This window comes from Excalfactoria chinensis, chromosome 5 (assembly GCF_039878825.1).
Source record: "Excalfactoria chinensis isolate bCotChi1 chromosome 5, bCotChi1.hap2, whole genome shotgun sequence".
Taxonomy (NCBI): Eukaryota; Metazoa; Chordata; class Aves; order Galliformes; family Phasianidae; genus Excalfactoria; species Excalfactoria chinensis.
In genome coordinates, this window is record NC_092829.1 from 34753404 (window position 1) to 34995937 (window position 242534).

Here is a 242534-nt window from a genome sequence, read left to right on the forward strand (position 1 = left end):
ATCAGATGTTCAGGCCATGATTCAACAGTTCCCATACAGATACATAGTGCAATGGAAAGCACAGCTATAAGAGCAAGGCAGCAAAGTACTCAAAAAAAAAAAAAACAAAAAAAAAAAAAAAAAAAAACAAACAAACAACAACAAAAAAAAACTAACAAAAAACCAAAAACTATTTACCCTTGCAAGGCCTCAGCTACATAGGGATTTCCAGAAAGAACCACTCATCACCACTGCCAGCCCTTAAATGAGGTCTGGGAAGGGGTGAATCCTGGCTCCACCTTTCCAGTCACTCAAGAGCATTGCATGCAGCTGAGATCCCCTGGGTTAGTCCTGCCTTCCACTAGGTGCTCAATCACTGTTTGAGGCCCTGACTTAGTATTTCTGCTACACTCATTCTGCATGAAGACATCAACTTCCCTTCTGCAGAATTTCTGGCCTCAAAAATATACTGCATAAATGTTTTCTACAATCTGATTTTATTTGGTATCAACAATCTTCCTTCTTCAGGTTTATGGCCTTTAAATACACAGAACTAAATGCACAAGCTACAGAACTGGATATAGTGTTTTTAAATGAACAAATCATTTTAGATAAGATTGTGATTTTTATATGCTATACCCACTCTCTTTAACACACTCTTATTTTTTGTCTGATCGCTCTTCACACTGGAACGTCTTATTGTTTGTTTCCTAAGTTATTCTTACTACTCACCTTTTAAATATTTATATCTAAGACATATTAATTTAAAGGCAGAACAAGACAAAGAGAACAGAGTGGCCCAGTCAGTCTTGAGGGGAGGAATGTAAGTGGGTTGGCTATAACATCCTATTTGGTTTTGGTTTTTTTTATATGTGTTTGTGACTGTGAGTAGAAGTTGAAGGTGAGTTTCCAACAGCAACATTCAGCTTTTCCCTCAGTGGAGTAAAAACAGGTTATGTGCACATCTATCTTGGCTGGCATGGAACTGTTTTCTTCAGAGTGTCTGGAATTGTTCTGTATTCTTTGTTTTAGGATAAAAACAATGCTGATAAATATGCCAACGTTCGCAGTTGCTGCTAAGCAGTGTTGTACAGAGCCAAGGCCATTCTCAGAGAAGGAGATAGGAAGGGACAGTATTAGTACATGTGATTTAAACCAGCCAAATGGATATTCTGCCATATGACATCATGCAGAAAGAGTTTTGAAGGGGATGGGTGTTCATTTCATGCTCTTCCACTCCTTCAAGGCTAGCTGATCTTCAGTTGGGAGGTGGGAGCAATTGCTTGTGTATCACTTGCTATATACATTCATATATCTATACATACATATACATAGTCATAACAAACCTTTTCCTTTTCTCTATCTTAACAAACAGTTCTATCCCAGCCCTCAGGTTTTAGGTATTTTTTCCCCCTATTCTCTCCCCCATGCCATTGGGAAGTGGGAAAGTGTGAAAATGACCACATGGAGCTCAGCCATCCGTAGGGTCAAACCACAACAATATTAAAGTGTTTTATTTAATTTCTGCTGCTTTGCATTTGACACTAAAAACACAACATCCCTCATCTGGAACTCCTGGGATTATGACCTCGGCTGGGATTTTTCTAATGCTGATGTGAGGAACTGCAAAGGCTTTTGGAAATTCTCTCTCTGTTAGCTTCTGGGATAAGGGCACTCAGTAGGACCAGTTCCTACTGGTCATGGGAAGAGCTCTGCCTGGACAAGGGCCATTCCCTGAGAAATTCCCAGATGAGCAGAAAAAGCCCCATAGCTCAGGACTTTTCTGCTACTTTCCTGTGGAAACAGGCAATGCCTGATGCTCCCCATTCCTTCCTCTCTAGAGCACCAGTGTTGCAAAACAAACAGAATCACGAGCAGAGTGAACATTACTGACAAGACTGATGTAACTGCATGGGGTTACATCTCAGGTCACGGCTGGCCCTGCTCTCTGGGATAAACTAGTCACACAATAATTGCCTTACGTTTCTCCTCATGTCACTTTGTCTCTTCAGCCTTTCTCCCTCTGTTGAGTAGCCCGGCCTTGGAGCACACAACCCGCACCGTCCCAGGGGATGCCTCCTCAGGACCAGGCTGCTCCGCTCCTTCACAGACCCTTCCCGACAGGTCTCTCCTTTCCCGCCTTTCGCATTCCCGCGTCGAGGGCGGCCGTGCCTTGCTCTGGGGGGCCGCGGCGGGGCGGGGGCTGATGCGGGGCAGGCGCCGGACCCGCTTTCGGGCCGGAACCCTGGCGGTGTGATGGTTCGTTCCCAGCCGGGGCGAGCGGAGGAGCAACGCCAGGCTCCGGGAGCCAGGAGCGTCGGGTGCCTTGGAAACGGACGGAAGCCGGGAGGAGGCGGCGGCGACGGTGGCGAGAGGATGCTGAGCCCCGAGCGGCTGCCTGGGCCCGAGTACCTAGGTGAGGAGCGGGGCAGCCCGGGCCTCCGGCTGCGGTCCGGTGTCAGAAGGGCTCGTTGGAACAGGCTGCGGCCCGGCCTTCCCGGGGAGCCGCGTGCCGGCCTCGGGGCCGCGTGTGTGGCGGAGCGGGTGGGGAGCTCGGTGCCCGCCTCAGCTCGGCCGGTGAGAGGGGGCTGCAGTCTCCCTGATGGCCTGAGGACAGCGAGCTGCTCGCTTCCTCAGCGTCAGAAAGGGTGCTGCTCTTCAGCTGCGAGGGGGTGGGAAGGTGGGCTTTTCCTCTGAAATAAAGGTAATGTTTCCCGCTGATGTCTTTATGCCACGTAAAATAAGAACCTTTTATTTTACAAAGCAGCCACTCCCTTGCGGGCTGCATCCCATTGTGCTGGCTCTGGCAGTTGGTGTTTCTGCTAGGTGTTCCAGTAAACTAAAGAGCAAAGTGATTAGGTGTTATTGTGTCAAATGAAAGGTAATTATGAGGGAAATAAGTCAATATGATGTCACTTAATTGCTGAAGAGAAGATGAACTGCAAGCTGTGAGCATTTGGAGTGCGTTCAAATCAATGTTTTTGAGGTGAGACTCTTCAGCCATTACCTTCTAGGCCTAAGAGGCTGTTTGCTAATAACTGTTATTAAGGTATACTTAATTTGCTGTGGCTTTGTTGAACAAGGAAAGGTAAGAAATGATGTGTACTGGTTTGTGTTACTTGTTTCAGCATGGTTTTGCTGTCTCTGGTAAGCCAGAATGTAACAGAGCTAGAGAAACATTGTAGCGTCTAGTAAATGGAAAGCTACTGTTGCAGCGGAAGGCTGAAGCAGCTGTTTCTTCAGCCTAGGTTAGGGTCAACGAGTCAGGATCCGACTTCCCTTTTCAGGGCGCCCCACAGCAATAAAGAGGGCTGAAGAGTTTAAGCGGAGGGGTGATCTACATCCTCTTGGAGTAGAACCTCTGCACTTTTGCCACTAGGCTGCTGGTAGGTGCTTTGTACGTGCCTACATACCCACACTGCTGTTCTGTATTACAGAAACTCAAGGCAGAAAGTAGGAGTTTTAGCTCTTTGTGCAGGGTAATTCTTGAGAATCACAGAATCAGAATCACAGAATCAGAGAATTGTAGGGGTTGGAAGGGACCTCCAGAGATCATCAAGTCCAACCCCCCTGCCAAAGCAGGCTCCCTATACCACGTTGCAGAGACATTCACTTTGGTGAAGTTCTTATTATGGATTTCAACTTTGGCAATAGTTCAGGTATTTGAGAACAATATTGCAGCATGCCATTTAGATACACCCTCCAATTGTGTGTCACCCTGTTATACTACATCAGCATTTTCAACTCACGCATTAATGGAGACACTCATACTTTTCCACAGAATTGCTCTAGGCTGAAACTTGCAAAATTTCATTTTTTCCCTTTTTTAAAGTAAGCCAACTTGGTTTGGGGTTTATTTAATTGTTTTTAATGGAATATGTGCTTAACGCTTACTTGTGTGAAATGGGTCAGTGAGGACTGAATCAGTCAAAACAAGCTAGGAGGCAGACTACCAGTTCTTAAAGAAGAAATAATCAGTGTTCTATTTTACACCTTAACTTCAGATGTGTGACTTTGGAGACGTGTGCGGTGTTGTGCAAGCAGCTCTATTAACTTACATGAAGGTACATGAAATGTCTCCTCCTCCATTTCCTGATCCATCACCGTTTTTAAAATTATTATTATTATTTTAGACCTTCTAAATTGTTCTGATGTTTGGATTAGGAAAAGACACAAATAAGCATGTCCCTTCCAAGCCTAAGGACTCTATGATTCTATGTCAGATTGTGAAATAATTACCTAAGAGCTTGTTTAGTTGATAGTGTAGGGAGGGTGTCCTGTTTAATTTGCAGTCTATCCTCTACTTGAAAGTGTCTTCATGAGGCTGCTCACAGACCCCATGGAATGAATTCTGTCCTCATTGTAGGAAATCAATAAGAAGTGTTTTCATAAGATTTTTATTTATTTATTGCTTTCTACATTGCCCTGGCATTCTGAAATCACTGTTATTTGGATTTGTCTTCTTCCGTACCTCTAACTCTTGTTAATACAGTTCTCTGTTGTGAGGTTGGAAGAAATTGTGAAAAAAAGTTTCACATTCTGTAATTTCCTTCGGAAATTGTTTCCCCAGGCTGCCATATAAGATATTCTTTGAGCCTTCTAGATTGGATGGCACTCTTTCTTTCTTAACCTGGAATAAGCAAGCTTCACCTAGCCTCTTTTCTCTTTTCCTTTCTCAACATGCAAAACAGGCCAAATGAAATGAGCAGCCAAAGTAGTATTTTGTGCTACTTGATGTGTTTATCTTTTTTTCTTCCTTCCCTTTGTAAGGTAATTCTGTCATGTCCAGTTTGGATGCTAAGAGGACAATATATTCTGACATATTCTAGGGGAAGTAGAAGCAGTTGTGAGTTAAAGTAAAAATGGACAATGAACCAGACATTCACCTAAGATGAAAAATAACTGCAAATTTTTGGTATTGGGAAGTGCAAATCTCATGCCAGAGTGACTGTGAGACAATAGGTAGAAGAGCAGAGATGACTAGAATTCAGTGAATAGGAAAGGAGATGAGGTCTGCAAAATTGACAGAAAGAGCTGCAGGGAAGAAGCTGTAGCAAGCAGGATGTTTAAAACAGTATTTTCACTGAATAAACAATAGTTAGTGTTTGGGGATAGTGATGAAAATGTGTTTTACGTTTGATGGATGAGACTAGAATGACAGTAGGCAAAATAAAGCTTATTTGAGACAAATTTCCATGCCTTCCTCATTACAGCTTAATAACTGGTGATTGCTCCATTATTTATAGCAGGCAACAGAGCACTCAGTTTATTGTTCTACTCATGCAACTGTCTTCTGGATCTTCAAATTGTAGAATTCCCCATCTTCTCTGTTAAAAAGAAAATGCTGAAGATTATTGCAAATTTCTGAGATTTTCCTCTGGAGTCTTCTTTTCTCTACTCCCTAATTCAAGGATGTTGGTTGTTTTTTTTTTTTTGTTTGATTTTTTTCCTTTCTTTGCCAGCATAAGACATGTAAGAACATAAATATACCATTAGGGATAGGGAAATGCCTTATTGGTAAAGCATGGAGCTATTAAGTGCCAGGAACATGGTCCTGTTTCCTCATCTCTCTTAGGCTTAATGAGTTGAAAGAGCATTCACATTTTACAAAGCCAAGAGTAGCTTCCAGCAAAGTACTTCAGTCACACAGTGACCTTGCACAAAGCTGGGGTTTACTCTTTTCCTGAAGTACTGAGTTAGAAAGTCCAACTGCACCCTCAGCAAGTTTGTGGGTGATGCCAAGCTGTGTGGTACAGTTGATGCACCCAAGGGACAGGGATGGGATACCATTCAGAGCGATCCAGACAGGCTGGAGCAGTGGGCCCAGATGAACCTCATGAGTTCCAACAAATCCAGATGCAAGGTCATGCATCTGAGTCATGGCAATCCATGTCACTGTAAGCCTGGGGATGAAAGGATTTGAATACAGCCCTGCTGAAAAGGGCTTGAGGGTATTGGTGGATGTCAGTGATGTCAGTGATGCATAGTTACAGCCCAGAAAGCTAACAATATCCTGGGCTGTATCAAAAGAAGTATAGACAGCAGGTGGAAGGAGGTGATCCTGCCCCTCAGCTCTGCACTGATGAGACCATACCTGGAGTGCTGCATGGGATTCTGAGCAGCCTGATGGAACTGTGGGTGTTCCTGTTCTCCAGTATTGGACTAGATGGCTTTTAAACTCAACCCTTCCAGCTGTAACAATTCTATGATTGTACAATTTTCTTTACCAACATGTTACAGGCAAAAAGATTAATGCACTAGAAGGGCAATACAGGAAAATAACAGCAAAGCAACCAGTGCATATAGGATGGTATTTCATGGGAAAAGTAAAGGTACTCACCCATCTCCAAAGATCCAGGCTCACAGAAAGAACTCCACAAAGGAGGAATCTTCAACCAGAGATCCTTCCCCAGTTGCAGACAGCCCTTAAATGAGGTCTAAGAGAGGTACAGCCAGGCTCCACCTCTTGTCCCACAGCTGAATAGCCTTCACCTGTGCTCCCAGGGCTGACTGGGTCCTTTCTCCCAGTGTTCAATCAGTGTTTCAGGCTGTGACTGAACAGTTCCCATACGGCTATGTGTGTGTCTAGGGATCTTGATCAATGCTGAGTCTCTTCATAGTTGAGACATTTGCCAAACTTCTATGGAACACCTCATCTGAAAGATATTCTGGTCTAAAAAAGAGATAACAAAGCCTTCTTCTTTTCCCTTTCTTACTCTTTGGTATAAATAGGGGAGCTATAGTGTGGAGGATGAATGACTTCCCTGCTGATAGATTAAAGTTTGCTTGTATGGATGATAAGTCCATATCCTCCTAGATTCATACTTTCTCCAAAAGACTGTAGCTTCAAACCAAACCAGCTGTTGTGCTACATGGTATCTACCTTAGCTTGATAGGTATCACATGGAATCTCGTTTTGAGTGAGCTAGATTTCCAGAACTGGAGAGCCTCTGTGTTTGAGTATGAATTGATAGGGAGCCTGTCAAAGGCTATCTAATGTTCTTGTAACAAGCAGTAGTGGTCATTACTTCCACAGTGTTAATAACATGCTGAATAATTCAGATTGATTTATGTTTTAGGGGAAAAAAGCTCAACAATTGTGCAGTGAAGAGGTGGTGATGCCTAACATCTGCACTGCATCTTGCAGGAGGTAGTTGCTGGAGGGACTTGGATGGTGAAGGCAATCTGTGTGCAGTCCTGGGATGCTTGTGCAGTGAAAGACTATAATGTCACAGTTTGTGATTAATGTCTGATTGATTTTTTGAAAGAAATATTCAGTTGTGGTCACGGTAAAATTACAAACTGAACCATTTCTCAAATTTTTGGTTGAAAGTGATTTTAAATCCATGAATACACAAAATATGATGTGTTATGTGGCCATTTAGCACGCATTCCTGAACAGCTGTTCATGTCTCACTCATATCATAGTGTTATCTCTGGTATGGCTGGGTCTACTTGCACTTTGCTATGCGTTCTGTCCTTTAATTTCATTTTTTAAGGCTAATAGGAAATTAGACTGACAAGCTGTGCAAAGCTGTGCCGAACTATAGCTGTACAGTGATTTTGCTCTTAGGTTGGTTGTTTTTATTTGCATACTTCTCTTGCTAAGTCCATTCCGTGAGGATATTTGAAGAAGAGAAAAAGAGCATCCTGAAAGATTATCAGTGCTGAAAAGTCTTTGGGAGCTGATGTTATTCTGCTTTTTGTAGTTTATATGCATTATTATTACTCATGCAATATTAGCTGTAATTGTTTTTGTGTTACTGTAGTTGTCTCTGATGTGCTTTAATACAGTGGGGTCCTTAGTTCAGTGGGGTCCTTAGTTAAGCTCTCATTTAGAATAAATTCAGGAAGTGTATTTAGGAGCGTACAAAGTAGCAGCTAGAGATTTAAAAACACCAAAAATATTTCAAGTACATTAAATCTTGTAATGCTCTTGAACTTCTGATAACTGAAATGAATTAGAATGGTAATTGCATCAGAGTGTATTTTGAGCACTTCAGTTGAGGAGGAGGAAAATAATTAATAAAAATCGGTCTCATTATCCAGGAATTCCCACTCCTGATTTTTCATAACATTCTGCTATGCCAGGAATGAAGCAGCCAACAAAAAAAACCACTCATGCATACAGTAGGTATTGCTCTGGTAGAGAGCTTGTGATCCATTAGAAGGCATCTCTTATGACAAGCTGAGCAGTAACGTAGCTAGCTGATTTGGTAATTTGACAAATAAGACTCAACCTCTGCTCTTGGCTGTGGTTCTGCTGCTGCTTTAAACAGAACATACCTGTTGACCTGTACTGATGTGTATTTTACCATCCTATATAAGTTTATTCCAGTCTGCTGGTGTACTGATCTACAGGGTGAGGTTTTTTGTTGTTTTATTTTTGTCTGATTGTTTTATCGGCCTCTTAAAAAAGGCAAATCTCTTGGAAAGAAAAGCTCCATCATGTTGCCATTGTGTGCTGAAAGAGATAACATGCAACTCAAGGGAATGGCACTAAGCACATTTAAGGTCTTAATCCTTGCCCTCGCTGCTCCTGGGCACTGCTGGTAATAAAAAAAATACAAATACACAATATCATTACATAAAGGTGGCATGTATTTTCTTTCTTCCTCCTGAATTTCTGACTTAGAGAATGTCAGTGCATACATTCAGTTTCACATAGTAGTATTTTCCTTTTTCTTCAAGAATTCCCTCAAATGTCAGTGCTTGTTCTTATAATATTTTTAGTCAAACCTACAAATTACCAGGCCTGCTTGTTCTTGTAAGAAAAAACAAGTCATTCATTGGCTTACAAAAGGACTATTTTTACTGCTATAATTTCAAATGTAAAAATAATTTGATACAGTTTCGGTTAAAAGGAATCAGTTGGGGTTGCACAAACTATTGTAGTGGAGAATGTAGGGATTGTGAACTGAGTGTGGATGTATTTCTTTCTCTGTCTTTTACTTCTAAGCTGGAGGAAACTCATGTGATCTGATCAGGCCATGCTTGAATTGAACAGACAGCATTCAACACTGAATTTGTTTTTGAGCCAAAGGGTATTAATTCCAAAATGTACTTTGAACCTTGAGCAAGTGAGTGATGGTGGGATGTTGGTGTGTGAGTGGAGTGGCAATGCCATCAGTGCCATTCTCTCAAGAGCTGCAGTAGCTGACTTTGAGAGTGCTATGTTAGATGTACTGTAATCAGTTGTGCAGACTCTAGGTGTAATGTCACCATTAGCAGTTTCATGATGAGAGTTAAACTATTCCGTGAAAGGATACCTACTTAGCATCATGTCATTGGCTGCCAGAAGACTGTTCTGTGAACTTAATGCTATCTTTCTGTGAGAGGTGCCTGGCAGGCTTTAGGTTTGACAACAAGAAGTGGTACCTACCAAATGTGTGTGGCAGGTACGCTTGATTCCATTCTGGGGCAGCTGCATGGGATTTCAAGGAAGAGTTTAGAAAAGGTGTTGCATGGTCCATTAGCTTGCATGATTTTATATGAGTAGGGAGGGGAGCTGTAGCTAGAATAAGTCACAAACAGTAAATGATGAGGATGGTGTATGTGGAAGCTGCAGTAAACTGGAATTCTATCAGAAAGACAATGAATAGAGAGATCAGGTTGTAATTGTAGCATTTTGTGAGCATTTGAACTTTCCATTCTAATTTGGACTTGCTGCTTTATTTCCTAGTTGTTCAAAAAAATAGGAGCAGCATCTATAACAATACAACATTAACTCCCTGGATTTTCAAAGAGTTTGAAACAGTATTAAAAGCTATGAATCATCATGTTTATTTTGCATTGGACCCTGTGGATTTTTAACTTTGCACTTACATAAATAGGTAATGTTGCCATATAGTTCCAATGTTTGTTATGGAAAGTACCCTTTATATAAATTATGGTACTAATGTTTTGCTATAACTAGACCCCTGGCATTTCATTTTGTCTCTCTGGCCTGCTAGAACCTGCCCAAAAATTAATTTTTTCTATGACTGTTCTGTGTAGGATAGAGTTGGTTGGGCTACAAAACATTCTGCTTGTACTGTGGAACTTGTCAGCCAGAAAACAGGAAGCCAAAGCTGGGATTTGATTTGGCAGTGTGAACCATGCTACCTGGAAAACAGCACAGCAGTTGAAGCGTCAAGGAGAGAGGTTTCTTAAGTAGATCACAAGTGCTATTTTTCTTTTCAGCTTCTCTGCTCATAGTTTTCTTCCCTCCCCCACTTCCCTACCTGCCTTTTGGGAAATAAGGAGAGATAATCTTTACCAGGATCCTGAGACCACACAGCAAAAAATTTTATTTAGAATGTCTGTTTTTCAGTGACAGTATTCATCAGTGACCCATACATATTTGTGTACTATTTTAAGGGTGTCAGAAACGTCTGAAATTCTGTTGTGTTGAGTATTAATTTATTCTCCAGGAGCAGACTCAAAGGTATCTGTTAGGAGATGTCAGTCTTAGCGTGATATGTAGCATTGTGGGAACAATACCTGTTTCCTTTAGGCTTTTAGGAGAGAGGTTAATGACTCTAAAGAAGTGGAATAGCAAAAATGTGTTTCACTGGTAGGGGCTCTTCTACAACAGGGAGCACATACATCATCAGAAAGTTTAGAAAACGGTTTTGCAGTTGAGTTGGAACATATTGTGGACTGAGAGGAGTGGAAGCCTGTTTGCTAGTGTGGTTTCCTGACTTAATCTGGTACTGCTGACAGCTCTAGAGGGGCCTGGAAAGATGTTTCTGGGTGCAAGATGGGCTGCATAATGAAGAGGGAAGAAGGATGGGCTGAAATAGTTACCCAGCTGCTGTTATCTTAAGACTGTGACTGAGCTGCACGACTCATTCTTCCCTCAGGGGACACAGGTGCGCAGAGCTATTTTTCTTTAATCACTCACATAAATTAAATTTATTCCTTTGCATTAAAATAATTAAATAAAGCTACGCCCTGTATCTTTTAGTGCCAGATAATATCTTTGAACCTTTGGCTCACCATTTTGCTATCAGCTGCAAGGTGTTTTCCAGGGTGTGCTTAACCAATTTTACCATTGTCCTAAAAAGTGTTCTAGTCAGAGAAATCCCCTGATAGCAATCAATGTTCATACATACTTTTAATCACTGTATCCACTGGGAATAATCATTTCCGGGCCTCTCTTGAAGCCCACCTGCCCCACACTAAGATGAAAGGGACTTCCATGTTGTGCATCAAGTGGCACAGGCTTGATGCCTACCAGGATATTAAGCACAAATTAAAATGGTTTGAAGATGTGGGTCTGTGGTTGGCCAGTTGTTAGTTGAGGGGAGTGATGCTGCCAAGTCTGGAACAGATTGGCAAGGAGCAAGAACAGCCTTCGCCTTTCCTATATCCCCTAAGGGTCTTCTCCTGCTCTTTTTAGGACACGACACTACTTGCAAAGGTGCAGTACCATACGTGTTTAGGATGGAGGTGTGTGCTTTGGGAACAGGGCTTGTGTGCTTTCCAGGTTAGGAACAATTTTCCTGGGTTGGTTATGACTTGTTTTCTGATTGTTGAACTTGTAGGTTTGGAAAGTCTACTGCTTGTGCATCACGCCAGACTCAGCTCTTTGTTCCTCCGAGTTGATTTCCAGCCAAGAACATCAAAGGCACTCAGTGGCAAATCTGTACTGTTTCCTTCCTGGCAAATACTTGATTTCTTCAGTCTGCCCCCTGCAGAAGCAGCAAAATTGTTTGTCTTGTACAGTCCTACTCAGAAGACTTGCTAGTGTGGTTGCGTACTGGCAGATGTGCCTCTTCTGAAACCTCCTCAGGTTTGGTTTAGGCAGTTACTGGGACTGACTGTTGGGCAGTATAAATCTCTCCTAGTACTGAGACCTGTTCCCTACCTGCCACTCCAAGAACGTTTATTGATGCTTGTGTGGAAACAGATGTAATTTTATTTGCACCTTTAGAGAAAACTTTACAGAACAACTTTAAAGCTACTTGGCTTTGGTAAGCAGGGAGGGGCAGGGAACACCTAAATCTCTACAACAACCAAATTGATCTAGCATTGGTGATTTGAATATGAAATATGGCTGTGACTCAGAAGAGATGAAGACCTCCTCTTGGATAAGCATTTTCCAGCATGGCAGCCTCACAGCTCTGTCTCTTCTTCCTTCACTTGCAGAATCTGAAAGGATTTGAAAAACGGTCCACACTGTTAATGACTAACTGTGTAGCCAAGAAAGACAGCAGGATTTACGTCAGGAGTTCTGCTATCTGTATCTGGAAGAAAAAAACCTCTGGTCTCTAAATGAGGGAACAAATACTGATTGGCTTGTTTTGTAAAGTCCCAGCAAGGCTGGTCTGGCTCTGGGCTTTGCAGGCCCCTTGTATTCTAATTTCTGTCTCTTACTGTCTTTTATTTGCAGCTCAAAGGCATGTCCTCACGTACATGGAGGATGCAGTGAGCCAGCTGCTGGAGAACAGAGAAGATATTAGTCAGTATGGCATTGCCAGGTTCTTCACTGAATAGTAAGTACATCAGGACGCTGCCAATAGGGCCAGCCTGAGGGAGGCTATTGGAAACAGGCAGGGTACATGGAGAATGGAGCTGGACACATGCTGATTATGTTGTGAATGCTAGATTTCACTAGGTTAGCCAAGGGCTGCCTGAGTATGTCTCAGAAACGTGCATGGGTTTTCATACATTTTGGTACCTCTCCTGTTACATTCATGTGAAGCAGCCACTTTGGGAAATGAAGCCTTTAAAAGCATACAGAAAACCAAACCCTGCTTGGCTTAATCAGAGCTGTTAGCCAGTTTCAAAAGCAGGGATTGTTTCTGGTTTCAGCAGCACTCATTCTTTCTTTTTATGTTTGGATTCAAACTGTTTTGTCCCCTTGTGTCATTGTTACTGTGTTGAATGCTTTAATAGAATGTCTTGTGCTCCCCCACAACCTGCCTAAGTCCTTAAAGATGAAAATAATTATTAGCACAGATTGTCTTTTCCTACTAATTTGGGAAGTTATTGCTTATATCTCTTCATTTTGGAGGGGGGAGTTGAAACTGTGCTGATCTCCAGTGTTGTTGATGTTGACTCAGCCAATCACTGTATGTTTCGTCAACTTGATGTCTTACACAATGCTTAAGCGTTCCGTCAGCTTCATTAAAAAATCTGTTGGTAATGGGTGTGCTTGCAGTTGGTATGCTTCAGTCTGTCCTTTTATGCCCATTTGAAAGTCTGCTCGTTTGCTTCCTTTCCTGTTAAATTTTTCTTGAGACTAATCAGCGTGCAGAGCAATTTGCGGAAATATCTGTAGTACAGCTGTGGAAGAGGATTTCAATGCAGAGGAGCAGCAGCTTGCTTTCTCAGCTGATCAGAGTGCTGTGGGTTTATTTTGTTTGTTTTTCTTTACTGAAGTATGATCAGGTGGATCATCTGACCTCCAAATGAGATCTAACTTCCTACTTAAGCTGTCTGGACTGCTTAGGTTATATTTTCCAGCCCCATGTGTATTTCAAACTTAGAAATTTCAAACTTAGAAAACCAGATTCTCTCTGGTAAATTAGTAAATAAAATAAGTTATGCAGCAAATCTGAGTGGAAATTCCTAAAGCTTTTTTATTATTATTTTATTTATTTTTTAATATCAAGACAGAGTAACAACCTGCTCAAGGCCAGTGTGGATTTGACCATGCTTGGCAGAGGAAGTAAGATACAGGCCATTTTGCTACATCTGTTTATATAACAGATCTTTTAGGTAGATGGCACTGTAAAAAGGAAATATATTTTTTAGCACTACATGATCTGTTTTTCCCTCAAGAAAGTACTCATCTTTCACTTTAAAGAAATCATCCCAATTACAAAATGCAACACTTTTTTGTATAAATGCCTTTATTCTGTGGAATTAAGAAAAAACTAACAGAGAATTGAGGTTGTCTTGTTCTACTGTTACCCTGTAGCTCAGCATAAGTGGAGTAAAAATTGACTTTAAAAGACCTTCAGAACCTATTTTAGAATAGATAAAATACTTGGTTTTACAGGGATATTTAGGTACATGTGTATATGTGTACATACATGTGTATGTAGCCTGAACACAAAATACATCCCCTTTCTGTGGACTATCAAGGTATAAAGATTAAAAAATAAAAATCAGTGCATAGTATCTGGAATGCAACTCTTATTGCACAAACAAATAAACAGTACACTTCCATGATGTGGGCAAGTTGCAGGGCTAGTAATCATTGTTAAGTGATGGTTGAGGAGAATTAATCAGTGGCAGTACTTATTAGGGACAAATAAAGATACAATCTTCTGCCCTTAATATGACTGGGAGTCGTGATGCACCATCAGATTCAGGTGACTTTCCACAGAAGTAATACCGAGATTAATCAGCTGAACAAATAGTAAACAGGTGCTTAAAGAGCATGACTGTAATGACCTCCACCCACATCAGGGTTTGTTTACCAGGACTGAAAGGAAGGTGGCTGTGCAATACCCAGCTGGAATTGTTGTTCAGGCATCTATCCAGACTGGATTTGGTTTACACCTGCTTTCAAGTGGACATCTCAGGATGTTTTCTAAACCTTTGTGGATATATGCTTCAAAAGTTAAATAGTGGTGAAAGAAGTATTCCATGCTTAATTTGAAACTGCCCACACCACCTCTCTGCAGTATTTCTTCCTTCATCATGGCCTGATAACTGTTTTCTCTTCACTTCCTATTCCTGTTCTGTTTCTGAAAGAATACATGGTAATACAAGATCGTTATAACAAACAGAACTGTGAGCATAGAGCACAACCCTGTGATGGACTTAGGTGCTTATGTTTTTCCCAGTTACGTTCAAATATGTGAATTTCTAAAGCGGCTCCATTCACACTGAGCATTCCATGGAGCTTTTTATTTCCTGAAAGATGGGAATAGACTACATTTGTTTGTTTGTTTCACAAGTAATAAAGAACTTGTCACTCTTTTATTTCCTTTTAGTGGTATGGGTAGAATTTAGCAGATGGCATTGTGTTCATGACCCAAAGCACAAACAGCCTTAGTAATCTGGAGAGCTGTGAAACACTTAGCATGTGAAATGTGTGAACCCATATTAGAAGTGGACAACAAATGATCAGAAATATGGATGCAGATAGAACAGGAAGTTTCCTGGAGCTTAGTGTTAAGCTCCTACTGCCCAGTGGAACCGTACCCATTCACCTGACTGTCAGCATTTGTTCAGGCTGTGCTTTGAGAACTCCGCTCGTTTGTACTGCTCTGTCACAAATCAACTTGACTTGTATTTTTAATCTTACTCAAAGGTAACTTGTGAGATTCCTAAGGTTTATATGCACTGTTCCAGTGTTTTGCTTGTTCCAAGTTATTCTGTGTAAGAGGGTTGGTGTGCCCATATTTAGAAGTATGCTATTAGGATTTAAGATAAAGGGACTTGTTGGGGCCTCTGATTTTTCGTATTGTTCATTCTATCTGATTTTTCATATTGGTCATTCCTTGCTTGTGTTTACTTACAATTAGAGACTAAGCCCAGAACTCAGCAAGCTAGCAGGTAGCCCCACAGAAGTAATTTTTTTAAAAAACGTGTGTATATAAAAATAAAGTAACACAACTTCTCTAGTTTTGCCAAGATAATGAAGGTTGTGTGTCAAGTATGGTCTCTACATATTAAATGTTTTTAGAGGGTACACTGTACAATAGCAGTGTTCCATGGACCCCTCCAACTGGATTCATAACAGAGGGATGATCATGGCTACCTATCATGTGTCTATCATGCATTGCAGTGCCCTGCCTTACTGTGAGTCACTTGAAAACATTTTAGCGGCTATAACAGCTACTCTGTAGGTAATCATTAAGAAAAGATTCATTTTGGGGGGGATTTAGATTATCTGACTGAAATTTCAGAGTTGAAAAACTGTGTGGTCATACAGCTCTCTAAGCATGGATCAAGCTGGAAGTGTTTTGCAGGCAATAAGTTGTTCCTAGTTCAGGAAATGAAAACAGTTCTGTATTCCACTGCTATCCACAGCTGAGCACTAAGACTGCTGATTGTAGAGAGCTGACCTTCATCTTTACAGCTCTCCTTCCAGAATATTTTTAGTCTTCAAGGATACTTTTTTCTCCCGCTTTATTCAGTTGCTCATTTGTCCCAATCATATGGACATCTGCTTTCAATCTTGGGAGTTCTCTGAGGCTTCTCTCATCTGACTCACTCCTGACTCTTACAAGAATAGGGCTCAATCACCCTTCTGCCAATTAATCCACATCTTTTACCTAAAAGAGTAAAATCGTGCCTCTCTCAGGACTGGTTTGGATTTTATAGATTTGCTGAAATGCTACTGGTGTTTGTTCATTGCAAACCCAAGAAATCTCTGCTTTGCTTTTGAATCTCCATGAAATGCAGACTCTTGAAAACCCTTTGTGTAATTACAGACTAATGCTGCTTTACTTCTTCCAACCTAAATTCTGAGCCAGCATATCTTAAAGGGACATGTTCCTCCTATACATTATTTATCATCCTGTTTTCTTGATTGTTCCTGTACTGAAGAAAACCAGGGCCCCTGTGCTAACGCATTTGATCACTCAGCGGGAATGTGTGTTGTGTCCTACTTTAAATTTTCTGGGATCTTAAAGGGAAGCTGTGTGCTTATTTCACTTTAGCTGGAAGAAACAGCAAAAACTGTCCTTGACCAAAAGACTTTTAGTAGTTTTTGGTTTTTTTCTTCTATGGCAATAGTTGGCTTGAAACTTTCTCAGTTTGCAGATAGATACCCTACTCTGTTCAACTCTTTTAAAAGGTTGTTTTTTGTTTTGTTTTGTTTTTAATGTACTTCTCCCAGAACACTTCTTGTTTTCCCTTGTTTATAGTGAAATGTCTTCCCATCCATGTGCCAATGGATGACTGAGAAAGATATGTTGCTGTTTGCATGCAGATGTATCACTACCACCACTGGGCTCTGTGCATACTGATCCACGATCCCCTTTTTCTGTAAGGGATATTTCATCCAGGTCTAGCTTGAAGTATCCCTGCTGGATCTTGTTCACATTTGTGTGCTTTCTGATGACAGTTTTGATAATATCTATCAGAGAAGTTATCTGCAGTGTGCTTGTTTGTTGAGAATAGTGGTTAGATGTTGCATTTAGGTCCTTTAGAATAGATATTTAGTTTAAAATGCTGGACTGCGCTGTGTAGAGCACTGTTTTACACAGAGGAACACTTATTTAATTCAGAGTAAAAGGATTGGTAGTGCTGTATAGCTTGAGATCATTGGATAGAAAGTACTGAGAAGTATTAGCTTATAGTAAAGAAGGTACCTCATTTTGTCCCGCTCCCTAGACTGGCTGGAACTATTTGTTCAACATTCTCCTTAGGGATGACTGTGGTACTGTTCTTTTGCTTAATCTGGCGATAGAGGTGACACCAACTTGTTCAGTCTTGTACTTCTACATTAAGTTACCTAGATAAATCTGTAGGGGAAACAATGTCCTCTTGTTTAAAATGGTCTCTGTACCCTTGGGGAATGGAAGAGGCAGGAGGGAAGGGCCAGAAATGGGACAGATGGATGCCTGTGAGAAATAAGCCACTCATTGGAGGCAATGCTGAATGACAACTGGAAATAAGCTGAATTATCTGCTTATAAAGAGGAGAGATTCTTACAGCTATCTTAGAGCCTTTTTTTTTTTTTTTTTTTTTTTTAATCTCTCTGTGTGTGTAGGTCTTATCATCACCATCTATTTGTCATCTGCACTGTATCTTTCCTCTTTTCACAGTAACTTGTTCTGTCTTGTTTGCAAGGATAGTATGAGCTTGTCAAGACAGAAATTATATTGTACTGCATGTACTTTACAGCATCCACCACTGTAGAACATTTACAACTGTACAAAGCATGGAGGCATAAACAACAGAAACAGAGAGAAGGTCCTTAGGGCTTTGACAAGTTGTACTGTATTCCCTTCTTGAGAGACAGAGACTAATTGAGTGTCATCATTTTAATTTCTTGATAAGAACGGGGGGGAAAGGTGGTGTGTGTTTTTTTTCTTTTTTCCCTATTTCTCTTTTCAGAAACTTGTATCTAGGAAGCAAAAATTCTTTCAGATACTTACAGCAAATGTTGATATGCTGTTTAATACTATTTTTGCAATAAATGTTACATTTCACATGTTCCTCAAATCCTGTCAGAACTTCTGAAGTTGTTTTGCTTGGGTAAGAATCAAAACGATCACATTCAGTGCAAGACTACTGTGAGCGTGTGATAGGTATGAATTTGCTGCTGTCAGTGGCCAAGCTGTGGAGGTGTTCTTTGGGTTGAGAATCTCAGCTGGGATGACATGCTTGATGGCTCCTGACAGTCTCTCACTTGGGATTCCTTGATCCCATATGAGTGCTGTCTGTATCTCCTTTACTCTTCAGTTATCAGTAGAGAGAGAATAAATACGTGCATTCTGAGAGACAGTGCTCATGCCAGAAACTCTGAGGAGATCTTGCAGCTAACGTGAAAAAGTTACTCAGAAAGGCATTTTGAATGACTGTTTCTGGAGAACAGATGGATTTACAGGGCTGAGTTTGGTGATAAATCTTTCTGGGGATCCTATTATAGTTGCATATTTCTACACTTACAGATGTGTGCCCATTGAGGTCCATTTGTTGCTTTCCAATCTTGTTCCTATAGAGAAGTATCAGAATAGGAAAGCCTTTCCTTTGTAACCTAAGTTTCTGGCCCATAGCAGAAATGGGATTTCAGTACCACCTGCCTGCAGTATAAGGGGTGTACATTTGGATGATTGTTTGTTATTTTAAATTAGATGAATTTTGTACAGAGCCTGTAGACTACCTGTAGCTTGATGTTTGCATTACAGGGTGTTTGTTAGTTTGTTTGTTTTTTAAAAGCAGAAGCAGCATTAATATCTTCTTCATACCAGCAGGTTCTGCTAAGTCTTCCTTTTCACAGAGTTGTTTCTTTGTAACAAACATTGCAACAAGTCCTAGCCTGACAAATATGTTGATTGGCCGCTATTGAGTAAACTGCTGGGAAAAAAAAAAAAAAAAAAGCATATATTAACAGGAATGACAAGCTCATTCTCACCATAGTTTGTATATGTTGCAAATACATTAGAAAATGTATTGATGTATTGATTCCCCCCCCCCCCCCCCCCCCATACACACACACATACATGAGAAGTTTACAGGAGTGCAGATGCTTGGATGAATCTAAGCCCTTACAAGGAAACAGAGGGGAAAAATAAGAAAGAAGAACTTTCGGTAGTAGAACAAATTTATAATGTTTGTATTTAGAAGAGCAGGTTGAATGTAGGAGGCAGTATTTACTTTTAATGAGGCCTACAGTAATGTACTCCACACAGGAAATATATAATACTGTTGTGGTGACAGGAAAACCTAGAGATCTTGCCATAACATCAAATGTTAGCACTTCATATCAACAATTTGGCAGTGCAGGGATAATCTCCATGGGTAAGCTTCCACTTCTGGATAGCCAAGCCACAGTATGCTCTTGCTACTTCAATAGAGGCAATTGCAACTTCTATATGCTGTGTACTCCAAATAGGATGCCTCAAGTACGTATTCATTGCATATCAGTGCCTTCTCTACTTGCTTTGTTCCTATTGCTTTTTATAACAGAAATTGTTTGTGATTTTTATTAGAGTACCTGAAGGAGAAATGGGCTGACTGCCTTACAGAAGACCTTTATATATAGTTAAGTGTGTCTGTCTTCCTTCTTACAACCTTGAATGCAGAAAGGCAACACTGTTGCCATAGAGTTGGTGCCTTCAGTGATATAGAAACTATTGGTAACTAGTAGCACTGGAAAACAAACATTTGAAATTTTTCAATACATGAAGTCCAGAAACCTGGCAAATTGTGTGTTAGGACATATTTGAGTTAACTGATGTTTGTGCTCTTCCTCTGAACTATGTTTGAGTGCATTATCCTTTGTCTACTTTCAGTTCATGATTCTGTTTATACTTCCAAATGTTTGGCGTTTCCATTTTAGTTCTCAATATTGCTAATTCAGATTAGAACACATAGACTTGATCCCCAGAAGTTAATTTTGAATTATTTTTACACACTTCAAATGTGTAAATTTGTTCTTGAAACAAGTCTGAATAATTTGAAGGGCAGTTGAAATAAGATTCTACAGAATGCTGAAAACTGGTCACTTACATCTGGATTAGAAGGTAACAGAAGTGATTTTATTGGTATGTCCTGTTTGTGATACAGTTTTCCTACTTCATCACTCCACTTGAACTGTGTGCATTTGGCAGTGCAACAAACGAGATATGTAAGTCATTGCAGCTCCTAAGAACAGCTTTAATGAGCCTCTTGTATGTGAGCTCTTTGTGGTTATTTTGCTATAACTTACCAGTTGAGTATTTCATATCATAATATCATGTCCCTTTTTGGACAGGTCTTTTTCCTTTTCCCCTCCAACTATCTATTGTTTTTCCTATATCTTCAGTATAGGACAGCTACTTCCTTTTCCCTATTTTGGTATTTCTGATTGTAAATCTCTGCTCTGCTTTAGTTTGAATTCTTGCCTCAGCAGAAGGTCCTTCAGTCAGAACCTTATATTGTATGTCGCCCAGTGAGGAACGCTCTGGAACAGAGCTCAATGTAAAGCTAAACAGATACTCAGTGTGGAGATTGTTGTTTGTCAAACATCTTTCTCCACCATTCTGGAAAACTGCAATTTGTGCTTGCTGAGTCACTCGGTGTTGGAACATATAGGGAGGAAAAACTGAGACAAATAGCGACTTATCCAGAACAGATGTAGCAAGTCTATTTACAGGTTTTTGCATACAATCTGCAATGTGTATATAAAGCAGTAATCTCTTTTCATACTTGGTCACTAGCTGTAAGGGTTGGATTTCCTGCAGCTTCTGTAAATGTTTTGAAGAAAATTGTTTTAGTAACATGGAATTGGCACCTGGAATTCAGTGGAAATGCAGTAGAACATGCAGCTTTATAAAAGCATAGTAGCATAGAAAACTTGGTAACTAATGGTCATTTTTTAACTCTACAGTTTTTAGGAATTTACAGGTAATTACAGGTGATAAGTCATAGTTTAATCCTTATCTGCAGTGAAATTTTTGGAATACGTTATTTTTATCTAAGAACATTTCAGATGTCTCAAAATGTAAGAAAACTACTGCTGAATACATGATGACTTCAGCATTAATAATACCTTTCTCTGTGTTACTATTTTGGCTTAGTCCAGGTATTTTTGTGTGAGTCTAGATTATTATATGCATACAGGAGATCAGTTTCAGAAGAATGCTTGGCTTCTATCTGTCCAAGTAGCCTGCTCCAAAAGTAATGCCTCCTGTTTATTTCCATGGAAACTACCTCAGATTGAAAGAGCTCAGTAACACTTTTTGATAGAGCAAATCCTCAACTATAAAACACTATTTTCCAGCATATTCATCACCATATGCTATTGTTTTGTTGTTGTTATTTTATTATTATTTTTTACCAGCAATGGACAAGAGTCTGCATGCTGTTCTCATACAAATCTGTACCAGTGGAAGTGAACCACTGCCATGGCTATCACTGCTGAAATGTATTACCTGGTGTTTCACTGCGCTCACATGCAGTGTTTAGTCTCCATAAACATTCAGGAAATATCAGTGGATACAATTATTTCCACATGGAGAAATCCAGTGACACATCTTTGCTTCACATGCATTTCCATGTCAGACACCATTCTGTCAGACTGCCCCTCTGCTGCCATCTGTCACAGGGCAACAGCATGTAACAAAATATTGGTGGGAAGGTTCAACCTCTATTACCACACCACCAACATCTGCCTCTGATGTCATGGGCCAGCAGAATAAAATAGGAAGCATTATTTTCAGAGCAGCTCCATTCATAGGACTGTATTAAAATATAAAGAGGTAGTTTAAGTTTTAAATACATTTTACCTTCATCAGAAAGATTTTTTAAGAGAAAAAAATGGAGCAGGATTGAGGTGTCTCACATGATGTTTATTTCTGGACTATAGAATGTTCTGGTGCTGCAGAAAATTTTGAGGAGCATTTCTAATTGTTTTGCTAAGAATAAGTGCCTTCCAAGCATGAACATGGACAACAAATGTAAATCTTTTCTTAGCCTGGTGTATAATCAACAAACATACAGTTAGCATGGAGGTATTGTTAGGTTGGTACTTTATAGGTTGTATAATTAGAAAGATTATTGCAGTGGAAAGAAGTAATCAAAGATAAATTAAATGCTTACCCATCTCCTAGGCTTACAGTAGAAAACTCCAAAGGGAACAATCTCCAGAAAGAGATCCTTTCCCAGTGGCAGTCAGCCCTAAAATGGGGTCTAGGAGAGGTGCAGCCGGGCTCCACCCCTTCCAGTCGCACAACTGAATTGCCTTCACCTGTGCTTCTGCGGCTGACTCAGTGCTTGCCTCAGGTGATCAATCAGTGGTTCAGGCCATGACTCAACAGTTCCCATACACCTGGATATGCCAAGCTGTAAAAAATCAGCAAATGCTTACAGCAATGGGTTTTAATAATATCCTCTAATAGGATTCCTTATCCTTTGCAGGATAAAATCCCTTGAATATCTCCATATCCCCATGATTAGCAAACAGTTGTAAGTCTTATAGTTCTGTCTTGGCTGAAAAGTGCATTAAAAACAAAACAAAACAAAACCAAACCAACATTATTTTAGCTTCTTTTTTCTCTCACTTTTTTTTTTTAAAACAACTATTATTATTTTCTTCTTTAACCAAGTAGGTTATAGAAATCAAATGTCTCCAAAGAAACAGACTTTTGATGCTGTCTAGTGATGAAACCGTACAACCTCCATAATACATTATCCTCAGAGATTTGCAGTAATCTCATTCCTTGTAAAATTAATCCTATTGTATATCTTCAAATAAACTGGACAGACAGTGGCTGGTCAACACTACAGCCACACAGTTGGAGTGAGCATTAAGTGGTTTAGCTAAGTAATCTCTAAATGCAGAACTGATGTTAATGAAAAGTGATGGAGGTCTATCTATATTAAGGAAACAGCAGTGTTCATTTGTTGCCCTGATGGAAATGCTGGAAGCTGCTTAGTCCTTGATGTGCTGTGCTTCTTACCAACAAAATTGAATAGGTGAAGATGTATTAGTCGTAATTTTTTCCTTCTAATATTCTCCATTCTAACCAAGCCTGAAAAGAACAAATATAGGGGCTGCACACATGGTGGAATTGTATTGAATCTCCTTTGAAAATAGTTAAGGAATTATATTTCAGTGGCTTGTGGATTGTAGTCACTGTGATGTGTCTGTGCTGCTATCTTTTAAATTAATTAAATTCTGATTTACATACAAAGCACAGAACTGTCTCACAATGAGATGTATGGGAGACTACCTGCAGGATGGGGAAAGCAGGCCTTTACTCATGCTTATTGCTTTGACCTCACCTTTCTGAAAAGCCAGTGTGCCTTTACTCAGCATTATGTTTTGTTCTAAACAGTAGAAGATGGGTGCAATCATTCAATAATGTTCAAATTCAAATTTCTTCTTCAGTGGACACTGATGTTTTGTTATCAGATTCCATCTCCAGTCAATGTCAGTTCCTTAGCTACTTCCAAAGTTGTTAAACTAGGGGAAATCTGAACACCAGAGTGTGTAGTTTTTATTTTTATCTCTGTTTCTCTTCCCTGTACCATCCTCTCTCCCATGCTTCCAGTTTTCTGATTGGTCTCTGAATCATCTTGAAACTATTTCACAGCATGAGAGGAGGAGCAAAACTGTTTGCTTATGAATGAAGGCAAAGAATCACAGAGTCATCAAGGTTGGAAAAGACCTACAAGATCATCCAGTCCAACCACCCACCAATCACCAACAGCTGTCACTAAACTGCATCCCTCAACACAACGTCCAAACATTCCTTGGACACCTCCAGGGTCGGTGACTCCACCACCTCCCTGGGCAGCCCATTCCACTGCCTGATCACTCTTTCAGAGAAGTAGTATTTCCGAACATCCAGCCTGAAACTCCACTGTTGCATCTTGAAGCCATTCCCTCTAGTCCTATCACCATTTCCATATCACCTCCTCATACCGTTGATGTATTTGTAGAAGAGTTTCTTGTACCTTTTTACCCCAGTGGCCAGGTTGACTTCAAGCTCTGCTTTTGCCCTTCTGATTTTCTCTATACACATCTTAACAAGAACAGAGATCTTGGCTGTGTGTTAATAGTGCTTGTAGAGGACTTAAATCTCCCATGCTCTCAGAGTATTGAAGGTTCAATAAGGAATTTTCTTCTTCCCATACAATGACTACCTAGACCAGTTTGAACAAATACTAAATACATTAGCTGGAGAGCTAGGAGCTTCCTTTGTGTAATTCTGGATATATATATATATTTCTTAACATGTTTGGGGTAAAAGGAGGGTTTTTGAGTGCAGCTGGGTAGCAACATACAGTGATCTCCATAAAACCAGTTACAATGGTATTCACACAGCCATCTCTGCGGTGGGCAACATGCTGTGGTTTTGTATTCTACTGTAAAAACTAAACCTCTGTTTATACCAGCAAGGCATTTCTAGACTCATTGAAACACCATGTGGTCTGAAATTACCTGATCAGACTGAAAAAGCTACTCTTAGTGATTGATGCTTATCTCCGAGGCTTCATTACTTTTCCCTAAGTACCTTAGAGGACTTCTGCATGGTTATTTACCATCTTCCATTTACCGTATTCTATTGTACGCCCTTCCCATCTTCCTGAATACTAGATTTCCCAGCTCATAACTCTAAGGAGCAGCTTTATTTCAGAGTAGAAAGGGGTCTCAATATGTGGCCTATTATATCCATATCAGCTTGCCTTACTCTTTTCAAACAGCTATTGTGTTTTAATAGGTCCCTGCCTGGCAGGGAGAGTCCTTAATTCCTACTATGTAAGAATGGCCAGCTTGAGTTACAGCAAACTGCAGGATGCTGCTCTGATCAAAAGGCCTCTGTTTTTAGAGATCCCTCCCCAGCCCTTATTTGCTGCAGTTTTTTTCTTTTTTTTTTTTTTTTTTTTTTTTTTTTTTTTTTTTTTTTTAAATCCTGGGCTAATAATTCAACATGGTAAGGTCATTTTAGCTTTTCTTTTGAAAACTTCAAGGTGTTAAATTACTGACCTAGCAGAGAAGAAATCAAGGGAGAGGACTCTAAGAAGATAAAGGGATTCCGGGTAATAAAGAGCAAGCACAGCAACTCCTTTCATCCTTTCCTTCTCCAGAATCTGTAGACTGGTCTCAGAGGGTTTGTTTTGCTACAAAGCAACATAAGAAGGCTTGTTCACTGCCTACTCTGAGCTGTGTCACAGGTGCTGTGGTTCATTTCCTTTCATATAGTACCTGGGATAATCTCTGTACCATCTGTACTAATGCTGCCATGAATGCAGAGATTTCTGTGCCTGTACCAAAAAGGCTGAAACCAAATTGTAAGCATTTGTGTCTCTCCTTTCCACACCCTTCAGCTGAATTAAACTTGACTGGGAGAGACAGAAAGCATAGCAAAAAGTCCCAAATATTTGCAGTGTTACGTCACTCACCGATATGTTAAGTGTTAATGATTTCCTATATTTTAGGATATTTCCTTAAAGCCAGCCATCAGAAATAACTTTCAGCATCTGTTTCATCTTAACACTGCTAGCACATTTCAGTGGAAGTGCCTAAAAAGTACTGTTAATTTCATTATAGGATGATGTTGATGTCCTTGAGGCTGACTTCATTGTCCCAAATATTGTTATCCGTGGAATTTTAAAAAGCACTCCATACAACAGCTTTGCATTGAGGTATGCTAATGTTCCTACACTACCTTCCAAGACTGATAAGGAAGGAAATAACCCAATGGTTGGTCTGCATATTGCACACAGTCTAGTAAACTTAAACTAATATGTGAAGAATAGTGATCTTTTGTTAAACCACAGTAATTTAATGTTAAACAGCAGTAATTTAGTCACAGCAGCAGTGAAGCTGGGAGGTTTTTTTTTTCTTCTGGTGCTTGCTTTTTCAAGTGTTCCTTCTCAGGGCTCATTCCAGGCAAGGTAAACCTCACTTTGCTATTATAGAGTATAGTCTTGGGGTGAGAGTGACTGGTTGCTTGGGGATGCTTTAAAGTGTGTGGATGAGTTATTTAACAAAGAAATTTCCTGAATTTTAAAACCTTTTGAGTTCCAGTATTTTCTATTGCTAGAGCTAGTTCTTTGTTACCCATTGAACGATAGTCTCTAATCCTAATACTCCTGATTATCCTTATTTACTGTGCTTTTGGTAGAAACCAAAAGCACAGTAAGTGCTTGGAGCTCGTGACCTGGGTTCCTTTCAGAGGAACTAAATTGGAAGATGTGTTCCAACTGCAAATGAGCATGCAGTCCATGGGACCAAACTTGAGCTAGTCCAACATGCGTTTCAAGAAAATCAAATGCTGAAATACCCAAAGTGTTGACATCAAGTCCTCTGTGCTGTTTCTCCCTACAAATGTTTCACTCCGTATAGACATAGCCTCTTTGAGTTTGAGATTATCTTATTTTCACTTAAGACACTCAGTTGTCTATTAATGACTTGGACACTGGTGGGGCTGGGAAGAAAAGCTGGGGAGGGGAAAAGTGGTGCTCGTGCTGGAGAAGCAGCATAATTCTTCAAAGTGAGTTTTCCCTGTTTCATCATGATCTCAGTGGAAAATGCAAACAGTATGCTGTAAGTTAAGGAATGTTGGCCCCTGTTTCTTGCTGTCTCTTCAGTAGAGGAGAGGTCCTGTTCATTCCTTCAGCTCTCTGCATGGTAGCCAAAAGTGGTACCTGCTAAGGGGACAGCAGGACCACGACAAGCTCTTCTGTCCTTCTTGGGGACAAACAACTCTCACTGCATTGTGCATAGTTGGCTTTGCCAAAGTTCAGCAGGCAGAGGCTAACTACTGTAGTGAGTTTCAATTGGGATGTTACCATAGCATCCTGGGACTTTTACAATCTATTTAGAGGTCCAAAGGTTTGAAAAGAGTGCTTGAAAGTTTCTGAACTCTGGCAAGTTGCCGAAATGTAATTACACAAAAGACAAAGCCCCACTGAAAGAAGCTCTGTTTGGAGAAGCAGCACCTGAGTGCAGAGTTCCCAGCAGAGCCATTTCCAAGGGCTGGGGCTGTTTTATCACAATCTCTTCCTAAAACTCCTCTTTTCTTCCTGTGCCGTGCATGTGCTGTCCCACAAGTGCAGACAAGATGTGCTGCAAGGTGCTGCTTTCTCAGCAGTGCTATTGGAAGGGATTTGGTGCTGAGGTTTGGCTGCTCTAGGGTTTGTGAGGGTAAAGGGTGACAAAGCAAGACCTTGAAGTTCCAAGTGCAGAAACTTCTTTAGAATTTCCAAGCGAGCAAAAACTTTGCTCTATTTTTCTCCTGGATGTCCTTTAAGTGAATGCAGGGAGCTGTTTGGTTAATGGAGTATCCGGTCAGGTAGCAATTCTTGTGTGAAATATGAGTGTTGTAATGAATTGAGATTACCTAAGGAACATTTGGTTCAACTTCTAGTCTCAGTTTCTGCAAGACAAATAAAATCATGTCATTTTTAACTTTTGTTAATGTTCTGATTTGCCTGCGCTGTTTCCTGGTTACAGAAAGCCAAGGCAAACATTAGGTCTGCAGTGTGAGGCTTTGAAACCTGCAGCCTTGTTAAAAGGATTCTCTGCAAATGACCACAGTAAAACCTGAAGGGGGGGAAAGAGAAGTTAACCAGATAAATGAGAAGTTATTTTGTTCTGCTTTTGCTTCCAGGTTTACAGACCCACTTTTAACTGAATGAGGACAAATTAATTGTGTGTTAATATGCTCTACTTTAGTTGTAAGTCTTTCTCCTGCACAAACGCACTGCTAAGCTCTGACCACTTGACCTTGCAAGAGGAATGAGTTTTTCAGTGGGAGGAAAGCAGAAAGAAGACTGAGCAATCCTAAAGGAGGAATCTCAGCAGTTGTTAAGCTTGCTGATAAAGTTGGAACTGTTTGTTGCTGTTGTTATCTTGCTTACTTAAGCTGCTCCTCTGGAGCGGTATCTTTTTTTGTTTCAAAAGAAACTGGAAAATACATCCCTGCAAGCATTTATAAAATTGTAGGTAATGTGACAGTCATACCATGTACATGCAGTTGTAATAACTGCAAGAGCTTTTGGTAGTCCTTTTCTTTTTGTAGGGTTTACCTGCAGGTCACGTCTACTTGCCATATTCATGGCAGCTGTTCATCTCTGTGCAGCTGTTAAGGAAAAGATGGCTGAGTTATTTTTGCACTACCGCGCTACCAGAAAATAATTGTAAATATTTTTATGCATATACTTTGTTCAAAAAGTATGATTCCTGTCCCTTGTGTTGGTGTTGATCCTGCATAAGGCCAGATGTGTCAATTTGTCAGTAGACTGCCTGCTGGATAGCTCAGCTGTGAGCTGTGGGAAGTGGCTGTTTCCTTTAAGCTGAGTAGTTACAACCTATAAAAAGGAATTTATAAAGTAGAATCTCTGAAATGTAGCATCTTAACAGGTATTAAATTCTAACTCCTGTAGTTGCAGACTTGAGCTTTTTATGAAGAATCTTCCCATTGTATAACTGAACAAAACCTTATTGCAAGACATGAGGAATTAAAGAAATATTGTACCTCTTTCACTCAGCTAGCTGATGGCACTTAGCTGTCATTACATCCTGATGTGCTGATGTTCCAGCATACCCATCCATTCTTATAACCGAGTAAGTAACAACAAATTATATTTTACTCTTCTGCTCAATGGTTTCAGAGCTGTGCCATGCTGAAAACATGAGCGATCTGAGTTTTCACTTACTAGGGCTAAGAAGCAATATAGTAGGGCTGTCTCCTGTGAGTTAATAGTATGTTAGCTTCATGTCTGAACCTTTCCATTATGGATGTGCCAGGATTTGCTTCCAGATAGGGCAGGTACTGCAGTTGTTCTGAGCAACATAATTTAGGTGCATTTAGATGTGTCATTGCACAGCTAACCCTCTCCATTTCTCCCTCAGATTTAAACTTCTCTGACTATTCTGCAGTTCTGTGATTCTTTCTCATTCCCTCAGGGATCTAAACAAGCATACTCTTGCCTTCATCTTTCTCTTACTAGAAATCTCCCTTATATGTGCCATCCTTTTGAATGCTGCCTCCTCCAATTATATGAAGTTTCTTCATTTTCTCATTTATATCCCTCATTCTTCCATCAGCCTGTCAAATCCTTGGTAAAACAATGCAAATAAGAAATGAAAAAAGTCTTATGGGCTATGGTTTGAGATGAGAAGATTTGAAATCCCATTTCCAGCTTTGTCACAGTCATCTTGTGTGAGTTAAAGCATGTTACTTTCCATTACTCTGTACTCATTCCCTCTGAAGCAGTGATCTAGAGCACTTTGTAAGGAATACTGTTAGCTTACAATGAGAGTCATAAAAGCCTTTCCTCTAATTTTGTTGTATTTTGATCAGGCACAGTGTATACTTACTTAAGTCAAGTCAGTTGGCACAGCGACTGTGCTTTTCTCTGACTTGCACAGCACTGGTTTCATAAATATGAAATAATTTGTTTGTTCATTATGTTTACAGAAGGAGTATTTCTAATTCCAGGCTTCAAAGATCATGAATGTTTCTTAATCATAATGTGATTGTTTGTACTTATTTTGCACGAATTTCCTTCTGAATAGGAGGGCCAGAACCAGTGCTTTCAACACATGGCAGAAAGTTTTGATTACTGAGACATAAAAGAGCAAATTCAAATTCTTACTTGAAAAAGTTACACTGGCCTTTCTCAACCCTCCCATCCCCCCAGCTGATACCTGACTTTAATTTTGCTTATCTCTGGTATAATTCCCTCTCAAATGTGAGACTCCTTTCTGAGCTAGGAAGCATTAAAAGGTGATTCACACTAGTTATATTTAAGGGGATGATTTTAAAACTGCAAGTTGTAAGATTTCCCACTGGCCACTGGATTTTGTCTAAAGCAGAAATGCTGCCTACAGAGAGGTTCTGCTATGATGAAAATAAGCTTATATCTTTTTCATTAATTCTCTAAATTGTCTTCATTCTCTTTCATTCATTCTCTAAATTCATGTGGGCAAGTTAAGCTGCTGTCCCAAGTGAATATTTTTAATGATCTCTCTGGAGTGTTTGTAAGCTCTGTCCCACATGCTTGATTCAGAGCGGAATGCACAAAATCCGTCTTTGAGGCGACTCTATCACTGTACCTTTGGTATATAATGTTTGTATTTGCATTTCTATTGTTCTTCCATGCTGAGCTTCACCATACCCAAAGGAGAGCTTCTTATACTTCAGAGAAAGCATTTTAAGACAAATGTTTGCTATAATTAAAGTTAGCCTAAAGCACTTACAATTCAAGTATGAGAAATCTGCACTAAAATACAGGAGTCTGCATATCAAATTGACTTTCCATTGTAATGGTCAGGTACTATTTTCAAAACGCACTAGTGCAGATCGCCACTTATGGGAGTGCCAGGCTACTTTTCTTGACTCCTGAAGTAGATTTTTTACATCTAATACAGTCATATCTCAGTTAATTAACCTAAAAATGACAACTCGAGGCTTCTGTTAAATACTTTTTTGTTTTGTTTTGTGGCTTCAAGGAAAACTGTGGTGAGTATGGCAACGAAATATAAATGATGCTAACAGAAAGAGCATCTTCTGATCAGATAAAAACCAGTAACTCTTAGCCAGCCATTTTCTAGTGAGTTGGTCTCAAGACTTTAAATGGCTCTTGGACACCCCTTGCTGGGATGCTTTAGAATGAATTTTACTTTCACAAACCTCTAATTCCTATAATTAAGTTCCAATGTGCGGTTTTTGCAAATAGCCTTGCCTCTAGAGGACAGATGGGTATAAGCTTTAGAGACTTGGTTTCACAAAATATAACTGCCAGTGGTTTTCTTGCTACTGTTCCAGCTGGCCCCAGAACATTCACAATGGTTCAGCTTTCTAACCTTCTCTTGTTTTTACTTATCTCCACAGTTTTAACAGCGTGCGTCAAGGAACACACATTTTATTCCGTGAGTTCAGCTTTGTCCAAGCTACCCCTCATAACAGGGCATCTTTCCTTCGGACTTTTTGGAGATGTTTCCGAACAGTGGGGAAAAATGGAGGCAAGTATTCCAATACCATTATGTTGATATCTAAATTGTTAGCTACACTACCGGTGCAGCACAAACGCTGACACTGCACACTGATCTAATCTACCAATTTTGTTAAAAGACATCATCATTGCAGTGGCCTGTGGAATATAAAAAAAATAATAATGCCCACAGTAAAAATTAGCGTAGGAGCACCTTGTTGCCAATGTTACCTCCACTACAGAACAGCTCATCAAGCAACAGCGAAGCAGAGGGAGGATATCTCTGGTCCTATGCATGAGGATAGAGAAGAGAAAATACAAGCTGGGGGCCAGTGGATGGGAGTGGGATAGCAGCTCCGGAGATAGTTTGAATATAGAGTATGAATCATGAGGACAATAGATGTTGCTATTACAAGGCAGGTGGGGTGCTGAGTTCTTTGGCTAGGAGCTCTGTGTGATGTATGGGTTACAGTGTTGTAGTGAAGAACCTGGGCACCTAAGCTTTGTCTGAGTTCTGGAACATCTCTTAGATGACATTACAGGAACCTCGTGGCCGTGAGATGGGGACCACTGACAGCTGGGTGACCTCCTCAACCTCACCCACAAAGAAAAGGTTCAATGCCAAAATAACTATTCAGCACTGTGCTATCTTGTCCAGCTATTCTTAAACTGCACACTCTAGAGTAGGTATTGGAGAACTGGCCAGAGTACAAAATAAACTCGTGTAACTGCATGCAACTAAAATTAAGTTTTGGCTTAGTCTTTAAGTTTAGAATTTTAAGCAAACATAATGAATGTTGCTGTACAAATGTGGATTTCAGTGGTTTGAGTTTGGGTTGTTTTTGTTGTTTTTTTTTTCCCCATGGTCAGTCACTTGTTCCAAGATATTCTACCTCACTCTTTGTTGCAGGGAAGACTAGAGATAAATCTACAGATAAATCCTTAACTTCTGGCTAAGTTTTCAAGACTTCTGCTTTTGATGAACAGAGTTTCCAAGACTATAAATAAGGAAATGGCTTTTTTGACATGCACTATTTTAAATCCTTTGAAATCTGACAGTTATAGCTAAATGTGACAAAATAATTAGGTACTGAAGCTTTCGGTTATGCTGTCTGTAATATTGTCTTACTAGTGATAGATACTCTGTTGTGTTCTAAATCATATATATTGGTTCAGAGATAGCGTTTTTAAGGTATTGTGTAAGTTGTGTGGTGTTAATCTAATGAGTATGCAGTGAAGACATTTATGATATAAAGTCAGATCATTATCAGGAAAAACAGAGTGTAGATTTCTGGAAAACTGTTACATAGTAAAACTGAGAGATGATAGCGAGAAAGTCATCCAGCATAACAGCAGCTTTCAGTGGTGAATGTTGCTGATAATTTGAGAAGAAGCTATCTGATGGAAGGTACTCATTTTGCATTCAAAGCAAATTATCAGCAAGCTCTGTTTGTCTAACATTTAACCTTCACCAGGTCATCAGTATCTTTATTTGTTAGAACCAAGAAGTTTTAGCTACATAATGTACCTTATGTTCTATTACTTCTAGCAATTGTATGTAGATATGGAAAAGGCCTGAGTGAAAATGTAATCACCAGAGTACTTAGCAAGGGAATGGGGGAATCTTAAGGAAAAAAAGCTTAAGTGAATGCTACTATATTCTGGTTGTGGTCTTAAAAGAGCTCAGGATATGTTTTTCTGACTTGAAAGTCGAGTGGTTGCACTTCCTGGTCTGAGCAAATGTGGCATGTTTACTTGTATATTTCTATGTGTTCTTCTTATGTTAACTAGAGACAGAAATGTGTGGCTTTAGAGAACTTGCTCACAAAATTTTCAGCTATTCAGTCCAGCTTCTTGTTCTCTAGCAGTAATTACAGTCTAGAACTTTGTTTTTATTCATTTTAGTTTTATTTGCTCTGAGATATTTATCCCTAATTCATCACATAACAGGCATTAACTTCTTAATGGAATTTCTCAGTATGTCTGCAATTAATATATTTCTGCTATGGTTGCACAACAGGGGAACTCGGAACATCCATGTTATTTTAAGGACTAAACTCAGTTTACTATGAAGAAGCTGCCACCAAACCAATGCAACACAATGGATGAAAGATGATCATTGCCATCCTAAGGCATAGACTAGATCTGGATTTACTTCTTTCGAATACTTTATTTTTGGGTGAACGAAATAAGCAATAATGTTATGCAACAAATGGTAGCACTAAGGACTGAGGTCATTTGTTTCTGAATGACAAAATTTCTCCTTATGAGAGCAAAAAATCAAACTAAGTGATATCCAAAGCAAGTGAGACTTTCAACTTGGAGCTTTCTTTAGAAGGATGAATGGTGGAATGTCTTCTAATAAGATTATTCCAGAAATTAGCTTTCAGGTTTTTTTTGTTTTGCTTTGTTTTTGATGATCACTGAACTAGAACACAAGACCATATGTACATATCAGAAATAGTTATTTTTTATGAGCTTGCATGGAAGCATAAATCTGTCTGTAGAGAGTTTATTGCTGTAGCATCTTAGTTTATGTTGATAGAATTATGACAATTTTAATATCATTATGTGCAGGAGGTAGAAAATTTAGAGTCCTGCTACGACTGCCATAAACAGAATTTCTTATACCATGCAATCTCTTTAGCTTGATAGGTTTTTGTTACATTTTTACTCATATATTCTTTTCTTTGGAAACTGGATTCACATTTTCATTTGTCTCAAAATAGCCAGGAAATGTCTCTAGCTTCACTAAGTGTGTTGGTAGCAAAATATGCTTTAAAAAGTAAAGAAAATTTTTAGGGGAAAAAATTGGGAAGTGAATATACTGGATCTTTTTTTTTTTTTTTTTTTTTTTTTTTTTTTTTTTTTTATAATTTGTTATTTTTTTACATTTTGTGAAGCTCAGCAAGGTGCCGAGATCTGTTTTCAAGTATGCTTAAGCATATCTGGGATTCCATGCAGGGGGGAAAAATACAATTGAGTTTATTTTTGAATGCAATCCAGTGTCAAGAAACTGTTGTGGACTTCAAAAAATTTCTTCCATTCTATAAACACGTAACAGTGATTTGCAACACTCATAGAGGTGGTTAGAGGACAGCTAGTTTGTGTGTTGAGAAACACAGAGCTTAATGCCTGGTTAGCAACAGATTTCTCCCAGAGGAAGGTAAAATGACCAGAAGTCTTGTTTTCCTTCTGCTTATGCTTAAATTGACCTCTTGGAGTCTAGCTGACCTGCTCTTTCGAATTGTCTGTTCTTCAGGACTCTTTAATTAAAACTGTGCTTTCTCAGTTTAAACAGCCCCTGCAGAGTTCTGCTGTAAAGCTTCATAAGGTCAACATATGCCTCTCCCAACCCCCTTGGCTTTCATGTCTTGTTGGCTCTGTTTTTAATTAAAAAGATTTTTCCTTAAATGCTTTCCAGCCAATTAAAGATATTTTGCACTGAGAAACTTGTTCCAGGCCTGATATATTGAGAAGTGAACAGAAAGATCTGACTGAACCATTGGTACTTTTTTTTTTTTTTTTTTTTTTTTTTTTTTCTAGATCTCCAGATTTCTTCATTAGTTTTCAATGGCTTTTCTCTCTCCCCTCTCCCCTCTCCCCCCCTTTCTTTCTTCTCTTTTCTTTTTCTATTTTTACCACCTATTTAAAATTGTATCTAGGAAAAATAGCTGTGATCTGACACCTTAGATATAGTTCTGGAATGGTTCAGCACCAGATACAGGATCAGGAGTGGTTGTTACTTGATGTAGGTGCACACAGCACCAAAGCATAGAAGTGCTAGTGAAAAGTATGTTGGAGTGTGTTGATTAGGGATCTTTTTTGCAAGCTATTACATCCCCTTCAGGTGTAAAGTACTGCTACTGTATCAAAACAAAATCTTATATACTTGTTTCTTGTTTCATGTTCATCACATGGCATAAAGGTTGAGGTTCTGAAACCTTTTTTTTTTGTTAGTGTCATCCTAGCTCTTGTGTGTGTAAGTCCTCATTTTAAATCATTCCTTCTCCTTTTTTTACTCTGTCTCTTGTAAGCCGGCAGGATCCTCTGTCCTTTCTTTTCTTGTTACCAAAAGCAAAGCAGGTCTTTATATACCATTACTGTAGGAAAGTTTTTATTAATCAGTAAGGGTTTGTGGGATGTGCTAAAGCTGATTAAGCAATGGATTTTAATATAGTATTCTCTGGAAACTCATTCTGTGTTGAAATAGCCTTATCTGAAATGATTAATCTCCAGACTTTGTTCACTTTGTGGTTTCACTGGCCTGCAATTATAGCTGTTACTATTTATGATTTGTTGATGTAGCTACTTCTGGAACCACAGATGACTTTGGAATATTAGGACAAAGAATTTCTGAAATTGCATAGAAATAAGTAGATTGTGCTACAGACATGTTGAGGTATATCGACAGGTATTGTAAGTTAAAAACATCTGCACTGGACAATGAAATGGGTTGCAGTAATCACTGAAGTAGTAGCACATGGGTCAGTGATCATGTCTTCACTCAGCCTCTTCCTGAATTTAGTCTATACCATTTTATCTGTGCAGTTTGTGAAATTCAGTATGGTACAGCGGAAGGCATCATTATTGAATCCGTTTCCCCATCCCAGTATTGCATTTCCTCTTTAACTCTCTCTGAACATGCAGCAGCTCATCTTGATTTCCAAATGTTTTTCTTTTTTCAGCACCATAACTTCATGTACTAAATTTATCCCTTCAATGCACTTTAAAAGAAAAACAATCACTTTATCTGTTTCTATAAAAACGTTGGGCTATTTGTGCATCTGACAGTTTTTCACTGGTTATTATGTCACTGGCAAATCGAATTAATGTGCTCTTTATCTTTTGTTCCAGCTAGAGTGAAACATTTAAATGAGCTTATACTCAGTGATCGTTGCTGCATCCTGCTAAGCAATTATCCAAAATTCAACTGGCAATTATTATTACCATTTGCTTTGCAGTCTTTTGGCAAGTTGCCCACCCCTATGACAGAATCCTTATTCAAACCAACTGAAATGGATTTTTTCAGTTAAGTTGCTTAAGACTTTTAGATTCCAATATGGGCCTAGAGCGTTAGTTATTCCGAACTGTGGGGAAGTTCCTTGGAATAAAATTAGCTCAATGTTGTGTGATTTGGACGGGGATTCTGAACTCTCCATGTGTCCTGTGTTAAATGAAAGTGATCTGTTTCTTTTCTTACATTCGACGAGTCTTCGGAGGTAATCTATGCACTGTATATGCATAGACAGTCTTTCAAGCACTGGCTTCATTAACTGTTATTTTTTAGGATGGCTGCTCTGAAAGTAATGCCTCCTTTTGTTATCTTGGCCTATGACATCAGAGGCAGGTGTTGGTGGTATGGCAGTGGAGGTTGAACCTTTCCACCAATATCCCACTACATTTTGTTGCCCTGTGACAGATGGCAGCAGAGGGGCAGTCTGACAGAATGGCATCTGCCATGGAAGTGCATATGAGGCAAAGGTATGGAATTGAATTCCTCCATGCAGAAAACATTGTACTTACTGACATTCATCAGTGCTTGCTGAATGTTTATGGAGACCAAACGGGATATGAAAACAGTGAGATGGTGAGTGGTGTATTTCAGGAGTGGCAAATGTAATGTGAAAGACAAGTCTTGTTTTGGATGGCCATGCACAGCAGTCACACAGTGAAATGAAAAATGTCTTAATCAGCTCCTCTGTGTGAATCTACGGATTACTACCAGGGAAATGTGTATGGTGCTGTGTATTGGCTTCAGTGCATTAGAAGTAATGGTGCCAGTGTTGGAATATCACAGTTTTCACTAGGTGGGTCCCACGAATAATCACACAGGAGCAAAAAGAATAGCATACGCAAGTTTGTCAGGACTTATTGATCCAATATCAGGCTGAAGGTGACAGTTTCCTGGATTGCTCTGTTACCAGTGACAAGATGTCACTGCTAGAAGCTGGAATCAAAGTCTATGGCAGTCTGTGGAGTGGTGACGTGAATTTCCCATTGATCAAAAAGTTCAAGACATAGCCCTCAGTAGATAAAGTGATGTGTTCTGTCTTTTGGGATAGGAAACAGGGGATCCTTCTGGATTTCCTAGAACCTGGACAAATCAACAGTGCTGACTGTAGCACCATGAAGCTGACTAAGCTGAATGCTTGAACTTCCAGAGTCAGGCCAGAGAAGGAGGCAGCCTTTCCATTGCAGCATGATAATGCCAGGTCCCATACCAGTTTGAAAACCGTGAAGCATGTAGCCAATCTTGGCAGGCTGTCATACTGCACCTACTGTACAGTCTGGATTTGCATCCTCTTACTTCCACGTATTCAGGCTGATGAAAGATAGACTGTGTGAGCAACATTTTCCTAACAATAATGCTGTGATAGCAGCTGTGAGACAGTGGGTCAACTCCACTGGTGCAGCATGCAGGTTCTTGTTCATCACCATTGAAAATGTGTACCTAATGGTGGTGATACTGTTGAAAAATAACATTCTGTAACTGAGATCTTGCTCTACCAAATAGAGTCTCTAGTAGTTTCTATGGAAATAAACAGGAGGCATTGCTTTTGGAGCAACTTACCTATAATGCTTCTTGTCCACTCTTAAGTGGACAAGACACACTCTTGTGTGCCCCGGTGGCGCAGCGGTAGAATTCACGTCTGCAACACCAGGGGGCCCGGGTTCGAATCCCCCCTGTGGAGCAGGGGGTAGAAGTGCCGCTCTGCTACACACAGGGCTCGAATCCCGGGAGTTGGACTCGATGATCTCTAAGGTCCCTTCCAACTCGCACAATACTATGATACTATGATACTATGAAGTAGTAAAGATAGAGGTAGAGAGAGGAGATGTGCATCTTGTTTTTCTTCTTGTTTTCTTTTTTTTTTTTTTCTTGTTTTCTTTTGATTCCTTTTACTGTGACTTTTACAAAGAAGTTGTAGGGAAGCAAGAATCTCTATGAAGCCCACATCTGCTTTCAGTCCACTGTTGGCTCTTAAACTGCCCAGAAACACGAAAGTGAGAAAAGAGTTATATTCATCCCTTCTCACTGAACAACGAAACATCCATTCCTAAGTTGCAATTTTCTAATGTACACTTGTGCTGTTTAATGCAGGTTTTATATAGAATGATATTTCAAATACAAATACAATTTCCAGTTCAGCACTATATAAAGATGCTAGCTTGGGACCTGGAGGTTGGAGAGGAATATTTATGTCAGTATCCTGAAACTAGTTGATTCTCTCAGCAAATCAGTACGTGTGAGGGCAGTGTTATGGTGAGTCTGTGTAGCTAACTGATGTAGAACAAATTCTGGGACATGTGCTGAACTACTTTGCAGTGCAGGTACAGTCTGAGGAAGAGCACTGTGAAGGGAGAATGTGTATTCATGATTTGTGTAAACAGTAAAATATGGACCCTCCTTCACACACATGCAGTTAGTTCTTCAAAGTGGCCTCCATACTAGAAGATGTCATGATAAGTGAAGGTGTATCGGTCTACTTAGCACTGTCATCCAGCTGAGTGGATAATCTCTGAACCAGACTTATCTCATCTGTATTGTTCCAGCTGCTGCTTATAGATTTGCTGATTTTCTTTTTATTCATAGTTTCCATCATTGTAAATTCACCTTATGCTTTTCACAAGTTAATTCTATTGATTTACATAATGTGCTTCTGACTCTAAATTGGACCATCTCCTATTGATCAAGCAGGTTTGATCCATATGATCCATATCTAAAAGGTTTGTGGGTGTTTTTTTTTGTTTTGTTTTTTGTTTTTTTGTTTTGTTTTGTTTTGTTTTGTCTGTTTGTTGATGGTGAGTGTAGACAACTGCAGTCTCTCACCCCTGTTCTTCTACTTCATCAACTAGTTACACTCACCAAAAGCTTTAAATGAAGTTGTTCTGGTAAAACAAGCTTGGAAATACCATTTCTTTCTTTTGGAAGCATATTTTTCATGTTTTTCCCTGTGGTGTAAAAAGGCTGGGATGAGTTGAATTTCTATTGCTGTAACAATGTTGCCAAACTCTTCCAGCAAATCTTTTTTATTGCTAGGCAGGATAATTGATTCCTGCAAACTCATAATCTCTACTCTGCATTTTGTTTTGAGGTCTTGGTACCATTTAAGATGCCCTTGCTTAACTAAAAGTGTGATGTAGAACTGATATAGTTAAAACAGAGCAGCTGTGATTAGGTGTAGAAATTCTTGCATAAACCTAAAGTTGTCTTACCTTATTAAACTACTTAAGTCTGGTTTAAATAAGTACAATCATGAATAAAGGTGTTTTATATGATTAAAAAGATCATTGTATTCTACTCTGGTATTCATCCTTGGAGAATTCTAGATGAATATAAGTTGAAATGATCTGCATGCATGATTAGTACTTTGATATGCTGCTACTACTTTCTGAAATTGCAGAAAGGTAATATGCAGATGAATTATGAAATATAGTTCATATTTATAAATGAAGCCCAATCCATTTTAAATTTGACGTGATTCTTTTGTTGCACAGTGTGACATCCATCTTTGCAAGCTGAACAGAGAGTGATTTGCCTTCAGTGTTCTTACTAAGGACAAACCTTATCACTTCTGATGGTTCAATGCTTCCGTTTTGCAAACTGCAAAATAAAGAAGTAGAAAGTAGTTTTTTTCTTTCTTCCCCTTTTTATAAGGATTTAAGTAAGTGTCTATGAAATTAGCCTCATCACAGACTTACTAATTTCTAGAGAAAATGCTGTTTTATTTTATCTCTTAATTTATTTCTTCAAGTATGACTTGTGTGTATGATTGTTATACTTAACAGAAAAATAGGACTCAGATAAATTCCTGGAATGGTTGCTGAGGTATAAAGACAGAGACCTCAGAAATACTTCATGTTCAGGAAAAGCTTCAGTAGAATTTCACATCATCTGAGACTTCAATGTCAGTTTAGCCAAAACTTACAAATCTGTAGTAGAAAAGCTTTGTAAGTTCCTGTATTCTCAGAGCTGCTCGTTAGAACTCTTCTAAGGTTTTCCTCCATTAAGGCCTGGGCCCAGAAGCAGTCAGAGTTTACATCAGCTGATTTAATAAATTGGTATTGATTCCTCTGTAGAAACTGTGTATGATTTCTAACAGTGAAAATAACTCCTCATACTCTACAGTCTCTCTACTATTACTTCTTTTTCTTAAGTGACACTATGTATTGAAGAGTACAAGGAGTTGGGGATACAGTAAAAACCTAGAGGAAAGGGAACAGTTAAAGTTATTTATTGATTTATTGTGGTGTGGTGGTAGAAAGTACGCTGGGTTTCAGTGTTTTTCTAGTGCTCGTTTTCGTAGAGGGAAAAGTCAGGAAAAGTGGTATTATTCTGAATGGAATTTCAGTCTTTCCCCTTTTTTGTTCCTCTGTGCTGCAGCGCAGACTTTCATTCTGAACTATATTCACGCTCATTCTCTGTTCAAATGTCATGTGTTAGACCCAAAGATTTTTCCTTTCTCCACTCTTCATCCTTCTACTAAATATTTCTTCAATTTGCTGGCAGTGGCAGAGGAGTTGCTATACTGTGCAAAATTATAGTGCAAAGCAGATACTAGCCAGCAGCATTAGGATAAAGAGCATTTAATATTACAGTTTCTGCCTGAAATAGTTTTAATTTTTTTGTCTGTTCTGATTGAAAACTTCAAATCCTTGAAATGACTGAGCCGCCATAATTGTCCTTAAGGAGCTGTGAAGTGTCATTGCTTTCATTTGTGACAGACAGAACCTCTCAAATGTGATATCTCAATTTCAATCTGGAGAATAATGATGATGAATAATGATTCCATACCTACTGTCTAAGGATCTGTTTTACAGATTTTAAGAAATGAAGCCTTCCCAAACTCCTGTCAATACTATTTTCACTTTACAGCTGCAGAAAGTGAGACAGGGAAATGAAGCAGCTGGCTGAGGCTCACAGAGTTGGAGGAAGAATCAAACTCATTGACCTTTTGATATTAGTTATTCAATTTTATATGCTAAAATTGTTTTTCTTACAGATGCAGGCATCTTTATCATGAAACAAGTAAGAAAAAGTATGACTATAAAGCAATATTGTCTAGATAAATTGTTTTTTAAAACCTGGTTTCTATTTAATTTATAACTGTTTTGAGTGATTGCTGGCTTACTCAGAATAGTATACCACTGTGTATGACCTGCATGGGGTCGTAGGATTTATTTTTTGTTCTTTTCAAGTTTGGCATTAAAACCCCCTGTGCTGTTTGCTTTTCTAGACAGTCTTTAGAGCAAGTTAGAAGTCAATTAGCTAACAAATGCTGTCATGTTCATTGTCTTTATTGTGGAACCACATGCTTAGTATCACTTTCACAATGATCCTCCCCTTTTTGGGAAGACAAGGTAATTTTGTGTGTATGTACCATGGCTCATAAGAATTCTGGTGTTTAGCTGATAACTTTATCACTTAGAAAACAAATTCCCTTGTACCAAAGTTACTCACTTTTTATGTAAAATTGGCAAGAGATTTTCTCTTTTGAAGGAGCTCAAAATAGAAACTACTTTGTATGCTGGGCTATCTTCTTTGTTCATCTTCCCTCATTGTAAATGCAGAATATTTGCCTCTTATACAAAGTTTGCAGTCTTTTGTTGTTTCTCCATCATTTCAAAGTACTAACTACTACAGTCTTGTTCAAACATGTTGTGCTTCAAGGGACTATGTTATAAAATACTGCACTATTCTTTTCTAAGTCCAGACTATTAGATGAACTAAACATTATGTCTAGAGAAAGATTTCCTGAGCATAACTGTTCTTCAAAGAGCCATTTTCTGAATTCTTCTATTTAGATCATACAGAACGGAAGCATAGAACCTAATTTGGGTCTGTTATGCTTTGCTACTTGTCTGGAAATACAGGTTTATAAGCTGAGCTTTGAATATCACACAAAGAAGTGGGATTTTGCATTAGATTAAACAAGGTTCCTACGCTGGAAAGCTGTGTGTGTGCCCTTGAGTAAGCAAAGCTAAAGAGTGCCTTCTGGAGCTGCAACTGTTTCCTCCTACCTTTTCCAACTAAACAAATAAACGTATAATAAAAAAGTAGAAGTAAAATGGGAATAAATTGGTGAATAGAGTTCTTGATCTGTTCTTGGCATAGACTGCATGTGAGTGTCACCAGGATGAGAAAAAAGGATAACACTTCTAGAAAATTGTACTTTATCTACAGGACGTACAGAGTAACTTGGGCTGGGAGCAACCTCTGAGGATCACCTGGGTCAGTTCTCTACTCTGAGCAGGCCCAGGGCTTTCCCCAGATGAGTTTTGAGCATCTGCAGTTGCCCCTTCCTCAGGGCTGCTTCTCTGAGTAAGCTGTCCCAATGCTTGACTACTCTGGTTGTGAATTTTTTTCCACTCTAATATGCGATCAAAATTTCTCTTGGTTCAACTTGTATCTATTGCCTGTTGTCCTGTGAGAATATAAATTTAATGCACAACCTAGAAATCTAGTTTCCATGGGCCTCTTTTATAGTCAACAAAGAATGGCCGATCCATAAGTTTTAACAGTTCAGGTGGGATTTGCCATAATTCACTATCTGGGAATATTTCTCCATATTGATTATGTTAGGAGTTTATGTAGAGCAGACTTGAAAGACCTATGTTTGGTCCCTGGGTTAGGCAGCCTAAATATTACCCTTTAACTCTGCATTTTAAACACGCTATTCTGTTCATTTCTATTTAGTGAATTTCTGGAGGAATGCACTAAACCTTTAGCCAATGCACCTTTTTGAGGATGCTGTGTTTCATTTTAGGCTGTCATTCACTGTACTGTAGGACCAATAAATAAACCTTTTAGGAAAGCACTTGATTCCATGATGCTTTTTTCCTTTATACTTCTTCAGCTGATAATACAGCTTTTGCATCTAAAGTATTTCCAAAGTAAAGGGAAAATAGTGAGTAGCATGTTAAATCATATTAGACTGGAGAAGGTAAGTAATAAAACATAAGTAATTGAAATCAAACATACAATCTCTTGAAGTATTTATTTTGGAATCTTAGCTAAGACATCTTGGAGACCTAATGTTGTGTAGAAAAAAAAAATCTAGCGAAATGCTACTTACCTGGCTTCTCAGAAAGTGAATACTACTCCAGCAGACAAAGACATTAAACATGGTTATTTAATGAAACAGGTTTGTTTTGTTTTGTTTTGTTTTGTTTTGTTTTGTTTTTTCATTCATAGTATGGATACTGTAAACTTTATCCATTCTTTCTTTTTCCTTTTTCTGTCAGAGAAATCTATCTGCAACATTCCTCTACACAGACTCACACAGAGTCTGAAGCTTTCTTTTACAAGATCTTATGCTGATCTCAAACAAATTAGTTTAGTCTTTTGTGCTTACATCATTTCTGGTATTAGGCACGGTTTAGGTGTATACAAAGTGAATAGCTGATATTGAATAGTGTGACAGTGTTATTTGTGTTGACACCAAGCAGAAGATTCAAGGATTTTTCTCCCTTCCCCTCACATCTCTGTATACGTAATCTAGAGAAGCAAACGTAGGACAAGCAAAGAAATAGAGACTGTCAATTCCTGAATCCTAATCCTGTTAGACTGTGTCTTTGGCAAATCACTTAACCTCAGTGCACCTTTGTTGTCCTATTTATAACCTGGACTTCCACCTGTTGAATTGGTCTAAGTGTTCTTTGGACATATGAGTTTGAGCTGGATAAGTAGAACTGAGACTACTGAGATGTCTGTATCAATCAAGTCTGCCAGCACTGAGACGTTAAGGAACTTTCGCTTTTTTTGTCAGCATTAAGCAGTTAATTTTCAACAGAGAAGCATGTAAACATCATTGCTACTTCCTTTTTGCTGAAGCAATAACTATTCTTGAAATGCAAAGTAAAACTGAGCAAGCATTTGAAGTTTAAAAACTTTAATATGAAAAACAAAATATTAATATCAGCCTTCTCTTCTTCTCATTTACCTCCTGCTTCTTGCCATTCCCCCTTTTAGACTCAGAAGTCTTTTCCTATGGGATTTTTTTCTGCCTTTTAACAGCTCTTTGGATGATATTCAAATAAAGCCTGGAAGGGGGAAGAAAAGGCTTTTTGATAGTTAGAATGGGATTTCAAAAGCTGTATGTATTCATGCAAAAAATTAACTGAACCTGCAGAGAGGAAATATGAAAGTAGCAGCTTTGTTTGTTGTGGTCTTGTTGCAGAAAACTGTCACACACAATATCCACAATCATCTTGAACTCTTCCATACTTTCAGCAGAGATGAAGTAAACCAATGGCTTTTTAGCCAGAAAGCAATTTGTTTTCACAGAATCACAGAATGACCTGGTTTGGAATGGACCTCAAGGATTGTGAAGTTCCAACCCCCCTGCCTGGCAGGGCCACCAAACTTTCACATTTACTAGATCAGGTTGCCCAGGGCCCCATCCAACCTGGCCTTTTCCCCCTGCCTTGAGTCTTTTTTTTCTCTACTTGTATTTGAACATTTACTAAATGGTTGTTAAAAAAAAAGATATTATTATTTATATTTACTCACTTATGACTAGTTTTCAGACAGTACCCAGAGAGTAGCAGTCAATGGATCAATGGAGATAAGTGCTGAGTGGTGTCCCCCACCGTACTGGGACCAATACCCTTTAAAGAGTATTAAAGATATTAAAGAATATCTTCATCAGTGACATTGACAGTGAGATTGAGTTCACCCTCAGCAAGTTTGCACATGACACCAGGCTGTGTGGTGTAGTTGATGCACCCAAGGGACAGGGATAGGATGCCATTCAGAGGGACCCAGACAGACTGAAGCGGTGGGCCCAGATGAACCTCATGAGGTTCAACAAATCCAAGTGCAAGGTCATGCACCTGAGTCATGGCAACCTACACTATGAATACAAGCTGGGGGACAAAAGGATTTGAACACAGTCTTTCTGGAAAGGACTTGGGGATATTGGGGAATGGCAAGCTGGACATGAGCCAACAATATTTCCTCACAGCTCAGAAAGCCAGCCATATCCTGGGCTGCATCAAGAGAAGTGTGATCATCTGGTGGAGGGAGGTGATCCTGCCCTCCGCTCTGTGCTGGTTAGACCTCACCTGGTGTACTGTGTCCAGATGTGGAGTCCTCAGCACAGGAGAGGTGTGGATCTGTTGGAGCATGTCCAGAGGAAGGCCACAAGAATGATTCAAGGGATGGTCCACCTCCCCTACAAGGACAGACTGAGAGAGCTGGGGCTGTTCAGCCTGGAGAAGAGAAGGCTCCAGGGAGACCTCATTGCAGCCCTTCAGTATCCAAAGGCTGACTACAAGAATTTAAATAAAATCTTTTTTTTTTTTTTTTTTTTTTTTTTTTTAATTTATTCTACACCTGTCTACAATAACAAAAGGTAGCAAAATAAAAATAGGATTCTAATTAAAAGATTAAAAACAAAAACATCATCCAATTATCTTAAACAACATTCTCTACCTTTCCTTGCTATCATAGTTAAAAATTAAAACTGGCTTACACTTCCCCTCTCCTTACAAGAGTAAGTCAAGTAGCTTTTGCTGGATGCCTAGATACCTTGTTCGTTGTAAGATGAGTGTAGCAAAATGTAAGACAGTTTGGGCGTAAGTGGCAGAAAAATGTTATTGACTGATTAGTAATGCTGAAATTAAAATCAGTAAATTAGATGTGGGGAGAAAAAGCCTTGTATGATGCTTCACAAGCTGGACTTTGGGAAGGCTATCAGTGTGAATGTACTTTCTATTATTTAGCATTCTTTCTCCTAAAACCGCTGGGTAACAAACAGTGCATATGCATACTTATCTTGAAATATGACAGTGGATTAGACTCAGCTGGATGAATGGGGGTAAGTTGGGAATCAATTGGGTGACTTTTTGCAAAATTCTGTTCAGGTTTTAGCTGAATTACCTCAGATTCCACTAGTGTTAGTATCTTAATAAGTTCAGCACTTGGCAATTCATTGCTTAGTTTGTTCTTCTCTTTCTGCTTATTTAACTGCATTGCTTTTTTCTATGACAGCAGTGTACAGGAAAGGTATTGAAGAGATGCTGTGTTCTGCAGTTTTAACTTGATATGGAAGTTTCTTCTGCAAGAAATCTTTTATTCTCTTCTCACAATTTTAGCATGTGATTTTCATGTTTGAATTCCATAAATAATTAAATAAATAAATAACATGTATAGGGATCACTAAGACATTAGGGCAGTTCAATTGCTTTTTAGCTCAGTTGGATGGAGTAACCTCATTGGAAATGTCTGGATACACTGAACAGATGTACTCTCATAAAGCTACAAAGTACAATCCCTTTGCTTTCAAGTAGTGTCAAGTGTTTTGAGAAGGGCTTAATGCATCACTACGCAACAAAAGAGCAGAAAACTACTTCATTGTTTTTTGAAGGAGTTTCAAAATTCTGAAGTATGTTAAGTTTTGCATAACAAGAACTCTGAGAAGCGAAGTCCCAACCCCATGGTTTACCCAAGTCAAAGGTCAGTCTGAAGAAGTTGCTCAGTGACTACATCATCTTTATAGGCTCTGTCCATCATGGAGATGAATGCATTGTAGTAGGGGTGCTGTTCTTTTCTAGGGGATAGGGAAATGTGTGGTATACTGTATTATTTCTTAAAGAAGACACCTTGAACTATAAATACTTAAACAATTTAGAGCACCTGTTACCTGTCATTTTCTGACAATTGAGTATCCTTTGGTGATGGAATAGCTTAATATCAGTGTGTTGAAACAACTGAGTAACTGGCAGCTGAGTCGTCTTCCTGTAAAATTGCAGGCATTCTTCTCATATCACACTACCCTCCCTCGCATTCCCTCTCACTGGCTTCAGTCCCTCTCTGAAATCTTCTGTTTCAAGGCCAGAGTCTGCCAAATTGGCAAGAAAAAACGATTATCCCTCTCTTTGAAGAGTTAGTGTCACTTATTAGCATGTGAGAGGATTGGTTGTAAATAAACAATAAACTGCATGGACTCTGGTATTCTAGTAATGTATACAAGGATATGTAGCTGTCTGGATAAAGTGGATTTATCATTATTATTTAGGAATGACCGATCCTAGATTCTAGGGAGATGCTTGTCACTTAACTGGCAGGCTTATTTTAACTAGAACAACTGAAAGTGTCTTTGTCTTAGTTCTACCTCCAGAGAACTGGGACAGTGTGTGTTCACGTATTGTGGAGTTCTGTAACATTCAGTTTTAGTGCTGCCAGCTGTGATGCATGTTAAGATCTCTCAGTGCCCCTTTAATACAAACAAAGGGAATATATAACAGTCTTCCACCATGCCTTGTTAATGGGTTGCCCAGAGCAAGATGGAATTCTCCAAGTTGAAACTTGTTATTTTAGAGACTGTTCCTTTGCTACTTTGAAAGCAGTGTAACTAACTCATCTTTCCTTACAATCAAACAGTTTTAAACTGGCTTTAAAATCAGACTAGCATGCTTCACGTAGCTACAAAACATTCTTGCAATAATTCCCATTTTGACAAATATGGCCCTGAGATACAGATCATATTGCTTTGGATTGACACTTGGCCCAGTCTAATTAGTTAATACAATGCAGTGTACTAATACTTCATTTGAAAGCCTCTTTTAAAGAGTAATACTCTTGTAGACTTTTATATCCACTAAGTACCATTGGGCCATGCAGCCTGATCTGTATAGAACATCATTAAACTTCACTTAGTAACACCGGTATTGAGCCCAAACGCTTTTGTCTGACTGAAAAATCATTTGCATATCTTCCAGAAGGGCATTCAGTTTTGATTAAGTCATGTGGTGCTGAAGGGGCCGAAGGGCCCCTGGGAAACATAGCAGCAGGAAGCAGTCAGATGGTGGTGCTGCCAGAGCAATTAGGCTGGCCTGCAGCCCGGTCCCCATGATGTACTGAGTTTTCATGGGAAGGAGGCTGCTGGGAACAGCTCACACTTGGATGACTTCTGCCCGGTGTGCCCGTACACACTTTCCCTCAAAGGTGAGAGGTTTGAGCATTGCAGGCACAAAGCAGGGCAGCTCCTGGGCACCCTCTGCCCTCAGCCACTGCTGGGAGGAGTGACAGTAGGAAGATTGCCAATGATCTATTTGATAAATTTGGTTTTGTAAGTGGATAGATTTTACTAAGACTTACTTGACTTTTGAACTGAAATATATGATAAGACTAGTAAAATCTGAATGCTGAGCACTACAGTACAATCTCTAGTTGTTGCAGTCTCTAACGATGTGATTATCTTCACCTTATACATTTTAAAAAAGTCTATGAAAAATAAATTCTTTTAAGTATTGAACAACATACTGAAGCCAGTGAATTATTACCTTGAACCACTCTCTAAGGCATATTTGGTAACCGCATCAGCCAGTGCTGCAGCTATTTTTACTCCTTTTCAATTCTCACCATTGTTCCTGAGTTGTGGGTGTATCAGTATGGCTGAATGCTGGTAACTCAGCTTCTCTAATTGACATCATTTTGTTTATTCATCTGAACACCACATTATTTTGGTTATGTTGTTCTGAGCAATTATTTTCACTTTTCTGTCTACTTGCCTTTATAGAAACTGTTTACCTAGCTGGAGTCCTCTGCACTCATGTCTATCATAGAATCACTAAGGTTGGCAAAGACCATCTAGTCCAAACATCAGTCCATCCCCACCGTGCTCACTGACCACATCCCTCAGTGCCACATCCACGTGTTTCTTGAACACCTCCAGGGATGGTGACTCACCGCCTCCCTGGACAATCTGTTCCAGCACCTCACCAGTGTGGAATCGTACGCTAAACTCAGTGAAAGCAAACTGCCAATGGGTCTTTTATCTGTTACTGTTTCCTCGGTTGCAGTATTGCTTAGAAAATAATTGTTGTTCTGTTCTAGGCTAGTAATTAAAAAAATGCTCTGCAGTTGAAAATGTTGGTGGTATTCTTGGGTATCCCAGGTGAAATGCACCTTCTAAGTGGTGATTCCTCATCCATGCTTTTAGTTATAACCATTAACATGTTAACATGCTCATTTATAGCATTCACATTTTTTAATCAAAGCACTGTTCAGTTTAGTGTGGTTATCTCTCAAACTCTGTTATTTGATGCTTTTTTAAATCTAGAATTTTGTTTCTGCTTGAAAATACAGTTACCAAGATTATTTTTTTCATGGTTGATAGCTACTTGTAGGTAATTGAAGAAGTCTGGTGTTTCCCAATTTAATGTTTTCCTTGGGAGTACTATCAAGCTGGCCATGGTATAAATATCAAGGTTATCTTATGGCAGCACTAAGATCCTATTTCTGCCCCATTGCACTAGTTCTCGCATGCTCCTGTTAGATAGTAGCCACTTCAGTCAAAAGTAATTTTAGGTTAGATGGAAATTTAGCTTCTAGTCCTACAAAAATTTTCCAGGTGCTTCAGACTTTGAAAATCAATTTTCCACAGTGCTGAGAGGTTATCAAACAGCCCTCTTCTAACAAATTATGAACACCTGTTTCTAATTTCTTAATGTGTTAAGTACCACTCCACTACTGACATCTTCCCAAGTCATCACTGAAATGGAAGATGCATTGCACAGAAAAAAATGATACATGTTGTATTACATATAGCACACACTTGTTCTGAACAATTTATTTGCCTCTCCCTCCAACCCCAAGATAAAATGTCAAGAGGACTATAATTACCACAGTTTTCTCCTCTTCTGCATGTCATTATCTTTTTGTTCCCTGATCTTTTCCATTTCATTTTGTTCCTCTATTAAATTTTCTGCAAATTCCTGGTGTATCAGCAGCAGCAGAGAACTTTTTTACTTTTATTCAGTTCAAATAAGGTACATTAAAGAAAAAGATGCTGGTACATACTATGACAATGAAATCTTTATGAAGTATGCAAGAATGATAGGTGTTAAAAAGAAACTAGAGAAAAATACTGTTCTTAAGCACCGTAATATTAATTCTATAGTATGTTCATGAAATTAGGTAACAACTGGGATATGATGTTGTTATGCTCTTCATACAGCTTCCAAAACATTTCAAGATATAAATATAATTGGGGGGAAATGGGAAACTGTATCATACAATTAGAATTTCAGTGCATGAACAACATTAAAGTTTCTGAAAAGTTTATTTATCTATATATGTATTTATCCTCGCTTTATTCTACTGAGTGGAAAAACAGATGTTAAACAGGGGGGGGAAGAAGAAGAAACCTTTGAAAGGGTGAGTAGTCCCATCACCAGGAAAGAAAACAGAATCAGTTAGAAAACCTTAAGGCAGACATGGCACTTCTGAAGGAGATGCACCTTTCCAAGTAAAATACAAACATTTATATAAAGGAGACAGGGTGGAACCATCTGCACCTAATGTTTTTTTCCTCAGAGCAAGGTATGTTCCTGTCTTGTTTAATAAAACTAAAATTCAGGCTCGGAAAGCTACAAAACAGGAGCTTATTGATTGTTGCTGAGTACTAAAGTGGCTGGTTAAAGATTAATTTGTCTCTAATTAGGATGACCCTAAACTTTTAATGAGAGCTGCTAGGGGATATGGTCTGGCACTCGTTCACTACATCTAGTATTATTCTTTTACTCTTGTAAGAAAAATTTCAGTAGGTAAATCCAGGATGGTTTACCCCTGTCATTCTCTAGCTTTAATAACCATAGGCTATTTCCTTAATGATTTAGAATTGCATGATACAGGAGACAGTTCAACTTACTTTCCAAGAGATTAATTTCCTGCTTTTTCACCAACGTTATTTGTTTGTTTGTTTGTTTATATTAGGGATATTACAGATTTTATTTGCATTTTCTAATCATAGTTGCCATCATTTTTAGGACTATGAAATACAGTCTATCACTCTGTCCTCTTCACTAAGGAGGAACAGATGTTTTGTGGATTTCATTCTGAGGAAGACAATGCACTGCTTTTGGATATGGGAGAACAGGAGAAGACTTACACTTTCAGGCTGTGCACAGCTATTTGACAAGGCTGTAAGCAAGGAAACTGACTCTTCCCAAGGAAAGCAACTGTGGTTAGATGGGTAGTTATAGAAGTTACTTCTCAATTTATTCAGGTTCTTGTCCCATTTCCAATGGAGCTATAAGCAGCTGGGGAGAAGATAGGATTGAAGGGTGGAGAGAGTAGGACTAATAGGACTAATCTTTTCAGTAGATGGCCAAGTCTGAAATCTATATTTGTACTACAGCTTCGCTTGGTGGTGGCAAAAAGGGCCTAGTGGGACAAATTTGCTCTTAATGCCACTGAACTTCTGTTCCTCGGAAAACAATTTATATATAACCTCAGTTCTCTTGTTTACAGCTGTAGCTTCAGCTATCAACTGCCTGCTAAATTTGCTATGTCTGGTTTTAACTGCAAGCTGAAGAGTAGGCACCTAAGCAAGAAGATGACTAGTATACTGACTCAAAGAACAATTTGCCTAAAATGCTCTGCAGGTATTTGGAGCCTTTCTCTGAACTTTGGATATGGAAAATATTATGGATGTCTGAACCGAGGACATTAGTGAAATCTTCTTTGGTATCAGTCCTTTTCTCAGTTTGTGGTTCTTCTGCTCATCTCATACTTTTTTCCACTTTTTCCAAAATCCCACTTGTATTACCATCAATTAAGTAGCTATTTCTATTTCTATTTCTATTTCTATTTCTATTTCTATTTCTATTTCTATTTCTATTTCTATTTCTATTTCTATTTCTATTTCTATTTCTATTTCTATTTCTATTTCTATTTCTATTTCTATTTCTTTTCTATTTCTATTTCTACTTCTATTATTTCTATTTCTATTTATTTTATTTTCTTTTCCTTTTTTTTTTTTTTTTTTCCCACCTAACTTTTCCTGTGTACATTTTAATTTTCTGTATATACAGAGAAGGGTTTAACTGAAACTGTCTGTTTTTTACCCAAGTCATAGATGTAGTGAAGTTGCTTTAACAAACGACTTTACTACCTCTTTGCCCTTCTCAAGCCATGAAAAGGTCTGTAGGAGAGCCAAGAACTTTTGCCAAAACTGTTTACCCCAATGCCTAAATATATCCTCCAACCAAACTTGTAGTGTACTGAGTCAGGCAGTGCTTCTGGAACAATTCTGCTTCAGATGTTAAAATCTATGGATGAGTAATTAAAGCACCTTTGCCGACTGCAAGTACATTAGAATAACAGAGCAAAACACTCCACTGCAGACAGTCAGGAGACTAACATTAATCAAGGTGTTCACCTGTATTTTGCATTGAAGCTTCCGAAAACAAACAAAACCTCTTAAAACATTCATCTGACTGTTACCAGTGAGTGGTTCCTTCATCTTGACAGAACCAGCCCAATTGAGAGCTGGTTAGCTTTGAGGATTCTTGCTCTTTACTAAATAATATTATCTCTTACATTCATCTTCTGAGCATATCCACTTTGTATTAAAGTGCCTTCATGTAGCAATACTTGAAAGCCTTCTTCAGAATTCCTTATACCCTAAGTTTTGACTGAGCAATTTATATTAAAACAATTTCTGCTTCCCTTCCCTGTTCTCTCCCTTCTCTCTTCTCCTCCCTCTTCTTTCCTGAGTAACTGTAGGGTGAGAAAAGAAGCCGTTTTGCATTTCAGTACACTTAATGTAGCCAAGAGGTTTGTTCATTGCTGCTTTGTACTTTCAGACAAACTAGAAAATTTAGATTAATAGGTTGTTTATTCTTTTGCGTGTTCCTCAAATCAAAGGCACTGGGTTGCATTATTAAAGAAGTTTTGTGTGGCAGGCTTGGAACTGTCCTTACTGAGCTGTACATGAAGAAAAACGATTGCTTTTCATCCCCCTCTCTTTATGCAGACTGGCACAGGAGAACTGTTAAATGTGGTATCACATACTATCACTTAAAGACCTTCCTTCTGTACAGCTGATGTTTATCTCCAGTGTCATGGGATGCTTTAATGATCTGGTTTGGAACAGAACAAGAAAACCCTAGAAATAGAAACACACATGTCTTTATATTTTAAAAATTTAAATATTCACCAGTTTAATAAAAGGAGGTTTTGTTTAGAACACTAGAGACTGTCTGCTTTGCGGCATTCTTAGATCTCCTCATTGGGATTCTGTTCATTTATTGTATGGTTTCTCATCCGTTCAGTTAACTACAATGCACAATTAGGGTTTCGGGGGTGATCTACTCAGCCAAATTAATGAGGAAAGCATTCAGTGTTATTTTGAGATGAGACCAGTTGCTGAAGTATGTAGCTAGTTTTTGGTAGCTGACTGAATGCATGACAGTGTCCTGATGTTCTGTACCAAATAGGTAATAGCATATCTCCAGATTTCTAATTACATTAGGCACTCTAATGCCATTGCCATTCTGTGACAGTTGAGTCTCTCTCCAACCAAGGCCTTCAGCTTTAAGAGTGTAAAGTCTGAGGTGATGTAATTTAAAAGAGGACAAGATTGTGCCTGTCTTTTGTAAATAAACATAAGAGGTAAGATGTTTCTTTGCCTCATGGGTTGTACTTCAGCTCAAGCTGATGTTCAGAATGAGAAAGGCAAAGCTGTATATTCAGCACTTCAATTCATCTTAAGAAATGAAAAGACTTCTACCTGTGTATCACTAGCATTGCCACGTGCATGGTGGGAAGCAAGCAGTCACAGACTGACTGAACTGATGAACTTTCTTCAGCCTCCAGCCTGATACAGGGTGCAATAATTATGACTTTCTTATTTCAATTTTAGTTCCTGACTTGCAGTCCCTTTGCCTAAGAAGAGCTCAGTTTTTGGTCGGAGTGAAATTTAGTGCCCGTACTTCTATTCTGTCTGAGGTACTAGAGCTAGTAATAAGTTTTCCAAGTCTTCTAGGAAAGAGTATTTAAAGAAAACTTTGCCTATAGGCTTGTTTGTAACTATACTGTGATCTTCCACCTGAGGATCATGCAGAGTTCATCTAGCCACTTCTGAATTTCACTTTATCATGTTAGTTTACCTCTGTATCACAAATCGCTGGCAATGTTGAGTTTCCCTGGCAAGGAGTCTTAAACCTTTTTTGTGGAAATGGGAGTGGTGGTGCTTTGCTTTTGGTTTGGTTTGGGGTTTTTTTATGTCTGTCCTTTTGTGATCTCTGCAGAAGCAAGTGGTTACCTGTACTACTAGTAGCTGCTTTCCCAGCTTTTCAGGGAACAATCTCAATTCAAGTCTTTCCATAACTGTGCCATGACTTCTATCCATATTATGCCTGCAGGCCAAGATAGTCAAGTTCAAAAGTTACTATAGATTTCTATTTATAATGTTAGATATTAACTTTTAACCTATTATAAACTGCCACTAATGTGAATAAGTAGTAGATATTAACTTTTAACCTATTATAAACTGCCACTAATGTGAATAAGTAGATCACTGTTCTTTTCTTGGAGAGGAGGAGGAGTGTCAATGCCAGACTTCCAATGGCACAGCAAGTGTTATTTGCACTGCAACAGATCTGTGGCTGAGGTGAACACTGGCACTTTTTGGAGAAAGTCATAAATATTTTTATCTTCCAAATTAATATTTCACCTGTATTAATTTTACCCCTTTGTTCACTGCTTTTTTTCCACTCAAGTTTTTGGACATTTTTGAGCCAGATTTGGACATATCCTGATATATCGCTATCACAAAATACTTATTTTTGTTACTGACCAGCAATATTCACACTTAGCAGGAATTAAAATACTAGATTCACAAGGAAGTAGTTTTATACTGCAAAGATGAATAACAAATCATACCTGTTTGTTTTACAGATAATGAGTTTTATGTAGTCAAAACTCCTCTGCTCCTATCTATCTCTCTTTAGTATCTGAAGGCAGGTTATTGCAGCCGCAAACTCCACTCATGTATCTCCTCATTTTCCTGTTATACCAGAAATTTCTGGTACTTGTCTAGTTTTCTTTGTGTTTACTGATAGGCGTAACAGGAGGTATTTTAATAGCTTCCTTTTAACATCTAGAATAGTTAACATTTTCACTCAGACATTGAAACTGGAATCTAATTTGTCTATCATTGAAAAGCTTTCATATCTACACTTATTCATGAGAAGACTTTATAGTGGGACAGACAGCAATTCAAAAAGAAAAGGAAATAAGAAGAAAGGCTCATTAAATTCTCAAATAATTCACTGATTTGTTTTTTCAGGCTTGCTAAGCAAGTAATGTTGATCTTCCTTGTGCTGTACCAGTGAATGCCGAACCGTGTCCTTCATTCAGTAAAAGTCTGTTCTGGTCACAGCTGTGTATACAGAGCTGCAAGTGAAAATAAGATGTGCACATAAAGGCTTTCAGTCTATTTCCCTTTGCAGCTCTCATCCGTTTGTTCTCTACCAAACCCCAGAAAACATCCTCCTAAATGGAAAGAGCAAAAGTAAATAGAGAGAAGATTTGTTTTTCTTCTTGATAAACATGTCATTTAAAGTGACTTTCCAAACATATCCCATTTACTGCAGATGATTTAGAAACCTGAACTTCAGCATTCTGTTTATTGCCCACCAGCTTGGATCCTCAAGGCCTTATTCTTTCTGTCAGTTTCTAATTCAGGGAGTTTATCAGTAAAGTTCTGTTTTGGGGCTTGAACTCAGATTCTCAAGTCCAGAGTAACTTCCATATTCTCTAATAACCGAGGATCAGTTTCTTGTAACTTGTATCTACTGAATATCTTGGAATTTTTTTGGAGGTGGTGTATTTGCTGTTTTCTCTTGGGACCCACTGTATGCTAATGATTTTATTTAATCTGAATCTCTTTAAGAGCTAGTGCTGCTAGTTTCAGAGTCCTCAGTTCTGCATGGGGGTGTGGAACAGCAAAGCTCAAAACAGATCCAGACAGGAGATAACTCATGTAAAAGACAATTGAAGGATGGATGTTACTTTTAAATGTGGCTTGAAAGTTAAAGCAATATAATTTAATACATTTATACAGCCTCCCTTTATTTTGACCATCCACTTCACATGTAGTACTACTAAAATGCAGGAACATCTGATGCAGTCTGTTTAGATACAGTTCCTTTGCCAGAAACACCAGGAAGCAATCTTTTTCCCAACAGGGCAGCATGAAGAAACACTTATAATTGCATGGAGCAAATAGGACCTTAGCTTTAAAGCTCTGCTTTGAAGGATCCAGCAGATTTCCTTTGAGTCAAGAACATATGCTGAAATACATTACGTTTAAGTACTTCTTAAAGCTATGTTGCTGTATGATTTGCACCATCTGATTTTCAGACTTGTTCCATAAGTCTCACCATCGAATGGGAAAAGAAGGGCAAATGTTGCAGCAAATAAAATGAACATGTGTTTTCTAAGTCTTTAATGGCTAGAGACACTTAAAGAGCAGCTTTCATCTTGGCTCCCACTTCGATGGTTTATCATACTTGCATTTCCATGATGGGTTGTAATTTATTTATTTATTTATTTTCTGAACAGTCAGGATATTGTTGCACAGGAGACAAAAAAAAGAATATGTAAAAGTGAAACCACAAAGAGTACAACTGTGTTAGAACAATGTCACTGAGAACCCAGTTACTAGTAAAGGTTAATATAGTGTTAATCACTATGGATGCCCCCTCTTCCTTTAGATGGGTTAGTCGACAGTAACCATATTTGGGATATTAGGACTCCTGGAATTCTTTCTTTTTTTTTTCTTTTTCCCTAAATAAGGATAGCCCCGTGTCTCTTAAAAGTTCTGTTTTAGTTTCTCCTTTGCATTCTCAGTAGCATGCATTGCAGCAGCTATCCTTCCAGAAGTTTCCATAGAATACTGATCATGTTTTCTTTAGGAAGAATCACTTCCATATCATATATGGTCAAAATAATTTGCTCTCAAGGCTAAGTTATCATCTTAAAACTAATCAGTTAAGTGATACTCTTTTTGTGTTATTTCCTCCCTATAGATTTTCAGTCTGTCATCTGGAAGCTGAAAAAAGATTAAACGACTGAACTCTTATCTATTTTCAGTTTTTTCAAAGGTTACAGTAAGGGTTTAAGAGTATCTCCAGTAGATGGCCTTTGTTTTCTCTAGAGAGCCCTGTGCAGCAACAAGAAGCTGTCCTTTCATTTTCCCCAACAAGAGGCACTCTTTTGTCTAATTTCTTACCCTTCCCTGATTACCATAATATATGCATACTATCAGTGTTAGGACATAATGCTGAAGAATTTAGAGCATTTCCTCGAACCTTCGTCCAGCAGAATATTTTTAATTTCCAGTTCACGGTAGATGGTCCATGGAAGTGTATTAAACTGTGAAATAGATGGCATTTAAACTTCGTCAAAAATGCATGATGTCTACTTGAAGCTTTCTGGATTAATGGATGCTTGAAGAGTTAAGAACTTGCTGTGCTGAAAGTTAAAGAGTGCCCAACAAGTTATATTTATTTTTAATGAATGTTTTTGTTTATTTTAAAATATATGGGAGATACTAGGCGAAAAAATACCTTTTTTCATTCTCTCCATGTTTGTTTTTTTGTTTTGTTTTGTTGGGTTTTTTTGGTTGGGGGGGGAGGGGGAAGGGCTATGCCATACCACTCACTGGAGAACTGAAGAGTTAAAATTAAGAGTGAAGTTACAGAACCGTGGCCAAAAGCATACCCTTAAAAAGGGTAGTTGGATGCCTTGTTGTTTCAAGTTTCTCTTAGTGCATTCATTCTGCTTTGCATTCAGACCAGCTCTGTAGTGGTAGTCATTTATAATCATTAATCTAGCTCATTGATATTGTAATGGGCTGCAGACATTCTCTGTGGAGCTTACATGCTTCACTGCATTTCCTTCTAAATAACTAATGACTTCTTCAGTCTTGTCATTAACCAGATTACCTTCCTATATCCACTTCTCTTATTAACTTGTTTGGTTTCAGGTTTGTTTTCTTCTTAGTTTTTTACATCACAAAAATGATTTGGTTTCAGAGTATCTGAGAGAACTTTATCTGATTAAAAAACATAGGTTCATACACTACAATGCTTGTTTTTTGTGAACAGATGCTTTAACTGTTGACCCAGAGGCTCTTTAACAATATCCTTTCCTTTCACACCGTTCTCCTCAGCATTTGTGATCTGTGAAAGAAGACTGGAGAAAGCTAGCTAATGGTCTGGGTGCATAGGATGGTACTGCATGGTTTGTGGAAAAACTATGAATAAATATTCATTGCAGTAAAGTCAAAGAATGGCTAGGACTGTGAATGGTTTTTGGTTCATGGAAGATTCACATGTAAGCCAAGCTGTTGTCCCAGGTAAACACAACTTTACAGAGAAAGTTATGTGCTGGATCATTCATATTTTGCGGATCTCAGCTAGCTTCAGCCACAGTGAACTTACTGCTTTACATTATGGCATACTAAATTATGCTGAAATGTTTTGTCAGTCTTTCATGATGTGTATGTAGCAAATGCATTGACCTTTGAAAGCCTCTTCTGAAACAGCAGTTAAAAGTCCAAAATATTTTAGTTTCATTCATTGTTCATGGAAAACTGTTGACCATTGCTCTTTATGCTTTCATGCGCCATGTTGAAGTCTGAAATGTTTGGGAGATTCCAGGTATCTGAAGTACTTCACAGAATCACAGAATTGTAGGGATTGGAAGGGACCTCCAGAGATCATTGAATCCAACCCCCCTGCCAAAGCAGGCTCCCTACACCAGGTCACACAGGTAGGCGTCCAGGTGGGTCTTGAATATCTCCAGAGAAGGAGGCTCCACAACCCCCCTGGGCAGCCTCTTCCTGTGCTCCATCACCCTCACCATAAAGAAGTTCTTGCACACATTCATGCAGAACTTCCTGTGCTCCAGTTTCTGGATGTTTCCCCTTGTCCTGTCTCCACACACTGTGCTGAAAAGAGTCTGGCCTCGCCACTTTGCCCCCCCACACCTTAGATATTTACAGACCTGGATCAAGTCCCCTCTCAATCTTCTTTTCTCAAGGCTAAACAGACCCTGTTCACTTAGCTTTTCTTCACAGGGGAGATGCTCTGGGCTCTTCACCATCTTTGTGGCCCTCCATCGAACTCTTTCCAAGAGATTCCTGTCTTTTTTGTACTGGGGAGCCCAAAACTGGACACAGTACTCCAGATGAGGCCTTACCAGGGCAGAATAGAGGGGGAGGATCACCTCCATCGACCTGCTTGATTCTACTGGAAATAGTTCACCAGAACCTTTAGGTTAGTGTTTCTTGGAAAGGTCTTAGACCTGAGGTTGCTACAGCAAGCTGCAGCATTTTTGTAATTCACTGTATGTCACTTCTTTCCTCTTTAATCTACACCTCTTTTTCCTTCTAGCCCAATGTCATTGCTTTTCTTACTATCTCAGACCTGCTGTGCTTGACACTAATGAGTTGTTTGCCAGATAAGTACACCTCTTAGGTTCCCAAAGCAGAAAGGAAATACAAAGCAGTAGCTAAAGGCTGTGTGCCTCTCCTTGGCCATAGTCCCATTACTGTCACTAGACTCAGTACACATCTGAGGGAGGAGGCGTAGCACGTAAGGTCCGTATTACATGAGATGCAGCTGCATACCACCTGCCCATTTACTCTGCCTTTCTCGTGATGTGTAGCTATGAATTCTTCAGTTGTTTTGAAGATCTTAAGCTTAATGACAGCTTGTTTTCTTGAATGGAGCCTGATCCACATCTTGCCTAAAGATTACTGATGCTGTCTGAGAGCCCGAGGAAATATTGATGGTCCCCTCTAGTGAAGTGTAGCCGGCATTCCTGTACTTCACTATTAAGATTGCTGTGGGTCCCGTTTCAAGTGGTTGAGCAGTCTGCCCCCCAGATGGCCAGAACTCCTGCGGGAATGTTTGCTCCTTATTGTTTACATGACCGTGTAGCTCTGGCATTGGATTGATTATTTTCTCAATCAGCAGCTGAAAGCTCCTCAGAGTGAGGAAAATCAACTGTTGAACAAGATAGAAGCACTTGGAAGATCTGCTAGTTGCATCTTAAGTGACATGACAGTGAAAGGAAAAAAATTGGTGTTATAGACAACACATACAAAGAATATCAAATGTAACAGCATTTCAGCTGTAAATTAATCTCACTTTGAAACTGTAACTTATTCGTGATTTTCCAGTTTATCTGTCTAAAGAGACAATCTTGGTTTGGTTTTACATGCATTTGGTAGATTAAAACGCCTCTTGCTATCTAATGTCATTTCCCTTGTTAGTTGCTTACAGACCAAGGAGTGATTTCTGCAGGCTCATTGGCTGATGGTTAGCCAAGAATATACAGAATATTTGTTACCACAAATATTAGAACATTCTTAGCATTTCTTACTTTGCTTTTTTAATGTATCTAAAAGGTGATAGAAAGCCATACATTCTCACACTGTAGTCCACCAAACAAGCCTTTTCATTTGCTTCAGGCTAATGTCCTTTGGAGAAGACTAAATGTCCTTTTGGATCATACTCACGGATCTGAGTATAGATTTAGGATTATGTATGCTTTTGAATATACACAGGATTATCTTTGCAAACATTAAAGAAGCTACTTGGAGAAAACTGGGTGTCTGTGTAGCAAATAGTTTTATCTACTACTTGCTTTCTTTAGTCAGTAACGTATCTTCAGCCTGGAGAAGAGAAGGCTTCAGAGTGACCTCACTTCTGCCTTTCAATACGAAAGGGAACATAAAAAAGATGGAGAGTAATTTTTTGTATTGTCTGGTAGGGATAGGACAAGGGGGAGCAGCTTTAAACTAAGAGTGGAAATTTCAGTTAGGTATTAGGAGAAAATTATTTCCTTAGAGAGTGATGAGGCACTGGAACAAGATGCTCAGAGAAGCTGTGGATGCCCCATTCCTGGAGGCATTTAAGGCTAGGTTGGGTGGGGCCTTGAGCAACCTGATGTAGCAGGAGATATAGAGGTGTTGGAAATAGATGGTCTTCACGGTTCCTCCCAACCCAAGCCATTCCATGGTAATCTGCTTCTGAAAATACCTCCAGAAGTTTCAGCTTTTTCTTTCTTATCGTTTGCTGTCCTTGCTCTTCAGGAGCTCTGAATTCTTTAAAACCCAACTTCATCCAAAGTTACATCCTGCACTTAAAAGAAGAAATGAAAGAGTTAACTTTATCTGTAGTGTTTCATTAGATTTTAGTGTTTAAGTTACCAAAGTTCAAACTTGAGTAATGTTTCAGGCTATCTGTGGATTGAGGAATACCGCATTGATGATGGTTAAACTCTTCCACCATTGGAATGTTTTCTTTACAATCATGAGAATGGAGATCTTTTTGTTTGTTTGTTTCTAATAAAGTTTAAATTGTTCAGTTTCTGGATGTGCCATGCAAGCCACATGAGCATGCCACATCGTAACCTCTGGACTGCACCTTTGGCAATGCTCATCCTGCCCTTGGTGACACACATTCTAAGCTGAAGTAATGCTGCCACATGAAATGTTTTATACTGTAAGATAATGATGGGGAATTTGAAAAGGCCTAGAGGATGATTGAAAGTTTGCATAAACACCAAGATTCTGGATTTTGGAGATAGAATTGGAGCAGTTTTGTTTTTGTTAACCTGGCAAATGGCTTATTGATGAAACAGTTCAAGATCAAAGGGCAAAAAACATCATCTAGGGCACTTTATTAAAAAAAAAAATAAAAAAAATCTTTATCTCACTCAAAAGGTGGTGCCACTGGAGCTTTGTCTGAAATAAGCCATCTTTTCAGTGGGGTTACTGTTCATGTGAACTATCTAGATTCCCTTTTGAACTAATGTTTTTATTCTTTATGTCAACTGCAGATAAATCTTTTCTTTCTTACTTGAGTACCTTAAAAATCTCTCTGCTCAACCACAGTGTTAATCCTCTCTAACTGTTCTCTCTTTCAGCACTACCCCAACAGATCTTTTTAGGTCAGCCTGCTTTAGCTTTCCACTGTATTTTTCCTGAGTCCAAGTGAATCTCACTAAATCTCTGTTACTCTTTTCATCTTTTCCATATCTTAAGCCGGGTCTTTCTATGTGTTGCTATCAGGAGTCACCTATATTTGCTGCTTGCAGCCATGATGCTTTGTAGAGTGCAAAACATCCTGTGAAGGCTAGTTGCCTGCAGCAACACTATCGCATCTGGGTCTGGCAGGATTTTGCTAATGTTTTCATATGTCAGTAGAAGCAATCCGGCGCTTCAAGCACCCCTCTGGAAGAATTCAGCTACAGAACCAAACTCTAGCAACAGCATGAATTCTTCAGTTATCCTGCCTGCCTTTGCTGTCATGTCAGATGGTCTTTTGAGAATGCCCTGGGATCCTTTCTGGAGGGATCTAAATGATATCAGTGGAAAGACAGGATCTGTGAGTAACCTGAAGCCAGCTGCTGCTTTGATATAGGAAAGATGCCAGAAGATGAGCCTTAAGAGTGTATGTGATATCAGAGTGTTAACAAACCATCTTAGCAAGTGTAATACAAATAAAGCCAGTTGTCCTGGACCTACCTTTAATTAGAAGCTCATTAATGACAATAAAGACCATTAATGACAATAGTATTGCATACTCCTCGACTTCTGAATTAAAACATCTTAAGTGGGAAATTACCTGAGCCTAAGTTTATCTCTGCTGACAATGGGAGGTTCTGCTCTCACTCTCTACATTTTGGATCTAGCTTCTGTTTCTTTTATCTCTTCTTGTTGGGGTAAAAAATGAATCAAAGAAACAGTGCTTGAATAGTTTTATTTTATTTCAAATTTTTCCTAAAGAACCATTTCCTCAAGTTAGAGCAACGGGTCTTTTTCCTGATAGTTCATAAAATCTCTCAATGTAAAATTGTATAATTTCATTGCTGATTAAGTGCTATGCGTCAATTCATTTTCCTAGAGCTCTTGGTTTTCTGTTTGTTACTAGTGCCAGATGTATGGAGAAGTGAGGAAATCAGGCTATCGCTATCTTGCAAAGGAGATGTGCAGAGCACAGCCTCTAAGTCAGATGGAAGCTGTGAAGTTGTCATTAACAATGCTTGTGTTTATATTGCTTTTTTTTGTAGAATTGCAACTCCTATAGGCAGCACAAGAACATCTGGACTTTTATTTTCAGAGGCTTTTTCTTTTTTTATTTGTTTTTTGTACATATAAAGAGAAAATCCTAAGGATGTGATACCGTGTATACCAAAAACTCTACAAATCTAAAGGCCGGGAAAGATTCTCCCAGCATTTCAAAGTACATTTTGTTATTTATTAGGCTTTTCTCTGTTATATTTCCAGGAGACTGATTTACCGTGACTCTGACTTTATGACTCTTGAATGACTTCACGGCTGTGGTAGAAAAACAATCTGTGGAAATTTTGTGTCCTACCATAATCCAGAGTGGAAAGCTACATTGCCCAGGGCTCCAGCCTTCTTGGATAGCTGCACATACAAGATGATGAATATAAATTTAAGCTCCTTATTCCCATCAAGGCAATCCTTCTGTTTCTGGGAGTTACTAATGTGACTTTTGGGGTCAGATTTCATACACCGACTGCAATAAATATTCTCCTACTGCTTTTGGCATATTTATAGCTGTCATAGGTTGTGACAGCACTATAGACAGCTACGTCTTGTGCCAAAAGCAGCCTAGATACAGCAGCAATGACTGCAGTTAAGGCTGTCCTAAATATTTATTGGCTTCCTGGGTAGATTTTACAGCCTTCGCTGAGCTCCAGGCATCTGTGGCTAGGCTGCTGTCAACATGAAAGACGGCTGGTTTAAAGATAGCTCAGGTGTGTCTACACTACACTTCATTCAAGACACCAATAGCAGACTAAATGCATCATTTAGCATTCCTAGAGCTTGCTTTGCTTTGCATTAGGTGCCACCTGTCAGCTACACACAAACAGGAAACAGAAGCGGTAAAAGAGTCTAGGTTTTAAAAGCCAGGGAAATACAAAGCAGCTGCCTTCGAGTGCTGGCCATTCTTATCCAGAAAGTGGTGTGTTTATTTTCCAAGACTGTACCACTTGGATGAACATCTCTGTCCACAGTGTCTCTGAAATTTGGGGACAAATCTCCCTTGGCATAAACGGATGATAAACTGATCATGGATGGTGAGGTCTGGTGGACAGCAGTCTGGATTTTGCTAGTACTGTGATAGCAGCAGCAGTACAGGCTAAGCAGGAATCTGAAGAATAGTACAGCAACAATTGTGAGTAAATAGTTAAAGAGCTTCCTCTGCAACTTTAGCAACACTGATTTCCTTTTCTTTTACTGTTAAGTCTCCCATCTCCTTCTTAGTGGACTGCTGTGTTCGAATCACTCTGCAATTTGCTGATTAGCTATTTAGCAGTAGAAAAGTGTTATTTCAGTTGTAAATGAAGATGGTTAATGTACAGATTGCAGTCTCTCTTCATCCTTAAGCACATGATATGATCAAGTTTGTTGCACTGTGAAAGTATGGTAGAGTGCATATGTTTCTCTGCTATAGGGTCAGATTTAAACTCTGTGATTTGCTTCATTTGTTACTGGAACTTGAGATATAGTAATTTTGTGGTAGCAACCAAAGTGGCAGTTGTGGATTCCAGTTTTCACTCATTCTGACTGATATCTTCCTTCTTTTCTTTCTTTCTTCATCTTGGAGCACTGGAGACTATTTACTCAGCTGTGGCCTGGAGACAGGAAGGAGCAATGTGGTCATACACCAAACTGCCCTTGTTTATTCCAAGCAGCTCTTGGCAGGCAGTATGGTGCATGGGCAAAAGTAATTTTCTGCATGGTCTTCACTGACCTTGCTGTAGGGAATAGGAAAACAGTCATCACAGAAAGCTGTAGACACCTCCTAGGGTCTGCGGTGATCCCCCTTCCTGTTTAATAGGTATCCATCCATAGTCTGAGAAACTGGTATGATTTACTGGTCAGATGCCTGGGGTGTCTACAGGCTGTTATGTTATGGTCTAAAAGCCTGCATGTGTTGGTGACTCATTTGAAGGTGCCTCCTCTCCAGGCATAAGCAGCAAGGAGAAAAAGAGTAAAGAACAAGCTTCTTCCTTTACAGAAGGAACCTCTCTTTGCTGCTTCAGCTTTGCATGCAGTTCTCATCTAAACAGACTACTTGCTCAAAGACCAAAACTGTAATTAATTCTTCACTTGTACTGAAAATGAATGTCACCTTCTGTTGTGCTGGCTGGAGAGGATCTCTGCCAGCCTTTCCCGAAGTCCTTTTAGGCAGACTTCTGCTTTAGCTATATGTTGCTTTGTGGTTTTCTGGTGGAAGAATATGGATAATACCATAATTCAGTACAAAGAATGAGGAGTAAAAGACAACATAAATGATTATTAAATTCTGTTTTTAAAAATACATTAATTCCAGGCAATGAGATACCTTTATGCATCAAAACTAATGCTTACTTAGTGCCCAGTTACTATTTTAAGCTGCTTTTGTCTGGAAACCTGACAGACACTGTGAACAACTTTCACAGGAAACCTCCTCCAACCTTTGAGGAGAAAGAGAAGGGTAAGATTCAGAAGTCTGTGGGAGAATTATCCTCCCAGAACAAGTGTCTGCAATGGAGATCAGCCTCTGAACTGTGTTTTAGTTAGAAATGACAATACAAAAGAAGTTACAGTGCCCTCCATATTCTCTAAGATATTTCACATTTCAGTGCCACCACAGAAATCTGAATTCAGTTCTTATCTGGGAAGGAGAGATTCTGATTTACTCATCCCTGCAGATGAATAGGCTGTGCAAATCCCTATGATAGTATTGTAGACCTGCACAAGCTTGGAATCCCATGTATTATTTCCAATTTCTGACTGCAGAGCTGGCTTTTCCAGGCTGAACAAAATGTTTCTACTTATTGTTCAAAATAACCTTTTAGTACCATGACTTGAAATCGAGGGCACTTTATCAGGTAGAAAGTCCTTCTGAGTGCAGTGCAAAGTATATAATTCTAGGTAGTGTCTGTCTTACAGTTATAGAGTTTTCTGAACAGAAAATACATTAGCTCTCTCCCCTCTTTCCTCCAGTTCCCTTGCTAATAATGCAGGTGAAGTCTGTAACCTGATTTTGATGACAGTGACCATACACGTTTCTGTAGTCAGCACTGAATAAATTACTTTGGCTGGGTTGGACACTGCAGTAAAATGTCCCCTGCATACGTGGCTCTTGAAATATCTGACAGAGTTGTAGCATTTTCCCTTTCTCTTCGTTTTGTGGAACCATCTAACTTTGAGATAGGATGGGACAGGTGATATTTGGTTGATTATTTGAATGGGAGCTTAAGTGCTATGGAAGGTTAAGATGTGACTCTGGTAACAGAACTGATGTTCTGTACCTCAGTCATAGTGCCTGTGCCCTTTGGATTCCCTCCCCAGCTACTGCTTGGCTCTACTTCCACCCCTGGCTCTTTCTTTCATACTTCACATTTTTCTGTATATAGAAGCACTGCAAAATTGCTGCCATTCAGCTAGTCTTCTCCATATCTCCACTCCACAGGCTTTTGGACCATGAACATACAATCATGTTGGGCTTTTTGACATCAATATATTTCCATTCCCTTGGGATCCTATAAAATTCCATAAGATTCACCTCTATGACTCCTTTTGCTGAACCACAGAGGCCTTTCTTGACCAGCCTTTCACAAAGCAGCTCCCTAAAACATAAATCATTTGATTGCTCTTCTTGTGTTTCTTGGATCTTAGTTTTCTGCTTCCTATAATACAGTGACCAGATTTGTACACATTATTCCAAAACGAGGCCGTCCAGCTGCCTTACCAAATGCCAAAGTAATAACGTCTGTGGTTTATACTCTGTAGCCTTCCATATACAACCCCAAAACCTTGTTTGCCTTTGTTACTGCTGCCAGATGTTCTGTGGATGGTTTTCAGGCTTATTGTGGTGAATGTCATCATGCCAGCGAATTTCAGCAAATTTAAGCAACTTTGAAATGATTCTTTTTTCCACATTCAAGTCAAACCAAACTGTGTTGTCACTTGAAACTGCCCTGTTTTGGTTACCTCTTTTTCACACCGAATCACCACTACCTGCTACCAGCTTCTCTGAGGGAATCTCTATAGAAGTGTTTCCCCTTTATTAGGCCTCTGGTTGTCTGGTTCACTTGAAACCTCCATCTGCAGAGTCCAGCTCTGAGGTCAGGCAATAAGGAAGCGGATTTATTGTTTCTACACACTCAGTCTTAAAATGAGGGTAGAAGAAAGCATGATTTTTTTCTAGAGATGAAGCATGGGGAGAAATCAACCTGTAAAAAGAACTGTGATATTCTCACCTCTCTTTTCCTGCAGACTTGCTGACAGCACAGGAATACCACTGCCTACTGCAGCTGCTCTGCCCTGACTTCCCAATGGAACTCACTCAGAAAGCAGCAAGGTGGGTTCTCATCTACTCTTTTAGAGCAAGATTGGTCTTGCAAACATGGACTTGGGAACTAGAATTGTGGGTAAAGGTATGAACAGAGACCTTCAGCTTTTAAGATTCTGAAGAAAAGAGAGATCATGATTTGGGGTTTAAACTTTTTTCTAGGAATGAGAAAGAATATACATATAAGGCTTACAAAGACTGAAATATGAGTGCAGAATGTTGCTCCAAGTTTGGAAGGTGAGTTGCATATAAAAGAATGTTAGCCAATGTGGTTTTAACTGGTATCACTTAAAATTGCATTTACCATCCTTAAAATGTGTTATCCCCCAACACCAGCTTCTTATGGTTGATCACATTTTAAAGGTACTAAGCTCTGGTGAATTGCTAATGTTTTAAAGGACTTCAGCTAAGAACACAGTAGCTAATGTGTTTGAAATTTTATTTGAATCTAGGCAAGGCCTAAAGCAGATAGATGACTCAGGGCACTGATAATGTGAGATGGGACTTTTTTACTCATAGTATTTGCTGGTTCCCACCCAGCCCAGGCAGTTTATTAACTATCTGATGGTGAAAATGTAATAAGGTATATGCATCTTTTGGGACAGGGGCCTGTTCAGATCTTAGTATGCAGACATATGTAATCACAGCAAGATTACTGAATGAATACTTTAATTCCTAGCCGACTCAGTAGAAGGGGCATGGAAATTAAAGTTTTTAATGAACGCAGATATAGCACTGGAAACAGAATCCAGGCACACAATCAGGATATTAGCTGCTCCTGGGGTGTTGTTCATGGCCTGAATAATGAAGAGGTCCTCATTTTTGTATTTTTCATTTTATCTTTCTTCAGCATCAGGGTCTCTTGAAAATAATACTAAGACAGAAGAGTGAAAAAGTGTTATCTGTCTGCCAGTACTTTTACCTGGCTGATTGTCATGGTCTGTCATGTCACTGACTAAACTCCTCCCTGGTGCCAATGTCTTGCTATCTGAATTAAAGCTGTGCTGCTTCAATTAATACTAAAAGATGAGCGCTGCTTTTCCCTCTGGCTCATCAGCGTGCCTCCTGGGTGCAACAAAGTGCATTTGCTTGGCCTCCAGTGCCAGACTGGGAAAGAATGCTAACCCTGCAGCAGGAATATATCTGCTGCTTCCTTTCATGGAGGTACAACATCACCAGTCCTATGTGCGGGTGTGCATTTCATAGGGTTCCAGCTGAGCTGAGCAGGAATTTTTGATGGTGCATGAAAGGAGACTTCAGCATATCTACACGTGTTATGATGTTTGTGTCAAGGAATTTAATCCACAAGGCTGCTGTAAACTAGAGGCCCCAGTCAGGGGCCTGCTGCACTGTTGTGTGCATGCCTTAGAGACAGGCGAGCAAGCTTTGAGAGCAGGTGTTAGAGAGAAACAAAATCTCTGTCAGATGCATCCCATCTCAGGTGGGGATGACCTCACTGTTGTTTCTGGCTGGCTAAAGATTTACTTAGACAATGCTATTATTCTGTTGGAAGATAATCCAGTTGAGCAATTTCAATAAAACTTGCCATATTTCTGAAACATCTTTCTCTTTGCTTCCAGTTGTTGCTCTCTCTCTTTTCCTTTTTCACGTCCCACGCTGCTGCTTCGTCTAGTTCCCACTTCCTATCATTCTCCTTGGTTCCGCCTGTCAGAAAGGCGAGTCAGTCTTCTAGGAACAGTTGTTTGAGTCCTTGCAGAGTAGGAATGGCACACACAGGCCTCCTGACACCATTCTCCTCCTTCGGTCTGCACACCCCAAGCAACTTTGTTGCTAATTTGCCTCGGGAAAGGAATTCAGGTGTGGCAGAAGCCACAGCGTTTGCTGATACAGCCACGACCTGTGTCTTCATTGGCACTTCTAAGAAGAGAGCAGTCGTAGTTGTATTCTTTGTGCTGCATGATTGAGATGATCCCACAACATGGTGCTCTCCGCTTGTCCAGGAGCTGTTGCTACGCACTGATAACAAACACTGGAAGGGAGTAAGACTGGGAAACATCAGAGCAGAAGGACAGAGGTTACAACAGTATTGGTTTTGTTAGCATGACACCAGAGACCTCCATTTTTCTGTTCCTGGTGCCACAGAGATGCAGAGGTCATACTGCCCACAAAAACAAGTTATATGTGTCTGTGAGATTTCTTGGACACTTTTTTCTTCAAAGGACTATAGGCATTAGCACATTAAATATTTTTATCTACACAGATACCTTTGATCTTCAGAGGCACCTTCTGGCTTTCTGAATCGTGAAACTGCAGAGGGGCAGAAAAGGAAGAAATTTCTCCTGTTAGGTTCTGGGATCTCAGGACCTTACCTGAGCACTGACTTTTTCTCTTGTAACAAACACAAGGATCTCACTGCCTGCATTGAGGTAGTGTGAGCAAAGTAGTACACAGGTCCTGAGCTGCTTTATGCAGTATGGTTTATGCAGTGCGTTGCTAAAAGATTGCCTGAGAGTGCAGATCTTGTCCTTTTTGTGTGTTCCATTTATTTTTGCCTCCATGTATCAATAAACAAACCAAGTCTCTGAAGACCCATTTGATCCAGCCTGGCTTTAAAACACATAGAGTCAGTTAGCCCTTAATGGTAGTAGAGAACACTAAAAGTCCTTTGCCTGGTCAACTTGCTGGGTCTAGAATTTGTCCTGGGAACATCCTGTCTAGTCTGGGTTTCTGAGATTTTAGCTGTAGTCAGCAGATCACAAAGTTTCCCCACTGGCACAGTAGCAGGGCTTTCCTGCCAGCCAAACCCGCTTGAACCCTAAAAGACCACTGCATCCTTACCAGAATCCCTCAAGCGTAGGCATCTTTCTTCAGTCCTTTCCGGATTTTCTCCTTATTTTCCATTGTTCACGGGGGGCCAACTACTAACCTTGTAACCAAGTCCAAGCTGCCAAGGGCCTAGAGGATAATTTGGACAAGAATGAATAAACAGTCCCTTGAAAAACTGGCTACCTGATGAACAATCTTGAGTTCCAGTTCAGACCTTCCAGATTTTGTCCACAGTTGAGGTCCTGCTCTCTGGGCTACAGACAATCCATTGCTAGGATTCTCTCCTTGCCAGTTGTTTCAGAGAAGAGGTGCAGATACGTTGCATACGATGCTCTCTCAGCTTCCCTGTCTGCACAGTCAGCTGGCTATGTGGGGAAATAGCCAGCTGCAGTCAATCTCCTCATAAACGATTGTATTAGATTTAAAAACTTCTCAACATTTCCGGAGTGCAGACTCCTGGGCCAAGTGGAGTCAGTAACCCAGCACCAGAGTGCACCTGCTTCTATTTAGACACTCCTCTGTTACATATGTTCCATACAGTCCCCTTTGAGGCTCCTTGCCATCTATAAGAGCAAGAAATGTTAAATTCCCAGACTTCTGCCTACTTCCTGATGCTCTACTTTAAGTAGGAGTGTGGAAACTGCTGCTGCAGAGCACACACATTGAGCTTAGCTTTAAATTTACAAAATGAGATGAGTTTATTGTTGTGAAGGTGACATCGTGTTTCTCCACAAAACACATTTAAAAACTCTCCATTATTGTGGTTCTACTTCTTCAGGATGTAGGAATATACCAGCAACAGCTCTGGAGCTGGTGCTTTGAGAGTGTCTGGGAGATAGACTAGCATGTCAAAGCAGAAAGCACAGCTTCCCAGTGATGTGGCCCATAGCATTTCCAGTGCTTAAAGAGTGGTTGGGAATGCCAGTAGCTGAGCAGTATTGCATGAGAAATGAAGATGCTCAGCCTGCCAGCTTCAAAGCCATTTCCTTGATGTGGCCACTGACAACCTCAGTAACATGCTTATTAGTGAGAATTAAGCACTGAAGCTACTGCTTCTTTAGACAGGAGGAGGAGGAGGAGGCTTCTGGAACATAATAAATAAATCAGAAGCACTTTGACATCTTCAAAGAGTTTTGTTTTAAATACTGGGTTTTCTCCTGGGGACCCTCTTAGCCTCAGTCTTTCTTCTTTGAGGTAATTAATTCAAGCTGCTCCGCATGTTTGATTTTGCCACAGCGAACAGAACTGGTGTGAGTGGCAGGGAAGTAAGCCTCTTGCAAGATCCTGTAGCTCTTCTAGGTCAGCCTCCCACACAGCTCCCTGGAGTCTTTTACATGAGACATAACAGCATTTTGCCTGCAACGTGTTTAGACTATTGAGGCTGCAGGAATTGGTTTGTGGATTACATTTGGCCCCATGTTCAAAAGGGTCCTACTAGATGACCTATACTTTGGCTGTAATGAAATGGTAATCTTTCTCATATGGCATGATATGATGGATACTGACCAGATAGGGTCAGAAGACCTGCTTCTGCTTAGTGCTGCTTGGTGGTCCAGGAAAGCACACAGCTGAAATGAAGTACAAACCACCTTTCTTTATCATCCTCTGAATGTTCGAGTTGCTTTTGTTTTTGTTGGTTTTTTTTTCCCTATAAGTGGAGTGTTTCCTTCTGTTTACCAGTCTGAGCTATCATCGATCAGCCCAAGTTTGATATTCCCCTCTGAAGAGCTTTTCATCCTTATGCAGTGGTAGTGACCAGAATGATGTTTTCGTTTTTATGAATGTTTTTGGCATAATTTAGTTCTTAGCATTTTTTTTAATTATTTTTTTTTCCTGAAAGGAGGAGGTGGAATTTGCTCTCACTTCTACTTCATCTTTATGGCCTCTGGCTGATGCATTTGCCATTTCTGCAGTTCAGAATAGAGGTGCATATAACTCCCCAGGTATACCTGGGACTTTGCAGTGAGAAAGAAGCATTGTCCCTGACCTAGGAAGACTTCAGTCTCTGTGAAATTTGACCTGATAATATATGAACAGAGATTGATTCAGGCATTAGGAAAGGAAGATTGGATGTTTACGGTGGGTACTTTTAAAGGTGATGGCTGGTGCAAAAGAGACATCATGTTATTTCCTTTTTAGTCAGGTTAGGTTTGATTATAGACTGGGAGCTAATCACTGCTACTCTACACTTACAAATCTGAAAATAGCCCAGTTCTATGAATTCTAGTATACAAAATAATAGCGTAAGTCTCATTCTGCTCACACCAATTTTATTCTCATGTAAGTGCCTGATTGTTCTTTATATAGTCATGTGAACCTTTTTTTGTTTTGTTTTTATGCCAGTATTTGTTCCTTTATATCCCTCGGGCTATCAATTGTATTTAATGTTCATCTTGTTCTGTTCATGTTGAAGGTGAAGCACGTAATAGCACTGACATTCAGAATCATCTTCTCATCATAGTTTCTCAAGCTGCATTTGTTTGATTTTAGTATGTCCACACCTATGTATTGATGCATGCTCCCACTCCCCTTTCCCAGCCTCTTATACTGGGCCAAGCTGCTAGCTGTCCTCAGTTGCACATAGCTCTCTAGCTGCTCCTTCTGTAGATCTGGTTTTCCTGCTATGAAGATTTTATCCTTTTGGAGATACTAAACTGTTTCTCTCGTCTTACTCCTAGGATTGTGCTGATGGACGATGCTATGGATTGTCTGATGCCTTTTTCTGATTTCCTCTTTGCTTTCCAGATTCAGTTCTACTATTCAGGTAAATACTGGGAAGCTTCTTACTTTACCCACCAGCATGTCATTACAACCTTCCATCTTCCATATCCCTTCACTTTTTTGAAATCTGGTAAGAGTATGGTTTTTCACAGACAATATATGGATAATGGAATCTATGGTGAAAAAGATATAACTGATACCAATAGATAAGGAGGTTTCATAAAGAATTTCCAAATTTTGGTGAATAGCAAGACAATTCTAATGGCCAAAGCTTATGCATATATTTGTCTTAGCCCTGAGACATGATATTCTATCTTTATCAAGTGTATGTTAGCAATTAACAATTAACTTTTACTAGCAACATCTTTTTCTATGGCTCTTTAATGCAGCATTTCTTCCCCTAAAGTACTGGCCCCTGCTGGAGACAGGATCAGAAGAACCTAGAACAAAGCTAGCCCAGCATTCTGTCCCCAGTGGGGATCATGAGCTGGTGCCTTGAAAAGAAAAAGGCATTGGGCAAATTGATAAAATTCTCCTCCCTAATACTCACCCAACTACCATCCATTTTTAGCTCAAAATCTTTCTGAAACGCATGTACTTTTTGTAGGTTTAGGATTCCTCTCCTGAAGACTTCTCATGCTCTGCATGAAATCGTGTAAACATTTAACCTTCACATCACCCTTTGGCAAGGAGTTGCACAGGCCTGCCACCTGTTCCATGAAGAACATCCCTTGTTTTTTCCTTTGAGATCCCCTAATTGGAAAGGAACAGTTATTTGCTGTTGGTCATTTCTCACATTCTATCCTTCCTCCCGATCCTAAGTAGATGGAGTACTTTTAAAATTCTTGACTGGAGAGTTACATGTCAAATAATAACAGTATGTGTATGTTTATCTTTACACATACTCACCAACACATACACATCTGTGAAAATCCTGAGGTATTTTTAAACTAAGTTCAGGAGGCAAGGGGGAGAAACTTGGATAAATATTCATGTGTTTTTCCTGTGCAGGGAGATGCTTTAAAATATGTTGGCTTGTTTGTCCTAGCACCCTAAAGTGTGGTTGAGGAGAGGAAATCTCATTTAGGGAACTACATTGGTAGAGAAAAAGAGGGAAGCATTTCCCTTATCAGGATATGTTCCCAAGCACGGGGTGCTGTTGAGGCACTCATGTCTGCCAGCATAGTGCACTTTCAAAAGGCAACATAAGCTGATGGGATTCTGACCACTCATGCTAACAGCTTCTTCTGATGGACATAGCTCTCATTTGGCCTTAATCACACAAAAGGGGCCAGGTCTGAGGTACTAGGAGACACTGGCTAGAAGCTGTGGCAGAGCATAGTTTGTGGTCAGAGTGTAGCCTTGGGTGGCCTGGAGATCTGATCCAACCTGTCAATTTTCATCTTTGCAGCAGTTACGAGTCAGCTGCTGCTCCTAATACAAACATCTCTATTTCTTAGTACTTTTCTGTGTATACTTACCCTGTAACCCCCCTGTGCATATCACAACATTATCCATGACAAGTCATCAAAAGAAAACCAGTTAAAACGGTCATTTTGGGTTGGGCAGAACCAGGCTTGCAATGCCTTTAGCTGTGGGCAGAAAATGCGTTTGGAAAGTTCTTCTCTGATACAACAAATGTTTCCACTGAGCTGCAAAACCTCAGCGCAGCCTCAGGGCTGACATACTGCCTTTCCCCTTTCCTCTCCACCCGCCTCAGGCACATCACCACACTTCCATTCACTTGGGACACAGATGCCACTGCAGTCCTCACAAACACGTCCTTGTGTACACACTCAAACATCCCTTCCCAGTCCTGCTCACCCAGGCACAACGCACACATGCAGCCTGTCATACGCTCTCCCACCAACCCACACACATACAAACCACTCCAAATGGAATCTAGATTTGTAAACTGCTGACCACATCCATAAACAAACTTGTTTAAAATTAGGTTCTTGCAGTAAACAGTGGGTAGTATGAGGAGCCTGGGGAGAGGCTTTCTGCCAGCTCTAGCCCTGACCTGCCCTGGCCCTTCCTTTAGATCCCGTGTTATATTTACTTTGGAGGAGCACAGAGACAAGCTGGGATGCAGCCTGGAGCCCTGACTAATTTACTCCTTTTGCTTCTGTTGCAGTTCTATATATTTTGTCCCAGCTTGGTGAGTTCTTAGTTGGTGGATGTAGGTGAAGAAAGAACATTTCTGAGACTTTGCAAACCAGTTGTATGTTTGACATTAGCTTTCACGCTCCACTGTTTCATCTGTTTGCTAACCTCTGTTCCCTCTGGAAAAATCTGAACAGAATGGATGGTCTCTCATAATCATCCTAATAGGGAGATGTCAGAAACTTATATGGAAATGGCTGTTTGTGTCTGCATAATATCTGATCTGAATATGCAGGATGCTTTAGCGTCATGCTTACATCCATTTCCTGTTGGTGTCACACATAACACAGAGCAGAGAATGACAGTTTAATCTTGGGTCTGATAGGTCAGGAGGATGCTTTGCTGGTCATAGTCCTGAGTTATAAATTGCTTTCTGGTTTTCCAGAATTCCTGGAAAGTGTGGCTGCTATTTATCAAGATCTACTGGCTGGTAAGAATCCAAATACTGTGATCGTGCCAACGTCATCCTCTGGGCAACATCGGCAGAGGCAACCCCCAAATGACTGCAACCTGCTTGATGGGGTAGAGGCATCTCTCTTCTACCAATGCGTAGAGTCCTTGTGTGACAGATCAAAATACAGGTATGAACAGAGCCCAGAACACAGATGTGACAGTCTGTTTCTGGAGACCATTTGTAAGATTGGAGCTGTGAAAAAATACATGAGTAACTTTCATGTAGATCTCATCGGAGAAGTATGATGGGAGAGATCATAGCAGAACTGCTTTAACCAAAAGAGAAAAACAATTACACAGGCCTAAGAAACATGTGGGTTTGAGCACATTCTTGAGCTGTTTGATTTGGGACTCTGTTTTCGTTCTTAGTTTTACATGGACACTTTCATCAAGAAGAGGTTAATCTACCATCAATAATTATCTGGAGATAAATGAGTGCAGGTGTGTTCCTGGTTCCTGAAGCATAGGCAAGCGACAGTGGGGTGGATGGGGTTTGAAGCCTTAGTACCTAGACAAGACCACACTACTGGTCTGTACTGCAGTCTGGGGTGGAGCTGATCTCTGGTTACAGATCCCAGCCACAAGAAATCTGCTCCCTGCATTCTAGAAACTATGAAGAGTGTGTCTGTCAAAGATACACAGTAAGACCTAGTGTTTTTCTAGCCCCTACTGAACTAAAGCTGGTCTCTTTGTTTTTTATGTTGTTTTGCTTTTATTTATTTTTATCTTTATTTTTATTTATTTTTAAGAATATGTTAAAAGTTGGCATGTGTGTGTCTCGGAACAGATCTGGATTTTTCTCCCTTTCCTTGCAAGGGAGACAGATAAGATGGCTCTTAGGAATGTACCCCAGCTCAAAAGTCTTACTTAACAAACTGGGAGCAGATGCAGTGCTAAACCAACAACCTGTTGGCTGGTTGTTTTAAACAACCAGGGTAGTGTGACGGTGTTAGAACAATAAATGGCCTTACTCTTCCATTTTCAATTCGATCATAGAAAATATGATCATCATTCAAAAGACAAGATGATTTTCTGGTCTCTTTTTTCCTAGCTGTCCACCTTCTGCTCTTGTGAAGGAACTGCTGAGTACTGCACAGAGAATGACCTTCTCTGGATTCCTTATGGCACTTGCAAAGGATCAGGAGATCAACAGAGCCCTAGGTAAGGTTTCTTTAAATGGTACAGCTCTACATTTTCAGTCATTCTGCATTTCTTTGGAATTTCCATTGTACTTATGCCCCAGATTTTACATCAACAGAAAGAGATTAAGGGAGTTTTCCCTATTTTTATTATGGATTCAACTTTAAAAACACTGCGCCTTACTGTCTGCTTGAAGCTGTGGAGATCTGTCAGCAATAAAATTAGATGTGAAAGACAGCAGTCTAAGACAGCAGTGTTTTATGTATTTGGTAGCCGTTCATTTTAGCAGAGCTGTCATTTTATCATGCTTGGCTGTAAAGGTTGGATAGAGGTGGTCAGGAGGCAAGTAAAGTAGCTGACTGCTTAAACTGAAGTTTCATACTATGTTTTAGCCCTTTATGCTCCCACAGATTTTAAATGACTGCTTTCATTGTCCACATGAAAAAGAAAATGCACCTAATGGGAAAACTTCTGATGCCTTCTTGGTTCAAAGACTCAAACTAAGCCCAGACTCCCCCAGTTCATGCCCCATCTTCCTGCACATCACTGTAATCTTTCTAATATATTAATCTATGGCCTGGTGGTATAAAATGCAAGAATCTGCTGCAGAACTCTGTACCAAGCTACTGTGGAAAACAGAGGGATCACCAAGCAGCATCTCACTGCTCAGTTCTGTGTTGTGATGATGAATACAGTTCTAGAGCAGGAAAGCAATTGGCAAAGCACAGTGTGTAATCCAAACATAACTCACACACATAATTCCATGTTGCCCTCACGTGACTTGGTTGTGCTTGTCCTGCAAAGGGGAACAAAAATGGCTTTCTGCATTTGATGAGCAGTGGGTGAAGGCTCACACACTTTCACTCATCTCTACTCAGAAAATAATCAGGCCTGCAAGGGTTGGCTTTTTCTCTCTTTGAGTATCCTCTTCCTCTGCTCCCAGGCCTGAGCATCACCCAGTCCCCATATTTCAAAGACAGGCCTCAGTGAAAGATGGTGTACCTTGCCAGAGGGTTTGTTCTTTCACACAGGTGTGTCATAATAGAAGTGTCCCCCTCCCAGGCTAAGCCTCTTCTTCCAGCAAACCATTTAAGCTGCTAATGCTCTTCTGGGGAAGGGCTGCTTACCCAACAAGATGAAGATTATATATCAAAGGTGCATGCATACAACTCTGCAATCCCTTCTGCAAACAGGCTTAGGGAGCAGTGTACTCACTGGGGAAGGTGATGCCTGGATTGCACCAAACAAAATCTTTCTTTCCTTGCCCAGTGAAATCCACTTCCAGTCAAAAGCAAACAAAACAGATGGGAGAAAAGGAGAAAAAAAAAAAAAAGAAAAAGAAAAGAAAAAAGATCCTGCCCAAAGCTTCCATTGTGCTGTCTACAAAGCGCGTGGGTTTTCCCTTCCATTCATGTGGGCCCATCCCCTGGCTCTCTGCCAGCCTCCTCCCAAGGCCTCTCGCAGAGGAGGGGCAGCAGCCACAAGTCTGACAGGTGCTAGCATCTTGGCAAGGATAGGGAGATTCTTTTCCTGGTGGATTTTAATCTCCTGAAGGGTGATTTCAATAGTCTTTGGTCTGCAGGAGATCACAAGCTCCCCAAAGCCCTTCAACAAGGCAGGCAAAGGAGCTTTGAGTCAGGATGCCTGCTTCCTGCCCAGTCTCACAAAGCCAGTGGCACCCCTAGAGGAGCAAGAGTAGGGATTAGAGCAGCTCATTCTAGCTGGGGTAGCACTGATGAGTGTCAGGCAAATGGGAATCCGCAGCCTAACTTGTGTCAGCGTAGACTTATGAATCCTTCATATGTCATTTACTGTCTCCCCCACGTAATTCTTGCGCCCCAGAGACCTTACTAGATTCTGCAAACACAGAAACAAGTTAAGGTTCAGCCGCTTATTCTTTTAATTGTGCATGTGAAAGCAAGCGCTGGACCTCCCAGTACTCTTGTTTGATGCCAAGTTTTCCTGCTTGTATGCAGGAGTGGGAGACCAGAACTGGAAAAAGTGAGGGAGGTGGGTCTGATCTGAACTGCTTCTAATTTGTTAGATGCTTGTTGCTACTACGTTTGTGATAATTACTGCCAGTTTGTTTGTGTGCAAGAGTGGCTCTCCAGCCCCTCCTTCAGGACCAAGGTGCCAGGGCCAGAAACCAGATGTGTCCCCACAGGGCAGTATAAAGCTCTTTCCCAACGACTCTGAGTGAGGCAGCCAGGTCTCCTCAAAACTAAGAGCATTCCTCACTACACTGTTGGTACATGTACAGGCTGTGGTAGGCAGTTCCCGTCATCTTTGTGCTGATCTATCAGACCCTCCCATAGCCCCTGTGTGAGGTGTCCCCTACAGAATTAGTAAGGAGGGGTCTCCTGAGAGCCTTGTCTTCCTGAGGGCTCTTTCTGAGGTTCTGGTGTTGTTCTACAGTGGTGAACAACCAGCTGTTCCAGTCCTGAACTACACCCATCTCTTTCATCCTGAATGGAACTTCAGATGTGAAAAGGAGCCTTGTGCTGAGGGAGGGTACCTGTTTAATAAACATTTTTTCTTTCTTACCCAGGCAGCAAACAACAGTAAAATATAGTTCATCCACCCCATGCTTCACATGCACCAGCCAGGGCTAAGCTTCCTGAATTGCAAGGAAAGCAAGTCTCACATCTGCAGTGTTTTGATCCCCAAACTCAGTGCACCACAAGAAAGACAGGCAGCACAGAAGTCTACATCTGCCTGGGTGGTATTATGTGTGCTTCAGGCTGTGGCACATACAACCTAGCTGTTACTCTGATCGTGTCTGGCACTGATGGCTACATATTCTAATTAGCAGGAACATGAAGCTGATGGAGTGTCATCTCCTTGAGACAGTCTGCATTCAGTAGTTCTGTAAAGTGAACAGACCCTGCCAACCCTCTGAGGGCTTTAAGTTCTGTGAGAAAGCAATTAGGGTGCCCCCTATTCGATCTGAGCTCAGCTACAGCCTGTGTGAGGGATGGAGAACATGAGCCATCACTCTTTGTCTGCCCATGATTGTTGAGGATTCATTTCTCTATTGGGTATAAGGGAGGGTCTTCTCTGTCTTCCAGAACAGATTTAGGGTGATAATTCGAGTGATTTTCTTTAAGATTACTTCCAAATAGTTTAAGTCTGCTGTAATATTTTCCTTGTTTATTTGTTTCCAGGGGCTTTGCCAGATAAAGGAGATTTGTTTCTGGACCCTGCCATGGATCAGGAACTTGAGAAATTGTAAGTTGAGTTGCACAGAATAGGAAGTAAAACAATGGAAAGTGGCACGTTAAGGATGGCTTCAGTAAAGTATTATCCCTGTATTTTTTAACTTCACTAAAACAATAGAGATGCTAACACTGCAGGCCTTGCAGAGAAGGGCCTTTTGTTGGGGTGCCTTGGTGCAGCTAACGAAATCCTTCAAAAGGACTTCGGAATCAGGGGGGAAAACTCACCTAAAAGGATCTAGAAGTAACAGAAGAATCTCTAATGATCTGAGACATTTTGTTTGGACAATGAAAACAAGGGGTATTGGAGGACACAGGCTCAGCCCAGAAGAAAGATCTCTTTTTAACTAGAAGAAAAATCATTCACAGTGCAAGTCTGGCAGGTGCCAGTGCAAAGTGTTCCTCCTCTTTGCCACAAACATCTTTTAATCTGAGCTAGCTGTGAATAAGTAATCATCCCAAACTTACTCCAAAACTGCAATGGTTAAGGCTGGAGATGACAAGCTAGGCTACCCAGTTTAGCCTTTTCTCTGCTTTTCTTTTTCTCTTCCAGGGTAGCTCAGGTTTCAGGGCTTTCCATCTCTGCTCCCACCAGCTCCAGTGGGGACACTGCTAATTTTCACGTCCGTAACTCTCCCAAGATAAACTCTCCCTGGAAACCTCTCCATCATCGTCGAAAAATAGATGCTGAAAGTGAAGGCTCCAATGAAGAGACAGACTCCTCTGAAAACTGAAGGTTGTAAGGGTGGGAACCTTTCTCATCTTTGGTTTGTCCAGAGCTCACTGTAGGTACAGCACCTCTTCCAAGAGCATCTGCTCTGACAGTGGGTTCTGTTCACATCACGAGTGCGTGCGTGGCAGTGCCAGTTCCCACTGCCAGGTCCATCTGTTCCTTCCCAACAAGAATGCTGCTAGTTTCCTAAATCCAAATTCATGCAGTAGCTCCTCCTCAGAAGCTAATTCCAGATGCAGTTATGCTACCCTCTGCTGGCAAGTAAGACAAACCAGCGGATGTTAAATCCTCCTGTACTCAGAAATAGCAGGGTGTTCTCACACCAGGGATCTCTCACAGTTCAGCAGGTGCTGGATCAGTGGGAGTGCTGGTGCAGGCTGATTGCCAGGTAGCTGTGTTTAAACTTGACCTAGACAATAGAGTGGTTAAATTGCCAGTGGCAGCTTTGCATTCATGCTCCATTATAATTATTCCTAGTAAAGCTGCACCTGCATGTGATCAAAGGTAGAGAAATTCCTGAAGTTCCTCAGGTAGAACACCACCTGTCACTGCTTCCTCCTCCCTGAGTCCAAGACATGCCAAAGCAAATATAGCAAATAATAAGTGGGATTTCAGTGGGTACTGCATGATGCTGTCTGGCTCCACTGCTGCAGTTCCATACTGGGAGGCCTCCCACTACCTCCAACAGCATGTTAAGCTTACTTGGAAAAGTGAGCTTTGGAGGGGGTGGAGGAGGGAGATGAAATCTTGAGATTGCTTGGCCACAAGCAGTGGCATGGCCAGCAAACATGTAGGACACCTGCTTGTGTTTGGTAGGCAGAAGCACTGGGGGAGATAGAGGCAGTTTTTAAGCAAGACCTGGGTATTTTGGGTATTTTTATAAGTATTGGCATGGCAGCACTACAATGTAGCACATACAACTACAGGAAGTTACAGCCTCATCGTGTTAATGGTAACTAACTCCACAGCCTGGTTGCTGCTGCCCTGAACCTTCCCCAGCCATGCTCCTGTGCCATGGCTGCAGTAGACTGATGAGACACTCTGGTTTCTTATGAGTCTTGGGGAATCTCCTTGCTCTTCCTTCCCATAACACACTACACAGCATGGGCTACTAAGAGCTGTTAACCCAAGGCTTACTGCTGCCCTAAGCTGACTGGATTCAGCACATACTGGAACTATTTTAAGAGTAATCCCTTCACTGCTGCTGACCTAGCTGTGGAGGTAGTGGGAGGTGTTATTTATTTATTATGTTATTTATTAGCATGCCCTTTAACTGCACGTTGTCTCCCACCCACCGAGTGACAACCAAAGCTGGAGAATAAAGCCTGCTGTGTAAGGCTTGCACTACCTCTGGGCTCTTCTGCGCTGCTCTGTCCCCTCCCTAGGGCTCACTCTGCCCACTCCCCCTCAGAAGCCTCTGTCTCCAGCCAGGTGGTGGGGAACTGAAGTGAGGGCAGAGGGAAGCACAGGCCTCTCCCACTCCCCAGGCAGCCACATGGCCCCACCATGCAGGTAGAGGCAGGGCACCTGCTGAAGCAGCAGGACTTGCAGGTACCGCAGCCCCTTTGGCTCCCACCACACAAATCCAGGTCAGGCCTACAAAAAGATGGGGATACAGTTGGGACTCAACCCTGGAGGTTTCTTGATGGGAAGCCACAGAATAAAAAGACCCAGCCTCTTGTTTTGCTAATACAGTTCTTTTTCAACTGTAGAGCACTTAATAGGGGATAAAGGGCTATTCCATCCTCAACTGCATAGTCAAAGATACCTGAAAATAGCTCTTGTTAAAAACACAGTCAGGAGCAAAGAGTCAACCTGAGCAGGACAAAAATAACAGTCCTCATGCAGCCTCCCTCACCCACAACACATTTCAGTAAAGTCAAAGGTCAGGACTTTTCTCTCTGTCCAAGTCTGGAAGTAAAGTATGGCTGGGCAACACACTAGCCAGCGGTCCAGCAAACATCCTTACCATACTTCAGTACCTGGGACTTTGTTGTTGTTGATATGAGTAGAAGCTAAAAAAATAATCTTTGCTTTGATTTGTTCTCCTGCATCAATACATGCTGGTTTACAAGACAATAGGAAGGATTACCCCATGGTACAAAGCAGACCCTGAAAATACAGAGGAATCTGTGACACCATGGATTACCATGCACACTAGAACCTTGCAGCTGAAAATGTCTTACCAGTGATGTGAACTGCAACAGCAGCCTGCATGGAAACAGGCAATAGAAGCACTGAGCAGAACAAGAAACCACACTCATGTCCATGAGGACGAGGTAACACCACATTCAGAAATACAGCATCCCTGTTTCCTCTATCATATGGTGAGCTAAGGTATGGGCCAAGAAGGACAGCAGCACTGATGAGGGCAGCCACAGGAGTTCCCATCTTATCTTTCAGAGCAGTGAGGTTACCCCAGTCTCCACTGGCTAGTGAATAGCAGTGGGTTGAGGGCACATTGAATTTTAATGCAGTGTGGAATCCAGAGATATTTGGAAAGCATCCTGCGTACAGCCATGTGCTGAACCCTTCTGCTTTCCTTCTCCCTTCCCCACCCACCCCAGATAAACTAAGACAATCCTGCAGAGTATACTCCAGGCAAAAGTGGCATCGGTGCCTCTTGCTGGCTTCCCTGTGAGTTGCAGTCCTTGGGTCATCAATATGAGCCATAACGATCCTGGGGAGGAAACACACCAAGTCACCACAATGCAACACTGCACCAACTCTAAAGAGGCAAAAAACAAGGTCTTAGGGCGTTTGGGACCAGAATGCAAACAAGAGATAAGAGGTCAGTGAAAATTTACATCAAGACAGAAAACATGCCAAGATAGGAGGTAAAATGGGCTCAAATGTTAAGTTCCACCTAGGATTTATCTGACATAACAGACATAATACAATAACCTGTCCACAGCAGGAGTGTAAGGCTGTCCAAGTAGTGTTCACTGGCCACCTGGAATTGCTCAGCTATGGAGTCCTCAGATACAAAAGGTGCATCTGCACCTGGGGCTTTCCATGCAATTTGAGAAGACGGCAATAATCCCAGTGGAAGTCAGGATATGGTTAAAGCACCTAAGCATGACTAGAGCCTACGTGAAGTAACATAACCTGTAACAACCTCACCTGGAGGGAGTTCATCACCCCATTGGCTAGGACAGCCATCTTGCCAGCAACTGACTTCACTCCTTGTTTAAACTGTGCAATATCAGCAGCAGGCAGAACATTTCCGATTGATACACCACCTGCGAGAACCAGCACAAGTGAGACTGGAGTTCCCCAGCACCAGAGAGCACCCTGACCCCTCCCCAGTCCAGGTCCTCCAAAGCTGCCTCCACACCCCCCGTCTCCAGCATTAACAAACCTGAGTGCGCATTCTCAGCCTCTCCAAACAGGTCTGCGGAGCTGATAGCACTGCTGCCCGAGAGCTGCTGTAGTCGGGACCTGGCTTCATACTGCAGAAGAAAGGAAGACAAGAAAAAGTAAAGGAAGGGTACAGCCTGTGCAGAAAGGAGAAGATGAAGCCAGAGGTGTACCAAATGAAGCACTGCAGAGTGCACGTACCTCAGCATCTGCTTCCCGCCCAAAGAACATATCTGAAGAGATGGCTTTAGCCCCTGCAAACTTCTGCCGAGCTTCATTAGATTCCACAACTGTTGTCCTGTTCTCCATATCCCGCCTACTGGTAGGCCTGAGGAAACAACAGGAGATAGATTCAGCTCAGCAACACAATAAGGGAAGACCTCTCTCAGATCCTATCTGATCAAAGAAAAGCAACAAAGCCCCAGGCACTAGCTACTATCAGGGATCTCCTCTCCCATATTCAGGGCAGTTAAATTTCATAACTATAAAGACTGGGATTCAACAGGCATAGAAATGAATGAGTCAGCAAAGGCTCATTTTCTCAGGGTTATTTATGTATGTTATCTTCTGTAGCACATGGCTCAGATTCTGTCAAAATACAGTAGCATCTCAGTAGCATCTCTCCTACAGTTCTTAGACCTATACAATGAAGGTACAGAAGCATTAGTGGCTGCTTTACCTCTCTGAAATTGGCCGAATACTGGAAACTGTCACCTCCGGTTCCTCATCTTTGTCCATACCCCATGAGGAGTCTGTTTCCCATCGTGAGCCAAAGGCATCTTCAAATGAGAAAGGACTATATTTGTACCTAAATACCAAAAATGGGTAATTTAGGACAGATATTGTGTTTGGGAATAAGCCAAAGACTACACTGAAGCTCAAACTTACTTGGGGGGTCCAGATGTGAAGCTTCCACCATCTTCAAATAAGTCCAATTGGGAACGGGAAGACTTTGCAGCCAGTGGTGTCTCCTGCTCAATTACTTGCATCTCAGACATCACAGAGTGTGAAACAGAACTAGCACAAGAAACAGGCAGTTAGGGCTGACAAGTATGACTGCATCCAGCCGCTACAACCTGTCTCCCTAAAACTGGGCATCACCTTTACAGACAGGGCAAGTGCCACACGCCTAAAGGGAGAGCTGTAGGAAACATTCACCACATATCTGGCTTGACTCCATTAGAAGTTCCAAGTCTCCTTCTCAAAGGTGGCAGGAGGACATGTCTGCCTACACAGGGACATCTGTCAAGCATCAAGGCTCTAGAAATAGGCACTGACCAGCTATATGCACCTTTGGAAAAGCTCAAATGAGAATCAGAACCTTTGAACAGGTTCCATTGCTTCGGGGGCCCAAAGTGTTTTTAGACACAGTCCAGCATGCAAGCACTTTTACCAGCTCCTTTTGCATCACAGGAGCAGCAAGCTACTGCTTGTGAAACTATTCCAGAGCAGGGTGGTTCCAAAGCATCTCCATCTATTCTATGCCATCCAAAGCCGTACCTTCTTGACACCAAGCCCATGCCTAGCCTCTCTGCTTGTTCGCGCTTCTTCCCTTCAAGGTTTTGAAGCTTTTTCTCTTCCTTCTTTCGATCAAGCTGCAGTTCCTGATAAGCCAGTCGCATTGAGGTGACTCTAAAGGAAAGAACTATGGTGAGATCCAGCTCTTTACCCTCTCCCTCAGCCCAGCCTACACTGTAAAAGGGCAAAAACAATCCTGATAACCCTTCAAAAACACCAGCTGCCATAACAGCTCAGACCAAATGTCCTTTCACAGAATCTTGTCTTCTCGTCTCCCTTACTCTGAGATGCAACTCTTTTCTAGCCATCCTTGATTTCCATGATGTAAGCATTGCTTCCCCACCCCCAGAGAGAGGTACAAGAACACCTCATCCAGTTTGGCTTCCTCAATCCTGTCCCAAGGTAGACAGAAAAATCAAATACTTCCACATCTGTTCCTTAAACTCTTCCAGAGGTAAAAATCTGAATAAAATATGGCAGCATAACTTCTGCCTTGTTATAATGACCACTTCGGCTTATGGTTCCTGCTCATCCTACTATGCAGGATGTTTTCATATTAGGTGGTCCTGGAGTGATTAGCATCAGTCACATTATCTCTGCTTTACATATGAAAGATAATCAGAACAGGGCACTTACATGGATTCCTCTGCTTGTTTCCTGGACTCCACTGCCTGCTGCTCCCTCAGCTGCTCTGCCACCTGAGCTTGCCGCTCAATCTCATTGAAGCTCTGGCTACTCACTTTCTGGGCTCCAAGACCTTTTTTGGCACCCAACTTCAAACAAACAACAACAAAAAAAACACATAAAAGTCAGTCTCCCTGCGTAGTCTCTGTGTACAGGCGCAGTACTGCCTGCAACACAACATGGAAAAACACACAAGAGTTCACCCTCCTCCAGCAGCAAGCGCTAAGAGATCAGCCACAGTACACTCCAGACCATAACAAGGTCTATTTTTTTCTATGAATATAAAAGCTATCTTTCAAAAGAGGCAATGAGATAAAGCTCTGCCTTCCCCAAAAGTATCTCTCAGTAGACAGCTTGGTTAATGGCAGAAGGAAAGGATCAGGGAAAGGACAGCAGTAATATGAGATGTGCTCTGCTGCCTCTCCAGAAAATAGGAGCTCCAACATACCCCCTTCTTGGCAGCTCCTGGCTTCTTCTTTCCAATGAGGGAGGATTTAAGCTCTGTAAGAGAAGCAAAGCAGCAAATAAGCAGAAGCAAATTACTTTAAGAAGCCAAAATAAATCAGGAGCCCTCACAAACATCCACCGCAGTCCAGCTGCTATAGAGTCCCGGGCACACCATGCAGCTTCACGTAACACTTCACTCAGCCAAGAAAAATGCACTGAAAAGCCCCACATTTGCAGGCCAGTGACCTGGAGAAGCATATTCATCCCTGGAGAAACTTGTAAGGTGTTCAGAAAGTGCCTTCAAGTTTTATATCATTGGTGACCCTATCCAGTACAGACCAGGGTTGCTAGAGGCACAAGATTTACTTTGTACATAAATCCAAGAGAACACAGCTTCAAAGACATTTGAAGCTCAGCGTCTCACCAGTGCCTTAGGGACAAAGAAACAAGAACCCTAAGGCTACACTTACATGTACAAACCACCAGCAAAAAAATGGACTTAAAATGTACTGTGCTATAGAAGCAACAGGGTTCTCAACACCTTATATCAGTAAAAACAGCCAAGGTCCAGCCAAGCAGCAGATGCCTGTGGAAAAAGTATAAGAACAAAGCAAGCATAAAGAGGGATTTCCTATACTACTTTTCCAGCTTTTACCATTGCATAGTTCCATAATCTGATTGCCCTTGTTGGGCTTTTATCTCCCTACTTCCTACACCCACGTGACTTTTGTCAATCCACACTTGAGATACTGGGCAGGCTGCTGAGAATGACCTTTTCTAATTTTACCATAGATTTTGAAGTAGCAAGATGGCTGTCCGAATCCACGATCTGATACTATTTTCAGCTCACCGTTAAGAACTTCTTTGATTTTATTACTGCCAGGAGATGGGTTTTGTTAAATAGCAACAAGATCCCTTTCCAGAGAAACAATATTTAGCTCAGATCCCAATATGATACATGTAAGCTTTGGCTCATTCTCTCTCTCTAAGCAAAAGAAGCTAAAGTTAGATTTGAAGGCAGAATCACAAAATGGGCAGGCAGAGTTGTGACAAGCAGCCAGCGCAGGCCACCTGTTAGCCAGTTACCTCTGGCAGGAGCAGGCTCCTGTGATGACAGGTACATGGACATGTCTGAGAAGAAACAAATATGGGGAATGAATAGACACTTCGGGACGTAGCCTTTCCACCCAGGATGAAGCCCACTGTGGGCTATGAGCATACTCTTGATAAGAAAACCTCAGCAAAATGCTTTGTGCAGACAGGAGAGCAATGGTTGGGACAATCAGATATAAATTCCTGTTACTCAACAAGCTAAAGATTTACTTGCTTCTAAGTTTCTGGAGGAAAAAGTAAAACAAAACACAAATCAGCCACGTGGCCTTGATGAGCCAAGTTCCAGATACACAAATACCAAGTTTTAATCAAAGCCCCAAAATGCAAACAAACTTTTGAGATGAGATATCCTTGAACTCAATCAGCCAAAGGAGCAAGATAACCTCCAATAAGCTGTGGATTGTTGTGGAGATTTACAGAAATCCTCAGTATTGCTTCCAAAGGAAGATAAGCTCCTTTCAACATGCTGAAAATATGTTCATTGGTTCCAGCTCCACTAAGCTTACTACTGAGCAGCAGGTGTAACAGCAAGACTGACCTAAGAGATCCTAAAGAATCTTACTTACCTATAGGAGCTTTAGGAGATGTGCTCAACAAGTCAATAGACGGGCCTTGGCTTGGATCTGCAAACACAAGAACAGAAGAATACATTCAGAGATCATAGAATCATATCATAGAATGGCCTGGGTTGAACAGGACCACAATGATCATAGAGTTTCAACATCCCTGCTATGTGCAAGGTTGCCAACTACTGGACCAGGATGTGGCCCAGAGCCACATTTAGCCTGGCCCTGAATGCTTCCAGGGATGGAACATCCACAGCCTTCATGGGCAACCTGTTCCAGCATGTCACCACCCTCTGTGTGAGATACTCTTAACTCCTTTATTCTCACAGCATGCTAAGTTTCACTATCTCTCTTCTAACTTCTGTGCCCCACAGCAACCAAACCAAACTAAGTTCCAGTTTGAGAGCTGCAATTTCCCAAGCACGACTACCTTAGATCTCCACAGAGCAAGTTACACGCTCTGCAGTGTTCTCAACACATTAAAAGACAGAAAACACTCTGAAAGGGAATACACAAAGTTGTTTCAAATTACTGTTGTGCTCCCAGACTCTCGATTTTTTTTTGTAACGCATCCTAGAAACAGTTTTCTGCTTTATATTCACATGCCATTTTCAGACAGCGCACAGAGCTTCCATTCCTTCAAGCCTGAAACAAGCCTTTCCAACTGTGGTACAGAACTGTAGTCTCCTGGAAATGAAGTCAGGTTCTTGAGAAAATTACTCAGCAGAGAACTCACGTGGTGCTTCACTGCTTTCTGATGACTTTGGTGCTTTTTCCATTTCCAAGGAAGACTGTGCAGGATTCTGGCTGGCATCTGCTACATCCCAGGTTCTGGAAGACTGTAAGGAGAAAATCACTCTAATGATTTGCAGAGGATGAATACATCTCATAAACCTGAACTTACTTCTAGCTCAGAAGCCTTTATTCAGGTTAAGGTTTAGAAAACGCATTCCAAACAACAGACTATGCCCTCACTGAAGATGACACAAGCCTATGTTCCTTTGCTGGGATAATAAAATAAAAAAGCAGAATGGAAAACCACAAGGAATAACAGAGCATTGTACAAGCAGTTGATTTAATCCACTTCCACTAGAAACCCAACTAAACCAGATGTTCAAAGTAATAGCCAGCCCTTGCTTTAACTGACCAGAGACACTCTGCATTATCCAGGGAGATTCCTTGAAGATGTCCTCAAAGAGAAAAGGTGCAGGTATTGAGAACCCATATAGAAATATTTATATCTGTGGACTATATTCCAGACTGATGACTGAATGAATCTTAGTTGTTCTGTGTTACTACTGAACGTGTATACAGTTTAGAATCCTAAACTAAGCAGAACTGCTCCTACTGCCAATCCAGGTTCCTGGGCGAACAGCGGGTTACCTGAAAGCTGTTAAAGCTGTCTGGTTTAAGCAATTCTTCCCACCTGTGTGTGCTCCATGAAGAAATCAGCATCGCTCTTGTCAGGGGAATGCCCAGGGGCTCCACTGAGTCCATCTATGAGCAACTGAAGAGAAGAGAGTTAAAAAGAAAATACCCTACAGGACTCAGTATGAAGTGCTACGTGCCTAACAGTAGAGAATGCTTGAACTTACATCAGTGCCGTACTTGGCCATGGCAGCACTTGCCAGCTGCCGGATCTTCTCTCTGTACATCTGGGCAGCTCGACTGTTATACTTAGCATTGGCATCTGTGGTAGTGCAGCCATGCTGGCGGAAGAAAGCAGTCTAAAAAGAGAAGAACATTTAGTCTCCTTGGTGCTAGGTCATACTCAAGCAGCAATTAGACATGACACAAACACTACAAGAACAAGAAGCTTCCCAAAGACAGGAGATATAATACTGAGCGCGTGGTATGAAGCTTGCACTGATCAACTCAGCTTTCCACAATAAGTCTCATTCAAACCCCAGAAGGATGTGAACAATCCCTTTCACTCCCAGAGGAATGCTTCTGTCACCATGCTGAGCAAGAGCTTCCCAAGTGATCGGTGTTACTGATTCCTTTTGTTTAAGGGGACCATGCCCCTCATATAAAGAAAACGTCAGTAAATGACTGATCTGCATACCAGAAAACAATACATGTATAGGTCACAGGCTGACTTCCAAGTGCACCTAACAAATGCCTGCCCTCATTACACGTTTCAAAGAAAAAGAAAAGAAAGAGAATGAAAGGTTGGTATCCAGAAAGCCACACAAAATAAAGGGGCAAGAAACTGAGGATATGGATTAGCAATAGAGAAATCAAGCAAAATGCCTCTGGAAGTTCCTCACCGCATTGGCATTGCTGCCCACTTGCATACACCTCAGCTGGAACCAGTTCCAGTTAGAATCAAGCTCTGTGGACCTGCATGGGAACAAATTACTGCTGTTAATGATAGGCAGGGGTGCCAAATACAAAAGCACGCTCCAAGCTAGAACAGCAAGAGATCCCCCTTCTGTTCCACCAGAGTACAGGAGGCAAAGGAGGAAAGCACATCTCAGTGAATTATTTGCTCTTATCGGGAATTAATCTGAACTTTTAAAGCAAGGAACAAAGTTAGCTTCAGCTTCATACCAAATAACATGGCATCCAAATTGAGAGGGTGTCTCACTGGTACGGCTTGCTGAGAGGTGGGGCCCAACCCAGGAAAGCTTCCATCCCACATCTGATCTCACCACAGCTCAAAGACTCAGCACGGCCCATCCCACCGATCAAGCCAGAGCACATGACAAAGCAGCCCAAAACGGCCGAATGTAGCAAGGGCACGGCACGGCTCCTTAGGGTTACTCAACTTATCTCTGCACGGGTAATGATCACCATGCTATTACTCAGCATGCAAAAACAGGTACAGAAAACAAGCGTAGTGGGATGGAAACACAAGACCACCTTCCCCACTGGGCCAATGCAGAAAAGAGTGAACAACATTCCTACTAACAACGCTCCTTTTTGCTTCGCTCAGCGTTGCAAAACAGACTCTCAGCCTGCTTTATTACCGAGACTCACGTGCCACGGGCCTCCTTTCACCTTCTTCAAAGCAGGTCCAGGCGCTGTTACACGAAGCCGGGGGCACAGCACGCTGCCGTCCTGCCGAGCGACCCGCAGCCTCCCGTAGGCAGACACACAGCACAAAGACCCCGACGGCACCCCCGAGCCCCGCAGCGAAACGCGTCCCGCCGCCCCGCTCCCACACACCTGATGAAGCTGAGGTGCACGCCCAGGGAGCGGTGGACGCCGGAGCAGTCGATGCACAGGAAGACCCCGTAGGTGATGCTGGCCCAGCTCGGGTTCTTGGCGCCGCAGTCGAAGCACGACTGGAGGGGACAGAGGGACGGCCGGGATGAGGCGAAGCCCCCACCTCGGCTCGCCCCGCGGCCCGGAGCCGTTCACCCGGGCCCCGACCCCGCCGCTCAGACCCCGGCCCGCAGAGAACCGGCTCCGCCGGGAACCGGAGAGCCCTCCCCGGCCCCTCCCGTTACCTTGTTGGCCGGCGCCGCCCGGAGCCGCTTGAAAAGAGTCTGGATCTCCGTCTTGCTCGGCTCCGCCGCCATCATCTCTCCTTCCCACACGCCACTGCGTCGACGGGTGCTGGCAGGGCCCAACGGACGCAGGAGCGAGCGGGGCTACGGGAACCGCCCGAGCCCAAACCGGCAGCGGGACGGGCCGTGCCGTGGCCGCCGGCAGGGGGCGTGCTCGCGAGGTTCCGGCTCGGCGCTGCGGGGCCTCCGTCCGCCGTACCCTGAGGCGCATGGCGGGGCTTGTACGGGTGTCCCCGCGGTGAGCCCGCAGCCGGGGAGTGATTTAGTGAGCGGGAGGCACGGCCTGCCCCTCAGAGCGGCGGGGCAGTGATCCAGGTAGGGAAGGCCTCGCTTCAGGCCAGGTACGGGGTCAGGACCTGACCGTGCTGAATTACACACCAGCACGTCGTTGCATTACAGCGCAGGAGAGGAGGAGAAGAGGTAGTTGTGTCTTGACCTATATCAGTGGCATAGAGCCCCTTTCAGAAGGGAAAGCGAGTGACTGCGGTGCAAGGAGGGCTCCAGAAGGACAGCAGGAGCTATGCGGTATTGTGGCATTACTGATCTGGAGCTGCACACACTCCCTTTCCTTCCTTCCAAAAGGAGATCGTTCGGTCACACCAGCGTGTTGTTAACAGTAAATTTGGAAGTATCTGGGCAAGGCAACTTTTGGTTTACATTTAAAGGTTTTCATGTCACTTATTTCTAATTTTTCCACTGATATTCAAGATAGATGGTAGAATTAATTGCCATGGGAGCCTAGGGTCCATGATCTTAGCAAGGCCTGTAAAGTTTGGAGATGCAAAGATACAATCAGAGACGATTGAGACGTTGAGCAAAGGCTCCTGCAGAGCAAGGCTTAGCAGGAGTGTTGAGTCTCGTGTTCTGGGAGTCAGCAGAGGCCTAGCTGCATGGTCAGCTGAGACCTGGCACAGACACAGGCTGCTCTGCAGTAAGATGGGGCTTCTGCACACTCCTCTGACTCCAGCTGCCCCAGGACAAGGTACTGGACCCAGCCTGGCAGGGCTGCAGCCCCACCTTGGGTAGCCCCTGCGGTGCATTGCTCTTACCCTGCTACCTTAGTTGCTTCTATATGCCCATTTATAGGGTTACACAAGCAGTACTGGGGAATCAATTCAGGTAAAAGTAAGTGATAGCTTTTTGTCACAGCTATTTTTAAACCAGCTGAGTTCCCTGATCCCGTTCATGGTACAGCTGTCCTGGCAGTCATACCAGGAGAGCCAGCATTGAGTGTTGCAAGGGCTGCGTGTGCCCTGGGAAGAAAAGAGCTGAGGGCAGCTCCCATAGGGCTGTGCCTTCATCAACCATGACTCATCCCCACTGTACCTGAGCATGGCAAGCAGAGTAGGCATTGCCAGGGCTGTGTTGCTTGCTCTACCTTGTCCCCATCTATTGTGCTGCAGTGTGATGCTGCTTCCCTCCTGTGCTGGCTTTCTCCTGGTGAGGTTTATGTTTGGCTGCCCGAGGGATGTGCTGTGCAGGAATTAGGAAGGACAGAGTCTGTTTGCAGTGTTAGTGAAAGAGAAATGACCTGTACCCAGGAGGAGACAGGGCAGCCTCAGGTCTGTAGGTTAGTATCACACATTGTATCTGCCTGTCTGTACTAGGAGGCATATGGGGAGAGTGCAGGCTCCTCTGCTTCGTGAAGGGGTCTGTGGTTCGTGCTCGCTGTGCTGTGTCCCAGGAAGGATTGCTACAGCAGGGTTACTTAAGCTGCTTTGTCTCAGTCAGGTCCCTTGCAAGCCTTCCAGCCCATGCTGGTTGCTCCAAGTCCTGGCAAGGCTGCTGATCCTGTCCATCAGTTTTACATAAAAGCAGCAGGAAGAGTATGCTGCTGCTCTGAGAAATAGTCAGCTTCTTTTTGTCGCCACTGTCAGTACAGGAAAGACCTCCTGCTGCTGACTGTTCCCTGTGAGCATGTGCTGTCACTGCACAGTTCTTGCTATTTCCTGCATCTGTTTCTCTTGCATCTCATGTGCTTTGCTGTTGAATTTCTGAACAACTAGCTGGCATCCTGTTCTTTGGCCCTCAGCTTTCGTGTCCATCTACTTCATGTGTGAAATTTGCCTTTTTCCTTCTGGCTGCTGTGACACCAGACTCTGAGCCAGTTGTAGCCTCCTAATGAGAGATGTTGGTGTTACCAATGTCAGTGCTGTTCTCTAGCATCATGCAGTAGAGCAAAGGAAGGTAACCAGGCACATTCCTGAAGTGTGCCATACCAATGGGGACACTTTTTCAGCATAGAAGTCCTATTGGCCTCTCATGCTTTTGCTGAATGAGGAGGGGGGGACATGCAGCAGATTCAGTAAACTACCTGTATGGGAAGCTGTTAATCACAGCCTGAACCTCTGATTAATCAGCTGAGGCAAGTGTCGGGTTAGCTGTGGGAGCACAGGTGGAGGTAATTCAGTTGTGCTCCTGGAAGGGGTGGAGTTTGACTCCACCTCTCCTAGACTTCATTTAAGGGCTGACCACCACTAAGGCAGCACCTCTTTTAAGATTGCTCCTTTGTGGAGATTGGATAACCAGCCTCAGTATTTTCCAGCTAAACTGAAGGTGTCTGTATTGGTGCGTTTTTCCTATAGATAACCTTTGGATATCTATTAGTTGCAGGAAATGGGGAAACTAAAAACGAGTAGCAGAGAGTGACAGAACAGTGCTGGGACTGGAGTGTGCCTCATATCACATAGCATTTCATCTTGTAAATCTGATCAGGTTCATGGAGGAGCTTGGATCAGAAAGGATGGTTGCATCTGGGTGACATTCCCTTGGTAGACATTCTGTTGAACTAAAATGAAAGAGGCACTGCTGGGACAATGGGGAATATAATTTCCTTAGGGAACCTAATTACGAGGCCTTGCACAGAGAAAAGACCACTTAAAAAAACAAAACCCTCTCAGAAGGATGAAGAGAGAAACATATTCTCTGAACCCCAGAGGGATGGGAATCCATCAGCTTCTCTGATGGAAAAACAAAGCAGCCTGCCAAGGAAAGGAGAGCATTTTCCAAGTCTGTTTCCCCTCAGATTACATAAGAGCAGGTGGTCTGTAGCTGCTCCCTTATTGTTCTTCGTAGGTCATAGTTTCATGAGCTCTTCCTCCTTCAGCTTCCTGTGTTCTCTGTTGCAGGTGTCTGTTCAGCACCAATACCAGCCCTGAGCCTTCAGTGCCCTGCCAGGCAGTCTGCATGCTGGGGACAGAGTTCCAGTACAGTTTGATGCTCTTTGGAACAGTGTCACTGGGGAAGCAGATCCATTACAACCTGTGGCGTGCGACGTTTGGCTTTGGAGCTGGGGTACACAGTGCAGATGATGTGTCAGTGGTAAGAGAAGTCTTCCTGCATGTGGCAGCAGGACTCCATGGATACTAAATAACACTCCTCAGCTACATTTTCCTTGCTATCTTCCACAGCAGTGGTGGCGTTGAACTGCCGTACAGTTTTGTCTTCAAGCAATACAACAGCAACACCCAGGTGTCAGCATCTCCACAATGATGCCACTGCCCTAACAAAGGTACTGCCACCATGAGTGACAGCTGATGTCATCTCGATGGAGTCCATGTTCCTGCATCCAACCGCTCACATTGGAGTTCATGTACTTCTTTGATCTTCTCTACTTCTCACCTTTGTCCACAGTGTGCTCCAGGCTCTGGAACCCATCAATCAGGTGAGCAGCAAGTTTATCTACTAGGACTGTGTCTATCTCCTGGGTCTCTGTGGGAGGAGAGGGTTCCCTAGGCTGTGCTTAAACAGAGGGAGGTCAGACATAGGGAGCAGTGCTTCCCAGCTGTTGAGCAAGAGTGCAGCAGAGACATAACATTTCAAGGCCAACTTTGCTTTGCCTGACCGTGAGGCAGTTGCTTGCATCCTTGAGCCGCTTGCCTGCGTTCAACATCTGCAGCAGCTGAAACTCAAGAGACCAAGCAGCCATCAAATGAGTTGGTTTCACAGACCCCAACGTTACGAGAAATCCCGTTTCTTGAACAGAAAAGGTGCTGCCTTTGAGAACTGTATTTTATGTTGGTCTTGGATTGTCAGGACTAGCTTAACTTTCAGCCCACAATCCTGGAACAGGCCACCTGGTAGTTGATGAAATTAGTGCTTTCTCAAGTTTTGAGATGCTTTACTGAAAAACTTTAATGTTAGAATTAGATAAGCCAAAAAAAAAATCAAGTGATTTATTTGCAGGGGAAAAAGGAGAGGTGGAGAAGGGGGAAGATGCAGGTACTAAAGTGAGGGAAGCACCTCCTTTATCACAACAGAGCAATGGGCCTGCTTTGGAGTTTCTCAAATTGTTCACTGCTTCCTTCGGAGGTAGCCCACGCAGCACAAGCACTGATTTGCTGGAGGGCAGAGCCAGCAGGGCTCTCCTCCTGTCAGGTGTGACCTTTTCCAGCAAACATGTAAACTCTGTTCCCTGCAAATTACCTCACTCAGCAGAGTTTTGTAAACTGAATCCCATTAGTACAGGGACTTGTTGCCTACAAGACAAGTAGGAAGCATGCCTGAAGGGGAAGACAGTGACCCAAGGCAGGCAGCACTAAGGAAAATACAACGTAAGCAAGGAAAAATGAGAAAGCTGTTTTTTACTCAGATGCTCTTTTGAAAGCCAACAATTATCAGAGCACATAAACACCCCCGTGAACTGCCATTTGGGTGGGGAGTAGGTAGCAGTGGTTCAGCTCTGTGGGTGGCCACAATGTGTAGGAAGGTTGCAGGGCCACCAAGTGAACATACAAAGGATGGTGGATGTGGCATTGCTTAGGAACCCTGTGGCACCTGTGGGGAAGCCCTGAGGAGAATCTGAGAGAAAGGGCCAGTATGCTCACAGCTGGGGATGGGGATTGTTTTGGTGTCAGCCTCCTGCTGAAAGCAGGAACAATAGACTCAGGAAGGAAGGAGTTTGTGAAGTCAAAGGGGAATAATACAGGTCCTGGAAGAAGACTTCCAGCTGATATGCTAAAAGGGAAGTTCAGAGAGGAAGGGATCATGAGATCTATAAATAGCTGGACCCAGTGAAAGCACTGAGACTTTAAGAGATTACAGGCCTCTGCACTTAACAGGGGAAAGGTGCTGACCACTAGAATGCTTCAAAAGGAACTCTCAAGCTGCAGCTGTAATTACTTTAATCTGGGGAGACTGACAACAAACCACGAACCTCTGCAAGTAGGATTATCAGACAGGCAGGATGACCCAGACAGTAAAATGGATGTCTTAAAAGTAATTGAGAAAGTGACTGAGCCTGAAATTTGTTCCGGTAAAATCCACTGCAGTCCTGTTGGTTAGTCATTTTTCCATAAGTGATGCTGGAGTTGTGGCAGCACTGGCATTGTTTCAGTTTCAGGCCCATGACCACCATGGAGCATCCCTGCCAGTCTCTGTTCAGTTAACCTAGGAGCAATTACTTTTTCAAGAAGCAGCGTTCAGACCCATTTTAACACCAGCACTGCTTTCCTCACAAGCAGGAGGGAATTCTGCAGCCTCTTATCCGTGAATAAAAAAAACAGCAGATCTGGAAATGCAACTGAAGCAACCCAAAGTCGTGCAGCTTGCCTGCACTTCAGTCAGGTAGAATGTGCCTGAAATAAAGCTGAGCACCCAACAATGGCAGCCTTAGGCTAGATCTGTAAACAAAGCAGGAGCAAAAGGAAGTCAGAAAGATGTTGAACAGCTCAGGAATTGCTGTGCAGAACTGACACCTACTTGTACCTGCCTCAGCATGGCAAACCAGCCACAAGGATGTGAAATGTGGAAATGGGATGGAAAGTAAACCAAAGCACAAATGGCCCCAAGCTCCACACAGGGCTGTGGGACTGTCACCAAAGGCTTGAGGCTAACCACAGCACAGCTGGCACATGCACACTGCAGGCTCTGAGACAGATTCTGCCTACAGGACAGACAAGTTATTAATGGATCGAGCAAGCTCAGCTTCTGCTTTGGGGAAATGGGTGTGATCTGCCATAGAAAATCTTTAGCAGCTTCTTCCTAGAAAAACTCCACATCAACAGAAAATTTAAGCTTTGCACCATACTTTAAAAGTTCTTGTCGAGGAAGATGTCAGAACTAAATTAATTACCCACCAAGCACAGCTGTGCAAGCTTTTCACAAGGAAGGGCTTCGGCTTCGTGACTGATGTCACTGTGTCACTATTAGGCAGAGACACACCTGTATGTTTTCACAGATAGTGCAGAGAAGAATAGGCTTTGCTGGCCTTGTGGAACTCAGGCACTGCAATGAGTTCACACGTGCATCTCTCTGTTCACACAAAACCACTCAAAAGCACAGATAACAAGTTTCAACTAGAGCCTTTATACTTTAAAAAAATACAGCAAACCAACCTGCATTTGCTCTTGTGGAAAACTAAGCCTCCAGGCAGACCTATTACTTTAATAGAAGACCACTGAGGGTTTGGTGTTGTGTTTTCTTCCCTTGGGGAAGTTCTTTACACAGGCTTTCTTTTACTAATCCATTTGGGTTTGGATACCCAGGACTAAGAGCCATACCAAAATTTATGAGCTACAGTAAAGCAGAGCAATTCTTTATTCCTGATATGTTTTCTCCTGCCCATTAATTCAGCTCTTGGCAAGAATTTGATGTGCAAACATTCTTTAGGAGACACATTCACATAATCTATGGTGTGTCACTATTTCTGGCAGCCTTCAAGCAGGCCATTATGATCAAGCGGTCGTGTTTTCCTAGGACAAACAAATCTGTTCAGACTTCGTCCTGTGGAATTTCAGGTTGTTTATACTGTAACCAGGGGCTCTGCCTACTGGCTGTTTCTGTCCTCACCACCAGTTCTGGACCCACCTACTGCCATCCCTAATTATAACCCAATCAAACTTAGAAGAATTGAAGTCATGCTGCCACCTTTTCCTCTATCACTCCCTTCTATGATTTTATTTTGACCTTACCTGAAAGGCTAGTTTTAGTGTTTGGAAACATCCAGGCTAACAACATCAGTTTCCTCTGTTTATCATAGCATAAGTCAGGTCATTTCATCCTTGACTGTTTCTTATCTCACAGGCTTGGCAGACGTGCTGTCTTTGCATTCATACGCATTAGACCAAAACAGCAAAGTTACTCAGCTGGGGGTCAGTTACCATATAACACAGCCAATGCTTTATATGGGACATGGCTCTAAAAGAGGAGATGAGATCTTTAAATACAAATGATTACACACTGACATCTTTGATTAGATTGTGTAAACTTAGTGATTTCTCCTAAAATTGGGCCTAGAATAATAGGTAAAGTCACAGCTAACTCCAAGCTTGTTTCATGTCTGTTGCGTGGTTCACCAACTACTTTTCTCTTTCCCTAAGAAGTGGTACTAGCAATTCAGAGCTAACTGCCTATTTTAGCCACATCCTTTTGGTTTTCATCCTTCTTTCTACACGATTGTGAGGGTACAGTGCCAGAGATGCTTTGAACAGGACCTGTCCAACAGCCACTGCATTTCTGTGGGCTCTCAAGAGACCTAGACAGCATCCATCTCAGATCTTTATCCACAGCACACTATATCAGTGCATCCAGTATGCTGTGAAAGGCTTATTTCTGCTCTCTTTATATAAGACTTTATAATTTCTCTAAACAGCATTTAAATCTATCCATCTCCACCTCCTTTTTCAGTCCACACTTGCTAAATACCAGTTCTGGTTCACTAGCTGCTAACATTCTTGTTAGCATGTAAGACAGAAGCCTTTTTCTGTTCCCAAGCTGTACTCTATCATTCATTCCTGGTATTGTACCAATAAATTGGAGGGTAGTAGGAAGGAAAATCCAGGCTTAGAATCATAGAATCACTAAGGTAGGGAACGACTAAGGTCCACCTGACACCAGTATTTTCTATTAAACCATTCACCTCAGTACAACATCGAAACATTTCTTCAGTGTCTCCAGTGATTATGACTTCACCACCTTCCTGAACAGCTCGTTCCAGCACCTAATCACTCTTCCAAAGTTTTTCCCTGTTGTCCAATCTGAATCTCCCCTAGAAAGGCTTTTGAAGCTTTATCACTTACACCAGCTGCCTTACCACAGGAGTAAGCAAGCCTGCAGGTGAAGGACACTGAAGGTTTCTGAAAGATCTGGGAATAAACAGAATAGTGTCAGCTCAACTGAGCAAGAAAGAGGAAGGAATAGAAGTTCTCTATAGCCCTACTTATGCAGAGTTCCTTGAACAGGAAGCTTGGGGGGCAGGGCACCCCCGCCACCCCATGGATGCACATGCATGGAAGCTAAGAAGCAGTTTTGTCTGTTTTGAAGAGTTGCACTTGTCATGCATCTCCCTTCACCGAGTGCAAGTGAAGAGGATCTGTTCCCTTCCATACTTCTATATTCTTGTAGTGCTCACAGTCAGAGTAGTCTTATTCATCCTTGTTTATTTATTAGAAAATCCCTACAGGTCTAGGCATTTAAAATGAAGCATTAGTTACATGGAATACAGGCCCTCAGAGTCCAGAAGTTGCTGGATATATTGCAGAGGTAGACTGGAGCCAGCAGTGACCCAGTGACCTCTGCAGGAGATGCTGGCATGATGTGAGACACTGGCAGGGCAGTTGTAATCAGGAGGCAACCTTCTCAACATAGTTAGCAGGATAGAGTCCTACGTGGCCAGTGAGAAGTCGGCCCTTGCACCACCCCTGCTCATCTTCCTCACTAATCTTCATCAATTCTTCACCTACAAGCAAAGACAGTTATTAGGAAGCAGCTTTGGAAAAGGTAGCATGGCATTTGCTTTTTTGTGAACTCTGAGGGAAAAGACCTGTTGGTCTGAATCACCACCCCTTTTCTCCCTTATCACACTCAGCATCAGTTTAATTTAGTCCACAGTTATTGATCTCTTCATTAGCTGTGGTCAGTACCAGCCCCTAGGCCAAGGAATTGCCATTCCTCAATGGAAGTTTGTTTTTTTTTGTTCCCAGTAGTTCTATTCAGTTTCCTTTCCCCAGAAGAAAGTACTTAGAAGTCAAAGAGAGCAGAAGGCTCAGGTTTTCTTTTTCCACCAGCTCCTCTGTAGCAGGTGGGAAAGAAATTTAAGAAGCTGTTAAGCTCTGGCTGGTAAGGGCCAAAATGGCTATTCCATCATAGGCCATCTGGCTTGACTAGAAAGGCATGCAACTTCTTTCTCAGACTACAACCAGGGAGGACTATGACTTTTAACCTCTCCATATCTTCTTCAGGAGAGGGCAGAAAAGACCCCTTCTCCATCAGGAGGAGAGCCATACATCTGCCAGAGAGAGAGGTCCTCTGCATCATTAAGACAACCCATGCTGGTAGAGGCTGGGAAAGAAAGTCATCTGCTATTATGCTTAAGCCCTACTGGTCCATGCTTTCCAGAGCAGATCCAGAAGATGGATAACAATATAACAAGGCATGCCTTTTTAACCATTAGATCTGCTGGGTGGAAAGAGAGAGCAAAGAGTCAAATTCCAGAGCACACGTACTTTAAGATATTTTATAGCAAAAACGGTGTGTTTAGTAGCTAGTTTACTAGCAGCACAGATACTGGAGCCTCTGCTACTAAAAGCTTCAACACCTTTTTAGAAAGGGGATATTTTGGAGTTGTATAGCAGAGATGTCACATAAGACAAAACAAGCAAGATCAGAGACACTCAAGATCCAGATGTTCTCTTGGGTTTGAAGATAGAACATTTCAACAAAATTTTAAGTAAAGGAAGAAAAATGAAGGGGCCTACTTGCTTCAGCATTCTCTCTCTCAATCCTCTGCTGGGAGCTGGGCTCTCCAAGCAAGATATCCATTTTGATCAATACATTGCATAATTTTTTTTTGCCAGCTGAACTCTGTCTTCAGTAGCATCATCACTTAACTAGGCTTTCCCCCAGAACATCCATCTTCAGTTAATTCAAAGGATGGTGCAAATCTCACATTAAAGAAAAGGCAAAAGGGATCTATGTCACCACTTGGATCCACTGCCTTCTCTATACTATAAGCAAGGCCCAAGCAAACTTCTGATGGGGGCCTCACTGTTTCTTAATCTAAAAGAGGTTGAACTGCCCACTGTATTAACTGCCTAGTTAGTTGGCAATGGGCCAGCCCACAAGGAATGCAATAATTATCAGTTCAAGGTAACATCTGGTTCTTAAGGAGTGTTTCAATCATTCACTCAGCCCAAGAGAGGATAGCAAAAGGTTAGTAAGAGATTAGTGCTTCTGTACCTGCTTTAAAGCTCAGCTCATCTGCCTCCTGTCCTGTGTAATCATACAGTGCTCGTACCCGTACACCTGGTACCTTTATGTCTTCCTCATGCCCGTTGGCATCCAGGCACTTCTTTGGAGTGTCCTCATCTGACCACTCCGAAATATCTTCCTTCCCTCCACTGCAGATGTGGAAGCAGAGAGGAAACATGATGGCAGTTAGACTTCTCTCACACACTTACTCCTTAATCCACATACCATTCCAACCTCTTGGAGACTACTATGCTATAGAACCAAGTGGAAAAGACCCAGTAGCCAAGTGAGGGCAAACAGGGAAGAAGTGAGATACCAGAAGACACTGGATTTGCTTGAAAGCATAGCAATGAGAGGGCCCTGAGGGCTAGGAGGCAGACTCATTCTCAGTGTTTCCACATATGCACTTTTCATGTCTTCATCTTATTCTAGCAGACCCTCTCATTCAGGGAAGGTCAGTCCTAATGGAGAGCCCAGCTGTATCTGGAGCAACTCCAGCCAAGAACAGGACAGAGAAGGAAAAGCCATGTCTCCCATATTAAACAGATGTGGCTGGAATGTTATTTTCCAAATCAAAAGCGAGAGCAAAGGGGAAGAGCAGCAGAGGACAGGCACCTAGAACCCAGAAACCCTGAAGAGGCCACATTCCATACTAACTTCACAAGTGTGGGTGCCCTCAGGCTGTCATAGAAGAGGCTGTTCTGCTCCTCTTGATAGAAAGACCTGTAGATGGGCAAATAGAGCCCCTGAATCCATTAGACTGAAATGGCCTTGAAACACCTTTATATTCTCATTCTTTTCTGCCCAGTTCACTTACACCAGAGGTTCCCCTTTGAAGGCCGGGATGCTAGAGGCACAGTAGGACAGTGGTCTCTTTAGCCTCTCCCTGTCCTGACTGCTTCCTGGCAAGGGAGGGCAGCTATACTCAGACTTGTCAGGATGTACTTGCATCATTATTAGGGAAAAAACAAAAACACAAGTATGCCTGCATTTAAGAAACAGTACAGCTAACTCACAAAGCTGTCCGTTTCTAACTTTCCTTACCCTGCCTAGAACAAGCAGGAATAAGGCCAGATCTCATCACTAGAAGTACCTTAAGGCAGGTGCCTCGTGAGAGTGAGACAGTATATACCAGACCAAGAATAGCTCCCTGAAAACTTCCTTTTCTACACTGCCTTGTATTTCTTGTCCTGTGGGACCCTGCCCAAGGCAAGAAGTTAAGAGACCACTCCTACTCAATAATGATCCTGGGCAGGACTGTATTTTTCCTAACCTGAGGCATCCCAGCATTCAGCCCTTACCCTTGCCTTGTCTGCAGAGGAGTCTGTGAAACAACACCATCCCGTGTAGGCAAAATGCTGGTCAGTGTGACATCATCCGCCACCTTACCACTCTTTTCCTTCTTGGTGATTGGCCGTTGTGTTTCAAGGGACCATTCCTGTTCAAGGAAAGAGCCATAATACTACCAAGCCATTTTCTGACCCATACAGAAAGGAAACAAGTAAAGAACATATGGCTATGCTTCATTTATGGCTGATCAGTTAATTGGCCTTACAGACACGTCAGGCTCAGTCCTACTGAATTCCAAGGTGCAACAAGAGGGCCTGTAGGACAAGTTACAAGAGGAGCTTATTCCAAGATGCTGAGCACCATCTCCTCTTCCTTGCTCTTGCAGCCAGATAAGCTGGAGTAGTTTCAGTTTAGCAGGGTTGCAAACACCCCTTCATGCAAAAAGATTGCAATAAACCAAAGTTTCTGAGGAGTCTAGTATCTTGAGCTTCACTTAAAGATCAGAGACACTAGCACAGGTTAGTCTAAAGGAACCAAATGCCAACTCTCAGAAAGGAAAGAGATCTGCCTGATGCACGTCTCTGCAACACAGAACTAACGATCTGCCAATTTCAGAAAAACAGATGGTAAAAAACAGCAATAATACACTTGTGAATGTTATGTCACCTCAAATTGAGGCCAATTCATGGCCATGCCTGGTCCATGAGTATTACGCCACCACTTCAGGTCTTCCTGGTTGTCTGCAGCCATGATAACTTGATAGAGATCTCGATACAATGCTTGAAAGCTATAGCCAAGAACAGACAGAGCCATCAGTCACTCAGTAGTTCCCCCAAAACCCAGTTAGGAAAGAGGACCTTAACTTCACAAATAGCTACACAGTTTATTATATCCTGCAAAGTTAAGGTTGCTAGAGTAATATCTGTTCCTCTCTAGGGAAAAAAAAGCAAGCTTTACAGAAGAGTGTGGCAAGCAGGACAAGCTGTTTGGTGTAGCAGTATCTAACATTTGATGAGCTATGCCGAGAACTGGTAGATGGGCATTTAAAGACCATGGCACACTTTATACCACATGGTCTCTCTTATCTGGGTAGAATGGGCATCTCTTCCTTAAGTACTAGAAGGTAACAGAATCTCAGTCCTCTAATTTTGATTACAGGTAGTAACATGGAGGTTTCTCATATGAAGACTGCTGCAAAATTAATGCCTCCTATTTTTTTGTGTTAACCTACAACATCAGCGGTAGGTATTGGTGGCACAGCAGTACAGGTTGAATCTTTCTGCCAATATTCCATTGTATTTTGTTGCTGTGAGACAGATGATAGCAGAGGGGCAGTCTGACAAAACAGCATCTGACCTGGAAGTGCACATGAAGGAACAGCGTGTCACTGAACACCATGTGGAAAAAAAAAATAGCACCCACTGACATTCACCAACACTTGCTGAACATGTATGGAGACCAAACAGTGGATGTGAGCACAGTGAGGTGGTAGGCAGCACAGCTCAGCTGTGGCAACAGCAAGTCACCTCCAGTGGCACTTTTCTTTTTTAAAAAACAAGCATGGATTGTTCATTGCTGGCAAAACAAACAAAGAAACAAACAAAGCATAGCTAGTGGTGATGACTGCGCTGAAAAACAATGTTTTGTAGCTGAGAACTGTAGCTCTATCAAATGCTATTATTGCATCTGATTTAGTTTCCATGGAAATAGAAGGCATTACTTTTGGAGCAAGCTGCATAGAATAAAGGCACATACAGGACCATATGAGAAGGGTCCAGAGACAGAATAATTCCTGGGGAACATGTACTGGTCAGTCTGAAGAGACCCAGTGCCAGTTCTCTGATGAGAATGACAGGAAATGAGCAAGACCTACTTGATGTAACTTGTTCCTCAGACACTAGAATTAGACCCCTTGCCAGTGCCGAGGGCACCACAGTCTAGCAGACCTCCCTCCTGTGCAAGAGCTGCTACCTTTCACTGGTGGAGAGGTTGAGATGCTGGTGCAGATTCAGGAACATCTCCTTGAAGAAGCACAATCGCTTGCGCTCTGCTTCCTGACAGCTCTCAAACACTTGCTCCATGTCCTCCATGTAGCGGGGATTGTAGCGGTTCAGCTCTTCTAGCATCTTCTCATATTGATCCTTGCACTATATCAACCCAGGAGGAAAGAGAGCTGCAGTTAAAACGTTGCCTGGAAGTCAAGCCTGTGACCCGTCACCTCCCAAGCACCCTTAAAAGTTCCTCTTCCACAGAGGAATCTTCCATACTTTGACTCTTACAGGCAGACAAGCCATCCACTTTGGGTAGCCAAATCTTCAACTCTGCACTGAGTGGATGCTGCACCAACTTCTCTATTTTTTAATTCCTGATGTATTTATTAGCGAGATCTTACCTAACAGCAAAGATATAGACCCTTTGCTCAGTCTCAGGTGCTGATGTCTCAGTCTAACCCCCCAAAAGATCTTAAAACAGTGAGGTCTCACCTCCTGCAAGCCTTCATCAGAAACAGCATTACTAAGTGATAACACAACCAGTGCTTTCTCCTTGAGAGTAGTATCCTTGTGACCCATGTCTACTCAACACACTCACCTTCTCAGCCTCCTGAGTACACTTCTCAACACGCTCCTGCAACTTGCGCAGCTGCTCCTGTGAGACAGAGGAGTCTGCCTTGGCATGATTCTCCCTTGTATGGGCTGTTTTCTCCTCCTTCCGGGCTGCATGATAGTTTTTCTTAGAAGTCTCCACCTGTAAGAGTGATGCGGAAGGAGTCATTATTATGACTACAGAGATCCTTCATTCATCAGAGAGAAGACATGAACATTTCATTTCAGTCAGTGGCAATTGTTTCAGGACAACCCAAGGGAAACGCCAGTTTGGTGTTAACTTTAGAGCATGGTTGGCTAAACAGGTACCCCCAAATGATTACTTTTAGCACTAACGTGCCATGGAAGAACACCAAACCTGTTACCAAAGCTGATATCACAAAGGAAGGAAGCTACAAGACCAAGACACCAACAAGACATCCTTCCCCTGGCATTCCCTGCAAGCCCTACTGGGATGGATGGCAATTGCCACTTGGACTACCCCCATTCTGTCTTCCCCATTCACACTTTGCTCACATCTTTCATCTTCTTCACCCAGGGCTTCTGGGCCTTGCGGAACCCATCCTCTGCCTCCTTTGTCTCCTTGAAGCCCCCGATTATTTGCTTGTGGTAGGCCTCCTTTTGCCAGGCCTTGATCTTATCTGAATCTTCACCAGCCAGGTGGTTCCTGACAACTAAGTGAATCTCACTTAGTTTGTCTGCAGCTGTCAAAAAGGCATGCCAAGCCTTCTCCAGAGTACCGTACTGTGGACCTGCAAGAACAAGCACCAAAGGGGCACTTACACCTCCTGCCCATAGACAAAAAGAAAAAAATAAAAAGAAACATTCTTTTTCTCCTACATGCATCTCTTCAGGGCCCATTCCATAACTCTAGATCACAAGTCACCATAGACTTGGTCTCCATGCAGTCCCAAAAGGCAGCACCTAGACCAGCTGTCACAGCTGGCTGATACAGGCATACCTTTTGAGCAGCCTTCACTGCCCCAAGCAGTGTCTGCCAAGGGAGAGTTTAAGTATGAAGTTTTCTTCACAGATCTGGCCCAAGCTTCAGTTTGCGAGTTCATTGCCACTGAAGCACAGTATTGTTGTTATTCTTTGACTGGACAAGAAAGATGGGTGACAGCTGAGCTATTCTTAAAATGGGAGACCTGCAGCTTGACTTTAGGCTTGGACAGGCTAATGACTCACCAGAGTAACTAACCGAAGTATCTAACAGCATTGAGAAAGAAGGCTTCTTAGAGCGAGTTAAAAGATAGGGTACAACAAAAAAATAATAGTCCAAGAATTTACCTCCCTTCCTGTAGATGGGAAGCCTGTCCCAAGGAAACAGCCTCAACTCAGCAAGACAGACCACTCCAGGAACAGAGTGCAATTACTACATTCTGTTCCCAGCCCAGCCTGCCAGACTTACCCTTCTCCACATTGGTCCTCCACTTTCGGGACCACTCTGTTAGCTGTTGGGCATAGTTCTTCTCTATTTTGGCTCGCTCCTGGAAGCAGGAGATTAAGTCATTGCAGAGTCGGTAGCCATCATCCACCCGCTTCACTGTCCGCCTGTAGTTTCCAGCCTGAAATTTCACAGAACATTTACACTGTACAGATCTTCATACTCCTTCAAAACAGACAGCAGCAGGCCAAGCATCACAGTGAAAGGGAGCACCAACCCTCTTGAAAGCAGCAGCTTGGTTCAGACCTGCCTCTGACACTCTGATCTCAGACAGGCAGAGCAGTGAAAGGAATAAGTAGAGATGCTCTGCTTGCCTCTCACAGCTCAGATCAGTATCACCTGTACAAGAACCTCCCCACAGTTCTTCCACTTCCTACAAGCAACACGTCACTCAAAACATTCCAACCTCCCTCACACCCCAGTTTTCTTTCCTTACCTCCCAGAAACTACCCTCAGGAGCCTCCCCACCAGCATCATCTTCTGATGACATCACACCCGTTTTCTTGCAGCAGAGAATTTTTGCAGATTTTAGTTAAGCTGAGGAGAGAAGAAAAAAAAAGCTTTTTAATATGGCACTGGCTGAACCTTTGCAGACACCACAGTTCTCCATGACTTTGCTAGAAGTCTCAGAGTCCTGCAGGCAAGCACTATCATCACTGCACCTCCAGCAGCAGATGGCTGTATATGGCAGAAATGCCCAAGACTGAACCTGCCTGCTGTCCTCCTCCCTGCAGAGGAATGGTCCTTGACAGCTCAGGAGCACATTTGGAAAGAATGCTGCAGAAGACCATCTTGCCAAACCGCAACTGTACAGATCCCAGAGTGAATCCAACATTTCTCAGCAGCAGTCACCTCTGTCGAGATTCTTTTCCTCAACAAGGATCACAGAACACTAGCAAAAGCTACAGAAGCAGAGGTAGCTAGAACCATCTGAAAGCCTTCTCTCAGAAGGGCTGACTCCAGCCTCCCAGTGTGAGATTACAGCTGATGCTGGGCACTCAGCAGGCAGGCATGTCTTGAATGGGGAGGAGCCCTACCCAATTACCCATCAGCTGAGTTGGGCTCAAGTAGAACTACAGAAATATGCTGAGGCAAATCTAGCCACAAGACACCACAGCACGCATACCGGTTACTCAGCCACACCACGTCACTAGAAACATCACTGTACAGGTGACACAGCCCACCACTGCGCTTGGGTCAAAATCCAGGCAAAGAGTTGGAAAGTGTTTCTCATTCTGTTGTCTTTTGCCCACTCTCCTGTGCAAATCTGTGCTGCCATTCTGCTCCTGACAGGGTGCAACACCAAATACCCTGAGGAAAACTTCTGGGATGATTTTAGGCAAGAGCAAAGAATAACAGAAAGAGGCTCAAGTGTTGACACTCACATACAAACCCACTCCAGTCTAGGCAGGCTTGGGTTAATCTAGCATAGATGTCCCTTGCTGCCACTTCTCCTCTTGCACATTCCTAGTTATAAAAAGCTTTCTTCACACCCCAGAGAGGTATCTGGTCATTCTGCCAGCCCACAGAGTACACAGCAGAGATGAAGAAAATCACGTCAAGAGTCCACACCTCGCACATCTTTAAAATCCTTTTCAGTAAGCCTACTAGAGCATGAGCCACATCAAGAAGTGTCCCAACAAAGACTGCAGGAATTCCTTCTATTTCTTCTGGAAACAGCCTGGCTCTGTTTGCAGTCTTATTTAACTGACTGTAGGAAGCATATTAACGCTGCTCCAGAAGGCTGAAGTGATGAATGCCAGTCACAGAAGCAAGTTGTTAAATAGGATGTGATGCTCAAATGCACGAACTTTGAAGCCTGAAGAACAGCTTCACCCATGCCACCACCTGTTCCTATCCTCCCTCTCCCCACCGTTCCTCAGAGAGCTGCAAAGCTATCTTACTGGTTTTCAGGGCATGCAAGTCCACATTAGTCCCCAGTAGCTACGTACCTGAAAACGAGATGACAGGAGCAGCAGGAAGCTGGCAACTACGTCCTGAGCTTGAACTCTGTAAAACAGACTGGAGAGGACACAGATGGGCACAGTTAGATACCGCCGCTTTACTGTGGGGATGCTGCCTGTTCTGACACATCCCAATTCCAGCGTAGGCATAAGGGTGTCCCCCTTCTGCCAGCTACTAGGAGGGGCACCCTGATATAGCAGCTGCGGCCACTGAGCCTCCTAAGATGCCACGTTCCAACACGTAGGAGAGATGCCAGATCTCTGTGTCACAAGATCTAGCCCCAGAGAAAGTTAAAATAGAAACACTGGGGCGGGATGACAGCACTGTGCAGGAAAGGTAGCATCACAACAGCTGAGCAAAGGGAACTGCCCAAGGCGAGAAGGGCCTAAAATAAGCACACTCCCCAGGCACGGTATGTGGGGCCTGACCCCCCTCTTACTGTGCACTGTCTGGTTTGGGAAACCCACTGCCTCCACATTTAAGCATAGCAAACTTCAGGAGAAGGGGAAGGACATATACCTTCTCCAGGCCACGTTCAGTAAAGATGAAAAGTATTTATCTGTGAAACAAAGGACTCTAACTTTGCAGCTAAAAACAGGCTTGCTTTCTCCTCATGAAGAGGGATCAATTAATTACAACCCATGAAGGCCGTATCACTTTCTCCATCCTTCCCTCCCACTCTCCCCTATCCCCACTTCTTTATCAGGAAGCAGTGAATCACAAACATGCTTCCATCTCTTGTTTCCTGTTCAGGCTGACTATACAGTCCTAGAATTCAGGGTTAAATGTAGAACACTGTTGTGTCAGAGCATGCTTGTTTGTTTGATGGACAGTCAATAAGAACTGAGGAACCCGAAACCATTCTTTTATTTTCATGTTCAAGTTGGGAACAAAATTGAAGAAGTTGGGAATGAATTCAAGCAATGGTGAGAAATTAAATTTCTGCCATTTTCACATTAAACGTGAGCTGTGCTCCCTTATTTTATCCAACTTACAAACTCATAGAACTGGGTTTACTATGCCTGTGATTAGCAAGTTCTGAAACATAATAGTAGCAGTGCTGAATGAGACCGAGTGTTCGCATTGCCCCATATCCTTCACAGACAGTGGCCAAAAGCAGGTATTTTCCCCTGCTCCGAGAACAGAGCAAGCATACATGATGCCTCCCTGCATATTTTCCAAGCCTCTAACCATTTGTTGACAGGAGCTTCCTGAGCTGGATGTGGCACCTATGAATTTAGAAGCACCCGATGCATTTCTCTTCCACCAGCTTCTCCAATCTCATACGAGTTTTCAGCATCAACAGTATCGTGTGGCAAAGTATCCCACAGCTTAAGGCTCAACTTGGAACCACCACAGTAGCCAGGTGGCAGAATTAGGAAAAAAAGCAGTATAATATTTCTCCAGGTCAGTGTCCATGTCTCAAGTAGCACTCAGTAGAATACACATTTAAAAAACATTTACGTAGACTTCACAGAAGTCCAGGAAAGAAAAAAACAAACACAAAGAACAGTCCTAAAAGATGGAAAAGGGTCAAAAAAATAAGGAGTGCCCTTTTCTGCCAGGCTTCTTCTGGACTTTACGCTGTCCGTGAGCCCATGTCAGTCAGCAGATCAAATTGGATCTGCACGCAGACACGGGGAAGGTACTTCGTAGTGCACGCAGAAGCTGAAGAACAGCTGCTGCTGTCACCCTCAGCCCCAGAAGAGCAAATAGATTGCCACTCCACCCCCTCGTGCCTCGTTATTCCTGAAACATGTCTGTTGTGTGCTGCCAAGAGCCCAAAACTGGGGGAAAATTGAGTTTGCCAGGAAAAGCAAATACAGAAGCATTACACATGCCAAAGCCTGAGGCTGGTTTTACAGCAAGGTATGGAGATGACAGCACTACCCTGCACACAGCCCAGTGTAGCAGAAGCTACCATGTAATTCAGAAAGGCTGACAGAGCCTGCCCAGGACAAGCAACATAGCTGGAGTTACATGTGGATTGACACCGAGACATTCTGATGCCACTGCCACCTATGCTGAGAAGAGGCTAACAACAAATTTGCACAGCTAGACGAATGTTTATCCTTCCCCTCCTGCTTTCCTTGTTCACATCTTACAGACAACTTCACTGCAGCTCCTGCAAGACAAGCTCTCCGAAGAAGGAAAAAGAATGACCACATCTCTAGTCGCTTTGCACCTCTGCAGAATTACAAATGAGGGCATCGCTGGCACTGCTACAAGCAGCAATGTCAGGTAGACAAAGCAGACAATATAAATGCCATTTACACAGAGCTACAGTCTGAAAAAAACAAACAAAAAAACCCCCTCTCCTACTTCCCTAAAGATCTACTTTCATTTATGAACAGCATAAGTTATCCAAAAGTGGCTCTTAATCTTCAGCTGCAGGAAGGCGGAATGGCTCATGACTGATTCACTGGTGCTGAGCTCCACTGAGAGAAATGCCACTTGTCATGGCAGAGCTGTTTCCACATTTAACCGTGCTGATCTCACCCTGCTACAGTCAGTCACACATCCCAGACGGTAATTCCCCACCCTCAGACCAAGGTGTCACGCTTAAACTCTCTGCTTTCAAATGCCTGCACCTGGGAAGGCACTACCTGTTTCTGTTCAAGTTTACACAACACAAGTACAACAGGGTCTTGTTCCACAATTGAAGTGCCTAAACTGGATAGTAATTACCCTTCTTAACTTCAGAAACTTCTCCCTAAGGCAGGTGAACCACAAAAATCACCTTCCCTCTAAACCACACTCCAGTATTTCCAGGCTCCAATGCCCAAGGCATCACTTCTGCACACACTGCTCAACTGCCTCCTGAGACCGACTCCCTGTAAGCAACTGCTCTCTTAAGTTTGCCAAACAGCCGCCTCTGGGCCCTACCAATGCTCGGAGGGCTGGTGCGTGCAGCCCTGCAGGAATGTGTCCACAGAAACAGAACTTGCTCACTTGCCAGGCAAGGCCTCCTGCCCAACTTTTTCCCCTTTTCCCGAGCACAAGCTTAAGCACTGGGTTCAGGCAGACAGAAATGAGTCTGAGTTTTATTTATCCAGTAACCAGGGCTTTGGTGGAAGGAGATCTTTATTATGGACCAATTTCTATGTGTTGCTTAACTTGAACACCTAGTTTTAATTAAGAACAGGCTGTTAACAACTAATTTCTCCCTCAAGAAAACAATACCAGCAGAAAGCAGCAGCACATGATGTATCGGATTCCTAAAGAGTTACTTTTCTTGTACAGCAGACAGTGGTAAAGGTTTCACTTTCTCTCCAAGGCACTTCCAGTACAGGTTGCCAATCGACACTTCAATCTCACCAATCCAAATACACAGGAGTACTAACACCACCACCTCCTTGAGAGCAGCCGGCACAAAAACCTGTCATTTTCTGCTAACTGGCTTTCAGAAAGGAACTAAAAGGCCGAAGCCAGGAGGGACCACATGACTCATCAGAGCAGTGAACAGCACTGCTGCTGGTATAGCAGCGCTAAGAAGGTCCTGATGGAAAGAATGAAACAAGGTACGGGACAGCATTTCTTTTCCAGCTTCCCTATCCCTGCAGGTAGGCCCCCAATAGTTACAGTCACTGATTCAGAGCTATGTCCAACACTGTGCTCTCCAGTGGTATAACATGGGAACGCTGATACTTACAGGTGTGTTCACCTCTCTGAAGAGGGGCCGGTTCATCTTTACAGCTGGAGACTGCCAGCTAATACAGATCCTCCAAGAAGCCCATGTACCCAAGATGTCTCCTACCCAGCAAAACATCCCTTAGAGATACTTATCCTACTGGTGCTCACACCCTTGGTAGGGTCACCTGACTGGTAAAGGGACAGCAAACCATCATTTCCCAGCCACTCCCTAAGGACCAACGCCTACCGAGGCTGCCTAACGCAGTTTTGAGAAAGACTTCAGATGATCTCTCCAGGCAGGGAGAGGTCAGAGAGCCATCAGGCAGAACAGTAACTGCACACAAAGGTCACTTCAGCTATGTGCAAGCCTGTAACAGAAACTTGTCTCCAAAACAATAATTCTCTAGAGACCGCGTAGCTGACCATTAGCAAAGTTCTCCATGGCTATATGGAATTACTAAAATACAGACAAGATCCTCATCCTCTTAAAGGAGGATGAGTCCTTTAAGTCTGCACAATGTTTCACTGCACTGCCTGGTTTCACCTTCTTTATATGGGTCTCCTCTAAATTCATGCCAAGCTAATATCCCATAAATAGATATCCCAACACACCTTTCCCCCTCCCCCCCCCCCTTTTTTTTTTTTTAAAAAAAAAACCAAAAAAAACACCAAAAAACACAAAATTCTTATTTTTCACGTGTTCAGACAGAACAAAGTACTTTCCATCTCTATCAGCTACTCCCTGTTCTGTGCTCAGAGGCCAGTGCTACAGGACAGGCTTCTGCCAACACATCGTCGCTGATCTAAAGGTTACGATTCCTAACCAACATAGCTGTACCAGGCAGAAACCACTTAGAGAAATTGTCATTTCTACTCCCATAGGAGATCTCTAATATTAAAGGAACACAGAACTGTCCTGGTTAACATAACAGTATGAGATAATACAAGAGCATGCTGGGCTATCAAGGTCCATGTTGTTTTTCCCTCAGAGTTGTTCTTCCTATGAGAAAGTTTGCTTATAATTGCCATACATTCACTACAGTTGCTGGAATCATCTTGACATGCATGCTGCAGCTATATTTAACAGGCAGCTTCAAATAAGAGCAAAGTTTGATAAAGACCTACCAGAAACTGCACTACATTAGCCTGATTTCTTAGCTTAGTGAACAGCACAGGACCTGTTCCACACAATCAGCTTGCCTGCTTCCCGGTTCTCACAGAGACAGAGAAAGCACCATCAGAGCAAGGTGGTAACCCATGCAGACAGAGTGCCTCCGAGCTCAACTGTCCCACTCTCCAAGCCTCTTCAGCTGCTTGCTTTCACGCTGCCTACTTCCTATCCTGTTGCATCAGTCTCTGCAAATAGATGCCAAGCTTGCCAGCAAATTTGTGCATCAGCAACTCATTTTGTTGCTATTCTCTTCTGCTTAACTGTTGTAAATAAGCTGTTTCTTCCTAAATTGCTTAGACTCCAGTAAAAGCCGTTACCTCTTCTCAACAGTCTCAATCTGCACTAAATTTGAACAGCTTTTCCCAGTACTTAACCTACTGTCACCTGATTGCATGTTTCTGCACTCTAGACAAGATCAATAGTCCATCCTGTAGAACAGTTACCTGTAACTTAAAGTATCTCTGCTCACAGCAGCAGGCTGAGGCAGTTCTCCCATTTCCAGTCAGGCCTAAGCACAGTTGTTTTTTTGTTTAGAACTCTAAGTAGAAAAAACAGTGATCCAAACCCATCCTTATCCAACACAGAGTACAGAATAGGGGAAATACTGAGGTAATAGTGTCTTTTTTTTTTTTTCCTTTCCCAACTAAACAAAACTCTGGCTACTCCATGTCAGTACAACATTCTTCTCCTGTGATTGAGTCACCTTGTAACCCCAGAGCAAGGATCAAGTTTACTCGAATGTATTAAGAAGTCACAAGGTAGCAGCTATTTGCAATCAAACAACCTTCAGAAGAGCTACAGGCCAGTTGGCTCCATTCTAGTACTGAGCTTTCAGTGGTTTCTTGCTTCAGGACTGCATAGTAGTCAAAAACCTCCAAACAGCTGTCTCTCCTCCTTCCTTCCATTTGAAAGTAGCACTTCTTTTTAAGCCCAGCTGCAGTTCTACCTACTCCATATATAAGTTCTTGGCTTCACTTTACCAAGATCTAGAGTTCTGCTCGTCTCTTAGAAAGGGGAATGGGAGGTAGAGTTGGCAAGCCTTTTGTCATTTTGACAAGGTATACGGCAACCGCATGCCCAGTGATTTCAAAATATAACATTTCTTCACCTCTTGTTTATCAAGTAGGCATCTAGGTTTCCTCAGTAAAAGCTACTTTACTGAAACTGTTTATTAGAAAGAATTGTAAAATCAGTTCTGTTGGAAGAAAGACTCTTGAGATCACTAAGTGCAGCCACCAACCTAACACTTCATGTCCAACACTAAATGCACAGAATCTGATGTTCTGTTTCAGTCTCCTCAGACCTTATTAAATACATTTTTAGATATCAAGCTGAAGAACAAGTTTATAAATCTTTCATATTTCAGGTGTTATCAACAAAATCCCACAAGAAAACAAAAAGATGTGACAGTGCAAGGTGCATACATTACAGAACAGATTTCAATTGCTGAGCATCACTGGAATAACATTTGCTCCCACAGCACAGATAGAATCGAATAGATTTCAGTTTCTGGTCCTCAGAACACAAACTGACAGGCGAGGAAAGCACACCAGGAATGTATACAAAATATTAAAACAAAAACAAACAAACAAAGAAACAAGAACAACAACAACAAAACAGCAAAGCACAAACAGAGCAATCTCCCCATCATGACTTCCAGAAGCAGCTGGGGTTCTTTTTAGTTGTTGCTTGTGTTGTGGTAGAAGCCTGCTGGAGTCAACATCCAGGCTCCACAGATGTTTCCAGGCAGCAGGGTGAGCGGTGCTGGTACAAGAAAGGGCTGACTAAAAAACAACCAAGTATTTACAATCACTCCAGAAGTGAAACGTGCTCATCTTCTCCCAGTCCTCAAAGTTCTAGTCCTTGTCAGAGCAAGGCAACAAGCCTATTTCATAGCTGTGCTGCAGCCCATACAGCAGATGCAAGAGCAGGAGAGGCTTGGCTCAGCAGCAAGGATACAGAGGGAGAAGAGGAAGTTAACATCCACAGATAATCTAATCACTTATAGGTGACTGAAAAAGTTGACCATGCACCCAGCATCCCCGGAAGCAAGTACCACACCTGCCTGCACACAGACAAGACACAGCTTGGACACACCCATAGCATGGACAGAGCTGAAGAGTTACTGACAGTTGTGTTGTCTGCAGCAATTCTAACTTTCTTAGCCTGGAAATACTGTCTGACAGGTCACATTAAAGAGCTGTAGCACAGGAGAACATGAAATCCTCACAAGCTTAATGCAGGCCCACGCTACTAGAGAGATCTCCTACATCCCCTTCTGTATTCTGCAATGCTTGGTGACAACCACTAGATTTAACAAATTCCAACTACCGCAAGTCTGAAAGGCTCTTTCCCATTGTGCCATTCTGACAGGAGCAACCACTGAGGGCTGAAATATGATTAGGATGCCAGTCACACATATTGCCTCACAGCAGTACCCAGCCTCAGCCCACATTTCAGCTTAGAGGAACGTGAAACTATTGTACCAGTCACCGAAACAAAGCAGGATGATTACAGCAGAGGACACACCAGATTCTCTGTACTGACTCTACCAGCTGGAACTGCCCCCATGGCCAAAAAGGTATTTGGATGTCAGTTAAACTTAGTGATCACCGTGCCACAAGGTAGCAGGCAAAAAATTGCCTCCTGAATAGTTTCTGAACTGCTGTAAGGATGCAGAGATCTTCTGCTACTCTTCAAAAAGCTAAAGCCCAAATTCTCTGTGAAAAACTCCAGTCATACTAGACACTTCTTCTCTCATCCGCCAAGGCTTTTTCTATTTAACCTCTGATGCAGCTCCCTGTTAAACAGCACCATCTACACCCATCATGCTAAATAAGTGGTGATAAATAACTCACCCAGTCAAAAAGTCTGTTTTAGAAGATAAGAGCCCCTCAAAGGGCTTGAACAGCTCTGCTATTGTTTTGGCATTTCCCCATGAACTCTCATGAGCAGCCTAAATTCACATATTACTGATCAGCTGATGGAAAAAAATAGAGGCAGTTTATTACTGCTGTCTAATCAAGAGCATAGTTTTTTCCACTCAGGCTGTAGGCAGATACTTTTAGCTTTTGAGGTCCCCAGTTCAATCCCTGGATGGCAGCCATCACATGAACCAAACAGTTCAACAACTGAATAGTATCCAGCCCTTGATGTGGCCAGAATAACACATATACAGTACGTGCCACCCTGAGGTATAATAAGAACTAACAGAAGCTCATCTTGCCCCCATGTCATGCCCCATCTGCTCTCAGTTTGGTAGTTATCTCCAAAGAACAATACTCACATTACAAACATACCTGACTCTGTAGCTTTCAGGTTTTTTATTTTCCTAGAATTTTTTTTTGAAGCTTGTGCTCATGCATGGAAAGATGAGAAGTTTCCAAGCTAGCTCTCACAAGATCCACAACAACCCAGGATGACTAAATGTATCAGTCACTGTCCTGCGAAGAACTCAGTCTGGACCCTCAAGATTTTCAGGCTCTTATGACCTGGTTACACACACAATTTGCCAAGGACCTGCAGCATTTCAGCACAGCCCCACACAACTCTTATTCACTTGCTAAAGTCCGATAATGGAGCTCCAGGCAGCAGTTGTACCTGGCCGACACAGTGACATTACCACTTACCACAGCCTGAGAAGTGAGACAGTACTTGCTATAACAGATGCAAGCAAGCCATAGAAGCTCAAGCACTTGGATAAGGAAAAAACAAAAAGCAAAAAACAAAAACAAACAAACAAACAAAACACAAACAGAAAGAGCCAATAAAACAACCTAATACAGCGGGCACAGCTAGGGAAGGCGGGAAGCAGGTAGTTGAGCTCACAGTTATTCTGTTCCAAGCTGCAACTGGAAGTACCATCTAGTAAATATTCTAGGAGACGACTTCTCACAAGGCACTATCATTATCACAAAGCTCTGTCAAAGAACAACTCCTTGCAGAATACAGCGTACACCTCACAGAAAGGTGAATCCTGCCCAAAAAAGGAATGTGCTCAGTTATGTAATGCATAGAGAGAAGCTCCATTTTGACTCCACCCAGAAAGCAGCTCACCTGGAGTGAGGAGCAGCCGGACCCTGTCATTTTAGCCCACACACTGCAGAGGTGCATTCTGCTCCCATTACGCACAGAGAAACATTTCAGTTGTTGTAGGGCTCAGTGACATCTGAATTCCAGGGTGGAGTGGGAGGCTCTGCTAGGACTTTGCATCGCAATCAATTACCATAGGATCAGAAATTCCTTTGTGCGACTTAGATTGGCAATGAAGCTGGAGAGGCTCACGTCTCACCGCTGAAAGCTGGGAGCACCCACTGTGCTCAGAGCGTACAGTGCGAATGAAGAGCACGTGTCCGGAGGTGGTCAGCTAACCTCCTCCTCACCCCCCCCCCCCCCGCCTGGGGAAGACGCAGAGCTTTTAGAGCTGAGGCAAGAACACACAGTTGGCACAGAAAGTTGTGAAACTGGTTAATGCATTTGGGCCGCGCTAACTTCACTTATTGATGGTCTTGTGGAGATGGCAGATCCCTCCTCCTGCGAGCAGCAACAAATCACAGACCGAGCACTGGCTGTTCAGGCCCACTAATACCTCCGTGTTTATCAGCTTTCTCCTGCCCAGGGCAGGGAGGACACGGTAACCCCAGCGGTGTGCCACAGCCCGGCACCGCCCGGCTCTGCCCGCCGGGACACCGAGACCGCTGCCTCCCCCAGAACGGAGAGGAAGAGGACAGCGGGGTCGGGGCCGCCCCGTCCCTCACGGCGGGCTCACGGCAGGGGGACGGCGAGAGCCCCCCGCGCCTGGGCCCCAGCGAGGCCCCTTCCCCCGGGGAAGCCGCTCTGCCCCTCAGCCACGGCGCTGCCAGAGCCCGCGGCTCCAGTTTCAGAGTGGGAAGCGGCCCGCGGCGGGGCCGACACAAAGGGGCCCCTGTCCCCGCCGCGGAGCGGAGGCGTCGGCAGCGGAGAGAGGCGGGCGGGGACCGGGGCAACCCGCCGAGCCCCCAGCGGCACCGCCGGGCACCCCGTGAAGGTCAGATCGGCGGCCAGGCTACGCGGGTTTCTGCCGGGAGCCTCCTCCAGCCGCACGGCAGCCCACCGAGCCCCGCCGAGCCCGCAAGCAGCGCCCGCCTGGGCAGCGCCTCGCGCAGCCACCTCCTCTCCACGAGGAAACTTTTTCCCTCGCAGCCGCCGCCGAGCCGCCAGGACCCCCGGCACTCCGCGGAAAGCCGGCCCAAAGCCGCCCCGGCGGAGGCCACCTCGCTTACCTCGCCGGCAGCACGGCACAACCCGGCGGTCAGCAGGCACCTGGGCTGAGCGGGACGGGCCCTCCCCTATTTCAGCCGCGGGACGCGGGGGCTCCCGTCCCGCCCCCAGCAGCTGCCGGCAGGGCGGGCCCGGCGCTGGGGGCAGCCCGTTGGCGGCGGGGCAGCGCCGGAGAGGCTCGCTCCGCTCCGCCCTCTCCTGATCCAATTAACGGGCCCTGCCCGGGCAGGTGGGGTCGGATCGGGGTGAGTGCAGCAGGGTCTCTCTCGAGGCGGGGAGCCGGGTGACCCGGAGCTGCGTAGGACGGCCGGGAGGGGACGGAGCGTTGCTCGTAGGAGGCGGGAGGTGCTGGGCTGAGTCCCCCCGTCATGGCGGGCGCCTGAGGGGTTGCGAGGCGGCTCTTGTGTGAAGGCCGGAGGTTCCCTGAGCCCCCATCTCCTTCAGGGAGCCCGTCCCTGGGTTCTGGGCGAAGCACAGCTTCGGCACGGTGGCCCTTCTCTCGGCCCACTCCCACAGAGCTGACTGTTCGCTTTCTCTTCTGGAACCCTTTCCCTAAGTAACCCAGACTCATCTTTCAGTGTCCCGGTCGAAGCCAGCTTTTTTTGCAGTACCAGGGGCTGCCGGCCAGAGTTTCCATCCCCAGCGCCAGGCCTGGGTGGGGTTTGCCATGACGCTGGGGCAGAGCTCACAGCAGAGCTGCAGGGCCCTGCTGGCCACTCACTGCTTCCAACAGTCCTCAAACCTGGCTCCAAGGACCAGCTGTGCGTTCCTGGTTTTGTTTATTCAATCAGCAGTGAAGGGAAAGACTGAGAGAGGAAAAAGCATGCTCTAAGTCTGCACTCTTGCCTCTGGAGTGGTACTGGGGTATTTTCTCTCTCTCTATGACTCTAAGTTTCATTGGAGTCAGAAAAGTACCTGTGGTGGGGCTCATCAGGTGCAACGAGTGCCTGTCAGGAAGGGTGTGGTAGAGGCCTAGTTTGTGCTGGGGCCAATCCTCAGCTCACTTTCACCTGTGTGGATGATGGACCCATGACAGGCCAGGGTGCAGTGCAATGGCAAGCATCCCTTCCCAATGGGACTGGAGACGCTTGTCTGGGCCTTGAAGTTAATCAGTGTCAAGGTATAAGTATCGACCCTGCATTTTACTTTAAAACGATATTTAAAAAAATAATTTGGCATAGATATTCCCTAATTCGAGTAGGAGATATAAATACCACAGTCAAATTAATGTACATTAACAGGGTATGGGAAGAGCAAAAATCTGCCACTTGTTAATACTCTATACCAGCATTTACCCAGCTTTATGTTGTACCTGTTGTGGTACCAGTCCCTCATGCACTGAGATAATGCCATGTGCATATGCAGGCCAAACTCAAGTTGTTGTAATGGTTCTCTTTACATCAGCAGTCAGACTAAAGTAGCCAAAAACGTTCGTGCTTTGGAAAAAGGGTCCTGGCAACAAGGAGGCAAAATACTATCCAGCATTACAAATAGCACAGAGCTGACAGTCTTAGTCACAATATGGCTTTACCAGAGCTGGCAACGGGATGTCTTAGTTCTGTGATAGAGAATCGAGGTCTGTAACTGACTGTATGTCAGACAGAAGGCATTGTGAAAACAAGCCTTGTATCCTGCCCATGGGTAATTATGCTCCTCTACCTTGGCTGCATACAGCAGTTTGAAGAGTGTGAGCCTATGCACACAGTGGGATGGGGAATGCACATCTCTGCTCAGATGAGCTGTGTCACAGCATCATTGCTTTGGGACGAATGTGCAGATCACTGAAAGCAACATGAGGATTTCAGTGTTCCTGGCATAGAAATGTGCCCCTCGTGAAGTACGTGAAAAACAAAAGATGTTCAGGCTTATGCCATTTACTTGGTGGTTTCTGATGAACTCCCCAGATCCCGGCCCTGATGTGGAGGCCCTGCGCACACCTGTGACAGCACTGTGGGCTGCCAGCAAGACAAGGAGGAGATTTTTCTGCAGCAGTTTCCTTTACGGTAAACCAGGCCTTTGCGGCGCCCGAGGAAAGCGGGTGAGAACTACTTTCATTTACTGCTATTGCTACCTTTTGGCGATGGGCGTAGCTCTCAGGAGAGTGCTGTGCTGCAGGAGTGCTGTGTAAGACCTGCCGATGCCAGACTGGTTGGCCTATGCCTTCAAAACCCGGTGTGTTGTCTGGTGGTGGGTATTTGTAGGTCATTCTGATAGCTGCAGGCTGCCAGCAGCTAACACGGCGTTGTTGCGGTTCAGCAGAAGCGCCCGGAGATTGGCTCTTCGTTGTACTGTCAGCCGGCGGGCCCGGCCGTGGCGGTCGGCGAGGCGGGGCAGGCGGCGCGGCGAGCCCTGCCGAGCGGGGCCAAGGGGCGCAATGGCCGCCGCCCCCGGGCTAAGCTTCGCTCCGCCGTCGGGGCCGCCGGGTGCTGCTGCCGCCCCCCCGCTCCCCGCCCCGGTTATGAAACCTCCGGGGAGGGGCCGGCTGCCGCCCGCCGTCCTCGGCGGCACCGGGGAGCGGAGGCCTGGGGAGCGCAGGTGAGAGCGGGGCGGCCTTTCCTGCCGGGCCGGGGCCGGCGGGCGGTCCCTGGGGAAGCTCGTCGGTACGGGGATGGGAACTTGAGCTGCGGTTACCGCGGGCACGTCCGCGGCGGTCGCACGCGACTATTAAAGAAGTGCTCTGTGCTGGCGAGCTCAGGGAGGATGGCGCTGCCCGTCGGCATCAAGGAGGAGAGTCGGGCACGGCCTGCCGTGGTCTGTGGGCCCGAGGCGAGGAGCTGCCAGCCCCTAGCCTGTCCGGCGCTCAGAGCAGGAGCCCGAACAGCGCGTCGGGTGGCGAGCGGCCGTTGGGTAGGAAGTGTCGTCTGAACACGTGGTGGAAAAGCAGTCAGCCTTGACCGGCTTTGTTAAGGCTCTGATCTCTTCCTTAGCGGAATCTGAAGAGCTTGCTGTGAGCCACAAGAGAAACAGTCGGGCATTATGTGGTTGCACAAATGTACTTTGTGCAGATCTGCAGGTTTTGGGCAAAAACGTTCTGTAGAAGCACATCTGTCAAAACATACCCTAGTGTTTTAGGATGCATTCGTTTTCATATGGGAACAAAGAAGAGTTTATTGAACCCGTTCCTTTCCCCAGCAGTGCACAACAAAAAGCTACTGTCATCCCGATGAAAGGGGCACCAGGTAAAGTTGCTGCCTCCAGGCCGCTGGGGTGTGCTTCATTCCCATTTTCCTGTCTTCTTCTGTGTGTGGCAGTCTTACCTTCTGTGCTTTGTTTGCTTTTAGTGGTCAGACAGAATGGCTCCAGTGAACCGGCCCAAGGACAAGAAGCATGAAAAGGCACATGAGCATCAGTCAGAAGAGGCAAAATCAGCTGGGAAAAGGAAACTGGACTATGAAGGACTACAGAATGTGCCACTAGCAAAGAAATTGTTTTTGAGGAAAAACAAAGCCCAAGAGAAAATCGGTAATGTTTCCTCAGGTTCTTCCTCACGGCCATATTTACCCTAAATCACAGGCATTAACTAGCTAAAGAGAGAGGATGCCAAGAAACATGCTCAGACATGAGTTTTCAGATAGGGCTCTATATTGGAGGGATAACACGGACTGTGCTGGGGTAGTACATCCTCCAATTATCTGTCTAGTTGCACTGTGTCTTTGTACACAAGTCTGGTTTTTGAGACTCTGTCCCTTGATAGAAGCCTGCTTACTGATAACACTGTCACAGCTTGCTGCAGTGGTTGAGTTCAATGGAATTCCCAAATTAGCAGACATCTGCTTTAGTGTAGGACAGACCGGCCTTGGTCACATATCATTCTTTCTCACATGCAGTCCTTAATGCAGTTTCATGGTCATAACTTTGGTGTCCTACAGCATGCAGTCTGGCATTTCCACCTAATCCTTGCGTATTCTAACTTTCTAAAGCAAGAAGGTATATTAATTGTTTTCTACCTCCGTGTTCAGATTAGATGGGACAGAATTTCCACTAATCACACGTGCATTTTTCCCCCTCTGATCCGTAGCTTAGAAGTGTCTTAAACTTTTTATTGAAAGAGAGAGAAGTGATGAGGTTTGAAGATGGTGAGAAAGTCTTTGCAGTAACAGAAGAGTTGCTTAGACTTCAGTTACTGTAAGGATTGACTCTTACATATGTTGGAAAAATATTTTTTTCTCCTTGTCTTTTTAGGATGGGTCCAGTTTCTTGCAATTGAAATCTGTTTTAAAAGGGTTTCTTGTAGCAGGTGCTAAACAAGCCTAGGATTTGTTCTTAATAGTATAATTCTTTGAAATAAAACCAGATCTGAAAAAAGCTCAGTCTACTTCTGCCACCTTTGAAGAAGGAACTGTGAATGTGAATTCTTCTGTGGGGGAAGAAAAAGGAATTAAAATATCCATCCTTCTATTCCCATTTCAGCAGGTGTGACAAGTGTTGGTTCTATGTTGGCATGTGAATGTAGAGGTTTAGTCTTGTGCCTCTGCCTTTCTAAGCTCTGGGGTTGCATTAAAGGAAGATTTATTTCAGGTTCTAATTGCACAGAATGATACCTACAGTGTTGGTCTTCTGTTTCTTCGTTAGTGTCTTTAAATTAAAGTAGCTTTTGTGTTCCCTTGCAAGGCATCTTTCCCATTTGACACCTAGATCTGCTGGAGTGTTACTGACTATTGCTATGGGGATGATTAGATCACAGACACGGGACTGAACAAATCTTGTTTTTATGTAAAGGCCCCTGAAGATAAAAACTTGGAACATGGACAGAATGTAGAAGCATGATGTGCTCTCAGCAAAAACCACCCTGAACAGAAAGGTTTTCACGCAATGAGGCGTCAGCAAGTCCATTATCAAAAACAAAACTCGCAGTGCTCTGGACAGACTGTATGAGCCACAGCACAAGCAGATAGAAAATTCTAATTCACAAGCAGGCGTTTCAGGAACTGCATGGGAAGTCATATTGGTACGCTTTGGGAGTTTTCAGGTGTAACATTTCTGATTGATCTTCTATTGTACACAGAGGCTCACCCCCTCCCACCATGTATTTCCAGATTGTTGGAGCTTTAGATAGATTCCAGGTATGAATCACTCAGCTTCTATACTGTTCCAGAGATGTACCACCTGAAACTTTGCTTTCATCCTCTTTTTGTCTTTCTGGCAAATCTTTGACAAGGAAAAGGAAGGTTTAAGGTGCAGAGGCACACACAAAACTCAGTCTATGGGAAGCACTGGACTACATAGGCTGCAGAGACTGCTTGCAGCTTAGACATGTAAGAGTTGTTCTGAGTCTTTTCTCTTGTGGCTGAAGCTTGTCATGAATTTAACAGAAAATGTAGATGGTTTCCCATGTTGTTTAGTGAATAAACGTGATGGGCATTGGGCACTGCTCTCAGTAACTTGTACTCATTTTCTTCTCCGGCAGGTTGTAATAGAGGTGGGACTGTGATGAGAAATACCAGAGCCCTTTTCCATCAGCCAAAGTGGCAGTGCAGCATTGTTCATTATATCTACCAGAACATGCTGGGAGGTTCCATCCGGGCACAGCTCAGGCAGGTGAGGAGTCCCTCCTTCATGGCACGTTAAACACCTCATCTCTGTACCAAAAAAAAAATATCTTGAACACAAGTGAGGAGACTTTAAAGAGGTTTAATGTTCACAGACACAGTTTGTGATTCCAGATCTGGCATAGTCTTGTGTTTCTCAGTCCTGTAAAATGTCAGTACTGGGATGACCGTCCCTGTCATTTGAGATGGCCTTTTATGCAACATTTTATCCTGTATTCATTTTGTGCTTCCTTGAATGATATTTAAACTTGCCCACAGCCCTTGAGGTTATTGCACAGTGCTGCCTTTGCAACTGATGCAACTGTTTTGTCATGTTTTTGCATCTGCTCTTCTTTACTAATCATGTGTAATTTAATGTTGATTTCTCTTTTTCACGGACAAATTCCATCAAATCTGTAATCTTTTCCTAATTTTCAGAGTCATGCTCCTTTCATTCGGAAGTTAACTTTCTGTGATACCCGCAGGTGGGAAGGACCTAGGCTAGCTTTATCTTTCAGATGATTTGTCTATTTTAAGTGTCAAAATGCTAAAGAAATCACCATCATCATCCAAGCAGTACCTGTTTCTCAGCTGAATAACAATAGAGTTGTGTTATGGTTTGTCATTCTCTGTTTTCTCTTCTTGTTTGCTCTTACACTGTGTTGTTGTGCTACAAGCAGTTTGGTTGGAAGGCTGTATTATTGTATCTCTTGGTGATGAGTAACATTTTAGGATGCTCAGTGCAGGCATAGTCATCAGGTCCTTTTTCTGGTGGGAGATGTGTTCTCCTCCATTGTGTCAGCTCCCAGTATCAATACAAGCCGGGGAACAAAAGGAAACAGCATAGCCCTGCTGAAAAGGATTTGGGACATTGGTGTGGATGGAAAGCTGGACATGAGCCTGCAGTGTGCCCTTGCAGCCCAGAAAGCCAATTGTATTCTGCACTGCATCATCAGAAGCAGGGTCAGCAGGCTGCAGGACGTGATCCTGCCCCTCTACTCTGTGCTGGCGAGACCTCACCTGGAGTACTGCATCCAGATGTGGAGTCCTCAGCACAGGAGAAGTTTTTTTACAGTAATGGTGGTGAGGCACTGGAGCAGGTTGCCCAGGGAGGTGGTGGATGTTCCATCCCTGGAGACACTCAAGGTCAGGCTGGATGGGGCTCTGAGCACCCTGGTCTTCCTGTAGGTGTCCCTGTTCATAGCAGGGGAGTTGGACTAGGTGACCTTTTAGGGTCCCTTCCAACTCAAATGATTCTATGATTCTCCCTTGTTTAATGTTAGTTATCGTGCAATTTTAACTCATCCTAAAGCTTCCTGCGCATCATTTAAAGTGTGGTATCTCTCACCTCTCTGTTATTTTCTGATTACTATAGCTTATGTGGTTTTGTGTGGTCACCGGCTGTTTGCCTGGGGAACAGTGTGTTCTCTTCAGTGCACAGAGGGGTTTAGTATTTTGTGTGAATGTGCTAAGGCTGGTGGTGATTAGGAATTGTTAGCACTCCATGTTCAGAGATATTGAGGGATCCCTTTCAAAAGTTGTTATTCTCTTTTATCTTTGTAACAGTGTCTACAGCTGCCCTTTCTGCGTTCTCTGACCTCATACCGCCTTTTTCGAACAGCAAGTCCCTTTGACAGGAGAGTGACTTGCCTGGAGTGGCATCCAACACACCCCAGTACTGTAGCCGTTGGTTCCAAAGGTGGAGACATCATTCTTTGGGACTATGAAGTATTTACTAAAACTTGCTTCATAAAAGGGGTAAGTAAAAGGGGTGTATGGAATGGGCAGGAGTAGAAAACTGGAGCACAACCAAATAGTTGCAAAACTGACATCTGTTGTGAGATGTGCATAAAGGTCTTGGGCTGCAAGACTAGCCCAAAACGGAGGTGGAGGTTGAGGAGTAACGTAACAATTGAAATGTATCAGCAAGTCATTGCTTAGTTCCAGGTTGTTCTAGTGCTGGGGAAAAGAGAGATGTATTGATTAAATTCATAATGGAGCAATTCTTGGTGCGTGTTCAGTGAGAAAATAATTCAGGAATTGGCAAAATAGTAATTTTAAAGGGATGCCAGAAACAAGTGTGCAGAGCGAGTCTGCCTTAGGTCTTAATATTTCTCTGCTCACCCTTTATATTCTATGTCAGATGAAGTAAAAACATATTTGAGTGGAGAGAAACAAAGTCCCTTCACCTGAAGTGAAAAGCTGAACTAGAATGGGTGATTTACATAGCTGGCATGCCCACTGGTATTATATTCAGCCATTGTCATTCCTACAGGGACTTGAAGAGTCTCTTAACTTTTGTCCCTTTGTAAATTAAATAGGTATATGCTGGGAGGAGATGAATCCTCTGAGAATTCCGGAGTCATCTTTCTCTTTTTATTACTGTGGTGCCAGCCAGCCAAGGAATACAGTACTTGGGGACTGGAAGAGTTACAGTTTTATTCTCTGGAAGGGCGGCTGCTCAGACAGTTGCCGTGTGGGAAGGCATGATTGTCTTTGCCTCCTGGATGGCTGTAACGTGTTTCACTGTTGCTGTTAAGAACATAGCAGTGAATGCAGATTTAGAGAATGCATTTCCCTTCTTTCCCATCACTCAGTGGATTTTTCTCTTGTTCATCCCCTTCCTTGTAGATGGGAGCTGGAGGGGCCATCACAGGAATGAAGTTTAACCCTTTTAACCCTAGTCAGCTGTACACATCATCAGTTGCCGGCAGTACCACCCTGCAGGATTTTAATGGCAATATTTCACGGGTCTTCACCATCACCGAGAACTGGGAGTAAGAAATGCAGCAATGTTTTGGGCTTCTGTGTCCTGCTGGCAGGAGCACTATAAGCGAGAGAAAGGGAGATGCTTGACTCTTACATATGGGAGTGGGGTTTCTTCTCCATGTATGTGTCCTTTGTCCTCTAGACTTCAGAGATGCTCTCTGTATTCCAGGAAGACTCACTTTCTCTTTTTATTTTTCTCTGAAATGGGGTGGTGGGTACAAGAGAGCTTTTCTTCATTAAGGGGAGGGCTGTAGATGTTTGCTTGCTTACTACCTGTTACACGAGGGAGTGTGGGGTGTGCCAGTGGGTTTCTTCAGCTGTAAGTTCCATAGCACTGCCCTGGGGACCTTCCAGCCTCCTGACCTGGTAGCAATGCAGCTCAATGCCAGATGTTTTTATTACTGAGTAATCTCTTGTTCCCTCAGTACTTCTCCACAAACACCACTGACTTCAAGTGGTGCATGTCATAAGAATCCTCTTGGTTCATTCCACTTAACTGTTGTTGCTTATATAAAACGCCAAAATTAAGAGTTGGTGAAATGAGGAGATGGATCTCTAGAGGCAATTCTATCTGCCTGTGCTTAGAATCACGCGCTCAGTCTATTCTGTGGAGTCATGAGGAAGCCTGAGCTCTTCAATTAGTTAATTCTGTTCAGTATTGAAAGGTAAGGGAGGAGAAATTGGGTTAGCCGCATCTTTACATTTCTCCGCCTAACTGTTTTGGTAGCAGCTTTTGTGGCTGGCTTCCAAACTGTCTGTTCCAGCTGCAGTCTTAAGGCAGAAGGTGATCCGTGGTGATGCTGAGGTGACTAGCTAGGTAAACAAGGTGGGATAGACCTTGATCCTGTCCCAGGATGAGTCTGGAACTTGTGTCCCGATGAAATGCCCATTCCTTCACACCATCCTAATCATCCTAATGCCCATCACACTAATTCCATCACATCATCCTTCTTCCACTGCTGTGAGGACAGATAAGCGCTGGGGCTTTTTTGTCTTCATCAGCCTCTTTATAGATAATATTTACAGTGCATCTTTATTAAGTAGCTACTCCGCGAGCAGCAGAGTGACACTCTGGAACTCAAGTTTGGGGACTCCCAGTCAGCATCTTTGTTTTCTGTCTTTATTTCTGTAGGGTTTCCATGTTTCCTCAGAAGACAAGATGGGAGAAAACAGCTCTGGCATGAGGTTCTTGTGCTTTGCAGTTAGCAGTAGGATTTCTCCTTGCACTACTCTCGTTCTTCCTGGGGATACCTTGAGTAGTCCAGATAAAGCACTGGAAATAGCCTGTGGTGAACTGGTGAATGAAGACACTATAAGAAAGCTTAGTGTAGGGTTGTCATAAGATTTTATGTGGTTTCTGCATGTAATAGTGGTGTATTTTTCTTGTAATCTCCTAAGCTGATCTGAGTGAGGTGGTTCACTGCACGTTTTTCCTGCACCCAGTGGAGAGGAAGCAGTACTGCTAATGAGGTTTGCAGCCCAAAGCAATGGGGTTGAACCTACAGATACAGAATGTGCGTGCTTAGGTTGGCAACAGATCAGAAAGTTCTTGTTAGAGTCCCCTGCCAGAAAGCTGTGTGTTGTACTGAGAGAATCCTGCAGTGTGTTCCAGAAGATGGGTTGTATTTTTTCTACTCTAACCTTGATACCTTTTGGCTTTGTATGTATTCCAGAAAGGGCCAGGAGATTCTCTTGGAGGCATGAAGTTCAGTCCTTATGAGGCAGCGAAGCTTTATGTGGCATCAGGGGATGGTACCCTAAGCCTGCAGGACCTTGAGGGCAGACTGGTGCAGGTGATCTCCCGTGCCCCGGACTGTGGCCATGAAAACCATAATGTTTGGTGAGAAGGGAGCAGAGTGAGGTTGAATCTCTGCTCTGTAATGCTGTGTTAATGCTTTGGCTCTGGTCATGCAAATGTATGCTTCTTTGCAAGTTTTAGGAGATTCTTGATATGAATTGGTCGTGTGAGGGAGCTCACAGGTAGACTCCTGGGCCCCTCTCCAAGACTACAGGGTGGGTGACAAGCAAGGCAGCCACAGGGCATTTAGCTTTCAAGGTAGCTGAGTACACTGCATCCACCTTCTGGTGTTGCCTTCTAGTGACACCATCTTCCATCTTGTAGATACTGACAGTGCTTCACTGTATAATATATGAGGTGAGAAGAAGAGAGTAACTTTCTTCTCTTCATTGTGATCAGTGGTTTGTGTTTATTTGTGTGCAGCAACTCAGGCAGGACAGGAATTCCAAAAAAACCATTCCTGCAGAATCTGAATTTCATCTTGGTGGGTTTACCCTACTTTCCCTGTGAAGAGTGCAGGCTTTCCATGCTAATCTCTTCCATCTTGAATTCAAGGATAATTTAGTTGTACAAGCAAAGCTTTCCCAACAAGTTCCCAAAGGAACACAGCTTTACTCTTGCTGGGCCTCACCCCCAGCAGAGGTGTGGTTAAGAAGTATATCTTTATGAGATAAGCCTCTATTCATGATTGTTTCTAGGAGCATAAAGTTCAGATAGTTTAGAAATGCAATTTTCTAATCCTGAGCTCTCGTCTTTTCTTTCCCATTGCTTCCCTGTTTTGTGGAAAACTGTTTTAAAAATCCATTTCTATATACTTGCCAGTGTCACTTGGGTGTGTCCATGTGGAGTTTCTGAGTGACTTTTCAACCTCTATTATATTCCACTGTCCCATTGTGCCACACTCCATCTATTGAGCACTTCACAGATGCCTTAGGAATTATTTCATATTCAGTCACCCAAAGCTAGCATTGCTGATAAGCCACCCCCTTTCCTGCTGTTCAGGGCCATAGTATCAGATCAGAGAGAAGATGACAGATGCAATCTGTTGCATTCTCCTTTGTCAGAGACAAGGATAAGGTGTGAACTAGAGCTCTGGTGCCTTCACCTCCCTGTGGGAGGTAGCACTGACTTTGTCTTTTTCCCTCCAGCTGCTGGTACTGCAGCGTTGATGTTTCTGCAAGCTGCCGTGCTGTGGTGACAGGTGATAATTTGGGCAATGTGGTCCTGCTCAGCACTTCTGGTGAAGAGGTTAGTATGAGTCCATGCAGTGGTTATTTTTGGGAGGAAATCTTCATGGCATGTGTACTTTCCTGCACTGCAAGAGCCTGGAAAAGAGAACAAATGCCTTGCAGTTGAGAAGATGAGTCTGCCGTTGTTCAGGTGGTGAGATTTTCTGCACTTCTGCCATCTGCACTGGAGAACACAGAAATAACATTTCTCAGACTGGGGCTGTGTGATGTGCTGCCCTTTCCATTTGATGCTGGGCAGAGTGATTACAGGGCAACCTGTAGTATGTACACATAAATGTCCTCTGCCAACAACCTTCATGCTTCCAAAAACTTAGTGCACCATCGGAAGTCATTTGGTAGCCTCTGCTTCGATAGATCCCCTTCTGTGAGTACACAACAGCAATTCAGCGAATGCTGGGATAGAAATTGCACTACTGCTGTTAGGCATGAGAGGGCAGGCACAGCCAGACCGGAGTAGTGCACAAACCTATCAGAGAGCGGGCTTGGAGCTGGCCCTGCTTATAAGAACCTGCAGTACTGTCAGACAGGAATTACCATTTCTCCTGCTTTCAAGGGTAACATCTGTAAGAATTTACTGCCCAGTGTACTGTGGCCAGAGGCAGCTGTATGAGTTAGTGAGCAGAGCTATAAATACTCCATATGAGTTGTGCTCACTCTAGGCTGGTTGTTCCTTTTTTTTTTTTCCTTCAGAAAGAATGACGAAAGTCTTTTCTGCACTTGGGAGATACCTATTAGTATAGAGATGACGGGCCAGCTTCACTCCTTTGATTCGAAATAATCTTTTGGTGTCCAGTGTAAATGTATCCATAACCAGTTTATGTTGACTTGTTCTTGATAATTGAAATATTTTGCTTCCTTTGTTTGATTTTTCTGGTATATTTCTAGAAGCTGATTGCATCCTCTGTCATCTTTTGTTTTTACTAAGATAAAGAAAGGGTATTTTTTGGATCTTCACCAACGCCGTCCCTTCTTTCTTGTTGTTATGTCGGCAGCTCATTTCCGTACCTGTTCCAGTTGTTCCAGTCTTACTGTAGGCGGAAGACTGGCACTGTGTGAAGTATTCCACATGAGGTCATGCTTTGTACCGTGGTACTAATACTTTCCTCAGTGAACCAGGGATTGCATTTTTCTTTCCTGTAGCTGTAATAAATTGATGGAGTAGAGATTCTCACAGAACTAAATAGTTCCAAGGTCACTCTTTTCCATTCTTGCTCCCAGTAAGTCAACTCTTAGTGTATTGTAGTTGGTTTTCTTTTTTTCCATAAATGTGTGGCCTCTTTGCTCTGCACTAGTAGATTTTTATTCCATTTCTTTACTCTGTGTCATGATTTTTTTCCTTAGTGATTTTCTGTTTGCTGCAGATTTGGAAGCTGAAATTGCACAAGAAGAAAGTGACTCACGTGGAGTTTAACTCTCGATGTGAGTGGTTATTGGCCACAGCATCTGTGGATCAGACAGTTAAAATCTGGGACCTCAGAAACATTAAAAACAAAGCAAATTTTCTTCATGTACTTCCTCATGACAAACCTGTCAATGCAGGTGAGTTCCTGAGAGAAGGATTTTGTTGTTGCATGTATTTCTGCTGAGTCTCCCATACATGTATTTTTCTTGCATTCTTTTTTCATCTGAGTCTGTATCCAAATTATTTTGGATTCTGTCTTGCTTTTACTCCACAAAAGCATGAGTTGGTATTCTTGTTTTGGAGCAAGCCTCAGTACAATCAGATGTAGATTGTTGAAGTTTCATGTAATTTTTAAATACAAACATCTAACATTAACTTTACCTAAGAGTGCTTTGGGAGAAGGTTAATATAACTATAAGGCTAACCTGTTTTGGTTGTGGTTGTTTTTTTTTTCCACCTTTTGAGTAAATTATTCTTAATTGCTGTTAGTGGTTTTAGTGGTAAAAGCATACTTAAATGTTTTGTTCTGTTTATGACAGGCAGCTCACAGCTCAGTACTTCCTGAGGTATTGCCTTTCATGTTTAGAAGAGTGTATGGTTTCATGGCAGCTTAAACAGATCTAAAGAGGTCCCCCCTACACGCAGCCATACACTGCAGTCTGTTCTTGTGCTGGTTTTTGTGTTCAGAGGCTGTGTATGGCAAGATGGTTAGAGACTGAATCTGAGAAAAGCAGATCTGAATATACTAGGAATTTGTATATACAATATACTTTGATAAAAGCAGGGTATAGGAGTTAAGGCTCTGTTCCTTGGCTGCAGTTCTACCAGTTTGTATCAATCCACGCCCTGTCTCTTTTTGTCCTCTTCATGGCTCATGTACTTTCCTACACTTGTGACTTTCTATCTGAGTGAACACGTTCCTTTTTTGCAATGTCTGTTTAAGTGACTAAAATGAGAATAGTGATTCTTCCTGTGTAACCCAGTGTGGTGGGTTTCAGCTTACTTACTGTAGGAGCTTTGAGTTTGCTTGAGGGTGAAGCCTTGTCTCATGGGACACACGGCCACATTCGTATCCTTAGTAAAAGAAAAATTTATTGTTTTCCAGAGAAATATGACTTCTGTGTTTCATGTCAATCACAGCATTGTGATCTTTCGCTTATTGTCCCCCTCTCTAGCTTACTTCAGCCCAACAGATGGTGCCAAGCTGCTGAGCACAGACCAGCGCAATGAAATCAGGGTTTACTCATGTTCAGACTGGACCAAGCCTCAGCATCTGATCCCACACCCACATCGGCATTTCCAGCACCTCACACCTATTAAGGCAAGTTAAGTCACTATAGTCTGAGAGGAGTATCACTCTTGGTGCTAGCAGCAGGCCTTAAGATAAATGGTCTGGTTTCTGGTCAGGATATAACACTGGTGGGTAGATGTTCATACTTCTACAACTCTTGCAGAGCACCTTCTGAGGATGCTGCTGTTGCTCAGGCTATGGGTGGGATGCCCAGGCTGCTGCTCACGCTGCTGGCTCTCAGCTGTGCATCAGCATCAGCTCTGCCTTTCTCTCTAACTCTCCGTTGCTTTCTTCTATGACTAGGCAACATGGCATCCTCGCTATGATCTCATTGTAGTGGGTCGCTATCCGGACCCCAACTTCCCAGGTTACACAGCGCATGAGCTGCGAACTGTTGATATATTTGATGGAAACACCGGGGAGATGGTTTGTCAGCTCTATGATTCGAATGCATCTGGTATAATCTCGGTGAGTTGGGCACCGCAGCTAAAAGTACTTCTGAGTATTGAAATCCAGCCAAGAGAGAGGTTTTAGGGATTAGAACAGCAGGAATGTCCGCCTTACTTGTGACAGACTCACGCTCTCATGATGGGGTTATGACTGCTGGCTAAAGCTGCTGACTCGAGCAGGGCAGTTCTATGGTCATCTGTGGGTTTCCTGTGATGCTCTTTAGGGAACATTCTGCTTTCCAGACTGTTGCCATTATATAAACAGTGGTGCTTTTATGCTTCTGTTATATAACCAGTGATGCTCTTACAGACTCATTTTATTTCTATTTTCAGCTGAATAAATTTAACCCTATGGGAGACACACTAGCCTCTGGCATGGGTAAGTAAAAAGAACCTGGAACATTAAGCTCCCAGGAAAGGGCAGGCTTGTTTCTCAAGGCTAAGCAAGTTGCGCGTATGGGTTTCCCGAGTCCCATTCACTGGTAGTTCTCTACAGTTTCCTACATCTGTAAAGGAAATCAAGGCGTTCTTAGTATTCTTCCACTTAGGCAGTTATAAAACAGCATGTTTCCGGAAGAGTCAGAAGCCTTCCCTGGGCCACAAGGTGCTGCCATCTGCTGGCCATGAAATTATTCCAGAAAACAAGATGGGGGGAAAAAAAGTTTTCTGGCGAGGAAAAAATAGCGCTTTCCCTTCATTTGACTCATTTTCCAGGCTTTGGAGCAGAGTATTCTTTTTCTCCTAGGCTGTATGAGATTATGGGAGCTGACTATAGGTTTATGTTTTATAGTTGTGACAGATAAGACTAGGAATTACCGAGTGCGTTTTTAATTAGAACAAAATTCTTTGCGCCACCTAGCGATTGTCTGCAATACGTACATTTGCATCATCTATACCTCGTGTAAGCACCTAAGAGCAGACAAAACGTTTTGAATTCTGGCATCGAAGTGGCATGGCCTGAGGTTTTAAATAAAGGGGAATTTTAGTTAAAAAAAAAATTCTGATACACAGTGTTTTTATTTTTCCTCTCAGGTTATAATATTCTGATCTGGAGCCGGGAGGAGATGGTAATGAAGAAACAAAAACATCTTATGAAAGCCATGACGGAGCAAGGGATTGGAAGCCAAAGCTTGTCCAGACGTGGAAGGCAGAGGCAGGCAAACCCTGGGACAAGCAAACTCAAAGCTAAGTTATTGTTTTGTGACGTAGAAGAGATGGGAACAAAAGCCAAAGATTCTAAATCACAGGGAAGGAAGTGAAAAAGGAAGGATCTAGATAACTGATTTAGTATTTTGATCCTTCTTTGATCATAGAAGACAAATTCGGTGCTGGCAGTGGGCAGAATAAGCACTGCAGGGCATTAGCCATCTACTTTGTCCTTCTTCCCTAGATCTGATCTTTGCTTTTCCTAGAGAGTTGCCAGTGGAGTTACCACTTAATTTCTGAGGCACTTCAGAGTTTCTAAGGAAACTTCAGAGACGTTTCCAGATCCTGCTGAAATTACTGCTTCCAGCCTGCTTGTTATCTTAACTGTGAGATAACAGGATATCATCTCCTGTAGTCTGCTGTGGAGCAGCTCATGATGAGGTCTCCAGACCTAGTCAAATTGAGCTGAGGAAACCTTTGTTAGCAAGATTCATATCTTGAAAGGGGGAATGTTCACAGGGGTGAGGTGATGGATATCTTGAGAGAGTCACGGAAACACCAACTTCTATTGTCTGTTTTCGTCTGCAAGCTTCTTGCAGCACGTGCATCTGTCAAAAACTGGGGCTTAGTCTATTCTGCACCTGCAGCTTTTTAACTAGACTAGGAAGAACATTATGATGTCGCGCCTCTTTATCTGCCTTGTGGGATTCATAGACAATATAGAGCTAAGAACCTACTGATGCTTTACTTTGTCTTCAGAACTCTAGGCATTTTTTTCCTACCAGTTAGGTAATTTTTTCTACCCATGCCAGCGTGCCTCAGAATGTTGGGTGTGTTGTTAAGCAGAAATGAGGGATTTCTTTCAGATGCTCCTTTTCAGAGTCAAATCTCACAACTGCTGTTCAACAGTTCTGCTTTTTCTAGTTTGTTTATAAAGCTGTCTGGGGGCCTTGCTCCAGAGGTTGATGGATGGGCTGGCCTCTAGACCTGCTCAGATTCTGTGTTCACTTTATATAGTTTTGCAGCATTGCTATAAATAAAAGTTTTGTACTAAACTGAAATACTTCTTTGATATAAAATGGGTGCTTTGAATATTCCGCTGAACTGCTTTTATCTGAGAGGTTGGAAGGTATTAATCTTTCTGCTGGGGAGCTATGAGAACTAGAACTGATTTTTCTGTCTGTCATAACACTGTATCCGCAATGGACCTTTCCTAGTTGGGCAGGCTGCATTATAAGCTGTACATATGCATAGTTGCTGCCACCCAAACAGCTTTGTCAGTTCTCACTTTGCTCTAGTAAACAAGGAATTTACCTTGGAAGGGGATATATTAAGTTCTCCCTGTTTGCCAGCTGCGAGCACAGTGGGGTCGCCCTTAGAAATTTCTTAGAGAAGAAGAAGAACTTCAGTGTGAACTTGATTTTAATGATAAAAAAGGAAATGCATTGGAACAATTACAGAGTCATTCACAGTCAGAATGTCATTATCATCATGGAAACCTTTTGTCTGCATGTGCAAAATTTGCTGTCTTTAAAAAAAACAGGTCTGGTCCCTTAAATGCACTTTCTATTACCTCTTCTTTTTTTTTCGTGCCGGTTCTCACAGGCAGTAGCTTTTGCTTTATGACTGCCTTGCTGTGCAGCAGACCTAGATTACATCTTCAGAGGACAAAAAGGTGAGGAAGATGCTGAGGACAGCAAGCTGCTTCTGCTGATTCAGAGTTCCCATGCTGGCAGATTTCAATTATGGTGTGGGGAAAAGTCCCCACAGTACTCCATAAAGGAAGAAAAGGAAATGTCTTTAGCCTAAGTACTCGCTTCTGCCGCCAAGAAGGGAAGGGAACTGCAGCAGAAAAGGAACTAAAACTGGGAAGTGAATGTGCAGCATCACCATGTGAAGAGCCTGTGCTGGTGCCTGCCGCAGTCTCTCATCTTCTGCCAGAAGCTATGAGGCAGATGGTGAGCACTTGGCATAAAGTTCCCCACAGCAGCTACAGCGTGCAGAGAGGCCCACAGCTTCCATCCAGCTTGCCTGGAGAAAGGATCATACTTTAGACAGGAAGCCAAAGCACGGCAGATGAAGGGATCTGCAGTTACCTGCAAAGTCTGATCTGTACAATTTGATTTTATTTTTTTCCTAAGGCTGTCCAGTAGGGAAGACAGGAAACAAAAAACCAAACCAAAACAAAAATGAACAGCAACAACAAAAAAACACCAACACAGGAGTTGGTATTTATTCTAATCTTGAAGCTTTTTGCTTTGTGGATCATATGTAACTTTGAACTGAATACCAAAAAAAACTTTGCACAGTTTGCAGTCCCGTCCTGATCCCAGGCCAGTTCTTTTCTCTTGAGCTGCAGCGTGAGGAAGGGAGAAACTGACTAGCAGCAGCTACTTAGACTCAGGACCCACTTTTCATTATCTGCCATCATCTGCAGCAGCTTCCTCTGCATGACCAGCTGCTGAGTCTCTGCACATGGTGAGCTGGACAGTCTACTGCAAGCCCAGCCTTTCCACCAGCATCGGTCCAAGAGCTTGAGAGAAAAGCACACAAAGCAGGTTGACCCTGGAAAGAGAAGCAATTCCTGACTGTCCTGGATGTGGCACCTTCTGGAGAAACAAGTGCCTCTGCTACAGTCATGATGAGTGGTTACATTTACAATCACTGAAAGGAAGAAAATTCTTTAAGAGCTCCAACTGGCCATGGTGGGAATCCCAGACAACTTGTATGAGGACTAGGGCACCACACAGTAGAGTGGCTTCTCAGAATTAAAATGTACCACTTCCATGAGATTAAGTTAGTCCTCTCTCTGGGACATCACATTAGAAAGCATCCAAAAATCACAGTCCAGCTTCATTCTGGGAAGCAACGGCCAAAGCAGAATACTCAGTAACTGAAGATGCCCGATCATCCTTAGGGGCAACGCTGCTCCCTCCTATTGCCTGGGAAGGAGTTGAAGCAACTGTCAGGCCTGCTCCTCTCCCTCATTGGAAACGTGCCGATAGCCAGGGGGCTGAGACTGAATGCGAAAGAGTACAGTCAAGAGGAGAATTATAAGGAGAAGGAGAATGGATCCACACACAGCCAGCCCCACAAAAAGTCCTGCAAGGGAGAAAATAAGCGGTCAGTGTAACGCCAAGCTTTCCCTATCTGCCACTCTCTGGTTCAGCTTAGGCTTACCTGTGTCACCCATACTGCTTGCTACCTGACATTCTTGCTCCCAGTCCTGAGGAACGACAGGATCTGTGAGTTCCAAGAATCTCTGCAATGGACATATTTGCTGACAGCCAGGGATTGTCAGAGGAAAAGGTTCCTTTCCGCTCTCATTCCGGAAAAACATCTCCACGGAGAAATTACTGAAAACAAAACAGAAATAGGTGTTTTCTTTCTTTTTCCTCCAGCTCAAGTCACCCCTTCCCAAAAAGCTCTCGGTGTGCACACCATTTCCTTTAGTCTGGTGGTTATTTTCTTCCTAAGAGTCTGCCACTAGGAGCAAGATTGCATCCCCCTAGATTACACCTAGCCTATGTCTCTAACCCTTGAGGTGAAATTACAGCAGACATCCTTACTGCAGCCCTCACCCATCATCCTCTTGGTACAGCTCAAATAAATGACATGAGGCGTATGGTGCTTGAATCTTGTTGTAGACATCTAGAGCCATCTGCAGTGCCACAAGTGTGGTGTCATGCTGAGAAAGAGGGAAAAAAACCAAATCAGTCACCCTCATGAATGTGGCAGGGCAGCTCAGACCATACCAGTAGTGGACAGGACAGTGCTGAAGGGAAGTCCCCATTGTAACTTCCATGGGGAAGAAGGGAAAGGAACAGTTTACTGTTTGAAAAGTGACCTGCGATGGTGCCAGAGAAAGCGAGGAAGTGAAATGCAGCCACATATGTCCTGCATCATTCTGTTAAGAATTATTTTCTACAGGGCAGTCTGGGAGAGACGCCTGACTTTCCAGTCAGTAGGCTGCTGAAAAGTGAGGGGAACGACTCTTTATGCTGCTGCAACATCACATATGAGTGCCAGCAACCCATCCACAAAGTAAGTGTAGCAGTATTCCCCAAAGACTACCAGTCTCATCCACAAGTCTGAGCTAAAAGGAGCAAAGTGCTGGTTAGGAATTTTCCTCAGGGACCCCAGAGGAATGATGCCAGACATGGTACATCCCACCCAGCTAAAGGCAAGGATACATCTCCTGCATAGGCTGTACAGAAGCCAGAAAGAGTTAAAACCATCAGCAAGCCCCAGTCCCCAGTGAGGAGGGGTAAGTGGACCAAGCTAGTACCCAGCCTCTGACTTACCGCTGAATAGACAAGTAGTTTCAGTTGCTGGTGGGCAGAGGCATTTGCTGCTTTGGTTAGGTTTTTCCTAATGTGATCCAGCAGGACCCCTGGCAAACACAGATAACTAGTAAGATTCAAAATCCAGACAAAGCGGCACAAAGCTCCTTCCCTTGTGCACTCACCGCCTTGCAAACGAGCTTTTTCTACCCGACGATGGATCCCAAACAGAAATTCAAAACCAAAGTCTTTTAGCTGCTTCATTTGAGTCATGACATCTGGTGTCACCCATGACGGCAAATCCATTTTGTGTGCTTGCTAGGAAGAGAAAAAGAGTACTCATCTGCAGGTAGCACGGACCACAGAATAATCTGAGAACAGGAGTCGAGGCATCTGGAGTCCTGCCCAAACTGTTGTTGTGTTCCTGCTTTATTTTAAGTACAATAAATAGCTCTTCTATTTATGCTTCTATCTTCACTGTGAACACCGCATACAGAAAATAGAGGTAGTTCGTGTCCTTCCTTTTTAATGTTGTTTCAGAAACTAACCATGAGAAGCACAAAGATTAGAATCTAGGAGCTACTTTTCTGTGAATGCACAACTGGAGTGCAGGTTTTTATCGTTACAACGGTACAGTAATCTTGGGGCTTTTGCTTTACGTATGTATGCGGATGGCACACAGTCAGAAACAAAAAGACAAGCTGGAGAGCACAAGGACTCAAGTTTTCTGGTGTACCTGCAGCACAATTCCCCAGGAGGCTTTGAGGGCCAGTGAAGGATAAGGGAAATGTTAGCAAGCACTGGGATCCACCACTGGTACAGCCTCAAATATACATAACTGGGAATCTAGAAAAGAATTTGCTTTGTAGCTAACCATTTACAAGAAATAATGAGTTATGCTGGCAGACAAACAGTTGTGGTTCCCTGGCATTACTCAGATGTGCCATTATTTTCTGTGCCACGTTCCATTAAAATGCCAGAAGATGAGGCTGAATATCCTTAAGGGCTCGTTCTGTCTGAGCAGTTCCCATTAGCAACTTAGGTATTTAGCTAGTTTTTCATTACTGTACAGAGATAATAGCTGCTAAAGTCAGGCATTTCTTGGACTTTTATTTTCCTCCAGGTGTTACAGTGAATCTCCTGGCTCAGGTGTGAAAAACAGTACTTCTCTTCAGGGCACTGTTTGTAAAAGTGAGAAAAAAGGAGGAAATTCAAAGTGTCCAAAGAGATTAATCGGTGCAAGGATAGAGTTTAGAGAGTGAAACTCTTCTTTTTTACAGTGTTCTCGTTTCATTTTGGGACAGTGAGCTGTTGCCCGAGATCTTGGGGATACACTGGTTCAGTTGGGTTTGTTGGCTCAGTTTACAAGCTCTTTAAGTCAGTCTTGAAAGTGAAGATTTGAAATTCTTGATCTCTCTGACCAAAGGGAATTTTGTTACTGACAGATGTTGCTTCAGAGTGATGATTACGTTTGTGATACAAAGGGCAAATTTACACAGTGCAGCACCACTCTGGATTGGAATATTCTCAGCTTGCAGCAACTTGAGCTGCTTCTTGACATAGCAAAATGCAACTGTGGGCAGATTTATCCTTTACATCCCCAAAGGACATATATAGATACGTTAATGTACCGCAGCCAGCAAACTAACTAGCCTTGCACGTCCACAGTACCAGCATGGACACAGAATTGACATTCTTTCAACACTAGCTAGTTTGACACTAAAGATCTCTATAACATGCTTTTTTGTGCTATACCGTTGTACACAAATACGTGTATGCAATAACTATGTCTCCTGCATGCATGAGCACAATACAGCTAAACTTATTTTAAGCCTTCACAAATTAAGAGAGGCAGAGGTAGAATCAGGAATAGTCCTAATTTAAAACTTAAATCAAGGAGTTAATGTGTTTCCAGAAATCTCATTTCTACTTTACTTGGCTGCCGGTGGAGAGCTGAAGATTTCAGACTGCAGTCATTTTCTAGTGACTTTCCAATGAGTAATTTACTGTATCTGTGGTGTGGTACTTAAGCTACAAAGCAAGAGGTAACAGAGCCCTGAGACCAAATTCCCATGGCTGTAAGAGGATGAGCAAACTTACTTCACAGAACAGTGTGTCATACACACTCCAAACAGACTCGAGAGAGATATCCCGGATTCCAGTCTCATTTGCCACCATCTGCAGGAATTGCTGTAGGTACAAACATAATAAATAGACCTTCAATTTTTCAGCCCTATGCTGCATTACACACACAGAATGGAGTCTTCCTACCCTTCTCTCAGATTACATAGAGGTAACAATATTTCAACTAAAATCCTAAGACCATTTTATATCATGCAAATGATCACTTACCAAGTTGTCTCTGGTCTTATTTATGTATTCTGCTGAGTTCCGTGTTTCATTCTGTAGCTGTTCATATCGCGGACAGGGGGTCAATGGAAACTTCAATAGCTGGAAAGAGACAAGAGCAGCAAGATCACCGAGAATACCAATGTACAGGATTTGTACGTACAGGACTTTTACATACAAAATTGTACTGAAACTCTGACTAGTGGGATGCATTTATGAACAGCTTCAGGGACTGCCTTCTAACACATTCCAGCTTGTGTGTGGTCTGGTGAGTGGCTATGGCTAATACTGGCTCCACAAACACAGACCTTCAGTTTTCATCTTGTTCAAAGAACAGAAGAATCTTTGCAAGACAGGTTTCTAGGAGAAGCTCAAGACAGCCTGAATTGAGACTAAAGGAAAGACTTCTGGAGTAGTCGGTACATATCCTTGAGACTAACTTACCGTTTCCCCGGACTCCGGCACTGTGTGCACAGGGATAGGCTGCCAGGAAATGTTAGGGTTAAACATCTGTTGTTCCTCTGGGGGATACAGGCCAGCCAGATTGGCCTCCGCGCTCATCAACGTCCGATCATAGTCCGTGCTGCGGATGAATATCTGCCAGGATAGGGAAAGTACATCATTAGTATTGCTACTGTAAGTGGCAGTGCTAAGGCACAGGACAACATGCGTGCTGAAAAACACTGCCAAGTGCCCTGCAGCTGCTCAAAGACAACAGGATAACAGGAACTGAAGTACCGAGCCTGCTGCTGTCAACATGCATGGAGTTATAAGGTTGGGTATGACAGACGATTTGTTGTGTAGATCTAGAGCACTCTGTTCTGGGTGAGTGGGATAGCAAGATGCGCTGTGTGGAGATTACAGATGGAAGGGAGGCTGAGTATCTGAATCAGAGAAGGGCAAGACAGAGGTGCAGATAATGATGGGCACGGATAGGAAGCACACTGTATTTATAAAGCAGGACTGGGGCAAACTGCTGTATTCAGTTCTGTTTCAGGAACAAGCTACTGCTCATGCAAAAACCTGGCTTCTCCACACCTCAGCTCTACCACCTGAAATAGAAACAAGAGTGGTGTAAGGGAGAAAGAGAAGTGAGGAAGATGAGATTTTATTTGTGTACTTTTGGGATTAATGAGTCAAGACTCACCATTCCAGAGCTCAGAGAGAAATCTGAGCCAGAAAGGAGAGAGAAAATACCAAAGAGTTCAGAAGGTCAAAGTGGTAAAATCTTTGGTATTCTGATATCCAGGTACTGAAAATGCTTTGGGGAGACTGGAGGGAAGCCAGTGCTCAGACAGGAGAAACACATACAAAAGAACACACTAAAAACCAACATGGGACCTGAAATATCAAGAACAGAAAGACAGAAGAATCAAATATAATGTCAAGATTGGGGTTCTGTTTTAAATGCTAAATGAAAAGTGAGAAATGTAAGAAAAAAAAAACAAAAACAACACATATTCTCATCCTGTATAGCAGCTCCCATGGAAAATGTGTCTCAAAACTGAAGTCATGGCAAAAAGAAGTCCTGATTTTTTCTACCTATATTTACTTTCTAACTGTGGCTTGAAAAAAACCTGACTGTGTTTTTGTTAGACAGGATTGCCTCTGTCCTACGTATGCTGTGAAGAAACAGAAAGGAGATATTTTCAAATATAAGGACCTATTCCTCTAAGTGTCATAAAAAACAAAACTATTAAGCCCTGACCATATTTGCTTTCTTCAGCACCTTTTGCCAAGGCTCCAGCCTGTCGCTGAGTCAGGTGACAGATGGTCACACGGTATCATCCAGATGCAACACTTCTTACAAGAGAGCTTGCTCAACTCAAGCCTGCTCAGTTCAGGCTTGGTTAGCAGAACGGTTTTTGTTTGCTTGTGCTTTGGTTTGTTTTTCTTTCTCAAGCAAGAGGAGAACAGTTTCAGCTGGCTCTGTAAACATGAAACATTTGGAACTAGGGAGGAAGGTTGAAAGACCTTTGTTTGAATTGAGACTGGAAGTTTTGTTGGTTCACATGTCAAAGGGATGTAATCTGAACCATGTCAAGCTCTGCACTTACTGTGGAGTCTAAAATGGGGGGGGGAGCAACAACAGAAAATCTTATGAGGACTCTTCATTTGCTTCCAAGTAAGCTCAGATAAAACAACTGAAGCAATGTCCAGCTTTCCTTTCCAACTGCATGACAGCGTACCTCTCAGCATGACACTTGCCCATGTTCCCACTGACTCACACCACTTTAGTCAACCACGATGGACACTGTAGGGAATGTCAGCTGTCCCTCAGTGCACAGCTGCACGTGGACCCCAGAATATTTTTAAGGAAATCTACTGAAGTCTGTCAGTGTGTCAGGAACTAGAATGAAGCAGGGTGACGCCACAGAGGAAGAGAGCAAAGCGAGCAGACAGGAGAACAAGACCTTTACACTGGAAGGTAACAGAGGGTCACTTTTGGTTGGGGGCAGCTGTTTGCATGGGCTGTGCGACAGTGCCAGCAGCAGAGCAGAGGGCGCGGCAAGCACAGGCAGCGTTATTTTTGACCGGGATCTGCTGTTGTGACAGAGCACTCTCGAGTAAGAAACAACACCAGATATGCCACAGCGTTTGTTCGGCAGACGTTAAGGCCGCCGACATACAGCGGCCAAAGCTCGGCGCCCGGCCCGCCGCTCCCCCGGCCCGCAGGTGCCGCTGCGCCGCGCTCGGTAGCGGAAGCGCAGGACGAGGCAGAGCCGCGTGCCGAAGATCGAGGAGCTTTTCCTCCATCTCGTCGTTTCAGTTCTTTGCTCGTTTGTTCATTAGTTTTTCCTTTTCCCAGCCGCGGGCACTCACCTCCTGCCGCCGGTACGAGGCACTGAGGAAGCCGTGGTACCGCCGCCGCAAGGCCTGGCCCAGCTCCCACTGCTGCCGCATCCCCACCTGCAACGGCACCCACCGTTAACGCCGGCCCCTCCGCTCGCTGCCCCGCCCCGCCGCCCCGCACGCACCTGCGTGAGCTGCCCGAAGCCCTGCGGCCAGGCGCCCTCCTGGAAGGGGTCCCTCGGGTAGGCCTTGATGGGCGAGCGGTCTCCGTGCCGGTACACCTGCGGGCGGCACCGCGTCACTTCGGCCCGGCGGGGACCCGCCCGACCCGACCCGCTCCCGCCGCCCCCCATCCCTCCCTCACCAGCGTCACGAAGCGGAGGCTGCGGGGTCGGACGGGCGGCGGCTGCAGCCACGCCGCCAGGAGGAGCAGCACGGCGCCCGCCCGCCGCCCCGCCGCCATCGCGCTCCCCGCGGAACCCGATCGCCGGGACAGCGCGCCGCACGGACGCACTTCTCCGCGCGCTGCCGGCGGGCGCGTGTCTTCCTCCCGCACGGCGCGTGCGCGGCCTGGCCCGGGCCCGGCTGAGGCGGGCGGCGGGGCCGGCGCTGAGGCGGGCAGGGCCCGGCCGGGCCGGGGCGGCCCCGAGGCCTTCGCGGGACCCGAGGGGACGACGGGCGGCGCCTTCCTCTGGTAAACGGGCCCGGGGCACGCCGAACTCCGCGGGCCGGCTCGCGGCGCTGCGCGGTGTCACCGAGGGCCGCGCCGGCGTCCTCCCTCCTTCCCTCCCGCCTTGCGGCTCCGCGGTGGGACCGAGGGCAGCGGGTGGTCCTCCGGGGCCGCGCCCGTTCTCTGCCCGTGTCCCAGCCTCGCGGCTTCCCTCCCGTGCTCGGTGATGGCGCTGCGGGAACGGTCCCCGGGCCGGGATAGTAAACGTGAGGCACTGTTGGAGATGCGGCGTGCGATAGTTGCTGTGTTTCTCCTAGTACGTCCCGTCGGGCCTCGTCCAGACGGACTGTCCGTCAGTTTCTCCACGCCGCGTTCTCGTGAAAACAGAGAAAGTTTCACGGTATTGTTGCATCCCCCAGGGTGTGTGTTATGGGATACAGAAAGTGCAAACGTGCTCTGGTTCCGTGCCGCCCATGGGCCTACCCAAGGTGCCTGCCAGGCCGCACTGCCAGATCTCTGCTGCCAAAGGTCCGTCCTCTGCAGGTTGTGCTCGAGTGCGGTTCTTCACTGTGGTCTTCGGGGGATCACGGAGGGGGAGGAGGCCCGGCCTCTGCTGCTGGGCGTGCAGCTGCCACAGCGCTTCCCGGGGGCTGGTGGGGCTGCTTAGAGAAAGGCTTGAGGTGTTTGGTGCTGTGTGCCGCCGGTCTCTACCTACCGGTGCTTGGAGACACAAGGGTGTCGGGTTTTGCTTTGTTGGAGAAGGATGGAAACACAATTTTCAGGTTTGCAAGGGAATCTTGATAGCACAGAGCCTGCCATCGCAGGATCCAGGGAGCTTTTTGTCTGTGTTTGCTTAGAAACTGTGCTTTGTGGCATTGGAAGTCACACATTGCTTCTTGCAGAAATAGAGGGTAGAGGGCTTATGTCTGTGTGACTCAGGGTTCGGCCAGATGGAGCCGTTTATTTGATGTGCTTGAATGTTTAATGAATTAAAATGAGTATCTCCGTATCTCCTGGAAGGCATCGGGTCACGTTCGCTGCTGACGCTGTGCCATAGGGGGCGTGGGGAGAAAAAGTGTTTGCAGGCTGGGACTGCGCGTGCTTAACCAGAGGTACCGGTTTAGTTGTGTTGTTCTTTATCGGGTTCGGTTCTCTGCTGGCGTGACAGAACTGACACAGGGGCGATGCAGGACGGCCCTGAGCACGGCCGGGCACGGGCAGGAGCGTGAGCGGCACCCGCTGCTCAGTGCTACGGCGGCGCTTCTGTTTGTTTGCTTCCACTTTGCTGTCACGTCGGGACAGCGATCCGAGCTGAGACCGATGCGTAAGGACCGGCACGGCACGGCGCCCCGCTTTAGTTTCGTTCTCCCGAGGGCCCGGCTCCCCGGGGGCGGTCGCTGCCGCCGGGCCGGAACGGGGCGGGCCGGGCCGGGCGTGCGGTGGGCGGCCGGGCCGCGCGTTACATCACGGCAGCTCGGCAGCACGCAGCCGGGCCGAGCCGCCGCCGGTCGCTCGGGCGTTCGGGTACCTGCCGGGAGAGGTGGCCGCCCGTCGGAGGGGTCGCCGAGGAGCCGCGCCGCGCGGTAACTTTCCTCCGGGGCCGGAGCGGGCCGACGGGAGAAAAGGGGAGCTCTCGGCTCCGCCGCCGCCCGGGCAGAGGCCTGCGCCGCACTCCTGGTGCTCGGCCGCGGGCGGCGCTGGAACGGAGCGGGGCGGCCCTGTCCCGCCGGGGCGGCGATCGCGGCTGCGCCTTTCCGCGCTCGGGCCGGAGCGAAGGGCCCTGCCCCGGGGACGGCGGGGCGCCGGGGTCACGGCGCTGGAAGGGGCTCCCTGGGAGGAGTGAACGGGAGGGTGGAGGAGCTGGAGAGAGGTCGAGGGCTGGGGTGTCGCACGTGTCCTGCGTCCAGAGAGCCCAGGTCTGCTGGAGAGACTGTCAGGTGCAGAGCGATGTTTACTCGGTTGGTGGTAGCTTTGTTACGTTTTCTTGTCTGTGCGGCTCAGCTTTATATTGCTGTTGGTTCACTTGTTACATGCTGTCACCCTTGACCACCTGCCTTCTGAAACGCAGACCAGTGGCAAATGTGTGGGGGGCTGTAAGAGGATAATTGTGAACACTGACTTCTCATTGTGCCATTTCATTGTGTGTTTCATTAAGGTCCACAGACTCTTAACAACGTCTGTTCCATTGCAGGACAGCAGCATCCCTTGGATCTCTGCTTGCAGAGGAATGCTTTCTCTCATGGAGCCCCCCTTTCTTCCCTCTAAAGGCACAGCTGGGCCCTTCACTGTAAGGCTTTCCTAAGGGAGTCTCCGCCACTGACTCACACGCCTGACTAACGCTTTGGATCGCTGCAGCAGCCAGCTCCCTGCTGTGGCTGCAGGTCATGTTTGCAGGGAGGGCAGACAGTCCTCTGAGCTCTGCTGCTCATCCTAAGGTGCATGGAATGTGCTGCTCCCAGGCACCAGGGAGAGGGCTCTGTTGGGGACTAACAGAAAAACGTGCTTGCTACTTCCTTCAGTGAGTAGTGGTCTTCTCTTTCAGTTAAGAGAGCAAATCTGGTGTGAAAATTGCAGCCGAATGTTACTAAGCTCAGCCTTGCTTTCTTTTGGGTTGCGGAGAGGGCATTGGACATAGTACAGGCTGTGCCAGGACCAGATGGAGTTTGGCCTTGCTGCATTTCTCCACAACCACACCCGTGGCACATTCACCAGAGGGTTCTTCCTGCTGCAAGGCCTGCCATGCAGGCTGGATGCTGCCTGCTGTAGTCGCTCACTGGAATCTAGCACTTCAGTTCAGTAGGATTTCTTTCTTATGTGCGCTTACAGAGGTGCGTCCATGACAGAAAGAGGACAAGTTTTGGAAGAGAAAAAATGAAGGCTAAAATAATTAGCTCCCCTCCCGTCTCCACCGTTCCATAGCTGCCCAAGGAATCCTGCAGCTGCTTGTACTGTAGCGGGGTGCAGGGAGGAGCGCTCTAGCAGGGACTGTGTGTATGAATCACCTAACCAAAAAAACGTCAAACAACAGGAAACTTTATCACTGACTTGCTGTGTTCTGGCAGTGTGCCTTTGGTTACCGCTGCTGGCAGTTAGCAGCTGCTGCAGCTGCAGCTCTGCACCTTGTCACAGCGATCCCTTTGCTGGTGCAGCGAGGAGCCGGCGGTGTGCAGGACAACAGGCGTGTGCTGCAGAGATCTGGGCGGGAGCTCGCTGCCTGATGCTGAGCTCACACCTGTAGGTAGAGCTGTGTTTCCAGCATGTTAAAGCGTGTTGGATTGCTGTTATCTCTGTTCAGACATTTTCAGTCAAGGTGCTTTCTCTAGGAATTGCCGGAACGGTTCTGGAAGCGCTCGTTGTTTGGTGAAGGGAAGGATGAATTCTGCTGCTGATTGATCCAGTCTTTAGAAGCGGTGATGGGCGCAGACTGCTCATGTTACATCTTTTGTAACTAGATCTGCGCTGTGACTGGATGGCCATCCAGACGGACTTTTTTTTTTCCTTCAAAAAGAAGTTCTGAATTGAAAGTCTTTAACTGTTGCTGTTGCTTAGAAGTGCCACTTGCCCAGGGAAGATGGTAGAATATAGTGTGCTTTGTCTTTGAACGTGCTTTGTCTTTGAATGCACTGAAGGATGATCCTGTGTTCTGCTTTGGAAGCAGCTGCTGTGGAATTCTCGTTGTCACCGATCTGTGTATCTTTGCTAGTTGGATGGGAAAGCATGTCAGATTTTGTCATTTTCCTTCCCTTCTTCCCTACCAAGCAATGACATTTGCACATCTGACAGCCTCGGAGAAAAATAGCAATTTCAGCATTAAGGTAAAGCCTTATGAAAAAGCTGTTTTGTTTGGCTGGGGGAAATTGTTCTGCTGCTCTGCATAGCAGCGCGTTGCCTTGTTTTCCTCACAGCATAATAATTTAGGAGGGCAGGATCACATTCTCTGCTGTGGAAACTGAGTGGGAAGGAGCCTCATCTTAGGCAGGAGTTTGGGGGAGTGCTTTCTGCACGGGTACGGTTCTGCACCCAGTCTGCAAACTGGTTGAACTTGGTCTCAGATCATACTTCTCCTAATACGTAAGTGCAACGTTTGACCTTGCATTTTCTTTGTGGTTACTGCAGCTAGGAGCTGCATTTTAATAAGGCTTGCTATGACAGATGCATAGAATATTGTTAAAGTAAGTGAGGCTTTCTGTGTTCTGGCAGATCTTAAAAATATCTCAGTTAAAGGTGGTTACGATGTGTTACTCCAGCACCCTGTGTTGCTTTGTTCTGTGACTTCCTGCTCACAACAAAATACTTTTTTTTCCTCCATTTTTGGAGTGCGGGCAAGTTCATTTCTTGTGTCCTCAATGACAAGGAGATATCTCTGCAGCCTTTGGGGCTTGTTAGTTTAGATCTGGAGCTCTCAAAAGCAGATTTCCTGTAAGGCAAAATTGCTTTATTGAGAATCCGTAACAAAACGTAAAGGGAGTTGCAATATGCACCGTCAAGCTTTTAAGCCTCTTGTTTGGGGAGGGCAAAGGCTACTTTGGGTAGCACACATAGAGAAGAGCAGAATCCTTTTTTGCCTGTAAGGGGGGAAAATATTTGTTTCTTTGGTTGAGGGTGAAATGAAGAGAACTGTCTTAGAAAATCAGGAAGGTAATTCTCTGAATTTGGAAGCTACCATCATTGTTCTCTCTAGGGTTAAGTAGGAGAACTCTCATGGGGTGGGATGACTGAAAGGCCATCACAGTTGTACTGCAGAGCCAAATCGCACTATTTACGTGTAGAAACATCTGTGGGGTGTAAATGAACAGTATGAGGTGGGTATCACACTGGTTGCTGCAGTGAGTGACTGACAAGTGTAGGTGTTCCGTGGCATATTAGGTTGTCTAGTTTTTTGTAAGGTTTTCTAAGAAATACTGGTAACTAAAATGAAAAATAACTGTAAAATTCCTTGAAACGAGCTGGGCACAGAAGTGAGATCCACTGCCCCTCTTGGGAAAGGGGAGCCTTGGCTGACCGTGCTCCAGCTATGAAACAAACATGGCTGCGTGGCTCAAAGCAAGGATCCCACCTGCTGATTGTAAGTCACGATTTGAGTTGGTGATCCAAGTAATCCACGTCAACCTTATTTTGCATTTGGTGTTTTCCTGAAAGCAAGGTTTGTTCTAATCAGCTGGGCTCATTTGTTACTTGCTAAGCAGACTGATAGAGTGTATCTGCATACATCAGTTTATGCTGCTATATCACAGCAGCTGTTTACATTGGAAAATGGCCATTTGAATTTATTAGGTGAGTAATTTCTTTCCTAGTGATTTCTGCAAAGCTTTTTGCATTAAAGGGTCAAATGAAAAGCATGCAGTGTTACATTTTTATAGTTAGACTATAATCAAGAACTGGACACATAAAAAATATAAACTTGCTGGCATGTGTGCTGTTAAAACAGTTTTGCTTTAACAAGGCGGTGTTATCTGTACTTATCAAAATGAACTGCATGTTTTTGGTCGTCGTGTCCTTGCAGATCTTAGAATGAGCGTAACTCATCCTGCCTTGTGTTGTTTTTCTTCATAGATTGGAAGAGAAAAACACCTCCCTCCCCGTGCGTGCTTCCCTCCCCCAGCTTTCACTGAATGATCACATTGATGAAACAGCCTCTTGTCCTTTATGGATTGGGCCTTCAATGGATTCTGGTTCCAGGGACTTAAGAACTTTCTCTAATTTAGGAATTGCATTCTTTGAACATTCCACAGCGACTGTGTGCTGCTTGGGGAGGGTTTGTGCAAGTGTTTGTGTTAGGCTTTATCGTCCGTTATCATTGTTGTAGAAAATTTAGTGAGTGTAATCTTGGAAAAATATGTGTGAAGGCCTCTAAGAATAGAAACATTTGGAATTCAAGTAGTCTATTGAGGGCCTTTGTGAAATGAGGGCAAAGAGGTGCAGGCTTCTGAACCAGTTCTGTAGTGTCTTGGTGGCCAGGGTGATGCGTGCAGAAACGTGCTGCTCCCCAGAGGACTCCACACGCTGCTCCGGTGACTTTCCTGGCCGTTTATCCATGGGCAGCTCTCAGGCAGGTGTGCGCAGTGGCTTCTTGAGCACCTCCCAGGGGGAACCCGAGTGCGGATGTTTGTGGGCTCATGAAGGTGTGCTGGGAGAGCCTTTGGGGCCGGCTGTGATAGCACTTGCCCCGACTTGCACACGGTGTGGGGCCCTCAGCAGCAAGCTGCAGCTCGCACAGCCGCTGCCACTGAGGCAGCTCGGCAGCCGTGCGCTCCAAACGCTGGAGAAGAAGCTGGCTTGTGGCCTTCAGGTACCGACTTTGGGAGTGTTTCGAAATACAGCATACAGGTGAGCTCAGACCCTGCCATGAAGCTCCTGTTATCCGAGTGCATCTGAAAGCAGGGGAGTTAACTTTCAGGCTTTGGTGGAACTGAAGAAAACTTTTCCCTTGCTCTCCAGAAGCTGCCAAATAGCTTTTTGTTTTCCTGGAAGTAGAACAGGAGTGGAGAAAGTGGAATCCTTTTCCCGAAGAAAGCTTCTTTTTTCCCCTCTATTACCTGCACTTTGAAGATGTTTTCCTGTCATGCTTTTAGCAGCAGATTGGGTTTGATTGTGGAAATTAAAACGAGGAGAGACTGGAGGTTTTGTTCTGCCCCGTTCCAGCGTGGTCTCCCAGTGATGCATCCCAGTACTTGCTGTGGGTGGTGCCTTCTGTAGTGTCCCAGAAGCAGCAGCCATCCCCACACTTATCCTCATCCTGGCATTAAGGCTAAGAAGCCCAGCTGCTCGCTGGCAGCCCCATTACCTGCTCCCACATGCTCACACTTACATTGCTGGGTCTGCAGCTGTTTCTGAGAAGGTGGCTGCCAGGAGCTTTCTGACTGGCACAATGTTTGCTCGCTTACTTCATGTGGCACCTGCCCAAGCTTTCGTCTGCACAGAGCTGCTGGCTCGTGGCTCTTTGGTTGGTGGCCTGTGGGTTCTGCCATTGACTTCCTTTTCCTCTTCCTGACAGGACTGCACAGGAACTGGGAACGGGGTGGGCTCCTCGTGCTGTGTTGCTTAGATGAAACCCAACAGTCTCGTAATTAGGTTCCTTTCTTTTTCTCTATTAGGGCTTTTCTACAGACTTCCAATCTGTTCTGGGCTGTAGGAATTTGGGCCATAGGAAAGCATTGATCTGCTAGCACCTCAGGTACCCTTGCCCTACGTTAGGGCTCTATTTAGATGAACCAGGGGGAAGCTGTGAGTGCCTGGAGATTACCTGCAGGAGCAGAGGCTCAGCTTGGCCAGCTGGAGGGTGTGCCACTCTGCAGCCATCCCACTGGCTGGTGCTGCCGCAGCGGACTCTGCCCTGCTCCGACTGTTTTCCAGCTGAGTGTTTGTGGTGATGTCAGGCGGTGTGAGAAGGGAGCATGACTTGGCAGGACAAAGTCTGCAGAAAGTTCAACTCTGCATTTGGCCAGGAACCTCAGAGGGAATGGGATCGACACACACATTCTGCTACACAGATTGTCACACGCCCTCTCGCACGCTTCTCTTCCTGTCACACGGATCCTCTTTTTCTCATTTTCAGACCTTTAACCCTTCCCTTCGAGCTTTCATTTGTGGATTTATTTAAAAAAGAAAAATAAATCCTCCTTATCCTGCTATTGTACCTTCTAAGTGTTTAGCTGGAATGACCCCGAAGCAGAAATAGACCATGAGGGCCAGGATCTAGGATAAGAAAGTCAAAAGCAGGGCAAGTTTGCCTTCCAGCAGAGCTCCTAATATTCTTCTGGTCTGCACCCCTACAGCCCTAAATGCCCACCCCTACTGTGTTTCTTGGCAATTTTTATCATCTCTTCGTGCTGATTTAGGTTCAGATGTGTAATTCAGCTGTAGGGTGGGAAGCTCTGCCTCTCTTCTGCCCTTCTAAGAGCCGCATTAGCAAAATCTGCCAAAATGTATCCCTAAGTAATGGGTGAGTGCTGAATAGGCCAAGATGTAAAATGGTCCAGCTTGCTTGGAAGCAATTTAGACTCAGTTCTTCATATAAGTGTTTCAGTAGTATTGTCATTTCTTTCTGACCTCTGTGCTACATCTAGGGATAGTATTTCTATGAATGGGAATTGGTACTTCTCCCCTACTGCCCTTAAGGGAGTCTTAATGAGTTTCCTGCCTGCTTTGCAATCCAGTACTGTGTTTCTCTTTTGCCTGTTATGAGCAGTAGTATTTGTTTTGATAGATGCTTTTAGGTGGGATGGTGCTTGGATACTAAATGCTATATAGATGCACTATAAAAAGCTGTTTCCCAGAAACAATTCCGTGTTAGTTATGGTGATATGCAGCATGTTGATGAAAGGAAGTGGGTGGAAAGAAGGAAATAGAAAAATGAACAAGCAACTGTACCACCACTAACAGCCCTCGCCTTCAGTTTTTCTTTCTTCTTTTGCCTTGTGTTCTTCTGTTGCAGGGGTGCTGGAGGGTAGAGACCAGTTCAAGAGAGGGTGTTCTGTCAGTGGCTCGGTCCGTGTTCTTCCTCAGAGGAACCAGCAGCACTTCTGGGTGCTGATACTGAGGAGATGGGCTGAGACCACCTGGGGAGCTGAGTGCATCTTCCCTTGGTGATGGCAGCTGCTGGAGACAGTTGGTTAGATTAGGCTGGGGCCAGGGGATGTTATTTCCTGAGAGTTCTGTGGAGATGAAATTACTTTAAGGAAACAATCAGGTAAGCAGTATGTGGTTATTTATTGTTATTTCCTATGTGCAGAGAAAGGCCAGACGTGCTGTTTTTCTGGCTGTAATTTCTTCGATTCTCTGATTGGCTGTGGGCTGGGTTTAGCCCTCTTCCCTGGTCTCCACTATGAGGGTAGTCACCGTTATTTCCTTGGATTTTGCTTGTTCTCATCTCCCTTCAGTTTGGATATAATATTGGGATGGGATCTCACACCCCTTGTGAGTCAAACTTACGTTCCCTGAAGTAGGGATGTAATATCTGTGGGACTCACGTTCCAAAAGGGAGAACATAGGCTTCCAGGTGGGGATATCTTTTCTCAGTCACGTGGTGCCACGGTGGTAGTACACAGTGGTTGGAGAAAGAAATCTCTTTAACCTTCCACTAATGTGCAGACCCCATTTGAAAAAAAACCCAACCAGGCTGTTTAAACATAGCTGGTACTGCCATTACCTCTGATTCAGGAGACACTGGCTGTTTCCCATCTCTTTGGAATCGTGTTCTTTTGACAAGTGTGGGGATAGCTTTAATTCCTGCTGGTTAGCAGATACCTTCACGGGAGGAAGTTCTCCAGATCGCTTGAGTCCTTCTCACATCTAATTTTACCGGTATTGTTTTCTCTGGTGATGCACTCAGAAGGACAAGAGGATTACACCCATAGCCAATATAGGTGCCGTAGGAAGTAAATGAAACACAGAGCAATATACCTTTGTATAGATATATTTAAATGTGCAGGGGAAAAAAATATCTTATGTTTGGATACCTTAACTTGCATGGGGAAATTGTGACTGGCAGTGGCAAAAGAATGCTGTTGCTGCCATGTGAATTTCCATAGGGAGTGCGCTTACAGCTGATGCTGACAAACACTCTGCAGAGCAGGCTGCTGGTTGGATCCCCTCCCTTCCCCTTCTTCCAGGGAGCAGCACAGAGCTGCCCTTTGCTCCTTTGATAGGAGGAGGGGGCAGCTGTTTTGCTCAGTATGCTTCATCCTCCTGGGAGGAGCACAGATGGGATTTTTCCTGTTCAGAGCTTCTGTCAGAGCCTCGGTTGCTCTTCCTGCCGTCTGAAGGTCGGCACTGATAGCGGAGTCAAACTGCCATTTGACAGTTGGAGCTGGATTTGCAGCCAGGAGCTGGGGATTATTGCAGTTCAGTTGCAAATGGCAAGTTCTGCTCGCTTTCTCCCCTGTGGTTATTGTGGAAGCTGGCATCAACCCAGGTGGCTGTGTTCCTATTGCCCCTCACACTGGGAGGTGGGGCTATGGCTTGGCTGGGCTGGGAGATGATGGCTTGTCATTTGGTAGGATAGTTGGGGGTGCTGTTACTGTAATATCTTCTTTACTGGAAGCCAGTGCACACTCTCGTTTTGGCAGCTCTAAGGATGGCTATATTGTAGATTAGCCAGAAGCTTGAAAGCTGAGGGAAAGAGACGGTAGAAAGCCTGGGAAGGATAAGAGGGGCTGGAGCTTTGCTAACTCAATCTGACTTGTGCTGTTCTGTAGACTTCAAGGGAACGTGGATCAACAACCTCTGGGGCTATTTCGTGTCAGCAAGGTGCCACTTCAACCCTGATAGACTTATTATTAATTTTCAGTTAATTAACTAGGGAAGAGCCTATCCTTTCTTACCATTATCTGTTCCCTTGTTCCCTTTCTGCCTCTTTCTCTCTTCCTTTGTCAGAAGGACCGATGCTTCCATGCAAACAGGAAAAGAGACGAGAGAGCACCCTGTGTGCAGTGTGAGTGAACGGCAGTAACCCCGTCTCTTTTCTCCTCCTCTCTGCAGGATCAAGGGCAGCTGGGAGGGAGCAAAGGAGGGAGGGGGGAAACAGGAAGGCTCAGCCCACTTCATGATCTCACCCACCATGAGAGCAGTCTCTGTATCACTCTTTTCCTCTTGCTTCTTGTTTTGACATGGCACCCTTTGATCAGGCCGAAACCAAGAGGTAAAGGCAAGGGCAAACCCAAAACCTCAGTCTTTGTATGTAGGGCATAATGAGAGAGACAGGTGAGAGGAGAGGGAGCATCTCCTGCTGGTTGAGACGTGTATGGAAGAGCTGAGTTGAAGAGCAGTGGCTGTTGGAGTGAGGAGCTCCTCTACAGAGTTTGTAAGTTTCTGGGCATGATTGGAAACAGCGTGTTCTGTCTGCATTTCAGGGATAGTGTGGGAAGCCCTGTTCCCAGAGTGCCTGGTGTAGGAAAGAAGCTAGTTCTGTGCTGTGGAGACACAGCCTGGGAGTGGGTTTGGATTTTGATACAGAACAAAGCAGAAGCTGATTGGTGTTGTATTTGGTAGTGCCTTTAATTCACTTTGCTAATGAATTTGCAAATGTTCAGTGGAGAGAAATTTCTATTTTGCTTCAATCCTGTTTTCAGTTCTTCTTCCCTTAGGTTGGACAGACATGGTTTGGATTTTCTGTTGCTGCTTGTCAATAATGGCATATTGTGTGTGTCCAGAGCATCTAAGTCATACTGGATACAGACTGACAAATGCATAAATGTTTACTTTGTTGTAATAAAAGATCTGAAAATTACAGTGACTTCCCTTCAGTCTCCCAAAGCTAAAAACTCTTTTAGGGTGTTTTTCTATAATAGCCTGACTTTCCCTTCCTTGGCAAGCCTAAGAGGAATGGGCAGAAACCCTATAGAATACCGCCTTCCATCCTGGTGCACTCTGTCGTTATAACTTCCTGTTCTTTTTCTTGTGCTCTTTCAGCCAAGTGACACACACTTGTTTAAGTTAATCTGTCCAGTAGTTAGTCAGTTCTGGAGCTCTTCCCTGAGAGCTGCCACAGCACCTGTGCCTGGAGGTAGGAGACACTGTGCCGTGTGTTGAGAACAGGCTGAAGCCAAGTGTGGAGAGCCAGTCCAAAGAAAGTCTTCACCATCAGAGCTGGGTGCCACAGTGAGAACCATGCAAGATCAGGGATACACCAGTTCGAGGGAAGAGACAAACACTTAAGCAAAGGCTTCTCTTGTCTGAAGGCTGTGGGATTTTGTAACCTAGCAGGACTCTGACCAGTAACTCCTCTTTTGAAAGATCCCAGGGACTTGCATAAACTTACAAAGTCAACATATCCTCTGAGCATCCAGTGCTTGGAGGCAGAAGGCCCACTGTGCTTTTCCTCTCATTATCCCTGACTCCACAGCAGTTTCTCCAGACATGCACTTGCATCTAGTTTGGTTCCTGGTCTGTGAATTTATCCCACAAAATACCAGACAAAGAATGCTCTGGAGAGGACAGACATTTTTATCAGAAGTGTAACTATAGTAACTACATCTGGTTCCTTTGGCTTCTTCACCTGTGTGCTTTGCTGCACAAAGCCATATCCTTTACTTATCCTCTGAGATTGTGTGACAAAATAAGCATGTCCTGTAGTTTTGTGGCTCCCAAGGACAGGTCTGGTCAAAGATTTCCAAAAGAGCTGCATAAATGCTTCAGCTGGGCTCAGAAGGGGTGCTCTAGCTGAGGGTTTGGGTTCAGACAAGGAAGGAATAGTGAAGGTTTCTGGCTGTAAGTGTGAAGTCCAGGAGCCAGGCCCCTCTAGTCCCTACTCTGGTATTTTGTTTGGGCGCTGATCTCAAGGCCATCAGAGAGGGAAGAAAAGATGTAAGGAACAACACTTGTCAGAAATGTTGAGTGTCTCGTCTGAGACATGAGCCACAAGGGGCTGGTGGAGAATTGCTTCTATCTGCCCTTCATCCGTGTGTGCTTCCCTACTGGAGTGTATGCTCAGCAGGTTCCTGTTGTAGAAACTGTGTTGGATAAGTGATTGCCCCATCTCTTGTCACTCAGCCAGTGCTGGTTTCTATAACTGACAGAGTTGAGACAGACAGTGGAGGCAGTGCAGGAGATGATGTCAAGAAGGCCGCGTTCCTTTTTGTAGTGCAGGCTTGCAAAACCCTTCTTTATTTCAAGTTGAAATGGTGGTACAAATTGAGAGATGCGAACCTCTGGTAACATGAATGTTAAAACAGAACTCAAGAACATTTGGAGTTGTGTGAAAGGAATCCTCGTGTATTTCTGTGAAACTTAACTCCCTGCCTAATCACACAGCCTCTGGTATCTGCCTGTGGGGAAAAGCCTAGTTTAGCTTTCATTACCTAGCTCCACCAGAGTGCTGCTGTTTGTAGTTAGGGCTATTTTTCCAGAGCCTAGAACTGTTACTGCATCTACAAAACTAAAAATACTGTGTCTTAGGAGCAGCCTTGGCCTCTCATCTTTCCTGCTCCTGTCTGGCCTGTTCTGTTGGGGAAGTGCCAGAGGCTGGCGCATGGGGTAGGAACACATGGGCTGGTTTCACAGCATGAAGATAGCGCCTGATATACCATACCCCTGCTGTGTGCTGGGTGCCTGCAGGCTAGTCTGACATTGCCAGGAAGTCAGCAGTCTCTTTTTTAGGGAAAAAAAAACCCTCCCCTTTGGGCTCCAGATGTCCTGCTGACAACAAGTTTCACTCTTGCAATGTCAGTCGTGATGATGTGGATGACATGATTTTGTAATCCCATCAGGAGGAGCCCTCCTCCTCCCTTACTTCCCGGAATACATTGCAGCTCGTGGCTGAGATGTAGCAGGGCTGTGTCGCTGCCTGCAGGCAGCAGGACCTGAGCACTGTCACTGTCCATCAGCTGGAGGGTCAGGCCTTTTCTTCCAGAAGTGCTGCAGTACTACCAGCAGTGTTTCGTTCTTCACAGTAATTGATGCTTGAGTGAATCTTTTGTGTGATTTAAAGGAATGTGGAGATGTACTCAGGCGTCTCAGCTTTCTGTTTGGTGCCCAAATGTGTCCCAGGAGATCTGAAGATGCGCACTGATGAGGAGCATACCTGTAGGAATACAAGGCAGCTCTGGGTTTCTCTCACTGAAGTTCCCATCTCCAGGTGGTGCTCTGTGTCTCTCCACAAGGTTTTCTGTCACTGCAGGATTTACTGTGGATAATTTTTTTGAGGTTAACAGTGATATTCATGCTGTTCTTTTGGGAACTGTGAATCTCTTTAGATTGTTTGCAAATCAGATCTGTTATGTTGCGGTCTTTTACTCTGGGATTTCAAGTTCTCCTGTGGCTTTGTGTTCTACATTTGCTGCAGTTGCATTTATCCTAGTCTATTTCTGTAGTGATTGTGTGTCCATGTACATCAAGGAATGGGAGTTTTGAGCTCTTTATGCAGTCTGAGTCAGTGTTTACAAAGGTCACATAAATTAATATGTGATTTTTTTAATATATGGTTTTTAACACTTGCTTCTGTTTGCCACAGCATAATGAGGCACGGTAAGAGCACAGCAGTCTTGACAGTGTGGCTGGATTTGTACGTGATGACTGTTGCTCTCGGAGTTCTGGGAGAGTGGGTGGTTCTGTGGGACAACTGCTTTTGTCTTTTGCCCTTGGCATTCTGAGAGAAGTTACACGGTCTGGTCCAAATACAGAGGAGGGAAGAAGGGGCTTGAGGCAGTAGTCCTCTGCCTCTCACAGTCAGCAGTGCACCGTGTAAGGCATGTCCCTGCTTACCTGATGCTTTTATGTTTGTGCTGCTGCACAGCCTTCTGTTACCTCCTCTCTTCTAGAGAGTGGCACACTTCCAGTCCTGAACTCAATCGGCCAAGTTAAACTGGTCCTGGCCTTTAAGGCAGTTGCTTTTTAAATCAGTTAATCCTTTTAGCTTGCATTGGTAAATCACAGAATTAAGATCAAGTGATCTGTATGCACATTGGATCAGATAAAGGTGTGTTTATGCTCGCAGTTTACATCAGTTTCACTTAGTCTTTGCAGTCTAACTATCTGGTAAGGCTTTTTTTCTGTTTAGGTAGTAGCTTTTTGGAAAAAGCGATTGGATTCGCTTTCCAGATTCATGTAACAGTGTGGAAGTAGGGCTTTATAATAAGGATGCCTTTTAGTATGATTTCCAAGTCCAGAAAACGGTGTCCCCAGAAGGTTGGTGGTGAATGTTTCCTGAGAGTGGCACAGTGGCCGTGGTTTCCCTTAGGTGTGAGTCTGGTTTTCCATTTATTTTTGTAAGTCGGGAGGATTTGTAATCCACATCTTTGCTGCATCGTTGATCCGTGGCACAGCCTTCAGCTGCTGCTAGTCGTAGGGAAATTAGTCATTGCTATATCAGTGTATCAGGATTGTCTTTTACAGTTTTCTGTGTGCACTGGAGTGCATGCAGCTCCAGCACAGCTGGCAGCAATGAGTAATTGGTTCCTGGAAGCTTCAGCAAAGGCCTCTGGTTGTGGAGTTTGGAATTTCCCTCTCACATACTTGGAACGGTTAGGGCTGAAGTCCCCTGGTGGTGCTAGCGATAATGGAGGTTTGTCCTGCTTTGATGTGACAATAAACAGTTTTGTGTCTGAGTGTGCTATTAGTGTGTCTTTACCACAGTTTGTCAAAATATTATTATAAAGGAATAAATATTAATAAAAAAAACAAAGTTAGTTGTCCCTTAATAAGGAAACGATCGTGCTGCTTGCTTGGGATGCATTCTGTAATAGAGTTTGGGAGTTAACAGTCTCAGTAGCTGAAGTTTTGCCTCTTTTGCCTCTGTTTTTCTCCACAGGTACTTCCTTTCTGACTTTCAGTAGCAGAGGAAGACTAAAGGCCTTGAAGAAAGTTGTCTTCTGCTCCTTACTCTGCAGTAACAATGCTGCAGAGATGAGATTATAGCAAGCCCTTCCTGTGTGGCCTCCATGGGTCCCACTCAACTCAGCACACAGGACCATGGGAAGAGGGTGGCAAGTGTATTTGAGATGGAGGAGGAAGGGCTTTCACTCTTCTCTGGCTCAGAGAACCCTCCTAAGCATGCAGGTATGGAAAAATTCTTATTAAATGCATACAAGGTAAAGGGATTCCATTCTTTAAGCTGTGAATAATACTGGTACTTGGAAAAGTTCTAGAGTCAATACTGCTACATCTGAGACACCAATGTCTAAGACTAGAATCAATTACTGGTAGTTGAAGCTGGCTGAATTGATCTAGCTGGTAAAGATGTTGAGTCTTTTGCTAATTTGGTGCTCTAGAAGTAACATCTGTGTGGGAGTAAAATCAATTTCTTTTTGTTAGCTTTATCAAAAGCTGCTGAACAGCAAATCCTTACTGAAGGTGGCAGTCTGACAAGGGTTAGTGCTGCAAAGAAAGGCTCTGGCAGATTGACATAACATAAAGGAGAGTGGAGTTTCCTTCTGTGCATTTGTTTTTCTAGACTGTGTATATCCACATTAATTAGACATGCTAAGCCATGATATTCTGAAGCTGCGTGGTATAAAAAAAGATGGGGACCAGAATTGAAAAGTGATCTTGCACAAAGGATTGAACTTAAAATCATGCCAAAGAATAGGATTGAAGTTTTACAGTTATAGTTGCCACTGACACACAGCATCCTGTATCTTCAAAATGTAAGAAGACATAATAGAACATCACTGAACAGATAACAGGAAGAAAAAGAAAGCCCAACTATCAGCAACTTAATGAAGGAATGACAAATCAGTGCAGTCAGCTGTTGAACAATGAGGCTTTGGCCAATCCCTGATACATTATTGAACTAGGACCCATCAGTAAAGTAGAAACAGAGTAGTTGAAAGGGTAAGAGATATAAACTTCCAGAAGTCCTTAAAATGGATTTGAGGACAGAAGAAGAAAAAAGTTAATAAATGCTTTACAAAAGATGCAGGGAAGTAACAAAATGTGGAGAAAATGGTTAAATGGGGAATCTACTAAACATGGAGGACCACGATGAGAGGCAAAGGTACTGAGATGGTGGTCAAGCTTGATACATTTCAACCTTTGACTATGCAAAATGACAAAAATAAGCAGGATAACTAAAATGCCTAATATTCAAACTGGAAAATAATTTCCTGAGATGAAAACTTAAGCCTGTTTGACTCAGTAAAACAGTCATAAGGGTGCTTGTCTGATCTTTAGGTAACTCATTAAAGACAGTCAAAAGATATGTGCTGGATGGACCCATCGCATGGAGTTACTGGTTTACCTTGCTGTCACTCAGAAATCTGAACCCAAGCTTCATCAAAGTTATTACACCAGTTAACATATGTGCAAAAGGAGACTGAGTAACTTGAAATATATACAGGCATTGCATAATTTCTTCTTTGTAAGAGACTGTATGAAGAGGAGTACATTAAATCAAGAGAGGAGAATATCAGAGGCTTAACCTTTCTGCTGACATTTTCCTGATCTCCAGTCTGCAGTGAGATGTGTGTGCCAAAACGAATGACCTGCAGACCTTTGCAAAGTCAATGGAATTGAAAATCAACACCGTGATACTTAAGTCTGAAAACCAGTATGAAGTGAAGAACACTAATAATAATTTCTGAGCTTTATCGAGGCCATTCTGTCTGTAGGCTTTATGAAAGCTGCCATAGAAGGTTCTGTAACCTGAAAGACGTCTTCAGAACATAACGTTTTGTGACAAAATTAAGATCCATGAGAATGAGGTAGGAAAAACCGGGAACTGCTGCACAAGGCCATGTAAAATGCAAGGCAATAGTGAAGACTTTGTTGTTGTTGTTTTTTAATGGAGTAACAAGATTTAGCAAATGAACTCTAAGAGTGAGAATGTTTTAGTTTCAGGAGTGAGGAGCAGTCATCTTGAAAAATAAATGATGGCTTTGGGGTTACAGAAGTTACCAGAGCTCATGTACTGCTTGTCAGCTTCTTGCCCCAGCTGCATGGAATCGCTGTCTTCTATCTTGAAGGTTTTCCCGTGTGTTGAATTTTGAAAGGAATTAGTTTCTGCTCAGTCTTGAATTTCAGCTCCGTTTTTCAGCAGCTATTTGTTAGGTGGCTAAGACATTTCTGCTGATAGAATGTGCAGAACATCATCAGGCTTGAACACATTTTTATCACTTTGATCTGCCCCATAGCAGGGTCAAGTGTAAAGCTATGTCTGCTTACATATATGGCATGGAACTGTTTGGATTATGTCAACATTTAGTTTGTTGCAGAAGATATGCTTGCCCCAAAGGAGTGAAATGGGTGACTTTATCTTTTCATCCATGTATGTAGGAGATAGTGGGTTTGAATGAAAGTATTAGTCATTGCAGGGTATGGGGCCATCATTTGCAAACAACATGCTTCCCTCTTGTGTGTATGTGACTTGTTTGTTTTTTGCTACTGTTCTTCTCATAGAAAACCCCCCGCTGAAGCGGAAGAAGGGCCCAGCCCCCAAGATGCTGGGAAATGAAGTCTGCAGTGTGTGTGGGGACAAGGCCTCAGGCTTCCACTACAACGTGCTGAGCTGTGAAGGCTGCAAGGGCTTCTTCCGCCGCAGTGTCATCAAGGGTGCCCAGTACGTGTGCAAGAATGGCGGCAAGTGTGAGATGGACATGTACATGCGGCGCAAGTGTCAGGAGTGCCGGCTGCGCAAGTGCCAGGAGGCAGGCATGCGGGAGCAGTGTGAGTGCGGGAAGTGGTGCTGGGGGGTGCTGGGATGACGGGGTGGGGGCTGGGCAGGTGGCTAGCGGGGGTGTGTGTAAGGAAGGGGACTGTGAACTGTGGGAATCGCATGTAAGACATGCATGCTTTAGGCTGGATTGCGAGTGAGAAGGTGCTGGGAGCTCAGCAGGGATTACATGGAGAGGTGAGGCTCTTGGTGAAACAACACTGATGTGCTGAGATCCCCAGCCCTGCTGTATTCTTTGAAAACGCTGTTTTGTAAGAACTCGTGGAGTTCTTATCAGAGAAAGGACTCGCAGCTAAGGTTTACACGTTCTTCAGTATGCTGTCTTTTGGTCTGCACTATGAGGTTTGTCATCATGCTCTTTAAATGCCAAAAAGCACTTCCTGTATGCACCTTGTGACAGAGGTCAAGGGCAGCACCACAGTACTGCAGCTGTGTTTGTGCAAACTCAATCTTGCAGCTGCCTTCAGTGAACTTAGTTATTTCTCTCGCTGGACCATAAGGCTGCTGTTTCTGAATATTCAGCAATGCTTCTGCTCACACATCAGAAACAGTGTTCCCCTGTCAAGGCTCCCAGGTTTCACCCCCCTGCTGACCAAGGCTGACTGAATGGGTGTTCACTTAACATTAATTTTGTGTGAAGTTTTTGTGACCTTCAGCAACCAGTGCTGTGAAGAACACAAAGTATTTCAGAAACATCTCTAAAATATACTTCTGCAAAAACTGTGAGCCCCAAGGAGCTGCAGCAAGAAAATGTGCTTTTCATTTTTTGCAAGCTGAAACACAGCGTGCTTAACATATATAATCTTCCACACTGGTTTGGATCAGCTTTACGTAGGCTGTCTCTGCACTGAATCCCCCTGCTTCTGAGACCTACAAAAAGAGATGTACTTGAAAAATGATTCTGTAAGGCTGCCTGCCCATCCTGTTAACTCTTCTGTTGCAGGTAGATACTACTGGAGAGCCTCGTTATGTTTCAGTGTTTGCTCCTTGTTTTTTGGTGAAGACAGGGGATACACTTGAGCTCAGGAAAACTATGTCAGAAGGAATGATTGGGTCATCCTATCAGCCACTTGTCTTGTCAGCACTGTAATCCATGCTATAAATTTGCCTTGTTAATCATGACAAAAAACGAGATTTTTGTTTCCCAGCTGTTTGTATGGAATGTCATTCCGTCTGCAAATTGTTGGAAACATTCTTCTAATTCCCAGACTGAAGTAATTCACGGCCAGTTTATCTTCCTTAAATCAGCATGCACTGTGAGGTTTAATATCTCTTCCATGGAAAACTGAGTGGCTCAGATTACTTGGAATTTGGTGTAGTGAAGGAAGTTGCACATAGGCAGTTTGCGGAGTTTTCTGATACTTGGTAACTTATTACTTAGATATAAATTCTTCATGCATCTGAAACCTAAGGACTGTTTTTGCCTGAATCAGTCTCTTCTGTTCTTAAATTCATACTGTGACTAGCATTCTCCAGTCTTACAGATCATGTTTGATGTGATAATTGTACTGAATTGAATGCCTTTGCTATAAGAATTATCATTTTGTGTATGTGTGTGCCTGCATACCTTCCCTTACCGCTGGAAGTCTGGGATAAAGGTTCATCTCAGCTTGAACATGTTATGCTCTTGGGCTTTCCTTCCAGTCCTGTGTACCGTCCACCTTGGAACACACTGTCACAGTCATTGCCTCGCTCTTGCCTTCATGTTTAACAGAGTTCTTCTGAGAATTGCAAGCTTATACTTGTTCAATTATGGGGCCTGCCTTCTTGTGTAGCATCCATTTTTCCTTGCTTCGTCTGCATGCAAAATGACCAAAGGGTTTTCCAGCAAGGTCAAACTTTATTTTTTATTTTTATTTTTGTTTTTGAAGATAGAGTTTCCCAGTCTGCTTTCTGCTTTTTGTTCATATATCGCTAGCTTACAGGGTGATTTCAGTCTGGCTTGCAGGTAGTTTTTGTAGCTTTGACTTAAGGAAACAACAAAAGTCTGCATCAAAAATCGATTTTTTTTTTCCAATTAACTTAGTTAAAGGCATCTAAATACATTTAACTAATGAGCAAACGGTTCAATAAGAGTTTCCACAAGCACATACCCCTGACTTGTTTTATTTTCTACTATGTTTAATGTAAGTAGTATCACTCTTTGACTTCATGATTGAAGGCTTCCAGCCCAACTCAGAAGGACTTGCATTCCTCCTCTGTAGGATTTATACAGAGCTGTCCTTTCTTTATTCTACTTGCTGTACATTTCTGCTGCAGATGGGCTGTGTAGAGAGTTGTCCTTTCACGGTTCAACTCCATCGAGTATCGACTGACTTTTTAAGAAGAAAATTAGATGGCACAAACAGTTAACTTAGCAATAGCAGAAAAAAGGGAAAACAACAGGATTATATAAAATGTAATGGACTCATCATGATGTGGAGAGAGCACCTCTTGGACTACGTTATATGGTATTTTGGGAAATTGGTCAGTGTTAAAAGCCATTTCTGACACATTCAGGGCAGCATGATGGGAACTTCATGTGTTCACTGTCCTTTGTGAATGTTGTACAGGACAGTACAATTAAAAGAAAGGCAATGGAACAAGTGGAGAAGAGAGTGAGGCACAAATAAGTATCACTATCTGTGTCTTGCACATGAGTGTACATAAGCCAGATGCTGGCAGCTGTAACCTCTGCTTCTCCATCTACAACATGCTGCCCTGTGTTTAGTGTGCTTTCCATTGTTCCTCTATGACTGATCTGTGGCTGTTCTTATTGTAGATGTTCTGTCTGAAGAGCAGATTAGGCTGAAGAAGCTGAAGAAGCAGGAGGATGATCAGGCGCGGACAGTCGTGGTGCGTCCAAACCCTCCACAGCCACCAAGTCCTTCCCACCAGCTGACACCTGAACAGTTAAACATGATTGAAAAGCTTGTGGCTGCTCAACAGCAGTGTAATCAGCGCTCGTTCACTGACAGGCTCAAAGTGACGGTAAATATTCCTACCAGTGAAAATATATAATAGTAAGAATAATAAGGAAAAAGTGGAAGTATGAGGAGTCAGGGTTGGGGGTGAAGTATTGGGTAGAATGGAAGTGCTTGAGGCATAGTTCTCTATAGAACAACTGATATTCCAGCATGTTCAGCTCATTTTCTTTGTCTGTTCACTTCATCTTCTCATCCTGTTGTTTTTTCATCTTTCACATATATACGCTGTTTCTTTCCATCTCCACAGCCATGGCCCCAAGTTCCTGACCCTAATAACCGCGAAGCAAGGCAGCAGCGTTTTGCTCACTTTACAGAACTTGCAATTATCTCTGTGCAAGAGATTGTGGACTTTGCCAAGCAGCTACCTGGCTTCCGGGAGCTCACCAGGGAAGATCAGATTGCTTTATTGAAGACATCTACCATAGAGGTGAGAGGTCGTCTCCACCATAGTGTGTAGTAACAAAGATAAAAGGGTCTGGAGTACCCACCTTGCACAAATGGTTTTATATCCCTTTTTCTGGGATGGCAGGCTGAAAGAAAGACCTCCGCTCTGTAGTGTGAGGCTATCCTGGCAAAGGGCCATGGAGAAGAATGAGGAAAGAGCCTTGGCAGTGGAAAGCAGATAATCCCTTCCCAGGAGGAGACGCTGCAAAGGGTGCAGCAGAATTTACATTGAAATTTTGAAGCGTTCTGAGAGAATCACACTTGGTGGTTTTTTCCTTTTTTTTTTTCTTATGTTTTCTCTCAACAGATTATTAATACTATGATGTTCTTTGCTCTATTGAAGCGTATCTAACTGTGATCTCTGGTTTCAGGTGATGTTGTTGGAGACATCTCGGCGCTACAATCCTGAGATTGAGAGCATCACTTTTCTGAAGGACCTGAGCTATAATCGGGAAGACTTCGCCAAAGCAGGTGCTGCATTAGACAGGTGTTTCTTCCTTCCCTGCCTTGTGTTCCTTCATCTTTTCATTTTTCTTGTGGGCTGCTGGAAATAGTGTATGGGACTTGAAGTTAGATGAGGAGCTTAGAACAGGGGCAGATCAATGGCCCTGCTCTTTGCTTTTAACAGAAGGATCACTGCAATTTCGGAGAATAAACAAGAGCTGTAGAGAGAGACTGGGAGCAAGGAAGGAAACAATCTTGTATCAGGATAAGTGAAAAAGAGTGGTAAGAATCCTGTTATTTAGGGATGAGATAGCTGTGGTAGAAGGGACTCAAAATTGATACATTCTCATAAGAAAAAGCTTTAGTGGTCCGCAAGACTCAGAAGTTCAGCTGCTGTGATTCTTTCTACTTTCCACAGACAAGTTCAGGGTATCTCAGCCCTCCAGGCTGCTGATGGATTTCTAGGAGCTTACTGCCACATCACGCCACCCAACTGCACTTTCAAACTTTAATGCTCAGTTTCTCATGACGGAGGTTCCAAACTCCAGGGAACTGAACTTTATTTCTTTTTCAGCCTTTAGTAAATACTTTTCCTCCTCGATGCTCTTTGTGGTAGTTTTTTCTTCAGGTTATGAGGAAGACAAAAAGAAGGCAGCCAGGGAGATCCCCTCTATCTTGTTCTTACACACTACAGGAAATGAGACTTGGAAGCTGTTTTAGGGGAAAGGCTTAGTTTTCAGCATGCTTGTACAGCAAATAGCACGAGTAGACGCGGTAGGACAGGGTCTAATGTATTTTATGATAGAATAAATGTCATTGTACTTCTGCCAGGCTGCTATCAAAGAAGGTGATTGTAAGTCTAGAACAGGATCTTCCGCAGCTCTACCAAATTTTTAAGGTAAAGGAAATAGAGTAGTTCAGACCTCTTGGAACTGCTTTTTCATCTCAAAACTTCAAATGAATCATCGGCATGGAATTAAAGCTTTATTTGCCAGCAAGAGGGCTGCCAGGTTTGCAAGAGATGGCGGCGTAGAATAGAAAGCATAGATTTTATACATGTGGGATTTTGTCTTTGGGGTAGACTTACCTGAATACTGATGATGTGTCTGCCTGCCTGTCTTCCCTGCTCCCTGGCATACTGAGTGTGTTTCTGACAGCTTATTCTGTGAGATGGAGAGAGAGAGAGAGAGGAAGCGATAGCCACTACTGACCCTTACACTCTTCTGTTTGCTGCAGGTCTGCAGTTTGAGTTCATTAACCCCATCTTTGAGTTCTCAAAGGGAATGAACGAACTACAACTCAATGATGCTGAATATGCACTTTTAATCGCCATCAACATTTTCTCTGCAGGTAAAAAGCCAGGAGGATCTGAAAGGCTGCAGCACTGAGTTTCAGGGTAAAGGAAACAGTTAAGGAAGATTATGGAAAGCAGAGAAGTAATAGAAAGTGTAAGATCTTAGGATGAACGAGCATGTTGTTACTTCTGCTTGGAGTATTCATTATATAATGAATCTTCCAGTGCTGCCTAAAGAGAAAATCAGATTCTTGTCTGAAGATGTGTGTAGCAAAATCTGCCAATATTGATCTACCTCATTTAAAAATTGGTATTTTACTGTCCCTTTAACATGTTTGGAGTCTCTGGTGTGCGATGGGTAGCATGGCGTGAGTGACATCTAGTGGCCAAGTGCAGGTACTCTGAGAGACCAGCATTGTTCTGGGCCAGGAAAGAGCTCGGAAAAGAAGCTGCCTCTACTCCTTGCATCTGTTTTCCGCGCCTTGTGACCTGAAAGATCAGAATTATTTATTTGTTCCTGTTTTCGGACTGGCTTAGCCGGTCTCACCTGAATAACTGCAGCTTCTCATCTTCAGTCAGACACAAATGTGAGACCAAAAAAAATCTATATAGTGCTTGTTGGTCTCTATAACCTTCTATCTCTACAGGAATCAGATCTGACTCCCTGTATGCATTAGACATGATTGAAAAAGAACAGTCAGAGAAAGCTGGCATAGCTGCTGCATTCACAAATGACAGTCCCAGCTGTGCTGGGTGAATGCTAGACGAGTTTTGGGGAGAGACAGTACTGAGGCTAGACCAGGGTCAAATCTAGTGATGCTGCTTGTAGCAACCTGCTTAATTCTAACCTGCTTTTTGGTAGACCGACCGAATGTGCAGGACCAGTCCCTGGTGGAGAGACTACAGCACACCTATGTGGAAGCCCTTCATTCTTACATTTGCATCAACAGACCAAACGTAAGTGTGTCACTGGAACATCCCTGAGATGATACAACCTGAATTTGTGTTTGCACAGGCCTAGTTGTGACAGTAGTGTCAAGAACTCTTGCTGCCTGTACTGTCATGCTGTTCCCTTCTGTGGCTATGTGATAGCAGCTGTAAATGGAGGATTTGTGAGCTGTCACAGCCTGCTGTTCTGCATTGTGCTCTCTAATTTGCTAGCCTGGAAACTCTGGAGTTTTGGGCCATGGTGTTGTGATTGTGTTCTTCATGCTGCTGCCTCCAGGATAATGCTGGTTCTAGAGGAAACTGCGTTTGACTATAATGCATCATCCACAGTGGTTTGGTGGGGTTTGTTAGTTTTTAAAACCCAGAGTTTTAGTGTGGATTTACTAACAGCTGTCAATTTCTGACCCTGCAGGATCACCTGATGTTTCCACGGATGTTAATGAAGCTGGTCAGTCTTCGGACACTAAGTAGTGTTCACTCTGAACAGGTGTTTGCCCTTCGGCTGCAGGACAAGAAACTCCCTCCCCTGCTCTCAGAAATCTGGGATGTGCATGAGTGACCGCGTGCTCCCAGGGCACTGATGTGCCGACATAACGCCGTGTCCCAGCCTTTGCTAACGAGAAGCCAGCCTCCCCTCTCCAAAGCACTGAACTCTGGGCTAGGCAGTGCAGAGAGTGACAAGCTTGGGGTTTCAGTGTTGTAATGAGACTATGCAGGAGGCAGCTGGGGTAGATCAGGTGATGGGGGTTGGTTTTGATGTAGTGCCCACACCCCAAATGAATAACGCGAAACATCTGAAAACGGTAGAAATGAAGACTCTCTCCACACACGTACACCTCTTTCTTCGGTCTCTTTCTTTTTTCTAAGCATGTCCTGGGGATTTGCTCGTTGATCCTTTCCTCTCTCGTTGATTATGAAAATGAATTTGCAGGAATTTGCCAAACCCTCTCTATTGAGAGTAACCCAGCTCAAAAGGCTTATGCAGGGTCCCCAGTGTACCTGGATCTGAGGAGCTCAGGGAAGTCAGTGTGTATGTTCTAGGGGTTTCACTGGGTTTCCTATAAATAAAATATCTTTTATGTACTGCCCTTTGCAAAGATTCCAAGAGAAGTAGCTGTTATTTCTTTATTGTGAGACTTCATCTCTAGAGTTGCTCTTCCATTCTGGCCTTCCTTTGGAAAGAGGATTCCTCTGATGTTGGAACTAAGTGATCTTTAAGGTCCCTTCCAACCTAGGCTATTCTGCAGTTCTTATGTGTAGTGCCCTTTGTCTAACAGGGAAATCTACTGGGTAGGGAACATTTGTACACCTGAAAAATGTCAGGCATAAAGTAGAAGATTTATTTTTTTCAATGTAATATATCACAATTCTATCTCACGCTGATTTGCAGCCAGTTCACTTTACCTTTGACTTGCTAACAGCTGGAAAGCTTTAGTTCAAAACAAATCAGGGCATAGATTTTTTTCTGTCTTTAGGAGTGGAAGAGAAGAGAGAAAGGTGGGAAGGACTGGTACCTAGGCAAGGTAGATGTGGTGGAAGGATCTCCAAAACTTCCAGGAATTTGGAGCATATGGCATGTGTTCCAAGGTGAGTGTGAAGATGTATTGGCCAAAGGGAGAGGACACGCTGCACTTAGTGGAATATGTGGGCATTGCATAAACTATGGGCTGCACAACTCTCAGATCAGGGGCCACAGGAATATCAAGTGTTACTACATCTGCTTGCATCTTCTTCCTCATGCCAAAGTCTTTCCAAGGTACTTTCTCAAGGTTCCAGTGGTTGTGATGGGATACGGAGGTCCCTGCTGTATGAAGAGTGCCAACTGCTTTAGAAGGACGCTTGGGTCTTGTATCCTTTCTTCACGTTGGGCACAGTGAGAGCCACACTGGATTTATGCCCCGCCTTCTTAAGTATCCACATCCAAAAGTATTCTAGGACTTAAAGCAATATGTTGTCTGACAAGAGAAAAGTACTGTTCCAAAAGATGTTCCTTATTTTCCAAGAAACAACATCTTTTATGGCTGATCTCAGAGATGTAACCTGAAGTATCCTGGTAGTTTGGTCTCATGGGTCTTCTCTATCATAGGGGTCTGTTTGCTTGCCTGGTGAGCATCCCGAGAGCCTACATTCACATGGCTCGTGTTGGTTTTTTTGTTGGTTTGTTTTGTTTTTCCTTTGGCTGTGTATCTGAGCGCTATGCCCGTGGTGAGGGTATTGTGTCCATTTTGCACTTGAGGTTGGTCCCTTGCCACTGGCCTTCACTCTGCACCTTTGTAAAGCACTTGTAACAATCCGTAAAATAATCTGTTTGTTTTTTTTTTTTTTTTATAACTCATTGCAATTGCAAAAAAGAAAAAGAAAAAGAAAAAAAAAATCTTGTTTAAATCTGTATTTTTAACTAATCTGTTTGAGAAATGTTAATGTTTATATAAAAGAATAAAGCCTAATACAGGATTTCGACATTCTCTGATGCCGTCATTAGACCGGAGGAAGGTGGAGTAAGTTCTTGGTGTAACAAACCCCGAGCTAATAAGAAAGTGAGGATATAGGTCGGGGAGAAGCAGGAAGCAGTGAAATAAGTAACAGTGCAACACCATGCAGGTTCTTTGACCTTCAGCGTGGGATTTTAGACCAGTGTTCACCCTCCTATGCTCTATAGCCAACAAAGGTGGATAAAAGAGCAGGTCGTGAAGCCTGTTTATTACCTATACCTGTCTCACTTTGATTTGTGGGCTGCATTCAGAGTTTAACTGTTTTATTCCACGTGCTCCACTCTACTTTTAACGTAGACTGGCTCAACAAAGGTGAAATACGGGTCCAAGCGGATAACTGCTCATGTGAGGCTCACAGGGAGTGAGGGGGGGCAGTGAGCAGAGCTGGGAGGCCAGACCAGCCTTGGATGGATGAGAGGACAGCTGGGCCCTGAAGGGTCTGCTGACAAACAAGGCTGTCAGCAGCCAGAAGTGAGGTGGCGATGGAGTTGCTGCCTGGTGATAGGCACTTGCTGCCTGGTGATAGGCTTTGAAGCTGCAGCCTGAGCCACTGCCATCTCATTTTTTATTAATTTGAAGAGAAACGCTGCATGCAAACGTGGATTTTGAAGTTGCAGCCAATAATCTTGATGGCACTGAAGAAAATAGATTCTGCTCCACTCTGGCTTCTCCATTCCTCTTCAGTATCCTGGAAGCAAAGATAAGTCCTTTGATCTTACTTTTTTACGATATTTATGATTTTTTATAATTTCTAGTTTTATAACCGCTTCTCAAATGGGAGCTGTTAGCCCAGGGAGGTCAGTAAGTGAGGAGATGTGACCTGCCTGGAGACCAACGGCGCCGCCGCCCCTAGTCTCCAGAGTTGCTCATTGGGCGCTGGAGAAGCTGGTGCGCTTGAAGCGCATCCCCGCTGTTCCGAGCACCGCATCTCCTTGCTGTGGCAGTTCCCAGCCCCTGCCGCTCGCGCCGGCCTTGCTCGCGCGGAGCCCATCCTGGCAATGACGCCGCACCTGGGACCCGCCGCGCGCCGGCGCTTGGTCCTGCGGGAGCGTGCAGCGCTGCCCCTCAGAGGAGCACAGCGCCCCCACAGCGCCCGGCGGCGTGGCGCCCACGGGCGGGCGGTACCTGCGCACCCCTCGCCGCCGGTGCGGGTGGTTCGTTCCGCCCCTCCCTCTCTCCCTCCCCGCGGCCGGCGGTGGCGCGTTCCGCTCCTGGCGCTCGATGCGGAACTGCTGGAGCGGCGCAGAGCGGCTGGGGACGGCGGCGGCGGAGCAGGTGAGCGGGAGGGGGGCTCGCCGAGCCCCGGAGCGCGGGCACTCCGCGGGCTCTCGTCGGAGCTGGGCGCGAGACGGGCCGGGCGCCTCCTCAGGTGCTTCGCCCCGGCCCGCCCTCTGCCGCAGCTCGGCCGCCCCCCCCCCCCCGGCCGGCCGGGCGCTGCGGTGATGCTCGGCAGACGGCGAGCCCTTCCGCGGGGCGCCGTGCGGCGGGGTACGGGGTACGGGTGACGGCCGTGGCTGCGCGAGGAGGGGGCGCGGCCGCCGGTGGACGTGAGGGGGCGCGGGGCACGGCGGCGTGCTCGCGGGCGGCAGCCCTGGGCCGGGGGCTGTCCTGCTGCGGGGCGGTCAGTGCGGGGAGGGGGGAACGGAGGGGTGAGCGAGGTGTGTGCCCTGCGGCGGCGTGACTGGAATGACGCTTTCGCTCCTCGGTTTGCAAACAGCGGAGCCTCTCGTTTCCCGAGACAATAGAGTCGGAAATCCACCTCGCGTTAGCTAATCTCTTAAGAAATAACGTGTAAATCGAAAGCGTTTTCCATTTGGAAATGGCCGTCACCACTTAGCCGTGCCGTGTTGTCAGAAGGGAGAAGAGCCCTCCGCGATACTGTTTGTGTGGAGTCACGATAACGAAGCGCTCGGGGAAATGACAAGCGTTGGAAGAAAGCGATTCGCTCTCAGGCTTTTCTTCTGTCCCCTTTCCCGCTGAGGGCACCCATCCGGCACGCTGCTGTCGGGCACGCACCGAGCAGCGCGTGCTGCACATCGCACCCCGGGGAGCTGGGACGGAGCTGTGCGTGTCGGCGCGCTCTGCTTCCCAGCCAAGCCAGCCATTTTCTGCGTGCGGCGCGTAGCCCGGGCAGCGCTTCTGCTCACCTGCGCTCCGTGTCCTTGCCGTGCTCCCCGCAGCGTCGCTTATCTGCGCGGAGGCTGCTCCTGCTGGGCAGGAGTGAGTGGATGGGGAGGGCGTGCTTTGGTGTCCCGAGGGTCATACAGGCAAAGCAATGTCATTCAAGTACAGGTTGTTTGGGAAGCGTCTCCATTTTTGGCCTTCACGCTGGTTGAGCCTTGGGAACTATTTTGGGCAGGCACAAGAAGTACTAATGAAAATCTGCAACCCTGACACATCAGGGAGAGCATCCAAGGCAACCGGCACAGCAAAAATGCAGCTCTTGCAAGATCCCGTCTTGCCATCATCTGATGGCATGTTATGTAATTCTGAACCGATCGATGATTACAGCTATACATTGTTCTTTTGCTTTATGCTGCTTTATAGTTGGGAACTGTATAGCTCTCGAATCCAGTTTAATCACTTTGCTATTACTAAGGAGCATGTAAGTAATAGCAAAGTGATTAAACTGGGTGATGTGGTGAAGTTTAGAATGGCAGCGAACCAAAGGCTCTGTAGCAAGGTCTTCTGGTTTTGAGTTTTTATAGGAAAACATGATTGAATATCCTGTGGGGCCAACCTCTTCTGCAGCCTGCATCCCATCTGCCGTTCCTTTGGAAGGAGGCAGGCTGTGTCTGTGATGAATGAAGTCCAGCATCAGTCTCCTCAGAAGGATGCTGGAGATGGGGAAATAAAAGTTCCAGAGATGTTAACCAGGAAGCCTTGCCAGAATAGCTTTTTGCCTTATTGGATATGGGGATTGATGGCTCTGTGGGATGTATCAGTGCGTACCAAGTTTTGCCTAGAACACTTGTTTGTATTGTCTTTCTGAATTAAATGAGAACTGGCTTTGACTTGATCTGATTTGGGGCTGGGGACACGGAGGCTCCTCGTTTGTAGCTCTTTCTCTTTGATCTTGCCTCATCAGACCGCCAAATAGGTATAGGTGGGATGTGTTAGGAGATACTTCTGCAGAGGTGCTCGGTCTGGTCTATTTAATATCCTGTGCAATGAGTCAGTTGAAAAAACAAATATTTATGAAATAAAAAGGGTGTAAATTTGAGTCACTTGGCACCGGTTGAGTCACTTGGTACTGATGTTACCCGTAGATATGTTACCATGGCACACTGAAGTGCTTTAGCTAGGAGGGTAGTGCTGCCTGCCCACTGGGTGGAAAGTGATACTTCTCTGTCACAAGTAGGTAAGGAGCTGAATGTTTCACTTACTTTCCATTATACATATGTTACAGCCTGGAGTAATTCCTGCTGGTGTCCTCTGGCCTTGCTGTTGTGACATCTGGATACGTTACATTTAAGATGCATTGCAGTGCAGCCTCTTTGCTGGAAAGCCTTTGACATCGTTACTCAACGCAAAGGCAGAAATTGCAGGATGCAGCTTATGAGTGTGGGTTTGCAGAAGTGAGGAAAGGCTATAGAAGCAGCAGGAGCTCTCCGTATGTGAGAAAGCATTTGAAAGCTTGAATCAAATCTTAATGTGCAAGATTAAACTTCCACAGTTTAAGCAATCTCCATCTTTCTCAAAGTGTACATTCTCATGAAGGGAAAGCATTGTTGGTGACCTAACAAGAAGTGAACTAAAAATAAGCAGCACAAGGCTTCATTGGAAGAGAATGTTCTTAGTGGGATAATCTGGTAATGTGTGGAATAATTGTGGTGTTTGTTTGATCACAGAAGGGTATGCAGCTTCTCCTTCTGCTCCTTAAGAGCTATGAAGAAGCATGGTGATGACCTTCTGTGTTCTCTCTGTAGCTGAGCCTCTGTACTTCTGTTACTCTTCGCTCTGTTGGCTGAGAGAGAAAATAATTCGGAAGATGGGAGGTTGTCTGTCACTTGGGGACTTTAAATCTGTAATGAGCATGTGAAAATTGCTGCTGGTTATCAAGAAATGTGCTCCAGATTTGTTTCTCGGAGCTGGACTAATTGACTAAAGCTGCAATCCCTGCAAGCTGAAGACAGGCCCACGTGCTGCTGTGAGCTCTGGTGTTTCCTCACAGCTGAGGGCTCCCAAATGGGGGGCTGTGTCTTTTGAGGCCAGAGCCCACGGAGTTGTGAGGTATTGTGTTAATTGCTGCTACATTTCCTTTTCTCATCTGCTAGCAGGACCCTTGTAATGATGTAATAGTAAGAAGAGCTGCTTGCATGCACCCAGAGTTCCTGTTCTGAGGCAGTTCTCTTGCTGTGTTCTTAGGGACTGCAGTCAAGTGAGATACTGGTGCTTTTCTAGGCCAGCATGAGAAAAAATGCATCAGAGTGACAGCAAGAAACAAAGGTTTGTGGTTTTCTTTTCTTCCACAGCCTTCAGTGCTCACAGCTGGGGCAGTCCTCAAAAAAGAACCAGCCGTCACCTTGCCTCGGGTCAATCCTGTGATGTTTGTTGTGATTTCTCTCTTCTGTGTTGTTTATGACTTAATTTCTGATTACTTCCCCTAAATGGTATTTGTGAGAATTGGGATATCAACCTTGTCTTTTTTTACACGGGGGCAGAGATAGCCAGACTGTCAGTAATGCATCTGATGCCCTCCAGAACTGAGCGTTGTCTGATGAGCAGAGCAGCCTTTTTTCCTTAACTACCTTTTGTTTGTAGTATCTGTGAGTTCAGCAACAGTGTTGCACAGCATTGCAAGCCCTTTATCATCTTTGTCACTGTCTTTATTGCATATTACTTCTGTCTTTATGCTAACTGAATCTCTCTCTGCCAGTGCCAAATGTTTGTCCTTCACCTTATGTGTAGCTTTGACACCAGTTTTGCTGCATCTGCTTGCAGGGGTTGTTATGACTTGCTCCAGGGATGCTCCTGTGGGATAAGGTGGAAAGTTTTGCCTCCTTTGCCTCATCGTGTCTCATCAGGTAGTGGGAGCGCTTGCGGTGATGAAGTTACTTGCTGCATTTCATCAGAATTACTTTACACAAGGACATTGGGCTGCTCTGCTGCAGTGTCTGTATCAGTTTCCACTCAGTAGCAGTTAAACCATGCCTGGGGCACTCGTGTTCTTCCTACAGACCATCTTGCTTCTCCCTTCTGACTCATATGACGGACCCAGCAGATGTGATGCTTCCCCTCCCTCTGCTGGAGTGACTCTGGGAGGCCCCCTCAGCCCCTTCTGCCCCTTGCTGGCCATGGGGGGTGCTGGAGGCTGTTCTTGTCTCTTGTGGGCTTGGATCACGCTTTGCTTGTGTTTATGTGTGGGTGAGTGTAACATGACGTCCCACCTAGCACAGCTCTGGCAGAAAGAGAGTGGGCTTTTCTCTTGGCTCTGCTTGCAGCTTTGACCAGCTGGTACTATCGTTTGTCACAAAAAGTAGTAGTAGGATCAGGCTGGGAGTAGGAATTTCAGCTCTTCCCCGGTGTTTATGAAAAGAAGAGGAAGGCACATAGACAGGAGTAATTAAGGTGAGTGGCACATGGTGGGAGAGTGAGGTGAGGCAGAAGTGACAGGATCTTGTGAGTATCAGTACCATGGTAGAGAACAGCTGAATAACTAATTTATTTCAGAGGCTTGTGTTTATTTTCCTGTTCTCAGCATTTCAGTGTTTCTATGCTGGTTGAATTTGCCCCATTTCAGCCTCATAACCAGCTTGGCTTTGTTGTGGGAGTCCTGTGGCATGTGGTGTGTGCCAGTTGTCCCGCTGTGGCCTGCATCCAGGTAAGAAGTGAATCCCTGTGCCTGGCAAGGGGCGGTGCTGCCACAGGGGTCCTCTACTCAGGGAGTCGTGGCACAGCTTGAAACCTGCATACGGACTGAAGCTGCTGGTTGCTGCCTCCTGGCTGCATGTCTGCCCCACATCTCTTCCCCTCTCAGAGGAGGCTCTGAGCTCCCACAGCTGTGGGGAGATGGGCAAGAGTAAAGGCTCTGAATAATTCAGGAGCTGCGCTTGCACCCAGCAGTTCTCGCAATTTAAATACCACGTGCTCCGTTGTCTTATTAATTCTTTATGGCCGTGCATTTGCACTGTCGGGCTTCAGGAAGAAGCTGCTGGTGGCTGTGATACGGGCACTCTGGCTGACTTGTCGTGTGCCAAGCTGATGGAAGTGCCTGGGCTGCTCCGCAGCAGCTGAGGAGGTTTCTTAGCTCAGAATTTGAGTTGGAAGCTGTTCCAGTTTAGAAAAGAGCATAATCCCACAGTGTCTGTGGCAGGTGAAACTAGTTTAGTTCAGGGGCTTCCTGTAGGTTTTGACTGGTTGTTTTTTTCTCGTTGCAAAATGTATGAGCAGATGCTGGTGGAGATCTGAGGGTTGATAAAGAGCTGGCGAGATAGAAATAAATGATGTGGCTTTTGTATTTTGTGATGGCAGTGTCATGCAAGGAGGGGGGAATGGACAGTTTTGAAAGATGCAAAGGGCAGGGAGCCAAAGCGCTTATGTTGCTGTTGTGTACTGCAAATCTGCAGAGATTAATGTTACCTACAAGATGAATTTAAGCGTGATCCATGCAGCGCAGGAGGACTGGCTGGGCTGGCAGAGGGTCCTCCTGCCAGAATTCCCGTTCTGTGAGATGGTTACTTGTGATCTGCAAGAGGGGAGGAGAGTAGGGGCTGCAGCCTGAACCAAAGGGCTGCCGGTGAAGGCGGGGCCGAGGCTGCAATCTGTTGTTATTTTCCCATTAATGACGGGTAACGTAAAAATGTGTGCTTCTGCGCTTCTCCTGCATGAATTTATTGGTGGTGGTTTTCCCCAGGAGTGCAGTAGAATAAAATGAACTACAGTATTCACATTCCATTCTTCCTCACCCTCTTGTCTCTCAAGGCCAATTGAAGGGCTCTTGTTTGTTCTTTTTTCTTCTTTTTTGGAAACAATTAGCAGATGAATGTCTGAGCCGTGCAGTTTGCAAACACCTGCTGCTGGATGCAGCTGTGCCCCTGGGACAAGGGCTGCCGGATGTTTTCTGCTATCTGCAAGTTACCTCTAGGATTGCACATTTGTGCTGGCACGCTTTTGTGCAGCAGTAAGGAACCAGCAGCATCTGCCTGCAGGAGCACTGTGTGTGCATGTAGGGGAGAGGATCTCATCAGCTGCGGAGGGTCCTTGCTTTCAGTGACCAGTAGCAGCTTCTGATCCACGTAGCATTTGTGCACATGGAAAACCTTGCTGGTGGGGAGGCTTTCGGTGTGTTGTGGACGCAGTGGTGCCACCCAGCTCAGGGTCTGCACTGCCAGGGTCAGTCAGAGCGTACCCCGGCAGTCATTGTGGCTGGGTTGAGGCCTGGTGGCAGTGCCGGGAGCCTTGGTGCAAGGGGTGGAGCGTGGCCACTGTGCCATAAATAGATCTAGCACGCCGAGATCTGGGCACAAAGATTGGGTTGCTATGGAGATTGAGCTGAATCAGATTACCTGCGGCTCTGCTTTTACAGCCTGCGCATATGTGGTGGCTGCGTGGTCTCGCGTGTGCGGCAGGCTGCTGTACCCAGGCTGGAACCGGGGGAAGCAAGGAGCAAAGCAGCTGAAGGGCCGGCATATGCCAAATCTGTTACCATAGCAACCAAGAACCTGAGCCAGGCTGGCTTCAGTCTTGTGATGCTGTAGAAAGGCTCCTGTCTCTGCTGTGTGATACTTCTGCCTGTGAGCTAATTCTGGTTGGGTTAAGTCTGTCAATGCAAGATGCCTCCATTTTGCTGGAACACTGCTGTGCAGGCTAAACATATGATCGTACTGTGTCAGGCATGTTTTCAGTGGGGCAAAGAGGTACTATCACTCTGCCGTAGGAAAGGAGGAAATCTGTGCATTATTCACATTCTTCCAAAGAGCTTCTGAGGGTGTCTTTCTGTATCTCCAAAGACAGTTTTCCCATTCTCTGGGTTTTTTTTCAATTCAGTTTAGCATGTCCTTTTTCTCAACCTTTATGGATATGTGGAAAGTGCAAACAGTTGGGATGCGTCTGCTGCTTCATCCATAAGAAACTCTTACTGACTCAGGTGATGCTGTCCTCCATGGAGGATGCTTTTAGAATATGCCTTTAGTCCTCTGCTGGGCTATTTCTGAGACTTACAGCTACTGCTATGGTGTTTCACAGAGCCACCCCTTCATTGTAGGCTACCCATGCTAGACCATCGGCTGTTTTAGGTAGGTTTTCAATACTTCGAAAATGGCTTTTTTTCCTCCCTCAGTTGTGCCAAAGTGCTGCTATCTGTTTAAGAGTCATGCACTGCTATCTTGGCAAGGTGAATGCTAACAAAAATCGAAGCAGCTGCACCAGTATAGCAAGTCCATCCAGATCTGACCTCAGAAATCCTTCCACCTTCTGTCAGTCTCTTCCATCAGGTTCAGGAGGAGGAGGTGTTCCCAGCCCCATAGAATCTAGAATCATAGAATCTTTGAGTTGGAAAGAACTCTGAAAGTTTCATTTAGTCCAACCCACTCTTCTGTATTGAGCAGGGGCACCTACAGCTAGATTAGGTTGCTCAGAGCGCCATCCTTGAGTGTCTCCAGGGAGGGGGCATCCACCACCTCTCTGGGCAGCCTGTTCCATTATCTCACCACCCTTATTGTAGAATGTTTCTTCATGTCAAATGTTTTACTGATATCCAGGTAGATGATGTCAGTGGTTCTTCCCTTATCCACTGATGCATTAAACCATCATAAAAAGTGACAGAGTTGGTCAGGCAGGATTTGCCCTTGGTAAAGTCCTGCTAGTTATCCCATATCACCTCTTTTTTTTCCGTATGTCTTAGCATAGCTTCTAGGAGGATCTTCTCCCTGATACTAAGGTGAGGCTGACATGTTGGTAGTTCCCTGGGTCATTCTTTCTACCTGTGTATATTTTTATGGATAAAACTGCTAGCAATATTTAATATAGCTGTTAAGCAGTGAAGGTGTAAAATGGCTCATACGAGATGAGAGCTGAAAGTCTGCTTCTTTAAGAGCTTAGTGCAAACAAAAAGAATGTGTGCTAAAACAGAGGTAATGGCTGGAAGTACACAGACTGGGAAGAAGTTACCAAAGCTTCAGTGATGAAGTTCCCTTTGAGATTATTAAAATGTCTGAAAATGGATCAAAACTGTCATGAATAGTTCGTGCTGTTGTTCAGACTGTGTTGATTTCATTTTTACAATGAGTGAAATGCAGTTCCTGGCCACACAGGTGAGGCTGGCTGGCTCTGAGCTCCATGCTCCTGTTTCTGAGTGCCAAGCAGACAGCTCTCCTGGCTCACTCAGGGTGCATAATGTAGCAAAAGGAAGCCTAAGTCAGCCAAGCAGTGGGTGTTGAAACTGCTGGCCACATTTATGTCTGCTTCAGCTTCCAGTTTAGTTTGATTGGTGTGAAGTATCTTGATTTCACAATAAACAACACGCTAAGGTTCACTACAGATCTGAGCTGGGTACAGATTGTCTTGGTTGGGTATAGATAGAAATCCAAGATGTTCCAGTGACGCTTTAGAACTGAGAATTTTGTTCCTTCTGGACACGGTTTGAAATCTGGTCTTTTGCAAGATAACATTTCAGTGTACCAAAATTCCTATGGCTTCTGCCCTGCAATTTTCACTTTGTCCTTCATAAACGCCCTCTTTTATGGTCTTAGAAATTAACGTCCCACTCTGTGCTCCTTACTTATGCAGTCAGTAAATTGTATTGTCTGGTGTTGATTAATATTCTAAGATCTGTATACTATCAAATTGTGAGGTGCATTTATTGTGCCAGGTGAAAGCAGGAAACAATGGCAGGACAGACCTCATTCTGCTACCATTCTGAACTGGGGTACTCAGAAGGCAGGGCTTTGCATCTGCCTGTTGCAAAATGATCTCCTGCTAGATTCATATCATTCTTTAGAGCAAATGTATTTAAATTCATGAAAACTTTCATATGGGTGTAAGATTGGGCTGTCAGATCTGGAGTTCACATTATTCATTGACAAATTCCTCTATTTGTTGACCTTGTTCCTGTAGCTCTGTGTCTGCAAATAGAAGACACTGGAAAGGGCTGGAGCCTCTAAGGTGTAAATGAGACAAGAACACCACATTCACGTCTGTGAGGACTAGTGCTGGGTATTGGTCTGACACAGGCGTCTCTGGTCTGATAAAGAGTCCTGTGCAGCTTTTTCATGCTATTCTGTTCATCCTGTGCTGTGATGCATTTCCTGTTGTGTGTCTTTATATAAACATTTCTTTCTGGGAGGAGCTTACAGAATACCACACAGCTTCTCCTAAGAGAAGCTCTGTTACAACCTAAAATGTCGTGTTCTGGGAATTTTGAAAACTAGCATAGTACCAATAAATAGAAGTGTTGTTTTGAGCACTTTTTGTCCCCAGTTATTGGAAGACCATGGATTAGTGCCAGCTCTGGCCTCTGTCTTTGTATCTGGCCACCTTTGTCAGCTCGCACCAATTCCTGAGTGTTGCTGATGCCACTGCAGGATGTGGGTAGTACTCCTCTTCACTAACCTGTCCTTACGAGTGCTTAGATAAACAGTGCTGATCCCTGCAACATTATGGGCTTCTGCAGTAGCTTCCCATGGTAGCCTTCATTTTTGTTTCTCCCTTCCTTGAGCTGTAGCTGCGGGGAGTTTCAAACTCTGCTTGACAATTTGGCCTTTCAAGGGCTGGATCCAAGATATTTGTACAGAGAAATGCACACTGCAGGGGCTCTGCTCAGAAGGAAACAACTGGAGTTAAAGCAGCTTGAGAACAGGCCATCGTGTCAAAGCCTATGCCATCTCAGGGTCAAGATATTCTCAACTCAGGTTCAGGTGGTAATGTGAAAGGGGAGAAATAAGTTAAACAACCAAAAGATCTTCATCATTCTTTGATCTCTTTCTGTTCTAATGTGCTTAGTTTGTAAAATCCAGAGGGGAAGGATGGTAGCAGGTCTGAGGAAGAAACTACCTCATTGCTTGTAGAGAAGTAAGCTCCCATCTGTAATTGTGTGATAGTACTTGGCTACTTGCTCCCAGTGCATGAGCACTTGGGTGGCTGCTTAGTAAAAATGGAATTGGCGTGGGCAAGGGAGGAGAAAGAAGAGAGTTAGTTTTAATTCATATTGGTACCCCAGTCTGATTCACCTTGTCACTGCATGAGCACTCATACCTGCACAAAGCAAGGGACTTCACTGGGCTGAAAACAAGGTTTTAGCAGATGCAGGGAGAGGCAGGGCTGTAGTGCCTGTTTGTGTTGGCTTCATTGAGTCATTTGTGGTGTCTGGCTGCAACCAGGATCAGGAAGGTGAGATCCAGCAAATACTGATTAGACACTCTTTGGTTGTTGTCATCACCCTTCTAGATATTGAAAATCTGAAGAAGAAATTCAAAAAAGGGGAGATGGACATTAAATGCCAGATTGTCTGTTTTATACTGATGAAGAGAAAGAGGTCTGTGGATGGCCATGGCTGCCTAAAACACAGACTTTTAGGAAATGTAAATCATAATACATATGTCTTTGTATTTGGAGTTCTTAATTGTGCCTCTGACATTCTTGCTTTTCTTGATGTAGGTTGAATCTGCAGGACGTTTCCAAGTTAATTGCTCCCTGGGGCATTTGCTCACAGCTGACCAGAGAACAAGCTGCTGGACCCACAACGGGCTGTTGATGAACCACAATTCATTGAGATGACATAGGGAAGGGGTCAAGGACAATGGTGCAGAAAAAGAAGAGCTGCCCTCGATTACTCGACTACCTTGTTATCATTGGAGCCAGGTAACGTAGAATATTCTCAGCTGTGCTTTTGTGTAGGCAGTAGAGTGGGAGCAAATAGCACTTATGAGACTATACTTTGTGCTGGAGAAGTGTCGTCTGGAGTATATGCAGAATGGGGGCATGTAGTAGGACTAGGGCATTTTTGGAAAGATACTACTGCAGTCAGAGCTTTTTAGCTTGTGGTTCGCATCCTCCTCTTCAAGGATCTACGACGGGTGACTAAGAATAGCCCATTTATATATGGCTCTGGTAGCTTGTATGTGTAATCGTCTTTACTTCTGTTGACATCAAAACAGGGTGATTCACAAACTGAAAATACTGAAAGCCATGTGCAAGCAAAATGCTAGTGGGGGTTACTGATCTAGCTTTTGAAGACTAATCTATAAACTCAGTTAAAAAAAGGTCTGAAACTTGCCTTATTTGCCTGATTCTCCTCCTAATGCTTATTTATCCTCATAGAAACTACATTAATGCTTTTAATTTTTTTTTATTTTTAAGACTTATTTGTTATCAATTAATAAAATGTTAAACTTATCTGCTTAAGGAGTGTATGAAATATGGGGTTGGTGTGCTTTTTGTCTAATGTGCAGATGCACAGCAAGTGTTATTTTTCTCCTTTCAGAATTCATGTGGTAAATTTCTGCCTGTTTATTTCATGGATGTGCTACAAAGTGCATTGTACTTTCATTTCTGAGCATAAATGGGTTTTGTGCATCAGCTTGTTGCTCTACCTACTTTCTTTTTGAAATGCTGTGAGTCAATATTGCAACTAAGTGGAGGAAATGATACAAGTAATTTCCTAAGTAGTAACTGTTTTATTATTGTATTTTACTGGTAGTGGTTTAATTATTTTCTCATTGTCTGTGGGGAAAAATAGCCCAGTTTTCAGTATGTAGGTCAGAAAGTGACTAGAAAAGAAGGAAGAAATGCTCTCTGCCTCTTTCAGTGATTCTCATAGTGTCATCTTTTCTCAGTTAAAGATTTGCTAGCATCAGTTCTGGACTCCCACACTACTTCTGCCTTTTGCTAGGCAGTAGTCACTGGATTGCTACTGCTTGACCTGTTTTCTCATGTATCAGGTGATTCAACAAGGACAGGAGGTGGAGTTGACTGAAGTAGCTTCCACTGCACTTCCTCCCTTAGGTAGTCCATGTGGCTTTTACTCTTACAGCTTGTTATCCATGGTACATCAGTAGTGATGTTGTTTGGAAGTATTTTATTAGATGTAATTCTTCTGAATGTCTGAGAAGACTTGTCTTTCTGTCTTTAGTGCGTATTACCGCAAAGACATGAGCTTCCAATATATTCACTGGTACTTTGACTTTTTTAACCATTTAGTATCATGCTTACTGAATCCTAGTTGCTGTCAAAATGTCAGAACTTGATAGCAGAGGAGTCAAGCGAGAAAGGGGTTGTTTGAGGAATATTTTCTTTCCTTCACTTTCTGGATCTCACATTATACATCCAGCAGTTATTATTTGGGTAATGTTCGTGGAAAAACTGTGGTAGGAGAATAGTTAATGCCTATGAATATGTTCATTTGCTGGAAAAAACAGGAATAAACAGTGTTGTCTGCCTTCTCTGTATTTCATTAGCGATTTGTTGTACAGTGTTCAGCGAGGCACAGTGGTAAATAGGCCAGTGTATTACTACCCAGCTTTTGTAGTAAGCTTTGGCTTACCTTAGCTTTAGTCCTACCTTGGGGGCCTCCTTTGTTTGCCTTGACAGGACACTGTGATAAATCATTCTTAGAAACCTCTCAAGAAACAGTCCAAATGTCTTCACTATGTCTTCCTTATACATCAACCTAAATTCCAGGGATATGGGATGGGTGGAACACGGGGACACAGGTTTGCATGTTATTGGTACTGTGGAGTGCTGCTTATAAGAGCACTGAAACTGGTAAGATATAGAGTGTTACCCATAAAATCATACCATATCATTCCGTCATTTATTTGAGTCCTTTACTAGGAAATCCCTGGTTTTCTGAGTTAGGTTTTCTTATTTTTCATCTTGATAATCAATTGGATTTTCACCTGACTATGTTTGGAGATGGGAAAGCATCTTTTCTACCCGAGTATTCACTGCCCCATGCAGTTAGACTTGTTTTGGAAATCAAAGTCAGGGGAAATATGACAGTAGAATATTCCCCTGGGAACAATGTACTCCTGAAACTCCTTTTTTGACTCAAAGGAGTCAACAGACAGTGTGCTCCTTGTTGGGCCTTGATAATGATGGTGTAGACTTTTTAAATTTAACCTTTTTGTGGTTGTTGGGCTTGTCCTAGGTTGAGAACTGTGACTAGTGACTGACATGCTGCATTTTCCCTGGATGTTAGGATTGAGAACAACCAAAGACGAAGCTGAGCTTGCAGGCCCCTGACATGTCAATAGTGAGATAACATTTTTTCTGTGGCATTAACTAACTCTGTATGCTTGGGTTTTGTTTTGTTTTGTTTTTGTAGGCAGCCAAGTAGTGATAGTGTTGCTCAGACTCCTGAGCTGCTACGACGTTATCCTCTAGAAGACCACGTGGACTTTCCTCTACCACCTGATGTTGTGTTCTTCTGCCAACCAGAAGGATGCCTGAGTGTGCGGCAGAAACGGATGAGCTTCCGTGATGACACTTCTTTTGTCTTCACACTCACAGACAAGGATACGGGTGTCATTCGCTATGGAATCTGTGTCAACTTCTACCGCTCCTTTCAGAAACGAGTACCCAAGGAGAAGGGAGAAAGCACAGGAGGACATCGAGCTCGGGATGGACAGAAAATCGCTAAGTCTGGGGATGCATCTGCACCCCAAGAGGATGTGGGCACTGAGAGTTCAGAGAGTGGTTCTTCACTGCAGGCCCCAAGTACAGAGCCTACCCCAGATGTGAATCGGTCGCCACACAGTAAGCGTCTGGCCAAAGGCAGCCATCGTTCTCGAAACAGCACCCTGACTTCTCTGTGCATCCTTAGTCACTATCCCTTCTTCTCCACCTTCCGCGAGTGTCTGTACACCCTCAAGAGACTAGTGGACTGCTGTAGTGAGAGACTGTTGGGCAAGAAGCTGGGGATTCCTCGTGGGGTTCAGAGGTATGTTGAGGGGGAAGAAAGAACTTTATCCTCTCTCTGTTTTGTTCCAAATGACAGGTTGTCATGTCAACTTGCTGTGATAGGTGAGGTTGCAGAGGTTGGCAGTTGACCTTTTTGTGTTTTTACTGTGATTCTGAGTTAAAACAGGAGATTTTTGTGCTGATTTGTGTAAGAATTCTCTATCTTGTTCTGTCACCTGGTATGACTTTAATTTTTGATATTAATATAAGGCACTGTGCTGCTAGCAACTGACACAACTTTTTGGAAGCACAGTGCTCTTGCTGTGGTTATTGCTTTGGAGTATAAGCCCCGTGGTAGTGCACATCAGGACTAACAATTCTCTGGCAGATTAGAAACAGTAAGAAATAGCAGGATGAATTTCAACTTAAAGCCAGAGGGAAATGATGAAAGTGTTTTACAGGTTTATGAAAAATAATCTGAACTTCAGTGAGGGAGAGAGGAGAGGTAAGAGAAGCAAGGATATTTGAAATAGAAAGTACAAGATTTGAGGAGAAGAGGGAGAAAACCAAGAGTTGTTTATGAAGCATGTGGGAGTGGAGGTTTGCAACAGCAAACTAAACAGTATCTTGCTATATTATCTGTTATTATAATGCTAGATGTGCAACAAAAGCTGTTGCGCTATGGGGTACAGAAGGAACGAGTATCAAGTGTATCAGTTGTGGATGCATATTTGTATTATTGTGCCTAACCTCTCTGACCCAGGAAGATATTTTTTCCTTTCCAAGTCACGAACTAATAAGAGCAAATATTAAATGAATCAATGGAGAAGGAGGGAATTATCTTACTATGAAGATGAGTGGGGGCTGTGAGATAGTTCATAATCTGAGTTTTAGAGCTTTTTACCTTCCAACTTAAACTTGCCAAAAGTAAAGTATGCCAGGGCATCCTAACACTTGTGTATTTATAAGTTCCTTACCTCTTGTCTGCACCTGTTCACATCATGGTAATCTACTTTTTGGGTTGCTGCTCTAGAATAGTTCTAGGGAGAGTGTCCTGGGTTTCTGATCAATTCCTGCTTTGACAGATTTATCACCTGAATCCACTGGTTGTTGGGGAAAAAAGCGATTCAGAATGGAAATAATTTCATTATATTGAAGTATGAAAGGAGCTTAATTTCATCACTTGGTTTAGTCTGGTAATTCCTGAGGCAGAAAAGAGCTAAACTGTATGATTTTCTTCAGCTCCATGAACTCATCTGTATTTTGAAAGGAGCGGTGACATGTTCTATTGTTTGAAAGGCATGTGCTATTTTAAAAATTTGCTGTGGTTGGACATAATTCATAGAGCTGAGAGAAGAACTGAGTAACAGGTGAAGACTGCTAAGCATCCATCAGTAGGAAGAGCTAAGCTGCCAGTTTGAATTACTCTGTGCTTTGCAAGCTGTGACCTGGAGAAGTTGAGTGGTTTCAAAGTGGTGGCAGAATTAAAGTGAAACTGAATCTGTAGAGCTTGCAGAAGGTTGGGTGTGCCCATTAACAGCTTCATGTCCTTTGCATTACAAGTGGTTGAAGGGAAGCTTGTGGATGAGAAGCTTGGTGGTTTCAGATTGCTCTTCTTTTGACCCTTCCAAAATTCTGTAACTTTTTAATTCTTTGTGAGGCTTCCAGTGCTGGTTTTGTTTTGTTTAGTTTTTAAGGTATGAACTGTAAGGTAAAAGGTCTAATTTGAGCCATGCTGTTCTAAGGGATCTATTGCAGTGGCTGAAGATATTTACCAAGCTGAAGTATTTTTCGCAGTGGCTAGGACAGATTTACGACCATTGTGAATGCAGTGCTGCAACATTAAGGGCTGAAATAGATTATCCAATTTGCTCCCCTTGTCAGATCCAGTTTCAAATTTTGAGCCACTTAAGGCCCTGAGCAACAACACTGTACACGCTTTTTGGCCAGCATGTCTGTGAGCTACATGTTTGGAGATTGATACTACAGGGTGTAGAAGAATGACTGCTTTTGCTAAGGGAGTGAAGTGCTTCCCCAGTCAACTTTCAGAAATGAATATTCTCAGCTTGAAATGTAACCACTTCTGCCATGGGTTATTTATATCAATACAAGACAGTTTGAGACTCAGTGTACAAGTATTTTATGATGTCAAAACATTGGAGACATCTTGGTGTGGTTTATTTTTATTACCTCAGGTTACTAGTTCCTGTCCTTGCAAAAGTTTGTAGAACTGATGGAAGGAATCCTACAGTCATTCAGGCTGCTATGGTTCTGGACAAGATAGGAGAGTACTCTAGTTACACGCTGAATTTCAAGCACCTGGGTAACCTTTGTGAACCATCTGAATGAATGCACAAACTCTTGGGCCAGTGTGACAAACTTGTGTTGATTTCTGCCATAGAAAGGTCCATAGTTCCCCGCAGTTGTTTCAGCTAGTTTAAATCTCTGCCTTCCCTTCCCCTGTTTGGCTAAGCATGTTAGCAGTGTCTTTTAATTCTTGGTGACTCTGTCATTTCCCTTGAAAAGCCATGCCAAATGGCTGTCAAATGAAGCTGCTGGAGTGTTAATCTTCTCATTTCTCCCTCTGTAGGGATACAATGTGGCGAATCTTCACAGGCTCACTTCTGGTGGAGGAGAAGTCCAGCGCCTTGCTACATGACTTGCGGGAGATTGAGGCCTGGATATACCGGCTGCTGCGCTCGCCCATGCCTGTCGCTGGTCAGAAGCGGGTGGACGTGGAAGTTTTGCCTCATGAGTTGCAGCCAGCTTTGACCTTTGCTCTTCCTGATCCATCCCGCTTCACCTTGGTGGATTTTCCATTACATCTGCCTTTGGAATTGCTGGGAGTGGATGCCTGTCTTCAGGTGCTGACCTGCATCCTTCTGGAACACAAGGTAGGAAGGGAAGAGTTATCTTTGAAGCTTTACCCTTTCAAAAGCCAGGGTAGATTGAAGAACATCTGTCTACTGGAGTCTTTGATATCAATTTGCCTGGAGGGTTGGAAGAAAAACGTCTTTCAGAGGTGCCTGCTTTGAAAAGGTTTGATCTCACTCTAAAAAGCACCTGCAGTTGGTTTTCAGATAGATTAATGGTGGGTCATTCCAGTTCACAGCCAACAAAACGGGGTCCTGCATGCCATGGTATTTTTATGCCCCTGGCTGGGAGTACTGGAAGAAAATAGTTTCTGCAAAAGCTAATGTGAGTTTCTGTGGTTGCAGGTTGTACTGCAGTCCCGAGATTATAATGCGCTCTCAATGTCTGTGATGGCCTTTGTAGCTATGATCTACCCGTTAGAATATATGTTTCCAGTGATCCCTCTGCTCCCCACCTGCATGGCCTCTGCAGAACAGGTACATATTTTTCCTTCATTGGCCTTTTGCAAAGGATGTTTCTGTTATCTCTGAAAACGTAGTAGACCTTGTTTCCATTCACCATGATTTCTGAGGGACCATAGTAAACACTGCCTTGCAAAGAATGCTTTTGAGCACCACTGACTATTTAAATTGTATGTAACGTTTTTAATCTAAGATATCATTAAAACCTGCTTGGTGAATAGTGTGGTTCAAAGTAGCTTCTTTGAAACACCATGGATTTACAATATTATGACAAGACTTTACACTTCCAGCCTTGCCCTCCCATCTAACTATTAAGGTTTGTTGGGGAGAGCCCATAGTAGTGCTTAAGGAATCTTAAAGGGTCATGATTCAGAGTGTAGAAATTTCTGCCTGCAGTTTATTTTCCTTGGAAGTATGAAGTGTCAAGTTACTTCAGCTGGGAACCTGGTTTTCACTAGTCGTCAGCTCTTGCAAGTGTTCATTATTATGTTTGGAAAGACAGAATTGAGGCCATCTTATCCCTTCAGTGCAATCCTGCAACTGATGCTGCAGATTTGTTCTGTCCCTTGGAGGTAACCAGGTGTTCTAGATTAAAGGATGTATTAGCCTCCCAAGCAGCTGATCTCAAGCTGCTACATGGCTTATTGATTTAAGCCTTTTCCCTCTGCTGATTCCCTTATCAGAAATAACAAGAAATTCCCCTTATGATTTCCACCTACACTTTCATTAAGAAAAAAAAAAAAATGAGTTTCTTCTTTTTTTGTTGTTTCCTAGACTTGTTATAGCTTTGAAATTAACTTACCGTTGTAAGGGCAGAAGTAAGGATAAAGCTTTTGTAAGGGTAATGCTGTATTTACAACAGCACAGGCTCAGTTTGAGCTGAGGGTGTACACGTGTGTTTTCTTGGTCCATGAAGCTGTAAGCTGTTAGTTTTGCTAAATTTTTTCATTAGAGCTGTGCAGCTCTATATAGAAGTATATCTCTGAAAAAAATGAGTTTCTCTTCTAGGTGAGAATTAAAGCTCTTAGAGCAGGGGGGTTTTCTGTTGTTTTTTTCTACTGAGTGACATCAGTAATTTCCTTATCAGTGCTTGGTGTGCTGTCTCCTCTGCTCTAAACATACTATAGTTGCTTTTAAAAAAAAGTTGGCAAGATATGGTGATATCAAATGCAGAACTTGTTCTTATTGCCATGTCTCTGTCTTCCAGTTGCTTCTAGCGCCTACACCTTACATCATTGGTGTTCCAGCAAGTTTCTTCCTTTACAAACTAGATTTTAAAATGCCTGATGATGTATGGCTTATTGACCTGGATACCAATAAGGTAAATGATGCCCATAGGGACTTGAGGCTTTGTTTCTCGATGACTGTACTCTTTTACCAATATGCACACTGAGAACTCCAGAATAATGTCTGTGCTTATGGACAACTGGCCTCAGTCTGCCTTTGTTGATTCTGTCCTAAGCTTTAGGATTTTGTTGCTTGTCCTGTCTCATGTCTCTCCCTGGTTCTTTTGTTCCTAAAGCATTCTTTTTCAGTTGATCCATATGGCTGTTTCATAGAAGGTAAATCCTCTGTAAATGATTGAGCCATCTCCTTGGGTAACTGTGAGCCTGCCTGCTGTAGCCCTAGATAAGAATCTAGATCTGATAAGAGCCTTCCAGCAGCATCTTTCATCATCATTCAAATGAGACAAAATATCCCACTTTCTTCTGTGGCATGAGCAAGGCTATTTAAAGGGAAATATGTATAACATCTTATGCTTAATTGTGATTCTGAGGGATGAGTATAGAGACAATTTAATAGATCTTTTAAGTTTAAACAATAATCTTGCACTGTTTATGACATTGTAAATAATGTTAAGTAGTTGTAAGAAAAAGAAAATCGAATTATTGGTGCAGGTTTTTTTTTTTAAGTTTTATTTTTTGTCTTTTATTCCTCAGTTTCATGAGCAGTGGAGACGTAGGAGATTCTGTTTTGAAACAGGGAAATTTTTAGTTTGTTATCTGTACTTAATTCCAGGTGATTGTTCCCACAAATGCAGAATCTTTGCCAGCACTTCCAGAACCAGAAGCTTCAGAGCTGAAAAAGCATCTGAAACAGGTAATAAACACTTTGGGGAAAGGACTCAGACTCAGTAAGACGTAGCAGATGTAGTGTTGCACAGCTCACCTGCTGTAGAAATGTGAAGCAAAAGATGTTAAAAGTAGGATTGCAACCTAGCACTTCAGAAGGTTGTGAATGAGGTATCAGACTACTAGAATGCACTTGTTCAAGAAGGTGCCTATAATGTAATTTTGAAGAGGTCTGCTTGAATACAGAGGTCAGTTAATCAATAGAGTGGCTGATAAAATGAAGTTAGAAGACTTTTGATCCCCCTGACCTCTTCTGTGCTCTTCTACCATTCCATTTTTCTGACAAATCTAAACCTGAGGTTTTCATTGTGTTTCAGGGCTATGTAGTTTCTTCAAAGAATTTCACAGTCATTTTTGTTACCTGTTCATTTTTTTCTGTCTCTAATGCTTCCACTTTTGTAGGAGAGGCACAGGCCTAGGAATTTTCTGTTGATGTATTTAAGGTGCTTTATTTATATAGGTGCACACAAAGAACATCCCCCATGTTAGAACACAGCAGCATTTTAAGCTTGAAAAGTGGTATTGAGTGGCACAGTTATTAAGTGTTAGGTATCCAGCTTCTGCTTTTCTCCCTTTATGCATAGAGCTAATTTGGAAAAGTAAGTGATTAATGAGGCCTATGACCACAGTAAATTTATGAGCCAGGTAAAAGATCTGAAATGCTCTTGGGTGCAGTAGATGGTTTATATTTGCTATTGTTGTTTGGGGCTAATTTGTTTCCAGTTGGTGCAGAAAGTTCCAGATTCCTCCTTGACATTTGCCATGTAGGGTTAAACACTGACTTGATCCATCTAGTTATGATCATCTGTGTTTCCCCTCCATTCACAGATCTGTGCAAGTTCTCAGTCTCTTCTCTCAGGTCCTGCTAAGCCATTAATCAGCTTGGGGTCATCCTGGCTGATTGTGTCAAGCAGGTTTTATCTCTTTATTTCTGTTTTCCTTATGCACGCTGCATGCAGTATCTAAAGGTAAAGTTTCTTACAGACCTTATGAGGCCACCCCTCTCTCTCCTTATAGGCCAGGAGAGCAAAGTGTGTGACCTTTGTAATAACCCAATACTTACTGTCAGCTCAGATGGAAGTAATGTGTTGCATGGAGTTTTGTTAGATCCACCTTCCCCTTACTTCTGCCTCATCCCCTTGTAATTTCAGGTACTATTGAGTAAAATTCTCTCACTAAAGCAAATCTGAATATCAAAACAAATTACATTTTCCCTAAGCAACTTCTATTTAAAATTGGTGGTATTGACCCAAACACAGTCTTTGTCCCTATATATTCCCACAGTCATCATCAATAGTTGAACATTGGCAAACATGAATGAGAGTTACTGGTTGCAATACAGAGCGGAGAAGACTGAATTGCAGCCCAGGTTGCTAAGGTTAACACCCTTTATATACCCTTGGATCTTAGTGTCAATGACTAATATTCAAAATACCTGATTTTTCACATTGGAAAGTTCTTAGCTTCATCAGTAAGGATCCTTTCCGCTTTCCAAAGCATCTGTAGCCAAATGTGGATATTTGGGGGATGGGGCAGTTAGACCTCTCTCCCTGTGCCTATCTTGCATCCCGTTTTATTTCCTCTCATTTGTGATATTTGGTAGTAATAGATTTTTATTTTTTTTTCCCTCCATCTGTTTCTCTGTGGTCATGTGTTCGTCTTGGCTCTGATGGGCTGCTGGTGTTATCATATGATCTTCCATCTTGCCTCCAGTGTCTGGTTAGCATGACTGCAATCACTCAGCAACAGCTGCTCACTCCTGACAACAAGGTTCTTTATTTTATTCTTTTTCCCCTGGTTTTCCATTTTACCCTTTTACTTTGGTCTTTTTGTTTTACTTTGTTTATTTTTGAGATTGGATGGGTGAAGACTCAATGGGCAAATGAGAGAAATGAGTGAGATTTAAGTTGGATCTGGGTATTCAGGAGTCATGCCACTCCTGTGCATTTTCCTGAGGATATTATGAGGGTCGAAGAGGATGACTGCTTTATGGAGAGATGAAGACATTATTCAGATAACATTATATTACGCATAACATCTGTATATAATTATACAGATATTCTGTAGTTTGCAGACACACCAGAAGATAGATACCTGTGTGATGGCTGTCTGCACACTGCCCTGGGTTGTCAAACTCACTGACAGAACTTCCAAGTTATGAAGCATCTAGAGCTCTATGTGTGTTCTAATTACACATGGGCATAACCCTTCTGTATGTTGTATGGTTTACCATGCAACTGATGGTCAGGCGTGGATTATTTTTTTCGTATCATGAATGGTCTAGAGAAGCAGGCTTCCATGCTAAGACTCATGTGTTTTCGTTATTGTGGAGATCATTTGGACTGTCCACATAATGGAGGGCCTAGAAGTATTTCTTGACTCAGTATACAAGAGATGATTTAAGGCAAATTATTGGAGTGTGAACAATTGTTGTGATTGCCTAGAGGGCAGAGTAGCTCTGATCTTTTGTTCCTTGAATAATTTTTGCTGAATATGTGCCTAATGTTGTCCTTTGCTAGGCACTGGCCAGCATGAGTCTGAATACTCAGCCCATTCTTAATTTAGAGAAGTTCCACGAAGGGCAGGAGGTACCGCTGCTGCTGGGAAGACCACAGAATGATTTGCAGTCTACTCCCTCCACAGAATTCAACCCTCTGATCTATGGAAATGATGTGGACTCTGTGGATGTGGCTACAAGGTGAGACTGAAATGGAAATCAGTGTTACACCTTTGTCAGGCTTGCATTTGAAGGACTGAGAGCAATGTCTGTCATTGGGTGGGTCTTGGCATTGAGCATGTAAATTAAAACCAAGTGACTGATGAATTGATTTATTAAGTTTTTTAAGAAGACAGCTTCTTGCACTGTATTACTGTCCATGGATTTGAAATTTTGCCTAATGCATATATTTAAAAGATTCCCTGTCTTCTGTTAAGTTCTGTGTTTTTATCTGACATGTGTCCTTTGCCTCTTTTTAGGGTTGCTATGGTGAGATTCTTCAACTCGCCAAATGTTTTGCAAGGGTTCCAGATGCATACTCGCACTCTTCGTCTTTTTCCACGACCAGTAGTGGCCTTCCAGGCAAATTCCTTTCTTGCTTCTAGGCCAAAGCAAACACCTTTTGCAGATAAGCTTTCCAGGACACAAGCAGTAGAATACTTTGGAGAATGGTCACTCAACCCTACTAACTATGCTTTTCAAAGAATTCATAACAGTAAGTTTTGTTTTTCCCTTTCCTGCTCTTCTGGTGTCTTTCAGAAACTTGAAATGCAGATAGATGCTGGGGACAAACTTAGCTTAATACCATATTATTCAAGGATAATCAAGTCCAATTCCTGACTCCACACAGTACCATATCAAACCATATGTCTGAGAGCACTGTCCCAACACTTCTTGTACTCCAACAGGCTCCAGGGGAACATGTTCCAGTGTGACGTTCCTTCTGAGTAGAGGAATACAGTTCAAGAAATATTTTTCTATTTTTAAGTATTTTAATGCCGTTTATTTCTCCAGATAATTTTACCTCTTGTCCTGTTTGCTAACAGAGAAGAACTCTTATAGTTGTTTTTTTTTGTTTTGTTTCTTTTTTAGAGAAAACTGTTCCCTGTTTTTTGCAAGACTTAGTGAGGGATGGCCTCACTATTAATGAAGCAATTGACACAAATAAATGAGTTCAATTAACTCTCTCCTTGGTTGTGTGGGTTTTTTTGTGTGCTTTTCTTCTTTTTTTTTGTGCAGATATGTTTGACCCAGCGCTGATTGGTGACAAACCAAAGTGGTATGCCCACCAACTGCAGCCCATCCACTATCGTGTCTATGACAGTAATTCACAACTAGCTGAAGCACTGAATGTCCCAGTAGAAAAAGAAACAGACTCCGACCCCACTGATGACAGGTTAGTGGGGGGACATAACTCTAACCATCTGACAATTACTTCAGATTATTCTGGGCCTCCTCTCCAGCATCTCTTTTGCTGCCTTTTCCTCCAGCCTTCCATGCTTTTCTTTAATTTGTTCTACCTGGTCAGAATACTGACATTAAAATAAATTGTCTCACTGCTCTGTCATCATCATAGCAGCTTCTTAACCCTTTGCTAATGTCTTCTCAAATGTTCCTTTAACATGGATCTTTATTTGTACTTTCCTGTTTTCTTTTACTTCTTATATACCCCTTATCATTGGGTATTACTTCCCACTCATGTGTTGGGTTTTTTTTGTTGTTTTTCCCCATGCTGCTCTTTCTCTGGTTATTTCTTTTCCTGTACTTCCAGCAATCCCATTCAACATACCGTTCTTTCATATCTCTAATCAAAGTACGTCGCTATGCAAAGCTTGCTACTACTCCCCACTGCTTGAGACCATGTACATTCTGTAAAGTGAGAATCATTTTTTGTTGATGTATTTTTGACCTTGTTTCAGAGAGTTTTGCCTCAAGCGTTAATCATCCTTCCTTCTCTTTTAGTCTGTGAGGTCTTTCAGGCTTGTACTTATTTTTCTTTTATGCTCTACACAGCACCATTAGTCCTCATGTTGGAAATTATTGTTAGTATTGAAAAGAAGTGCTTTTCATTTTACTTCCAGTTGTCTTGAAGCTTCCTCCCCTCCTGATACTCACTGAGAATTCATATGCTGCTCCCTGTCCACCTATGTTTGACCTCATTAACCTTGCTGAGAGCTTTTAAATGTCTTCCCATATTGCCTTTTTACCCGTCTCAGATGTATTTCACTTGCTCCGACTTTTCATGAAGCTGGCCCCTCAGTCTTGCCAGGATTATTTATTTATTTATTTTTAGTAGAAGTGGTTATATCATGAGATTTTTAAGATGCTATTGCTCTTCTGCTACCACTCATCTTTTTCTCACCTGTTGTGGCAGTGGCAGCGACAGCGTCGACTATGATGACTCAAGTTCCTCCTACTCTTCCCTTGGTGACTTTGTCAGTGAGATGATGAAATGTGACATTAATGGTGATACTCCAAGTGAGTAACTTTGGGTTGCAATGTCGTGAGATCCACATAGGTTCCTCTTCCATGTTTGTGCTGTGGTGGTGGGGAAATGCCTCCCCAAGTGTCTTAGTCAGAGCAAAATCTTGTTCCATTATAATGTTGCTCTGAGGCAAAAGAGTCAGTTTCAGAAGCAGACTGAAGGAAGACGTTTCTTTGGCTTATATGTAGTCCCCTCTGAAAGACTCTGGAAGGAGAAATATCAGCAGTAGGTGCTGCTGAACAAAACTACTGACTAGATTTGGAAATCTGCTTCCAGTAGAAAAGATACAATATGGGCAGCAGATTAGGAGCTTTCTCCTGCCCTCACTATTTGGTCCTCAGTGCTGCCTTTAACTAGTCTCTTCATTTTACTGGGGACAGGAAAATGCATTCCCTTTGGTTTATATGGAGGTGGCAGGAGCAGTGTTTCTTTTGAGAGCAGGAGATTACTACTTAATAAACCAAAAACAGGAATGCCAACATGTTTCCTGTGCCCCAAGGACAAGAGGTTCTGCCTGAACATCAGTAAAGGTTTCCATTGTGAGCATAGTCGAACAGATCCCCAGAGTCAAAGGGGATTTTCAAGCCTTGGAGACACTGAAAAAGGCCCTGGGCAGCCTGTTTTAACTTGGAAGTTAGCCCAGTTTTAAGTAGCCAGTTGGATTAGGTGTCTTCCAAAAGTGCCTTACAACCTTTTCATGTGCTTCTGTATTCTGCTGAGCAGATCTGTCAGGGATTTTTAGTCAGATGGACAGAAGGCTGAGGAAGGTGGTGTTCTTTAATGCAAATTGATGTGTTTGCAGATGTTGACCCCCTGACTCATGCAGCCCTTGGTGATGCCAGTGAAGTGGAGTTTGATGATTTTCAAGAATATTCAGGAGATCTGGATGAACAGGCCATGGACAGTGAGAACTCCCAAGAGAACAACCAGCCTCGTTCAAGTTCCAGTACTACAGCCAGTAGCAGCCCCAGTACTGTCATCCACGGAGTGAATCATGTGTGTACTGAGATTAATTCAGCCCCAAGTTTGGGAGTATTAGGATATAAAGAGTGGGAGAATGCACCTAATTCTTTCTGAGCGGGTCAAAAGCTAATCAGACTAAAAACATTCAGAAATTAAATTGCTGCACTTTCTGGACTCCAAACAAAGTGAAGTTACAGGTAGTCTCTTATGCTGAGATAGAACATTCCTGTGTGTTAAAGCTCACGTGCATTAAAGTACATTATTAACTGAGAGCAGTGGTCCAGGTTGTGGCTGCAGGAGTGACTTCTACACAGTATGGAAAGATCTGTTGTAGGGGAATGGGATGGGGAAAATCCTTGAAACTGCATTGATTTAGGAGGTATGGGCGTTGATTCTGTAACCACAAAGCAGAGCAGTAGGGAGCCGTTATCCTAGCACTTCACAGTAAGATCTGTTTTACAGGGAAGAACTAGAACAATGCTAAATACTGCAACTTTTCTACAGTTCTATATTAGAGCATCTGGTAGCGGGATTTGGGTGGGGGTCCTGAAATGCGAAGACCATGCAAAATTCCCAGTTTATAACAGTTGCTCTTGTCAGGCCCTTCATTTTTGAGTAATTCGGATTAGCAAACAGATGAATGATTTGACTGGTCCACAGGAGTCTGCAGAATCAGCAGAGATGGAGGAGAAGCTAGTTGCTGGATTTTCAAACCATCTCCCTTCTTTGCCACTACAACCAAGCTTTCCCAAGATGAGCTTTGATCGTCGTGAGAGTGACAGCCCAGCTGTCAGCATGAGCTCCTCAGAAGGGGTGGTGAGGAAACGAGAGTATGATAATCCATACTTTGAACCACAGTATGGTTTTCCTACAGAGGATGAAGACGATGAGCAGGAAGAGAGCTACACCCCAAGATTTAACCAGAATCTCAATGGAAGCAGGTGATTTCTCCCTGTCCTCGTGCTGTTTTGTACAGCTGTCTCAGAGTTTCCATCTGCTTCGTGTAGTTTAACATTTTATTGAAGTAGTGGGAGATAACAGAATTATCAGTTTTTCATTGAAACATTCTAGTGTATGACCTACTGATCCCCTTTAAGGGATTTTGGGGGTGAAGCTTGCTATTTCAGGGGTGAAATGGGAGGGGATTCAACAGTATTTTATGACACTGGGTTTTTTTCCTTTGTTGCTCTGAAAGTAGAAGTTGTTTTTACCCCTAAGTCCACCAGTGTAGTGTTGCAGGCAAATTTGCAGTGTGTCCTGAATGGTAATAAAAGCCTTGCTGCAAAGATGCATCTCTACTTCTTTTCCTTATTTTTTTCCTTTCTTTTTCTATTTTTCTTTCCCACAAGGTAAGAATAGCGTGGTAAAAACAGGCTAAAACCAAGACCAGCATCAGCCTCCCACACTCATGTAGGTTTTTAGCCGGGAAAAAAAAAATGCTAATAACACTTGTACATTTTTCTTCAAAGGTCTCAGAAGCTGCTTCGTCCAAACAGTTTAAAACTGGCCAATGATTCTGATGCAGATTCAGACTCCAGGGCCAGCTCTCCAAACTCTACTGTCTCCAACAACAGCAGTGAAGGTTTTGGGGGCATCATGTCTTTTGCAAGTATGTACTCATGCATTCATTAAACTGCCTATCAGAGCTTTCAGAGAGGTGGAGCAGACAGAAAGTTAGCCAAGAGGAAAACTTGGTTGAGTGTCACAGGACCTGCTGTAATTATGCTGCTTATAGCTACTGCTTTATGAATTTTTCAGTAAGAAGGATTTCAGTTGTGTTGTTAAGCCCTTGAATTCTATGGCAATTTCAGCCAAAAATCAGAAATTCTGTCAATTTTGTTTAAACAAAAACTATGATTTTATGAAACTGGTCCAAGATTATTAACCAGTAATACGCTTTTCATGCTACCTCTTCACCTGTTAGGTGCTACATTAAATTTCTTCACTGTGCTCACTTACTTTCAATTATATTATTAATAATTTATAAAAATAATATCCACAGTTATGGGAAGCTAACGTTAAGTATTTTAATGTGTGGAAGAAGATAACCAGGTAAATCATCAGCTGTTATGGGAGAAGGACAAGAGGATAGTAGCAGTGAGAAAAGTATATTTGATGTTTCTGCTAAAAAGATTGTTACTAAAATAAAGCTGGGTTACGGGGGAGTCAGGATAACTTGAAATAGTGCACTGACAATTTAGATGAACAGTTTGAGATTCTCTGTATGAGGATCTATCTCTATTCAAGTTCCTTTCAGGATGTCTACAGGCTTAAACAGATGATGGAGCACTGTTGCGCTCTTGTGTTGTTAGAAATCTTTTGGTGCTACAAAAAGTTTTATTTTCTCATAAATGGAAAGCTTCTATTTTAAAGTGCGCTTTTGGGTCAGAGTTGCAGAATTTCATTTGGCTCTGTGCACTCTTGTGACTAAAGGACTGTGTGTTTTAGAGATCTTTTGTCATCTTGTTTTTTCATGTGACCCCCACCATTAATTTGCTCCTAAAAGGAGTATCAAACTAGAAGACAGTTGATGTGGGATTACCTGTATAATGGCAGGAAGACAGGTTGATATTGCTGGTACATTGTAGACTCAAACACACAATGACAATGATTATAACACGAGAGCTAAGAACTGCCTTTTAAATGATTTAGAATAGTCAGAATACAGATGTGGTTGTGTTGTAAATGAATTATATTATGCTTATGAGATTTGTGGACTTAAAAAAAATAAAACAAAAAAAACCCCTTTGATTTCTTGAGTTCCTTTCCAAGCCCTGCCATTCTGTGATTCTGTGTAATTGTTGATTTTGTTTTTTTGTTTGTTTTTCTTTTGTCATAGGCAGCCTGTATAGAAACCACAGCACAAGTTTCAGTCTGTCCAATTTAGCCCTGCCAACCAAAGTTGGGAGAGACAAGAATACCCCATTTCCCAGCCTGAAAGGTAACCATTTTTCGCTTTGTCTTCTACATCCTTTCCTATTCTTGTGACTCTTCACTCCCTAAAAGGAATGTTGGTGGTGAAGTATTTTGGTAGTCTGGGTTAGTACCTGCTTTAATTATCAAGACAAGAATTTTCTTGATGTTCCTTAGTCAGACGACTTCTCAGCAACTAAGCTGTGTTGGGGTGGGAGACTGGCTAGCCTACCTATGAGTACACAGTGAATGTAGGTTTTGTTTTATATTTTGTTTAATTTTTTAAGTCTTTAGTGTAAAGAATGGAAGCAAAGAGGTAGGTTCTACTTTTGTACTGCCACTGTCTTCCTGGTTAGCTTTTTGTAACCTGTTAGAGCAGTGACATTTGGTTTGTAAGAAGGAACAGTGCCTCACTCCTATGGAATCTGCTGAAAGAATAATGCCTCCCTCCTGTGGAGACTGCAGTTCATGTAGGTTTCAGTAGTGCTCACAGTCCTTTCAGTTCTCTATATGGAATCTTTCCAATCAAACTCAAAATATAAACATATTTCAGCTCATTCAGAATATAAATCCATCCCTAACTTAGGTGCACAATCTTGTGACTGGAACTTCTCTTGTTTGACTGCTGAGTTTTCTAATAACATGTCTGAATAGGGTCTAGAGAAATGAACCTCTTGCCCTAAGGAATTGAACAGCCTGGTTGTCGTGATAGTAGCTGCTAAACCAGGGAAGGTTTTACTTTACCTTTTGAGTTATTCTATCTGATTAGAACTTGCTGCTTTTGTTTTAATATGTTGATTTTATTTATTTATTTTTTCCTCCTCATCATTTCATCGGTAAAGATTACTTTAATCTGGAAGTGGGAAGGGATGTGAATGAAGGTTGGTATGATGTTTTGCTGACCTCTGACCTTGTAGAAACAAAGGCCAAAAGCTGTTTCTGTGTTTCTGCTTTGGACTTTGTTTTTGAGACAAGTAATCATTCCCTGTGTGTAAAATGAGGAGGAACAGCACTGGTATGGTGAAAACGCTAGCAGAGATTCTGCACAGCTGTTTTTGACAACATTTTACCAGTCAGTTACATTTTCATATCCAATTGTGCAGGGTGAGAAACATACTTCACATCAGGGTTTTATTCAAGGGTAAACTTAATGACTGATTCCATGCATTGGAAGAAAACAGTGATGGGGTTTGCCATTTCGTGTTCGTGCTTTGCACCTCATCTTCTGCACTTTGGTGTTCTTTTCTTGATGAATGTAATTGTGCAGGGCCTTTAATGTTACTGTGCAGATATGAGGATGGGATATCCATGGAGTAGCTCAGTCTGTTTTGTGCATGTGCAAGCGTGTGTGTGCATTTGTGTTCTTTTGTGCGTGCATGCTGGCTCACTGGGACTTTCATTGGGCACTTCTCTGGTTTTTAAATGTTTTTTTCTCTGTTGTGCTGGCATAAAACTACTATGCTAACTTGTTCTTACCAAACGTATGTGTTGCTCTGTGTTTGTAATGGGAAATGATGCTGGGACTCCATCTCATTGCTGCTGTTTGATCACTTTCCATCCTTCTTTTTTAATTTTTATTTCATGCACATCCATCACCATTGTTTTTCCTCACTGATGCAGTTGTTTTTGGTAGCGCCCTTGAAATTCAATATGTGCAGTAGTGTCCTTGAAGATACAGTACGGTGGTTTGCTAATGCTGAATTTCACGTTAAGCAGTATCTGTTAAAGAGACTACACCGGCCCTTGTTGTCTTGGGCTTTCAAAGCATCCTACCTGCTATGGTATCACTTGGGTTTTGTTTTGAGGGAGGGCTGGGAAGAAGATGGTAGCTGTTTTTTGTTTGGTTTGGTTTGTTTTTTTTTTTTTCCTTTATTTTTTATGCTGATGGTGGGGAGCACAGATATGTAGCACACTACTAATTGTATATTTTGTGTCCCAGTATTTGGGTTAAATACTATAATGGAGATTATTACTGAAGCTGGCCCAGTAAGCAATGAAGGTGGGTTCCCTACAGCATGAGCTGTGCATGATGTGACAATTTCCAGCATTCCCTATGCCTGACTTTGGGCTACCTTTCCTCATTGGGTAACCAGTATCATATGATCTATAATAGTCATCCCTGATGCATTATGCTTTTACATATAGTGACTAATTTGAAGACGATTCTTGTTGTCAAACTGCATGCAGAGCAGCCAGAATTTTCCTGCCTTTCACCTTCTTCTGCTCCCATTATACCATCTTCTCTCTTATTCTCTCTGCATTACTCCCATTACTGTTTTCTGCCGATGTGTGATGCTAGAATATGATATATGCTGCTGCTTTTTTGGAGTTTCCATTTTGTTTGAAGTTTGTTTCCCGTAATCTGAATAAGTGTGTTAGCTAACCTTAGTATTGCTTGTTACTGTCCTGGGAGCAGACTGTGTTCCCCCACCTATTTCTTCTCATACTGTTTCCTCTCCTGCTTAGGAAACAGGAGAGCCCTGGTGGATCAAAAGTCTTCAGTCATCAAGCATAGCCCAACCGTGAAGAGAGAATCTCCATCACCTCAGGGACGAAGTAGTAATTCCAGGTAATATTTTTAGTTGCTTTTTTTTTTTTTTTAATCCATTTTGCATGAAGTGGTGATACAGTGGCCATCATATCCTTAGATGTGAGGCTATTGAGAACCACACAATACTTTTCTCTATAGCTGTAAGCCTATATACATTGTCTGAGAAGATTTTGTACAAATGGCCTTTGAGTTAGTAGCACATATGTGCATTTTTCTGACCTTTAAAAGGTTTCCTCTTTCTATCTGATTCAGAATATTCTACATCATGAAGGACCCCGCTTTTAAATCAGTATTCTTTGTAATTGAATCTAGTCTCAATGGACTAGTCTAGCTAGCATAATTTTAGTGAACCAGTTAAGAGGATCAGCTGAGTCATGTAAAGCAGTTTGATTTTGTGAGTTCATGAGAAAACCATTTTTCAGCCTGGCAAAGGGACTTGAAATGGTGAACTTAAACATTGCCTCACCTGTGCTTGTGCTTTCTCCCTTCTTCCATGGCAGCCATATATAAAGTGAAATTTACTTTGAGCTAATGGGGTTGGGAGACAAAAAAGTTATGATTCAGACTGGGGATGTAGCAGGCTGCAGAGGAGTTGCATTCCTTTTACATTCCCTTCCCCATGGTACAAAGAGCTGAAGCAGTACACCAGAGCTACTACACTAGTGCTGTGAGTACAAGGAAAATCTACAGATATGATCAAGTAGCCATGGGAGAAGGTTGAAGCTCATAGTCTTTATATGGATTCAGAGCAGTGCTCTGAAGGTGGATAGTACAGTGATAGCTATGTGGACTCGAGAAAGAGCTAATTACAGCTTGTGATAGAAAACAAGGGACAAACAAAAATGTTTGATGCTGCAGCCATAGAACAGTGCTGATTACATGAGCAGTTGTTAGCAGAAAATCTAGCATGATTTGAGGTTTTTGTTGACTTAGCTTTGTTTGGAAATACCTTTGTGTCTGACCTGGTCAAGATAAAAAGCAGACTAACTCATTCCACCTTGTTTCCTTTCTAAATCCATCAGTGAGAACCAGCAATTCCTGAAGGAGGTGGTACACAATGTTCTTGATGGGCAAGGTGTTGGCTGGCTGAACATGAAGAGAGTCCGACGTCTGCTGGAGAGTGAGCAGCTCCGTGTCTTTGTACTAAGCAAGCTAAATCGCACGATCCAGTCGGAAGAAGATGCTCAGCAGGATATCATACAGGATGTGGTCAGTGCTAAATTCTGCAGGCTCCTCGTACCTACTTAATGCTTAGGTTCAGTTCATGGAGGATTTTTGTAAAATTGCATCTTACAGGCTGATATTACAGCAGTTTTGGAATGTGTGTTCTTGAATGACTTTCTTACTTGAGAAATATTGGCACTAATTGGATTTTTGTTGCAGGAGATCAGCCGCAAAGTTTATAAAGGCATGCTGGACTTGCTAAAGTGTACTGTGTTGAGCCTGGAGCAGTCGTACGCGAATGCTGGCCTGGGTGGCATGGCCAGTGTTTTTGGCCTTCTAGAAATAGCACATACTCACTACTACAACAAAGGTAAGAAAAATGTTGGCTGCATTACGCAGTGATTCTTGTAGTGCTAGGTGATCTTGGAAAACAAAATCTTTTTTAGGTAATACCTCTTCAATTTTTCACTTTTTCTTAAAGTTTTATTCTTAATGCAAAGTAAGAAAATTCATGTGTAAGGAAAATGAGTAAAAGATGACAGAAGGTCACCTCTCTGCTTTCTATCCAACTCAGCTTTTCACTGTCTGAGATCATTGCTATTTCAGTGTAGCAGAGAAGTAACTGCTTAACACTACTGTTGGCTTCTGGATTGCTTGCATCAGGGATTTTGTGAGTTGGCTTAGATGTCCTGTGGACTTGAGATGTTCTTAGCCAATCACTGTTAAGTTGCTAAGGAAGGTAAGGAAGAAAAGTTGAGCTGGCATATGAGTTCAAGATATGGGTATCTTGGTAATTATAGGCCTGACGCTAATTCTAAAGATAATTATGAAATTGTTGATGCAAAACTCAGTGGCAAGTCAGGTGTGAACTTCCCAGTGCTTACTCTGTGTATCAACATTTGGAGAGGCGAGGGAGGCATGTATGCCTTGGAATATATGTTTGGGTTGCAGAGGTAAGTCAGTAACAAAAAACAGGTGCTGTGGTGCTTCCAGTTGTGATCATCTGAAAAAGACCTACATAGAATTGGAGGAACACCTTTTCTCTGAAACAAGTCTTGTCTGTTGCATGTTAGACGTTGATAATTTTCTGTAATTATCTGTATGGAAAGGTATTGCTGCTAGCAGAAATACTGGTCAAAGGTATTACGAAGCCTGTGGTATGACAGATTTAAGTCATTTGGATATGGCATTTTTATTCTAAGCTTCATCAGTTATTGGAACAATTTGTGCAAGATTGCAAAAGTTTACTACTCACTGGAAGCCTAATTTTGAGTATCCTGTTCTGAAAGTTTTACTGTAATTCAAATTTTGCAGTTTGATACAGAGAAACAATCCAAACTGCCTTTGGGGACAAATGATTATACAGAGTCTCAAACAATGACAGATGAGGCCTGCTCTCTCATTTCTTTTTTCCTTTTACCTTGTTTTTTGGTCCTTTTTTCTTTGTTAGTTGTTTTTATTGTTTGTTTATGGGTGGGTTTGTCTGTTTGTTTGAGTTTTGTTTTTCTTTTTGTTGTTTTGGCAACACTTTGTTCTTTCTCTTTAAAGAACCAGAAAAGAGAAAACGAAGCCCAACGGATGGATCTGTCACTCCAGTTGGCAAAGATCCTGCATCATCTCCAAGAGTGGAGCCAAAACCTGCCATGCAGCTGCCAGTACCGCAGCTGATGCCGAAGGCACCAAGCCCTACAGGGAAAGGGCTAAGGGAGTTTGATACAAGGAGTCTAAAGGAAGAAAATTTTATTGCTTCCATTGGTGTGTATTGAAATGCATGTGAAGTGCAGGAGGGGCTTCTATTTTGGCATTAGGGTCTATTTGCATTGTCTCCATTTAACACGATACATTTGCTGCTGTAACATGCCTCATTTACACCATAGATACCAAGGAACAATCATAAGTGTTTTAACTTGCTCTTGGATAAATTATCCAGAGCAGTTTTCTCCAGAAGCTTTCTAATCTTAATTGTTTCTGAATATCATTGCACTTCAGACAGCCTTCACTTTTGCTGTAATTTATGTTTTTAAGTAGCAGAAAATGGCAAAAAGGGAAATGAGGCCAGCAGGACTTTGGAAGGGGCTACTGTGGAAAAGACTACATGGAACAGAAGTTTTTTAATTATTGCTCACTATGTCTGTATTACTTAGATTGCATCTTGATAGAATTGGGACTCAGGAGCCATTGTTTGTTAAGTAATTAAAGCTGCCAAAAAGGTTTAAATTGTAGTGTTACAGTTTCAGTGAGCAGGACTGATGGATCTTCCTTCTAAGCAAAGTCTTAAGAGTGCCTGTCCTTCTAAACAGCATCTGCTAGGCTGCTCAGTAGAAATTTTCTTACTCTTATGCCATAGGTGGAATAGTTTTTGCCTATATCTGGGGAAAAGAAGGTGAACTTTAAATTGTTTTAGCTAAAAGGAATTAAAAAGGGATTAAAATAGATTAAAAAGAAAAAAAGGAAAAAAAAAATGGACAAAAGATTTAGGTTGGATCCAATCTCCTACAGATTGAAAGCAAGATATTTAGACCATCAACATGTGAGGAAAATCCTTCACTGACTCAAAAAATATGTCATGTTACATTTTAGACCATTTCATTTTATTTTTCATCGTGTGGAAGCAGTGCTCGTAGGAGGTTCTACTTCCAGTAAGTGACACAAAATAAGGCAATGTATACACTGGATAGTTGTTTGGCAGAAAGGGTTCGGACATTCTTTCTTACACTTTATGTGCTTTATATATACTTACAATTGCAGACTATCTGCTATTAAATCCTCCTGAACTGATACTGATCGCCTCTGATTTGGTTTGCCTTCTTGTTTCAAGAAGTAATCTATGGAGGCAAATGCCCAGAAACTGGTCTTAGACTTTATTTGGAAGTCTGTCATGAAGCTGTAAGATTCAAATTTCCAGCATTCCATTTTATTTTGCTCTGGGGTACTTAATTGATTTTCTTTTCTGTAGAATAGTTACAAGAAGGTACGATTCTTATGCCATTAAGAACAAAGCAGACTGTAGGCCACCATTCTTTTCAAGAATGAAGAGATCTTAGATTGGCTTGCTCAGACTTCTGCTTTCTTTCAGATGAGATTAAAACTTAATAGAAGCAGAAATCGTAGGGACCGGACTGTCCATGTTTATGAAGCTTTATAAGAAGTCCTTTGCAAAAGAAGTATTACTTAATATGTTCTGTTAATGCTGTTGCTAGAATATTAGCCTTAAGCAATTCAGTGTTCAAGAACAGGCAACTTTAATTCTTCATGGTAGTTCTGATGGTTTCCACTTTTCTTCTATGAAATTAGATTACAAGAAAGATACAGTTTCACCAAATCTGCTCAAAGTTCAAAAGAGTTTCTCTTTTTTTTCTGATGCTTTCTTATCTGACTGGGTTTATCTGTCACCGAGAGCCATGAAAGGGTATGCAAATCAATATCTATAAAAACAAGGGTAGCATCTGTGTTCATCTGGTTCTTGGGATCTAAAAGTAAAAGAAATTCCTCTTGTGTTCCACGACAGTCATTTAAAGTGGCTTGCTTATTGCACTTCCTTTTTGTTTGCTTAAGAAAGCTTCTGTGTAAGCTAACACTTGAAGTTCAGGACCAGAGTTGGTCATGGCTGGACAGAATTATTTCTGAACTGAATTGCAGGCTTTCCTCACTCAAACTAACTTGTTTAGGGAGGAAACATCTGGTAAACATTTACATATTGCTAAGAAGGCAGTAGTCCTGAGCACCCTGCCGTCATTTTGTCCTGCTTTGAGTGGGAATGTTCTACAAGATGATCTCCAAATGTTCCAACCTTGGCAGTTCCTTGATTCAGTGAAATATGGAAAGCCTTTATTTATTCATTTACAGTCTCAGGTTATAAATATAGAACTGAAGTTGTCAATCTGTTGGTATTGTGTGGACAAAATGCAAGTTGGGGTTGCTACTCTTTCAGCCTAGTCCGAAACAGGAAATAACAGAATGTAAAGAATGTGATCAGCTTGACAGGATAAAATCATGTAGAACACTGCAATAACTGTGCATACAGTACTCGTTAATGTGGCAGTTAAACTGGATCTCAGTAGCTGAATCTGCGTAGTTTTCTTGTACTACAGGAACCATGGTCAGGAGGTTCACTGTGTTTTCAGAAGTTCAGGGTTGATGTGTTCCTGCTTGAGTCCCTTTTCTTATTCACTTTTCAATAAGGTGCTGGGCACATTGGAAGTATATAGGATACTCCATTATAAATGGTAAAGGCTGTTGATATTCAGTATTCTTATTTCTGAGGGGAAGGTTGACAAATTTTGTCAGTTGAGGACCAATCTTTGCTTTTATTCAATGTCTGATTGCTCAGTTAAGAAATTTGTTGTGAATGTGATGCTTCTGATTCTTTCCAAAGAGATCACCAATTTTGTGCATGCTTCCAGGGTTCTTGGTCATCTTCATTGTGTTGAGCTTTCTGTTTGGACACTGATGGCCTTAAAGTTGATAGCCAGTAGTTCCCCCCTTTATGTTAGTGGTAGGTTTGGTTTTACTGCATGCTTGTATGAAACATTGAAAATCTCAGTATTGACTGAAACCATATTGTAAAACTGACTGAAATCATAGATGTAGTATTTTGTGCCTTGTAAGTTTGTGGTGTTTTCTTCTCTTTTACAGAGCAGGTAAGAGTAAAATGCTGTCTTTAATACACTAAGATCCAGTATAGACTTTCAAACATTCCTATGATGTAGATTAGACTTTGAAACAGAGTAATTCTAATGATGGATTAGCAGGCAAATTAGCTAAGTCATTTATTGCTAAGTACTGTAGCTTTCAGCCTGATGGTTTTTAGTTTAAAACCATACAGTCTGAGAATTCAAGAAACCAGATGTCAGTGCATGTTCAGCTAGGTAAGCCTACAGGATGCTGTTTGGATTCATAAGTTATTTTCTCATTCGTCTGTGTGGTTATGAAAGTTGAAGGAATATCCATCAATCATGTATCAGATGTAGATATCAATTGGCTAGCAGGCATCTTTCTATTTCTTCTCCCTTGCTGAAGTTACCTTTCTTGTGATAACATTTAAAGATGGTAGTCTGAAGCCTTACTCCACAGCTATAACACTATGTGTTTTTTATTATTTTCAGTAGGTATTTTTCTAAATACATTTTTTAGAGGCTGCTTTACCTTAATTTCTGTCATCTACAGGGTAGCATGGATTCCTGACATGCTTTCAGTGGCCTCTTAGGTTCAGGAAGTTTCCTTGAAGAGCAGCTTCAAGGAAACATTGTGCTGTTTATTTCCTTCCCTTCATGACTTTTCTGGGAGTTATCTGCCCCTGTGTAACAGTTCCAGCTTTAACCATGCATGAGAAAGGGTGTAGTGCCTTGCATTCAAACTTAGTTCAACATGCCAGCTTGTAATGTTTCCTTTGCCAGTGGGCCAACACCTGCAATGACCTGTTTTTTCTGAGCACGATTACATTTCAGAGAGCTGAGGAGCACGAGTGCTAGAAAGGTTCAAGTGTTTCATCATTAATTTTTCTTAGGGTTAAGCTTCAAATGAAGGAAGTGCATATAGACTCCAGACTTTTTTTTCCCCTTTATCTTTGTATTTTGTCTCCCTATGGAATCCTTTCGCTGGGAGTGTTGTGACTGCAGGAGAATTCTGAAAGCTGACATTAAGCTTCATTTTTATTCATTTATTTTTATCTTGCTCATTTTTCTTCTGTTTTCCTTTCTTCATAACCTGATGTGAAGAAATGGATGAACAGAAGTTCTGCTTTTAATGTGTAGGACTTGTTTATAGGCAGAGCCATGCATTTGTTGAGAGTACAGTCAGGTCAAAAGTAACTTGTACTTGTGAACTTTGTGATATATTTCAATATATAATTTTGGTGAAATATTGTGTTGACCTACAGTTTAGGTTTTCTTGGGATTGCTGCTGCTGTTTTTGTGCCTTTTCCTTTCAATGAAACAAACTAGAAATGTGAAAATGTTGCTGTTAATTAGAACTATTGTGATGCCTACGTTTTGGAAGATGAAATATCTGACAGTCTTAAAGGCCTTTCTCAGGAAAGGTAACGAATTGCATCGTATGTGTTCATAACAGCTGTTTTTGCTCAGTTGATTCTGTATGAAATCATCTCTTAACTTTTAAATTCTGTAAATGAGAGATGATACAGTTCTCAAATACCCTAACATGGATTTCTTGTGAATTGGTATTAACTAACCCTGCACCCAGTAGTTGTCATCAACTTCTATTCTTATATTTTTATCCGAGATGAAGAGGGTGGGATTTTTGTTTCAACCTTTTTCCCCATTTTCACCTGTCTGACTGGCTGTTGACTCTTTCTCTTTCTCTCCCGCTTTCAATGCATCTTGGGTAGAATTGTGGAACAAGCACCAGGAAATGAAAAAGCAAAAATCTTTGGAAAAAACGAGTAAGGAAATAAATAATAAAACATAGAAAACTGACTCCCACAGCCTCCCCCATAACTGCCAACTCCCCAGATGCAGGGTGAGCTTGCATCTATGGCACACAGTTTTTTTACCCACAAGAACAAAATTAGGTAAAAGACTAAGTCTATCCAGAAAGCTTGCTTTATAGAGGAGTCCAAACAGATCTGTTTGCTCTGGGGAAATTCTGTTCAAATGTTTCATCTTTTTTTATTTCTTTCTTTTCTTTCCTTGAATGTTACCTTCTACAAAAACAAAAAAGAAAAAAGAGGAATTACACCATATTAGATATATACAGAAGGATTTCAAGGCATTCCAACTCGTTACTTAAATACCAGTCTTGCTTAACAAGTCTTTGCCATAAATGTATAGTTCGATTGAACATTACTGCAATGAAAAATTCCCCATCTTTCAAATCCTGGGATGGCGAATGTTCTTACCTGACTAAGAACAGTTTCTGACTACAGTCAGTCTGCAACAAAGAAGTAATTTAGAGGGGGAGAGAGAAGGTGTATGTGAAGAATTGTTATTTAGTGATGGCTCTAAATGAAAGTCCTCTTAAATTCCTTAATAATAAGGAATCAACAAGATTATACCACATTAAAGGAAGAGTAAAGTGATCCGAGGCTGTTTACAGAATCTAAGTACAAGTCTAAATCTACATTAGTGTTAACATCTGTTGAAATATTCATACGTGTTATCTGCAGTTACAGTACCAGGTTTTGCTGGTTTGGTTATCACTGTTATAAACAGGGGCATAGGGCATAAGGACAAACACAATTTATAATAACCTTGATGTGAGAGGTGTTTTTTAACTATGAGTGTAGTGTCTGCTTTGCAGAGCTAATGCCCTTTTAACAGACTGAAGTTTGGAACAGACTAATAGTTAATATGCATAGGTGAAAATTCCCAATGTTCTGGTTAGGGCTGGATTTCCTGTGTTTCAGATGCTTCAGTTAAATACTTCAGTTAAGTGCTTGCAGCATCTGGAGTCTTTTCAGAGTGAAAGGGGCAAGTGGGGGCACCTCTGCAGTGCAACATACTACATTGGAGACTTGAATTGCTTTCTGCTGTGCAAGGAGTGTGTGCACAACTGGCACAGCATGTGCACACACATACTATTCCAGGTTGGGCCCTTCAGTTAGGTTCCTATGTTGGAGGAAATAAATCTTTTTGTTGTGGTTTTTGTTGTTTTTATTTAAATGTGAAGCAGGTACACAACTCTGTGAACAGTGGAAGGGGAAGTTCCTAAGTGCCTGTGAAGTGACAATAACATGATTGTGGTTATTGTGCTTCTTAAAATCAGCTGTTATTATTGCCCATAGTTGTCAAGCACCTGAACTGCATCAGTCAGTTTCACTTGCTTTGAAAATCAAATTGCTAGAAATACATCTGAAGTATGTGTTGGGATAGGGAACAGATTACTTTGCTTAAAGCATATGTAGTATGGTATTCCTGTTGTACTAATGAGACACAAAACCTTTTAGTGCAGCATTGTTCAGGATGGGAAACAGTGGCTGTTTGAATGGCTGGAAATAGACTTCTAGAAGTGAATAATATATATTTCAGTATAAAATAAAACTTCAAATTCCATAAATGATGTTTTTAGTTTACTTTTCAACTCTGAATTTTTCTTTGATGGTAGTCTTCACAATCTGATTTGCAGTAACTAGGGCATAAGGTTTTATAGGCAGACTGCTATAATAAATGAGGAACATTTATCTAAAATATTTCACTTGGACAGTTTGAGTAGAAAGTTAGTACAGTCTGCACAGCCCGCTTATGGCTTTGCTGTTCATGAGTTTACATACCATCTCAAGCTCACTGCCACAAATCTTTGTATATTATCCTTCTCTCTCACTCTCTCCTCCCTTGCCTTTTTCTTTTCCTTTTCACTGTCTTGCCCTCTCTAACGTTGCATATAATACAGACATGTTCATGATTCCCAGGATGTTGTGATTAGTGATTATAAGAGATTGTGGAACTGTTTGCATAGAGATACTGGATATATTCACAGATATGTAATATACCTATTCCAGCTGCTGATCGTGTCTTCCTTTTACTGAATAGTTGGCAGATATGGATATGGCAGAGGTGTTGCAATCTCTTCCCCTTTCTGAGACTAGTGATAATCTGTGTACAGTCTGTAACACATTCTTTTCCTGCCTCATTACTTACTTTCATGCAGTGCTTATCCAAATTTCTTTTCAGGCTCTACTGTCCATCATTCTCTTTTCCTTCTGCCATCTCATCAAAGGACAATAGATGATGTGATTCCAGATCTGCATGGGAAATAGAACATGAAGTTCTGTCTTTTTTTTTTTTTTTTTTTTTTTTTTTTTTTGTATTGTTTTGGTTTTATTTTGTTTATTCAGTTGGGTGGGTTTATGAATGCATGACTTAAGGCTTGTTGTTTCTCTCACTACTGACCTATACGATTGCCAACTCTGGAGAGCCATTTGTTACATAATTGGCAAATGTTATGAAGTACAGCATCATACAAGCTTCTTCCTTGATATTCTTACTGATGTAACACCAATTATCACTAATTATGTTCTTGAGAAGTGTTGCCTTGTTATTACCTGGATAGTTGCTGAGGTCAACTCTATCCAACAAACTCAATTCAAGACATTCAGCAAATTAGCTGTTCTAAAAGGGATAGTGACCTCAAGCTACTAAGTATCCTTTATTTTTTCCAAGAATTAAGTAGGTGGCTTCCTAGAGTTGAATGGCAACTGCTCTGCATGTATTACTGTAACTGGAAGCTACTTGACCTTTGTATGTCTTCTTTTCTCTTGAGTGACTAACAAAGGTACTATTAAATGATAGTCACTGTTGTGCTGTGCCTTTGGAATATCTGAAATTCAAAGAATGGCAGATGTATTCTGCTGCCCTTGCTGCTAACAGTACCAAGAAATAATAATTAAAAAAAACCAAAACCACACAAGAACAAGAATGTAACTTTGTTTTCTTGATACTGTTCCTGCTTTCGGTCACCTGCCTTCTGCTATATTGTTTTTTCTTGATAAAATAATGATTCACTTTTTCCTTTGCACAGGGCCAGAAGGTGCAAAACATTTTGATTTGGGAGAAACAGATGAGAAAAAATCCCAAATCAGTGCAGACAGCGGCCTCAGTTTGACCTCAGGTTCTCAGGTCAGTGGCTCCTTTGCTTGGTTAATTTATGTGATAAGATAGAAGATTCTTCTATCTGTTGCTTAACTGTGGGAAACTTGTACAGTTTAAGATTTCTTGAAAGGCTCATCTAGAAAAATTTCTTCTTCCCTTAGGATACTAGTCATTAACTCGTTTAGTTATAAAACCCCATTACCTTTTTGACTTGCAGTCAGTAGTTTCTATTTATCTGGCTTAATCAGTCAAGGAAGCATATCACATGTGGTTTAAGATCCCAATGGAATGGGAAGCGGTGGGTATTTTTTTAAAGTGATCAAAACTAAACCTTTCTTTCCTTCATGTCTTTGATTGCAGAAGAGTGATTTTGACTCTGTTCCCTGTGGAGGACCATCAGTTATGGTTCGAAGTACCAGCCAGGATTCTGAAGTTAGCACAGTGGTAGGATATACCCAAAGTGAAATCTTGATGTGATTCATTTCTTGGTAAAGTGAAGAGCATTTCATGCCTATGTTTTGTGTACAGTATGATTGCTTACTATCACAGACACCATGTACTGTCTCTATGATGTTGTCTGTGTCCAGAGCCTCTGAGTGGGTAGCAAACGCATATCTGATGGAGTATGCATACTGTATACTAGCAGATTGCATCTGTCATATGATACTCGTTGCTTTTATGTATTCCTACATGTTGGTGTATTTATGAAACTGGCAATCCTTTTATAAATATGACTTAGTTTTTATAAATTATCTCAAAAGACAAAATAGATTCCTTAATGCATTAAAAGCAAGAAAAAAAAATTTGATGTATTACCTTAAGCCACTTGAACCACGTGCAAATATGTCTGCTTCTTCTGATCAGCTGTAGGGCCTAGAATAATAAGGAATAAGAATGCATTCAGTGAAAAAGACTTCTCCCTGCTGCATATTATCTGATACAGGATATTTCAAGGAACTTTTGTTTTCATTTTTGGTTTTTCTTTTAAGCTGCTGCATACCTGTGAATATCTAGTTTTCCATAATCCCTTCCCAGCTTGTAACAGGAACAGTACTTTGTCTTCCTCTGTTGGATGTAGAAATTATTCTCTGTGGTATGTAGCTCCAGGGAGAAAAGGAGTCTAGGAGAGCTGGTTGATGTTCAAGGATCTACTCTTACACACTCAAGAAGGTTCCATCACAACAAACTGGAAATCAAGCAAAGACAGCACATGGCCCGTATAAATAATCAAGGAACTCCTAACTGAACCTGAAGCATAAAACAGAAATGCTTAGGAGGTGGAAGAAGGGGCAGGTGACCCAGGAGGAATATACACTTGCTGTACCATCTTGCAAGGGTATAGTCTGGAAAGCCTAGGTGGACCTGAGAGAAAATCTGAGAGGGAAAACATGGGCCTATTACTTAATTGGGCAGGGAAACTGATAGCAAATGGAAGTCTGGGATACTCAGTGCCTATTTTACCTTAGTCTTTACCAGTAAAACTAGCCATTAGTAATTCCAGCCCATGACATCTGAAAAAGCCTGGAGTTGGAGCAAGGAAGACTTAATTCATTGGTGGAGAGGACTAAGCTGGCAAGTACTTAAACTGGATATATATTAATCCGTGGGGCTTAATGGTTTCCAGCCATAAGCATTGAGGAATTGACTGATGCTGTTGTCTCTGAGCAATCATGGCATAGAATAGGAAATAATACAAGAATGGTGGTGTAATAGAGAGCCAAAGGTTATCTATAGGAAAAACCTCACCAATTCTGATGTCTTCAATCTAGATGGAAAATGCCAAGGCTGGTCACCCAAACTCCACAAAGGAGTGATCTCCTAAAGAGATACTGTCGTTGTGGTGGTCAGCCTTTAAATGAAGTCTAGGAGCAGTGGAGTCAGGCTCCATCCCTTCAGGGAGCACAGGGGAATTACCTTCACCTGTGCTCCCACAGCTGACCCAGCACTCACCTCAGCTGGTTAATCAGAGGGTCAGGCTCTGATTACCAATTTCCTATACACATGGTGTTGAGAGATGTTCCTAAGGAGGAAGGTAGAGCAAGTATCACTCCTGCCTTCAAAAAGGCAAGCAAGAAGATAGGGGGCCTACAGTCTGGCCAGCATTTCAGACCCTGGAAAGAAAGTGGAGAAAAATCTCCTGTAAAGCATTTCCACATGCATGAAAGACAAGAAGACAAATGAAAGTAGGCAGCATGGATTTACAGAGGGGCAGTTATGCTTAGCTGAGCTGTTAACCTCAGACAGTAGGATAACTAGTTTAGTGTATGAGGGGAGAGTAGTGGATATTGTTTACCGCAACTTTAGCAGGATGTCCAGTCCTGGGTTCTCAATACAAGAGCAATTTCACTGAAGTCAGTCCAGCATAGAACAACAAAGATGATTAAGAGACTTGAGCATCTTTCATATGAGGAGAGACTGGGAGAGTTGGGACTCCAAAGAAGGCAAAGCACAGAGGGGGTTCTTATCAATGTGTGTAAATCCTAAACAGGAGGAGGTGCAGACAATGGAGTCAGACTCTTCTCAGCAGTAACCACAGCCAGAACAAGAGATGATGAACACAAAAATTAAAGCATAGGAAATTCCATCTGAACAGAAGATACTTAAAATAAAAATTATTGTCAGAGTAGTAAAACACTGGAATAGCTCACCCAGAGAGGTTATAGAATAATTATGCATGGAAATTTTCAAAACCTCTCTGGACATGGTTCTTAGCAACATCCTCTAGCTGACCTTGCTTGAGCTGAGGGGATGTAACAGATCACAGATCGTAACAGATCTGTTCCAAGCTAAACACTTCTGGGATTTTCTTAAGGACTCTTTCACTGGACTTGGAGTGAGAATAGTATCACTGAAAAAGGAAAGATAAGAGTGGCCTTCAGTTGTACCATTTATTATTTTATGCTGTGAGAAAAAAAAAAACAAAAAACTTTTGCTGTCTACACTGTCTTGAATACTGAGGAGTAACAGCTTTATCTTTCTCCATAGGTTAGTAACAGCTCTGGGGAGACGCTAGGAGCGGACAGTGACTTGAGTAGCAATGCTGGTGATGGCCCAAGTGTGGAAAATGGAAGCAATCTGACAGGATCCAGGGGCACTGTGTCAGACAGTGAAATTGAGACAAACTCTGCTACTAGCTCTATTTTTGTAAGAACGATGCACACCTTACTTTATTTTAAAATTTCTATATGTGTGATGTTAGTGTGTATTTGATTCTCTTTGAAGGATTAATCAACAATGATTTACAATATCAAAATACTAAATTTTTGATAGATCTATGTGCCTTTCTTCATATCCTGTGCAATACTTGGTTCTTTGAGTATAGTAGATTTGTGTTCCACATCACATTGTAGGCTCTAGCAATCTTTAATTCCACCCTTGCTCAATGTTACTCTCAACAAAACTGATGTTTAATTCCCCTTCAGAAGCAAACAAAAAAAGTCAAAGGGCACTGTCTGACTTCAACTGGAAGGAACCAATAGTCTGTTTGCTAGGAGCAGCTCTTTGATACAGAAAAGTGATGAGCCCATGATGATGTAGTTCTTCTGTTTTTTAAAAACATTAATGTTATCTGAAGTTTAATCACAGCTTTTAAATATGTTTTCTTAACTGGAGGATATGTATGCAGTAAAATGCAAATGCTCTTAAAGCATATTTTGTTTTTAAAGTTTTTGACTATTGGTATAACCTCTTAATATACAACTTGCAAAAAAACCAATCATATAATTTACTTAAGTCAGAACATCATCCACGTGTGACAACAACATGCAGTATCTAAACATTGGTCTGATTGCATTTGTTGTTATAATCCTAGCTGAACTGAAAATTCCCTTACCTGGCATTTACTTCAGATTTTAAACAACAACCATAATTGTAGTACTTCACTGCAGGTTTCTCTTGAGAGCATGAAAATGGTGCTTGTAAGGGGGAATGATGCAAAGATGGTAACAGATATACAAAGGATTATTTATAAGGAAAAACTTACCAATATGGAAGCCTTCACTGGGAAACACTGAGGCAATCACCACCAGGGAGCAATCTCCAAGAAAAGCTGCCTTAGTGGTGGTCAGCCCTTAAATGGGGTCTAGAGGAGGTGGAGTCAAGCTGCACCCCTTCTGGAAGCACAGCTACATTACTCTCACCTGTGCTCCCACAGCTGACCCAACTCTTGCCTCAGCTGATTAATCAATGTGATTACCAATTTCCCGTGCAGTGTAACATTGGCTTATTTAGTTGAAAGATCTTCTCAGTTACTGAAGAGTTAGACTTTATGTGGGGGTGGGGGGGAGAACCCACATAAAAACATCACAAAAAAAAAAAAGAAAATCAATTTCTCTGCATTTTTTATAGTTTTACTTGATTAATGAAATTAAACAAAGTTTGAGACACTTCTGCAAAGTGCAAAGAAGTGATGTGCAATGAACGAATGAATGTCAGGTATTATAAACATAGTTTACTTGGTGATAGAGAAATAGATGGGTAACTTTGTCATTGTGGTTCCTGCTGACAGTCCCAGCATACAGTTCTTCTGACCAGGTGATATGTAGTAATTTGCTAAATGTTAGTAAGTTTACTGAGTGCTTCCTAAGTGTGGGAAATGTTTACTGTTAGAACATAGATAAACTTCTGCTTAAGTGTGAAATGTAGAGGATAATGGAAGAGGTTTAACTGTTCTTTCCTTTGGTCTGGGGTTTGCATTTTTTTCTTTTGTCTGTCTGGATTCCAGACTTTTAAATATATTAACTTCATGTTTTTACAAAGTAACTTCATTTTTTTTGGAAATGTTTGTGGGAGAAGCGTGTGTGAAATATAACTTGCAGATTGTTAAGTGCTGCAGTATATTGCAAGGAACAGCCCTGCAGGTTGTAGTGATGTCTGACACCTTGTATTTTATTTTCAGGCAAAGTCTCATAACTTGAAGCAGAATGTAAAGGAGAACAAGGGCAGTACTCCAGGGAAAGGTCCAGAGGATGGGAACCAGCGTGTCTATCTCTATGAAGGACTTCTAGGTAAGCTTCTTTTGGGGGAGCAAGGGGATCTCTTAGACTGAAGCTGGAGTCACGTCTGGGGCAGACTGGAGTTTTTAACTACCACCTGTTGTAATTGCTGGCAGAACAGGAGAGTCAGCTAGGACATTTATAGTAAAGCAAAGGATTTGCTGGGGGGAAGGAGTAAGTGAAGATGGGTGGGTGGTGTAGTTTCCATTACATGTAGTTTTTTCAAGGCAGTTGTTCTTAAATAAGAATAGTCTGAAGGAAGATAGAAGGAACTCAGCTATGCGTGGAAAGCCACAATCTATTGCTGATCTTTTAAGAAAAGTTCCTTCAGTTTAAGTCTTTGAATAAAAGGCTACTAAACTCTAAAGTTTAATGGCATTAGAGTGTGTATGCCTGAATTAACAGTATATTGTTTTAGTGTTTTTTTTTTTAATGTATTTTACCTGGACTTGCTGTTAATCAAGAGCTCTTTCTTCCTGTTTTTCATCCTTTCTATTTATTCTTACTACCTGCTTGGAATGATACAGGTAGGGATAAAGGATCTGTCTGGGACCAGTTAGAGGATGCTGCAATGGAAACCTTCTCTATGAGTAATAGTCTCATCTTTCCTCTTCTCTGTGTGTTTGCCATGATCTGTGTTTGTGTGAGATATTCCTGTTGCTTTAAAAAGTGTTATTAATATGTAGAAGAAAGTATATTTCTTAAGGAACAGGGATAAGAGATTCTTTTGTATAATGTTTTCAAAAGATTATGCCATGAATTAGAATGAGCAATGTGTCTTGTCTTTAATTTTACACTTTTTCTCCATTGTGATTTTGTTTGTGATTTAAAAGTTACTTTTTTTTTTTTTTTTTTTTTCTTTTTTAATATGGATTATTTGTGTGTTGGCTTGTCATACTTTCAAAATACGGGGGGAAAAAAGGGAAATTGACTGGAATAAATACTCAATTTTTATATGTACTTCCTAGGCAAAGAGCGCTCAACATTGTGGGACCAGATGCAGTTCTGGGAAGATGCCTTTTTGGATGCTGTGATGTTAGAGAGAGAAGGAATGGGGATGGATCAGGGACCCCAGGAGATGATTGACAGGTAAAGTTTTTAGCATCCCTTTTTCTTTTCTCATTATTTCACCTGGGGCTGACATAATAGAAAGAATATTCTTTTAGTCCTCTTGCATGTGTTATTTTGTCACTTTTTAAGCTTTAGTACTGTTACTGCCTATTCCAAAATGAGCCTTTTGGCTCTGTGCTTGTCAGCATCTCCCGCTGCTAAAATACTATCTTCAGTTGTCATGTGTCTCTTTTACCACTCATGGAGAGGTGGTATTTTTGGAGAAATGAGTAATGGTAAATATGATCATGCTATGGAATAGGCTTAAATGGTAATAAAATAAAGGATTTCTTTGTTGAGACGTGTGTATTCCAGAACAAAGGGATATACCAGTATTTGGGGAAAAATTAAATATCTTCAGAAAGTGTACAAAATTATAAATAGGCACTTTTATGGTTTGTAGTACAAAAAAAACAAAAATCAGGAAAACAGCACAGTGAGAAAATAACTCTATAAAAACACGTGTGACTACTTAATGCTAATTCTAAGCTGTCTTTACTGCCTACTGTTATTTTTTTTTCTCAGCCCTATTAAAATCTGATCATTCTCGGCTTTGTACCACCTGCGTCTGTGCCATCGATAGCCATACTATCTTGTAACATTAGCTCTTTAGCCAGAATAGCCAGAAGTAATCAGTGGGTTGCTGGATGGTGGAAAAAAATAAGCATTTTGGAATCTGTCTATTGGAATAAGAGATGACCCGCACACTTCTATCATGACTAAAGTGCAGCTGCATAGCAGAAGCAAAGCTCTAAAGAGGAAAACTCTTGTAGTGATTTATATGTTCCCCTTCTAGCACTTGTCATGAAGGTGCAACTGTGGAAGAGGGAGTGGATAAGACCAGTGGGCTGCTGAGAACTTCCCACTGAGCATAGCTTAGTTGCTTGAACTAAACAATTAATGAATATGTAATTAACAAACATATCATTATACTGGAGAACGTCCATTTGGCTTAGTGTTTTTGAGGATTTCATTTGCCATACACTTTTTATAAGTAGTGTTCTATCCCCTGCTGGTCCTGTAGTGAATTGGATGAAAAATGCCAATGAGTCTACTTCACAACTAACTATTCTTGCAGGTATCTCTCCCTGGGAGAACATGATCGAAAGCGTTTGGAGGATGATGAAGACCGTTTATTGGCTACACTGCTACATAATATGATTGCTTATATGCTTATGATAAAGGTGAGGGTTTGTTGGTTTTTTTTATAGATCACTGCTTATATTAAACCAGTGTATTCTGGTGGTGTTGTCTTGAAACCAATATAGTGTAACGTAATGTTTTGAAATATCTGATCTTAATGAGGAAATTGTTTTAGAACTTGGAGATCTTTTGAGGTTTGTTGTCTTAGCTTAAGCAGTTTTGTGCTATGGATATGCATATACATTGCAATATAAACTAGGAACTTTTTAACCCTACCAGCACCTGTACAGAACATTCTTAATCTCAGGAATATGGGTTATAAGATAGGTAGAGAGCATCTTCTAGTCTGGTTTCCTAACAGCTGCAAATTCCATTTGTTACTGGGGAAGTCCAAACTGAGCAGAAAACCTGGACAGATAATGAATATGCATATCAGTAGCTCAACATGAAATTTTGCGATCCTTTCTTTTTTTTCACTCAGTGGGCTGTCTTATCTGTTCTTAAGATCGTAGGTGGCACTAATATCTTTTTTTTTTTTTAGTTTAAATTATTTCTGAAATAATGTAAATTTTCCATCAAAAATCACTGGAAAAACAGTCCTCTAAAATTTTTGCTATACCTGGAACCAGATGTAGAGTCCTGCTTTTCCAGGACAATTCTGTAACAGTTCTGATGCACTATTCTGCAAGTGCAACATCTTGAGAATCAGACTAGGTATACACAGGTGGTGGTTTGATTGCTTTTTATGGTGTAAATGAAGAGGTGAGATACCATTCGTAGTAGTGAAAAAATAAAGAATGTCTAATATCCCACCAGTGGGAAAAGTTGCTTGGTGTTAGTTTTTGGAGGGGAAAGTGGGGAGGGGAAACAGGGCATTGATTTTTCCTGATATAAATGGAATATGAAGATAAGTTTTAAGATGGAATTTGAGTATACTTGGAATGAGTTTATTGCAGAAGAAGGTTGAGATTTGGCTATTAGGACTTGCATTTCTGTAGTACTTTCAGTTGCAGTAATAATAGCCAGTTACTTTGATCAGTGGATGCAAAAGGAGAGAGTGAATAAAGTTGATAAGTGGCAATGTGAAGAAATTGGAAAAGTAGTGGGAAGATAATAATGAATTTGCTGCTTTGCTGTGCGAGAGTAGGCAGGAAATCTTTTGTACATAGTGTCTCTTGCCCAGTAGTTGGGAAAAGTGGAATATGGGCAATTTTTGCTGGTACTGCTGGGCTGAAGAGTACCTAGAATAGTTGGACTGCAGATGAGTTGTTTTGCAGCATTAGCAATGAAAAAAAATATATGTTGAATTCGGGAGGTAGAAGAAGTTGGCTGTAATTAGAGAAACGTAACTAACTGTCTTTTTATGTGCTCTTTCTAGGTGAATAAGAATGACATTAGGAAAAAGGTGCGTCGTCTGATGGGAAAATCACATATTGGATTGTTGCACAGCCAGCAATTAAATGATATTCTAGACAAGCTTGCTAACCTGGTAGGTGAAACCATGATGAATGATGGGTCTGTGGGAGCTTCACTAGGGGGAGGATGAAATACTTCAAAATTCTTCTAGAAATGCTCAGCTGCAACACGATGAAAAAAAGTATTAAAAATCATTAAATCAGATTATTAAATACTGCCTTCATGTGCACAGTATGAAGACCAAGGTTGGTCATATGACCCTGCTTATAACATTATGTAGTCATCCATCAGAACTTCAATACAAATATGTATAAACTTGTGACTTCAGCACTAGAGTTCTGTGCAACCTTGATGTTTTCCTTATATTGCTTTCATTGTTGGGAGCCTTTGTTCTTACTAAGGCTGCAACTCAGTTTTATGCACAGAAAGGACATGAAATTCTCCTATTGTTAACGGGGGGAAAAGCAGACCATTTTACTGCAATATTAACAGTTACTAGAAACTAGACACCTCACTATCACATACTGAACATGTTCAAGAAAGTTGGTTTCTAAGTTCATTAATGATGCCATATTATCTTACCTAGAATGGACGGGAAATCCCTGTGAGACCCAGCGGCAGCCGCCACATCAAGAAGCAGACTTTTGTAGTCCATGCTGGGACAGACACTACGGGAGATATATTTTTCATGGAGGTAGAGACCGGAACATGTATTAATGCAACTACTAGCATTCAATACATAGTAGTAGAAATCTCATCTAACATTTTGTGCTCCTAGGTGTGTGATGACTGCATCGTGCTGAGAAGCAACATTGGAACTGTGTATGAACGTTGGTGGTATGAGAAACTCATCAACATGACTTACTGTCCCAAAACAAAAGTGCTGTGTCTCTGGAGGAGGAATGGTCAGGAAACACAACTGAACAAGTTCTACACAAAGAAGGTACACGTTTTATTTAATGCAAACAAGACAGTGCAGAAGAAATATGTTATACTAGTATGTCATATGTTTTAATCAATTAACAGCATTCTCTCTTCAGTACTTTGTACTGAACTGCAATGGCTGCTTAACAGCACTGACTGAAGCTAACGTTTTGCCTTGTCATCTACCTGGAGGCAGTAGTGCAGAAGGATGTAATTAAAAAATGACACATGTAGCTTTTTTTTGTTTTTGATTTGAAGAACTAAGAGAGAGTAATACATGATTGAACTGTGCTCTGTGAAGGAAGGGATTTCAGTTACTTAATGTTGAATGGTCATGGAGACTTAGGAATATATCAGAAATAGCGTGTTGGTTTCATGGGCAAAAGCTAAATAAAGTTGTATCTTGCAATTGAGTTAACTGTGCTATTTTAAATGGAAAACTTGATCAAATAGCTTATTGGTTTTTGTTTTATTTCCTTGGCCCATGTTTGGTTTTGCTGATTTCATATATGTCTTCCCCACTATTTGGAAAGCTCTTTTCTTCTCCTTATGATTAGTTACATATATAAAGAAATAGCTGAACTGTACTGGGAAAACTCCTACACAATGATCAGCAAACAAAAGGTAAAGATTTGTAACTGCAAATGATTTATTGCAAGGCTACTATTTTTGAGGTGTAAAGAGTTTAGATTTCTGCTTCACAAAGTTGATTTTTGCATAAGCCAAGTCAGTGTAATTTAGGTGTGAATACAGAGGGAAGGAAGACAAAAGGAGTGAGCTAGAGAAGTTACTTGGAAAGCCAATTGTATGTATTTGGGGCCTTGGATAGAAACTCAGACTGTTCTATGATTCTACGAAATCTCTCTTAAAATTTACTCTGAGATTATGGCTTACCTGTTATTTTATATTAGAGAATTGGAGGAAGATTGTTTGAGGATTATGACATAAGGAAATGAAGATAACTATTAATTCAATGAAGATGATTAACAAAAGGATAAATTATATGAGCATGACCAGCAACACTGTGTTTTCTGAATGCTGAGAGGAAGGGGGAGGACTTGTAGTATTGTTTTGAAGCTTCCTCTACACTAGGAAACTGAGTAAACTTCATTCTCATGAGTAATCTAATGTGTCCATTGCGTGACCATTCCCTAGCTTATGCTATTTAGATACAAAATATTTATTTTTCAAGTTAATAAATTATAAATACCATGCAGTAATTAGCTGTGGTTAGTCTTTAATAGACTTTTGCTATTGTGCACAACATAGGGCTGGCTTATCTTTTTTCTTTTTTTACTTTTTCTAAGGAATCTTATTATTCACGTCCCCTGTAATATGAGAAAATAACATTCTTTTCCTCTTCTTATATGTTAGTGTCGGGAATTATACTACTGTGTAAAAGACAGCATGGAGCGAGCAGCAGCAAGACAGCAAAGCATTAAGCCAGGTACAAGATTTGCTTGTTGGGAATATTTATTGTTTCATCTGTAATCATTCAGGCTTTTTTATTAGTGTATTTAAACATCATGTCCTGTAAGTTGGAAGCTAGAAAGTAGCTTTGCTCAACTGTATGTACATAGCAGATTTAATACTGTTTTGAGCTTGTCCCCATATACCTTATTTTAGATCCAAGCGAAAGCAGAACACCTGTATAAAGAGTAAGGAGGACTAACTACCAGTAAAATCATAACTTGAAAATAATATGAAGCTGCAACTTTGCTTTCTCTTTGTGGCTGGGTAGCTTTTATTTCTGATTGGAGTGTACAACTATAGCCACTTCGTGTTGAGAACTGAGTGTAACAATACGCTCATTTGTCTCTGAGAATCTATGGTGGTGATTTTGTAGCTTTCTGAAGGCTTCCGAAGCACAAATCTTTACTATTATTGGAAAGCATTGTGTTTGTGCAAGTCAAATAGTGCAGTTAATCCAATGTCCTTATATTAATGTAACTTATCCTCTTTAGACATTATTCTTGGTTTAGCATCACCTTCTGAGACAGAACAGTCTAATTATATTTGGCATCAATTCCTTTCCTTTTCCTGTTGAATCAAAAAGCCTAGGAAAGGGGATTTGTAATTCTGGGAAACTGAGTTCTTGGATGGGTGACTTTGAGTTTTTCTTAGTTCCCAGAGGGGAGTAAGTGCTGTGTCTACATGGGTAACAATTATGGAGGTAAATTAATTCTTACACTCTTAAGACCCTCACATCTCTCATGCTGGAGTCTCTTTGCAGATTCAGGCTAATGTTGCTATGGGTTTTCAAGTGTGATTTTTTTTTTTGTGAGTGTTCCTTTTTTGCAAGCAGATGCTAGATCTGGAAGCCGTGCTTTGGGGTACAGGCAAATTTTATGGTTTATCTTAATGCCATGTCTCAGGGATCTGTGCTTTATATTCATAACTGTCATCAGCATAACTGAGAAAGTGACTTATTAAAAAGAAATAAAAAAATTGCTGTTATTGTTGTGCATTGTCCTTGATCATTTAATGTCTTGATTGACTGCTTTCTATTTCTGTTTATTCTCTTCTCCACCTTCCCTTTTCCATTTTTTTCTTGTTCTTTTGTTCCTTTAACACATCATAGGCCCTGAGTTGGGTGGTGAGTTTCCTGTGCAGGATATGAAAACTGGTGAAGGAGGTCTTCTGCAGGTGACACTGGAAGGGATTAACCTGAAATTTATGCACAGTCAGGTATGGGGGAAATCTATAAGATGACAGTGTGAGCATGAAGCTTTTTGCAGCTTACCTGCATCATCTGTGTTTCCTCTTCCCAAAGGTATTGAGAACAAAGGGGTAGCACAATGGGGGATGAGAAACACATTTATATATTTACACAAAAACACATATACACATATAAATACAAAGATTTATAGGTGTAAAAATACACCAAAATGAGATCCTCGGGACAATTGTAATGAGTTGATGGAAAAAAACAAAAGTTTAATGGAGATTTCACTTTCTGGTTGCTTGTAGTCAGAACTGTCTAAATGCAAAACAAATGGTAGACAGGATATTAAGGATCACTTGTAATCTATACTGCTACAAAGCATCACATTGTGAAAATGTTCTGGCAGCATTAACTGTCAGCTTTATAGATAGTTTGAATATTGCAAGTGCAAAGGGCAGCTTTCTGCACCATACATGTTCTATCTTGGTTTAAAAAATGAAGAATTGTCTGTAGAATTCAGTATGAAAGTAGAACAAAAAAGTGACTCTTGCTGTTATTCACAAAAATGAGAATAAATTACTGACTCTTTTCCCCCTAAATTTTGTGGGCATAGAGGAAACACAACTAGAACTGCCATTTCTCCCTTTCTGTGGATGTTGTTTCTGTTGCTTCCTTTGATTTTTGTTTTTTATTTTGCTTTGTGTTTTTTGTTTTGCGTATGACATTATCTGCATGCTGTGCTAGACACTAGAATCAACTTTCAGGAGAAAAAGAGAGAGAGTGTCTGAGTGTGTGTGTGTGTGTGTGTGTTTGTGTGTGTAAAACAACAGCTTCTGTCAGCCCTCTGTGGAGTTTTTTTCCTTTCCTCCTGATTAGATATTTCTCCTCACATAAGCTCTGTTCTTCTTTGAGTAAACATCAGTGTAGATACCACTGGAAGTTCATGTGGATCTCAGACACACATGCTAAGAATTTTTACTTAATACTTCTGAAGTCATGGAAGGACCATGTTTCTCTTTGAGTTCATATGGGCCAGGGTAAGGATTAGAGTGTTGTGGTTTGGGTTTTCTTTGTGTTTATTACCAGGTTAGAACAACTATAGTTAACTGCTGTTAGTATTTCAGAGTGTTCTATATGATTTCTTTTCTTTTCCTGAAAGACTGGAATGAGGTTTTTAAAGAAACCTAAGAGAAACCTAGTGCTGATTCTTACTGTAGGACTGAGGGGATTGTTGCTTGTTGAATTTGGCATTGCAGACAACGAGTCCTATGTAACCACCAGCACTGCTAGAGTAGTAGATTTATCATGTCCTTCCTGATGGAGAACGGCTTTCTAATTTGTTGTCATTGATGAAAGTTAGTGTATCTTTTCTGGAGGATGGTCTTGCAAATGCTAGGTCAGACCTGGGAAATATTCAGTCTTCCCCACCCTTGAAGTTAATCTTCCTCTTCTTTCTTATGAAGCTGCGATCAGATGAGTTCCTATTATTTGAAGTAGACTGATGCACAGTTAAATGCACTTGTTAATTCAGTATATTGAACTCCTGAGTCTGTTAGATTTACAGTGTTAGCCAGCAAGGGAATTGAGTACCTAAGTGGACCTAAGAACTATCCTAGTTTTCCTCAATCTCAAAACAAACTGTCTGTGAAGACATCAAAAGTCATTTGAGGGACTGTAAGGAATGTGTAACTGTAGCAGTCATGTAAAACACTCCTTCTAGCTGCACTATGAAAAAAAAAATAGCTTTTCCAAATTTTATCATCTTTGGAGCTGAAGGATGTTTGCATTCTTATTCCAACACTCATCAAACAGGCTGCTTTCTTAATGAAAGGTCTGCTGTTTTAGATAAATTGTCCTTTTCGCTTCCCATGTAAATGATATAAATTCCTCCTTAAGGCAGTTGATTTCAGAATACATACATATATGCAAATACACACACACACACACACACACACACACACACACACACACATATATAGGGGAGGATCAGGCTGGACATTAGGAAGTATTACTTCTCGGAAAGGGTAGTCAGGAATTGGAATGCACTGCCCAGGGAGGTAGTAGAGTCACCAACCATGGGAGTGTTCAAGAAACGTTTGGATGTTGCGTTGAGGAATATGATTTAGCTGGGAAGTATTGGTTATGGTTGGACTAGATGATCTTCTAGGTCTTTTCCAACCTTGAAAAATTCTGTGATTCTGTGAGATATATATATATATAACCCAGGACTCTACAGATGTTTCACTTTGTTGAAAACTGCCCTTTTCTATTTCTTAATGAGTTTGGATGGGGATACTGACCAACCAGTGACCATAGGACCTCATCAGACACAGCTTCTTTTTCATCTTCTTTTTCTTATCCTACATCTGGGCCTCATGTTTGGCTCTCTTTTCAACAAGGCAACATGGAGAAAGGATTTCTGTTTATGTGATTGGTTAGAAGTCATAGAAATAATCAATTTAAAAGACTCTCAATTTGTAGTGTATGTACTTTGGCACTGCCCCATTCCACAGATGTCTTAGATACGTGGTGGGCCAACCTGTTAGAGATGCGTGATAGTTCACAAATTGTCTCCCCATGCTGGCAGTGCACATAAGGTTAAGAAGAAAAATTGTTCAAGTTTGTCTGTGCGTAGGGCATCAGAGGAAGTCCTGCTGTGATAGAGAGGAGTTAAACTGTACCTGTGACTTTGGCAGGCTATTCACAAAACTAAGTTTCAATCTACAAATTATGTCTAATATTGGGTCTCAGTAACTGTCTCGGTTAAGAATTCATCTGCATCATAAATAAGTTGAAGTTTAATACAGTGCAGCAGGCACATGGCCACCTACAGTAGGATCCACATACACATCCCTGTCTTGAAGAAGGTGTTTCCCTAGGGTGAGTAACTCATATTTCCTTTACACACCTGTGTGTTTGCTGACTGGGAGGAGAACATCTCTGTCCCTTAATCAGTGCAGTGAGAGACTGTCTTTCAACTCATGTCTTATGAAAACTGGTAACTTACTATAATTTTGACAAATTCTCATATAGTTCCTGACTTGTGGAAACACAGCATTCAGTGTTATACACAGACCATGACGATCAGAAATAGTCAAGTCTACTGGACAAAATAGCAGGCCTTTCTATTCAGTTTTTAAATGTCGTGCTTTAGACTACCAGCAAAAACTTTTTACAGGGAATATTACAGAAAAGGGAAACTCTGTACTATAAAAGGTTCTGATATTGTCTGGTTTTGTCTGTTGCTATCCCTCAAAAAACAAAGTATTTTTGATCAATGAAACATGGGTGAAAACATACAAAGAAGAAACATGTGATTAATTCTCCTTTCCTGAGGGCCTGAATGTAACAAGATGCAAGCTTTGGATTTTCTGTTTAAGTAACAGAAAGTTTAGTTTTTGAAACTGATCAAAAAATATCTTGGGACTGTTTGTTAGTTCTCTGGTTAAAACAACAACAACAAACATACTAGAAGATCAGCCTGATTTGTTTCAAGTGTATAGCGGTCATGTTTACTGACCTCTATGCATATAAGCCTGTTCCATGAAGAAGAAAAAGGTGGTTGTGATTCTCTTTGCTTTTTTGGGGGTAGCATATCATCTAGGGCGGTCTGACTTGATAGTACTGAATTTAGAAGGGTTGCAAATATTTCCTTTCCCTTCTCTCCAAGGCAATGCAGTTTCTCTAGTTTTTCTTTAAGTGCATCTTTAAGGTACTGGAAATAGACTTACTGTGACTGTTAGGGTGATGTTACTCTGGTGTTTCTCCTGCCTAGAGATGGAAGCATATTAGATTCTGCTGTGTGGAATTTATTCTTTATGGTACTTTCTGTAGTTCTGTCTTATGTTTGTGTATTGATTGATCATTGTGGAGGTGTGCATATGCAAAGGGACTGTTTTATACCTCGTAATATACTGGCTATCAAACAAACTTAACATGCTCAGAGAACTTTGTATATTTATGAAATCTTGTCATTTGAGCTCTAGACTGAAAAACCTCATTGTGTAGTTCAATTATTTTGTCTTTTGGGGTTTGTGTTTGTAAAAAATGAGTTAAAAAGTTTGTCTTCTAAGCAACTGCCCAGCTGACAATGGCCATGTGTGAAGTGAGCAAACAATAGAGAAGGGTCCCAAATGCTCCCATGCTGCTTAAAGCAGAAAACTGGTACTGACAGGAGACAATTTGAAGTGTAAGTATGCAGGTTATATATCATAAACAGTAATACAAGTTTAAATGGTGCAAGAATATCAGAGAGGAAGAGGATTAGTAGTTTGTCCTTAGATTAAATGTGACTGCTGGGTTGGTTAGAAGAGTCAGTGTCAGGATGGGGGAAGTATACTGTCCCTTACCTGCCCTCTGTGCTGGAGGAGGACGCATGGAGGGGCAGAAACTGGGATGGATCAGAGGCTACAAATCGTGGCAGATTTGGGAGTCAGCTTTTTTCTTGTCCCCCCTCTTCTGTTGTATTTCAGGTGTGTTGATATTCTTTTTGCAATAACTCATTTGAGTGCCTGAAGGGGTAGCAATGTTGGATATGTCAGAGTTACTAACTCCTTCGTTTCTCTTCCATGCTTTCTCCTCCTGCAAGGAGCGGAAGGTACTTCATCTTCTGCTGTCTTCGCTTCTTAGCACTTTTAAGTTATTTGTTGATTTCTAGCATTGTGGCCAGTTTGTCTTCTAAATATTTATTTCACCCTTTATTTATCTATTAAACTGTAAATGAACTGGTAGTGTATGCTTAAACACTTCAGGTTGTATCTGCTGTGGTGATGTTTTTGTTTTATTTTGATTTTTAGATTTTATGAGAAAAGCTTACTAATTTTGTGTTATTTTTGCTCCTGTTTTTGTAGGTTTTCATAGAGCTGAATCACATTAAAAAGTGCAATACTGTGCGAGGAGTCTTTGTCCTGGAGGAATTTGGTAATTACATTATTTTGATATTAGGTCTGTATTCACATGGCAGTAACTCAAATTTCCAGACTCTAGATTCAGAATTTCACTGCAGTTTCAAGGGTGGAAGGGAAATGTAGATCGCACTGAAAAGTTGCCTAATAGAGAGATGGGGAGCTTAACATAAAAAATTTACCCAAGCACTTCCATCTTAGTAAGACTTGTGGCCTACGTGCTCTTCTTGTAATAGACAAATCAGGTGTTCTGAGTTTCATGAAGCAGCCAAAACATCAGGTGATCTTGGATGTGCATAAGAATTTTCTTTGGTACGTTCCTTTTACTTAAGACAAATGTGGTTTTTTTTCTGTTTGTTTTTTAAGCAGGACTTGCAGTTTATCTTTCTCAACGTGCTGGGCTTTCACTGCTAAAAAGTTCTGCTAAATGTTTATTCTCCACTGTACATGGAGTTTAATTTTTGTTCTGTGGAGCAGAAGATCTGTTGTAAGATTGAGCATTTTTCTGTGGCTTTGGTTTCAGAGTATGACTGGTAAAGAGTAGTAAAGTAACAGTTAAGGAAAATAGAGGATTTGTGCCATTTAGGCTATTCATTGCTATTACATATAGTCTGTCTGTAGTCTGATTTGGATAAGTTCTGGGTTCCTATTCAACATTAGTTAGATTATACTAGTGTATGAAAGAAAAGAATGGCTTTAGATGTGGCTCAGTAGTGATGCATAAACTTCTCTTGACATAGTCCTCATGTCTGTATAGTATTATTCTCCCACCCGTCTTGCCTGGGTCTTAAGTGTAGGTCTGAGAGTTTTACAAGAAAGATAGAATTTACGTTGGTTTTTTGTTTTTTTGGTTTTTTCTACTAGGTCAGCGTATTTTAGCTGCTAAACAATTTAGATAAGCAGCTCCCTTCACTGTTCTCTAGTGCTGTGAATAGGAGATTCTGACTGATGGATTCTTTCTAATAAAGCAAAAGAAATTTAAGGAGAGTGCTAGCATTAATGTCTTCATCCTTAATAATGCATTGTCTCCTTCTGGTGCTAGAAAATGATAAGATATTGAAATGGTATAATCTTTCTGACAATTGCTTGCTTGTTGTTCACCATTAATGAATCTCCCAGAAGTTTGGGATCAGATCCTTGTATTTAACCCTATACAAGAAGATAACGGTTTAAGTGATCAAAAGATGTCTTCACTGTAAGGTTGCATATTCTTCTAATATGTTTCCACCCTGATGGGCATGATTTATTTTACTTCTGATGGAAATTGCTTAAGGTTTTGAAACATATTGATAGGCTTTACAAATATTAGAGTTCGAAAGCCATAAAATGAGCTCAAACCATGGCTTCAGTTTTCTGAGAAAAATAATGAGAGCAGAAATTATATTTGGGTCTTTTTTTGGAGACTCAAAGAAGTGTTTTCTTAATAGTTTACCTCAATTATGCAAGAACACAGACAGCATTTGGCTTAATTATTCCAATCAACTTCTGTTAATGATTGTATGGTACAACTTTTTGACCCTAAATTATAACTGTAAGGAAATGTTTTGTTGTTGTTTTATGGAAAATATTTGTAATCAGGGAAAATCTAGAATTGTGATAAGGAACTTCAGGAAATGTAATGTTTGGAAGTAAGAGAAACTAAACTGTGAGTTGGACACTGAAAGAAAAAGCTGAGAAATCATTTATAACGTAAAAACTACCCTGCTCACACAGTAGAGGTTACTAACAAGAACCAGTTTAAATGTACCAAATTAGGTGAAATGAGTGACTACCTCATATGTGCTCTATTATTTGTTAAAATATGAGAAGATAAGTGAATATGTCCTATGGAGGAAAAATGAAACTTGAATTTATTAAGAGTGACTTGACAGTATTCACCATCAAGCTGCACGGAAGTTGCAGAATTATGTTAAACATCTTGAGCCTTGCAATGAGATTCACAGTACAGTGCATGTCTTTAAGTAGTGCGTCCTTTTAGGAAGCTTGAGTGCAGTAGGTGTGTACACTATTCTGATGAGAAGCAGTTCAGTGCAGGGTTTATTTTATTCTGTCAAGAGTGATTGCTCCAACTGTGGCTATAACACAGGAAATTAAAGGTCTGTTTGGTAACACTAGGCTTAAATACCAGCAGGAAATTTGCAATTGTGATTTCAGAACAGGGTATAAGCAGAAGTTCAGGAATTGTTGCACAAAAGCAGAAATTGAGATTTGGAGTAGGTGAGAAAATGTAAGGCTCTTCCCTCTGGAATTTGAGTTACTGCTGTGTACTTGTGCTTTACTTGTGGCCCCTTCTCCATGGCTGCTATGAAAACCTTCATTCTCCAGCAGGTAAAGTGGTGTCCCTGAACATGTTCTATGGTAGTACTGTATTTTCATTCACAGAAACAAAGGCTGCAGAATGGTGCTTAATAATTTACTTTCTTCATCCGCTTAGTTTAATAGCATCAGGAATAAGTCTTAATGTTAGAAGACACATGCTTGTTCTGATCTCTTAATTTGAGGTGTGGGTGGGGTGGTTTTTGTTGGCTTTTTGTTCTTGTTTTTTGTTTGTTTTCTGCATTCTACAGCAGTAGTGCTTTGACTTCTGTGGGTATAAATCTAGACCTGCTTTTTTTGTTCTTCCTAACTCAGTCCTCTTGTGAGAATTTTCCCTACTGAAAGGATTGTAGATGAGTACTGTACTTAAAGGCAATTTACTGATGACAAAGTGAAGAGAGCACCTAGGTACTCTCCTGTTCCCTCTCTTCCTATTCTCAGTTATGATACAAGTCTTTACACCTTCCCTTTTCTCCTTGTCTCATGGCACAAGGTTCTTACAGCTTTCCCTTCCTGCTTTTTGAAGAGTAAATGAGCAGTTGTATGTTATCCAGTGGGCAGTGAGACTTACACAACTGTAAAAATCCTACCCTATTTGGCTGTGCAACAGCCACACTCCCACCTTTCCCCCCTGGTGACATGGAGTTAATTTGGAACATCTGGTGTCAACGGGTAAGGTAGCCTGGATGCGCACTTCCCTCTCTTCCCAACACTGGTATTGCTGGAGCAGTGTAGCCTGGGTGTGCAGTTCCCTCATTTTTCAGTTGCTAATGTAACAGCCATCTCTTCGAGAAAACAGAATTGAAATATCAACCAGACATATGCATTCATTTTTAAAATCCAATTCTGAACTTTTCAGTATTTTTTTTTCCAGGCATGTCAATACTGTGACATACTAGAATTGGTGGGCACTGGTTTGTTTCTGGGGATTTTTCTCAAACCCAGTCTGCACTGCCTACTTTTGGCTCCTTAGAGCGTGATCTGTCTCCCTCTCCAGTGTTTAGATGCGTCATATCATAAGTTGAAAAGATGACATCTGCATGGATAGGTTTTGTTGTGGACTTTTCCTAGTTACTCATACTGAATTCATCTGCCTCTTTCTTTTTTGTCACTAGTATTGTGTGTAATAAAATACTTACCCTTTCCCTATGAACCTGGTATGGTTTGGTCTTGAGCAATTTCTACGCTGCTGCTAAATATTTTTGTTGTTGTGATACAGAAATTCCATGGTGAATTTCAGCTTTTCTGGAAGGGAAGTATTCAAAGTTGGTCTTGTTATTACACATTTTAAAGTTACCATTTATATGTTCTTAGTGTTGGTTTTGTTCTCTCCTGGTGATTTCCCATGGTATCTGTTCACAACAATTTCTGTAGACCAAGTGTGAGGTCACGTGTACAGTTTGGATGCAGTACATACAGATGGGGATGGTTACAGCTTGCTTTCCTGTGCATTCCTCGATGGAAGCAAAAGGCAAATTACCTTTGGCTGTCTTACATTCTTTCTTTGTGTTAGTTTGAGGCAGTGCAAAGGAGCAACATGGTATTTTCTGGATAATTTTTAATCAGTGCACTAATCCTCTTTTTGTGTGAAGTCTTCAGGAAATCAAATCAAGCCTGATATTCTAAGAATACATGGAATTGAAATCTATGTTGTGTTTTAAGACTGTTCCAAAGCAAAGGATATTTTCACTGACGATACCAAGTTAAAGATGGGCATGCATGTCCTCAACAGAAGAATATTTTTAGAGTTTCTCAAAATCTGGATGTGAAACAATCTTCCAGCATAGAAAAATTTTCTTCTTAGTATCCTTTTTGTTTCCTTTTTTTTCTGTATTTCACTAGCTTACTGCCAGGGTGTCCAGCAGTTCTTAGGAGATTTGTTACTCAGCAGAGAAGGATTCAAACATGTAGAGGATAATATCTTTGAGAATCAAGTACTTAAAAATTCCTATGGAATTGTTGTTTTATGTTTTATTGTGGTAGTTATTAAGCACATTTTTGTCATTTTGCTGCTACTAGTAGAAAAGTCAGGGTCTCTAAGAACCATCAAATATCTATTACAGTTTTCCAAACATAGGCAACAAAATATTTTTGCCAACCTGAGTAATTCATTATCAGTATTGGCAAGGACATGGTGTAACGTAAATGAAGAGAAGGAAGGGTACCTAGAAGTGAGGGATAGTGAGGAGCCCTGTTCCTGCACCTGCTGTCTGTGTGCATCCCTTTCCTTTCCTATGGAACATTGTGCTGTTTCTTCCCCTTTTTCCTCTCGTTTTTTGAACTTTTTGTTTTGTCTCTTGCCCGTCCGGTTTTAGTTCCTGAAACTAAAGAAGTGGTGAGCCACAAGTACAAGACGCCAATGGTGAGTCAACTGTGATGCCTTCTGGTAGTTCTTTAGAGGACATATCTTTACATTTTCATGTGGTGAAGAGAATTGCATTGAGACAGCAGGGTTTGCAGCACTAACACTGCAGTGAAACACAGGCTGCTCTTTTGTTGTCTTCCCTTCATTAAAACTACATAAACTTGGTGATTCTTGTTTCTGTGTAACTAGGGGAACTTACAGGTAATGCAGAAAGTGTCGTCTCTTTTGTTAAAGAGATCGAACCAATCCTACTGGCTTGTACCTATATCTTCAGCACAATATGCTACTGAAAGTATTAAACTGAAGATAGTGTGGAACACAATCACTAATTCACAAAGCAGATGGAAGGGGAAACAAGTTGCTTGCTGAGTTTATGAAAGGTTCCCACCTCCTCATAAAATTGACCAGTGTGATGCAAGAGAATGAACTAAGTATTGATTCCTATTATGTGGTTGAGTTATTGCTGTGTTTTTGAGTTCAGTTTTGTATAAAATTTTTGAATACAGACAGCTGATAGTTTTACTTTAAAAATATGAGAAATTATACTATCAAGCAACTAATGCTTTTATCCCAAAGGTTTTTTATTTGTTATATGGTTCGTCTGCTCTGTTTCAGTTAGAAAGTAGTATGGGACACTTCTTCCAGATTTTGTTTGTAGGCAAAGTAGTCATTTCACAAAGAAAGGCATGCAACAAAATACAAAACATGCAGTGGATTTTGTAAAATGCTAAACCATCTGAATTTTGTTATGTCCTTTTCAAACTTCTTGTAGGCTCACGAGATCTGCTATTCCGTGCTGTGTCTCTTCTCTTATGTGGCTGCCATTCGTGGGAAAGAGGCAGAAAACAAAAGCAAACCACCTCGTCCAGTTTCCAGTTGATTGTGATATTGGAAAATACCTACCCTATGGCACACTGGTGTGCAGTATTTCCATTTTTACTGCAGTTACTGGAGCTCACTTTCTTGTCTTCTATGAGAACTTGGTTATTTATGTATGACCCTGTGAGTCTTTCCCCATAGAAAAATCTAAGACTTCATTGCTCAGTCTCCTTCTGAATTCATCCTTAGTGGAGTTTTTATATGAGCTGTTCATCAGACAGTTTTGAGCATCAGCATCCGGCCATTCCCTGGAATCCTTTTTTTTTTTTTTTTTCCCCCTTAAGATGACTAATATGGCTTAAGTTCAGTTGGTTTTTGTTTCTAGTTGTACTTGTTCCAGACTTATCACTTTACAACTGCAGACTTCTACTTTGCAATTCTCTTGTGTGCAGTGAAAGCAGTCTGGTCCTGCACGTTGTTTAAATGTAATGTTTTTTATTGTTTTCCTTCTATGTTGTTCACTTTTACCCACCAACATGGAGTTCTCCACACCCTTTTGGTAAAGATGATCAAGTTAGCTACTATAGTCGTAAAATACCACGTGTGACAATGGCAGTTGGATTATTAAATTGGTCTATCTGTGGAGATGACTGCTTCTGAAGTGGGGAAAAAAGAAAGGAAATTTGAAAGGAAAGTATCATGAAAACCCCTGACATCCCTTAAGTTGTGTGGATTTTAGATTGGATGGGAGTTTGGATAATGTCTGTAGGCATCCCAGGGGTGTAGTTGATAGTAGTTAATCACAGGGACCAGAAAATGAAAAAGGAAATGTAGTAACTTGTAAGCATTAATGGCAGAAGCTCTTGTAATGTACCAATGTAATTCTGGGTTTGTAACTATACAAGACATTTCTATAGTAACATGCAGAATGTGCTCAGAAACTCAAAGGATTACTCTGTCTCCAAAATTTTCAATCTGTTGCTTTTTTTCAGTCTGTACTTTTGTATATCAAGGAATCTCTCAAAATACTGTGTTAATGTGTAATGAAACTCCCTCAGTTAATACTCTCCATCGCATTCCTTATTTTAAGTAGATTGAATATGAATGTTTTTTTGCATCCTGTTTTTGTTATTGAACTGTACTGCACTTGTCTGGAAAGCTCTCAGGATACCGGAAGGTGAGACTGTCTAGAGAAAAATAATACTTGTGAAATATCTGGAAAAATGCTCTTGATGCAAACTGATGTATGTTTTAACATAGGATTCTGTGTAAATGAACCTGGAAATAACCCTGTTTTGGCTTGGTCAGGGATCTATTATTTTGAGTGGAATACACTAGTAATGAGTGAGGAAAATATGTAAATATTACAGTACAACATCTATTTATAGAAACTGTACAGCTGTCTGAATGTGAAAATAAAATGTCATTCAACCAGTGACTTGTTTTCATCCTGTGTTTACCTTTTCTATTCATGCATCTACCTTTGAAATTAGTTGTGCAAAGTGTGACATACACTTACTTGAAAAAATGAAAAAGAGCAAAGTGTAAACGGATAATTGCACTTCTTTCCATGCGAAAAATTGCAACTTCTATATTTTTTGTTTTCTTCCATCACAACATCCATATAATTGATATTTAAGAAAAGTGTAAGGCATGAATGAGAAAAATGGACACCTCAATAGTTATTTTGTGCGCTTGCAAAATAGGAACAATGTAAAATTTTTCATCCTTGTCTTAATATGAAAACAAAACTGAAATTAAGTCTCTGAATTTAGTATGTTTTGTGTTTTATTTTCTTTGATATTTTGAGACTGTAAGCTTTCTGATAGCAATACTGAAATTTGTACGAATGTAGTGTCCTACTAACACACTCAAACCAGTTGTCTTGAAATTATAAAGGGACGATTAAGGTTTTAAATAGCACTTAAATGCACAGCATCATTTGTCACCTACAGCTCCCTTTTTTTTTTTTTTTTTTTTTTTTTTTTTTTTCCTCTAAGAGCTGTATTTTTGCAGGGGCATTTTTTGTATGGTTGATTTAAAGTACAAACGTTAATGCTGTGCAGAACAGGCTGCTGGAATCTTCAGTCCCGAGTAAGACTGTAAATGGCCTTATAATAAAAATGCTTCCCTGTTCCTTTCCACAGAATGTTTGTTAAAGAACAGCTCTGGCAAAGTAGTTGCAGAGGTTGCTCTGCAGGGCAGGTAAGAACTGGTAACACTCTGCAAGTGCACTGACACGGGTTCTACTCCAAATGTGGTTTCAAAACTGAAGAAATGTACAAAATCTTTCTGATACTTGATGACGTGTACTTGTACTTGGCAGGTGTTCTGGTAACTGTGAGAATGTAGCATGGACATCTGATGAGAGATAGGCCACGTTTCTGCTACGAAATACTCAGTGCCATTCTCTAAGGATCAAATACAGGTCTGGAGGTCAGATTTTAAGTTTTCTGGGAGAAAAAGTCTTTGAGAACCAGGTAAGGAAAAATCCCTTCCACCTTAGCTTTGTCACTCCTAAGCGTTGAAAGGTATGCAAACTTTTCTATGGAGGAAAAAAATAATTACAGCTATTTGTGTGTGTTTTCACATGTCCTACTTTTGATGTTTTGGTCAGAATTCCCTAGCAGCAACAAGAAGCTTCCAAAACCAACAGGAAGGCTAATTAAGAATAACCAATAATAATAATAGATAGTGTTAGAATACTTGTAGAAGAAAATAGCTAATCCTACCAGTCTTACCACTAGGGGGAGCCTGTGACTTAGTGTTCAATTATTCTAAGATAACTTTAAAAAAAACAACAAAAACAAAACACCACACTTGTGATATTTCCGTGGCACTCAGGTAATGAATATGGTAAGTATGTGACAGAGATTCATGAACTTGCCTTAAAACTTCAGGTATTTGCTTCTCCTGAACGAATTTCTTTCTCTGCTATTATTCCTTGTTTCTGGAAGATGGTTTTCAAAGTGACCATTAAGTGTTCTCCGCAAACACTGATGTTTGTGACTGGTTTTCCTAGCAGTTTTTCCCACTGGGATCGCAGGGCTTTACTGTGCTGTCCCAAAAAAGGTGTCTGTTTTTGTTTGCGAATGTCATTTTTGTGCCTAACATGAGAGGATACGCATCTTAAAGATTAAAATGTTCAGCATCAGTGAGTGTAAAAATGGTGGCATTTGCTAAGTGAAGATTAAAAATATTCTTTAAAAACCTTTGATGTTGGATGTTGAGGAAATGATCCATTACTTTAAGAAAACCTTTATAAAAACTTCTTACACTCTGATTACTAGCTTTGGGTAAACTCTGCCCTCTTACATTGATGCCTTCAGGATAGAAGGGATTGTAAATTGAAATGTTCTTCTGGGCATTCAAAAGCTAAATTGCTAGTAGATGTAAATTAAGAATTTAGATTCCAAGTAAGATTCTTACTAAACAAAGTAGTTGTAAGGAAAAACGTGGTTGATTCTGAGCTGTCCTAGGGACATTTATGTTACAAAAATACTGAAGATAAAAATATTTCTAGTCTTGCTGCTTGTGCCAAACAAGTGCACTGGGTTTCCCACCAAGTGTATTGCTAATAAGGAAGCAGTAGTAGCTAATATTGCTGATCAGGAGCAGGAACAAACCAGCCATCTGCCCCCGTGTCAGGCACAGGATCCTGTACTAACTGAATTGAGAACTAAATACAAAATAGAAGCTGAGCTTCTCATGTGGAGAGTAATATTTAGATCTTAGTTCCCCTTGATTGTCAAATGGATTGAAGTTAGAAAAAACTGCCTCTGAAACGAGATCCTGCTTCTGTGAGAAAAGTGGGCCTCTGCACCAGTGGTATTTAGGACCTCAAAGTCACTGATCTTAGATAAGCAAAGGTTTGGTGAAAAACATCATCTCCTAGCTCCTAAAATGTGAGAATCAGGAGTAAGCAGCAACACCTTTGTGCAAAGTATCTTGCCAAATGGTGTGAAGCCAAAAGAGCTTTTGCTCTTCCAGAATTCTTGGTTCAGACAGTTATGCTTTTTACAACAGTGCATTTCCAAACAACTGAGCGGTGTTTCTTTGCTTCTGCTACCTGCAGTGGCTTTTTGTACAGCTCTACTTTGTAATTCTGTTTAAGATGTTCAGAGTCAGCAAGAGCTTTGAGCTCCTACAGCTGTTTCCAGTGTGGCTCTTCTTCTTCTGTGGTAGAAAAAAACGTGCTGATTCTTTAAACAATAGTGATGTGTGACCCTTCTTTCCAGTCTGAAGGCTTAAAGCTTCGTGTTGGTGACCGGAGTCTGAGTGCAGGTGAGTACAGCAGAGAACTTCTTTCAGGCAGATTCTGTGCTCAGATACAGTAAGATCAGCTCAACGGTTGCACCGAGGTTAGCATAATTGTAGGTGATTTTCTGTTTGGCTGTGCTTACTATAACAGTAATTTCAAGCGTTCTGTTCACATGTGTACAAAGCATCTGGGACATAGTAGTACCAGCACTGGCTAATTTTGTTTTAAAACATCAGTCCTACAAAGGAAGAACCATATATGCAGCAGCCAAGGGCAAACAGTGCTGGTTCTATTTACAACAGTTACTATAGTGATATGCATGGTTTAGGAACCTACATAGAAATAGAAATCCCCTTCTCCTGAAATAGCTATACACAAAAAGGAACAAACAGTGGCAGGAAAAACACCAAGTAAAACTCTAAACAGTTGTTTCCTTTGAGTAGATGAAAACTCCTGCATTTCCATTCCTTTTCTGTCACTCTTTTTTGTCTTTTCAGTTTCCCTCAGTAACACCATTGAAAATGCCTGTCTTTATTCTCAGCATCCTGGATGGCAGGTGGTGTCTCTCCCTTTTCTTCCAGTTTCCCTTCTTGGATTCCTTAGTGTTTTCCCTCACTTTGTTTTTTGTTCTAGACTCAGCCAACCAGTCTCAGTTCTGCACCTCAGTTTCTCATCAGATGTCTCCTTCCATTTTCTTTAGCATTATTTGTAGGTTCTCATCTCTCCAACCATCGTTGTGTAAATCACTTCTCAGCCTCTGCCCTAGCAGCCCAGGCTGCAGTTGTAGCCAATCACTTGTTCACCTGGCTTCTGCCCAACTTCCAGTCAGTCTTTTTCCTCTCCAGCTCTTAGCAAGCTCTCTGTCATGCTCTTTCATCTTCTTTCATCCCTCAACCTCCTACTTCTTTTGCACTTAAACTATTTCGGGTGGAGTGCTAAAGAGTGCCATTGAGGGAACAGGAAAAATACCCAGTATTAATTCTGCTGGTCAGAGCTGGCTCCCAGCAGCAGCTCTTCCCTGCAGTCCTTGTTGGAAGCAGTTTAACCCTTTCATCTGACATTAGAAAATTTGTCTAAAACAGGCTCATAACCTAAAAAGAATGTTTAAATTGTGAACATTTTTCTGTGCTTGAGGGGAGAGAGGAAAATACAATGCATTCTAAAATGTAGTACTTAGCTTTGCTTACACCATTGAGGGATTAACAAGTAGAAATGATCAAAATCTACTATACTTGCAACCTTACTGGAGGCTAAATTAGTTTCATCATCCTTAGTTCATGTATTTGAGTCCCATAGCCTATTTGTAAGCAAACCAGTGAAAATTGCGTGATCTCCGTAATTCTTGTTTTACAAACTGTAATGAATATGAACTCAAAGTCAGGTGATTTTCCATGGTGAAGAGAAGGGGGGGACACACCAGTTATATTTTTCCAAGTTTTGTTCCATAATTTTCGTATCCACAGATATTTTGTATGTATTGAAGTAGGTGTCCCTGAAATGCGTTCATTGGATATTTACCTGTGGTTTTAGGGCTGCTTGTTGTCAGCATGTCTGCCTGGCACAAATAGCAGATGCTTTTGTTC

General features: G+C 42.4%; 7 protein-coding genes across 33 annotated transcripts; 4 read left to right on the forward strand and 3 right to left on the reverse strand.

Moving 5' to 3' along the window:
• The first annotated feature begins 1884 nt into the window (after positions 1–1884).
• Positions 1885–81782, forward strand: CSTPP1 (centriolar satellite-associated tubulin polyglutamylase complex regulator 1). 2 transcript variants are annotated; one of them, XR_011903642.1, is made up of 10 exons: positions 1885–2395; positions 12356–12458; positions 30927–31057; positions 67143–67227; positions 72684–72769; positions 75278–75473; positions 76397–76506; positions 79650–79713; positions 80254–81100; positions 81665–81782. XR_011903642.1 is itself a non-coding variant. In XM_072336994.1 (9 exons), the coding sequence occupies exons 1-9, from the start codon at positions 2236–2238 to the stop codon at positions 80432–80434; spliced, it is 1116 nt and encodes a 371-aa protein (XP_072193095.1). In that variant the 5' UTR covers positions 1885–2235; the 3' UTR covers positions 80435–81782. The 2 variants fall into 2 exon arrangements, 1 of the variants encoding a protein (XP_072193095.1); XM_072336994.1 differs by having other exon boundaries at positions 80254–81782.
• Positions 81783–82113: 331 nt separating this feature from the next.
• On the reverse strand, positions 82114–91679 carry ARFGAP2 (ARF GTPase activating protein 2). The gene is made up of 16 exons (XM_072336973.1): positions 91577–91679; positions 91293–91411; positions 90392–90464; positions 89717–89848; positions 89548–89628; positions 88858–88960; positions 88122–88178; positions 86444–86496; positions 85948–86084; positions 85294–85425; positions 84682–84810; positions 84473–84601; positions 83995–84121; positions 83795–83885; positions 83557–83675; positions 82114–83113 (listed from the first exon to the last, which is right to left on the reverse strand). The coding sequence occupies exons 1-16, from the start codon at positions 91649–91651 to the stop codon at positions 83093–83095; spliced, it is 1578 nt and encodes a 525-aa protein (XP_072193074.1). The 5' UTR covers positions 91652–91679; the 3' UTR covers positions 82114–83092.
• A 119-nt stretch (positions 91680–91798) lies between these two features.
• DDB2 (damage specific DNA binding protein 2) lies at positions 91799–136238 on the forward strand. 8 transcript variants are annotated; one of them, XM_072336974.1, is made up of 14 exons: positions 91799–91951; positions 94765–94957; positions 95047–95300; positions 121097–121195; positions 122474–122654; positions 124600–124730; positions 126287–126478; positions 129163–129329; positions 130436–130535; positions 131899–132076; positions 133115–133260; positions 133534–133698; positions 134013–134058; positions 134712–136238. In XM_072336974.1, the coding sequence occupies exons 5-14, from the start codon at positions 122486–122488 to the stop codon at positions 134936–134938; spliced, it is 1521 nt and encodes a 506-aa protein (XP_072193075.1). In that variant the 5' UTR covers positions 91799–91951; positions 94765–94957; positions 95047–95300; positions 121097–121195; positions 122474–122485; the 3' UTR covers positions 134939–136238. The 8 variants fall into 8 exon arrangements, with proteins under 8 accessions (XP_072193075.1, XP_072193081.1, XP_072193076.1 ...); XM_072336980.1 differs by lacking the exons at positions 91799–91951; positions 94765–94957 and having other exon boundaries at positions 95182–95300; positions 121097–121230; XM_072336975.1 differs by lacking the exons at positions 91799–91951; positions 94765–94957; positions 95047–95300 and adding an exon at positions 119313–119437 and having other exon boundaries at positions 121097–121230.
• On the reverse strand, positions 99429–119327 carry PACSIN3 (protein kinase C and casein kinase substrate in neurons 3). 4 transcript variants are annotated; one of them, XM_072336982.1, is made up of 12 exons: positions 119195–119327; positions 109117–109186; positions 107601–107701; positions 107129–107285; positions 106234–106469; positions 105704–105859; positions 105086–105261; positions 103781–103901; positions 103126–103262; positions 102482–102547; positions 101813–101973; positions 99429–100313 (listed from the first exon to the last, which is right to left on the reverse strand). In XM_072336982.1, exons 3-12 carry the CDS (start codon positions 107652–107654, stop codon positions 100198–100200), a joined length of 1380 nt encoding a protein of 459 aa, XP_072193083.1. In that variant the 5' UTR covers positions 107655–107701; positions 109117–109186; positions 119195–119327; the 3' UTR covers positions 99429–100197. The 4 variants fall into 4 exon arrangements, with proteins under 4 accessions (XP_072193083.1, XP_072193085.1, XP_072193084.1 ...); XM_072336984.1 differs by lacking the exon at positions 102482–102547; XM_072336983.1 differs by lacking the exon at positions 109117–109186 and having other exon boundaries at positions 119195–119311.
• Positions 136239–136401: 163 nt separating the features above from the next.
• Positions 136402–144838, reverse strand: ACP2 (acid phosphatase 2, lysosomal). Its single transcript, XM_072336986.1, has 11 exons — positions 144615–144838; positions 144436–144531; positions 144281–144367; positions 141902–142054; positions 141461–141559; positions 141209–141298; positions 139294–139426; positions 139130–139218; positions 138407–138513; positions 138006–138181; positions 136402–137927 (listed from the first exon to the last, which is right to left on the reverse strand). Exons 1-11 carry the CDS (start codon positions 144711–144713, stop codon positions 137791–137793), a joined length of 1266 nt encoding a protein of 421 aa, XP_072193087.1. The 5' UTR covers positions 144714–144838; the 3' UTR covers positions 136402–137790.
• On the forward strand, positions 144815–171573 carry NR1H3 (nuclear receptor subfamily 1 group H member 3). 6 transcript variants are annotated; one of them, XM_072336988.1, is made up of 9 exons: positions 144815–144944; positions 160165–160412; positions 162750–163016; positions 165785–165993; positions 166237–166416; positions 166805–166904; positions 168114–168227; positions 169034–169128; positions 169532–171573. In XM_072336988.1, the coding sequence occupies exons 2-9, from the start codon at positions 160295–160297 to the stop codon at positions 169676–169678; spliced, it is 1230 nt and encodes a 409-aa protein (XP_072193089.1). In that variant the 5' UTR covers positions 144815–144944; positions 160165–160294; the 3' UTR covers positions 169679–171573. The 6 variants fall into 6 exon arrangements, with proteins under 6 accessions (XP_072193089.1, XP_072193090.1, XP_072193091.1 ...); XM_072336989.1 differs by lacking the exon at positions 144815–144944 and adding an exon at positions 146352–146503; XM_072336990.1 differs by lacking the exon at positions 144815–144944 and adding an exon at positions 146674–146878.
• A 1188-nt stretch (positions 171574–172761) lies between these two features.
• MADD (MAP kinase activating death domain) lies at positions 172762–238128 on the forward strand. Of its 11 annotated transcripts, XM_072336995.1 has the most exons (38): positions 172785–172886; positions 183207–183410; positions 185875–186489; positions 189040–189343; positions 189668–189799; positions 190992–191105; positions 191804–191884; positions 193630–193686; positions 194436–194614; positions 194893–195128; positions 195653–195809; positions 196788–196891; positions 197701–197894; positions 198522–198802; positions 199331–199470; positions 200701–200802; positions 201617–201655; positions 202714–202773; positions 203241–203343; positions 204348–204534; positions 204709–204859; positions 206038–206244; positions 210836–210889; positions 213964–214061; positions 214395–214478; positions 217020–217178; positions 218932–219040; positions 219556–219618; positions 219997–220117; positions 221217–221322; positions 222660–222770; positions 223284–223391; positions 223476–223640; positions 224996–225068; positions 226203–226309; positions 231137–231206; positions 235822–235868; positions 236644–238128. In XM_072336995.1, exons 2-38 carry the CDS (start codon positions 183349–183351, stop codon positions 236749–236751), a joined length of 5088 nt encoding a protein of 1695 aa, XP_072193096.1. In that variant the 5' UTR covers positions 172785–172886; positions 183207–183348; the 3' UTR covers positions 236752–238128. The 11 variants fall into 11 exon arrangements, with proteins under 11 accessions (XP_072193099.1, XP_072193102.1, XP_072193098.1 ...); XM_072336998.1 differs by lacking the exons at positions 201617–201655; positions 202714–202773 and having other exon boundaries at positions 172762–172886; XM_072336997.1 differs by lacking the exons at positions 193630–193686; positions 201617–201655 and having other exon boundaries at positions 172783–172886.
• The last annotated feature ends 4406 nt before the right edge of the window (positions 238129–242534 follow it).

Excerpts from the sequence above, each read along its gene's own strand:
- MADD (XM_072336995.1), top strand. The coding sequence starts at position 183,349 with ATGGTGCAGAAAAAGAAGAGCTGCCCTCGATTACTCGACTACCTTGTT. Across the intron at positions 204,535-204,708 it reads AGGATATCATACAGGATGTG|GAGATCAGCCGCAAAGTTTA; the intron begins GTCAGTGCTAAA and ends TTTTTGTTGCAG. Across the intron at positions 219,041-219,555 it reads TCTCTATGAAGGACTTCTAG|GTAGGGATAAAGGATCTGTC; the intron begins GTAAGCTTCTTT and ends GGAATGATACAG.
- CSTPP1 (XM_072336994.1), top strand. The coding sequence starts at position 2,236 with ATGGTTCGTTCCCAGCCGGGGCGAGCGGAGGAGCAACGCCAGGCTCCG. Across the intron at positions 72,770-75,277 it reads GATTCAGTTCTACTATTCAG|AATTCCTGGAAAGTGTGGCT; the intron begins GTAAATACTGGG and ends CTGGTTTTCCAG. Across the intron at positions 79,714-80,253 it reads GATCAGGAACTTGAGAAATT|GGTAGCTCAGGTTTCAGGGC; the intron begins GTAAGTTGAGTT and ends TTTCTCTTCCAG.
- ACP2 (XM_072336986.1), bottom strand. The coding sequence starts at position 144,713 with ATGGCGGCGGGGCGGCGGGCGGGCGCCGTGCTGCTCCTCCTGGCGGCG. Across the intron at positions 144,368-144,435 it reads GCTTCGGGCAGCTCACGCAG|GTGGGGATGCGGCAGCAGTG; the intron begins GTGCGTGCGGGG and ends GTGCCGTTGCAG. Across the intron at positions 137,928-138,005 it reads AAGCAGTATGGGTGACACAG|GACTTTTTGTGGGGCTGGCT; the intron begins GTAAGCCTAAGC and ends TCTCCCTTGCAG.
- NR1H3 (XM_072336988.1), top strand. The coding sequence starts at position 160,295 with ATGGGTCCCACTCAACTCAGCACACAGGACCATGGGAAGAGGGTGGCA. Across the intron at positions 166,905-168,113 it reads GGAAGACTTCGCCAAAGCAG|GTCTGCAGTTTGAGTTCATT; the intron begins GTGCTGCATTAG and ends TGTTTGCTGCAG. Across the intron at positions 168,228-169,033 it reads CATCAACATTTTCTCTGCAG|ACCGACCGAATGTGCAGGAC; the intron begins GTAAAAAGCCAG and ends GCTTTTTGGTAG.
- DDB2 (XM_072336974.1), top strand. The coding sequence starts at position 122,486 with ATGGCTCCAGTGAACCGGCCCAAGGACAAGAAGCATGAAAAGGCACAT. Across the intron at positions 124,731-126,286 it reads TCCGGGCACAGCTCAGGCAG|TGTCTACAGCTGCCCTTTCT; the intron begins GTGAGGAGTCCC and ends TCTTTGTAACAG. Across the intron at positions 133,699-134,012 it reads ATGCATCTGGTATAATCTCG|CTGAATAAATTTAACCCTAT; the intron begins GTGAGTTGGGCA and ends TTCTATTTTCAG.
- PACSIN3 (XM_072336982.1), bottom strand. The coding sequence starts at position 107,654 with ATGTCATCAGAAGATGATGCTGGTGGGGAGGCTCCTGAGGGTAGTTTC. Across the intron at positions 105,860-106,233 it reads GGGTGAAGAAGATGAAAGAT|GTGGAGACTTCTAAGAAAAA; the intron begins GTGAGCAAAGTG and ends TCACTCTTACAG. Across the intron at positions 105,262-105,703 it reads GTACTCAGGAGGCTGAGAAG|TGCAAGGATCAATATGAGAA; the intron begins GTGAGTGTGTTG and ends GGGTTGATATAG.
- ARFGAP2 (XM_072336973.1), bottom strand. The coding sequence starts at position 91,651 with ATGATGGCGGCGGAGCCGAGCAAGACGGAGATCCAGACTCTTTTCAAG. Across the intron at positions 89,629-89,716 it reads TGGCCAAGTACGGCACTGAT|TTGCTCATAGATGGACTCAG; the intron begins GTAAGTTCAAGC and ends TCTTCTCTTCAG. Across the intron at positions 84,122-84,472 it reads ATTCGGCCAATTTCAGAGAG|GCCTACCAGTAGGCGGGATA; the intron begins GTAAAGCAGCCA and ends TTGTTTCCTCAG.